The 239,717-nt window shown below is 62.0% G+C and overlaps 9 protein-coding genes across 30 annotated transcripts; 2 read left to right on the top strand and 7 right to left on the bottom strand.

Annotated features, from left to right (window-relative positions):
- The first annotated feature begins 32,073 nt into the window (after positions 1-32,073).
- Positions 32,074-62,315, top strand: GPSM1 (G protein signaling modulator 1). Of its 3 annotated transcripts, none has more exons than XM_082627081.1 (14): positions 32,074-32,350; positions 40,693-40,965; positions 41,626-41,761; positions 42,499-42,641; positions 42,934-43,057; positions 43,294-43,409; positions 43,764-43,919; positions 44,858-44,966; positions 45,726-45,849; positions 51,966-52,036; positions 52,871-53,038; positions 58,964-59,120; positions 59,498-59,706; positions 60,719-62,315. In XM_082627081.1, the coding sequence occupies exons 1-14, from the start codon at positions 32,286-32,288 to the stop codon at positions 60,923-60,925; spliced, it is 2,058 nt and encodes a 685-aa protein (XP_082483207.1). In that variant the 5' UTR covers positions 32,074-32,285; the 3' UTR covers positions 60,926-62,315. The 3 variants fall into 3 exon arrangements, with proteins under 3 accessions (XP_082483207.1, XP_082483206.1, XP_082483208.1); XM_082627080.1 differs by having other exon boundaries at positions 32,075-32,350; positions 52,871-53,050; XM_082627082.1 differs by having other exon boundaries at positions 32,076-32,350; positions 40,744-40,965; positions 52,871-53,050.
- Positions 62,316-64,760: 2,445 nt separating this feature from the next.
- Positions 64,761-66,567, bottom strand: DNLZ (DNL-type zinc finger). The gene is made up of 3 exons (XM_082627069.1): positions 66,231-66,567; positions 65,797-65,936; positions 64,761-65,015 (listed from the first exon to the last, which is right to left on the bottom strand). The coding sequence occupies exons 1-3, from the start codon at positions 66,429-66,431 to the stop codon at positions 64,847-64,849; spliced, it is 510 nt and encodes a 169-aa protein (XP_082483195.1). The 5' UTR covers positions 66,432-66,567; the 3' UTR covers positions 64,761-64,846.
- Positions 66,568-66,646: 79 nt separating this feature from the next.
- On the bottom strand, positions 66,647-75,613 carry CARD9 (caspase recruitment domain family member 9). Of its 5 annotated transcripts, XM_082627025.1 has the most exons (13): positions 75,388-75,613; positions 73,791-73,994; positions 73,505-73,642; positions 72,552-72,856; positions 72,298-72,477; positions 72,055-72,198; positions 71,723-71,848; positions 69,776-69,967; positions 69,275-69,316; positions 68,964-69,012; positions 67,589-67,665; positions 67,014-67,096; positions 66,647-66,922 (listed from the first exon to the last, which is right to left on the bottom strand). In XM_082627025.1, exons 2-13 carry the CDS (start codon positions 73,972-73,974, stop codon positions 66,823-66,825), a joined length of 1,620 nt encoding a protein of 539 aa, XP_082483151.1. In that variant the 5' UTR covers positions 73,975-73,994; positions 75,388-75,613; the 3' UTR covers positions 66,647-66,822. The 5 variants fall into 5 exon arrangements, 3 of the variants coding, with proteins under 3 accessions (XP_082483151.1, XP_082483149.1, XP_082483150.1); XM_082627023.1 differs by having other exon boundaries at positions 72,055-72,477; XM_082627024.1 differs by lacking the exon at positions 75,388-75,613 and adding an exon at positions 74,388-74,469 and having other exon boundaries at positions 72,055-72,477.
- Positions 75,614-75,837: 224 nt separating this feature from the next.
- Positions 75,838-103,949, bottom strand: SNAPC4 (small nuclear RNA activating complex polypeptide 4). Its single transcript, XM_082623857.1, has 23 exons — positions 103,829-103,949; positions 102,610-102,752; positions 101,657-101,703; positions 100,185-100,352; positions 99,932-100,057; positions 99,332-99,410; positions 98,805-98,886; positions 97,749-97,853; positions 97,590-97,662; positions 97,179-97,343; positions 93,988-94,135; positions 93,744-93,850; positions 93,534-93,628; positions 91,388-91,482; positions 86,466-86,545; positions 85,683-86,135; positions 84,200-84,443; positions 83,677-83,747; positions 83,040-83,144; positions 82,297-82,324; positions 79,743-81,376; positions 78,489-78,613; positions 75,838-77,671 (listed from the first exon to the last, which is right to left on the bottom strand). Exons 2-22 carry the CDS (start codon positions 102,737-102,739, stop codon positions 78,497-78,499), a joined length of 4,152 nt encoding a protein of 1,383 aa, XP_082479983.1. The 5' UTR covers positions 102,740-102,752; positions 103,829-103,949; the 3' UTR covers positions 75,838-77,671; positions 78,489-78,496.
- Positions 103,950-105,296: 1,347 nt separating this feature from the next.
- On the bottom strand, positions 105,297-112,116 carry ENTR1 (endosome associated trafficking regulator 1). 5 transcript variants are annotated; one of them, XM_082623896.1, is made up of 10 exons: positions 111,920-112,116; positions 111,670-111,819; positions 110,861-110,929; positions 109,975-110,087; positions 109,270-109,677; positions 108,670-108,743; positions 107,940-108,051; positions 107,576-107,638; positions 107,008-107,147; positions 105,297-106,276 (listed from the first exon to the last, which is right to left on the bottom strand). In XM_082623896.1, exons 1-10 carry the CDS (start codon positions 111,987-111,989, stop codon positions 106,177-106,179), a joined length of 1,299 nt encoding a protein of 432 aa, XP_082480022.1. In that variant the 5' UTR covers positions 111,990-112,116; the 3' UTR covers positions 105,297-106,176. The 5 variants fall into 5 exon arrangements, with proteins under 5 accessions (XP_082480022.1, XP_082480018.1, XP_082480020.1 ...); XM_082623892.1 differs by lacking the exon at positions 110,861-110,929; XM_082623894.1 differs by lacking the exon at positions 111,670-111,819.
- Positions 112,117-112,221: 105 nt separating this feature from the next.
- Positions 112,222-122,402, top strand: PMPCA (peptidase, mitochondrial processing subunit alpha). 2 transcript variants are annotated; one of them, XM_082623871.1, is made up of 13 exons: positions 112,222-112,324; positions 113,487-113,689; positions 114,123-114,202; positions 114,446-114,528; positions 116,186-116,280; positions 117,053-117,153; positions 117,539-117,802; positions 118,077-118,169; positions 118,265-118,383; positions 118,488-118,578; positions 118,668-118,730; positions 120,251-120,395; positions 121,440-122,402. In XM_082623871.1, exons 1-13 carry the CDS (start codon positions 112,254-112,256, stop codon positions 121,607-121,609), a joined length of 1,578 nt encoding a protein of 525 aa, XP_082479997.1. In that variant the 5' UTR covers positions 112,222-112,253; the 3' UTR covers positions 121,610-122,402. The 2 variants fall into 2 exon arrangements, with proteins under 2 accessions (XP_082479997.1, XP_082479998.1); XM_082623872.1 differs by lacking the exon at positions 121,440-122,402 and adding an exon at positions 121,318-121,426.
- Positions 122,403-123,735: 1,333 nt separating this feature from the next.
- INPP5E (inositol polyphosphate-5-phosphatase E) lies at positions 123,736-134,693 on the bottom strand. 7 transcript variants are annotated; one of them, XM_082609199.1, is made up of 11 exons: positions 134,614-134,693; positions 132,726-133,798; positions 128,848-128,971; positions 127,404-127,501; positions 126,653-126,777; positions 126,428-126,547; positions 126,145-126,252; positions 125,651-125,812; positions 125,430-125,545; positions 125,152-125,288; positions 123,736-124,716 (listed from the first exon to the last, which is right to left on the bottom strand). In XM_082609199.1, exons 2-11 carry the CDS (start codon positions 133,484-133,486, stop codon positions 124,584-124,586), a joined length of 1,884 nt encoding a protein of 627 aa, XP_082465325.1. In that variant the 5' UTR covers positions 133,487-133,798; positions 134,614-134,693; the 3' UTR covers positions 123,736-124,583. The 7 variants fall into 7 exon arrangements, with proteins under 7 accessions (XP_082465325.1, XP_082465326.1, XP_082465324.1 ...); XM_082609200.1 differs by having other exon boundaries at positions 125,194-125,288; XM_082609198.1 differs by adding an exon at positions 134,144-134,298 and having other exon boundaries at positions 125,152-125,545; positions 134,614-134,680.
- A 433-nt stretch (positions 134,694-135,126) lies between these two features.
- Positions 135,127-169,827, bottom strand: SEC16A (SEC16 homolog A, endoplasmic reticulum export factor). Of its 5 annotated transcripts, none has more exons than XM_082639539.1 (31): positions 168,178-169,827; positions 159,644-163,292; positions 157,819-157,955; positions 155,694-155,791; positions 153,980-154,106; positions 153,341-153,512; positions 153,059-153,233; positions 151,937-152,079; positions 151,237-151,298; positions 150,992-151,130; positions 150,337-150,573; positions 149,150-149,247; positions 148,526-148,607; positions 148,221-148,338; positions 147,949-148,060; positions 147,703-147,808; positions 146,910-147,050; positions 145,912-146,025; positions 145,541-145,733; positions 144,809-145,054; positions 144,233-144,315; positions 143,127-143,285; positions 141,500-141,580; positions 141,252-141,308; positions 141,010-141,121; positions 140,464-140,601; positions 140,111-140,205; positions 139,247-139,321; positions 138,664-138,723; positions 137,662-137,739; positions 135,127-136,711 (listed from the first exon to the last, which is right to left on the bottom strand). In XM_082639539.1, the coding sequence occupies exons 2-31, from the start codon at positions 163,220-163,222 to the stop codon at positions 136,646-136,648; spliced, it is 7,083 nt and encodes a 2,360-aa protein (XP_082495665.1). In that variant the 5' UTR covers positions 163,223-163,292; positions 168,178-169,827; the 3' UTR covers positions 135,127-136,645. The 5 variants fall into 5 exon arrangements, 4 of the variants coding, with proteins under 4 accessions (XP_082495665.1, XP_082495664.1, XP_082495666.1 ...); XM_082639538.1 differs by lacking the exon at positions 168,178-169,827 and adding an exon at positions 166,791-166,965; XM_082639540.1 differs by lacking the exons at positions 138,664-138,723; positions 168,178-169,827 and adding an exon at positions 166,791-166,965.
- A 9,332-nt stretch (positions 169,828-179,159) lies between these two features.
- NOTCH1 (notch receptor 1) lies at positions 179,160-226,220 on the bottom strand. Its single transcript, XM_082621215.1, has 34 exons — positions 225,931-226,220; positions 224,096-224,177; positions 205,996-206,258; positions 205,122-205,460; positions 202,917-203,039; positions 202,184-202,417; positions 201,656-201,811; positions 201,327-201,512; positions 200,866-200,979; positions 200,006-200,119; positions 199,471-199,704; positions 199,285-199,395; positions 198,517-198,709; positions 196,740-196,885; positions 196,385-196,498; positions 194,571-194,690; positions 194,107-194,259; positions 193,195-193,423; positions 192,283-192,484; positions 191,352-191,505; positions 191,039-191,223; positions 190,451-190,583; positions 190,028-190,285; positions 189,841-189,953; positions 188,558-189,129; positions 187,955-188,350; positions 187,220-187,368; positions 186,275-186,491; positions 186,030-186,117; positions 185,765-185,930; positions 184,871-185,166; positions 183,705-183,852; positions 183,527-183,624; positions 179,160-182,253 (listed from the first exon to the last, which is right to left on the bottom strand). The coding sequence occupies exons 1-34, from the start codon at positions 225,989-225,991 to the stop codon at positions 180,811-180,813; spliced, it is 7,590 nt and encodes a 2,529-aa protein (XP_082477341.1). The 5' UTR covers positions 225,992-226,220; the 3' UTR covers positions 179,160-180,810.
- Between the last annotated feature and the right edge of the window lie 13,497 nt (positions 226,221-239,717).

The following is a 239,717-nucleotide window of genomic DNA, read 5'->3' as shown; positions in this document are numbered from 1 at the left end:
GCATCCCACAGGCCAGCCCATGCCCCACTCCGCACACTCTGGGGCTTAGGCCCAGCCTGCTGCCACAAAGAAGGCCTGAACCCAGGAGGGCACCAGGCGGGAGCACCCCCCGCCCCCGGCCCTGGCTATGCGCCAGCCCTGGGGCCCTGGGCAAGGCTCCTCAGCTGTAACGGGGGAAAACCCTTCCGCTCAAAAGAGAAGGCAGAGGCTGGGCCCCGGGGGCAGAGCTGTTGGTGAGACAAGCCATTGACACTCGGGGGAGCAAACAGGCACAACAGAAGCACGGCAAGAGCACAGAGCAAGCGGCTGGGGCCTGAAAGCCTCCAAAAAACTTTAATGCTGATGTGTGGATGCTATCCACATAGAAAAGCATCTTTCTATACCCGCAGAACCTTGCCGAGCGTCAGGCAGTGGAGGGGGTCCCCAGCGGAACTCCCTGGTCACCCGACCAGCCAGCTCAGGGCCTGTCCAGAGGCTCGCCCTTACCACAGCTCCGGAGGGTCCAGGGCGCGGCCAAGCCCGCCCCTCTGGCTGACCGCATCTTTTCCAGCCACAGGGAGCCGCAGCGGGGGTCTGGTGCAGCTGGCGCCCCGAGTGAGCTGGGGACACACAAACACCTGTGTGAGCAGCGAACATGCTCGAGGCAGGAGACAGCTGAGGGCTGGTGGGGGGAGGGGTGGTAATCTGGGCTCCTGCAGACGCAATGTCCAGGGAGACCCAAGGGCCAAAGGGAGGATAGGCCTGGGACCAGAGGGCCAGGAGGGCAGTGGCGAGCAGGCGGGGCCTGTAGATGCCCACACCCTCAGGATCTTCCAGCTCGGCAGGGCCTGGTCTGTGAGCAGCGACTCAGGGCTCTGCACTCAGACCCAGGGGGACCAGCGCCCAGCAGGAGCGCTCGGCATCCACGGTCACCATCGGTGCTGGGCCAGCATCAGAGCGCCCTTTGCCCGAAAGCCCTCGACTGCCCTGGGTCTGCTCCTGCAAAGCGGCTGCTCTGGCAGTGACGGGAATGGGGCATGTCCTCTGTCTCTGTCCCCTCGGCCATCTGCTAAGGAGGACTGCCCACCAGGCCCAGAGTGGAGCAGGGCCCACATCTTAGCTCTAAGCCTCAGCACCATCTTCTTGTGCCGGCACTGCCGCCCTGTCCACAGAGGGGCCTGAGCCGGCCAGGTGACCAAGGAGGCCGGGGTCAAACTGGTCCAGTCAGACTCAGAGGCCTGCCCTCCATCGGGGCGAGCTCAGCCTCACCCAGGGCTGCCCAGCACGTCCGCCACAGGAGAAGGAGGAAGGCGTGGCCTTGGGCCCCCCGAGAGGGCAGCAGTGGGGTGGGAGAGCCGCCGGGCACAGGTGGGCTGCAGCTGCCCGGACTAGGGGCTTGGGGGCACAGATGACTGTGCAGCCCAGGTGTGTGTGCCAGGCTCGGACGAGCTGTGCCGACAGCCCGCCTCACTTCACGTCTCATGAGCACACATGGCTGTCCCTCCTGCACCCAGTGACCCAGGATGCCCTTGAGTGACTAAAGACACTGGCCACACCTGCAGACCATGGAGATGGGCCCTCCTCCAGCCCCACAGGTGTTCGCTGAGCACCTGCCGTGCTTCCCAGGTGACCCACCACCCTGCCCCTACCCTACAGCTCACAGTCCTGCCAGGGAGATGGCGTGAAAAGACTGTTCCAGGAAGAGGGAGCGGCCCTGGGGCCCAGAAGAAAGATGCTGAGGAGGTGAGGGATAGGCCCAGGGACTGATCCTGGAATGACCCCAGGGATGCTGGGGCAGGAGCACTGACCGCGGGCTCCGATGGTCAGGGGTGGGTTCCTAGAGGCAGTGGGAGCAGGGGCTGCCCCAGGAATGCGTAGTCATGGAGACAGGGGGACTCTCTAGCTCCCTCCTTCCCAACCCAGAACTTAGGATGCTATAGCCCCCACCTGGGATCAGCAAAGGGCAGGAAGGAGCTGCGTCCTCCAAGGCTACTTAAAGGGAATGTCATCAGTCCACGAGCCATTCTCCCTCAATTGTCTAGAGCGGGGATGGCAAGCATTTCCCACAGAGGGACAGACGGTCAGTGTTCAGGCTTTGCAGGCCACACAGTCTCTGTCTCCGTGGAAACCACTCAGCTCTGCCTTTGTAGCCGGAAAGCAGCCACACTCATTATGTAAATGATGAGCATGGCTGTGTGCCAATAAAACTTTACTTACAAAGACCGGCGGTGGGTCTAGGGGGCTGTGGCTTGCTGACCACCGGTCTAGATTCTCTAGGGCAGTGGTTCTCAAACTTCAGTGAGCATCAGAATTGCCTGATCACTGGGCCCACCCCCAGCATATCAGATTCAGGCGGGCTGGGATGGGCCGGGCACTCTGCATTTCTAACGAGTTCCCAGGGAACAGTTTTGAGAACCACTGGCCAGGGAACAGGTGTAGCAGAAAAACTGGGGGCTCTGGAGTCCATGCCCTGGGTCTGAAACTTGGCTTGTCCTCCCCCAGGCTACGTGATCCTGGGCAAGGTCAATTCTCCTCTGCCAGCCTCAGCTTCCCCATCTGTAAAATGGGGATGAGCACACATCCCTCAGGGTTGCTGCAAGCACTGCATGAGGTGCAGGGAGGCCTGCGGGGTGTCGCCAGGCACACAGCTGGGGCACACGCTCCTCTGTCCTTCCTTCCAGAGATGCTGGGGTGGACTGGGCGTCAGGGGCCCAAGCCCCATGGGGGGTGGGAAACCCTGGGGTCCTCACCACGTGATTCTGGTAACAAGCTTGGCCCCAATCCGGCCACTGAGCACTGTGGCCCCAGCAGGGAAAGGATTCGGTGGAGGAGACCCACCCCGACTCAGGAACTGGCCTGAGAGGCGGCAGGATGGGCCAGGCCCTGGAGAGGAGAGCCGTGACCTGCCTCCTTGGACTCACTCGGGCAGCGAGAGAGGTGACCAGAGGCACGGCCGCAAAGCAGCCCCGTGAAGCAGTGAGTGGAGACTGCTAGTTTAGAAGATTGGGCCGGGCCAGGTGCCTTCCGGAGGCCTGAGAGGCCCAGCCAGCCCCTGAGCCCTGACCCCTGGGCTCCAAGTGTGCTGGGCCATCCAGGGCACGGCTCTGCACGATTTCCACCTCCTCCTGTCTCTCCCCGCCTGGTCAGGCTGAGGTGGGGAGGAAGATGCAGTGCCCCTGGTGGGAAGGTCCCGGACACCCCTCGGCTTTGACACCTTCTGGGCCTGAGCCCCCGGGATCTTACTGGCCGTCCAGCAGCGGGACACACAACTGTAGGCTGTCCACCTTAGAGCCTAGGGCAACGAAATTAACCTCTAGAGAATTCTCCCACCCATCTCCCCTTCTCAAGCTCTAGACGGGGAGCAGGATGGTGGGGGTGGGTAGGTGCAGAGGACGTGAAGTCCAGCCCGATGCTGACCCCTACTGGTGTCAACAGTTCAGTTCCAGTAACTGCACTGAGGCTGGACAGGGGAGGGGCTGGGGGAGGGGAGGGAGGGTGAGGCAGGTCTGGGGGAATCAAGGTGGATTCAGGGCCACCCCCCATCTCCAAGGGGGGACTCTGAGGCTGGTGGGGGGGCCGTGAATGTGCTCAAGGTCACCAGCTTTAAGCACAGACCCGGGATCTGCACTGACCCCCGGAGGCCCTAGAGCAGCCCCACGTAGCAGGGCAGCAAGCCCAGGACACACCGGGTGAAGTAGGCGGTGAGGAGCCCCTGGCATCCCTCCCAGTGGGCTCTGGCCCATACTGACAACGAGCAAGGCCAGCCCCCTGGAGACCGCCTACTGGCCTGTCCCCCTCTGAACCCCCTCCCCCACCCCGGTTCCGAGCTGTCGAGCCTGGAGTCCCAGAGGACGAGGACGTGTGGCCGCACAAGGTGAGAGAGCAAGCAGGGAGGGCTTGCTTGGGGGCCAGGCAGGGATGGCCGCCCCACGGCGCTTCAGCCCCAGGCCGGAGAGGGGAGGGGGCCAGGGGTGTCTGACAACCTCCTGGTGCGGGTGCCAAGGAAGGAGGTGGGCGGGGCTGGGGGCCAGCAGGGCATCACCAGCAGGCGAGGAGGACTGGACGGGGACCCGCGCCTGCAGGAGCCCCTGGGCAGACGGGAGGGCGATGTGGCAGAAGGAACGGTTCTTGGGGTGGGAGAGGGGTGCGTCCTTGCAGAAGGAGACAAGCATGTCCCCGAATCCTGGGAAGACTGGGGGCCACAGCTGCTCAGGGAAGGCCAGGTGACAAGGAAGCAACTCCCATGCGCAGCCCAACCTTTGGAGCCCTCGTGGACAAGACCTGCCCCGGGCTGGAGAACGCCCCCCTCCTAGAGGGGCTGGGGGTACAGAGCAGGGTCACTGGCTACTGGGGGGAAATGAGCTGGAGGACAGAGAGGACAGGGAGCGACAGCAGCTGGACCTCAGGGGGAGGCCGGCCGAGACTCTGGGGGCCTGGGGTGAGGGCCGGAACAGCAGAAGGTCCCCAGGAGAGCAGCTGGCCCTGGGTGGTGGCTACTGAGGCCACATTGCGGGCCCAGGCTGGGCTGGCCCCCAGTGCCCCTGCCCCGGGCCGGTCATCTGTCTGTAACTGGGCCCGTGCAAAGGGACCTGTGTGAAGTGACCCCAGAGGAGGCCAGTGCTGGAGACGGAAGTCACGAGAGGGTGCAAGGGGCTGTGGACGGGTGGTCCTGAGAACTCGACATGGGCCACCGACCCGGATGGAGGGCTGCCTGTCTCCGTGTCCCCCAGACACAACCAGCCTGCCAGCCGCACGGGACACCTGGCCGACAGTGTTTCCACATGGCCCACTGTGCACAGCCCCGCCAGAGGCGTCCGAGGCCAGCACCTCTCCCCGGACTGGTCAGGAGCCATGTCACTGGACCTGTTACGGGCTCTGTCACGGGCCGGCGGCACCCACCCTGGGGGCACAAGGCTGCTCAGGAGTGGTGCCCGGGCTTGCCTCCCTGCAAAGGGGCTGAGGGACTGGAAGGAAGCCACGTTTCCCGCCTGCCTCTGGTCCAGCTCCGAGCGCCCATCCTCCACAAAACCTTTGGAGAGACGGGCACCAGTCCGCTCGTCAGTGGGGAGTGAGGACGGGGCCCCCACCCCCCTGGCAGGAGGGACCCTGGTCCTGCTTTCTTGCCCCTCTGCAGGAGGCAGGGCAGAGAGGCGGTGGGCACGTCAGGCTCAGGACCAGGCCCCACCCCTCCCCCAGCCAGAGGCAAGATGGTGACAACAGCTGCAGAGGGACAACTTCTGTGGTCTTGTCAAGGTACCCCCGCCCCTTTCAGGAGAAGAAACACAGAGGCAGGGAGAAAGTGGGGTCGCCCTGGCTACCGACAGGGCAAGTGGTCACCTGCGGCCCCGGGACCGGCCCTACCTTGGGACCTGCTGGCCTGGTGGCCCCTAGGGCTCACGCTCTGCAGCCGTTCCCAGCCAGGGCTCCAGGGCAGCGTCTCAGTGTCCGGGAAGCAGGTGGTAGAGAGAAGCAGCCTGGCCCGCATGCCCGCCCAGTCCCAGGGTGCCCCTCCGCCCACGTTGGGCACCAGGGCTCCCGGGCAGGCTGGTGTGCTGGAGCTCGAGGGCGGCGGGCCTGGGACGGGCCCCCGGGTGCGTCCGTCGCCTTGGACCTGCACAGCCTGTCGGTCAGGACGTCGATTCGCTGCTTCAGGATGTTGGCCGTTGTCTCCAGGGCCTGCAGTCGGGCCTGCTTGTACCGGAAGTACAGGCGGCCCGGCGTGCCCAGGCGTTCGGACTCCTCGGGGTCCAGGTAGATGCACAGCCCCGGGCTTGGGTAGTGGGTGGTCAGGTCCTGGAGTTGCAGAGGGCCCAGGGAAGACCTGGCCGACGTCAGCAGGGGGCTGCCCTCCCAGCCATCTCGGGGGCTTCCCACCTCCAGAGTCTTGGCCGGGTTCAAAGCTCTGTTTAAACACAGGCAGAAGCTGCAGGGAGAGAGGGGAAGAGGGTCAGCCCTAGGGCACCCTCTCCAGGCACGTGGGAAACACGCGTGTGCAGGGATGCACATAGCGGCAGCTTCCGTGCCAGGCCGAGAGTCTATTCACTGCGTCTGTTTATGACCAGGGGGTGGTTATGGTACATCCATAGGGCAGACCACATGTGGCTGTTAGAAAGAAGGAGGACGGTTGGCAATGATTTCTTGGATATGGTACCAAAAGCACTGGGAACAAAAGAAACACATAGATAAACCGGGTTACTTCAAAATTAAAACGTATATACATCAAAAGACCCAATCAACAGAATGAAAAGACAACCTACAGAATGAGAAAAAAAAATTAACAAACCCAGATCTGATCAGAGATTACTCCCCTGAGTGTATCTCCTACAACTCAACAGCAAAAACCCAAATAACCTGATGAAAAAACAGGCAAAGGACTTGAATAGACATTTCTCCAAAGAAGACGTACAAATGGCCAAGAAGCATGTGAAAAGATGCTCGACATCACTAATCATTAGGGAAATGCAAATGAAAGCCACAGTGAGGGACTTCCCTGGTGGTCCAGTGGTTAAGACTCCGCGCTCCCAATGCAGGGGGCCCGGGTCCGATTCCTGGTCGGGGAACTAGATCCCGCATGCCGCAACTAAAGATCCCGTGTGCCACAACTAAGACCCAGTGCAGCCAAATAAATAAATAAAAATAAATTAAAAATATATATATATATTTTTTAAAAGCCACAGTGAGATACCACCTTACACCCTTTAGGATGGGCACTATTAAAGAAAAAGAAAAGAACAAGTGTTGACAGGAATGTGGAGAAGTTGGAACCCTCGTGCACACTTGGTGGAATAGAAAATGGTGTAGCTGCTATGGAAAACACTATGGAGGTTCCTCAAAAAGTAAACATAGAATTCTCATATGACCCAGCAGTTCTAATTCTGGGTATATATTGCAAAGAATTGGAAGTAGGGGCTTGAAGAGATGTTTGCATACCTATGTTCACAGCAACACCATCCACAACCAAAAGGTAGAAGCAACCCAAGGTTCCATCAACAGATGAATGGGTAAACAAGGTGTGGTCCATCCATACGATGGAATATCATTCAGCCTTAAAAAGGAAAGAAATTCTGAAATAGGCTACGACATGGATGAACCTTGAGGATATCATGCTGAGTGAAATAGGCCAGTCACAAAAGGGTCCCAGAAGGAATCAGATTCATAGAGACAGAAAGTAGGGCGGTGGGGCCCGGGGCTGGGTGGGGGGGATGGGGAGCGAGTGTTTCATGGGGACAGAGTTTCAGTTTGGGAAGATGAGAAAGTCCTGGAGATGATGGTAGTGATGTCTGCACAGCAGTGTGAATGTACGTAATGCCCCTGAACTGTGCGCTTAAAACTGCTGAAGATTTTACGATCTTAACAAAATTTTACAATTTTGTCATGTGTATTTTACCACAATTTTTTTAAGTGGAAAAAAATTAAAAAGGACAGAGTGAAGCACGATGAAGGACCTGCAGCCTCTGCCACCACAGAGATAGCCCCCCGTCCAGCACTGTGCCCAGAAGAAGGAGCCCGACAGGCAGGAGCCCCTGCCAGCGTTTCCCACGGCGGGGGGCTGCCCTCAGGTGTGAGGGTCTCTCAGCACCAGTGCAGGTTACACATGTGCTCGGCGTGCGAGCATTCACTGAGCTACACACCTAGGACCGGTGCCCTTGTCTGGATGTGATCAGATGTCAGCTTTAAAAAGCGAAAATAAAACCGCACACCCCTGGGCTGCCCTGTGGACCTGGAATCTTGGGAAGGAGTGCGCACTTTAAAGACAAATGAAACAAAAGGGATCCAGAGAGGTGAATTTCCAGGAGCCAGGGGCCAGGGGAGGATGTCCATCCCACCGAGGTGGACAGGTGAGGGGTTGAGGGGCTGCAAAGAGGGGTGGGTGCTGAGCTCCAAAGGGTTTAGCCCAAAGCCCCCTCCCAGAACTCTGGCTGCCAAAGACCCATCCAGGAGCCAGGTTCAGAGCAAGCCCAGGGCAGGAAGCTCCCCGCGGGCGGCATCTTGTGGGGACCCCCATCCTTAGCCTCTGGGCCAGCTCCTCCCCCTAGCCATGGGTGGATGATACCCTAGGAGCCTGGCTGTGAGCTCCCCCTCCTTCACTGGGCAGGTGGCCTGAAGCCCACAGGGCACTCCCCGGAGCCCTTCCCCACGAGGGCAAGCGCTGGGAAGGCCAGCCTCTAGGGAGCCTGGACACTCAATTCCCCCAGCAAAGTTGGGGAAGGTCTCGCACTCTGCACTTCAAGATGCTGCTCGGGGAGTGGTCTCCTGGACAGTTGCCCCAGAGAAATGAAAACACATGGCAGTGAAAACAAAGCAAGGGAAAAGAAAACAAAACCAGAAAGTAAGTGTTGGCAAAGACAGGGAGAAACCGGATTTCTCATGCACTGCTCTGGTAATGCAAAACGGTGCGGCCACTGCCAAAAACAGCCTGCCAGTTCCTCCACCAGTTAAATATGGAGCTACCACATGACCCGGCATGCCACTCCTGGGTGCGTGCACCAGAGAGCCGAAAACAGGTGCTCAGACATTTCACTCACAGCAGCCAAAAGGGGGAAACAGCACACAAGTCCATCAGCTGCCCCATGGGTAAGCAAAATGTGGGAGATCGTACAGTGGAATATTACTCAGCCATAACAAGGAAGGAAGTCCTGACACAGGCTGCAACGTGGATGAACCTAGAAAACTCGCTCAGGGAAAGAAGCCTGGCACAATGGCCCCATGCTATAGGATTCCACTGACACGAGACATCAGAACAGGTGAATCCATACACACAGATGGACAGCAGACCGGGGAGTGACTGCTAATGGGGACGGGTTCCCTTTCAGGGTGGTGAAATGTTTTGGGGGACTAGATGGAAGTGGTGGTTACACAATATTGTGAACGTGCCAAATGCCACTGAATAGTTTTCTTTATAAAGGTTAACTTAACGTGATGGGAATCTCACCTCAGCGAAAACTAACGCAGCCCTGATCACAGGCTCCGTGCAGCTCTGGACGGAGGGAGCCGACCCCCCACCCGGGAGAGCCCCCCCAGGAAGTGCAGTCCTGGCCCCTGCACACCCACCTGCCTGGGGCCTCCTGGTCCCCCAGCACCATGCCGGAAGTCGCCCTGCTCCACTGCAGCGCAGGCGCTCCTGGGCCCCCGGCGGCTTCCAGGCCCTAAAGCAGAGGAGAAGGACGTCGTCAGAGCCCCAGGCTGGACCAGAAGACCCCAGGCCCTGTCTCAGCCTCAGAGCTGGCCCCGGCCTCCACAAGGGTCTCAGGCTGGGTCCCTCAGGGGTCCCCTCTTTGGGGACAGAGACAGAGGCAGTGGGGTCCCTGCAGAGCCCTGCCACAGCCAGGGGACCCCGGGGGGACCTCGGTGGCTGAGCTGGCGCATACCCTGGCCTGTGCAGAATGCGGGACGGAGGTCATGATGCCGGGCGGCGTCTGGGAGACCGCGGGGACGCCCTCCTCCTGCCTCCTGTAGACGCCCCGCAGCCTCTGGTTTCTGAGCTCCAGCACGTGCGTGGCGGAGGCCTTGCTTGGAGGGGCCTGCTGCCGCCAGGCCTCCGTCTCCTGGCGCATGAACTCCCGCAGGGACTCGGAGCCGAGGAGGGGGCCCAGGGGCCCCCGGGGCTTCAGGCAGGGCGGCGGGGGTCGCACCTCATTCTCCTTCCCAGGCATGTTCCCAAGGGCACCCTGGCTGGGCCTTGGCCAGGCGAGCTTCGCCCCCGAGGGTGTCAGCAGTGGACCCCTGCGCTGGAACAGGGGGCCGGCCCCCTGCGTGAAGGCGGCTCTCCAGGGCTGCCAGGTGGGAGAGCTCGGCCTTTCCAGAGGGCTCCATGGCCTTCGGGCAGGGCCCTCCCAGTCTTCACAAGCGGTCCAGGCCCTCTGCAGGCCCCAGGCCTGCACGGACGACGTGCTCCGGGGCCGCTGCAGGAAGGGGCCCCATCTTTCAGGGGGGCTCCCGGGCCTCTGGAAGGAGCGGTTCCATCCTTGGGCTGCCCAGGTCCTCTGCGGACAGGACTCCCACCTGGCCAAGGTGCTCCAGCTCGGCACCATGGGCAGGCTCCCAGCCCCCTCGGAGGCAGGCACCCCCTCCGTCATGGCCCGAGGGCTCTTCCAGGAGCCCCGCAAGTCTGGGGGCTTCCAGGGCCTCTGCCACCTCCTCCCGGCCAGGTCCTGCAGCTCCAGCCCTCGCCTTGGGTGGCAGTCCTGGGCCAGCTCCAGCCTGGCCTGGATTTGCTGGTGGAGGTCTCGAAGGACGGCCATAGCAGCCTGGATGTTCACGGGCTGATGGCAGGAAGCCAGGTGGGGAGCATTGACTGACACCTGCGGGTCGCTGCGGGCAGAGGTTGATCTAGGCAGCCGGGGGCGGACAGGGGAACTCTCACCAGCTCCAAACTTCTTGCCGTGTCCTGCAAAGACAGGCAGTCGCAGGGATGGGCAGAGCTGCAGGGCTTCAGGAGGAGCATAGCCGGCCCCTCCCCCCTCCCCGAGGCCCCCTGTTGGTTCTGCGCCCATCATCCACTCACAGAGCCCTCTGGGGGCAGGTGCCACGTCTGGGTGACTCGAGGCTGAGCCTGGGCACCTGGCACAGAGCCACCCCCTCTGAATGTGGTGAAAACTAAGGGGGGGGGGCGCGCGGGGGGGAGGTGACACGTCTCCCGGGAGCTGCTGTGGCTCCCGTCCTGCAATCCCTGAGTCAGGAAAGCCTGGTGGCCGCGCCCTGCCTTCTGGGAGCCGAAAGAGTGCCTCTCGAGGACTGAAATCCTTTTCCTGGGCTTTTAAACATAGCAACTCCCCGAAGTCCCCGTCTGGTGGGGGGTTTGGAGGGCGTCTGACGGGTCACTGGGAGAGAGGTGCCGGGCCCGCACCCCGATGCCACTGCTTCCTGGGCGTCTCTGCCTCCGGCCCACACTCCAGATGCCACACCGAGCAGAGCAGAGGCAAGGAGGAGGCACGAGGTACCTCATTCCGCGGTGGGGGCCCGGCCTCTTGAGGGTGCCTTGCTCTGAAGCCTCGGGAGGGAAGGAGGGGCCCAAGCAGTACCCTCGCCCGAGCTTGTCCTTTTCCCCAAGTGTAAACACCAACCAACTCAGAATCTTAAAGAGAAAACGCACACACAGCCAGGTGCCCAGGGCCCTCCGACGCCGGCCCGGATGGGGAGGCTGACGACTCCACGCAGACCCAGGAGACCAATTCACACGCTCCCAGAGGGGATGCGGTGGGGATTGGGCCACACCCCCAGCCATTAGTCAGCATCCCGGCAGGGCTGAGTCCCAGGATGACCTTGAAACGTGACCTGATTTCTCTGACCCTTGGGGGTAATAAAACGTGCTCCCTTCAGATTTGTCTGTAAAACATTCAACACAGGCCCAGGAACACCGCACACGCTCAGTAAAGGCTGGCCAGTAGTAACGATAGACACCAGCGCAAGCGGGGCTCACACAGGGCGAGGGGGAAGGCAGTGTTACAGCTGATCCTTTGCCCTGAGCCAGAGGAAATTAATTTGTTTTTAAACTGGTGAGACTCAGCAGGGATGGGGAGGGGACTCAAGGAAGACAGGTTGGCAGGACAAGGGGTCCCGGAGAGCGTGGAAACAAACAGCCACCCCATCCCAAACACAAACCAGCTTTCTTTAATAAATGCTGTCACATAATAGACATCATTCATCATGTTTCACTTCATGATCCCAAGTTACGCTCACCAAATGCCAATAGCAGCCCCACATCATAACAAACCCATCCACAAGGGCCCTGGCAGAGGCAGCGCCGGCCTTGAGCTCACAGACACACACGTGTAAGCTCACACCCTTACACAGCCTGCACCTCCGGGGGAGGGGGAGCTAGCCCAGGGAAGGGTGTGTCCGGCAGGGCGGTTCCAGGGGCGTGGCTTACAGGGGGCGTGGTCGTGGCCTCGGGGGTACTTCCTGGGGCGTGGCCTCTGGGGCGTGGCCTCGGGGCGTGGCTCTGTACCGCCCTTCCCCTTGCGGGAGCTCCATCTTCAGGCCTATGGCTGAAGTCCCTCCTGGTCTGGGCTGGGGAGGGTGCTGTGTCTAGGGGACAGGGTGTGATAGGTGGGTGGTCTCTGCTGTAAGGCACCCTGGTTTGCCCCTCCCTGAGACCACGCCCTCCGCCCCAGGCCCCTGGTGACACCGGAAGGTAAGATTGAGGTCTCAGGAGTCCCAGACCTGGGTTTAAATCCCAGCCCCTCTGGTCTACCCACTGGCCTTGGGCAAGTGACGACTTCCCCGTGCCTCAGTTTCGCCATCTGTAAGCATCTCCCCACAAGGCCACCAGGGTGCAAAAGCGAAGCAGTCACCCTCACTACAGAAGTTGCCCAGAAAGGTCCGGATTCTGCTGATCAGGACTGAGTCTGGACTGCCCACCTGCCACATGTGACCTATGAGTGGGACCTGGGGGGTTGGGCTCCCCAGAGAGGGTCCTGCGTCCTGGTCCCTAAAGCTGCTGCACTGCACAAAAATGGCCTCACTCCCTTGGTCGGGGCCCTGGGCAGGGACCACACCAGGTAGGGAGGGGGCCACCTGCTGGCCAGGCCCCTCTCAGCACCCCCATCCCCAGGCCCCTCCATCACTGGCTTCCCCATTAGCCCACCAGAGAGGTCCAGGTCAATAAATGGGTCCTGATGGGCACATTTTTTTCTTCCACAGAGCAGTTTAATGGCAATTAATTTTTTTACGAGAGGATTTTTAATCTGTGGAAATGGATGAAGTCCCCAAGTGCCCTGTCAAAGTTCCAGGGCCGACCTAATCTATGATAAAAAATGCAAAGTGAGGTGCTATAATCTGAAATTAAATATCGGGCTTCATTTTCCTGTGGCCCGGATGGATGAATATTTTATAACTATTGTGATTTAATTTTTTGTTAACTACAGCAAATTTCTAATTCATCCAATTCCCAAGTCCTGTGGCTCTGACCTCTGAACCCAAACTCATCTCTCCTTAGCCCAGCTGTGACTTCGTCACTGACAGAAACTAATGGTCATCTCCATCAGGGTGACACGGCGGTTACGGTGATGAATGCGGCCCATGGCACGCCCTTTTGACCCAGTGTCAGGCAGAAGGCAGGTCATCTTTCAAGGGAGCCGTTAAAATAAAACAAACCAAAATGCCAAGGAACGGCGGGGGAGGGGGGCGTTGGGGAACGCGATGCAGAAAATTGTTGTATTTTGTGCTTTTTCAGTGGCCTTCCGGAACCTTCTCCATGTCTCCCAGCATCCCTCACTCTGGTTCCAGTGGAGGTTTTCCTGACACGTCCCCACCTCACTCAGGGCCCATCTCCAGCCAGAGAGGGAGGACAGGTACTCCTCCTGCTGGAACCGTTGGCCTGCCTGAGGGCAGAGGAGGCGGATGGCGTGGGCAGACCACACATGGCCCACTCCCGTCAAGGACTGTGATCTCATACCCTGGGGAAACTGAGGCATAGAGATGCTCAGAAACAGCTCGACCCCCAGTGCTGCTGACTCCGAGACCAGGGGCCCCACAGAGCCGACCTCAGCCTCCCAGGGCTTTCTCCAACCAGGGGGCTCTGACTGGTGTCTCCGAAGCCCGTGGTACAGTGGTCCCAGAGCCCAGGCCCTGAGGGTGGGCCTGGAGCTGTCAGGGCCCAACCCCGGCTCGCCTGTGTGGTCCTGGGCAGGGCTGTTGAACCTCTCTGAGCCTCAGTTTCCTCATCTACAAAATGGGAGTGAGCCCACCTGCCTTCGAGGAGAGCTGTGAGGGTCACGTGAGCGCTTGAGTGCATGGCGCACTCGGACAGAGCCCGGCACTGAGCGAGGCCACTCCTCCCCGGCCCAGAACATGCTGAAGGAAGGCCCCAGAGGAAGGCCGCCCCCTCTGTTCCCCACACGCCCACATCCAGCGCATTCACCCCGCGAGCTCCACGAACCTACCAGGCTGGGCAGCTGGGTCTTTGCTGGACGCCAACACCCCACCCAGCCCTCAGGAAAAGACACCTGAATTAGGAATTCCTCTGTGAGCGTGGCCCAGCATCACCAAGACCGCTGAACAGACCTCTCCTGGGTCACAGACGGCCGACATGTCTCCAAGGCAAGCAGACATCGCCCAGCCTTTCCCACCACTGGGCACCCCAGGGGAAACAGGCAACCCGGCCTCACTGCCTGGAGTCTAAATCTCAAACCAGGCGACAGACAGACCACAGCCATGCTTCCCGCCACCGATGGCAGCAAAACGGCCACAGCTCAGCCAGTGACACCAAGTCATGAGAAAGCAAGCACGTCTGTGCACCACCAGCTCACACGCCCCCACTTCATGCCCGCCTTTCCGGGGCGGGGCCAGCGCTGCCCCAGATGTCCTGGCTCCAGAAACAAGCCATGTGCCCGCCTCCTGGGCCTGGATGGTAAACCTCCTGTCCCCACGCCCTGCCTGGCCCCGAATGGGCCAACCCTACCTGTGTCTTTGGCAGCTCTCCTAGGGGCGGGCAGCTTGGGGGTCTTCTCTCTTTTGCAAGAACTACTTTTCATCCTTTTGGTTTTTTCCCGTGGAACTTCAGAGAGAGGAGACAGACGGAAGGAAAGGAGAGAAGGTTGAGTCGCAAAGCAACACACGGGATCAGCCAGCTCACGGGGCCCCTGACTGTCCCCCTCACGGCCCTCTGCATGGGACCCCCCCGGGCAGTCCCCCGAGGGCTGGGCTCACCTCACCCACCCTCGCAGCCTCGACTGGACACACGTCCCGAGAGCCCCTGAGCACAGCCGTAGCCTCCCATCTCCGTCCCCTGCACCCAGCTTGGGGCCGGCCCACAGCACTCATGTTTGTTGAATGAATAAATGACTGAACAGGCCCACAGACGAAGCCATGGCGGGGCAGCCGGCCAGACGGGACATCGGCTCCTCAGGGAGAGGAGGAGTGAGCGCTAGACCCAGAGGGCCCTTCGCACAGTGGGATCCGCCCCGGCTGGACGGGCGGGGACAGGAGATCCAAGTCCCACAGAAGGCACAGAGGCCGATTGGAGTGGACCGGCTGACCGAGGGCCAGTGTGGGCGCCCGGCCCTGCTCTGTTTAGCCTTGTTTGTCTTTGTCCACCGCTGGGTGGACGCTGCGTCTCGGAAGCACCAAAAAGCCAGCCAGGGGCTTCCCTGGTGGCGCAGTGATTGAGAGTCTGCCTGCCGATGCAGGGGACACGGGTTCGTGCCCCGGTCTGGGAAGATCCCACATGCCGCGGAGCGGCTGGGCCCGTGAGCCATGGCCTCTGAGCCTGCGCGTCCGGAGCCTGTGCTCCGCAGCGGGAGAGGCCACAACAGTGAGAGGCCCGCGTACCGCAAAAAAAAAAAAAAAAAAAAAGGCCAACCAGTCAGTGACCGTGTGAGAGCTGGGCCCAGCCCATCGCGTCCCCAGGGGCCTGGGGAGCGCGGGGAAAGTCTCTCCCGAGGGGCTCTCCAGGCCTCCACGGTGCAGCTGGGTCCTGGCCTCAGCGCCCAACCCCACTGGCAGGAGGGGCCTCAAGACGAGGCCCACAGGAAAGGACAAACCCTATAGGATTTCGTTCATATCAAGTCCCTAGAGAGTCACACCCGCAGAAACAAAGAAACTTTGTACTTAAACACGGTTAAAATGGTAAACTTTATGTTATGTGTATTTTAGCACAATAATTAAAAAAAAGAGCCAGGCCCTGCCCCATACCCTGCTTCCAGAGGGTTCCAGGGGGGAGCTGGTGACTGATGACACTGGGCACTGACGCCCCTGAGTGACCAATGGCCAGGTCCTGAGTTTGGCTGATGGGCCCCTGCATGTGGGGACAGGGAGAATGACCGGCCGGACGAGCTGAGGTCATCGGGGCCCTCTGTCCCCGAGGAGAGCGACAGGGGCGTTCCGCGTGAGGCACAGCTCCGCTCCTGGGGGAGCTGCCGGTGCCCAGCTAGGCCAGAGCTGGGCTCAGGGAGAGGGTTCTGCCCCTTGGCTGCACTCGGGCCGGCCCCTCGCACCCCACCTGGGGCTGTGCTGGGCTTGCACGTCTGGCTGGGACAGACCGGAAACGAGTCTGTAGCTGCCACCCAGAGGGTCCCGACTCGAGTGTCGACCAGCCTTTGTTCCACCCTGGTCACCACGGCGCCGCTGGAATAGGCAACGGTCTCCCTCATTCTCCCCCAACAGCCCCATGGAAAACCCTGGCTGGAGACCCTGAAAGCCTCAGGCCTCCAGGACAGCCTGACCCCTGCTCCAGAGCCCTCTCCCCCGCTTCCTGGGGTCTCCAGAATCCTGCTGGACTGTAGAGACAGCTCCTCCACCCAGGGCCCACCCCGCACACACAGCGAGCCCGCCAACGCCCAAATCCTCCACGACCCCCCTCCCTAAAAACCCTCCAAGCGCCCCGCTGCCGGGGACGCCGAGGTTCCTTGACATTGCTGCCCCCGACCCCCGGGAGCAGCTCCGGGCCGCCTCTCCATCCTCACCCCTCCTGTCTGTCGAGTGAGTGAGTCAGCCAACGTCTAGTGGTTCCCTGGGCCCTGGGACCCTTCCGACCCCATCTGGAAGTCTGCCAACCCACTGCCGACCCTTCAGCATCTCCCGGGCAGGGCAAGGCCCCCTGTGGGACAGGCAGGCAGTGCCTCCTGCCTGCAAGATGGAACAGCGAGCCCAGGAGTTGGTGGGGCCTGAAGGACCTCAGGCCTGTCATGTGACCATGCAGGGAAGACCTCATCTATTCTGTGCAGGAGAGCTCAGCAAGGAGACGCCCCTGCCCAGCCCCCCTGCCCTTTGGGCCCCAGCCTGCCCTTCAGGGTCTGCTTGGATTCCTTCCCTGATGGTTAGAAATCGGGCTCCAGAGAATGGCGGGCTGGTTTCAAATCCCTGCTTGGCCCCTTCACGGCTGGGGTCCTCTTTGACCCTCAGTGTCCTCCTCTGTGAGTGGGAAGCTAATAGAGACAATCGTACAGAGAGAGAAGCTGCCTGGAGAGTGCTGGCTCCAGAGCCGTGCCACCCACACCTGGGCCTGAGTGTCCAGTGGGGGCAGTGGGGGGGGGATGCCAGGATGGCTGGCCGCAGAGCCACTCACCTGAGGCCTGTCGCGGGGAGACCCTGGAGGCCTCACGCCCCTGGCCAGGTGTTGCCCTGTCTTCGACTCCACTTTCAGCCCCACTCAGGATGCCTGAGCCTGGAGCAGAGTGACAAGAAGGAGCATTGTGAGGACAGAGAGTCCGTGAAGAAATGTCCAGGGGAAGGTCCCCGTTTGGCAGCCGCTCAAAAACCTTTAAACATGGCCTTGATGCCCAAGCCTGAGGGCACAGTGCCCCCGGAGACCCGTCCCTTCCACGCCTCCCGCGTGCCCTCCAGCCCCCCTGTACCCGCCCTTCCATCCACCATCCCTCTGGTTTCCACCCACCCATCTCCATCTCCTGGGTGAGTCGGTGCTTCCTTCTGCTTAAACCCAGCTCAGATGCACCCCATCCCCGAGAGGACTCTACCTCCTCTTGGCTTCCCAGGCTCCGAGACCCTCTCAGGGCCACGGGGCATGCTGCACCGGCCTCCCCAGTTGGCCACGTGCCCAGCACGGCCCGGCCTGCAGCAGCCCAACCTCAGCCCTCTCCCCCTGCCCCCTGCCTGTCCCTCGCCAGGGAAAGCTGCCACTGACCTGGGTAGGCCAGGGCTGGAGCGGGGTGTGTCGGCTTTCGGGCTTTCCTCCGGGGGGCTGGCGTGGGGGCTTTGTAGAGACATGAGGCGCTGGCGGGTGCCGAGGTGCCCAGGGAGGCGCAGCTCGCCTGCCTCTGTGCCTGGGCCCGGATCTTGTCCCTCAGCTGCTCCAGCCGGGAAGTGCTCTCCCTGGGCTGCTGCGGGGGCCCCAGCACCTGGGGGGTCCTCTCCTTCCAGGTCCCGTGGGGAGGTGTGCATGACTCATGGCCCCCCGAGGAGCCGGAGAGGCGGCCCGATGACACCGAGCTGTCCCCATCCTTGGCCTCCTCATCTGTCAACCACACCAGGAGGCTGCAGACCTTCCCCCGGGGGCCGGGCTCCTCAGGGTCGTCAGACCAGGCCACGTGGGGAGACCCCCGCTGGGCGCCTGCCTGCTGGGAGGGCTCAGGCCACCTCACAGCAGCCATGACTTCATCCTCAGCTGCAGGCACATGGAGCCTGTCTTCCCTTGGGAGAGAGAGGCAGACACAGCCTGTCAGGTGAGGAGACGTGGTGGTGCCGAGCAAAACATCTCACATGCACGCCCACTGTCTCCAGCGCCCTCCCACTCCCCATTTTCCTGTCTCAGACTGAGAAAGGTGGGAGGTGCCAATAAAAAGAAACCCCCATTGGTGGGTTCTCTCTCGGATCCCGACCACACCCCTCTGAGGTGGGCACTGCATCAGCCTCAGGTACAGGCTCTGGGGAAGGCACGCGGCAGAGGCAATCTGGCCAAGTCCTCTCTCCTCACACCAACTTGGCTGCGCTCCAGGAAGGCGTGGCCACCTCCCCAGCGGTGCCTCGGCCCTTGTGTGCTGACACATGCACCCAAGTCGGCACAAACACTACCTGGACTTGGCACTGGCCTTCCTAACGGCTGGTTTCCCTGGGGCCCCAAGGGAGGGAGGGCACCGCCTCTATCTATCTTTGGGGCGGGGCTGGATCATTTCCCCCGGACAGGTGGGCAGCATCCCCATGACCAAGGATGACATGGCAGCATGGCCGGGAGCAAGGGTGGAGCCAGTGAACCCCCATCACCACCTTCCCTGGGGTCAGAGGGTGCTTTCCCAGGGCAGCCCCGTGGTCTACAGCCCAGCATCCATCCTCACTCAAGGCAAGCTGGCTCCTGCCCAGCTCTGGATGCCGGTCTGTGCTGGTCCCCTGGCCCATGATGGAAACTCTAAGGACGGTTATGGAAACTGGGTGGGCACAGTGGGCTGCAGGGCCCTGGCTGGCCTCTCAGCACGGGGTGAGAATTCCGGACGGCCCTGTGACACCATAATAACCCCGTGTCACTGGGGGTGGGGGTCAGGCTCGGCCTGGGCTGGAGTAGGGACACGTGAGGGGCTGGGGGCGGGGATGGGCAGGGGCAGGGGTGGGCTCAGCCCCAGGCTGGTGGCCGGCTCAAGGTTCAGTTCTGGGTGGGGTCAGCCTGGGAGTCCAGGTGCAGGAGAGAGGAGCCAGCCCGGGCCACGTCCCCAGCAGATGGACGAGGGGCTGAGCGCTCTGGCCCTGACGCTTTGGCTTGTGGGGACTGGTCGGGGGAAGTGGGCGCTGGCTTCCCGCTCTCCCTGGCACATGCTCAGTGCACCCCTTCAACCACAGAAATAGAGGCTGGAGAGGCCTGAGCGCCAGGAGAGCATCCCAACCTGTCCAACTCCAGTGGGCTTCCTACCACCTGCTCGACCGCCCTGGCAGGGCAGTGCGGTGAGGGGGACGCGGCCTCTGCCATCTGCCAGCCCTGGGCTCAGCGTGGTCCCCCAAGGGGGAGAGCTGGAGGAGACCAGACACCTCACCCCACCCTGCCTCTGGGTATTGTGAGCCTCTGGTGAGTTCCCTCCCACAGGAGTGGCCCTCAGGGAGGGGCTAAAATGGTTAGGGACACTCCTTCATTTTAGGAATTGCCCTAAAGGCACTCCTTCCAGAGCGGGGGGCCCCCAGAGAAAGGTGGGTCTGCAGCAAAGGACCCCCTAATTCCAGGCAGGCATGGAGAATGGAGAGCCATCCTTGAGGCTCCTTCTAAAGGACCCGTCTTGGGGAACTGGGGACACCTAGAGACGCTGCCATCTGGGCAGCGCGCAGGGCGGGGCTCTGGTCACTGCAACACAGCCCCACGTTTAGCGGCAAGAGGGGGCCACAGCCAGGGCGAGGAGCAGCCCCCACGCAGGCTCCGCCCACCCGGCAACGTCGCAGCTGAGCCCAGAGCTGCAGGCCCACGAGGCTGAGGACCCTCCGGCGGGCATGGCACGCGCAGCTCGCCGTCCTGACCCCCTCCCTGGCTGGTGCCGGCCTGATGCCACTCTCTGAGAAAGTCCCCTCACCCCCCGTGAGTGGGGCCCCGTCCCCCTGCTCCCCATGGGGTGGGGACCACTGGGGGATGGGGGTGGCCTGGGTGCAGATGCCTTTGGCTTCGGGAGCCCCCAGCACGGTCGGGGCAGGGGGAGGCGTGGGGATCCCATCTCAGCTGTCCCACCCACGGCCCTGTGGGTGGAGTCCAGCTCCCCTCCTCGGGTTCAGCCCCAGGCTCGTGTCCTGGGCCCGGCAGTGTCAGAAGCCGGGGGTTGGGGGTCTTCAGGGCCGGGAGAGACAGCACCCGTGGGTCCCCGGGGCCACACCAAGCTTGGCCAGGTCTGAGAGGGGTCACAAGGGATGGGCTTCTCGGCTGGGAGGGGCTGTATGAAGAGCAAGCCGAGCGGCCTGTGCCCCCCTGCCTGGCACGTGGTGGACGCAGAGGTAGAGACCCGACTCCAGACACGCCAGGTGCCTGCCGGTGACCTCGAGCAGGTCATTCAGTTGGCTCATCAGGAAAGTGGGTGCAACAGTAGCCCCCACTTGTCAGGGCTCTCGAGAGGGTCAGGAGACACCTGGTACTCAGTGCCCCCTGGGTTGGGCACAGACTGAGAACTGAGAGCCGGGCACCTCTGTTCCCACCTGGCCCGGCCCAGGCCCCCATGACACACCTGCACCATGAGGCCGGAGGGTGGTGACCCACCAGGGCAGCCGTTTCTGTCCCTCGCTGCCACCAGGGGCTCCCCCTGGCCTGGGGCCTGGCATGCCATCCACCGCACCCGCAGCCGGCTGCACCGTGAGAAGTGGCCGGGCTGGCTGGTGGGTCGGGTGGGGCAGCGGGTGGGGAGGGACTCCCGCCTCTGGACACGACCCTCGCTCTGCCCTAATCAGCCACACTGTTTACTCTCCCCACCGTGTCCCTAGGCCAGCCAGTCCTGAGCAGGCTTGAGCAGGCTGGGGACAGTTGGACCACCCTGCCCACAGCCTCCGGGGCCCCAGGGTCAGAAACCACACAGGAGGCGGCAGCGACAACAGCTGGCACAGGCCTGGACGTTGGCATGGCACCTGACAGCCACCTGCCAGACGCAGCCCTGGGGAAGCAGCGGCCCCGCAGGGGACACACCCACGCCAGCCGGCCACGCCAAGAGTATCCAGCGGAGCAGACCTCGCCCAGAAGCCACAAGGCAGCTGGGGCCCAGGGGGAGCAGCCCTCCAGGTGTGGATACCAGGAGGGCGGTATGTGTGGGTCAGAGTGGGGGGACGTGTGTGCAGGCACAGAGACCCCAGAGGACTCACCCGCTGGAAGTCTCCAGGCCTCCCCGTCCGTGGGAGGGTGCGGGTGCGGGGCAGCAGCCATGGCTCAAAGGCCAGCGGCAAGCAGAGCGCAGGGACCCGGGCACCCAGGCCTCCAGGTTCCGGGGAGGTCAGGCGGGGAGAGGTCCGCCCCGACGTTGCCAAAGAAACCCCGGGCGTCCCTCTGACTGTGCGGGCTCCTCCTCCAGGCTGCTGGGAGCCTGCAGGACCCGTGCCAGGCGCCAGGGGCCTCACCTGCACCAACGCCCCACCCGGGCAGAGGTACACACACCGGGCACCCCCCTACCACACGAGGAACTGCCCAGAGCCCCGCTTCGCCCTCCTCCCAGAACCTGCACCCCACACCGGGGCTCTGGGGGCTGGAAGCAGGGGGCCTGGAGGTGGACGAGTGCCATCCCTTCTGACACAGGACGTGAGGCGTGGGTCACTGGGACAGCTCACACCTCCAGAGCAGCCCTCCAGGCGTGGATACCGGGTGGGCAGTGTGTGTGGGTGGGTGGGGGGGAACGTGTGTGCAGGCACAGAGCGCCGCGTGGTCCAGTTACACCAAACTCACAAACCGCAAAGCCCCTCGCATCCTCGGGGTCGGCATGGCAGCCTCGGCCGAGCGACGGGAGGTGGCACTTTCCCGTGGTCCTTACACTGGTTTTCCAACTAAGGGTGCTGGTGGGTGTGGGGAAGGGCGTGCTGTCCCCCCTGCCCCCGTCCCCGCCCATCCAGCTCCAACCACAGGCCTGCGGGGGAGGGGGGCAGGGTGGGTGCCCAGGGGTCCTGGGGGCTGCCCGATAAACATCCAGTCTTCCCAGCTGCCGACTTAGCTGGCTATGGGGCCACACCGGCAGGTGGCGCCGTGTCCCCATCACGGAGGGGGAGCCAGCCCCTACGGGGGTGCCGGGGGACGGTGCCACAGGCCTTTGCTGTTCCTGCCACCACCCCACCCCCATAGTTATGTCCCTCCCCCAAAACTCTAGAAAAACAGTCTTTTGCGAAGAAACTCCTCTTGGTGTTCAGGAAGTTTGGATTTAGGGACGGAGACTCAGCAGCCTGGCCTCTTGAATACTCAGGGGTATGTCTGCCCCCCGGGGGTGGTATGGGGGCGGCAGGCTCTCAGTCCCTGGGGAATTGCTGGATGCTGTCCCGGGAGAGCCAGGCACCTGGAAAGGTCACCTCGGACTGGAGCTGGACCCTCCAAGAAGGACCACACTGGAGGTGGCTGGAACCCTGGGCCAGAGGGTCCTCAGGGTGCCGACCCCTGCGGTCGGCAGGTGTGGTGCTGGAGCTCGGCACCCCTGCCTGGGCCTGCCTCGGCCGCCATGAGCCGGGAGGTGTCCGGCACCTGAAGATGGGTGGGCTCAGGTGTGTGCACAGGTCGGCTTTGTCCATCGATGTCGGAGAGATGGGGAGAATCCACCTGGCCTGAGGGCTGGACACGGGGGCTGGAGCCTACAAAGAGCCGAGTTCCTCCCTCAGTTTCTGGAACATCCTCCTCACCCCAGGTCGACCAACAAAGACCCCAACACTTCCTGGGGCGGTAGCAGTGCATCCGCTGTCCAGACTCAGCCCCCAGGAGCTTGGCACCCCCCTGGGGGGTCCCACTGTCTGGTCGCTGCCCTGAGCGGCCACACCAGCCTGTGCAGAACTCCTCCCGCTGGAATTCTGAGATGCAGACTTCAGATCCAGAAAGCACCACGACTGAAAACGCGTTAATTTTTTTTCTTTGTTAAAAGGAAATGTGTCACTGCAAACACTGAGACAACTTTCCTGGCCGCCGGGCCACCTCTTCAGTCCAGGGGTTCCAGGTCTGAAAACTGGCTCCGCCAAAACCCACACCAGGGACTGTGGCATTTCTATCGGGGCAGCCACCCTCCGCCTCTCAGTCAACCGTCCTTAATTTACTCTGACAAATGTAAGAGGCCTTCCCCAGAGGCACCTGGGGTAGCTGCACTGGGAAAGGGAATGGCAGACGTGGTACAGACATCGGGACACAGGGCCAGGGTTGACACTGATGCCCAGAGAACCCCGTCAGAGAGGCAGTTAACAGAGTTCTGTCCACGGTCCAGCTTAGAGCGGGCCCGCTGGGTCACAGACCCCTTGGTGGTCCCCTCAGCAGTCTGCGGATGTAGAATTCACAAACCCCACGTCGGATCTGTGGTCTGTGGGGTAAGAGCTATTGTTGTGATCATGGTGTGAAGGTTAAGGGTATGAAACGTCTCCCGTCCATGGCCCAGAGAGTAAAGCAAAAACAACATCACCTCCAGGGTAGGGGGACGGGGAGACAGGTGCCCTGCTGGAGGATCCGAAGGATGCAGGGGGGCTGGTCCCCAGCATACCTCCATTTCATTCTCCAGCCCAGTCCCTGCTGAAAGGGAGTAGGTCGTGGAGCCCGACCACAGCCTCCAGGGCAGGGTGACGTGGCCCCAGGGATACAAGGCCCTGAGGTGTGGTGCAGCCTCCATCCCCTTCAGAGACAGACCGCCTTCTCTACGTGGGATGCACACGGCACCTACTGCAGGTCTGTCTGGGCCTGTGTCTGACTCCCTGCCCTGAGCCACGGGCCTCACAGGACCCAGCTCATCAGGGGCGCGATGCTGCTGTGCTGGCCGGACAAGACGCGGGGTGACACGTGCTCTCCAGAGGGCGGCCTCCAGCAGCAGCAGATAGAGCAGCCAGGACTCAGAAAGATTGCAAGGCCTGCCGCACCGTGAACATCCTAGAGGTCCAGGGGAGGGGGGCGTCCCTGGGCGTGCCCTCCAAGCAAAGGCCAGGTGGTTACATCTTGCACCTCCCGCCTGGAACAGGGAAGCACCATGCCTGGCAAGCCTCTCAGGTTCTGGAGGCAGCACAGCCCATGCCTAGGGATGTGCTCTGGCCATTTCCACGGCGACGCAGAAGGCCGCCAGCGTGGAGGGTTACCCGGAGCGGGAAAGGGCCCCCAGCAGGCAGGCTGTCATTGCCCGCATCTGTGATGGGCAAGGCTTGTGGGGTTGGGGGCAAGCCCAGAGGGAGGGAGAGTCATGGCCCAGGCCCCGGGCTCTGCGTGGAGGCCACACCATCGGAGGAAGAGTTTCACCCTGTTGTGGCCTGAATGTTTGTGTCCTTCCCAGATCCATGTGTTGAGCCCTAAGGCCCCGTGTGGCTGTATTTGGAATAAGGAAGTAATTACCGTTAAATGAAGTCATGGGGAAGGGGGGCTGATCCAATAGGATTGGTATCCTCATAAGAGGAAACACGAGAGCTTACGCTCTATCTCCTGGCCCCCATGTGCACGCACAGAGGAAAGGCTACGTGAGGACACAGCGAGAAGGTGGCCATCTGCAAGCCCAAAATTCCTCACCGGGAACCAAATCTGCTGGTGCCTTGATCTTGGATGTCCAGCCTCCAGGCCTGTGAGAAATAAATGTCTGCTGTTTAAGCTGTCCAGTCGGTGGTGTTTTGTTAACCGGCTTGAGCTGACTCAGAGACATGCCTACTGGGCCCTGAGACAGACGCCCGGCCAGGCTCCAGACATGACATGGCAGGGACTGCCCACCACAAGCTGGGCCCAATCGGGCCACCGGGTCACGAAGGGGCTTTTTGATGGTTCACAGTGGCTCCTTGCTCTAATTCTGAGCTTTGACCAGCCTTGCAGGGACCCTGGGGCCTGGGGGCCTGTATCTGGGGAGGGAGGCCCCGGCGCCACCCCCTCCCCCTCCTTCCTTCCTCCTGCTTCCCCGCTCAGCTGCCCGGGGCCAGACACAGCTCTGTTGGGAAATGTCCATGCTCCCGCCCTGGGAGATTCGCAGTCTGAAGGAGGGAAGGCAGTGCCAGCCACAGGGAGGGGCAAGAGGGGCAGGTGCTCTTCCAACTGGGGGCTCCCTAGGGCCTCACGTGCTTTGCTCCATTAAGGCTGCCGTCCCTGTACACCTCAACCATTGCCCCTGGATTAATTAGGGCCACAGACACAGAGGCCCTACACCCAGGGCAACCTGAAAACCATGCATGGCCTCAGGGTTCAGTGTCCCCAGGGTCCTTCCCTCTCCCCAAGAGACTGACCAGATGACTCGGAAATTAGGGAAAGGACCCACTGTCCTTGTCCCAGGGCAACTGTGAAGGATCAATCCATGAAAATGGCCCCTACCACCCTGCCCTTTGTAACCCTGGGCTGAGGCCACACAGGCCTGGGAGAGGAGGCTGCTGGCAGAGCAGAAGGGCCAGGAGAGGGCGCTGAGGAGGATGCGGGGTTTCCATGGCAACCTTCAGCTGCCTAGGCTGGGAACCACTGGGCAGAGAGGCTCAGGGAAGAGACCACCGTGGGTGTGTGGGCCAGGTTGGCAGGAGTGTGGTCCCACTCTCCTGCTCTCCTTTCACTGCATCGCTGCTGGACGGACAGATGGACATTGCTCAGGGACCGCACTGAGGCAGGCAGCTACTCCGGCTGCTGTGCGCCTGCTTTGTGCCTCAGGCCTCCCGGAGGCAAGTCCAGACGTGGGCCGGCGGGGAAGGGCAAGGGGTGCATAGCACCTCTTGAGAACACCTGTGGTAGGGCTTCCAGGGCCCAGGGCACCCTGAACAGCTGGCCGCCTCCCCACTCTGCCCAGAGTCCCGTGCCCCCAGGCCTTCCCAACACTGCTTCCCGGTGCAGGGCACCCCAAGCTCGGCACCCTGCCTTCTGCCTTCCCTGCCCTCCCCTCCTTCCTGGGAAGTGGGCACACGTCCCCTGGGTGCCCTCCGTCCCCTCGACACGGCTCTGCACTCCTGCAGCTCCAGCCTAGACTTGGGGGCGGCACGTTCCCCCTCCAGGCCTGCCTGGGGGTGACGGTGTCTGAGGGCAGGGGAGGGTTGGGGGCTGGGGCCTCGCCTCCTCCACACCTGGCGGGGTGCAGGGTCTTCAGGCAGGGGTGTGGGGCTCCCGCAGGGGTGAGTGGGTGTCCCGGGGACCAGGTGTCCTCCAGGCTCTGTGACCACACCCCCGGTGTGGCAGGTGGCACACAGGTGATAAGCATCCAGTGCTCAGGGGCCAAGGCTAGGGGCAATGAGAATGAGGGGAGGGGTGCTGAAGGGAGGAGGCACCTGCTGCAGGGCCCAGGGCTCAGGGACCTTCCTCAAGTTCCAGCTGTTTTTCCAGGTTCCCAGCCAGCAGGCCTGCTCCTGTCCCTCAGCCTGGTGGCCCCAGAGGCACCTGGGCTCCCTCTGGCCTTGCTGTCAAATGGAGCACCTGTCCCAAAGGGGCAGGCAAACTCCCGGCCCATCGGTCCCACACACAAGTCTCACGTCTGCTGTGCTCCAGGGCTACGCCAAGGGCTTCGCAGGCAAGGCCTCGTTCACCGGGCTCCCATCTGAGAGAGAACAGAGAGGCCCAGAGAAGGGCTGGGGCCCCAGTTCGTGAGTAGCCCTGCTGTGTCCCAAGCCCCACCCCTGCCCTACGCTCTAGATGAGCGGGGTGGGGGGGAGTCTAAATGCAGAGAGGATTTGTCATCAGTCAGTGAGCATCTGTGTGTCAGCCCCACGCCAGGAGCTTCAGCGATGCCAGCGGGCCTTGCCCACCTGGAGCACACAGGTGCTCCGCCCAGCCTTTTGCCCACCAGTAAGGACCTGGTCCATAGCAGTGACATGTCTATAGGTGACTTTCACACAGCCTCCACCCCCAGTTGTGTCTGTGACGTCCAGGGAATGCTCACAATACAATGTTAATGGGCAGGGACTTGCCTGGCGGTCCAGTGGTTAAGACTCCGCGCTTCCAATGCAGGGGGCACGGCTTTGATCTCCGGTCGGGGGAACTAAGATCCTGCGTGCTGTGCAGCTGCGGCCAAAAAAATTGTTTTTAATGTTAATTGGGAGCAGAAGGCTACAAAACCACCTGTGCTACGCGATCCAAGTTATGTAGAAACCCTTGTCCGTGCATACTGAGACTGGGTGTAGTGGGGCGAACGGCGGTCCCGAAAGAGACATCCACCTACAATGGTAAATGCGACCCATTTGGGAAAAAGGGTGATTGCAAATGAAATTAAATTAAGGCTCTTGGGCTTCCCTGGTGGCGCAGTGGTTGAGAGTCCGCCTGCCGATGCAGGGGACGTGGGTTCGTGCCCTGGTCCGGGAAGATCCCACATGCCGCGGAGCGGCTGGGCCCGTGAGCCATGGCCGCTGAGCCTGTGCGTCCGGAGCCTATGCTCCGCAACAGGAGAGGCCACAACGGTGAGAAGCTGCGTACCACAAAAAAAAAAATTAAAAAAAAAAAAATAAGGCTCTTGAGATGAGATCATCCCCAGTTAGGGTGGGTCCTAAATCCAAGGCAAGTCCTTTCAGGAGGAGAGAAAACATAGACCGAGAGGAGAGACACAGGGAGAAGAGGGGAGAGCTCATGAAGATAGAGGCAGAGATGGGAGTGATTTGGCCACAAGCCACGGGACACCTGGAGCCCCAGAAGTTGGAAGAGGCAGGAGGGACTCCTGCTGGACCCTCCAGACAGAGCAGGACCCCACCAGCACCTAGATTCTTCTGGCTTCCAGAGCTGAGAGAGAACAAATTTCTGTCATTTTAAGCCACCCAGTTGTGGTCATTTGTTACAGCAGCCCCAGGAGACTAAGACAGAGGCCCACCCCCCATCAGGTAGTATTTAACCAGCACGTGCCTCCTGTCACGGTCCCAGTGGGTCCAGCCTCCCAGCAAGCCTGGGAGGTAAGTATCAGAGAGACAGAACTTGCCTGGGTTGAAATGTGAACCCAGGCATCTGGCTCTTAACCACAGCACGGCCTGGCTTCTCTCCCCAGAGTGTCTGGGTCCATGATCCATCATCACGCTCCTGGAATGGGGAGCTGCCAGTGGGCAGAGAACCCTCAAAAGGGAGAAACCCACTGCATTTTCTGTTTGCCTGGGGGGCTTCCTAGTGCTTATTTGGATCAGCAGATCTGCCTTCCTAATTCTGTTTGGTTTAGGCTGTTGTTAAAAGGTTCCCTCTCCCACCCCACGCCCAAGGCCTGGGGGGCTTGGAGCCATCCCAGGAACCTGGAGCCCAAATACACTCTCCTCTCTCTGTCTCTCTCCTTCTCTCTCTGTCTCTGTCTGTCTCTCCCTCTCTCTGTCTCTGTCTCTCCCTCTCTCTGTCTCTGTCTCTCTCCCTCTCTCCAGCACTCATGGGCCTGGGGGCACAGACGGGCAGGGGCAGGGGTTTCCATCACACAGGCCAAGGACGAGCCCCGCCATGGACAAGTGAGCACGGGTCTGCTTCATGGGCACCTGCTTCCTCTCCACAGGCCCTGGGGGCATAAACTGTGTGACAAAGCTAACAGCTGCCAGCCAGAGGACCAGGAATGCCGCATGGCCAGGTGTCATTCGATGACACGGTGGCGTACAGCCTCACACGCACCTCCAGCCATTTCTTGGATGTGTGTCATCTCCCAGCGAGGTGCTCAGGACCCTGTGGGTGGACAGACCGTTTCCTTCCGGGCTTCCTGCAACACCTGCTGTCCACCCTGCACTCTCCAGGGACTTTGAGGCCCCAAGGGGCTGTGGGTGATGTCTTAGGGGCCTTGGGGCAATGGGGGGCACATACCCTAAAACTGTGCAGAAGAATGAGCTCTTTCTCAGGGTAATGAGATTTTTAGAAATGGTGGTAAAAAAGAGTGTTCTTTTTACTTAAGCATGTATGTGTGCCTGTGTGTGTACGTGCACCTGTGTGTTTGGGTCTCTCCCCTCTCTGTCCACCTCTTTCCTCAGGTCCAGGTCAGGCCCCTCAGCCAGTGGCACCTGGTGGTGATCCCAGCCCCACTGGGCCCTGCAGGAGCAGCCTTGTGGGGGGAGGGGGCCCCGGGAGGTGTGGGTAGGAGGAGGCAGGGTCTGGGAGGTCATTGTCTGGGAGCTGTCACAGCCACCGGGACATCCCCATCTCCCCCCAGCCCTGGCAGAAGTCCTGTCGAAGATCGGGTGCTGGTTCTTTGTCCCCGGGATGGCTCCGGGTAGCCCAGTCACCTTCCCCCAGCCTGGTCCTCATCTGGGGTTCCTGTCAGCCTTGAGTGACCACCTCTCTGCAGGAGCCCAGGCCTCTCCACTCCCAAGGGCTCAGCCACAGCCCTGCAACTGTCCACTGTCATCTCTCACCGGCCTCTCTAGGGGACAGAACCAGGAAGGGGCAAGTTAGGAAATCAGGGCTTGACCTCAGCTCCCCCGAGGCCCAGCCCGGCCACGAGGCGCATCACGGCCCTGGCTGCTCGTCAACGGGAAGGGCGTGCTGATGAGGCAGGACACCAGGGAGGGTGAGTGATGGCGGGCGGGCACGCGGCAGGTGCCCCCAGCTGGAGGTGGCACTGCTGACGGCCGCCAGGGGCAGGGCCCTGGGTGTGCTGACACTAAACCCGTGGCACTCTGAGTGCGGTGGGCCGGCTCACGAGAGGTGGCGCCTCTGGGGACCAGGTCCGGCATCACTGCCTGCACCCGCCCGTCGCAGCCCCTCCCTGCTCCCTGTTGACCGGGCCTAGAAGGAGGATCCAGGTGCGAAATTGCTTTTCTTCCCTCCGATGCTCCTTCGGCACCGAGGACCGTTAGGCTGTGTTCACAGCCTCCTGGGGAGACGCTCTGCCTGGGCCGGTGCACCGAGCGTCCCGGGGGAAGTTACACGACAGGCTGCATAGAGCCCAGGTGTGTGCGGGCGGCAGCTCTCTGCACCTGTAGGCTGCGGGGAGGGACAAGCAGCCGGGAGGCTAAGCAGAGTGAATGGCGGGGCGAGATGGGTGCAGCGCCCGCAGGGGCAGGTGGTGATGGAGGGTCGGTGCCCCCAGGAGCTCCTGCCCCCCAAGACCTGTCACCTGGCAGCCCCCTGCCCTCCGTGGAGCCGAGCCACGCCTGGTCTCAAAACTGGGAGGCCACGTGGGCAATGCCTGTTGGGCCTGGTGCCTGCCCACATTCCACCCTCCTTTGTGGGTCCTCTCGATGGCAGACAATCGGGTCTCTGGATGGGAGAAGACACACCTCTGTGCCGTGTGGCGAGGATCGCCTGTGGGGGTCCAGTGGGTCCAGCATGGTCCCAGCAGCTGGCATCCCCTGAGCTCTTACTGTGTGCCAGGCACAGTGACCAGCACTGTCCAGACCCCACGATCCTTCCCAACCCCTGCAGGACGGGGCTGCTGAACCCTATTTACAGGTGGCAGAACCCAGGCTCAAACAGGGAAAGCCACTTGTACCCAGCACACAGCAGGGTGCGGGTGGGGATGGCCTAACTCAGAACCGGAGCCCTTGGCCAGCTCATTGCCCAGCACCCCCAGGAGGGTTCTAGCTCCCCCGGGAAAAGCTCTGATAGAAAGTTGAGACCTGAGCTCCCTGTATCCCCGCTCGCAGGAAGAAAGAAGATGCCTTCCCTGCAGGACCACTCTGGGGCCAGGAATCGCTCCCTCACTCCACCATTCACATCACATCACTATGAGGGTGGCCCTCCTGGCATGAGGCACCCGGCCGCAGACCCAGGGGACCCGCAGGGGGCTCGCAGCAGCGGCCTCCTGGGAACACTGAGCTTAGGCCTGGAACAGGCGGGGCCCACAGCAGCCCCTGCCCTGACACTGTTACCAGCTCAGGGGTTCCCCAAGGACGCAGGCCTTGGGCTGCCGTAAACGAGGGTGGTGCCCCTACCCGCTGCACCACCCACCCTGCAGGGGCCAGCCGGTGGCCACGGCCAAGGCCGACAGCAAGGCCTTGCCCAGCCCCTGTGGTCATCGGGGGAGGGTGAGTGGGCCAAGCCGCCGCCGCTGTGCTCTGGGCACAGATGGTTCCATCCCCGCTGCCTCTTCCGCAGGAAAAACAAACCAGCTCGGGGCCAACAGTCCTTTTTTACCTCATGTTTATTTTCACGGCCTTTGCCTTTGCCTGAAGCCAGCATCCTGGGGGCTGCGCTCTGCCAAGGGTCTGGCTGGCGTGGCCATGGCATTTTCCTGACCTTAGGGCAGCTCTCCGGATAGGCGCCGGGGTGCTCCCGGGGAAAGTAGCCCATTTCCTGCCCCCAGACTTGTCCCTGTCCCATTTGGTCACAGAAACTTTTCCAGGATTTGGAGTCTTCTGGCTGCATGGTTGCGGGGGAGGGGGGCTGAGGTTGAGAAGGGGAGCAGGACAGAACCAGTGAGACCCTGGGGCAGTCAGAGCCGAGGGGGTGGAGATGAGGCCACGTCACCGGTCAGGGCCACCAGGGCTCCCGGGAATTCGCAGGGGAGGAGGTGGCCTGGCACTGGGATACTGGACTCTGGTGGGTGGGCCCGGCCCGGCTGCTCTACCTGCATCCTTCCAAGTTTTCAGCCATCCCCATTTCACAGACAGCTGAGAAGGCCAAGGTGGGTAGGGGGGACCCTGCAACCCAAGGTCTCAGAAGTGAGAAACGGGGAGGGGGAGGGGGGCGTGCTCTCACTATCCGTGGCTTCTGGGGCCAGGCCACACACATGCCTAGGTAAATGCTTCTCCATCCTCCCACACGGGCGAATTCACATGGGGGACAGACTCGCTAAAGCAGCTAGAGGGGCATCCCCGGGGCCTGCACCCCACTGCCAGTTTGGAGAGGGGCTGGGGCACGCTGGGGCTGGACTGGAGGAGAGGCAGAGGACCACCAAGGGGGGAGGGGTCTCTTGCCAAGCAAAGGCGGGAGGCCAGGCCTCCCTCCAACGGGGGCAAGAAACGGGGATGGCGAGGCCAGCAGGCCTGCACCGCCACGCAAACGGCCTCGCAAGCCCCAGAAGCCCCCAGAAGCCGTGCCGCGCCAGGCCCCTCCCCTGCACTCACCCTGGGGGATTGGGGGCACACCCTCCTGAGCCCTTTGCCAGCCGAACGCTCAAAGGCTCCGCCCCTTCCCCCGCCGCGGGCCGCTCCCCCGACCCCGGCTTTCTCCCCTCCCCCCACCAAGCGGACGGGGGAGGGACCGGCGGCTCGGCCTGCGCCCCCCTCCCCCTCGGGCGGCGGTGACATCACGGCCACGGCGGGAGGGGCGGCGCCGCGCACATCACTTCCTCGGCGCCTCCCGCCCGCGCGGACTGACGGACGACTGGCGGGCGGTGGACCGCGGAGAGCGGACCGCGGACCGGCGCGGGGCGGCGCGAGCGTGGGGTGCGCGGCCCCCAGCCCTCGGCGCCCCCGGCCCCATGGCGGGTCCGGCCCCGCCCGCCGCTGACGAACTGCTCGGCCCTGCCAGGCGCCTCTACTCCAGGTGGGCAGGGCAGGGCAGGCGGTGGGGCCGCGCGGGGACCGGGCAGCTGCGGCCGCTGGAGGCGGGATTGGCCGGCCTGGAACAAAGGCGGCGGCGAGCGCGCAACGTGGCGGGGACGCCCCTCCCAGCGGGGCCGGCGGCGGTTGGGGGCGCGGGGTGGGGAGGAGGGGGCCGGGGGCGCTGGGCCTCCCACGGCCCACGCCCTCGAGAACCAGGGCACTAGCGGGTGGGCAGCGTGGGCTGCTGGGATGGGCTGCCGCCTGCCGTATCGCCCCCTCGCAAACGGTGTCCGGGGTTTGGGAGACTGGCAGCTTCTACAGCCCTGCTCTCCTGGCAGCTGGGCCCTGTGGCACAGCAGGCGTGTGGTGGGAGATGCAGGAGCTTCCCTCCCAAGCCTGGCACCACCTCCCCACTGCTGTGGCCCGAGTACTCTGGGGGCAGGGGGACACGGTATGGCTGAAGAGACCAGGATGTGTCACTGGTGGGGCCCTGCCCCCACCAGCCCACCAGGTGCCTGTGGTGCAGCGGATTGTGGCTGGCGTGGGGCTGCAGAGCCAGCCAGCTAGGTGGGTGGGTGGGCGCCTGCCTGAAGAGGCACCTGCCTCGGGCAGGTTCATGAGTGATGCCAGCGGTCTGAGCTCTGTGCCCCACGCCCATCAGGGATGACAGGGTGGCCCTGGCCAGGGCCGCGTGCCTGGTTGGTGACTCCAAGCTTGTCGAGGGTGTGCCACAAGGTGATGCCCTGGGCCTGGCCCAGGCGGGCATGGGCACTGGCGTGCAGGTGTCCGGCAGAGCGGGGCAGGCGTGAGTGCTGGGCCGGGGATGCTTACTGACTGCAGCTCCTGGAGGCGGGCCGGCTCCCCACAGTGGGGACAGGCCGCCGACTTGGAGGGACATCATCCTGGCTCCCCCCAGCCATCCTTAAGACCTGGGGGCTGCTGAGCATTCAAGGGGCCTAGCCTGGCCTGCGAGGATTCTCCAGCCTGGCCAGCAGCCCAGCAGCCGCAAGCCTCTGTGCTGGGTGCCCCCCCTCCCCCGATGTGCAGAATGAGGCTCTGGGGCCCCTCCCACCTTGGTCTGGTCTGTGCTGCTGGCCAGAGACACAGCCCCCATTGTGTGGTCTCGGGATGGAGCGCTGGGCCCCCGGCCTGGCTCCTGGGCCCCACGCAGGGGGAGGGGCGTGTGAGTGGGTTTGCTGGCAGCTGACGCTGGAGGCCTGTCCTAGAGGACCCTCTCCATGGCCCCCCCTTGGGATGGAGAGCTGTGCGGGGCTGCATTTGCCCCAGGGTCGTTTCTCCGATGGAGAGGGGGTATTTTGGAAGAATGACACGTGTTGATCTGGCAGCCACCAGCTCTGTGTGTGTGTGTGTGTGTGTGTGTGTGTAGGGGAGCTATGGTAGAGGAGGTCCAGGGGCGCTTTAGCCCTGGGAGACCCTGCGCAGCCAAGCCTGGGGTCCACATCGTGCTAGTCTCCCCATAGGCTTCACCTGGCAGCCTGGGGTGTGGGCTGGCACCAGGGCCCAGCGGGGACACACCAGAAAGGACCATGGCCTGGGGGAGCCATCCCCGGGCAGGGGCACTGCTCAGAGTGAACGCTGGGAGGGGCCCCGAGCCTGGCCTCGATTCCTTGCAAGCTGAGCCGTGAGTGGAGATTGAAGGGGCAAACCTGGCAGAGATTTGGGGGGCGCGGCCACAAGCCTGCTTCAGAGCCGTGAAGAGGCCCGTGAGGGTTTGGAGACGCGCGTGTAGCAGTGGCTGGGTGTGTGCGGGCCCCTTCCTGGTCGGAGCTGGCTTTCAGAGGCTGCTGAGACGCCCTCAAAAGGTCACCTGTCCCCTCAGAGCCTGTGTGTCCGGGGAAGACCACCTGTGGCGTGGGAGCGGAGGGGTGCAGGCAGCCCGGCATGTGGATGCCCCGCAGACAGGATCCCCTTGGTCTGAGCACCCCAGGGATGGTTGTTCTGGGAGAACCCTGTTGTGTGGGGGGCCAGGCCAGGTCCCCTCTGCCGTGGCCCCGCCTGGTGGCTCCCCTTCCACACACCCACACCGCTGCCTGGCGAGGTGAGTTCAGTTCTTACAAAGCGGGTTCTGGGCGGAACTGGGCTTAAGAAGCACATGGAGAAGGGCCTGAGCGTGAGTGTGCTCATGAGCCCGCCATGTCCCCAGATGGGGCCCTGGGGAGGGCACCGGGTCAGGGAGGCAGGAGTGGGCGGGGTCTCGTGGGGTGGGAGACGGTCCGCTGCGCCTGGGCCTGCTTCCCCAGAGCAGGGGTTTGGGAGGGGGTGCCGAGGGGCCCGGTGGGGAGGATGGGCAGGTGGCCGAGAAGCCCCCGAAAGTGGAGAAGCCACAGGCCGTCCTCTCCTGGGCTTCTGGCTCCCTTAAGGCCAGCAGCTGAGTGCTCCTGCTGGGGGCCGGGAGGGCAGAGCTGAGGCGGCGACCACCCCGCTGTGGGGCGGCTCTTTAGAGGCGTGCCCCATCAGCGGGCACCCGGACGGGGATCCCACGCCCCGTGGCCATGCCATCGGCCCTCCCCCAGGGCTCCCTAGAAGCGTGCCCCGCGGCGCTTTCTAAAGCTGGTGGTGGCCGTGCTCGTCTCCAGTGGTTCCTGCTTCTCCCAGGCTGCCTGTCCCGTGATGCTCCTAGATCCCCCGCCCAGACTGAAGGGGCGTCAGTGTGGCTTCACTCTGGGGACGGCAGGACGGGGGGTGAGCAGGGGCCCTGGAGCGTCTGCCCAGAGGCCCAGTGTGGGTGACAGCCCTGGACAAGGACGCTGACATTTAGCAGAGAGTGGGGCTGATGGGGACGCAGCCCCTGGCCAGTGAGCCTTGGTGGTGGGAGCCAGGGGCCAGGCTTGGAGACCAGCCTCAGTGGTCTGGTGGGCACCAGAGGACGGCGTGCCATCTGGGGAGACAGGCAGGTGGGGCAGGAGTGCTGATGGACAGCCCGTGGGGGCAGAGAGCAGGGCAGTAGGGGCCAGGCGGGGCCGGGCTGATGGCTGCTCCCGGAATGATGTCTCAGGTGCCGCAGACAGGTGGGAGGGGTATGGGGCTGACGTGGTGACCAGAGAAGTAAGGCTGGCCACCGGGCAGTCAATAATCACTTCATTAACTGGTAAGCCAGTGGGCAGGTGGTGGGAGCTTGGCAGACACCACCCTGCCTCCTGGCCACTGCGGTCTGGCTGCTGGGAAGGCTGACCCTGGTCAGTCACTTTCAAGGAGAGATGTGCTGGGCCGTCGTGGTGTTGGATGGCAGATCTCACGGGTGGACGAGGCCTGGCTGGGGCAGGCAGGCTGACGCCTGAGGCCCCTGAGGCGGTGGGCCAGATCTCTCCCCAGGAGGTGGAGGACTGTAGATTAACAATTAAGCATCGGACTTCCCTGATGGCGCAGTGGTTGAGAATCCGCCTGCCAATGCAGGAGACACGGGTTCGAGCTCTGGTCCGGGAAGATCCCACGTGCCGCGGAGCAACTAAGCCCGTGCGCCACAACTACTGAGCCTGTGCTCTAGAGCCCGCGAGCCACAACTACTGAAGCCCATGCGCCTAGAGCCGGTGCTCCACAACAGGAGAAGCCACTGCAATGAGAAGCACGCTCACCGCAAGAAGAGTAGCTCCCGCTCTCTGCAATTAGAGAAAGCCCATGTGCAGCAACGAAGACCCAATGCAGCCAAAAAAAAAAAATTAATCAAATTTAAAAAAAAATTAAGCATCTATTTAGCCCAGGTGGCAAATCCCAGGTGGAAGGCTGCCCCCTCTCCCAGAGTTTGAGTGGTGAGGCTGGTGAAGGGGGAGCTAAGACCACAGCCCCTGGGCCCTGAGAGCCCTGGCCAGTCTGGCTCAGAGCCCCAGGGAGCCCCATCTCGTGCCCTGACAATAGGGCTCTTGTCAGGCCCTTGGGTGGACAGGCCTGTTGGAGGCCCCTGCAGTCCTGCAGCATGGGGGCGTGGGCAGTGGGCAGGAAGGCCAGCTCGGGAGACCGATACTGAAGCGGGTGACCTAGGGTTGCTGCAGCCCCAGTGCAGCCCCAGTGGGCACGAGCACCCACAGATACCCACAGGCCTGCAGAGGCCGTGTGGAGAGACAGGCTCCAGAATCTTCTTCACTGAACAAGGAAGTGAGCCTGGCCAGCGTTGGCAGGTCTTACGGAGGAGAGGGGAGGATGGCCTGCAGTGCAGGTGTTGGGGGGGCCGCCCCGGGGGGTGGAGGGGCCTGGGGTTGATGTGACAGTGCAGAGTTTGAGGGTTCAGCTTGTTGACAGGAGCTGCGCAAGGGGGAGATGGTCCAGGCCCTGCCCTGCCCCCCTCAGCTGAGCTTCCCCGGAGGGTGGACAGAGGCCTCCGGGCAGGGAGGAGAACGCCCTGGCCTGGACACCCTGGGGACCGGGGCCTGGTGTGGGCAGGTGGGCAGCCTGGGACCTCATTCTCCCACCTCTGCATCCACCCATCCAGCCCCTTCCAGGTCTCGGCCCTCCCAGACCCCGCAGAGTGGCAACGCCTGCTGGGCCTCCTGAGCTGACGCTGACCCCCGGGTGCTGTATCCTGGGCGGCCTTTGCCCTGGACCTCCACACCCTCCTACTCATCCTCGGGTTCCCGCCTCTGCTCAGACCCCAGGATGGTCTTGGGGAGCTGGGCCCACCCTGGGTCTGTAGTTCCCTCTGACCCCAGAGCTGCATTTCCCTTCCTGTCCCAGGGTTCCCAGCTGCTCAGCCTAGCTGAGCCCCCTCCCACCCAAGGCCCATTGCTGAGACGGGCAAGTGGCCTGGCAGGAGGGGCCGCCTACGAGTGGGGCAGAGAGAGCCTCTGTGAGCCCCGTGGGAACCTAGGGGCTCCTGGGATGGAGCAGCACCTTAGGGTGGGCTGCTGGGGGGGAGGGGCCTTGGGCTTCTCACCACTGCTCTGCCCTGACCGAGCCCCGTGACGCCCTCTCCCTAGCTGGATGTTGGCACCAACCCCTGCTACTCCAGAGGCTTCTCCCTTTGCCCGGAGATGGTCACTCCCGCCTCATCAGCCGTGGTGGCTGGAGGAGCTGGGAGCCGGGCTGAGAAGGTGGCCAGGGGGCTGGTGGTTTCAGGAAAGGAACTGGGGGTTGTGTCTGTTCCTCCCGAGACGGCTGGCCCCAGGCCCCTCTAGGCCCGCACCTGGGTTAGACCTGGGGCCTGGAGCTCCTTGACGGTCAGGTGCTGGTGACCCCAGCAGTGCCCCAGAGGGTCGGGGGACTAACAGGGTATCTGGACTCTGTGCTCACCTGTTGACCCTGCTGCGTGCCGGGCGCTGGGCACCATGTGCCAGGCTGGGTGTTGGGGAACAGGCCTCCAGGAGGACGGGGCGGAGCCAAGTGCAGACCCTGCTGAACCCCAGCTCTCCAGGTGGGGGCCAGACTCGCCGTGTCCCTCCTTCTCTCACAGACGTTGTCCCGGCGCCAACTAGGTGCCTGGTGCTCCTTTGTGCCGCGTGATGGGGTTCTGGCCCCAAACCGGCCACAGGGCCAGAGTGGGCCGAGAGTCTGGGTGAGCTGTGCGCCTGCGCCCGAGGGGAGCGCGTGGACAGGTCCCCTCCAGGCGCCCGCCAGCCCGCCCTGCTGACCGTGCTGATCCCCGGCTCTGAGCTGCCCTTGATCCCCTGATCCACTGCGGGCCCTGGGAGGCCCTGGGCCACCTGCCAGAGGGCCGGGGGTCTCCTGGAGCCGAGGCCGCCAGAGCCTCAGCCCACCAATCTGGGGTGGGGGATGCAGGGGACCCTGAGGCCGGTGCACCCCCAGGACCAGCAGCCGAGGTGGGGCGAGGGCTGGCTGGCCAGGAGGGAGGCCCAGAGCTCCGCCATGCCAGCTCCTGCCACAGAGGGCCCGCCGGCCCTGAGCTTGGCTGAGAAGGCTGTGTGCAAAGTGGTGTACGGCGCCCCCCGCCCCCGCCCGCTGCTGCTGCCCGTGGGCCTGGAGCTGTGGCTGTACGTGCAGAAGATGCGCAACCTGCAGAGGAAGAGGTGCGGTGGCAGATGGGTGCTAAGCTGGAGGTCACCATGCAGTTGGAGGTTCTTGGGACAAGGAAGGGGGTGGGGCTCTTGACCTGGGACACCCCGCCTGGTGCCTCCCCAGGTGGCCTCCCCACGTGCAGGCCTGGTTAGCTTCCCCAGTCTGCAGTTCCAGGAGACTGCGTCGGACACCCCAACATTGCGCCCCTGCCCCCTTGACTTCTAGGCCCAGGGCCCTTCCCAAGCCAGAAACCTCTGCTCTGAGCCACTGATGCCACATCTCTGGGCAGGGAGGTGGGCGGGGGGAGGCCACGCCTGTGATCAGATCTGCCAGAGCCAGTGGGGCTCCGAAAACACCCGCGTTTCAGACCGAGTCCCCGGGAGGAGAGGGCAGCTAGCCGTGTAGTGAGCAGCTGGGCAGGGGCAAGCAGGCCTTAATTAAGGAGCTCCGTGCATGGCCCTGGCGGAGTGGGGCTGCCCGTGGGCTCCCGCGACGTGGCATCCGGAGGACCCTTCCCAGAGCTCTTGGCGAGGTGGCTGCTGAGGACTGGGCGTGTCGTGGGCGGGAGGTGAAAGGGTCTGGCGTCCTGGTCTCGAGGCCATGTCCCTGACCCCGGCTCTCTGAGAGGCCACAGGGCTCTGCTTGAATCTGGGGGTGGGGGAGATGGCGGGGTCCTCTGGTGCGGGCCCTGCATCCTCCAGGGGGGGAGGAGCCCACTTCCCCAGGAGGAGTGGCCCTGATGCTGGGGAGTCGTGACTGGACAAGGGGCATGGTGAAGGTGCCGACAGAAGGCGCTGAGCCTGTGGGGTACAGGGCGCTGGGCTCAGCTTCTCCAGGGACTCGCCAGCCGCACCCCAGCCTGTTCTTGAGGTGTAGCTCTCATTGTAAATAGAAGTGCCCTGTTGTCTTGATAACGCAGGAGCAGAGTGAATGGGGTGTTGTGGCTTCTATCAAAGGGGCAGTTTGGATAAAACGGTTGAAGGACTTCCCTGGTGGCGCAGTGGTTAGGAATCTGCCTGCCGATGCAGGGGACACAGGTTTGAGCCCTGGTCCGGGAAGATCCCACATGCTGCGGAGCAACTAAGCCCGTGCGCCACAACTACTGGACTTGTGCTCTAGAGCCCGCGAGCCACAACTACTGAAGCCCGTGAGCCACGACTACTGAAACCCGCGAGCCACAACTACTGAGCCTGCGCGCCTAGAGCCCATGCTCTGCAGCAAGAGAAGCCACCACAATGAGAAGCCTGCGTGCCGCAACTTGAGAAAGCCTGCACGCAGCAACGAAGACCCAATGCAGCCAAAAATAAATAAATACATAAATTTATTTTTTTAAAAAGAGAAGAAACGGTTGAGAAGCACTACCCTAAACAACTTTATTTTTTAAGGAAACGCGTTGGTTCCCCCCCTCCAATAAATCCTGATCATTGCACACTTCTGACAACGAAGCAGGGTCGAGTGTGTGGGGTGCAGCTGGCTGGCTGGTGCGCACGTTTTGTTGTAAATTACTCTCTGTAGATTTTCCACGAACTCTGATGACATCCAAAAGCAATGGGAGTGTGAGGAGGGTACGGGGCGGCCTGCGGCGGCCCGGAGCCGGCTCCCGCCTCCCCCGGGCTGCTGTGCTCCTGCTGTGCGGCCTCAGTGGGGTGCGGGGTGGCAGGGGCCGCTTGCCTCGGTGGGGGCCCTCTCCCTGGCTTTTTCTGCACCTGTAACCCCAGCCCCCCTCGGGCCCCAGCTCAGGACATCCACTCAGATGCAGCCACGCCCCACCAGAAAATGGGAGGTGAGGACAGGTGACGGCAGAGTCCCCAGCCCCCACTCCCCCCCACCCCGAGAGCTTGGAGGGTGGGGGACCTGCTCCAGGATGCAGGACCCGGGAGGGGCTGGGATCGGATCCTGCCTGTGTGGCCCTGACCACCTGGCTGACCCTGTGAGCCTCCTTCATCCTCAACGGGGATCAGGGCCTGCCCCAGGCCACCGTAGCCACTCTGGCAGGTAGCGCCTGGCCCAGGGGCAGCCCATCGCCCCAGCGGCTGGGACTGGGGGAGGGAGGTAGTGTTTGCAGGCCGCCTCTGGGCCAGGGTCTGGCCGCAGTTGCAGATTCATGCTTTCGCCGGCGCCGGGTGCCCTGGGGGTGGGGAAGGGGAGCCGTGAGGCTGTGGCACAGGTGAGCCGCGCCGTGTGCCAACCTGGGCGTTCATCCAAAGAGAGGTTGACGCCCACACCCCCGGGCACCGCACTGGCCACAGCTGTCCGAGGGGCCCTGCGGTCCGAGTGGTGACGTGCAGGGGCGTGAGGGGCAGGCTGAGACCCCTCCTCTCCGCCCAGGATGGAGCGTGGGGGGCAGGCCGAGACCCCTGACCCCTCCTCTCCGCCCAGGATGGAGCGTGGGGGGCAGGCTGAGACCCCTGACCCCTCCTCCTTGGCCAGGATGGAAGCCTCGTGCCTGGAGCTGGCCCTGGAGGGTGAGCGGCTGTGCAAGGCTGGCGACTTCAAGGCAGGCGTGGCCTTCTTTGAGGCCGCTGTGCAGGTGGGCACCGAGGACCTGAAGACGCTGAGTGCCATCTACAGCCAGCTGGGCAACGCCTACTTCTACCTGAAGGAGTACGCCCGGGCTCTGGAGTACCACAAGCATGACCTGTTGCTGGCTCGGTGAGCCGGGCTGCCCCACATGCCCTGTGCAGAGTCGTCCCGCCCCTGGCCCCCCAACCCAGCCCTGCTCTCACCATGAACCCACCAACGTCCTCCTGCTGGCCCCACCCACTCAGCCCCACCTGACCGGCCCCGCCCCCCCCCCATTTCCCAGTGTCTCCGTGCTCCTTGGGCCTCGAGAACTTCCCCTCCCTGGAACACCCTCCCCTTGCGTGTTCCCTGCCCCCTCTTTTGCTCCTTCAGGCCTGCAGGAGCCCCCCCACCCCATCAGCCCCCAGATATCCCAGGTGGGGGCGGAGCTTCCGACCACCCTGCCCACAGGCCCTTCCCCTCCAGCTGGTGAGCCCTGGTTTCAGCATCCAGCCAGTGTGTGGTGCCGGCAGGCATGCAGCAAATACACGCTGCATGGTTAATTCCCTCTGCCGGGCCCCCAACTCTCCTGCCTCCAAGCCGGTCTTCGCAAGTCCTTCCTGCAGACTGGCCTAGCAGAGAAGTGGTCCTGAGCTGGGCCCACCCGCCGCGGGACCCCGGCCCAGCGTCATCCCAGTGTCCGGGGGCTCCCGGTCCTCCCAGGCCCTTGCCACCGTCACCAGGGCTCCCTGCTGGGTTCAGGGTCCCGCCCGTCCTTGGTCCAGCCCCTCCCTTTTTCCTGCCCTCCAGGACCATCGGTGACCGCATGGGGGAGGCCAAGGCCAGTGGGAACTTGGGCAACACACTCAAGGTGCTGGGCCGCTTTGATGAGGCCATTGTCTGCTGCCAGCGGCACCTGGACATCGCCCAGGAGCAGGGGGACAAGGTGGGCGGCAGCCCCTGACCTGTGGCCCTGTCTGGGTCTGGGATCGGAGCCGCAGGTGACACCACTCACAGCCCCATGTGCTCCCCCCGTGGGACGACGGTCCCCTTCAGAAATGAGGGCACTTTGGCTCACACCGACGCTGTGGGGCTGAGGCCCGGGCTCCCATCTTCCATGTCAGCTCCCCTCTCCCCGACCTCCCCCCTGAAGCCACCAACACCCCCAGTCGCTCCTGGGGCCAGAGGGAGATGGGGGTGGGGGCAGGCTCTGGAAGGACCCTGGCTGGAGAAGCAGCATCGTTCGAGCAACGGTGGGTCCGGCTCTGCTGGACCCTTGACGGCCCTGCTCTGTGTCCTCCCCCCGTGGCCCTGTGGGATAAGCATCCCTGCCCCTGTATGGACGAGGAAACTGCGGCTGAGAGGTGACTGACTCGCCCCAGGCCACCTTCGGAGGTGGTTGAGCAGAGGCAGAGAGAGCCCTGACCCTTGGGTGTCAGAGAGGGGTGACCGGGAGGGGTGGGGACAGGTCTCTCCCTCCCCGTGACCCCTACCTTAGTGTCTAGACTTGGTGCCGCCACCCCCCAGGCCCTTGCCTTCGGGGCCTGAGGGACAGCGGGGACCGTGGACCAGGCGATGGGAACACCAGCTCTGTGCGCACAGGGCCTGAGCGGCCGGCTCCTCGGGGGCTGTGGCTTTGGAGACGCCCCCCGCTACCCCCACCAACCTCAGTGTCACCCACAGGTCGGGGAGGCGAGGGCACTTTACAACATTGGCAACGTGTACCACGCCAAGGGCAAGCAGCTGTCCTGGAACGCAGCACAGGACCCTGGGCACCTGCCGCCTGCCGTCCGCGAGACGCTGCGCCGGGCCTCTGAGTTCTACGAGTGAGCAGGCGGGATTGTCCCCGCGCTCCACACACGCGGGGACCTGGGTGGGCTCCCTCCTCACCCCCACCTGCCCCGTCCTTGGCCTGGCCGGCACAGGCTGCACCTGAAAACCAGAGTCAGGGGCGGGGCGGAGGCTGACCCGAGCCTTGGTGCTCAGACCGTGCAGAGCCGCCCTCATCTGGGGGCATGACCCTGGGAGGGGCTGTGTGGAGGCCACCCGCTCAGCATCTTCTAGCCTGGGTGGGTGGGTCGCTGGGAGGGATACAGCTCAGAGAGGCTCGGCCCCCAGGAGGAACCTGTCCCTGGTGAAGGAGCTGGGCGACCGGGCAGCCCAAGGCAGGGCCTGTGGCAACCTGGGCAACACCCACTACCTGCTGGGGAGCTTCACGGAGGCCACGACCTTCCACAAGGAGGTGAGCGGGTGGCAGCGACGGGGTGGCCCCGACGTAGGGTCGGAGCCAGGCGGCCGGGGCACCCCACCAGCCCCCTCGCTTCGTCTGGGCTTGGTCCCGGGGCTCCCAGGGCTGCCCCTCTGGGCACACGGACATCAGGCTGGCCGTGCTGGGCGGGGGGGGGGGCCAGCACCTGCCATCTGCATCGGATCCCGGGCTGCTCCGTGACCACCTGGGCCTTGTGTCCGTGTCCTCAGCGCCTGGCCATTGCTAAGGAATTTGGAGACAAGGCGGCAGAGAGGAGGGCCTACAGCAACCTGGGGAATGCCCACATCTTCCTGGGGCGCTTCGACGTGGCCGCCGAGTACTACAAGTAGGCAGCGCCCCTCCCACCCCCACCGCCCAGCCAGGGAGAGGGTGGGCCCTAGGAGGGTGAGGGAGCCTGGACCCCAGGCCAAGGAGGCGCCCACCTCAAGCTCTGCCCTCCCAGCCTCCCCAGGGGCCATGCGGGGGGTTCCATGCCACCCTGGAAGGGCGACCGATGGAGCCCAGAGAGACCTCCAGTGGGGTCCTGGGGCTGGAGACCTCAGGGCCAAAGGGCTGCTTCCCCACCGCCCCCCACGTAGCCCTTGGTAAGGGGCGTTGGGGGAGCATGAGCTGTGCCCTAACCCCTGTGGAGGGGAATACTGGAATCTTCCTTCCTGGGGGTGACCCCCCGCCCCCACAGGAAGACTCTGCAGCTGTCCCGGCAGCTCAAGGACCAGGCGGTGGAGGCGCAGGCCTGCTACAGCCTGGGCAACACGTACACGCTGCTGCAGGACTACGAGCGCGCCGCCGAGTACCACCTGCGGCACCTGCTCATCGCCCAGGAGCTGGCCGACAGGTGCGTGCGGCAGGGACGCATGCTGCCCAGGCCCACGCCGGGGGCCCCCGCTCGCCCCTTCAGGCCCCTGGGCTGAGTAACAAGCTGATGACAGCGGCCTAGACTCGCCGGCCTGGGTCTGAGGCCCTGCTCTGCCACTGACCACCAAGGGACCCTGCTCAAGGCGGCCCCGCCTGGGCCCAGCCTCCTCCATCAGCTGGCCACGCCGCCCACTGAGTGGGACTGGGTGAGACCAGTGGACGCTGGGCCGGCTGCTCGCAGTGACCCCTGGCGCATGCTGGTTGGGGGGCTGTGCCCCAGTGCCCGCCCCGTTGCCCCCTTGAACACCCCCATGCCCCCCTCTCTCCACGTCCGTGTAAACGGCAGTCTCTACAGAGAGACAGACTGCCTGACTGAAGACCCCTAAACACACAGCCATGCATGCAGGTCTGGGGGCGGCAGAGGCAGCAAGAGGGTTCAGAGCCGCAGGCCAGGGCCCCTCATGGGTGGTGGAGAGGAGGGGGTCTTCTAGAAAGCTGCTGTGCCGGGGAGGCTTAAAGTGGCCTGCAGTTTTTCTTTTGGGTGGTGATGTTTTGGAACGAGATAGAGGCGATGGCCATAGATGGTTAACGTACACAGAGCCACTGAATTGTGTGCTTCACAGTGGTTAACTTTATGGTACATTATTTATAACTTCACTTAAAAATTTATGATCAAGGGAATGAGGTCACTGCTGCTCAGGGAGCCACAGGGATGAGAGCCTCACCGGCCACTAGGGGGCAATCAAGGCCACGCCAGGGACCCTGGACCACCCACGGAGCACCCCACCCCACCCCACCCCCATCCCCAGTTCGTGATGGGCCTGACCACCCAGAGGCTGGGATCTTGGGACAGCTGGACTAGTGGGCAGGCTGGCAGGTCTGGGGTGCAGACATGGACTCAGTTTCCCTCCCTGGCAGAGTGGGTGAGGGCCGGGCATGCTGGAGCCTGGGGAACGCCTATGTATCCATGGGGAGTCCTGCACAGGCCCTGACCTTCGCCAAGAAGCACCTGGAGATCTCCCAGGAGGTGAGCCGGACCTGCCCTCCCCTCAGCCCCCAACCCTGGCCTTCGCTAGCATTGGAGCCCCCCATCCCTGGTGGGCCTGTCCACCCAGGATCCTCCTGCTGGGGTCAGGGCAGCCCACGACTGGGCACTACAGGGTCGGCGCGAGTGAGCCCTGGCTCCCCGGCTCCCGGCCGGTTCCCTCCTCAGCCCCGACCCACCTCTGGGAAGCAGCCCCAGCGGCAGAGCCAGGTCACCTCCCTCCCCAGTGCTCCCCAGACCCGCCACAGCCTCAAGTCCACAGGCGGGCAAGGCCCTTAGGTGTCCCGGCGGAGGTGGGGAGGAGAACTCGGGTCAGGGGAGGTCCTGACTTGGAAAGCCCCCCACCTGGGCCGCCAGTGGGACCGGCCCCTGCGCCCCTCTGAGCACAGGCAGGGGCCCTGGAACTCCACGTGGGGATCCCCCCACCCTCCTTTCCCATGGCTTTGCTCCTGGGTAAGCACGTGGCCTCCCTGCAGCGAGGGTCCCCGCCGGGATCCTGGCTGGCACGGAGCTGAGAAAGGTGCAGGCTGACTGCCCGGGGGAGGGCCCCACGTGGCACGGCCGGGCTGGGGTGTGAGGGGGGCTGTCAGGGGCACATGAGGCTACCCCCCCGGGACCCCCGCCAGACTCCACCTCTGGGGCGTAGCGGGCCTAGTGCCCTTGGAGACCCGGGGCCGTGACTGCCCCGTGGGAGTCCACAGGGGGCCTCGCAGCCCCTGACCTGGCCCTGCCCGGCTGCAGATCGGGGACCGCAGTGGGGAGCTCACGGCCCGCATGAACGTGGCACAGCTGCAGCTGGCGCTGGGCCGGCTGTCCAGCCCGGCAGCCGCGGAGAAGCCAGACCTGGCCGGCTACGAGGCCCAAGGTGAGCTCCTGGGCTGGGCGTGGGGTCCCGCTCTCCCGCGGGCTCAGACCTCAGCCTGAGATGCAGGGGCCTGAGAGGGCAGGGGGGTGGCAGGAGGGCTGCCAGGGTAGAGTGGGTACTGGCTCACGCTGGGGCCCAGTGGGCTCCACCCTCAAACAGGAGAATATTGAACAGAGCTGCCAGCCAAGGGAGGGGGTCCCTCATAGCGTGCTGAGCCCCTGTCCCTGGGGGGTGTCGGCATCTGAGCCCCATCGCCAGCTCACTCCAGAGCTCACGGTGGGGTGGGCAAGTGACAGGGTGCTGGGGGCAAGTTGGGATGCTGGGACTGGAAGGCGTAGGACCCGGCGTGGGCAAAGGGGCATCAGGCCAGTCCTTCGTGTCTCTGGGGCAGTGGGGCCCTGGCGTCGCCCTGAGCCCCCCAGGTTTCTCAGGCACGAGGTGGAGGGGGCCCCTCCCTAGCCACCCCACTCCTCTGGGGCTGACGACCCCCCTCCAGGCTGGGGGCTGGGCCTGGGGGAGGGCTTCTTCTAGGGATGCAGTGGGAGGGGGCTGCTGGCAGGAGGGAGAAGCCAAGTCAGCCAGAGGCCGAGGGAGCCGTGAGCCGGGTACTCTTCAGCGGAGGCCCGCAGATGAGCCACGGCTGCTGTAACGACCTCGTTCACGGGCTGCCGGTCGCCCTGTGCAGGTCAGTGATGCTACCCACGCAAGGACGGAACGTTCGCCGCCAAGCGAATAGATCAATAAACACGGGCGCTGGGGCAGGGGGCCGCCCTGAGCTGGCCTCCCGCGCTGCCGGTGGGTACGGGGCAGGCCCTGGGCAGGGAGTTGGCTGCCCCTCCCTCCCAGCCCACACAGTCCCCAACCCGTGGTTCCCGAGTTCTCAGAGAGTCCAGCCCCAGGCCCCTCATGGCTGTGTTCCCGGGTCACCCACCTTCCCCAGCCTCCAAAGCCTCCAGGCCCGCCCAGGACAAGGCTGGGAAGCCATCCGACTGTGGTGTCAGGTCTCCGGGGTTCTGTGCTGTAACGCTCTTGGGTTTGGGACAATGGCCTGTCCTGGAAGATGGGGGCACCCGTCACCCTCGCTCAGAGGCTGAGACGGAAGGGAGGAAATGGGCTGCCGGGACCCTCAGCCACCCTTGTTTTGGGGGTGCTGTAGCCGGTGGGGATGGGGTGGGGTGTGGCCGCCTTCGCTCCCCACGCCCCCCGGCACGTGCAGGCCAGTGTCTGCCCTTTGGGCCGGGGTTTTCTGAGGGTGGGCAGCTCCGCCCAGAGCCCCTGGCACGCCTGGCCCTACCAGGCCACCCTCTGGGAGCCCCAGCGGCAGGTGGGGGCAGGGCTGAGCCCGACGTCTGGAAAGGCTCCCGCGGAGGCGCGGCCCAGCCCTGGGCTCTCCTGGTGTTTTCCTTCTTCTCTGAGCTGAGGAAAGGGGGGCACAGGGTGGGCGCGGGAACAAGGCAGCTTCTGTCCTCCCCACGCCGCCTCTTCTGCTCTGCCCCGGGCCCAGACCCTTCCCAGCCGGGGCCCCAGGAAGCCTCCTCCCACCAGGCTGCCGGCCCCGGGCCGCCAGCAGCCGCTGGGAAGAGGCCATCCTCCTGGGAGGACGGTGGCCGGGACGGCCTCCCGAGGCCCGTGGAGGCAGGTCTGGGGGCCCCGGCCCTGGGATGCAGCTGCTGGAGGTGGGCCAGCGCCCTGAGTCTAGGCGGCCCTGGAGAAGAGCCCTGCTTGGAGGAGACCCCCGATCGGGTGAGCCCGGACGGGCAGGGCCTGTGGTGCGGGCCACGGCAGGGCTTTCTGCAGGGACGGCATCATTCCTTCATCCGTTCGTTCACTCGTTCTTTCGGGGCGTACTGAGCGCGGGTGGTGGGCCGGCCCGGTTTCTAGAAAGCCGGGTGCCTGTCTTCTGGAAACTCTCCCTGGGGTGCGGGGGTGGGGGCGTTGCATATCCAGAGCCTGGCAGTGGGGGGCGGGGGGGGCGAAGGGGGCCAAGTGAGCCCCCAGAGGGCCCTTAACCAGCCCTGGCAGAGGAGCATCTCCAGGGGAGGAGGGAGGCCCTGGGCTGGGTCAGGGGGGCAGGAGGGAGCCGGTGGGTGTGGCCATTGTGGTGGGCGTGGCCTTGAGTCACAGGTGTGGCCTGTGGTGGGCCGTGGGCCTGGGGGTGGCTGGCACTTTTTGCAGCTGGAGGACCCAGAGCCTGGCTGGGTTCAGTCCATGTGTTACCCTCATGGCCCTCGCTGCCCCCACCCCAGCTAAGAGGTCCTAGGGTGAGTCTGGGTGGGCGGGGCACCTCCCTGCCACTGCTGCCTGGGTCAGGGTCAGTCCTCCCAGGGTACTTGCTGTGCCCACCCTGCCTATCCCAGGAGGGCACCGGGCAGGGGCCCATGCTGGATGGAGGTCCCGCTGCGCCCCCTCGACACGGCAGCACGGTCCACGCATAAGATGGGGAGTTGGCGCTGAGCCCCACGGGGCTGCCTGCTTGTCCCCTCTGGTGGACGTCCCTCTGCCTGCCTACAGGGTGTGGACTGCCCTGCCCTCCCCCACTTGGCTGCTCCTCAGTCCCTTCACCCTCTGTGCCCTGCTCAGGGCGTCCTGGGCCCAGAGCAGCAGGAGTCCCGGGACACCACGTCCAGCCACCTTGGGAGGTTGGGATGTTCGTGGTGTGATGTCTGAGCGGCTGCTTAGGCTGTGGGCTCTGGCCCTGGCTCCGCATGTCCTGGTTGGCAGACCAAGCGGCGACCTAGCTGTGCCTCAGTGTCCCCATCTGGGAAGCAGGCCCACTGGTCATCTTGGGAAGAGCACCTGGCAGGGACAGGGGCACAGCTCATGTCCCCAGGAGGGCTGACGATGCAGACACATCATTGTCCATCTGTGCACTCAGCAAGTGGCCTGCAGCCCAGCCACGTGCCAGGCACCTGTGATGGGCAGATCAGGGCCATGGGGCCACAGGGGCCCTCATCTGTCCTTAGGTCTGACTCTTCTCCGGCCACTCTCAGCTGGACCCTCTTGGGCTCTCCAGGTGAGCCTGACTTGCTGTAACACCTGCCCTGTGCAGGCACGCCTACAGCCCCAACTCCCCCTGTCCTGACCTGGCTCTACCCCTCTGGGCTCTGTGGCCTTGGCCAGGTGGTCACCCTCTCTTGAGCCCCTGTGTCCAAAGTCCTGGGAGGGTGGCTAGGACCTCTTATGCTGGCAATGGCCCGGAGGGGACAGCGCATGAAACTGCCCATGGGGCCTTACACGGTAGGCACTCAGTAAACACTAGCTATTCATTCCTTAAAGCACCTACTGTATGCTAAGCCCTGTCCAAGCTCTAGGGCCACAGCAGTGATAAATGATAAATGTGCGGAAAGAGAATCACATGTTACAGGTGCTCTGGGGGCTGGTTAGGAAAGTTGGGTGGGGCAGGGTGTAGCCAAAAATACAGCAGCGGGTAGCAGCTCGAGCCCCATAACAAAACCCCACAGACTGGGTGGCTTAAACCATGGACGTTTATTTCTCACAGTTCTGGGGGCTGGATGTTCCAGAGCGGGGTGCCAGCATGGCGGGGTTCTGTGAGGGCCTCTTGGTTTACAGATGGGGTGGGTGGGGTGTGGGGGGAAGAGAGCGAAGGAGCTCTCTGGGCTCCTCATGTGGGCACTGATCCCATTGTGAGGGCCCCACCCTCATGACCTCAGCCAACCCTAATCATATCCCCAGGCCCCACCTGCTGTACCATCACATTGGGGTTTGGGGCTTCGACAAACGAAATCTGGGAGGGTGCAGAATATTCAATCTATAAGCGACGTTTGAGTGAAGACTTGAAGGAGTGATGAGAGGGAGCCCTGAGCCTGAGAAGGAGCTGCAGTCCTAGTGGAGGGAACAGCCTGAGGCAGGAGGGACCCCGCCGGGGAGGAGCCCTGGGCCCTTGTGTAAGCCCCACCCTCACAGCAGCGGGGCCCTTGCAGGTCCAGCAGCAGAGGAAGATCTAACCCAGATCCTTGGGACATCTCTCTGGCCCCTGCATGGAGAGGGGACCACAGGGCAAGGCTGGGCAGGGAGGCAATGGGGCTCGGGGGCTCGGATTCTGGGTCGGCCCTGAAGGTGGAGCCACCAGGAGTAGGGAGTGGACATGAGGTAGGAGGCCGGGGGCACCAGGCCGGGCAGCTGGAAACCAGTGGGTGGTGGGGACAGAGGACGACGAGGTGCCGCACAGGCCAGGCGTGGTGCGCAGTCCTCGGGAAGTTTCCAGGCCTGATTCTGGGCGGGCGGGGCAGGAAGCCAGCCAGTGGTGCCTGAATGCCCCCAGTCAGGGCGGGCTCAGCTCAGGGACCGCTGGAAGCTCTGGGTTCAGAACGCGCTCTCCAGACAGAGGACGCATTTAGCCCGGCCCGGAGGGCCTTCCGCCCGCTGTCCACATGGGCCGTTAGGGACCCGCCCTGGAGCCGGGCGAGGGCTGCATCTCAGAGGGACCTTTCATGGTGGAGGGCCAGGCGGGGCAGGAGCAGCTGTGCGGGGCCGGGGCCCAGCGGACAGGGTCGGGCAGCGAGTGGGGCCCCTCGCTGGGGCGGCAGGAGACGGAGCAGGGCTGTTGCAGGCCGGGGGTGGGGTGGGGTAAGGGCCGCCAGGCGTGGGGTCCCCAGTCCTTTGGTTCGGGGCCAGTTCCTTCGTTTCCTCCTCAGAGCTGCCTTCCTCGTGACGCTGGGGGTGGGCGGGGGGACCCAACCCGACCCCCCTCTTCTCCTCTCCTTCACCTGTGGGTGGGCCGTGTGCCCCGAGGCTGCGCCCCTCTGGCTCGGGGCCTGGCAGAAGCCTGCCAGCCGGGGGCTATTTTCTTCGGGGAAGGGGGAGGGGGGTGGGCAATGGCAGGCCTGCATGACCACCACGGCCAACCAGTGGGACAGGGGGCCGTCAGCTGGCCCGGTCCTGGGGGAACGCTTCCAGGAGCTGCCTGGCTGCCACCTGGTCGGGCCGCTGTGGCCACTCCTCCCCAGCTCCCGGGACAGCCGACGCCCGTCCAAGGATCATTGCGTCCCCACCTCAGACTGGCACGTTTCTCAGCCTTAGGAGGGCAGGGGGACGGCGTGTGGCTTCCTCAGGGCCTGGGGCCAGGACAGGGAGGAGGGCACGGCCGCCGTCGCCAGCTGCCCCAGGCCACCTGCCCAGCTAGTTCTGGTGAGGCTCTGGATGTTTGCTTTGGGCCGGTCTGAATGCCTGAGCGCCAGAGCCGGCTCCCTTCTGGGGACCGTGTCCCAGACAATGGGTGTGGGCCCAGAACCCAGGCCAGGCCAGGTGGAGGGCTCCCCACCCACCCCTCGAGGCCGCTCGCTGTGGCGTGTGCACCTGGCCGCAGTGAGGGGCTGGACAGGGCGGGCTCTGGGTCCAGCTCCCCACGCCGCACCGTGGGCGTCCACAGAGCAGCTTAGCTTCACGATCGGAGCCGCGGGCGGTGGGTGCTGGCGGTGGGGATGGAGAGCGAACCGTTGCATCCACGGCCGCAGCTCGCTGGGCGCCCGAGACGCGCCAGGGGCCATGAGATGCTTTCCAGACCCCCTGCGCTGTGGGCAGTGTGTCCGCCGGCACCATCTGACGGGGGCGGGAGGGGTGGGCGTGGAGGGGGCTGAGCTCCGCAGGGTGGGTGACCGGTCCAAGGCCAGTGGTGCTGAGACGCGGCCCCCAGGGTGTCCACTGGCGCCGGAGGCCTCGGTCATTTTGCCCACCGTGCTTCCTGGCCTCGCCAGGCCCAGCCCTCGGGAGAGTTCACTCAGCCCGCCCCCCCCACCCCCGAGGACCTGGGCTGCCCCGGTGTGGGCGGGGTGGGGGTGGGCAGGCACAGGGTGTGGGAGCAGCGGAGCCAAGGCTGAGGCCCGTGGCTGTGGAGACGCAGGAAGAGTGTCCGAGGAGAGGGACAGTGGAAGCGACGGCGAGCAGGGAACTGGAGCTAAGGGGGGCAGGGCACGGAAGCCAGACCCCACCTGGCCCCTGCGCAGTCAGCCCCACCTGGATGCCTGCGTGCTTGTCCAGCCGGGGGTGCGGCGGTCGTGCAGAGGCCGCGTTGGCCCCCACGTGGGCTGGGAGGTGGGAAGCTCGTGACCCTCGAGGCCCGGGGTCGGCGCCGGCTGACCGGGCCTGCTGCCTTGCAGGGGCCAGGCCCAAGAGGACACAGAGGCTGAGCGCGGAAACCTGGGACCTGCTGAGGCTCCCGCTGGAGCGGGTGAGTGGGGCTCAGGGCGGGCGGCCGGGGGCACGTGGGGGCAGGTGGCAGCCAAGCGACAGCCGCCTACAATTAGAAGCAGAGCGTGGGCAGCGGGACACTGAGGCCGGCGCGGTGTTTGCCGAGCCGCCAGCACCCGCCGGGGTTCCTGTCTGCGTCGCGTCCCTGCCAGATGTGCCCCTTGCGGCCCAGGACCCTGGACGGGCCACGTGCCCAGAGAGAGCCCCAGGAGACCCCGCAGCGCCGGTGGCTGCTCCCTTCCCTCTCAGCGTGGTCCCGCCCCCCGGGCCCCGGCTCCTGACATGCCGGCCCCCGTGTCCTGGCCGGTCCCCATCCCTGTCCGCCCCCTCCTCCCTCGGACTCTGCTCCAGGGGGAGGCAGGGCCATTACGGGTGGGGCAGCGGGGGCTTGACAAACCCCAAACAGGTTTGGGGGCCCTGGGGCCGCTCTGTACCTGCCGGGGTGGGTGCTGCGTGGCCCAGGAGCAGTGGCCTGACCTCTCGGAACCTCCAGTCCCTTCAGTGTACACTGGGCTCAGTTGTGGACAGCCACGGGGACCCACTGTGGGGACAAGGCTCAGGGCCGCCCACGGTCACCCATTGCTTAGTGTGGGCAGGTGGACGTTTGGGGTGGTCAGAGCCCCCCCAGTCCCCGCCCCGCCTCTCCCCGCCCCCAGGCTGCCGGCAGCTCCCTCTTCCTCGGGCCCCTGAGCACCTCCGTGTGGGTCAGTGAAACGGGGCTGCCTGCATGTGCTCAGCCCCTCCTGGGGTCCTGGGCTGGGGAGCGCTGGCGGCCCGGCCCCCTCCCACGCCCGGCCGTCCTCCCCCTCCCCAGGAGCAGAATGGAGACAGCCACCACGCGGGGGACTGGCGGGGGCCGGGCAGGGACTTGCTCCCCCTCCCCGTGAGGAGCAGGAAGTCCCAGGAAGGGCCGGACGCCGCTGAGAGGAGGCCGCGGGAGGGGGGCCACTCCCCCCTGGACAGCGCGGACGTCCGGCTGCAGGTGTCTCGCACGGTAGGCGACTTCTCCCCGGGGGCCACAGGGAGCCGCGAGGGGCTCCACTGCCCACCCTGCACAGCATCCTGCACAGCCCACCTGGAGGCCGGGCCGGGCCTCTACAGGGAGCTGAGGTCACGGCCCTGTGCTGTCCCTGGGACCTGGTGGGCACAGGGCCTGCTGAAAGCCCGGGGCACCCTGGGCAGGGACAGGGTTTACTCATCAGCCGGACGGGAGGCCTCATGTTGGAGGGGGGGTGGGCAACAGGCAGCCTAGGAAGGGTCTGCAGGACAGCTTGGGGGGTGCAGCTCAGGTCCTCAGGCCCAGCCAGCAGCCTCGTCCTGGGGACACAGTGTACAGGGGTAGACAGACAGACGGGGTCTGGTGGACAGATGGGTGGGGATGGACGGTTGAGGGGTGGGTGCACTAGTGATCGAGTAGCCGGACGGGTCTCTTGCTGCCTGGCAGGTGTCGCTCTGTGCCCAGGAGCCTGGCTGGCTTCTCCAGGCTCTCAGGGGCAGGTCAGGTACAGGGTGGGCACAGAGGGGCACATGTCCGGCCACGCCCAGGTTCAGAGGTCAGCCTGGAGCCCCCCATGCACAGAACACCTGCGTCCAAGCCTCCAAGAATTAGTTTAAAAATAGTTCCCTCCAAGGGTTTAATCAGCACCTTCCCCGCCTTTGAGGGGCGTGGGTGCCATGCTGGGTATTCTTAGCCCCAGATGGCTGCTTTGCACCTGTCTTCCCGTGAGCCTGGGGCAGCCTCCGCTGACCCCATTTGACCCCAGCCCCACTGGATGGGTCAGAGGATGGCCAGAGTCTGTGTCCGGGGAGTGGGGTGAGCGGGGGAGGGCACAGGGGCCTGGGGAGGGGGACGGGATCCCTGCTCGGGGCAGGAGGCCCCGACCCCGAGCCCAGGCAGTGCAAGGGCCCAGGCAGTGCAAGGGTGTTGCCACCAGCACAGCGTGGGCTGCGGGATCCGAGGAGGGTGGCTGGGTGTGATCTGAGGGCCCGAGAACTTGTCCTGGGGCCGGGCACGGGGAGCAGGGCTGGGCCGGCCCCAAAGGTCAGGGAGAGTCTTGGAGTCGGCCCAGCCAGAGAGGGCCTGGGCAGGGAAGGACCCCTGCCAGGGCACTGGGGAGCCACAGCGGGCTCTGGAGTAAGAAAGGCCTGCCCAGGGTCGAGCAGAGGCCTGGCCTGTGCTCATGGTCCCCACCGCCCAGCTTCACCCAAGACCATACTTACCAGGTGACGGCGGCGTCCATACCCACACCCCGTTGTTCATGCTGTGAAACGGGGGCCGAGCGAGGGGGGCAGCGCCTGCACCCCAGCTGCCTAGGCCCCCACACACCCCGCCCTGCAGCAGGGAGCGCAAAGAGAGACTTGTCTTTCTGATTCTCTCGCATCCCTAAGTCACACCAGCCACCCCGCACGAGGGCTGTTTTGGAAGGCTTCCCAAAGAGGCAACCGAGGCAAAGCCGTACACCCCACCCTCCCATCTGGGGGCCTCAGAGCCTTGGGCCCCAGAGGCGGGGCCCGGGGAGGTGAGCCAGGCCCCCCAGACGCACTGTGGCTGCCACGGGCGGAGACCAGCACTGCGAGACCCCTTGCCTGTCCCATCTGTGAGTTCTGGCCCAGCAGTGTCCCTGTAGCTGCAGTTCCGGGACCTCTTCTACCAAATAGATGGCAGTCAAGGTTCAGGCTTGCCACGTGTGCCTTGTTTACAGCAGCCCTAAGGGGAAAACCGAGGCTCAGGGTACGAAAGAAATGGCTCGAGGGCGTCCAGCTAGGAATGGTAGGGCTGGGGTTCCTAGGCCAGGGTCAGCTCCTGGCACCCATAGGTTGGCCCCCATAGAGAACACGTCAAGGTTTCGGGCCATGGTGGTGTCTTTGGAGAAAGTTCCTACAACAGGGTTCTGAGCCTGGCCCCAGCTGGAGGCCTGGACCCCGATGGTAGGTTGAGCCCCCGTGCCCACCAGGGCACCCAATAGGAGGCGTCCTCAGAGGGCCAGTCCCAGGCTGCTGGTGGTGGCCGTGTCCCCAGGGCTGTGATGGAAGGGGCCGGCAGCTCTGAGCCCACTGTAGAAGGAGCAGGACAGAGAGGGCCCTAAGAGGGGCCTCTGGTGTCCTTGCCGGGACTACCCAGATGCCTCGGGTGGTCAGCTCCTGCTGGCTCCAGGGCCGGGCTGACGCTGACTCCACGACCTCCCAGAGCAGGAAAGGGACACCCAGGCGGCAGCAGGAGGCCAGGGAGGGCACTGTGGCCGAGGCGCTTTGGTCTGGGGCCAGGCAGAAGCCAAGGGGGCTACTGTGTGGTGATGCGGCTCTGCAGGGGGTGAGGGTGTCAGGCCACGCGACCATTGAGGCCCAGAATGGTAAAGGACACCGATCCGTCTGGCTCCTCTCCGGGCTGGGCAGGAGGCCGGGGCTGCTCTCAGAGAGGAAGTGCTCCCCAGACAGGTTTCATCCCCTCGCCCTGCTGCTGTGACTGCCCACAGGCTCTGTGCTCAGGGAAATCCATCTCCGAGTGTTTACGGAGATTGTGTGTGTGTGCGCGTGTGTGTGTGCGTGCGTGCGTGTGCGCCCGGCGCGGGTGGGCGGGGATGGGGAGGGGCCCTCGCCCTGGGTCCTATTTAAGCATCAAGCTAAGAGGGCCTGTAGGTCTCTGCGGTGAGGCGGCACCGGGCACTGCAGGCAGGGCAGTGGCACAGGGGCCTTGGCGTCCTGCCTGGGCTCCACGTGGCCCAGCACCCAAATCCACTTGGCTGCTGGCAGACAGGGCTGCGGATCCGCGTGAGTGGGGGGTCCCTAACACGGCTGGAGGCTCACGGCCTGTCGGAGCTGGACTTGAGCGCTCCTCCTGGGGGGCCGGGGCGAGTGGATGGTCAGCCGGCGGGCAAGCAGTCAGCTTCCCAGCAGCCTCGCCCGGGCCAGTTCAGTGGGGGTGAGTCCTGTGTGTTGATCCGTACTCACCTGCCTTCGGACGTCCCCATCCTGGGCGGCTCGGGGGCCAGGGCAGCCGCAGCCCTGAGGAACTGGCCAGGCCGGCTGGAGGGGACAGCCGGGCCTGGAGGATGGGAGAGCTTGCGCGACCAGGGCTGGCTCCTTCTTCCCGGGGAGAAGATGGGCTGAAACCCCTGCGGTGGGAATGGAGTGGGCCTCAGGGAGTTCTGACCTCGGGCGGAGGGAGCCCTAGTCAGGCAGAGGAGGGGGGAGGGAGCGTGGGGTGGCCTCCAGGTCCCCTGAACGTGTCCTACTGGGATTCAGGCCAGTGTCCTGAGCAAGGGGCGTGGGCCTCCGCCTGTGCCTGTGGTCCCAGGCCAGCAGTGCCCTGCATGAGGGGGCGCCCACCCTTCACAGGTGGCCCTGGGCTCAGGGACGGTGAGAGCTGCCAGGCCCCGGGCCAGTCCCAGGTCTCAGGCTGGGATGGCTCTGGCGCAGCGCCTCGGGAGCTTGTCTGGACGACCGTGGCGGGGCCCTCAGGCCAGCCCTGGCCACGGTGGTGATGGCTCCGTGAGAGGCCTACAGCAAACCCCCCTCTCCTTCAGGTGCCTCTCTTGAGCCCAAGTTGCAGCCCAGGGGAGGCTGGAGGAGTGTGGGGACACATGCGTCCAGTGAAGTGGGACCTCCAGGTCACACCTTTCCTGGGAGGGGCCTGGCTCCATTCACCTGGCCTATGGTTCACCTGGGAGATCCCAGCTGGGGCCAGATGCTGGGCTGGGGGCGGGAGCAACAGCTGCCCCTGCAGTGGGGTGGTGCTGTGCTCACCCCACACCTGGCGGAGCCAGGGGCCCCCCAGCCTGCGAGCAGAGCCCACGAGCGCCTGGGGGAGGCACCTGTCCGTCGACCCCACCAGTTCATGGGTTGACGCTGGTCCCCAGCCACTCTCTGCCGGGCCTGCAGGTCCCCAGGAGGCCAGGACTAGGTGCAGCCCCCTGGCCAAGGCCCCTACGGGCCCCTCAGCACCGGCTCTCCCCTCCCTCCAGGTTTCCTGGGCACCACAGGAGAGCAGGGCTCTCAGGTGGATTTTGAACCCCCAGCTCCAGGCTTGGCTCTGGACCTGCCCTGGCCAGGCAGGGGGTGGGGAGGTGCGACCCAAGAGCCTGAGCCCAGTGGGGTCTTCTCCGAGCTGTCACCTGCCGGCACAGGTCGGTGGGACCACCCGCTCGGCTGCCCCTCCCTCCCTGCCCACGTCGGCCAGCGGGTCCTCCCGGCCTTCGGACGCCTCACTGCCCCACGGCCTGAGCCCAGCTCGAAGCAGCCCTCACTGTGCTCTGGGAGCCCAGGCTGGGCCAGCTTCCAGGGCCCCAGTCTCCTCTGTGAAACGGGCTGGTGACGGGTTGTCGGGAGCTCTGGGGGCCGCGCAGTTCAGGCTCTGAGCGACGAGGCGGCCGCCAGCCAAGAGATGCGCGGGCCAGGGCTGGGCAGGGCTGGGCAGGGCTGGGCAGGGGGCACCAGCTTCCGAGGAGGGAGGGAGCGGGGTGCCGGTTAGTACCCGAAGTGTCCTCTGGAAGCCACTCCATCCAGCCGTCAGCCCGCAGGGCCCTGGACCAGGCCTGGTGAGGCTGGCGCGGGGGGGGTGGGCCTGCTCTGGCCCTGCCCTTTGGGCAGCCCCTGAGAGACCACGCCCTCCATGGAGGTGTGAACTGAGGCCACCCTGCCAGTTGGGACTCAGCCTGACCCAGTGACCTGGTCTCACCCTACCCCACCCACTGCCTCAGAACTGCGGCCCTTCCCCCCATTCTGACCCAGCAGTGGGACTTGCCCGGGTCAGCTGGCTTAGCCCAAGGTCAGCCCTCCCCGTTGCCCAGGCTGCACACTTAATGTAACTTTTAAAAAGAATTTTATTTATTTTATTTTATTTTTTTGGTTGCGTTGGGTCTTCGTTGCTGCACGCGGGCTTTCTCTAGTTGCGGTGAGTGGGGGCTACTCTTCGTTGCGGTGTGGGGGCTTCTCACTGCGGTGGCTTCTCTTGTTGCGGAGCACGGGCTCTAGGCACGCGGGCTTCTGTAGTTGTGGCACACGGGCTGAGCAGCTGTGGCTCACGGGCTCTAGAGCGCAGGCTCAGTAGTTGTGGCACACGGGCTTTGTTGCTCCGCGGCATGTGGGATCTTCCCAGACCAGGGCTCGAACCCACGTCCCCCTGCCCTGGCAGGCAGATTCTCAACCACTGCGCCACCAGGGAAGCCCCCAGGCTGCACACCTATGCTCACTGAGGGCATCTTCCAGAGCCCCTGTGGTCCAACCACCAACCCAGGGCCCCCAGCCTGGCGTCCTGGCTCTCCCCAGCCATCCAGAGCAGACCCTGGCCCACCACACTCCCCCCTCGGCCAGCACGCAGAGGGAGGGGCTGGGGGATGAGAGCACTGTCTCTCTAGCCTGGCCCGCGCACAACTGCTATCCTCTGGGGACCTTATAAAACTGTCCAAACCCCACAAGGGGTGGGACTGGGAACACAGAAGCCCTCACCTCCCCCAGTTCGGACTCCTTGCCTTTGGTGGTATGACCTGACGTTGCTGGCACCTCTGGGTGCAGCATCACCGCTGCCAGGGCCCTGGCACCCGCCCCTTCCCGTGTGCGTAACGAGCTGCCAAGGGCCTAGTCACTCGCTCGTTTATTTGTTTAGCAGACACTGGTGAGTGCTGTGCTGGGTGCTGGGGCTCCAGAGGTGCACAGGCACGGGTGGCACTCACTGCAGGCGGCTGACACAAGTGCCCAGTAGGGGCCCCTGGGGGGCACCAGGGAGGAGAGAAGGGGAGGCGGTGGTGGTGCTGGGAGCGGGAGGGGCGGGGGCGGAGAGGAGGGTGCTGACCTCGGCCCAAGCCGAGCAGCCACTCACCTGTGTCTGGGGGTCTGTGAGGGGCTGGTGAGCACAGCAGGGCCACCTGTGGCTGGCCCAGAGCCAGCACTGACTGCCCGTCCCGCCCCCCAGAGCATCCCCCGGGCCCCATCCTCCGACGAGGAGTGCTTCTTTGACCTGCTGAGCAAGTTCCAGAGCAGCCGCATGGATGACCAGCGTTGTCCCCTGGAGGAGGGTCAGCCCGCGGCCGCTGAAGCCACGGCTGCCCCCACCCTGGAGGAGAGGATTGGTGAGCCCGCGGGGGCCGGGGCCGGTCCCCTCCCTCCGCTGCAGTGTTCTGAGGGCGGGGCGGACCAGCTGCGAAGTGCCCCCTGTCACCGTGAGCCCCATGTCCCCGCCTTGCCCAAAGCTGCATCCCGGGAAACGTGTAATCATCCCACCCTCCGGAACACACCGTGTCAGGGCGCAGCGGTCTCGGAGCGGGTGTGGGAAGCCAGGCTCTCTCCTCCGTCACCCCCTGGAGGCCCTCAAGGCGGGCGTCGGGCCCACGGCAGGAGTGGCTGAGAGCAGCTGGGGTCTGGGGTCGGCAGAGAGGCTGCTGGGGGCTCCGGGGGCACTGTGGGCTAGGTCCCTGCCTCCCCGGGCCTGACCCCCTGTGCCCCGCAGCCCAGCCCTCGCTGACGGCCTCCCCCCAGACCGAGGAGTTCTTCGACCTCATCGCCAGCTCCCAGAGCCGCCGCCTGGACGACCAGCGGGCCAGCGTGGGCAGCCTGCCCGGGCTGCGTATCACCCATAACAATCTGGGCCACCTGCGTGGTGATGGGGACCCCCAGGAACCGGGGGACGAGTTCTTCAACATGCTCATCAAGTGCCAGGTGGGCCTGCAGCCTGGGGCGGTCGGGGGCTCCGCCACCCTCGTCCCGCCTGTCCCCCAGGCCCCTCGGCCCCGGTTAGTTCAGGGCCCCTCCCCGGGAGGCTGCACGCAGGCCGGCCTGGGCCCTGGGCCCTGGGCCCTCCGTCTCAGGGCGCGTCATGTGGGACTGGACCCCGTGCTGGCTCAGCCAGTGTCTCTGAGTGCCCGTGGGTGCTCAGACCCACGGGCCTCCTCCTGGGCCCCCTGAGTAGGTCACCCCAGGACGTCCTCAGGCGGGCCCCTCCCTACAGCGCAGGAGCCTGGAGCCGGTGCGCCACCAGGTATTCCTCCAGCCTTCCACGTCCGGATGGAGAAACCCGAGGGCCAGGCGGCACCCCCAGAGTGCAGAGGGCAGGAGGGGTCTGGCCGACACCATGGGGTGCAGCCACCCACCAGTCTGGGCGGGGCAGAACCGCAGGTGGGGTTTCAGGGTCAGGAAACCCTCAGGGAAGTGGCTGGGGAGGGGGCAGCCTCATAGCCCCCCCGAGCAGGATGCTGGAAAGTTTCCAGATGTGACATTCCTTCCCACAGAGGAGAGGAAAGTGCAGCTCTGGGCGAGTCCCAGGAGCCTCAAAAGCAGCCCCTGCCGAGAACCCCCGCCCACACGCACGCACGCCCCACAGGCTGCGCCGGCTCCGGCCGCCTGACCCGATGGGGCCCTTGGCGGGCTTGGCACAACCAGCTCTGGGAGCTGCGGCCCCGCCCTGTCCCTGGGGCTCGTGAACACACCATGGTCTGGCGGCCTTAGGAGCAGGCCTGGGAGGCCACCCCAGCAGCTCGCCCGCCGGGTAGGCCGTTCTTGGGGTCAGGGCTCCCAGCTGTGCCCTGGAGCTGATTCCCAGGGAGGCCCTCCTGAGCTGGCACTGCCGCCGAGTTGTCCCCGGGGCCTCTGAGCACCGGGCCCAGGCGCTGGGCTGGGCCCTCCGAGGCCTGGGGAAGCGAGGCCGCCAACCCGCGTGTCCATGTCTGCCCAGTCCTCCAGGATCGACGAGCAGCGCTGCCCACCGCCGGCCGTGCTGCCCCGCGGCCCCACCATGCCCGACGAGGACTTCTTCAGCCTCATCCAGAGGGTCCAGGCCAAGCGGATGGACGAGCAGCGGGTGGACCTCGCTGGGAGCCCAGAGCAGGAGGTGGGCGGACCCCCTGAGCCCCGGCAGCAGTGCCAGCCCGGCGCCAGCTAAGGCCTCGCACCCACAGCCGGGCCCGCCCCACCCCCGCTCCTGGACCGGGGCGGCGGCCGGGGGGAGCTCACAAATGTCCAGGATGCCCACAGCACCGCCCCCCCCGAAGCCAAATCCTCCCGAGGCCACAGCTGAGGGCAGGCTCTGAGCCACACAGCCCTTCTCACTGAGCCAGACGCTGGGCATGCGGGCCCCGTGCCATCCCCTCCCCAGGGCAGCAGGCTCGGGCCAGGGCCCACTCCTGTCCTGCGCCGGCCCCTCGCGGTACACAGCTTCCTGCAGGCTTGCCCCGCCCAGCCCTGCCCTCGCCCCGCCCCTGCCCCAGGCCGGGCCTTCGCATGTCGGCCCCAAAGCCCGGTGCTGTCCAGACCCCTACGCTCTCCCCCTGCTCCCCGCCCGGCCAAATGTGAAAACCCCGCTGACCCCCAACCCCCAAAGGTGTCTCTGAAGCCTCTTCTCTGGGGCCACCAGCGGCACAGGCGGTTCTGTCCTCCTGAAGCTGGCCCCAGGGGTGGTGAGCACAGCTGTGCTCGCCCCAGTCTGGCCTCACCCCTGGGGAGGGCCCCCTCCCAGCCCCTCTCCCCTCCCTCCTACCCGGCCTGGAGGAGGAGGAGGCCAGTCCCAGGAAGCCTGGAGCCTGACCAGGCAGTGGAGGCAGTGCCCCCTACGCGGGGTCCTCAGCCCCACCAGGCACGTGGTCCTGAGCCGGCAGGGCGGGTGGGGAAGGGAGTGAGCTCCACATGCCTCAACTCCAAGCCCAGGAGCCCAGGAACTGAGCCGGCCCGGTTCTGGGAATACCAGCTGGTAGGGGTCTGCACCCTGACCATGCCAGGGTGGGTGGGTGGCAGGTGCGAGGGCTCCAGCTCTGTGGCCGTAGTGAGCACCCAGCCCTCAACCCCACTGCGGGGCGAGATGACATCACGCCTTCTCCCGTGGGGTGAGTCAGCCCTCGGGACTGGGCAGGAGACAGGCCTCCGGGGAGACCATGGCCGGCACCCTCGCCCAGACCCCGTCTCAGCCTGCCTCCTGCAGGGCCCACCTCCAGCTCTCCTGGAGTGTCCCTGGGTCGAGCCGCAGCCCCACGGCCCCGCGGTAGCCCTCCTCTTGCGTGGCGCCTCACCCAGCCGCAGGTCCCGCCCTCTGAGCGTGGGGAGGCCGCCAGGCCCCCGCCCCTCTGTACAGCCCGGGGCGCTCTGGGCGGAGGGGCCCCGGAGGGTGAGGTTAGGGTGGCAGGTGTGGGGTTAGAGGCCAGAGCACAGGCTCCTGCTTGGCCGCCCCGCACACCCGAATGTACGTGCGTATTTATTGCTCACACGTGTGTTTGCCATGTTGTCAAGGGGTCCCTTCCAACCCAAGAGGTACATTTGTTCTTGTTTTTCCCGAAACAAATAAAAGTGCCAGGCGACCGCTGTCGTGTCAGGATGAGGGCTGCCAGAGATGCTGGTGCTTTCGGAGGCCCGGTGACTCCCCCACCTGGGTGAGCAAGCCTTCACCGTGCCAAGGGCCTGGGGCCGGGGAGCAGCGCCCTCCTCCCCACCCCGAGGTTGCCCCTGCTCCCGCCCACCCCCGCACATGGGCTCAGTCCCTGCTGCATTTATGGGGGGGCAGGGCTAGGGCTGCAGTCCCGGGGACACACAGCCAGTGAGGGTGTCCTCCAAAGCCCACGCCTCAGCCCTGAGCCCCACGCTCGCCTCCCAGAGGAGCTCTGGGGCCGAGATGAGGCTGCTGAAAGGCGTGCAGTGCAGTGTGGGGCAGCCCCCGAGCGGGGCACGGGGAACCCCAGGCCTCCCTACCGAGCCTGCCATCCTGCAGCCTCTCGGGTGAGGTGAAGAAAAGGGAGGGTGGGTGAGAACAAGGCCCATACGGGGAAGGGGGGAGCCCCCAACCCCCCACCCCGGAGAGTTCTCAGTGCTCCGGGAAGCCTGGCGCTCTGCCAGCGAACATCTGCGGGGCACCGTGCCTCTCAGCAGCTCACAGCCAGGCCAGGACGCTAAAGGCTCTGAGAAGTCCTGCAGGAAGAAGTTGGTTTGATGTCCTCGAACCCAGCGGTGCCTATCAAGCTGTCCTCAGAAGACTGCACTTGGGGATGTGCCGTCACAGGATCACAGGAGGTTGGCCCTAATTTGACCATTTGGAGGGGATCCTGGCCAGAGATGAGGGAGGGAAGATATTGGGGGGGGGTGGAAAGAGCCAGGGGCACCTTGAGAAGGGACTGGAGATGGACGGCGGCTGGGCGGGGGCCACGCGGGGAGGCGCCAGGGTCGGTCCGGAGGCAGGGGAGGAAGAGTGGGCAGGAGCCTTTCTTGTGGCTTCTGTGGGAAGAAACAGTGGGGCAGGGCCAGCAGGCCCGCTCGGCCGGTGAGAAGGTCTTCAGGGGCTCTGGGGGGAGGGGCTGCCCGAGTTGTCCGGAACCCGCCCTGGGTGCACTCGCCCTACCATGTCCAGGAACTGACCAGCTCTCCAGGGTCAGAGGGCCCAGACGTCAAAACGTCACAAAGCAGACAATAAAAAGATGTGGCGAGTACACATGTCCAAACCGCCCACGGAAGGAGGGCTTGGCCCGGGTGGCCCTTCTGGGTCCGCTCTGTGTTCTCAGGGTCCAGCCAGCTCCCTGGGCCTTCCCACAGCTGGTCCCAACCCTGTGGCGGCAGCAAGGCCCCACTGCCCTGGCGTCTCAAGGCCAGCGGGTCCCTCGGGGCCTCCGTGGAGGAGCAGGCCCGGGGCTGGCTCGTTCTCCATGACTGACTCCACACATGTCACAGGAGGCTCTGGGCAGGATAATAGGGAGTTGTTCACCGCGGGAAGAACGGGGGGTGTTTGAGTCGGAGCACGAGCTGCCGGCGCCTGGAGAACAAGGCCGAGGCCCGTGCTGACGGGGGCGGCCGTCAGGAGCTTGGATCCTGCGGGGACCCTGCGAGACTGTGGCTGGTGATTAATGTTGAAGGTCACACAGCCCAGAACACTTCTGGAAATAAACATGCTTTCATAAACACAGGAACATCCTGAGAAGGCAGTCAAACGAGGTTGGGAGACAAACTGCACAGCCCCGGGGAGGGGGACACTCCGTGGGGCAGGCGGCCCACCACCAGGCCCACAGCAGCCCAGCTCCCACTCCGCTGGCCACCATGGCCGCCTTGGCCGCCTCGCCCGCCTGCAGCCACGGTGAGCAGCCCAGCCTGCTGACTTGGCTTGGCCAGTGGCCAAGGGTCAGGGCTGAGGTTGGCACCGGCTCACCAGTGCCATCCAGGGGGCATCGAGGGGACGGCAGGTGGCACAGAAGGATCTGTGGGGCCTCCTTGTGTCCGGCCAGAGGGACAGGACCCACGGTGGGGCTTGGGGGTGCTGATCCCACTCCCAGGAAGAACAGTGGCTAACTGGCCATCAAGATCGGGTCCCTGGGGCTTCCCTGACCGTTAAGACTCCCCGCTTCCAGTGTCACGGTTTTGATCCCTGGTTGGGGAACTAAGATCCCACATGCCATGTGGCATGGCAAAAAAAAAAAAAAAAGATCGGGGCCCTGACACTTGGGGTCGGGGTGGGGCTGAGCCACCCCGTGCCCATCCTGAGTCCCATCTTTCCACCCATAGTCCTGACGAGGTGGCACCGTGAGCATCTTCATCTGCAGACAGGAAGACAAAGGCTCAGAGGGGCAAAGTGACCTGCCCAAGGCCACACAGCCACAGCCAGGAGGGGCTCAGACTCCACATCCAGCCCCTTCCCACTCAGACATGGCCAGCAGCCACAGAAGGCCCTGGCCTGCAGCCTGGAGGGGGTTCTTGTGGGTCATTCTGACTCCAGAACCAGGGATGACAAGAAAGCCCCAGGTCCCAGCATGTGCAAGTGATGTTTGTTTATTGATAGAAACAGGCAAGTCCAGAGTGGCTCAGGGCCGGAGCATCCTTCTTGAAGGCAGAAGGCGGGTCAGCTGGCCTCTGTCTTGCCAGGGTGGGTGGGATCCTGGTCCTCAGCCCCTTCCATAGCAGTGGTGGATTTGGGGGGGCCCGCAGACTCTAAAACGAGCTCCAGGGCCCCCTCGCCAGCCACTCGGCGTACCTTCTCCCCTCTGGCCGCCAGGATTTCTTCAATATTCCTGAGAAAGAGGAAAGTGCCATGACACTCCAGGCCACGAAGCTGTCCTGCATCTGGGTCCCTCGAGGGCACCCCAGGCCAGGCCTCGAGCACATGAGTCCCTGTGCTGGTGTGACACCAGGGCCAGGCAGCCAGGAGGCTCCTGACCACTGCCCCCACCACTGCTCTCCACAAGGTGGTGAGGCTGACCCTGCAGCCCCAGGGCCCTGACCACTCCACCTCACACACACGCCCCCCCCCCCAAGTCTGGTGCAGTCAACCAACCAGTGTCAGCAGAAGACAAGAAAGCTGCGTGCTAGGATCCCGGCCCCACAGCAGGCACTCAGGAAGGGGTGCTATGCTAGTAGGGGGAAGGAACCACAGAGCGAAAGGCAAGCTGTTGCTTTTAAGAGTCAACCTAGTCTGACACCCTCATTTTAGGGTAGGCCCGTGGCCCTGACATGTAACCAGGTCCTACCTGCCCCCAAAGGCTGTCAGTGAGGGCAGAAATCAGGCAGTGAAGCAGGCTGAAGGAGCTGATCTAGGGTGGAAAATTGAGCAAATCAAAACATGTTCCAATCTTGGGCATACTTTTACTAAAAAGTTACTTGTGTTTTATCTGAATTTCAAACTTAACTATACCTCTTGTATTAATAAGGAAGCTGGGCTGGAGATGTGAGCTCTATAATCCTCATTAGAAGGACGGTGCCCCAGGGAGGTTGGGTGGGGCTCCAGACTCAGGATGGACCAGGCCAGCACTGGAATATAGACCTCTGTCCCCAACCCTTCCCAGGTAGCCTCACCTCTTCCCATACAGGTCCGAGAACCAGCCCAGGTTGTCGGCGATGATGTGGTGGTTCTGGCAGCCGGGGCAGGTCACAATGACCACACCCTGGTGATAGGCGAGCTTGGAGATGTGCTTGGAGGACCTGGTCCCACAGACCTGGTGGAGGCTAGGAGGTGAAGCCCTGCTCCCGGCCCCGCCCCCGTGATAACCCCACCACCCCCGTGATAACCCCACCACCCCTGGTAGGCCCCGCCCCCCGAATTAGCCACACCCCGCATGCCCCCGCCCTCTCCCAGAGGGATACGCCCCCCGAGTGATAGCCCCACCCCTCTCCAGGAAGGCCCCGCCCCCTGAGGACAACTCCACCCTTCCTCGCCGTCCCCGCAGCGCCGTCCTGCGCCAGGCGCAGGTGTGGGTCCGGGCCCGGCCCCGACCCCGCCACGTGCCCACCTTGCAGGTGTAGACGAGCTGGTAGTGCGCCAGCCCGGGTCCCGGCTCGGAGCTCAAGCGCCGCCAGCCCCAACCCCAGGCCCGCCTTCTCCCCACGGCCTCCAGGCGGGCCCCGCGCCCCCACAGCCACCTCAGGCCGGGCCCCCGGGGCCGCGCGCAGCTCAACAGTATCGGCAAGAGGCCCAGCGCCGCCCGCACCATGCCGCCCGCCGGCCGCCCCGCGCAGCCGAGACCGCCCCGCCCCGCGGAGGCCACACCGCCGCTGTCTCGGAATCGGGCACGCGATGGAAGCGGCCCTGCTCGGCTTCCGTCCCGGCGGCGGGCCGCGCTCTGCTGCCCCCTGGCGGCAGGCGTTGCGCGCTGACCGGAGCGGGGTCGGAGGGTGCGCGCGGCGGCAAGACCGTCGGAGGCGGTGGTGTCCGGACCGCGGTCGTTTATTGACGGGGCTGCATTTTTAACACTGCAGCACGCGTGTGCATCACACAGAGATAGAACAAGCCCGTGCTCTCCAACGAAGAGACGGCCTAGCGGGGCAGCTCCCAGGTGGCGCCGTGTCCTCCTCTCACGACGGGCGGCTGGACGGAGGGGCCGGCTAGGAGCCCTCGGTGTCCGTGTTGTCGCTGCCCGTGGTATTCTCCCAGTCCACCTCCCCCTGCCTCGCGCCGTGCTGCATCTTCCTGAGGGCCCGCTTCCTGCGGGAGACCCAGGCGGCGCAGGTGGGCGCAGGTGTGCGCGGGGCCACCGCTCCCCAGCCCCTCTCGCCCTCCGCCCACGCGGGCCCACCTGCGGTAGTTCTCGAAGCTCTCCTTGAGACGCCGCCGCCCCTTCTCCTTCTCGGGGGGCTCCCCGCCGCTCAGGCCTGCGTCCTGCAGGAGGGGCGAGGCTCAGGCTCCGGCCAGCGCCCGCGTGGGCCCCACCCCCGCCCCTGGGGCTGTGCACTGGGGGCCGCGGGCGGGGTGCGCTCTCCCTCCTTTCAGGTGACAGGACTGGCTTGGGACGCACGCACAGCCAGCGGGGATGGGCTCCAGGCCAGTGTTCCTTCTACTACAGTGTCCGGTGCGGCCCCTTTGCCGTCGGGCTCCGTGCAGTGGCCAGTGAGGCCGAGTTCCCACTCAGGTTAACGCTGCGCCCCATCCAGAAGATGGGCCCGCCCCCTGCCCCCTCTCCCGCTGCTTCGTCCAAGAAGGCAGGGCGCTCAACTTCACATTCCAAAACACCACACCCCAGGAGCCCATGGGCAGAGACCTTGTGATCACCCCCCAAGCGTCCAGGTAGCGGAACCACTCTCCCCGTTACCATTCACACTGAGACCCACACCAGGGGCCTCCCAGGGCTCCAGGCGCCCCAGGCAGCCTTACCTCGGGGGTCAGTGAAAGCCGCTCCTTCTGCAGAGCCACAAAGGGCTGCTCAGGGCTCTCCCCGACGGCCGGGCCGCCTGCAAGGGAGACTTGTACCTTCTGGTCCTGCCAGGACCACGCTCGCCTGTACCTCTACCCCCCAGCCCGGGCCAGTCCTGTGCCACCTTCTGGGTCCTTACTTGGACCCCGCAAGCATTCCCCTTGTACAGACATGGGGACCGGGGCTCAGAGACCTCACTTCTCACTCCTGGCTCCCGGAGCAGATGCCGCGCCCCGTCCCTGGGCAGGGGCCGGGGCCCTGAAGCGCTGGGGGCAGAACACTGCAGGCTGCTGGGCTCCCTCCACACCTGCCAGGGCCTGGGTGGGCCCAGGGCTCAGGACCCACAGAAAAAGCGCTCTGATGGGCTGGCTCCCCTAAACTGTCCATGGTGGGCGACTGTGGCTTCCAGGTCTTGGGGACATTGCGGTGGGAAAGGCCCAGGCCCAGGTCTTCCCCTCCTCCTTGGCCTCTGACCCTGAAGCCTGCCCCGCCTCCCGCAAGGGGCCACACCAGCCCTGGGTTGGGGCTCCCAGGACAGCTGGGCCAACAGCCTTCCCCTCCCGTTCGCTGCCTGAGGATCCTGCCCGCCTGTCCCCACGTGGGGGCTCACTGGCCTCAAGTTCATGTCTTTGGGCAGCAGCAGAGGGACCAACCACTTCTCCATTTGCTGCCTCTTCCTCTTTCAGCCCCTCTCAAGAAGCTGGGGTCAGGCCTGACGCTGAGGAAGTCCGTCTGGCTTCACACGCTACCTCTGCGGTGGCGCCCCCGCCACCACCCATCCTCCCAAACTCCCGTCTGACACCCACCTTCAGAGCCAGCCCCTCTTCCTCCCCGCTGGGCCATCTCCCTGCCACTCCCTGTCCTGTGCCCAGGCAGGCAGAAGGATCCCGCCCCTGCCACCCTAAGGCCCCAGTCACCCTGAGGTGTCCCTCCTTCCCCGCTCTGTTCCACTCCCTGGCAGTGGCCACCTCCCCAGCTCCCTGCTCTGGAGGACGGGGTGCCTCCACTCTGCAATCCCGGGGCCTGAGTGGGCTCCAATGGCCAGGCGTGTTCTCAGGGTGGGAGCTGGGATGTGGACCTGCAAGCCTGGGCCCTGGGTTCCAATGGGTCTCTTGTTTGCTGGCTGGGGAGCCTTGGGGGTTGCTTATCCCTCTGAGCCTCAGAGTGCCCATCTGTGAAGTGGGGTTGTGGAGGTCCATGGGCCAGGGCTGGGGCATGTGTCCCCAGGCACCGGCGTCATGCGGTGTGCGAGCTGAAGGTCAGGACGGGTGCCAACTCGCGGCCAGAAGGAGGCCTTAGCCTGATTCCTCCGGGACAGGCTGCTCGCCTCCTCACCTTTGTCTGAGAGCTGGGCATCCTCCTCTAGGTCCTGGGGGAGCGAGAGCTTCCCAAGAGGGACAGGGCAACTGGTTAGACCCCCAGCCGGCCAGGACTGGGCATGACGCTCAGCGCTGCCCACCCAGTGCTGCTCTCCCCACCACCGTCACCGCCTGTGCCGGCTTCTCAGGGAGGGACCTACGCTGCCCAGCCGGGCATTGGGAGGATGGCCGGTGGTGGGCTGAGCTCCCAGAGCTTCTGAGGAACCATATGGGCCTGCGGTCCGGCAAAGGCTGTGGCCCTGGGCCCACCCCCCGAGTCACACTCACCTCCTGGGAGTTCCTTGGTGAGCCGTCCTCTAGGTCGGAGCTCTGTGGTCACAGAAGAGGGGTCGGTTGGCAGGCTGTGGGGAAACCGAGCCACTCGAGGGCACGGGGTGGGGTCCCAGGCCAGCCCGCCCTCCAGGGAGGGCCCTCTCCAGGCCATGGCTGGGCCTGGCCCCTGGCCAGAACGCCCCTCCCTCCTCCTCCCCACACCCTGCCGGGCCTTGAGCTATGCCAGCCCTGCAGCCCACCTCCATGAGGGCTCGGTGAGCAGGCAACCTTACAGGGGAGGGAGGGGCTCAGGAACATCTGGGGACCTGCCCGAGCCAGGGGCAGAGCAGTGGCTGAGCCAGGCCAGGCCCAGGCCCCTTGGCGGCTCCTCCTCTGGGGTCTGCAGTCTCTGGGGCCACACCTACCCCATGTGGCCACGCCCCCAGAGCCCCGCCGTGGCAGAACCATGGCTCTCTCTGACTGAGGGACACCGTAAAGGCCCCGGGGGGGGCCCACCAGGACGGACGTCTCCAGTTGCTGCCACCGGAGGCGGCCCTCCACCGCCAGCAGCTGGCCCTCGCGCTGGAACAGCTGCAGCTGCAGCTCGTCCGCCTTCTCGCTCAGCTCGCGGACCTGCTTCCGCAGCGCGTCCTTGTCCTGCAGGCTGCGGGCGTGCTGTGCGTGCAGCTCCTCCCGCGTCAGGATCGCCTGTGGGGCAGCGCAGGGCAGGGCAGGCGCAGCGGGGGACTCTTGCTGGGCCTCCCTGCAGAGCGCGGCCCGTCTCCCTGCCCAGCCCCAACCCCCCGGTCTTTCATTTCCCCTCCCGGCTCTCTCACTTCTCAGCACAGCCCGCCTTATTTCTAGCAATGCTCCTGGGAGAATTTCCAGCAACATGGCCGGGGACAGGGCGGGCCAGCGCTGGCCTCTTCCCCTTTCTTATCCGAGGATGTCACTCGTGTTTTGGGGGTTGTAAATGCAATACAGGCTCAGGATGGAAAGTGTGGACAGTTGAGAAAATATAAAGAAGAGAACACCCCTGAGAATAGCCCCTGCTGACCCTGCAGGGTCTTCAAGTCCTGCTCTCTGGGCACATTCAGCCGTGTTCACATGCCCACACGCACGTTTCGTACTTCCTGGGTACAGCTTGATATCAAGAACATGATTGTTGACAGCCGTGTAACATTCTTTAAGACGAACACCCCACGCTTTATCAAGCCAGTCCCCCATGGCGGGGACACTGAGGTCAGCCCAGGAGGCCAGCCCACGACCTACAGTGACCGGCCCAGGAGGCTGCGGCTGTGAGGCACACATGTAGGAAGCCAGCCTCCACGTCCAGCAATGATCCAGGAGCTAACACACACCCCTGCCTCAATCGACCCCGACAGCCAAGGCTGGATTAGTAACAGGACATCCTGAATTTCTGTGCCAGCTTCCAACTCGGGAACCACCAGAGAAAACCCTGCCACTCACCTCGGCGGCCAGGCCCCAGCGTCCCTGGGCGGGTGGCCTGCCCTGGGTGCCACCGGAGCCTGCACGCCCCTGCCGGCCATGCACGAGGCAGAGGGGGCTCTGCTCGGGCAGCTCCGGGAAGGAGCTGTCCCGTCGGGTGCGCTGTGCCCATTTCACACCTGCTGCCCCAGACCGCACTGCTGCCCACGGCCTTGAGGGAAGCACGCATCTGCCGGGTTTTCTCTACGTTTCGTTATTCCCATGAGAGGGCCTTCTAGAAGTGGGTTTGCCGGGGAAAAGGAATCTGCCTCTTCAGGCTCCTGATACAGATTACCAGTCACCCTCCAGAAAGTGACTGAAGCGACAGCTGTGGCTGATCAGAAACGACCCCGAGCCGTGACAGGAAAGTGATGGGAAACGAAGAAGCAGGTGCAGCCCTGCGCTGGGGCGCCGCCTCCCCACCTTGAAGAGTGCAGCCGGCCAAGGCGCCCGTGGCTTTTTTTTTTTTTTTTTTTTTTTTTTTTGCTGTACGCGGGCCTCTCACTGCTGTGGCCTCTCCCGTTGCGGAGCACAGGCTCCGGACACACAGGCTCCGCGGCCATGGCTCGCGGGCCCAGCCGCTCCGTGGCATGTGGGATCTTCCGGGATCGGGGCACGAACCCGTGTCCCCTGCATCGGCAGGCGGACTCTCAACCACTGCGCCACCAGGGAAGCCCGCGCCCGTGGCTTTTTAAGCGAAAGAAGTCTTTGCAAAACAAGTCAGAAAGCTTCCACTTTTGTAGAACAAAAATTAAACTACATGTACGCTGAAAAAAGTCTGGCAGGTACAGCAGAAGGTGGAGCGTGGACTTCCTGGCAGCAGGTGGGGCAGAGGTGGAGGAACGGGACTAACTTCGTTAGCGTTCACGTTTTTAACGGAGCATGAACGGCTTTTGTCGGTGCTCCCTGAACACCCACCGTGACCACTGCATCCCTGAAAGGCCACTGCGTCCGGGAGGGCTGTGCGGCCCCTACCTGGTCCCGCTCGATGGCGACCTCCTCCATCTGCTGCAGGATGGCCTCGATGCGGTCCTTGTACATCTTGGAGTCCTTCCGCAGGGCCAGGCACTGCAGCTCGAACATCTCCTTCTCCTCCGTGCACTGCGGGAGATGGCAGTCAGCCGAACCGCCTGCGGCCCCGCCGGCCCAGAGCTCCGGACCGAAGCTGGGCCCCGACGTGCCTGGGGAGCGCGGGCACCAGGTGGGGCTGAAGGCCGGCCGGCCCTCGCCTCCGGGCAGGGGGCAGGAGGGAGGTGGAGCCCTGCTCAGTCGGCCCCGGGCGCACCCCCCACCTGCCCGCCGCGCACCCGGGCACGCAGGGCCTCGGCTTGGCGCAGGTCCTTGCGCAGGGAGAAGACGGCGGCGGTCCGCGCCTGGAGGTCCCTCTGCGCCTGCCGCCAGTCCTCCTCCGGCACCTGGATGTAGGGGCTGCTCTGGTCCGGCTTCCCCTCCTGTGGGTGCGAAGGGAGAGGGCGGCAGCACAGCGGGGCTGGGAGGCCCAGGCCGGCCCTCCGGCGCCCGCCCCGCCGGCTCGCCCCCCGGGGCCCCACCTGGACGGAGGCCTGCAGCTCCTGCACCCGCGCCTGCAGCAGCGCCTTCTCCTGCTGCAGCTCCCACAGCAGCTCGTGGCTGGGCCGCTGCTCCATGGCGCGCTTGAGCTTCAGCGTGTGCTTGCGCTCCACCGAGCAGTCGTCCTCCGCCTTCATGAGGCTGTGCTTGAGCCTGTCGATCTGCGGGACCAGCTGTCAGCCTCAGCCCAGGACCCCGGCGCCCGCCCCAGGAGCCCCGCCGCCGCGCAGGGCACCTCCAGCTGCAGGTCGCGGATGCGCATGAGCGCGGCGCCCCGCTCCTCGCTCTGGCGGGCCAGGCGCAGGGCCAGGTCGTAGTTCTCGTCCTTGCAGCGCTGGAGCTCGCGGCCGCCCACCTCGCAGGCCTCCTTGAGCCTCTGCACACGCTCCTGGTGCTTGCGCAGCAGGCTGTCCTTCACCCTCAGCTCCTTGATGAGGTCGTCCTTGGAGCCCAGCAGTGCCGTCAGGTCCTGCACCTTCTTCTGCAGCTTCATCACCTCGCTCATCAGCAGCTGCATCAGGCCCGACTCCCCGGATGCGTCTGCGGGCCGGGAGAGCGTCACATGATACATGGTACACCCGGCCCCTCCCGGGACTCCGCTTGAGGACCAGCGGCTCCGGGGGAGCCTGGCCAAGGGGTCAGTTCCCAGTCGCGGCTGCTCCCCGTCCAGGAGGTGAACTCACCTCCAAGCCTTGTCCCCCCGCCCCCCCCCAGGGCAGGGCAGCCCAGGGCCTGGGTGTCCATCCCTCTTTGTCTAATTTTGTTACCATCCTGATTGAGAGGCAGGGGACGTGACTCAGGGCCGCCTCACAGGCTGCTGGGGCGAGCAGGCCTGGCCTCTCGGGCATGGTTTAGCGGGGTCACATGGTCTTCCGGGTAGGAGGGGCTCTGAGCTGAGAATCAGCCTGTGCACCCCACCGCGCACCTGCTCCCCGCTCCGGAGTTGGGGTCCCCCTTCCCTCCAGCCTCTGCTCCCTCCACGAGTGTCAGGAGGACGGCGGGATGCGAGCAACACCCAGGCCGGGCCCAAAGCTGGCGCCCTTCCCACACACGGCTCGCCCCCTTTCTTTCATACGCGATGTATCCATGAGGGGACCCAGTGGGAAGGGGGCCGCCAGCTCTAACCCGCGCCATCCCCCTGCCCCTCCATCCGGGCCCTGTGCCTCCGGCCCGGGTCCCGTTCCTCACCGATGATCATGGAGAAGACGCGGGCGGGCTCTCTGCCCGTGACCTTCCGGTACAGCTGCGGGTAGTACAGCTCCAGGCTCTCTAGAAATGCCACGTAGCCCTTGTGGCCAGTCCGCTGCAGGATGTCCAGGAGCACACCTGCGACCCAGAGGACACGCGTGGGCGTGCGAGGCTGCAGAACCCCAAGAGGCTGCGGTGGCGGGGGTCTGGACGGCTCTCCCGGGGCCTCAGCTGCGCGTGAAGCACCACAGCCGCGGGCAGACGGGGGTGGGGGACGGGCACTGACCCACTTTCCGCTTGCGGATGACCAGGCTGGGGTCGCTGAGCACCTGCTCTTCGTCGTCGGGGTTCAGGACCTTGCACTGGCGCAGGTAGGGCGTGATGCGGGCGGGGTCGATGACGGAGATGAGCTTCACACGGAAGCCCTCCAGGGCGCTCCAGCACTCGTCCTCGTTCTCGTAGTCGGACATGGCGTAGTCGGGGCAGGCGGCTGGGAGAGATGCCGTGGCTGAGCAGCAGGCATTGCCGGGAGCCAGGCCTGCGCCTCGCCCGCCAGGGCTCTGGGCAGAGCCAGACCAGGAACCCAGCCCAGGGGCGTCCAGGAGAGGGAGAAGCCCCCCCTCCCTCCCATCGGCTCGCCCAGCGACGCCCTTCACGGCCCTGCTCCCGCCCCTCTGGCCGCCCTGGGCTTTTTCTCTCCCCGAGTCACCCCAATAAGCGTGGGGAACAGCGTGGAGATGCTCCAGGGTCAGGTGGCATCTAGGAGAACACGCTCCCCTGCACCACGGCCCTCCTTTGGCCCTGTCCCCCCAGAGCACCCCAAAGTGCTGCGGGGCTGGCGGGAGGCTGCCCCCTACCCACGGAGCTGTCTGCGCCACCCTACCAGCACAACCTCCCTGGCACGTGGGGGAGGGATCCCAGCCCCAGCCCCCGGCTGGCAAGTGCCTGGCCCCCGAGGTGCCAGGCTGTGCTGGCGGGACTTCCTCCTTCCCCACGGGACAGTGCCTGCTCACATCCACTCCCGTCCCCTCCTCTCCTTCCGGCAGCTGGTGATGCAACAGTCACCTAGCAGCTGCCGGGCCAGCCTGCTCCGGGTCAGGCTCGGTGACAGGGTGCCCTCCAGGAAGGGTGACTGTGGACGGCCCATGGTAGACGGAGAGCCAGGGCCCGGGCGCACTGGGAGGGGTGGCTGTGTTGCCCGGGGCTGGCCTGGAATGTGGCTCCATGCCTCCTCCAGCCTCTGGGACACCAGCCGTCCAGGCTCCTCCTGTCTGCCTCCCAGGCGAGGCCTGCTCTCGGCCGCACTCTTGGGGACTGTCAGGCCAGCTCTCGGACAGGGGACCACCCGCCGCTATTCCCTTCTACACTACCAGTGGGGGAACCCCTCTCTCCAGGGCCAGGCTGAGCCGGGAGCAGCCACGTGGTGGCCTCCTCCCAGCGGTGGGGACGGAGACCCTGACCCTGCCGCCGCAGGCCAAGCCTTTGACCTGTGTGGAAAACACCGGTTTCCAGCCCAAAGGGACTGGGCCGCCCTCCTAGAGATGCGGCTGGCAGCAGGCTCGTGCTGCCGTGAGCCCGCCCACCCAGCAACAGACAAAGCACTGAATGAAAACACCAGCAACTTGGGGTCTTTGGAGTGTTTGGCCCGGTCCCCACCTTCCTAGCCTGATGTCCACATGTCCCACACCTGACAATGCCCTGCTGCTAATTCCAGTGAAATGACCAGCAGGTACCGGGTGGCTGTGAAGGGGACAGGGCAGCCGAGCGAGGCAACCTGATGCCCTCCTGGGGTATTTGCTCCAGACCCCGCTCCCTGCCCCAAGCCCGAGCTGGGCCACAGCGGCTTCCCAACCATCGGAAGCAAGGGCACCAGGCCGGCCTACCTTAGGGTCCTCCTGGGGCACCTGCGCAGCCACACACCCGTCAGCCTGGGTCGCCTGATTCAGTGAGTGGTAGGACTGCCCGGCTGCCGGGACAGAGGGCGGGCGGGGCCGGAGGGAAGCTGTGCACTTCCTGACGGGTCTGCTTAACCCCACAGAGGCCTGGCTATCCTCCCGCAGGGGAGCATCCCCGCGCTGCCTTCTGATTCGCCCAAGCAGGGCGGCCCCGGGAGGCGGGGACAGGGAAGTGGAAGCTGCCCGCTCCCGAGGAAAGCAGCTCCTGCTTGGAGCCCCCCGCGCCCCCCCACCCCGCCTCCCCACCGGCCAGCCCAGTGCCAGGGCCCCGGGGCCTGCCCTGGAGGCCCAGCCCCGACACTGCAGAGTGGGCGCGCAAGCCGTGGCTCTCCCAGGGTTGGACGAGGCCAAGCCACCGTCCACTCTGGTCCCATAAGGACTGCAGCGTGGTGTCCAAAGAGGGCATGGGGCTGGGGGGGGGGCGGCGGCGCTGCAGCCCCTAAGCCTAACCCCACACGCTGCCAGCCCACGCTGCAGCCGGCTCAGCCCCTCCCTTCCTGGGAGCAGCCCCTCCCCACCAGGACACACGGGACAGCAGCAGGGCCCCAGGGGAATCCCCAGGCCACCGCCCCACCAGAGCGGCCTCACTGGTTGAGCTGAGAGCTGCCACCCGCCAGGTTGAGCAACAGCTCCAGGAAGGGGCTGCGGCTGGGTGGGCAGGGGCCTGACCAGCGCTCCTGGCTCCCTTCCCGTAGGGTCCTAAGCCCCTCAGCCCCAGGGTGTTTCTCTGCCTCCTGGGCCCACGGTGGTCAGTAGGCTAAACCCCGGGAATCCTGGCACCGCCAGGCGCTGCTGAGTGGCCAGGCCTCCCTGCAGGCCTCCAGGAGGCCTGAGGTCACCCTCCAGGCACGACCCTCCAGGCGTGGGCAGGCCCCCAGCCCCCTGGGGGAGCCGTGTTCTGGGGGATCCTGTCCCGGCCTGGAGGGTCTGGGGGGGGAGTCCTGGTACAGGAGTGGCGGAAGCGGCGGCTCTGCGTGTCCGGCGGGCACAGGGCCGGTGCCGGGCCCTCCGTGACCCAGTGTTTCCTGTCTCATGACATGAGGCTAAGAAAGGAGTCTTCCTCATGGTGTGTTTATGAAATAAATAATAACAACGCTGTGTTCTCTGACCACATCAGAATCAAACTAGAAATCGGTAACAGGAGAACATCTGGAAAATCACTAAGTGTCTGGGAATTAAATAACAATCATAAATAACCCACAGGTCAGAGGAAATCCCAAGGAAAACTGGAATTGGTGAGTCCAGTACCAGGCACAAAGTGAAACACACCCCCCCCCCAAGTGGCGGGTCCGCCTGTGGCTGTGTGACGTGACGTGTGGTGTCTGGGTGCGGGCAAAGGGGAGACAGGTGACCCCAAGTGACTGCTGTCTGGGTGGGGCAGGACACACACTGGGCACACCTGTCTCATTTCTGTGTTGGAAAATTTCCCTAATAAGGTGAAAGCAAAGGGGAGCAGCGTGCAAGAACAAAGCTCCAGGAAAAGCCAGTGTCTTGGAGGGCGTAACCAAACCCCCAAACCCGAGCTCCTTTAGAGAAGAGGGACAGAGAGGCTGCGGGGATTCGGCCTCCTGCCAAAGAAACGCCTGCACAGAATAAAATGAGCACTGGCCCGGGGCTGCCGTGGGGACTGTGGGTAGACAGGCAGCCACTGGTTCTGGGGACCCGCCGAGGTCGGCCTGTGTGATCCGGAGGGCAAAGGAAGTGGGCCCGCCCCATCCCTGTCATGGCACCAAGAGGGCCACCAGCACCTGGGTGGGCGCTGGGCTGCCTTCTGCGTGGAGCAGCCCCCCAGCCTGAAGGCCAGAGCCACAAGTGTCTCTCGTGAGATGGGTAACCCTCTTTCTCCCCCTCCACAGGCCCCCAGAGGCCAAGTGTGCAGGGGCTCCATGGACCCCAGGGCCCAGCTGGCGCACTCCCCACACATCATCCAGGGGTGGCCCAACCCCTCTGCACACCACCCAGTACCTCAGGACGAGACCACCAAAAGCACGTGGCTTGCTTTTAATTAAGAAACAGGACATTTCTTCATTCCTCCCGATATTGTGGTTTGCGCTCGGGGACCAGCCGAGCCCATCACGACGTGGCCACTGTTGGCAGAGCCCCTCTGCCGCGGGCTGGGTGCCAGCCTCCCAGGGTGGGCAGGCTCGCCTGGGTCCAGCACAAGCCCCACCTCCTGTCGGCAGCAGCAGTGGCTGTCCGGCCCTGGGAAGTCCTGGAACACAAGATCACCCTGATGGCAGGGGGCCCTGACCGCAGCCGGACCCCACGGATGGGAACGCAGAGGGACAGCACTCTGCCTCGTGGGGCAGGGCGGGGTGGAGTGAGGCCTTGCCGCCCACCTGCGGTCCACGGAGCGGGCCCACCCCCAGCATGCCCTCTGCGGTCCCCTGCCCACCCAGAGCTCTCTCTCTCGCCCTAGCCATCCAGCCAGGACCCAGAACCTCCCACAGTGCAGCCCGCACTGCGCGCGAGGACCCAGCTCCTGCCTCTGCAACACCCTCCCCGACCCGGGTCTCGGCGTGTGAAAACCGACCATGCTGGGCTTAGCTGGTGCCTGCTGTCTGGGCATCGGGGACCCTATGCTTGCCCTACGGGCTCACGTTCCAGGGGAGACAACAGACAAATACACGGATGGATGTCAGGTGTCAGGGACGGGCAAGTGGCACGAGGACAGACAGGCACTGGGACAGTGATGCCACCGCAGGACGGTGGGGAGGGCGTGTCTGAGGAGCTGACCACCGAGCGAGGCCCGGACAGAGAGGTGGACAAGCCTTGCAGACAGACGGGGAGAAGAGTGCCAAGCAAAGAGGACATCAGTGCCAAGGCCCCACGGCAGTCGTGGGCCTGCAGGAGGGCAGCAGCAGAGGCTGGGGTGTGGCGCCCAGTGGGGGAGGGGAGAGTCTCCCAGACCCTGCCCACAGTGGCCTGGATACACCACACCCCACCCTGCGTGATACCAACAAGCTGAGATGGGCTCCTGAGGCCCCGTGTGCCTTGTGCAAAGCTGAGGGAGGGCCCAGGTCCCTCACCCTGCTGCTCACTCCAGCCTCCTCCGCTTCCGGGCATGCCGGGCATGCCGTGTCTGGAGCACATCAAGGTCATCAGGACCGTCCGGGCAGGAGGGGACGGAGGCCTGTCCGGGGTGTGGCGTTCCCTGAAACAAAGTCCAGGCAGAAGAGAACAAGAGTGACCCTCCAGCCAGGATGGGCAGGGGACAGGGTGGCGGCGAGGGACAGGTAGCTCCTTGGACTTGTCCCCGCGGAGATGGGACAGGAGGTGCTGCCTTCCTGGGGTCACACACGGGTTCTGGCTTTCCACTGACCCCTCTCTCACTTGGGGGCTCCAATCCCCTCTGAGCAGCCCCCCAATAGCCAGCCACCTATGTCATGGTTCCCCCAAACTGGGCTAGCCGGGCGGGGATGAAGGACCATGGGAGGCTGCACACACTACGGGGGACAGTGAGCCTTTTGCCCTCAATACCTAGGGTCCAGCAGTGTTTTGCCTTTGCTTCAGTCCAGAAGCCCGCCCCGGACTCCTAAGGCCGTGCTCCCGGGAAGGAGGTGGGCTGGGCCGGGCCGTGGGCAGGTGGGACCGGCACAGCTCGAGCAACAACCCTGCCTCCCCGGCCCTGGCAATGCGTAAAGGCGGCCCCAGGCTCTACCAGGCCAGCAGCGAGGCCACCCTGCATGAAGGTGAGGGACTGCTTCTAGGGATTCTCTGGGGGGTCACCACCTGCTCACCGGACACCACCTGCCAGGGACCTTGAGGCCCCTCCCTGTCCTGAGGCGACCTGGCTCTCTTGCTCAGCCCAGGCAACAGGGACTAGGGGCTCCCTGGGTGCACGGGTCAGGGGACAACTTCACATGTGTGTGCATCGGGTTTCTTGTCAGGAAACAGTTACGGTGGTTTTGCTTCCACAGCTTAGAGAACTCTGGACGTGGACGTGCTGGAGTCGCCAACTGGACGGACCCCACAAAGTGCAGGCGCACAGACAGCCCCCCGGGGGTGTGTGTGTGTGCACGCGCGGGGGGGCACGGAGACTCCTGTGGACGAGGCCCGGGTGGCGGGACCCCCGTGCCGGCAGTGAGGTTCCGGCCGCTGGAGCCCACGCGCGTGGGGCGCACGGAACGGCCTCTTGCTCCGCAGAAACCAGCTGCACGACCTCTCACTGCTCCTACCCCCGGCGCTCCGGGCGGGGGCCGACACCCAGTGGGTGAGGCGCCCCGGGGGATGCGGACGGGCGTGGGGGGGGGGGCGAGGGCTCCACACCTGCAACCGCCTACCTGAGCAGGCGTGGCGGCCGCCTGCGGACCGCTGGCTGAGCCCCCCGGCTGCCTGTCCACAAGCTCTGGCTCCCCCAGGTTGCTGTCATCACTGTCGCTCTCGGGGCTGGACCTCATGGCCACTGACAGGGTGGTGGGGACGCCGCGGGGGGAGAGGGTGGCCAGGAGCGCTGGGAGGGCGAAGGCCGCCAGGAAGCGCACCCTCAGCAGCAGGTAGGCCGGGCTGTGCCGGAGCTGCACGCGCACCCGCCCCAGCGAGGCCTGCAGGGCCCCGGCTGCCCCACCGGGCCCCAGGGAGGCGGCTCTGCGCTCCAGGGCCTTCTTGTGGAGCAGGAGGCCAGACAGTGCCCGCAGGCTGCACAGCGTGGGGGGCTGGTAGGACAGCCTGCTGCCCAGGGGGGGCACACGCACCCCTCGCTGCCCCCTCAGCCACTCCCGCACGGCTGCCTCACCCTCCTGGGAGAGGAGGCCCAAGTCCAGGGCACTCTTCTCAGGCCTGGGCCAGGGCGGGGGTGGCCCCTCCAGGCCCAAAGGCCTCCTGGGCTCCCCTGGCCCTGAGGTGGTCCCTGGGGGCTCCGCTTCAGAGTCGTCAGCCAGGGGTGTAGCCTGGGAGGAGGTCCTGGGTACAGATGTCCCCCCAGCCACTTGGGCCTCTCCAGGGGTGAGTCCCCCAGGGCCATGGGCCACGTCCATCTCCGCAGAGCTCTGGGATGTGGGGTGCGTCGGAAGGGTCAAGAGCTCTGTCCTGGAGGCGGGGTCTGGTTCTGTGTCCGTGTTGGTTGGGGGCTGCCCGGTGTGGCCCTGCCCAGGGAGCCTGGGGCCCTGGTCTGCCTGAGTCGCAGTTGGGGAGGGCAGCAGAGTCACCGATAGCCCTTGGGGGTCAGGAGTCCCTGTTGGCCTCGGAAGGCCCACCATTGCCTGCACGGGCACAGAGAGCAGCCCCTGGGCTGTGAGCACCCAGGTAACAGGCAGAGGGGTGCTGGCTGCCGTGTGCGTGCCCAGAGCTGGTGTCAGGCTGAGGGGCTGGACAGGCAGCTGAACAGGGCTGGGGGCTGCAGTGAGAAAGGGTGGTGCCTCGGGCACGCCCTGCTTCCGGGACGTGGCAGGGGCCTGAGACTGTCTGAGACTGCTTGGCCGGCGGCTCACAGGGACCTGGCCGGGGACCAGACCTGGGGCCCTGGAGGCAGCAGGGGCAGCCGGGGCCTTCAAGGCTCCTGTGGAGGCCGGAGCGAGGGCAAAGGCTTGCAGCGTCAGGGGTCTCTCCTCCATGGCTGAGGCCCAAGAGCCTAACGCACTTGAACCGGCCGCTACAGGGCCCCCAGGCCCAGACAGCATGGTACTGGAGACTGGGGGGCCTTGGGGGGCCAGCGGCTGGAAGAACACAGGCGAGGAGATCAGCACCTGGGGCGGGAGGACCGCAGGGCCCTGGGCAGCCTTCCTGGCTCGGGCCTCCCGCAGCCGCTTCTCCCGAAGCAGCTCAGACACAGTTTTGGGCTTGGGCCGGGGTCCGCACGGAGCCGGCGGGGGTGCCCGTGGTGTGGACTCCGCGTGGCAGGCCTGCGGCCCTCCGCTCCCTGTGTGGCGGGTGCTCTCCTTCGCAGCTCCTTGGGCCGGCACGCTCTGGAGGAGGCAGCCTGCAGGGAGGACACAACACTGGCTGATGAGCTCCCGAGACAGGATGCGTCCCAGGGCAAGGGCCCTCACAGTGGGCAGCCGCTGGGCTTGGCATCTGGGCCGAGAGGGGCACGTCAGCCTGGCCGCGCGTCCCCAGACCTCCCCTCGCACGGCACCCCGAGCCCCCATGCTCCTGCCCCAACCAGGGCGGGCCCGGGAGGAAGGCCAGCCCACGACGGCCCTGCGCATCAGCCCGACATCTCCAACACCTTCCAGACAAGGACTGCTGGCTACACCGCCCTCCTCCTTGCACGTCACCTCTCACGACCCCAGACCCTCGCCCGATTCTGCCGGTGTGGGCAGACTGGTGGCCACAGGCAGGAGAGGCCCGTACCAGATGCTGCCCCACCAGCCACACCAGCCAGGCCTCCTCGAGATGGCATTCAAACGGACCCACCGCAGGACGTCCCTGGTGGCGCAGAGGTTAAGAATCTGCCTGCCAGTGCAGGGGACACAGGTTTGAGCCCTGGTACGGGAAGATCCCACATGCCGCAGAGCAGCCAAGCCCGTGCGGCACAACTACAGAGCCTGCGCTCTGGAGCCCGCGAACCACAACTACTGAGCCCACGTGCCACAACCCCTGAAGCCCGCGCGCCTAGAGCCCGTGCTCCGCAACAAGAGAAGCTACTGCAATGAGAAGCCTGCGCACTGCAAGGAAGAGTAGCCCCCGCTCGCCGCAAGTAGAGAAAGCCCGCGCGCAGCAACGAAGACCCACCGCAGCCAAAAATAAATAATGAATTAACTGAAAAAACAACAACAACAAAAAAACACAAAAACGGACCCACCGCGAGCCCCCGGGATCCAAAACCTGCAACAGGCCCGGCCCTTTCCCCACTAAACACAAACCACCCGGATAAAGGGAGAGGCAGATGGCAAGTACCTGGGGTGTTCTGGGCACTCGAGGGTACCTGGAAGAGAAACCAGAGTAGCGTCAGCGCTTCTGGGAAGTCCCCAAGGGCCCAGACCCACTCCTCCACCCCCCACCAAGACCACCACTAGCCTGTCGCCCCACCCCCAACATGATTCCACCCAAAGGCACCCTTGGGAGAGCTCATCTCGGCAGGGTCAGGGCTGTGTGGGCTTTGCAGGGAGAGGCAGGGGGCCTGGCTGTCTAGGCAGGAGGGCACGGGGCTCCGTGGCCTGGATGGGCCACCACAGGACCGTATTTGGTCCTCCGACCAGCAACACTGTTTTGTCATTTCCTCCCGAGGTGACCGGGCTCAGGGACACAGCCCCCAGCTGCAAGACTCAAGGATTTGGCCACCGGCAGCAGGCTGCCACCCCAGCGGGGCCAGTGCCCAGGGCAGCAGGCGCCCAATGGCCCCCACGCTCCACCCGGGGAGGTACAGCAAGGCGGGAGGAACACACGCTGTGGAGCCAGGCGGGCCCCACACCCGCTGGACTCGCCTCAAAGCCCCTCAGGGCCCCGGGCCCTCCCCGGGGGACGGGCAGACGCCTCCCAGGAGTGTCTCGGGCTGGCCCCGGCCTGCGGGGACCCGGAAATGCCTCTCTGCCCGGCTGGACAGGCGCCATCTGCCCCGTGCTGGCTGTGCCGCTGGGACAAGAGGGAAGGGTGGCGGGAACCAGGGAAGCCCGTGCCTGGCACTCACCCTCACTCCTCACCTGCAGGAGTGGCGAGCCCCGGGCACCAGCCTGGAGCAGGGTGGGCGGCTGGGCCTTCCTCTCCCGAACGACCTCCATGCAGCCAGCTGTGTCGATCTGGAACAGCTGAGGGATGTGGACACACGACACCACGTGACAGGAGGCCTTCCTTCCCATCCTGAGGCCCCCCGCCCCCTTGCAGGGCCAAGGCCATGAGGGTGTCCACAGAGGGGCTCAGGCCAGCGCTGATCACAGCTGCTCTCGTGGAGCGGACCCAACGCCCCAGAGGCCGGGGCTGGGCCCGCACAGCCCCTTGAGGCTGGGGCCACGTGGCTCAGGCCCTAGCCAGGACTCAGGTCCTCCAGGCCACCTCAGTGCCGCCGCCTTCCTGCCCTGACCCAGCCCCTCGGGACGGCCCAGCCCCTCTTCCCCTCAGCCCCTCCCACATAGCGTTCAGCTGACGGCGGCAGGGACACCGCCCCATGGCTGCCCCTTCCACGCTGAGTCGAACGCTGAGAAGCGTAGGCCACGGAAGAGCCACTTTTAAGGATCCACAACTTTAAAAAGCTGGACTTAAGTGAATCTACCACAAACTTCCAAACTCCACGAAAAATGCAACGCACAAGAGAAAACAAGGTGTGCACCGGTGGCTTCTTACCTGAATGAAGAGGGTGAACACCGGGGTGCTGGCCAGGTGGGCGCCCTGCAGCCGCCTCCTGATGCCGTCCGCTGAAGGGCACAAGGGCACGTGTGCAGAGGGGCCCAGAGACTGAGCACGGGGCAGGGGCCCCAGAGAACCCACACCCAGCTGCCGCCGTGTTCAACCAGAGAGAAGGGCGAGGACCTGGCTGGCAGGCTGGCACACATTGCTGAGCCCCGAGAGTCCCGCCCGCCCAGACAGTGGGACCCACACCTAGGCACGAGAAGATGCTCCCGCTTAGGCCTGAGTGTCTGGTCACTTCCTGAACCGGCCACTAGGTGCTAAGCAGAACAGGAGAGGCAAAACCAAACGCCCCCCAGGTCGACACTGGGCGGACGGTCCCCTCCCCCGTTCCCCCTCCCCGGCAGGGCAGCTGTGACCTCCATGTGCCTGCAGGTCCCCTCCAGTCCCCCTTCCCCGACCGACTCTAACTCTGGGCCCCACGGGGGGCCCCCACAGGGAAGGGGCCCCCAGGCAGTACCTCGACTGTGCGCCACGGCGGGCCTCCGGGGAGTGCACGGCAGGATGACCTCGCCCACCCACGGGCTCACGGCCGTCAGAAGCTGGTGCTGAAGGAGCCTCCTCTGCAGGGCGTGTCCCTGGCGCCGCTGCCTGGTCCTGTGCCACAGCGGCCGCATGCAGGGCCTGGCCCCACCACTGCCACCGCCACCACCAGGGGTGGGCCCCGGGGCGGTGCTGCGCAGGTGTGGCTGCCTCAGCTCCTTCTGTGGGGAGAGAAAGGCCCCTGGGGCTCCTGGCCAGGCTCAGCTGCAGGGCGGCCACGCGCCCACCCTCACCATCCTCCACTCCTGCTGGGTGCCGGAGCAGGGTGTGGATGGGAGATGAGACGAGTGGTGGGCATCTAGGTGGTCTTGGCGGCCTGGGGCGCCGCGTCTGGCACCAAGTGGCCACGTTGGTCTGAGCGCCTGCGGCGCTGTCTCCAGGGGCCCCAGTGGACGTCCCCACCCTGACAGACCACAGGAGGCTGCTGCTTTTGGGAGCACGCACAGCTCCCTGCCCAGACCCCAAAGTGGCCCGCACCTGTGCCCTGGGCCGCTGGGAAACACTCTTTGGAGTGTGGTGACCTCAGAGGAGGGCAGGGGGTCCCTAAGGCCTGGCTCCAAGAAGCTGCCCAGCTCGGCCACACCCAGGACTAACAGATTCTCCGTTCTTCTGGGCAGCTCCCTGAGCTGATGACACGATGTGCCTGAGACAAACCCTGGGGCTTAAGGCCCTGCAGTCACAGACTCAAGGAGAGACGATCCCACGTGGCACGGGGGCCGTGGCGTCCACTGTCCTTGGTGTCAGAGAGTGGACTTCCAACCGCGCCCAGCACAAAACAGCCACCCCAACGTGGACGCCACGCAAACGTGGCCAGAGCCGTGTCTGAGCCCAGGGCCTCGACACATCCATGGACATGCCCACGTGTGACCAGCTGAGTCAGACCAGAGCAGGCGGACAGTGGGACCCTCCATAGGAGCCTCCTTGGACGCAGGTGACCAAAGGAACAGGTCCTCCTCGCTGCGCCCACCTCCCGCCCCACAGCTCGGGGCAGCACCCACCCTGTCCCTGAAGCTCTCCCACAGAGCTTTGAAAGCAAGCAAGCTGGGGGATTCCCGGGCGGTCCAGTGGTTAGGACTCAGCGCTTTCACTGCCGGGGCCCGGGTTCAATCCTTGGTTGGGGAACTAAGATCCCACAGCTGTGCGGTGTGGCCAAAAAAAAAAAAAAAAAAAAAAAGCAAGCAACAAGGTGGGGGAAATGGAGAGGCCGGCCTCAGGAAGCAAGCTTCTGCCTGGGCAGTTCTCCGGAATGAGTGGACGGGTCCGGAGCGCACACTGCCACGTGCAGGGAGGAGGCGTCTGCCCACACCCAGGGCTCAGCTGCACGAGCCTCGGCCACCCCCATCCCTGAGCACAGCCTCGCTGACCCCAAGCAGGAGAGCTCCCACCCGCTCATGGCCTACCTGGCGCGCCGGCCCCATGGAGCTCGAGGGGCGAGCATCCGTCGAGCACGGGCATCTGACGCCTCTCAGGCTGGTGCTCTGGGTCCCGGAGGGGGCCCGCGCCTGGCCTGCCGGCTCTGCTGGGGCTGAGGCCGTGGTGCAAGCTTCCCAGCAGCCACCCCGGGCCTTGTCAGAGCCCTCGGGAGGGCGGGGGCGGGCATCACAGGGTCCTGGCCAGCTCCCGGCCCCCCCTCCCCATAGCTCCCTGGCACTCTGCCGGGCGGGAACCCACAGGTCCACGTCAGGCACCACATACTGTGCTGGCAGCAGCGCCCGGCCACCTGTCAGGGCCCCCAGGGCTGCCTCTGGCTCCGAGTCCTCGCTGTCCCCGCTGGTGGTGCCGCTGTCCCCGCTGCTGGAGCTCCACTGCACCCTGCGAGGCGGCCGCCGCCCCCGCCTGCGCCGCTGCTGCTTCTGTAGGGGGAGGGCTACTTGGAGGTCCCAGCCCCCCAGGGCTCAGTGGCGGGGGACAGCGGGCAGGCAGGCCAGGCCTATGGGGAGAGGCCTCGAGTAGGTGCGCCTCCAGGGGGCCAAAGGGGCTGGGCGTGCTGGGTGGAAGCGCCCTCCCGCCGCTCTGAGTGGGGAGGTCGAGCTCCCTCTGCCCTCGGCCGCCTGGAAGAGACGCCACGGCCGGAAACCAGACGCCCCAATTCTCGCCCGCCAGCCGCTCTCCCCTCGTCCTGCCTGCGGGGACGCTAGCCCCCGGGGGCTGGGACCTTCGGCTGACTTTTAGTAAAGCCTCACCCTGACCATGATTTTCCACTTGCTTAGGCACTGGGAACCTGTTCGATGGGGTAGTTCAGAGGCTATTTTTGCCCAGTGACCTACAAGAGCAAAACAACACGGAAGTTACTTCTTACAAACAGGTTTTGACAACACAAGTTTAGCAGCTTGGAGAAGAGGGTTCCTCTCCACCATACGCTGGTGGCCCCGCTAGCAGACTCGCACTGTGTTCCGCTGGAACCCTCACGCTGCTCCCACACCCGAGCTGCTCTGTGAGACGATGGGCATCTGACTCTCAACGGATAACCAGCCCGAGGGAAGTTCTAGCAAACGCACAACCATGAGAAAAAAGCCACCCACGTTTACGTGAAACGGCCCTTGAATACCTGCTATTCCAGGCTTCTAAACCAGACGTTTCAAATTATTTGGTGTTTTCTGCCAGACAGTGCTGGTGGGGCATTGCTTCTATGGGGCAGTCTGACTGTGTGGGACAGAACCCTCAAACCTGGCAATGCTACGTCTAAGGATTTCCTCTAAGGAAATGTTACAAATATAAGCAAAGATTGAGCCACTGAACCCTCAGCTCATTCCACCCCTGTAACAAAAAATGAGAAGCAACTTAAATGTCCATTAACAGAAAATTGATAGAATAACCTGTGTACTATTATCCAAGGAAATATATCACTGTATTGAAAATAACAGTAGGACGCAGAATGTGTAAAGACATAAAAAAATATTAGTAACGGATAACATAACGACACGTCATAAAGTAAAAAATAGCTGCTCAATTAAAAGTGGAATGACTCAGGCTTCCCTGGTGGCGCGGTGGTTGAGAGTCTGCCTGCTGATGCAAGGGACACGGGTTCGAGCCCTGGTCTGGGAAGATCCCACATGCTGCGGAGCACCTGGGCCCGTGAGGCACAGCTACTGAGCCTGCGCGTCTGGAGCCTGTGCTCGGCAACAAGAGAGGCCGCGACAGTGAGAGGCCCACGCACCGCGATGAAGAGTGGCCCCCACTTGCCACAACTGGAGAAAGCCCTTGCACAGAAATGAAGACCCAACACAGCAAAAACAAATTAATTAATTAAAATCAGTTGATGATAATCTAAAAAAAAAAAAAAAAAAAGTGGAATGACTCAACTTCAATAAGCTGGCTCTTCCTAGGAAAGCCACCTGCCTGCACAGGGAAGTGCCCGGCAAGGGCATGCCAGCAGACAGCAGCCACCTCTGGAGACAGGAAATGAGTTACGTTCCTTTCCTTCTTTTCATACATCTCTGCTTCTAAATTTCCTATAATGAACATGAATTGGTTTGTAAAATGAAAAAACCACCAGCACCTGCTGAGATGATGAAATATGGGGCAGAACGGTAATTCCCTGGTGGTCCAGCGGTTAGGACTCTGCGCTCTCACGCCAAGGTGCGGTCTTTGGTCGGGAAACTAATATCCCACAAGCCACATGGCGTGGCCAAAATATAAAAAAGAACAGGGCAGAAGAGCTGATGACCAGGGAGGCAGCCTAGGATGAGAGCAAACCACAGGCCTCCAGTGGTATCTGCAAAACTCCAGCATGAACTCAAAGCTGTGAGAAGCCCTTGGACAGCAAATGCATCAAGAACTCACCAGAGATGCCAAGACCACGGAGTAGGGAGACCCTGAGCTGACCTCCCATGGACACACCAGAAGTACAACTACTCACAGAGTTAGCACACATGAGAATGGCCTGAAGGCTAACAAGGTACTTTCCACAATTGAAAGCACAAAGAAAAAACCAAAATGAGACGGGCAGGGGGGGCAGAGACGCAGCGCAGTCAGGGTGCACGCCTCCGGGTCAGCAGCCCACAAATGGGAGGAACATCACCGTCACAGAAGTCTTTCTCCAGGAGCGAAGGGTCTGAGCCCCACACTGGGCTCCCAATCCTGGGGGGCCCTGCACCCGGAAGACGAGCCCCTAGAACATTTGGGTTTGAAAGCCAGCAGGGTATACACCTGGGAGAGCCAGAGGGCTGTGGGACACAGAGACTCCGCTCCTACAGGGCGCACCCGGAATCTTACGTGCAACAGCACTTTGCAAGGAGCCTGGGTCAGACACACTTTGCCGCCGGTGCAGAGCCTCGCAGAGAGGCAGGAGGTAATGGAGCTCCCCCTGGGGGTGGGGACGCCGGTGGCAGCCGTTTTGGGGAGCCAGGTCCACTGCAGCAACACCAGCGCTGGTGGGCGCCATTCTGGAATCCTCCCTCTAGCTTATTAGCTCTGGGGACACGGCCCCGCCTGCCAGAAGCCCTGCTCCAAGCACTGCTCCCCCACCCCGGACGTGCAGCCAACCACGCAGGAAGCCTACCCTGCCCTGCAGCAGGCCCACAGCCGTTGTACCAGGGCCGGCCCCGCCGACCAGCACCACGGTAGTTGACCCTGACACGACAGAAGGGCCCACAAAGCCCATATAGGGGCACCCCTAGAACACGGAGCTCTGGTGACCAGAGAAGACTACACTGCTGGGCCCATAGGATGTCTCCTACACAAGGCCAGTTCTCCAAGATCGGGAAACCTAACTGACCTAACTCACAGAAATAGATAGAGAGAATTAAGCAAAATGAAATTGACAGTAACATAATAGTAGTAGAGGACTTTTTTTTGCCGTACGCGGGCCTCCCACTGTTGTGGCCCCTCCCATTGTGGAGCACAGGCTCCGGACGCGCAGGCTCAGCGGCCATGGCTCACGGGCCCAGCCGCTCCGCGGCATGTGGGATCCTCCCGGACCAGGGCACGAACCCGTGTCCCCTGCATCGGCAGGCGGACTCTCAACCACCGCGCCACCAGGGAAGCCCTAGTAGGGGACTTTTAACATCCCACTCACATCAATGGACAGAAAAAAATATCAGTAAGGAAGCACTGGCCTTAAATGACACGTGAGACCAGATGGAATTAACAGATATATACAGAACATGTCACCCCCAAACAGGATACACATTCTTTTCAAGTGCACATGGAACACTCTCCAGGACAGACCACCTGCTAGGCCACAAACAAGTCTCAATAAATGTAAGAGTAAAATCATATCGAGCATGTTTGCTGACCACAACAGTATGAGACTAGAAATCAACTACAAGAGGGACTTCCCTGGTGGTCCAGTGGCTAAGACTCCATGCTCCCAATGCAGGGGGCTGGGGTTCCATCCCTGGTCAGGGAACTAGATCCCACATGCACGTCGCGACTAAGAGTTCGCATGCTGCAACTAAAGATTCCACATGCCGCAACTAAAAAAGATCCTGCGTGTCACAACTAAAAAGATCCTGAGTTCTGGAACTAAGACCCGGCACAGCCAAAGTAAATAGATAAATACTACAAAAAAAAAAAAAAAAAAAAAAAAAGAGGGCTTCCCTGGTGGCGCAGTGGTTCAGAGTCCGCCTGCCAATGCAGGGGACACAGGTTCGTGCCCCAGTCCGGGAAGATGCCACATGCCGCGGAGCGGCTGGGCCCGTGAGCCATGGCCGCTGAGCCTGCGCGTCCGGAGGCTGTGCTCCGTAACGGGAAAGGCCACAACAGTGAGAGGCCCACATACCGCAAAAAAAAAAAAAAAAAAGAAGGAAATCAACTACAAGAAAAAAACTTCAAAAACACAAACATGTGGAAGCTAAACAATCTGCCACTAAACAACCAATGGGTCACTGAAGGAATCAAAGAGGAAATAAACACCTGGAGACAAATGAAAATAGAAACACAAGGATCCATATCTATGGGATGCAGCAAAAGCAGTCCTACGAGGGAAGTTTATACCAATACAAGCCTATGTGCGGAAACAAGAAAAACCTCACGTAAAAAAATCTAATACACCTAGAGGAACCAGAAAATGAAGAAAAAAGCTCAAAGTTATAGAAGAAAGAAAATAATAAAGATCAGAGTGGAAATAAATGAACCAGATTAAAAAACAACAGAAAACAATCAATGAAAGTTAAGTGCTGGTTCTTTGAAAAGATAAACAAAACTGATAAACCTTTAGCCAGACTCATCAAGAAGAGGGGGCCCAAATCCATAAAGTCAGAAATGGAAATTAAAAAAAAAGAAATGGAGAGGAGAAGTTACAACCAACACCCCAGAAATACAAAGGATCATGTAAGATTATTACAAAAAATTATACGCCAAAAAACTAGACCATCTAGAAGAAATGGATAAACGCCTAGAAAAGCACATTCACCCAAGACTGAATCAGGAAAAAACAGACAATATGAAGACTGATGACCAGTAATAAAATTGAATCAGTTAAAAAAAAACAAAAACAAAAACAAAAAACAAAAGACAAAACAAAACTCTCAACAAACAAAAGCCCAGGACCAGATGGCTCCACAGGTGAATTCTCCAAAACATGTGAAGAAGAGCTAACGCCCACATGTTCACAGCAGCACTATTTACGACAGCCAATATACGGAAGCAACCTAAGTGTCTATCGATAGATGAACGGACAGGGAACAATAACGAAAACGTAGCGTCTATACATACAATGGAACACTGCTCAGCCACGAAAGGGAAAAACAGAAATCTTGCTATTGGCAACAACACGGACGGACCTAGAGGGTGTTAGGTCAAGTGGAATGAGTCAGAGGACGTGTGACTGCACTTGTGCATGGGGTCTAACACACAAAACAGACAGACAGACACCAGGCCCGCAGATGCAGAGAACAAATGGGTGGTTGCCGGGGGGAGGGGGGAGGGGGGAGGCCAAACAGGTGAAGGGGATCAGGAAGTACAAATCTCCAGCTACCAAATAAATAAGCCAGGGGGCGCTCTGCACGGAAGAAGAAACATAGTCAATAACGTTACAATAACTTTGTACGGGGACAGATGATTACTAGACTTACTATGATCACTCCCTAACACACACAAATGTTAAAATCACCATGTAGTATGTGTGAAACTAAAAAAACCAAAACAAAAAATAAGAACTTACCGACACCATATTTTTCTATTAATTCAATTAACTTTTCCTCTTCTTTGGAATTCCATCGTCCCTTTTTCAAGCTAAAATGTAACCTTCTGAGATACCTGAAAGCAACATAAAAACAAAGGGACGTTTTAGAAGCCAAGATGGCCTCCTGCTGCTACCCTGGCATCTGCAGTGGTTTTTAAGCTATGACACCCAGGGCACAGGCAACAGAAGAAAAATACAGGCAAACTGGACTTCAGCAAGATTAGAAACTTTTGTGCTTCAAAGGTCACCATCAAGAAAGTGAAAAGACAACCCACAGACTGGGACAGGATATTTGCAATCACGTATCTGCTAAGAGACGTGTATCTGGAATAAAGAACCTTTATAACTCAATTTTAAAAATGGGCAAAGGACAGAAATAGCTGTTTCTTCAGAGAAGACACACAACTGGCCAAACACAGGAAAGCTGCTCAGTATCATCAGTCTTCAGGAAATGCAAACCAAAATCACAGTGAGATACCACTTCACTCCCACTAGGATGGCTCTAATCACAGGTAGTAAGCGTTAGTGAGGATGTAGCAGACTGGGACCCTCCTACACTGCGGGTGGGAATGTAAACGGGTACAGCCACTTTGGAGAACAGTCATTCCTCGAAAGTTAAGCAGAATCACCATGGGACCTAACAATTCCACTCGTAGGTACAGCTGAGAGAAATGAGTATGTATATCCACACAAACGTTCACGTTTCCAAGGTTCACCCATGATGTAACACCTATCAGAATATCACTCATTTCTAAGGCTGAATAACATTCTAGTGTCCATACACTAGAATCACACTTTGTTTATCCACTCATCTGCTGATGGACACTTGGGTTGTTTCCACCTTTTGGCTGCCGTGAACAGTGCTGCTGTGAACACGGGCGCACAAATTTCTGTTTGAGTCCCTGATTTCAATTCTTTTGGGTACTGGGTGGAATTGCTAGATAATGTGGTAATTCTCGGTCTACCTTTCTGAGGAATCTCCATACTGTTTCCCAAGGCGGCTGCACCATTTTATACGTTTTATGATCCCACCAACAGTGCACAAGGGTTCTAATTTCTCCACATCCTCTCCAACACTTGTTATTTCCCATTATTTATAAACATTAACCATCCTAAGGTGTGTGAGGTGGTATCCTGCTGTGGTTTTGGCTTGTATTTCTATAACGACTCATTGTGTTGGCATTTTTTCACGTGCTTAATGGCCATTTGCAAGTCTTCTTTTGAGAAACGTCTATTCAAGTCCTTTGCCCACTTTTTAAAAAAAAAAATACATTTATTTATTTATTTATTTATTGGCTGCGTCGGGTCTTCGTTGCTGCACGCGGGCTTTCTCTAGTTGCGGCGAGCGGGGGCTACTCTTTGTTGTGGCGTGCGTGCTTCTCGTTGCTATGGCTTCTATTTGTTGCAGAGCACGGACTCTAGGCGCGTGGGCTTCAGCAGTTGTGGCTCGCGGGCTCTAGAGTGCAGGCTCAGTAGTTGTGGCGCACGTGCTTAGTCGCTCCATGGCATGTGGGATCTTCCCGGACCAGGGCTCGAACCTGTGTTCCCTGCATTGGCAGGCGGATTCTTAACCACTGCAACGCCAGGGAAGTCCCCTTTGCCCACTCTTGAACTGCTGTTTTTTGGTAGGGAACAGTGTTTCTTTGTGGGGTGATCAAAACGTTCTAGAATTGATTGTGATGATGGTTGCACAGCTCAATAAACACACTGAAACCCACGGAACTGTACACTTTAAATGAATGGATTATATGTGAATTACAGAATAAAGCTGTTAAAAAGAAAAAAAAAAAAAAAAAAAAGCAAGCCACGAAAAGGACGAAGCTGAAGCTGCCTGCCAGAAGCCCTGCCACCAGAGACCTGGGAGAGGAATTTAGATCACGGGGCTCAGGGAAACTGCCAACCAGGGGATCTCAGAGGATGTCCAGCTGAGCCTGTACACAAGTCTGGTCTCAAAAAGAAGCTGCCCTGCTTCCTGAGCAGGTGAGCCCTGGTACACCTAGCCCCCAAGGCCATAGCCTCCTCCTCCGCCAGCAGATGACCCCGGGCCAGTCTCCCAGCCCGGCCCGCAGCCCACACGGAGGCAACCCCAGCAAGGCCTTCCCTTGCCCAGCGCTGTCCGACTCACCGGTCTCGGCACTGGGCGTCGCTCCTACCTGGCACCTCTTCCCGGATTTTAAACCAACCCTGCTCCCCGTACTTGGCGACTGCCCGAAGCAACTTCTGCAGAGAGAGAGCAGCACACAAACAGTCCCTCTGCTGCCACGGTCGCGACCTCCCCGGCCCCAGTGCAGTTTTCAACTCCAGGCTCCAGCTCCCCTGGGTCCTGCAGGCGTACCGCGTCTTCCTCTGGGGCCCAGAGGCCCTTCTTCAGGCTGGGGTCTAGGCTCTTGGTCCAGCGGTAGATGAGCTGCATGGAGTCCCTGCCCTCCATGTAGTACACGACTGGGGACAGAGGGGCTTTGTGGGCGCCACGCTTCCCGGCCGCCCGGGACGACATAACCCCCACTCCGCCCCGCCAGCTCGCACAGCTGTGACTAGGGCACGGCCGGAGCCTCCGCCTTCCCGGGCACGGGACTCACTCTTCCGGTAGGGGATGTGGCTGCCGACGCGCATCTCCTGCACAAGCCGGGTGAGCACGCGGTCCTCCTCCTCCGTCCACTCCCTGCGCTTCAGGGCCGGGCTGTGCTGCTGGTACGTCTGCAGGCACTGGAAGGCGCTGCGGCAGGTCTGCTGGGGCCAAAGCACAGTGCGGGGCAGTGTGGGGGGGGGTTACGGGCACTCGCCACGCACGGCGGACGCCCGACTGCGAGCCAAGGCTGCACTCCTGCCAGGCCCCTGGGGGACAGTGGAGAGTGCCCCCGACAGAAGGCTCGGGCCCACTAAAGAGGGTCCCCAACACTGGCTTATGAAAGCAAGTACGTCCACAAGCCGTCAGAGCTCCCCATTTATGTGACACCAAAACCATACTGTGAACTCAAATTCCCAACGGAGGCCTCAGCTCAGCCGAGTCTACGCGCGAAGGTATCCTGCCAGGCATGTGCCGGCACCGTGGCGCGGACCCTGGAGCCCTGAGTCGGTTCTCCGAAGCCCCCATCAGGGGCGGCCGAGCGTCGCCCGTGCAGGGGGCTGGGGGTTGGGGTGCTGGGCAGTCCCTGGTGTGGCGTCTGCGTCCGGGACACCCTCGCAAGGAGAGCTCCAAGGCAACGGCCCCCCGGCTTCCACCCGAGTTCCAGCTGAGCACACAGCCCCCCAGTCCCCACCGTGAACATTTCTGCCCAAATCCGCCCCCTCACTCGTCTCCTATGGGGAAGGGGTTTTCCAAGGGCCGACGAAGGTGGTGTGAACTGTCTTCTTTCCCAGAGCAAGCTCTCTGGCTACAGAGCACAGGGTGGGCAGCCTCCTGCAGTCCGTTTAGTTGAGGTGTGCAGGTGGTGAGGCCTTTGGAGACGCGACACGAAAAGCACGACCCACTGAAGAAAGAACTCGTAAGCTGGATGTCATTAAAGTTAAAAACTGCTGCTCGATGAAAGACGATGTCAAGAGAATTAGAAGACAAGCCACAGACTGGGAGAAAATGTTTGCAGAAGACACATCTGACGAGGACTGTTATCCAAAACACACAAAGCACTCTTAAAACTCAACAGTCAGAAAATGAACTACCTGAATGAAAAACGGACCAACAGACGCGTCACCAAAGACGATACACGGATGGCAAGTAAGCGCGTGAGGAGAAGCGCCACGTCCTAAGTCGCCAGGGAAATGAAAATGAAGGTGAGGCCCCATGGCGTCCCTATCAGAATGGGCCAGCTGTGGACCCCCGACATCGCCAGATGCTGGCGAGGAGGAGGGGCCGCAGGAACCCTCATCCGCGGCTGGTGGGGACGCAGGTGGTGCAGCCGCCTGGGAAGACAGCGTGGCGGCTGCCTACAAAGCTAAACGTAACGGTCCAGCAATTGTGCTCCTTGGTATTTACCCAAAGGAGTTGAAAGCTTCTGTCCACCCAAACACCTGCACGTGGATGTTTACAGCAGTTTTCTTCATAACTGACAAGTCCTGGAAGCACCCAAGATGCCCTTCAGCAGGCGGATGAACAATAAACTCCGCTCCATCCAGACAATGGAGCATCACTCAGCGTGAACAAGAGATGAGCTATCGAGCCATGAAAAGACACAGAGGAACCTTAAATGCACGTCCATAAGTAGAAGAAGCCAATCTGAAAAGGCCACATGTCGCATGATTACAAACACAGGACATTCTGGAAAAGGCAAAACTATTGAAACAGTAAACTGAACGGTAGTTGCAAGGGGCTGGGGGAGGAAGGACTCACAGGTGGAGCACGGAGGACTCGTAGGGCAGTGAAACCACTCCGTACTAGACGATAATGGTGGGTACGTGTCATTGTACTTCCGTCGAAACCCACAGAATGTGCAAACCCCAAGGTAAACCATGGGGGATCGCGACACGACAACGTAGATCCGTCCTTTTTTTACACCTGGTGAGTGACGTTCATGACAGGGGAGGCTGTGCACGTGCGGAGGCAAAGGTGCGCGAGAGACCCCTGTACCGCCCTCTGCATTTTGCTGTGAACCTTAAACAGCTCTAAAAAACGGTCTGGGGATTCCCTGGCGGTCTAGCAGTTAGGGCTCCGTGCTTCCACTGCAGGGGGCATAGGTTCAATCCCCGGTCGGGGAACTAAGATCCTGTGAGCCGCACGGTGCGGCCAAAATACACACAAAAAAATCTTAAAAAAGAAAAACACTAAGGAACTAAAGACATAAAGGGAATTCTCTGGCAGTCCAGTGGTTAGGACTCAGCACATAGAATTTTTCTAAAGCCTCATTTACCAAGCAAATATAAGCTACTGTACCAAACTGCACATCAGCTAAATGTATACAGCAAAGCTGTGAGAGACACAAGAACAAAACGACTTTTTACCAGTTATGTCAGGCTTCATCCGAGTTCCATCAATACAATTCTTTCAGAGAGCAAAATTCAATAATATAATAAACTCCACTTAATAGGCTTATACGGACTCTCAGGGCAGAGAGCACGCTTTTGTTTCTGAATGGCTTTGGTAAGTTTAGTTTGGTCTGCTGCAACCACGTGCTTGACCACAAAAGCGAGAAATTTTAAAAAAATGGAGATTTTTACAGACTGCATTCTCAGGTCATAACATTCAAACTAAATAACAACAAAAGGGATTCCAACAAACCTCAATATTTAAAAATGAAAAAACACATTCCTACATAACCTAAGATCCAAAGAGGGAATGAAAACTGAAATCACAGACACTCCAAAACTGGTACAAAGGAGACACTTCATACCAAGCTGTTCTCGGAAAACCAGGCCTTAAATGCCTTCATCGCTAAAGACAGAGGTGAGAGTGAGAACTTAGTTCTCACCTCAGGAGATGAGAAAGACAACAAAACCCAAAAGAAACCAGGAAAAGGTTCTTCTCAAACCACCAAAATAAATTTCCCTCAAGCCTACTAGGGAGAGACAGGCGGGAACTCGGGAAGGGAAGGGATCTGGACGGAACTCAAAGGCTGGTCTGGGGTGTGGGTGGAAGGCACGTGAGCGCTGAGAGGGGCAGCGGGGTCTGAGCAGCCTCCGAACTCCGCCTGGGGAGGCGTGGAGGGGGCACCCTTCCCCAGGGCCACACCCTCAGAAGCGTCAGGAGGGAAACCTCCGGCAGCTCCAAGGGACAGCCCTGGCCGCGGCGCAACGTGCGGCCTGAAGACCCCCGACCCCGCCGGGCCTCCAGCCTCACCCCCAGCTCCGCGGCAACCTTCTGCCAGTCCAGGTAGCCGTGTGCGGCCGCGATGGTCTTCAGCTGGGCGACCTCCTGTGCGCTCCACTCCTGCTTGTTGATGCTCGGGTGCTCGCAGTTCTGCCAGAACCTGCGGATCTCCTGTGCGCCGCGGTTGCCCTCGAACTGTAGACAGAGAGACCTGTCTGCAGGGCTGCGGCCCTGACAGGGGCTGCTGGGCTGCGGGGCTTGGGGGTTCCGTCTAGGGTGCCGAGACGTGCCAGCAGGGAGAGCCCCGGAAACCACCCCGCGCTGTGGACACGCACTTGATCGGAGAGGGTCACGGCAGGTCTGGTGGCCACGCGGGTCTCAGCCTCGCTGCCCGGTGCTGACCCCCACCCCAGCTTCCGGGACGGAGCCGCCCCAACTCACATTGATGTTGGAGATCTTCTCCCAGTCGTGGTCGTCCAGCCTGTCCCCCAGCAGGGCCTCCTCGGGCAGCTGACTGGAGGACGGGGCCAGGGCATGGGGTCACGCCGGCTGCCCTTGGCTCGCCCCGCAGGACGCCCTCCCCGGCAGGACCCCACTCACTTGATGTCCTGCACCTCCTTCTCAGCCTCCCTGACCTGCTTCTCCAGGATCTGCCTCTCCGCCTCGCTTGCACTGCTGCTATGTTTCTGCTGCAAATACTCGAGCCTGAGAGGCAGGAAGAGGCACCAAGGTTACCGACGGTGCTGCTGTGCCCTGTGGGGGCACGTGGGGGTCTCCGGGGCTGCCTCGGCCTTTCCACAGATCCGGGACACACCCCGCAGAGCTGGTCACCCCGTACCACACCACGCAGCACGGCGATGGGCAGCACAGACTCGGCGCGGGGTCCAAAGGCAAACCCTGCGACCGCAAACAAGCTGCCCACTCTGTGTAAGCTGCCCTGACCCTCGCGCCCACAAGGAAAGCAGCGGCCCTCCCTCTGGGTGTCACGACAATCACACTGCCGGCCAGTGTGGCCATGCTGATGCGGGTGACAACGCTACCGGCACCCCACGTCCCAGAGCTTGTGTCCCAGCTCCCAGCCCTGCGCTCCGCACACAGCGAGGCCTTCCAGACATCCTGACCCTCACGCCCAGCACCGAAGCCAGAGCTGCAGTTACCACTACGGGAAATAACCGTTTCCAGAACAGGCCAAGCAGAAAACCCAGCTCTCCTACAGCCCGAGGAGCGACCTGTCACCACAACAGATCCTGACCCACACGTCAAGCCGTGAGGCAGTGGGCAGCCCCTGGGACCCCTGGCCTGACCCCAGGTGCTATGACGTGGTCACAAGACACCATGCTACCAGCACACATAGGATGCATGTCTTGCAAATGGTCCTCACTTCCAGGGGTGGAAACTGAGGCCCAGGCCAGAGAGAGCACCCAGGTCACATGACTTACATGGCCACCAGGCCTGCCCCGCCCTCACGCGCCACCCTAGACGTCCGGCTGCCTTACATGCGAGAAGGTTCAGGAGCAGTGCCACTCCCGCTGCAGCGGAGCGAACCCAGCAGAGCAAGGGGCACGGCTAACGGGGCCTCTGGCCATCATGAGCCGCCAGCCTGGACCGGCCCCGCCCGGGGGCAGGCGGCTTCCCGTCCCCCGCGTTCAGACTTACTTGAGTAACTTGGGCTGGAGCAGACGCTGCAGGCGGTCGCTCACCACTGACTTTCTGAGCTGGACCTTTTCCCAGGTCTTCCCTGAGAAGGAAGGAAGAGGATGTGGTTGCGCCGTCCCCAGGATGCGTGTGCCTCGGTCAGACCCCCTCAGTGACCCTTGTGCCCCGTGCAGGCCTGCGGCGAGTAAGCGAAGGTGCTGGCGGGCGCCCAGGACTCTCCCCAGCGTGCACCCCCCAACTCCACCCCTGGGCAGGGCCCCCCAGGGCTGCACGCTCAGGAACGGGGCGGGAGCGACCAGAGAGCGAGCCCAGGGTGGGGGGCTGGGCCTGCCCCTCATGACAGTGTCACCGCAAGGACCCCACCCGGCGCGGGAAGAGCAGGGCTTCGAGTGACCAGGCCCAGCAGTCAAGGCCCCGAGGAGCCTGGCGTCCAACGCCTGTGGGGAGGCCTGGGGACAGGCAGGGCGGGGTGAAGGCCCCTCGAGCCCGAGCCGGGCAGGTGCTGAGGTTTGGGCCTGGGCTCTCACACTTGGTCACCAGGAGCTCTTCGAAAGCCTTGATGCCCTGGGCAGCCCTCTCCCGCGTGTCTTCGTTGGCAGGAGGCCCCTGTCGGAGAGCGTCGTGTTATGACGTGGATGGAACCCAACTGTGCTCCCCGCCGGGACTCGGGACCCTGTCCCCCAGCTTCTCGAGCAGCCCGGCCGCGTGTGAGGCCGGGCCCCGGACGCCTGGTCCTAGAGCGCTGCCTTGAGAATGGCTCTGGACACCACCCGGCGGCACAACGGTGAGCTCAGTGAGTCCACGAGTGCTGACGAGGGGGGCGGGACTGCCATCAACCACGGGGACACCTCTGCTGCTAGGACTCCACACTCCTGCCCAGGCGCCACCTCTCCAGGAAACACCCCAGGGGCTTCTCTGTGTAGCGAGGTCAGCTGCCACCTTCCAGGGGAGGAGACCTTGACTTTCACCCCTGAACCCGGCAGAGTTTTAATTTAGGGAGGTTGGGGAACGCTCTCCTGAAGAATCCAAGGGAAGTCACAACACCCACAGAATGCTGCAGGGACGAGAGTCCCTTCCCACAGAGCCTGCCCACACTCTCTGAGGAGAACAGAGCCTGCACCACTCACCACTCCGGTGACCTTGTCCTTGAAGTAGGGCTTCATGAAGTGCCCCATGTACAGACCCGAGGGCAGGTTCCTGCTGTCCTTCACCTTGGGGCCCTTGCACCCCACCAGTCCACACATGACTTCCTCCTGGGGCAGACACAAGGGGTCACCTGTGGGCCAGGCAGCAGTGCCTCCCCTTGGAGAGGAGGGGACCCAGAGCTCTGGTCCCGGGAGGCCTGGCTGCAGGACTTCTTGGGGCCAGACCCTGTCCTACCTGCTGCTCCCGGTTCTGGGCCAGCAGCAGGCTGACCTCCGCCAGCTTCTCCCGGATGACCTCCTGGTAGACCATGTTCAGCTGCAGGCAGGTCTCTGGGTCTTCAGGGAATGCATTCTCCCTGGGGTCGTCCTCATCATTGCTGGCCTCCCCCCACCTTTCTCCTTCCTGGTGACAAGCGGAAAACTGCAGGTAAGGGAACACTCCCGCACCCTCCGGGCCCCAGTGGAGCTACATTCTGGCCACTGAGCTGGTGTGAGACCACCCTGACAGAGGACCACACCGCATACAGACACATTTCCCAGTTTTAAGACAGTTCAATTTAAGTGTAATTTCTGGGCTTCCCTGGCAGCGCAGTGGATAAGAACCTGCCTGCCAATGCAGGGGACAACGGTTCGATCCCTGCTCCGGGAAGATCCCACGTGCCACAGAGCAACGAAGCCCGTGCGCCACAACTACTGAGCCTGCGCTCTAGAGCCCGCAAGCCACAACTACTGAGCCCGTGTGCCACAACTACTGAAGCCCGCACGCCTAGAGCCTGTGCTCTGCAACAAGAGAAGCCACCGCAGTGAGAAGCCTGCGCACTGCAACAAAGAGTAGCCCCCGCTCGCCACAACTAGAGAAAGCCCGCGCGCAGCAACGAAGACCCAACGCAGCAATCAATCAATCAATCAATAAATATAAAAGTACTATCTAAGAATACAATTTCAGGTGGCGAAGTGTAACAAAATAAGCAGTTTTCACTGTCTACAATAAAAACTTCTGTAAAACTTGGACTTTGTAAGAGGCTTGCTGGCAGCCACGGTGAGCGGAAACAGGGGCCGCTGCAGCGTTGGAAGACTAAAAACAAAGCCAACCCCAATGTCTATCTCGAGGTGATGAATCTAAAAACCATAGAACTACAGTAAATCCATATCAGAAGGACCACCCAGCTACTAAAAATAAGAAGCAATTCTGTTTCTATTGACTTGATTAAAAAAACAAAAAGCCAACTGTAAAAATTTTCCAAACTAACATAAAATCACAACACAAGCAAGCAATAGTTGAAAAGCGGCACCACCTTTGTGCTCACTCGCCAGGCGCTGTTCTAGGCCTGGTACATGTGCACCGACTGGTGCTGTGAGCGCCCCCATGGCACAGACTGGGAAACTGAGGCAGAGAGGTGAGTACGGGGCAGGACCCAGGCAGCCCGCTCAGCCTCCCGTGTGTCATGTCACGTCCCCTGAGGTCAGTGGAGCCAACAGGAGCTCAGAGAAATCAAGAGGTGTGAACACCAAGCTGTTAAGAGCGGTATGTCTAGGGGCAACCTTACTTCTGATGATACTTCGGGGTGTTTCCTCTTTACTAACAAACACGCGTTACTTTAAAAATGCAGAAAAACCAAGATGAGTTCAGAACACCCCCCTCCCCGGACCCCCTGGCAGGGTGGTGCGCCTGCCTCAGCGGCATAGCCACCTCGGGCCAGAAGTTACCAAGAGCAGTGGACCAGCAGCGTCCGAGTCCTCGTCGGGCAGCGAATCTGCAAGAACGCAAGCACATGTGTCAGTAACTACGACGGAGACGGTGGCTGGCGATGGGATGCCACAGGCGCCGAGGAGACCGACGGCCAGTGCAGCACACGGAGCATCTCCCAGGCAGACGAGAGGGGCGGAGGCCAGGGAGGTCCAGAGGGTGGGACATGTGCTGCGTGGACCTCCCCCTCCCCGCCCGTGCCCAGTGGCCGAGCACTGCCCATCGACTGTGTGGGGCAGGCACTAAGCCGAGGCCAAGGTCAGCCAGAAAGAGAAGACGCCAACCCCACGCGGAGTGCGGCCGGGCGCGCAGGAACGGTGACCACGGGGACGACCAGGGCAGGCTTCACGGGAGACAGCTCTGTCCTGGGGGAAGTGAAGCCAGGGGACAGGACAGGCACAGAGGCCCCGATGCCAAGTGAGAAAAGGCCCTGGTGTACTTGGGAACTGTGAGAGGCTCGGTCTCAGAGCTGCAGCTGGGCCTGAGCAGGCCAGGGCCCTGGACGGCTCAGCCACTGCAGGCAGGCCTCCAGCCAGAGCTGCGGGGAGGGACACTCAGGGCCCAGGGAAGCACGTGGGTAGTGGACAGAACAAGAGCCCTGGCAGCAGGGTCCTCGGACAGAGGGCAGCTGCCTGAGCCCAGGGAAGAGATCCATGGGTCTCAGCAGTGGTGACTGTTCAAGCACGGGGGCGAGTTCAGCCCTGAAACCTTCTGACTGCTGAGGAGGGCAGCACGGCCCCTCCCCCCAGGACAGCCGGCTGCACCACGGGGCAGGGTGCTCGCACACAGCCAGCGGGGCCAGGGACTGACGAGGGAGGGGTGGTAACACACTGACCAGCACCACAGCACACTGCGGCTGACTGGAGCCCGAGGGCAGACACAGCTGCTCTGACCAAGGAGCGTGGACACTGACCTGCATCAGAATCCGAGTCGAGACTTGACTCTGAGATGTCCACGTTGATACTCGAAGAGCTGGGATCCAGAATCCTTTCCAACTCCCTGATCTCCTTCGATATTCTGACTCTTTCAGCATCTATATCCATGACGTCTGCCCGCCTGCAAAATACGTTATGTTATAAGCCAAGGGGGTGCAGGAATCCCACCAGCTCTCAGACGTGCAGCCCTGCAGGGGACTGACCAAAGCAGGCACCGGGCGAGAGGCCGGGCCCGGGGAGCCCTGGGACCGACCTGACACCCACCTGTGCCCCGTGAACTCCCGCTTTTCCTCTGTCAGCTGCCCTGAGGCTGCGACCAGCACAGGGGGGAAGAGTGATGGACACCAAAACAGTCCAACTGCCACCAAGCCATGAGTGAGCTGGCCACCCAGTGCGTTAAAAGGAGGGCGTGGTGGCATAGTCACTAGAGGACAAGAATGAGGCCCATGGACCCTAGGTGCAGCCGCCTGCCCGCGGCACAGACCTGGACACACAGGGTACTGGGCAAGTGAGCACTGAAATACACGCTGACCAGGTGGCAGGGCTCAAAGCCCTGGGAGGAAGCCCCCTGGGCCTGCTGTAGCCCCAGCATCTAGCACAGCACCTGGCCTTCGGGGCTGTCTGACACTGAGCAAACCCTTGCCGAAGAAACAGGGACCTCTTTTCTTAGGAACAAGGATGTGGAAGTCTAAAAAGGGGTCGAAGATGGGAGAATAAGTGGGCGGCAGAGGAAACGCCAGGGGAACAGAAGCACAGACCCAGGAGCCCAAACCACTCAGGAGAAGCCTCCTCCCGCCCGTGCAAGGCCTCTCCCCGCTGCAGGCGACGGGGGCCTCCACTGCGACAAACAGGGCCGCCGCCAACCAGAGCGTCCCCAGTTCGCGCAGCAGCACAAAGCTGAAATGCGAAGTGTTTATAACCCAACTCGGCTTGAAGCCAGGTCTGCAGAACCGACAGCCGCTCCGGGTGGGCGCGGGGCCACTACCTCCTCGGGCAGCGGGAAGGAGGCCTCCAGGACGGTGGCGCGGTCCCGGCCCAGGGACCCCCGCGCGTCGGGGCGCCCCGCACGCTCTGCCCCCGACGGCGCCCGCGGGGCCCCGGTGATGATAAGGCCCGCGGCGGACCCCGCCGCCCCCGCCGCTCCTCACCAGCCACCCCCCGGCCCTCGCCCCCCGGCCCTCGCCCGTCGCTCCTCACCTGCGCGCAGAGCCGGCGCCCGGCCTCCGTACCCCACGCTTCTAGCAGCGGCGCTCCGACTGAGCCGCAGACCGGAAGTCCCGCCTCCAAGGCCTTGGCGGAGGCGCGGGGCACGCCGGGAAAGGGGCTCTCGCGCGGGCCCGTGCTGCCTCCGCGCGGCCGCCCGCGGAACTCCCGGCGCCCGCCGGCGCCTCGCTGCGGCCCCAAGGGGCCTGGTCACCGAGTCTGGAGCATCTTCTCCCCCGCGGTGGGACCTCCCGCAGCCACCGAGCCTGTCTGTGCTGTTTCTCAGTTAGCTGTGTCCAGGGTTTTGGTTGAGGAACCGAGGAGAAAACCTGCCGAGCGCTCGCGACTGTCCCGGCCGGGCCGTGCGGGGCCAGTGCGCCGAGCCCGTCGGAGACGACCGGCCTCACCCCGGCGACGCACCCCGGCGACGCGCCCCCGCGGGAAGGGGCCCTGACCTCCGGAGTGAGGGCGTCTTCCCGGGGGCGGTGGCCGAGTCCTGGAAGGCGAGTGACGATGCCGGGAGAGGTAGGATTAGGCGCCCCTCCCGTGAGCCAGGTGGGGTGGCGGCGGTGGGGAGGGCGGGGCGGGTTGGTGCTCAAAGCGGGACCTGCAGCGAGGGGCCCATAGAGTTGCCGGTCCTTCCCGTGCTCACTCAGCGCCCCCGTAATAGCCCGGGACCGGAGCCCACGGGGTCCAGATGCACAGGCAGAGATGCGTGTTCAACAAAGTCATCGTGAATTGTTCTCTGAAGTTTTTTTTTTTTTTTTTACTGTGGAACACTTCAAAGGCACAGAGAAGAGTGTACCAGAAGCCTGCGTGTCCACCCCACTCCTTGCTGCACTCAGACCCCCTGTGCCCACCCCGGCCCTCCAGCCGGGTGATCTGGTCCCTGTAAACTAAATGCTGTGCCCTCTACCCAGGGCTGTGGCCCAGGCACGCTCCCTGGCAGCCCCAGCCCTGTTGCGAGCGCACCCAGAAGAGAGGCTCACTCTAACACTCTCCTACTAGTCCACCCTGTCTGAAGTCTGCTCTGAAAACTGATCCCAGAACCCACTTTTCACCAACAGGCAGGAGCACAAGGTAGCGGGTGGGGGTAAGATGAAGGGCGGGGTCAGCGGGGACTCCTGGGAGGCTCTTACCTGTAGCTGAGATCACAGGGCCTAGCAGTTTGAACGTCTTGTAAGTCCAACCATGGGACCTCAAATGCTCCCATGCTAGACTCCAACCTGTCCCACTCAAGACACGCGAAGCTGTGCCACACGTGTCCGCAGCGCGCTGTCCCTGCAGCCGAGCCTAGCAGCAGGTGTGGGTCCACCCTAACCCCCTGGGCTTTTCCATTTATCAGCACAAAGCAGCCATTAGGCCACAGTCAGCAGCATGATTCTCAAGCATAAAGAACGGGCTGAATTAGGAAAAAAAGGACACTGTATATGAATTTTAGAATTTATTAAGTAAGAAAACTGTCAATTTGAACAGGATGCAAAAGGACGTTTGTTTTAAAAAATAACATCCATAGGAAAACAGCCAAAAAGGCATCTAGTGCATGTTACACCACCCCTCCAACAGGAAGGGATTGGAAAGGCACACGGGGAGACATCGCCCTGACCTGGGAAGGCTCTGCCTAGGCTCCAAGTCCCTGAATCCTACATGTCATTGTACAAGATGCCGCTTGGAATGCGTAGTAAAACCCTCCAGCCAAAACTAGTTTTCCAGTGCACTTAGATGGTGCCCCACCGTGGAATGCCTGTGCTGACCTTGGTCCCTGTGGGAAGATAGTGGCAACCACCTCGTGGGGCATCCATGCTCAGGTCACCAACCACAGGAGGCCCCCCCCAGAAGCTGAAGGAGTGGTCTGTGAGCCAGAGGGGGCGCTGAGCACCGGCAGTAAGGCACAGGTCCCTGTCTGAGGCGAGCGCTTACGTTATGGCTCATTTAGTGTTTTTCTCTACTTAGGAAAGCAAAGACAATCAACTGAACTTATCTTACAGTTCATATTCTAGAATGACAATGGAAAACACTCATCACAGAACTGCTGTTTTCGTTTAGTAACTCTAAAAAAAGTCACCGGCTTTTATAGAAATGTCTTCCAGTGGATGATCAGCGTCTATAGCTCACCAAGAAGGGCTACATGAAGCACAGGTGCGGCTCTCATGTACAGGAGCTGCTCCTCCCTGTGCGCAGCTAATGATACTGGTCCAGGCTGTGAAGTTAGTATCTCGTGATAGATGTTTTTACTGTGTGTGAAGACTGCACATTCAGAGATGTGGTGGCATGTTGGAATCCATCGGGTAAGGGTTTCAGGATGTAAACAGAGCTGTGAGCTGGAAGCACCTCCGTGGTTCTCAAGACTCCTCCCCCTGACCTTTAATTTCAGAAATTCTGTCTATAGATTTAAGGATTTCAGCAACAAGATTCAACGTTTCAGCTCCAGAAACCAGCTGCCTGAAATAAAAGCACAGATGTTACAGATGGTTTCTACAACTGCTCCAGGGCAACAACAGAAGCTTTGGGACCTCCCTGGCAGTCCAGTGGTTTGGGCTCCCCGCCTCCACTGCAGGGGGCACAGGTTGGTTCCCTGGTTGGGGAACTAAGATCCCACAAGCCACACAACGCAGCCCCCCCGCCCCCACCCCCCGAAAAAAACCCAGAAGCGTTAAAGCACAGAAGTTCCAGAGTGAAAAGTGCAGAGTTTTTAAATCTTAGATTTAGTCTCAAGAGACTCTTTGTACTGGACTTAAACGAGACGGGCTTCTCTACCCACGGCTGTGTCTGGATACCCGATGGGCTTCCCTACCAGCAGCTGTGACTGGACACCGCTGCTGCTGAGCTCAGCCCCGCGGGAGAGAGATCACAACGACAGCAACCGACCCCTCCCAGGAGCCTCACTGTGCCGTGCATGTCTTGGGCCTTCTTCAAGTTTATGTGTTTTTATAAGAGGAAAAGTATTATTCTTTTTCACTCAAAACCTTGGTGTCTTGTAGGTGATTCAGATCTGGCTGACGTTAACCCTCACGCCTCCCAGGTGAAAACAGTCATCCCCCCGCGGACCGTGGAGGGCCTGCTCACCAAGGATGTGTTGTATGACCCCGGGGTGAACAGGATCACTGAGCCCCACCCCCCAAGGCTGCAGCTTGAAACATCAGCTAAGCACCCCCTCCAGCCCCTGCACTCACTTGATGGAGGCACGCGCGTTGTCCATGACAGCGCGGAGGTTCTGCAGGGCCACGTCGGTGTTCTGCTTGACCACCGTCAGGCTGGCGCCCTGGCCTGACCGCAGGGCTTCGTTCTCGCGCTTGAAGTTAGAGACCTGCGCCTGGCCCGGGGTGGGGGGTAGGGGGTAGGGGGACGGGCGTGGCAGTGTTAGGACTTTTTCCTGGCTAAACAGGAGAGCAGCTAAAAGGCCATCTGACAAGGCACCCTAGGGTAGAGGCAACAAGGGGATGACGCCCTTTCCTAACCGCGGGGTAGCAGGCCTAAAGGACACGGGCCTAATGCTGTCCCTGGGACCCCGCCTGTCCTCTGGTGTGCACGTGCCACCCCCCGCTGTACAGTGACGCCCTCGACACTCTTGTTGGGCACGACCAGGAGGCCCGGGAGGAAAGCTCACGCTGTCCTGATTTGGGTGCCTCGTGTGCCAGGGGGAGCAGGAGGGGGAGGGGAGGAAACCCCAGCAGACATTCTTTAGTGCCTTTTTTGGAATTCACGAATACGTGAACCGTTTAAGCCCCTCTCTCTAGTTACCTGGAGCAAGCTGATTTCCTGTTTCAGTTTTAGGATGTGATTTTCTGCCTTTACTGCCCGTTTCTGTTATTCCCCCCACAAAAAAAGAAAAAAAAAAGCATCACTGATGTGGTAACATGGACACAGGATGCATCCCCTCCCTCCCCGTCCCTCTCCCTCACCTGGCGGCCCCGGCCAGGCGGGCCCACCCCATGGCTGGGCAGCCCATTGTGAGGGGCCCTGCTCACTGCCGGCCCACCCAGACCCACGTGCCCCCAGGGCAGGACTCGGTGCCCTATAGGGAGTGACACAGCGGACACCTGACAGTGTCCAGCCAGGCTGGCCTGCCCAGCCCCCACCGCGAGCCAGGCGCCCGTCTGCTCACGGTCATGCGCTCCAGGTTCTCCTCCACCTGCTGCACTGCCGACTCCAGGTCCTGATAGTCCCTCTCCTCCTTGATCATTTTTGCTTCTAACTTCCGCTCAAGTGTCCTCACCCTTGTTGAGGAAAAAGCCCAGGTGATTAGTAACTCCCTTGACTAATTCTAAGAATGTCAGACTGTAAGCAGTTTGAATTGGATTGATCAAATAAAAACCACAAGAGCCCAAGGTTTCAGAATGCATCTTGGGAGGAACAGCTGTGAGGCAACAACCTCGGAGCTGGATGCCAGTTAGCTGGCGGTCAGGGGCACCCTGGGGCCGTCTGACGGCTCTGCTGCTCCATCGTCAAGTGGGGTTGATTTTGCTCTGTTTCAAATACACTTTTACACAGAACATAAGAAACATATCTGAATGCAATAAAACCACACACAACTACTGAAGCCCGTGCGCCTAGAGCCCGTGCTTGGCAACAAGAGAAGCCACCGCGATGAGAAGCCCGTGCACCGCAACGAAGAGTAGCCCCCGCTCGCCGCAACTAGAGAAAGCCCGCGTGCAGCAACGAAGACCCAACGCAGCCAAAAATAAATAAATTAAATAAACTGATTTTAAAAAACAAAACAAACAATAAAAACCCAGGCACAGTCCAACTCCGATACTTCATTATCGTTTTCGCATTGGTTTCTTTGAGGGTCAGAAGATGATTTGAATTGCAAGCCTAACTCAAAACGTACGTACATTTCTGTTTGAGTTTCAGAGAAGCTCTGAACCTCAGTCAGCTTTCTTCTTAGCTTAGAATTTTCATCTTTCAGCTGTAGAAAAAGAAAATCCTTATTAGAAACTCAGTGTCTCACTACAAAGGGATGTGTACTTCTGCTATTTGGCTCTGGAACTTCTTGATAAAAATATTGCAAGAGTCACCCTACAGTCCACGTACAGAGAAAAACCAAGAACAAAGTTTTCTGCTTTTTAAAGGCCTACTACAGTCACAGACTCCAGTCTTACTCATATATCTTGTAACTCTTTCTTAGGTGACTATAATTTTTCAAATGCCCTCAGGACACCGGGCAAACTGTCCCCGAGCCACCAGCTGGGGTGGACCCTTTTCTGAGGGGCAGCGCGTTGAGGGTCTCCCTCTGCTCCAGCTCACGCCCCCTCACAGCCCTCCGCAGGACTTGGCGGTTACGCTCACGCTGGTCAGACAGACCACAGGCTGTCTTGTCCTTGGAGCCCACCCCCAAGGCTATCAGGGACACCGGGGGCTCCAGGCTTCCTCCAAGAATGCTGCTTAGACACGAGCCGTGACCAGGGTGCCGACACACAGCCCCTCTCACTTACTGCTTCATAACTTATCTGCAGTGTCCGAAGGTGCCTGTCCCCCAGAGACTCTCCGTGGACTGTGAAGTCGGTGCTGGGGCTCCCGGCTGGGGAGACGCGGGAGTCGGAGTCGCTCAGCGTGCACGGAGGCAGAGACTCGGGCCCCACCAGCTCCAACGGGTTGGAGAAAAAGGAGACATAGGTGCTGCAGGGCGACGTGCTGGCGGCGACCCTGGAGGAGTGGGTCTGCTCCACGGCAGACGGCAGGTAGGCCCCATCCCACCCTTCGTCCTCGTCCTCGTCCTCGTCCAGGAGGTCACCAGCCCCTGTCGGGTCTTCGAAAAACGGCTGCTGATACTCCAGGCCATACCCCACGGTCTGGGAGGTGGGGGAGTTGCGGTCGAGTCCCAGCGAGTGCCTTGTGGCTTCCTGAAGAAGACAGGGAGGCGACGCTCAGACTCCGGAGTCGTCGCAGGCCCTTCTTCCTAGATGGCTGGCGTTGGAACGAGAAGAAAGGCCCATCTCGGCTACCGGGAAGGTGAGGGGCAGGAAGGACCCAAACGGCTCTGAGCGCCACACGGCTTCTCCACCGGGAGCAGCAGCTGCTCCGCTTTGACCCACAGCCCTCGGCCAGTCTCCTGGGAAGGAACACTGCACGTCAGAAGAGAGACGGCCTCCGGAAGGGTTTTCTGTCTAAGGTCGCTGCAAACAACACCTTAGGTTTACCTTTGAATAAATTCTGCTGTCAGTGTTCTCCTTCGACAGGCCGAGGTTCTTGCTTTTCAGAAACTCTTTAAAGGAGAATGGATTTGCCTCTTCAAGATCTCCAAGTTTCTCACCTGAGATGATAACAGACGTCACAAACATGACAAGTCTCCTGAAGGTCCTTAAAGGGAGCGTCCCTACTCGCTGCTCTTTCCTGAACACGACCCCGCCTGAGATGGGGGACGCTGCTCTCGTCCTTCCACCAGACCGCAGCGACACTGGGAAATGAGAAAGCTGGCGGATAAAACAGACCAACTCGGGCATTCTAAATTCTCCTTCTCGTCCCAGCCCCTTGGTCTCCGCACCTTGCTGCCCACGGGGTCCACCTGGGGACATCTAAGGCTGCCACGCGCCCCCACTCCCACGCAGAGGGCTTGGGCTGCAGCCTACGCCGGAGGCTGGCAGAGCGGACGTGCAGCCACATCAGGAACCACTGCTCCGCCTCCAGCCTTTTCCCCACTCGCTCTCCAGCTTCCCCTTCTCTTTCCCACTCTCTCGGTACCCGACCAGCCACCCTGCGCCCTTTAGGCCCACCAGTGATCCAAGCCCAGGTGCCAACCCTGGATGAAGCTGGCTCCTATAACCCTGACCCCACTGTCTCCTCAGACCCCTCAGGTGTGACTTCCCACCCCCTGCCATCCCTCACGCCCAGGTTCTCCTGCCCCTGTGCCCACTTTCCCTCCACCCGTGGGTCAAGATCGACTGTGGGGCTCCACCCCCACCTGCTCTTTCGGGCTCCAGGTGTACCAGTTATATGCTGTCAGACTGACAGCCCTGCTGCTGGGCACATGCCTGGCACGTGGAGACATGGACGGAGAGAAAAAGAAAGGATACTGAACTAATGCACCTCCAAAGCGTGTGTGCTGGGCTCCTGATGGGCCTTGCGTAGCGCCTTTCCCCTTTCCATAGCCAAAATCTGCAAAGAGACATCATCACCCCACCGTGATCGTGGGAGGCCTTTATGACCACAACTATTTTTGACATGAGGTCTCTACTGCAGTGGTTCTTACGGCCTGGGCAACTTTCAAAGCACAAGTCCCCGGGCTCCTGCCCCTGGAGATGGCCTGACGTCCATAGGCCCTGGCATCTGTGATTCTGAAAAAGCTCCTGATAGGTCTGATGCCCCGTGGGGCAGGCGCACGTCCTCCGTCTTATGGTGCCTCCTGAATGCCCTCGTGGGTTGTCATTGGCTCTCAGACCCTGACAGAACCACCTAAACACTCCCTCAACACCCTGGACCCCAGGCAGGCAGTGTAGCCGCTTGGGGAGAATTAGGATGAACTAAAGATGGCCTCTGCCCAGCTGCAGCGACCAGAGGATGGCTACGCCTGGTTTCCCAGCCTGGCCTACTGGATGAAGGTTCCCTCATCCTCCCACCTGAAAGAGCAAGGTGGTTTCCTGTGTTGCCACTGGGCCTACCTCTATGGCGGCATTTGCCACGGTGTACTGGAACTGTCTGGCTGCGGGGGCAGGGGGTTCTGCAAGAGGAGACTGTGAGCTCCAGGGGGCGGGACTCCTATCCACTTACGTTTCCTACTCCCAGCGCCCGGCGCACGGTGGGGCTAGTGGTCACCGTTGGGCCGGAGCTGAGTTGCGCTATCGCGCGGGACCTACAGGTAGTGCCGGCACCGGGAGTCCCTGAGGCTCGTCTCTCACCTGTGTCTCCCACGGAAGCTAGCACCGGACTGGGCACATAGCACATAAACGTCGGCCGAATGCCGAAGAAGTGGGACTCCAGGTCCCTGGCTTGGGGGCGCTCACAGTCTAGCTGGGGGAGACAAGACGGGCGCTCATAGAACGCGGGAGCTGTAATAACAACAAGAACGACTTCACCGCGCGCCCGCCTCACCTGGGCCTCAGCGCGGACGCCGGGCCGCGGACCCCCGCCCGCCCCCCGCCCGCTCACCGTCCGGAATAACGAGGCTCCGGGCCCGGGACAGCGGGGGGACGCCGGGGCGGCGCGCGTAGCCCGCCATCGCCGCGGATCCCGCGGCGCCAGCCCTCCCTAGCCCGGCAGCGGCGGCTCCATGGCTCCGACTCCGCCCCGGCCGCGGCCCAAGTCGGCCACCCCCGTCGCCCGCCGCTCGGCAGCTGCTCCGAGCTTCTGGCCGCTGCTCCGAGCTTCTGGCCGCTGCTCCTGCTCCGCGCACCGGAAGCGCAAGCCCGAACGCCTCGAGGGGGCGGGGGGGCGCCGGAGGCGGGACAGGAAGTGACGACAGAGCGGTGGGCGGTGACTCAAGATGGCGGCTATGGTGGTGGCGGCGACGCGGCTGCTGCGAGGCTCGGGCTCCTGGGGCAGCTCTCGGCTGAGGTGAGCCGAGGGCCGGCCGGGGATCGGCCGGGGGCTGGGGCGGCCCGCGCCCTTCTGGACGCTCCGCCACTGGCTCCCCCACGCCGAGGGGCGGCGCCCGGCAAGCGGGCTGGGAGTGCGGGACCCCTGCCCGGTCCCCGAGGCGACGGGGGCACTTCCCCCCATGGCGCCCCGGGCTCCGGCCCCGAGCCCCATCCACCTCCCTCCCGCCCTCTCCTCCCGGGCGGTCGGGGGTGCTCGTCCGAGGTCACGTGTCATCTCCGCCCCGGCCCCTTCCGGCCGCGTGCCCCCTTGTGAGGCCGAGCCGGCAAGCCTGGGTTCTGTGGTCGCCAGAGCCATGTCCTTGACTGCTGTGCTCTGTCCTCTCTCCTCTGGATGTCTGGCCTTTTCCCGCACTGGCGCTTTCATTCAGGCGACAGATGGGTGTTGATCCCTCGCTGTGAGGTCCTGGGTGCGATGGGGACAGAAACCAGGCACTGGGTCCAGGCAATCTCATGCGCGAAGTGTCGGCTTTAAAGGGAGTAAGCCGCCTTCGGCGGTAAGAAACAGGAGAGACTAAGTTCAGGTGGAATGCGGAGGAGCAGCTTACGAGGAGGTGACATCTGAGCCGAGGGGTGGGGAGTGAGAGACGGGTCGGCCCTGTGAACAGTGCAGGGGAAGGCAGGTCAGGCTGGGAACCGTGAGAATGGCAGCGTGGGGGTGGTGAGCCCAGTGTGTCCGGGGAACGGACCAGCTGGCCAGTGGGACCTGGACCTGGGGCGGGGGGCGGCTACCAGATGAGTTTGGAGGGGGAGTTAGAGGCCTTCGGGACCAGGTGAAGAGATGTGGCTTCTGCTTAGGCTCCAGGGAGCTGTTGAAGGGCAGGGCTTGGCCACGTGCTCGGTGTGTAGAAACAGACGTAACCCACTGAATCCTCCTTTCATGGAGGTGGCATTTGAGGCCTAGAGACCTGAACCACCTTGCCGCATGTCCCTGGGAACACCTCAGCGGTGTCCTTGGTCACGCCTCTGTGTTGTCTCTGGGGACGTGTAGAAATCAGTCCTCTAGATAAGAAGATGCGGATTTTTTAAATGCACACAAAACGCAAGTAACTGCACCTGGGTGGTCACCACGGGCCCCGTCATCGCAGTTGTGTTGTCCTGGGCTGGTTTCTGTGTTTCAGGTTCGGAGCCCCTGCATACAGGCAGTTCAGTAGTGGCGGTGCCTATCCCAGCGTCCCCCTCTCTTCCCCCTTGCCCGGGGTACCCAAGCCTGTTTTCGCTACAGTTGATGGACAAGAAAAGTTTGAAACCAAAGTCACCACACTGGAGAATGGGCTTCGTGTGGCGTCCCAAAATAAGTTTGGACAGTTTTGTACAGTAGGAAGTAAGTACTGTCGGTAGCATTGTGGGTGGCCCCGTTTGTTGTAATCCGCACACACTTCAGTTGACGGTTACTTGTACTTAGGGCATCGTTCGTGAATTGTATCCTGAGTGAAAAAGCGTGGCGTCGAATCTGAAAATTTAGTAACGAGAGTATGAACGGTGGCTCTCCTGGTGGTGGGTTTGTTTTTTCCGTCTTTCTACCTTTCTGTTAGCCTGAAAGTTTTCTACCACAGATATAAAGTACGTAATTCTATGAATACCGATATACGTATATAACTGTGAAAACCTTCGGAATCGAGGTAACGTACGTATTTGTCATTCTCGTGTTTAAATCTGGCTGTTTGGTCATATTCACAATTTTAAAAGGTTTGTCTTGATTAAATCTTCCCTTTTGAATATCTGACTTAACCTGTCAATTTTCTTTTTATTGCCAGTTCTTATTAACTCTGGATCAAGATACGAAGCAAAATATCTCAGTGGAATTGCTCACTTTCTGGAAAAATTGGCATTTTCGGTCAGTGTCCAACTTGTGATTTTTGAGACTATACTTGGGAAGAATCTGTCAAGGTTTGCTTTTCTAAAATGGATATTTTAATAAATGCTTAAGTTGCCAAGTCGATACTAATTAAGGTTTTTAAGTTAAAAGATGATTTGACTTAATGTGTTCTGAAAGCAAAAGTAAATTTTTTTCTTAAAAACTGTATTTTGGAGGTTGTTCTGCGTGGCTTACGTAGGTTCTCTTATTCATTTTTCCTAGTCTACTGATCGATTTGACAGCAAAGATGAAATTCTGCTTACCTTGGAGAAGCACGGGGGTATTTGTGACTGCCAGACGTCAAGGTACGCCAGCTTTCACGTACAGACTCATCTTTTACCATGTGGACTGTCCTCATCCTTGGGCAGAGTCCCCCTGAGCCCCTCCCATTGGCGAGGCCATGGAGGTGAATGGTGAGAAGTGAGCCCTGGTCCAGGCAGAGAGTCGGGTGGAGGGTTGGGTGGGTGGCAACACTTTCACAGAGGCATGCGCTCCGAGGGCCAAACCTCCCCTGTCATTCGAGCCAGGCTGCTGGCTGGGCACTGGGGACGCAGAGCAGGCCCGTCCCCAGGATGCTCACAGATGGGGCAAAGGGCTGCACCACAGGTGGTAGACGCAGGAGCCAGGGGCCAAGGGTGGTGGGAGCGTGGGGAAGGTCAGGAAGGGGACGGTGGGCAACTCAACGTCGGGGCTGCTGCTTGGAGGCACCTGCCAGGTGGAATAATGGGCGGCCGTGGCTCAGACCCAGGGGACAGCAGGTGCAGAGGCTCAGCCTGGAAGAGGCAGTGGTCGGTTTGGGGTGGGGAAGGTTCAGTAGGTAGGTGGGGCACAGATGGGGTAGGGGTGCTGTGGACAAAGGCGGGTGGTGGTTGTCTGCCCAGTGTGGGGCATGTTTTGGAAAGCTCTGTTCAGGGCAATATGAGATGAGCAGGCAGAGATCACACCTTTGTGTGTGTGTGTGTGGTCCACGCCAGGTGGCATGCGGGATCTTAGTTCCCCGACCAGGGATCGAACCCGGGCCCCTGCAGTGGAAGCACAGAGTCCTAATCACTGGACCTCCAGGGAAGTCCCAGATCACACTTTTTTTAAGTGGTTGGTTATTTCGATTTGAATGCTAAAGAAATGAGAGAGAAAACATAGGTTAAATGCCAAGAATTAGAGTTGGCATGGGGGCAGTACGTTCACACGTTCAAAAAAAGGTCTGTTCAGAAACGTGTGGCCCCCGGCTGCCCGTGAATGAAAGCCAGACTGGTTGGCTGTGTTCTTGCGAAAACGCTCATCCTCCGTCTCCCCAGGGAGCCCCTTCCTGTGGTCAGGCAGGCCTGTGTTCTGCCCCAGTGCAGCCAGCTAATTCCCAGCTCAGGCTCTTGTTCCTGCCGCTCTCCCACGTGGTCCTACAGCACTTCCCCACTGAGAATGGCCCCTTCCCTGCAGAGGCCCTGGTGGCCATGTCTCCCCCCCAGGGCTCGCTCCTGTCCACGTGGCAGCCGGGCCCGCTCTGCGTGGTCTCCGGCCTGACCGTGCCGCCCTCGTGGCTCTGTGGTGGTCACGTTTGCGCCTCCCCTGCCTCAGTGCGCCTGTCTGAACACAGTGCCTCGTGCTGTGAGCCACTGTCACGATCAGTCTCTGTCCCCCAGCCGTCTAAGGCCAGGCATGCACCCGTGTGGACAGTTGGCCTAGCGGACACTCAGCGCAGGATGACACGAGTAGCCTCAGAGGGGGCTTGTGCTGGTGAAAACCGCTCAGAGCTGCCTCTCCAGTTGGGCTGGACAGTGTCTTCCAGTCCAGCGATTAGCCTGTGCACAGCTGTGGTTCCTGCCTGCTGTAGGGTGGGAAAGGGGAAAAAGCCCCAGGTGTGTGCTGACCCTCGACGCAGGAAGATGTAGCCGCTTCCCCTGCCGCCCTAGCCTATACCTGTCGTGACCTTAGTGCCCCCGACGTTGGTCTTGTTGGTTTTTCCAGAGACACCACCATGTATGCTGTGTCTGCTGATTCTAAAGGCCTGGACACAGTGGTTGGCTTGCTGGCAGACGTGGTCCTGCACCCCAGGCTAACAGGTGTGCGTTCGGGCTGCTTGAGGGGTCCTGGGGTGGGGGGCAATGCTGGGAGGTGTGTTGACTCACTGCCCCGGGGAGGGGCGCTGTGTTATGGAGCCTTGGGCCCACCCCCCAGTGACAGTCAGCAGGGGGTCCCTGGAAACAACGCTCACGATTAGGAACGTCCTTGATACTGACTTCAACACTTCTATCTGTGCCCTTTGACGTTTGTAGCCAAATGGTTCTTTCGTTTCAGGAAAGCATCTCAGATGGTGTTTAAACACCCTGATGGACGTGCTACCAGAAATTTCTGTGTCTCTGTCCCCATTCCCTTCCTCAGCCTTGCAAATGGCAGGACTTCAAGCTCCCTCCTAGGAGTGGACACAGGCCAGTCTAGCTGTGCTGTGTTTCACAGCAGCCTGGCCTTGGGGTTCCCAGGCTGCGGTTCCTCATTACGATCTTTCTGGTGCTGGTTCCAGTTAACCTGATGAAACACACCCCCGCCATTGGTCTGTGCCTCTGTGTCTGGACCTGAGCGCCTCGTACGGGGAGGAAGCCGCGGCTCGGAGCGGGGCCAGGTGGCTGCTTCCGGGCAGAGGGGAGGAGGCCCAGTTCGTCCAGGTCCCAGCCTGCAGGGCACTCTCCCCGTCACTCGTACGAGTGTCCCCAGGTCTGCCGCAGAGGAAGGCAGAGGAGGCGCTGCCCGTGTCTGCCGATGAACGACACTGGGCCCAGCTCGGCGACCTGGGCTCAGGGCGGCCTCCGTCTGAGCCTTGTCTCTGGTTCTCTGCAGATGAAGAAATCGAGCTGACGCGTATGGCTGTCCGGTTTGAGCTGGAGGACCTCAGCATGCGGCCCGACCCGGAGCCCCTCCTCACCGAGATGATTCACGAGGTGCGATGGACACGCGGGCCACCTCCACGGCCTCGACCCCTGACCCCGGGCTCTGTGGGGGTCGTTCCCCTGCCTGATGCCGCCTTGCAGAACAGTTTTAATTTCTGAATTTGTTAGCTATGCACGTTTTAAACTTTCTAATCCTTACGGTGACGAGGTCTGTAGAGTGAGCCTTTTATTTTACGTTTCTTACGCATTTTCGTTCTGGGAGGCAGATTTCACTACTTCTGTAAACGCACAGAGCTGCTCCTGCCAAACGGGAGCTGAAACGGGCAGCTGGGGGGCTCTTCCCATCTGGCTGGGGATCACGGCAGTCCCGGCTTGCCTGGGGAGGCCTGGCTGTGTTCCCTTTGTCACTTGTGTTTCTCTTGCTTCCTTTATCAAGGCCGCTTACAGGGAAAATACAGTTGGCCTCCACCGTTTCTGCCCCACGGAGAACATCGCAAAGATTGACCGATCGGTGCTTCATTCCTACCTGAGAAACTACTACACCCCCGACCGCATGGTGCTGGCCGGGGTGGGGGTGGAGCACGAGCAGCTGGTGGAATGCGCCAGGAAGTACCTCTTGGGCACCCGCCCTGCCTGGGGCAGCGGGGCGGCCGTGCACGTGGACGGATCGGTGGCACAGTACACCGGGGGCATCGTCAAGGTAAAGCCGTCATCTCGGGGTGCGTGCGCTTTCTTTGACTTCTTGCAGCGTGACCGATCTTGTGTTTATCCTGAAGGTGTTAGGTTCACCTTAACCCGCGTTCCTCTTAGAGCTGAGTTCCACCTGGGCTGGAGGCTCGGCTGGTCGCGCCTCTCGAGGGGTTTCCTGACACTGGTGTACAGTTTCTGTAGACCCATTTATAGACCACCCGACTGAGAAGCGTGCCAGGCCTGGTGGTCTTTCACTGAGTGCACGTGTCCGTTCTTGGTTCCAGCTGGAAAGGGACATGTCCGGTGTCAGCCTGGGCCCCACCCCGTTCCCCGAGCTCACGCACATCATGATTGGCCTGGAGAGCTGTTCCTTCTTGGTGAGTCCCGGGCGGCCCGGGCAGGGCGTCCTGGAGCGGGCGCCACGCGTGCACTGGCTCGGCCCAGGCTGAGCTCTGCCGTCCATCTGCCGCAGGAGGGGGACTTCCTCGCTTTCGCGGTGCTGAACATGATGATGGGCGGCGGCGGCTCCTTCTCGGCCGGTGGGCCTGGCAAGGGCATGTTCACCCGGCTCTACCTCAACGTGCTCAACAGGTGGGTTGGGTGCCCTCGCCTGCTGTGTGGGGCCGCTGGCCCAGGCGAGCACGCTCTGGGGCCATGACACCTCCCTGGTGTCCCTCTCCCCATGTCCCTCACAGGCACCACTGGATGTACAACGCGACCTCCTACCACCACAGCTACGAGGACACGGGCCTCCTGTGCATTCACGCCAGTGCCGACCCCAGACAGGTGAGGGCCGGGCCTCCTTCACTGCGGGAACCGGGGCACCAAGGCTGCCGGGCTGACATCACGCTCTCCCACTCCACGCTCTCTTACAGGTTCGAGAAATGGTGGAAATCATCACGAGAGAGTTTGTTTTAATGGCTGGAACTGTGGATGTGGTAAGTAGGGTGTGGATGTGGTAAGTAGGGCTCGGAGCCATTTCCAACATCCTCGCGGTGTTCGATGGGTAGAGAACACGGTGTAGGGGTGGCTGGCAGAGGGCTCGTGCTCTGTGCCCACACCACCGGCATCCCAGCCAGGACAGTGCAGCCCTGGGGTGACCCAGACCTGCCCCCGTGGGAGCCCGTCCTCCCTGGTCTTGATGCTGAGAACCCCCCCCAGCGCCAGGTCTGCTTGCTCTGACCGAGCCCGTGCCTCCAGTGCCTGCCCTGTGTCCTTCTGTAAAAGGGTAAATTGGAGCAGTGTTGAACAGAATGAGCGGGCCACGCGGGGCATTTTTCTAGTTCTTTCCTGGCTCTGGTTTATGTTTTGACCTGAGATTTTGTTCCCTCATTTTTTTCATTTACTTTTTATCATACCATACGGTTTAGAAGTGTTGTTTTTTCTTCTGGATCAGAACTGGCACCAATAAGCAGATTCTATATACACACTACACATGGAAGTGTGCTCAAACAGCTGTGTACACACGCACGCACACAGGCACATACACACACGCACACAGCAGCAGAGAAGCCCAGCGTGTGAGCCTGTTAGGGGTCAGTGGGTGTGCTTCACCTTCAGAGCTTCTCTTCTGCACGTTCCATGTTTTCTGCAGTAACCACATACTCCCTTTTTAATCAGAAAAAGAAGCATTATTTTAAAAATAAAAACGTGTTTAAAAATTTACACTTGGTGGTTCCATTAGCGTCCTGCTAGAAAAGGTGTTTTTCTCTAACGTGAAAGCAACTTGAGATAAAAATTATTTGCCTGAACTTGCAAAAGTGATCAAGACCTGTGTTAAATCAGGAGTTATTTTACTTAAACGATGCAGACTCTAGACGGCCGAGATGTTCTCCAGGCCTGCGAGCTCCCCGGTGGGCGGCCTGCACCTCTCACCAGCCCCCCGTCTCTGCCCTTGCGCTCCAGGCTGGGCTTCAGGAACGGAACTCCCTGGAGCTTAGTCTTAAACTTGGCCCCAGATACAGAGCTGTTAGCTTGAGCTGGCTCCTGCGGATTTCCCAGGGAGCGCGGTGAACGTAGCTGACAGGACCCTGCCGGGATTTGCGGGGAGCCCCAGAGCCTGCGTTGAGTTTGTTTTCCTTGTGATTTCAGCATGTGGCCAGCTTTGGGGTCTTGGAGTTTGGGTGTTTGGTGTTCTTCCTTGCTCATGCTGCATGGCAAAGTTTAAACCCAAGAACTCCAGGGAAGCACATACTTCTCCCTTATTTCGAATGTGGTAAAGGCCCCATTAGTGTAGTTCCAGCCGTGACCCAGAAAGCACAGAGGCGGAAACGTGGCGGGATCTGCTGGTGACTTGGGCCGCGAGCCCAGGCACGGCGGGCCGTGTTCCCTTATTCAGCCCTGGGTAAGCGGAAGACCCTTCGCCAGGACACTCGGTCAGCCCCTCTGTTGGCTGGGCCGTTTGCGATTGGCTGGGAGATGGGCGTGAGCCCAGGGACTGAGCCACGTGACCCCGCAGGTGGAGCTGGAACGGGCCAAGACGCAGCTCACGTCCATGCTCATGATGAACCTGGAGGCCAGGCCCGTCATCTTCGAGGACGTGGGGAGGCAGGTGCTGGCCACCCGCTCCAGGAAGCTGCCCCATGAGCTGTGCGCACTCATCCGTGAGTCCCGGGCCCAGGGCGGGGGTGGCCCCCGCAGGACTTGTCCTCTCCCAGGTCTGCTTCCCGGCCCTGCCAGCGCCGGCTGAGCGCCTTGACCCGTGTGACTCCAGCTTTTTGCCCCCTTATGAAAGGGCCTGTCATGACCCCTCCAGGTTTCAGCGCAGGTTCAATGGGAAGGTGGGTGGAAAGCGTGCGGCCCGGTGCCGTGCTGTGCGTGGAGAGACGCCAGCTCCGGCAGCACTGCCCCGGGCGCTCGTGGCAGGTGTCCGTGGCCTCCTGTGAGTGGCCTTCAGGAGGCCCTGAGCCTCCAGTTCAGGATGCCAAGCTGTATTTGCTTGTGACTCTTTGGGGGACAGGTTAGTCTTAGCTTTGTCAGATTCCCAAAGGGTCCGCAACCCCAGAAGGGCTCTGCCTACTGCTCTGCAGGGCCGAGTCGCCCAGGGTGAAGCTGCCGTGGTCCCTGGGTGTCTGCTGGGTTTAGAGTCCTGCTGAGGACAGCACTTGCTCCGCTCACGCGCAGGCCTTTGTCCTCCCTGGGAGCAGCCCCTCAGACCCTCGGGTACCACAGTACCCGATCTCCCTGAGGCCTCGTCTTCTGTAGAAAATAAGTTCCCAGGGGTGTGGTTCCCCCCTCCAAGGCTGGGCCACGTGTGCAGCCCCTCGGCCCCCCTCGTTCTGACCTCATCCTTCGTCCACGCAGTGCTAAGGCTTTGGTTTTCCCCTCCCTGCAGACTCGCCATGTAGGTAACTCATAGCTGAGAGGTTTTTTCCTCTTTTAATTAATTACATTAACTCCTGTTGGGATGGGCATGTCCTAATGCAGTTGAAATTAACACCCGCCCATTTACTAAGAAACTCACTGTGCAGTCCACACATGGCTGCGCTTGGACCCTCGGGGGTCCTCAGCATCTCTCCTCCGCAGGTGGCGAGGCGGTGGCAGGTTGGGGACCCCTCTTGTCTGTCCAGGACCGCAGCCACGGCATGGGAGGAGTGGGATCCATGCGGGGTCGGGTGTTCCCTTGACGCCTCTCTTCCCCGTGCCAGGCGATGTGAAGCCAGAGGACATCAAGAGAGTTGCTTCTGCGATGCTCCGCAGGAAGCCCGCAGTAGCCGCCCTGGGGGACCTGAGCAATCTGCCGGCGTACGAGCACGTCCAGGCGGCGCTGGCGAATAAGGACGGGCGCCTGCCTAGGACTTACCGGCTCTTCCGGTAGAGGCGGTAGAGGCGCCGTGGCAGCACCGTCCACATGCGTTTCTTTGGGGTGACTTTAGGGGAGACATTCACAGACGGTGCAGACTGTGGGACTTTTCCTAAACGTGAATTCCTTCAGAACTGGACGTGCCAATCAGTGGAATAAAGATTGCTCTCCACCACTGCGGCTGGAAACCAGGGGAGACGCAGGGAGGTTGGAGCAGCCGGCTGGGGTCAAGCCGGGCTAGTCTTCCTCCTCCCCCAGGAGTTTTGGCAGGTGGGGGGACCACGTGGTTCCCCGAGGCCGGTGGTCATTGAGCGGGCGAGGCCTGACCTCTCCTCTGAGGCCCCCGGGCCCATCAGCCGGCCTGCATCCGGGAGGCCGGGGCCACCCATGCCAGCACCTTGAGGGTCCCGGGGCGATGCACCATCCAGCTTGACCGGTGAGGGGTAGCCTCTTGCCCTCAGTAGTAAGGCCCTGATTTCAGAGGTGGGGAGCTCGGGGCAGGGGAGGCGGGCTTGAAAGGCGGGAGGACTGAGGCTGCGTGCGGGGCCCTGCGGGGTCAAGGGGCTTCGGTGACAGGGCCCTGCAGGGCCTGGGCACCTGCACTGGCTGCCGTGGGTCCTTCTGACGCTGCCGTGGTTCACAGGGCGGCTTCCTGGCCACCAGCGGGTTGCACAGAACCGGGCCACAAAGCTTTGTGGAGAAGAGTCGTTTCCAGGCTGTATTTTTTGAAACGCTAAGTGCAGCCCCTGCTGTCCAGCTGGGAGAGGGAGGGGTGATCTGAGGCCGTCAAATAAACATTTCGGTGTCACCTCTGTCACGTCGTTCATCTTGTTGGGGCCTGTCGTCCCTTTATTTCCATCCCTTTACTGCACGCCTACCCTGGCCCAGGTGGGAGGGGTCTGGGCTCCTGCTGTCCTTCGCTCCAGTCCGCTGGGTGGGAGCCCCAGGCTCGCGGCACAACAGCGTGGATTCCAGTTGTTAGGAACGCCCTGTGGTTACTGGGCTGGTTGGGAGGGAGCGCGAGGCATGCTGGGAGCTGCTCCCAGCCGGGCCCAGGTGCCTCTTGCGGGAGCTGGCGCTCACCCGGGCTTTCTATCCCCTGGACACCCACCCCTCCCTCTCTCCTCCCCCTTTACCCCCCACTGCCCCATTCACTTGGAGGCCTTCCCTCCACCCTTTCGGCCCCCGCCCACTCTACGCGCCGTCCATGCTGTTCCCGGAGCCCCCTGTGTGCCTTTGTTGGCGCCCACGCCGAGTCTGGCCCTTGGGGACTGGCTGGCCTGTGGCCTGTGGCAGGACTCAGTGTGTTGGGAGAGAACGAGAGACAGATTTTAAAAACCACCCTCACACTTGGTCGTATTTCGCAATTCTTTATGAAGCTTATTTTCCAGACCTTGGTCGATTTCATTTGTGTTAATTTGAATTTCAACCTAACCGTCCAAGTGAAAGCCCATTCATCTAAAGTCTATAATGGCTCATACTAAGTAAACTGCTTCACTTTGGACCCATGAGATGTACGCAATGACCCCCCCTCAAGGACACGAAGCCCAATGTCAAGGCAAACTAATACACGTGAGCGTTGCGTTAACTCTCTTCTCCATGATTTGGGTCAGAGAAAATGCCTAGAAAGAATCCATAAAACCCTACTCATTTCGAGCCCCATTACCACAAAAACCTTTGTAACAAAAGAGATTTTCTGTTAATTGACTCAAAGCTCAATGGCACATTCTTTGAGCAAAATTTTATACATACAACCTGAAGAGTTTCTTGAAATCAGATAGGATTAGCTGTGCCTTCTCATTAATGGACTTTCTCCCATTGGTATCAAAAGATTGCGTGTATATTGCTTTAGAGTTCAGACTCCATATTCTGGAAGTGGAGGTGAATAAACGTTTGATAACGGTCTTCGTGGGAGTTGGCTTTACACCACTGATCACGATTCACTCAAGTCTGAAGTGTTCACTATTCCCTAAAAGCCCTTTCCCAGCGGACACTTACCTGGGGGCAGTGGGCGAGGGCGGAGGAACACACAGCACGGGCCGGGAGAGGCCGAGCTGCTCGCTGTGGAGTGTGACAGCCTCTTACAAGAGCACCGCGACAGACTGGTTCTTTCCAGGACCCATCTTTGGCCAGGAAGAGTGTAAGATTCAAGAGATGCATTTATTTAAAAATATAAATATGGAAAAATAAATAAAAGACGAGATTGAATGCCCCGAGATTTCCCCACATTCAAAGCCTCAATTTTTTTTTTTTTACGAGACGGATTAAGACACAAAGCAATAACGGACTCTAAACCCTTTAAGAAAACAAGACATCCAGGCTGGTGGGGGCCGGCCTAGGCTGGCAAGGTGTGACATTCCAAGCCTCCAGCAGCCTCTCAGACCAGGAAACGTACCACTTAACGTGTAGCTAAGGTTACCTAAGCAAATGGACCCAAGTGGACCGGGAGAGGAGAGGGAGGCGGTCTCGTGGGCCTGAGCCGCCGGCCGGCCGACCTCATCCCAGCCTCAGCTCGGTCCTAGCGTGTGCCGTGGGAACAGAGGCCCAGGGTCACCGGGCCCCCGGCGGCATGCCTGGCGCTCAGACAAGGAAGGGCAGCTCTGGGTCTGGGTTTGAGGGGCTGCTGGGAGGCCGCAGACCCGGACGTGCAGACATAACAAAGGAGGTCAGGGTGCCTGGCCCGCGCGCGGGCTCTGCCGCTGGCTTCAGGGCACGCGAGCTGCTCACGGCCAGCCCGGCGTCTCCCACCGACAGCGGCCGCGGTGGGGGGAGGCCGCCCTGAGAGAGGGAAGCGCCGTGGGGGCGTGCGGTTCTGTCCCAGCGGCGGGCGCCGGACCTGGGGCCTCCTGTCGGGCTCTCGCGGAGGAGGGGGCAGCCCCCAGCAGCAGTTCCTCAGCGTCCCGGACGGCATTCTCCTCCGTCTTCCCAGGTTCCTGGGTCAGACACCCTCCCGGGTTGCAGGTGACCAGTCCTCCTTCGGCAAATTTCCTCAAGAGACGGTACAGATGGCGCTGGAGTGCTGGCTCTTCAGCGCCTGCTGTCTCTGGATCTCTCTGGAAATCCGTCTCTTAATTCCTATCAGGTACAGTTCTCGGTCAAACTTCCCGGCAGCTAGTGGGATGCTGGGGAGGAAAGAGCCATCAGGGGGCACCGTCCTCCTGGCCTCTGTACTCGGGCGTTTGCTGTGGGCGGCACGTGGAGGGTGGGGATGGCCGAGGCCTGGGTCCCCGCGGCTGCCCCGACTGGCAGCACGGCCGCAGCACAGCGCCATGAGCCAGCGGGACGCTGCCTCCCGCCTGGGCCAGGCCTGCCTCGCGGCAGCTCTAGGACAACCCCAGCTGCCACTGGCTGTTCCAGGGGTCCGGGCGAGGTCCCCACCCTCTGGCGTGTCACTCCCCTGACACCTGCTTCAGACAACCTACGGCAGCCACCTCCACACGGGGCAGCTGGAACCCTGCTCCCCCCGGGTCATCAGGACACAGGAGACCAGGCCGTGCTCCCAGGCGGCCCCCCCCACGCCCCCCCCACCAGGGCCCGGGAGTGAGGGGGGCACTGACTTGTCTCTCCCCGGCCTCACTCTGACCCGGAATAGGCCGTACACGGGGCGGTGGTCGGACGTCCTGATCCCAGGGCAGGAGGAGTACTTGACGGGACAGATGTCGTCCCTGTGGCGGCTCCTGTACATGACGCGGTCCTGCGGGAAGGGTCCCAGGGGCCGTCTGGCTGCCGGGCTGGACCGGCTTGCCTCGCGTTGGCTGCCCTTGAACGAGTGCCCGTGTCGAGGCCCCCCAGGAGGCCCGGCCCCCGCGCTCCCCCAGCCCTGCGGGCGGCTCACCGTGTACGAAGGGGTCCTCTGCTTGGAGGTGGTATCGTACGAGTCCTTCCCGATGTCAAACTTGTACGACGGCAGGAAGTGGATGTCCGGCTCCTGGAAGCCCTTGAAGATGGACCCTAGGACGGGCAGAGCCCCCACCTCAGAGCCGCGGCTCGGAGCCCAGGGTCACCCCCGCCCCCCCGGGGTCCCTCCTGGCCGGGCGGCTGCTCTCCCCGCCTCACCTCTCTTCATCTCCCGCGTGAGCTGGTCGTGCTGCAGCAGGACCTGCACGCTGGCGCCCGGGTCCTGCTTCAGGATGGCTTCCACGGCCGCCCGCCCGCCACTCAGGCGGAAGTTGAAGTCTCCGAACCAGAAGACCCCGTCGAAGCGGGTGGTGACGTCCGCTGGGGCGTGAGCGGGTGGAAAAGCACATGAGCCCAGCGCCTCCCACGCTCCTCAGCCCCACCGCAGGGCCGGGGCTCCCTGGGAAGCGGGTGGCTGCCCACGACGCTGCTGGGGCTCAGGGCTGGGGGGGGCGCGTCCACAGCTTTCTGGGCTCACGCGGTCACGGGTCACGACTCAGGGAGCAGGCGCCAGGCCTCGCTTCGGTCAGCAAGCGACTTTCCAGACTTTTCTGACCTCGATTCTCAAAAGCTCCGAACAGGCCGTCTCCACTAACCCTCCAGAGAACGAGGCAGAAGCCGCCTCGTCTTCGGGGGAAGGTAAAGCTGCTCACCAGCGTCGGAGCGGTAGGGGCTGGTGTCCGGCACGTTCTTGGGCAGCGCCAGGCCCTGGACGGTCTTGCTGTAGTCCAGCAGCCGCTCGCCCACCTTCCCGTCTCCAGCTGCAAGGACAGCGCGGGGGGCCCTCTCCAGAGGCAGGTTTCTGAGTCCAGGGCTGGGCGCCCGGGGGTCCATTGAAGGCCGACACCCCCAACCCCAGCAAGCTCTAATCACATGGCGTCTGCACCGTGACCCTCGCCACCAGGGGGTCTGGGGGTCCAGGGGCGAGGGACTTACAGGTGAAGTGGGACGTGATGAAGAGGAGGGAGGTGCCGAAAAAGGTGAAGCTGACGCCCAGGGCCCCCTTGGTCTTGATCTGCGACACGATGCGCGTGGTCACCGTGGAGCTCTCCACCTCTGCACGGAGGGAGCAGGGCTGACCGGGCCGGATGCAGCCCCGAAGGCCCCACGCGCCGCACCGCCTGCCCCCCACGCGCACGTCCGGCCCCCCGGGCCGCCTACCTGAGCAGAACCAGATGAGGTCCCTGCGGATGAGCACAGACATGTAGAGCGCCCCGTGGGCTGCCGAGTACAGCATGACGTAGTGGGGGCCCAGCGTCTCCTGCAGCCTCGTCTCCCACTCCCGCCTGCGGGGAGGGGACGGTGGGCGCGTAGCACGAGGGGGAGCCCGGGGCCTCCCTGGGAGGCCCGCTTCCTCCTGCACCCCCGGTGACAGGCTGGGTCCCCGACCCCTGACAAGAGCCGGGGGGCAGGAGGGAGGCCACCTTCCCCACAGGGCCTGGTGCAGTCGGGGCCCCTCCGCTCCGGCCAGGCCTCGCGCTGCTGCCCGTGTGCTGCCGGGGCCCAGCCCCCAACCCCCAGCAGGTAAACTGGTGACACAGCCCGGGCCGCAGGCAGACCCAGGAGAGGCGAGCGACGCCTTGCACGGGCTGGGCTGGAGCCCGCGGGACCGCACTGCGCTGTGCCCTGGCCTCCACCTGCCCCCACCGTCTCCTGGAGCAGCCCTTCATTTACAAGATGAACCGCATTCCTTCTAAATTCTGCGAGCCCCCGTTGGAGAAGCAAACGATCCCGGTTCAGCCCAGGCTCGGCCACGGCCCACGTCTCGCCCCACACGGGGGTCTCGGGCCACAGCAGCTTCAGCCCCAGAGGCCCGCCTGGTGCTGCTCTTCACAGGAACCCGGGTGCGCCGGCACGGCAGAGACGTGGGGCGGGGCGGCGGCAGTGGCGGGAGAGGGGCGTGCAGCCCTACCTGTCCGAGCAGCCCTCCTGGACCCCGACGACGTACAGGTCCTGAGCGAAGTCAGCCTCGGCCGGCAGCAGGAGCTCGTCCAGGTTCGGGGGCAGCTCCTTTGGAAAAGCGGCGCCTGGCAGGGGCTGAAGGGGCCCAGCACGAGGGGCTCCTGCTGCCTGGGGACACAAGGCCGCTCCCGAGGCCACACATGGGGAGCCCCTGGCCCAGGCAGGCCGCCCACTCCTCCCCCAAGCCTGGCCTCGCCAAGCCTGCACCACCCCCTTGGCTGCGCTCTTCCCTCGCTGGGCACCCACAGGCCTGGCCAGCCCCCAAGTGCACCCCTGATGTGCATGGGGCAGGGGAGGGAGACGCCCCCTCCCCTGCACCTCTGCCCTCACTGCAGCCCGAGGGAAGGAAGCGGGCGCCCGGTCGGTGGTCTTCACCCCCGACCTGCTGCCGGCCTTGGCCCTCTGGGCCCTGGTGTCGGCCACGCCGTGGATACCCTGGTGGCTCCCCGAGGGTGGCAGCGGCACCAGCCCGGGCGTCTGCCTTCACTTCCGCTCAGGTCGCTGTTTCGTGGGGGCCCGTCCGACCCAGCCCTGCCCTGTTCTCTCCCCACACCCATCACCCCAATGTCAGCCCAGGACATGGCCACTTCGATTCTCTGGTCAGTAAGCACACTGGCACACGCGGACGACAGGAGGCGCTCAGGAAATGGCCCAAGACCCCAGTGGTGGCAACAGTGTTAGGTCACCCGCAGTCTAGAAGCCCATGGCTGGCCCCAGAATTGGAGCACCCCACGCGCAGGGATGGAGCCCCCTAACTGTGGGAAGGGACCCCCAGGAGACACGGGGTGGCTGGAGAGAAAGCCGGCGGGATGGCGTCCAGCAGGCTTCCCCAGAAATCAGCGTGCGGACCCCCAGCCTGCCCGGCTTCAGTCGCCCTGGCGGTCAGATTCTCGTTCCATTGGCACAGAAGTCCTGAGCTCCAAGCGCCCCGCCTTGCAGGCGGGATGGAGGAGCCCCTGACCGCATGGGACACACAGCGGGAAACAGACTTGGGTTCTGGTGTGAACGCCAGTCCAAGGTGCACAGTGGCGGACTCACGTCCCCACATGTTTGCTGGGACCCACAGGGTGCACCCAGGAGTGGCCCGGGGCAACCCTAACAGCCTGGCCCTGTGCTGGGCATCTCCACGGGAAGGCCGCGCGTGGGGGAGAGGGGGCTCTCAGGGAATCTCCGCCCCTTCCTCCCAAACGTGCTGGGAGCCTAGAACCACTCTTAAAAAATACTTACGGTGTGTCTGCAAAAAGAAGCATTCATGCCCCGCTAGGCGGTGGAGAGGTGGGCGAGAGGGTATGACGGACAGGAGGCCCCTCCGCGGGACGGGGAGGCTGGGGGGCCCAGGAAGAACCTGGTGGGAACCCAGCGCCGTCCTGCGTGGGGGTGGGCAGCCCGCTTACCTTCTGTCCCTGCATGTTCCACGTGGCCACGAAGAGGGCCACGTGCCGGTCTGGGAAGTAGCGGGCCAGCTCGTCTGCCCCCATCAGGGCCCCGCTCGCCAGGAGACTCCCCTCCAGGTAGCTCCTGCGGACACGGGACAGACTGAACCGGGGCCGGGGGGTGGGGGGTCGCAGCCCATGGGCCCAGGGAGGGGCCGGGCGCTCCTCTCCCAGAGCTGGGACTCCCTCAGGACCCCGTGGTCGGCACAGAGCACAGTGCCGAGGTGCCCTGCTCTCTAGGGAAACCCCCTGTGTTCGCAGCGCTACAAACACCTCCCTCCGTCGCCTCCCGAGAGGAAGGGACGTAAAGGTGACATTTGGGGCTTTTTCGTGGAACCGCTAAGGGCAAAGCCCCGGAAGGGCCACAGAGGTCGAGGTGGGCTTCTGCACGGCAAGCAGACTTGGGGGGACGTGCGCCCTTGTCCGGGGCTCCGGCCTTTGCCTCGCCGCCCAGCACTGGGAGCTCGTAAAGGCTGCCCGTGACACACCTGTCCTCACAGGACCCCAAAGTTCAATCCACTGTGAGATTCTCATAGAATAGCGCAGGCAAATGGTGCAAAGTCTCGAACAGCGTCGCAGAGGCCCTAAGACAGCACAGCTAAGCCCCAGCTCTGGTCCTGCCCTCGCGCAGGGGGCCGCGTCTGACACCCGCTCCTTCCGTGAGCGCCGTGCAGGACTTAGGCTTCGAGGCCATCGGTCTGTCACCGCTTAACCCCTGAAAGCAGCCTCGGCCGGTGCCCATGTGCCAATGAGACTGCACTTAAGGACACCAAAACCTGAGTTTCATGTAATTTCCACATGTCATGGAAGAATGTTAGTACGGCCTTGGGTTTTTTTTTTTCAACCACGTGAAAACCGTTCCCGGAGAACCAGTGATAGGACCGTGTCTGGTCTGGTTCGCAAGGAGGGAGGGGAACCCGTGGGCTCAATCCAAGTTCAAATGTCTCACTTGCTGTTTTCATTCCAACTTGCTAAGGAATCCCTACACCTTAGCTTGCAAACCGGCACCAATCCCTTTGAAGGAGATGAAATCAGGACCCAGTACTTACACACTCGCATGAGAAACTCTTAAACCCTGACCAAGCTTCGTAGGACATGAATTCAAGTACGTCAGGAGGGAGGAACCTCCCTGAGGTCACCCCACCGTGCTGAGGATCCTAACCGGCTGACTGCTGCCCGCGGGGCTGCCTTCTCCAAAGCAGCCCCGTCCGCAGCGTAACCAGAAAGCAGCCCTTCCAAGGGCACAGTCTGCATCCCTTTCCTCAGTCCTCAGCCCTGACCCGGGCCAGATCCAGACGGCCTGCGTGCAGCCCGCAAGCTAAGAATCGCTCCTACGCTTTTATTTTATTTGTAAATATTTATTTATTTATTTAGGCTGCACCGGGTCTTAGTTGCAGCACACGGGGTCTTCGCTGCGGCACATAGGATCTTTTAGGTGTGGCATTCGGACTTCTTAGTGGCGGCACGCGGGACTTAGCTCCCCGACCAGGGATCAAACCCGGGCCCCCTGCATTGGGAGCGTGGCGTCTTACTCACTGGACCACCAGGGAGGTCCCCTATGCTTTTAAATGGTTGGGAAAAACCAGTAGTCCGTGGCATGGGAAAGTGCCCTGAGATCCACCCTTCAGCCTCCCTGAAGGAGGCGTTCCTGCCCCACAGCCGCGCCGCTGGTGCCAGGCCTGGGCTGCTCTCCCACCCACCACGGCAGAGGTGAGCGCTGCCACAGAGACCACACGGCTCCCACAGCTGAAACAGTCCCTACCCAGCCCGCCGACCCGTGTCCTAGGACACACAGAGGGTCTGGAGGTGGGGAGCCTAACAACCCACTGTTGGCTGCTTGTGTGACAGCGAAGCTGGGGATCTGATTTTGAGATGAGCTTCTCATTTTTGTGTAACTGGCGAGTCTACATAAATTGCATAAGATTTAAACAGAGAAATCATACTTTTTTTTTGGCTGCTCGGCCTGCGGGATCTCAGTTCTCGGGGCCGTGGAAGTGAGAGCGCCGAGTCCTAACCACTGGACACCCCGGGAACTCCCTGTGAAATACTTTAAACGCACGAAGAGAAACATGCTGAATTACTTTAACAAAGGAACCCGATTTGCCCTAAAACAGTGCCTGGCGCTGATGGAGGGTGCAGGAGGGAGGCTGGCAGCCAGAGGAACCACCTGCCTGGCTTTCACTGCTGGGCTCACCAAGGGTGGGGGTGGGTGAGGATTACCTTCCATCTGCCCCCTGACCCCAGAATCTGCGAATGTGACCTTATTTAGAAAAAAGATCTTTGCAGACAGATGTAATTAGTTAAGGATCTTGAGATGAGGTCCTCCTGGACGAGGGTGGCCCTAAATCCAGTGACCGCTGTCCTTACAGAAGAGGAGAGACAGACACAGAGGAGAAGCCACGTGAGGACGGAGCAGAGACCGGGGTGACGCGGCCACAAGCCGGGGACGCCTGGGCCCCCAGCAGCTGGAAGAGGCAGGAAGGACCCTCCCTGGAGGCTCGGGAGGGAGCGCGGCCCTGCCGCACCTGGATTTCTGAATTCTGGCCTCAGAACTGGGACGGAGTAACTCCTGCTTTAAGGCTCTCAGTCTGCGGCGCTTCGTCGCGGCTGCCCCAGGGCACCAGCACAGGGACTGCCTCACTCTTCTCCTCCCCGGGCCCACGTCCAGAGGGGCTGGCGCAGGCCTGGTCTGGATGGGAGGGTGCGGCGGGGGGCGGTGGTGACAGAGCTCCCCCCGCCCCCCGGGGCCTCGGGCGCCCCGGCAGGAAGTGGGTGGCGTGGGGCCCCCAAGTCAGGGCCGAGGCCCGATGTGCGCTTCAAAAACCTGCCCAGCCCCGGCCGGTGCAGCAGGGGCCGTGAGAGCCAGCGGTCAGCGGCCAGGCCCAGCACGGACAGGGCCGGGGGTCGGGGAGAGTGCGGGATGGCCTTCCGAGTCAGTGTGGGCCCCACAGTGTGGCCCGACACCAGGCTCCCAGAGACGGTGGGTCAGGAGCGAGCTGGTGGGCGTGGCTGGGTCGGGCTCAGAAGTGCCTGGGACCCCGGTCCTGGTGAGCCCTCATGGCGCTGGCTCGGAAGAGGTGGGCAGAGGTGCGAGATGGGAGCCGAGCGGAAGGGTGGCGCCCGCCTCCCCTTCAAACTATAAACAAGTCAAGACGGACTAGTTACTCAAGCCCCCTGAGGCCCGGAGGCCCGGCGTCCTCTGAGATGCGAGACCCCTCTCTTTGCCCATGGGGTCGGGGCCGGGGTGGAGATTGCTGGGCGGCCCTCGGCAGACCGAACCCGAATGTTGAGAAATCCCGGGGCGCTCCTGAGAGCAGAGCGCACGAGTCGGGCTCTGCCTGCGCCCCTCCCCGCCAGAGGTGGGCCCCGGGGACTCTCCCCTCAGGGCAGCCCAGCCGCAGTCCCTGGGGCCCCCACCCGTGTCCAGCTCTCCATCCTGGAAAAGTGCCGGCACGTGCACAGGGCACAGCTGACTAAACCCTGGTCCTGATCAAAGCAGCTACGTGCACGCGGGTTCTCCGACCCACCCCGGAGTCCTGGGCCGACCTGCACACGTGGACGAGGGCTGTCCCCGACGGAGCAAGAAATGGGAAGGAAAACAGGGCCGCCCAGTGTGCAGAGGGATCTGCGTACCCCACCATCTGCTTCATAGAGCCTGTGGGGCTGAGACGTAAAGGAAAAGCTAGGGAGGGCCTGGGAGATGGGGGTCAGTGGAGGGAGACCCGCTGCAGCACCTCACACGCTTTCAGGGGAGGCTTCCCGTGGTTCTCACGGGGCTTCTGAAGGCTAACGAAGGCCACGGACGCAGGCCACGATGCCGCCCGCCCCCGAGGCCCTACCTGCTGCGGACGTCCTTGGTGCGGATGGGCGCCAGGAGGCTGAAGGTGGACCTGGCCGAGTGCAGGGAGCAGTCGTCACGGGCCAGGGGGCTCGGGGGCCGGCCGGGGCCTAGGCCGCTGTGGGCCCGGAATGGTCTGGCCTGCCACCGCAGCTGGTAGTCCGCGTGATCCCAGTCCACCTTGTTTGCTGTCCGCAGGGCATCGGAGGTGACGTTCCAGTCCATGGCGGGCAGTGGGCGCGGGGGAAGCAGGCTGGCCAGCCGGGGGCTGCTCCCGGCCGAGGCCCCATCCCGGTGCAGGAGATCCAGGGAAGTGCTGAGCATTCCGGAAAGACAGTTACCCCGCGAGGAGGGGCCTCCACTGCCCGGTGCCCTGCGGGTTGTGGGGATCTCCTGCAGGGAGCTGCTCAGGCAGGGCGGGGAGCCACTGCGGGCGGCGGGCCCGGTGGCCTCGTCCTGCAGGGAGCCTCCGGAGGGGCTGGCCCCATTCCTCGCGGCCAGGTCCTCACGGCTGGTTCGAAAACGCCTCTTCCTCCAGCCCTTCTCATCCAGGGACAATGCTCGCTCCAGCCTGGGCCTCGGCGGCGGCGGCTTCGGACTGAAGGGTCCCCCCCTGGCCTGTGGGTCCTCGCTGCCGACTTGCGCCGGTGTGTCCAGGGGGAGCACTGGGCTCTTCTCGGGTCCCCGACGGTCGTCAGCGGCCGGGGACCCCGGGCGGGCGGCGAGGTCTTCGTCAGTGTTTGCAAGCCGCCCCTTGAGCATTCTGACTTCAGGCTGCAGATGCCCCTGGGCGGTGGGCTGCTGGGCGGCCTCCGAGTGCCCCAGGCTCGCCAGCTTGGACGGCACAGTCCAGGGGCCAGCCCTCACACCGGCGGCAGCCCGGCCGAGCCGGGAGACAGCTCCTCCTGGGGCTGCTGGCGACGTCCAGCGTCAGGGATGCGTGGTCAGCCGTCGCTGGGCGCGCTGCGGAGAGAAAGGGCAGCAGCTCCCCCTGGGGCTGGGGTGGTCCAGCTGGAGCACAGCCAGCTGCTGCATGGCTGGGAGCCCTGACGGTCTGGAATCCTCGGCAAGTACCTAAGGGAAAACCACGCGATTGGCCTTCCACGACTGGAGCCCCGATGCCATTTAATGATCCTGGAGGACAGCTGTGGTGCAGGGTGACAGAGCGGACAGGCCAGCAGCAGTCCAGCAAGAACAAGCACGTCGGCATCCGGGCCGCCGCCTCCTCCTAGGAGGCGGGTGAAGGCCCAGCATCTTAGGAAGGAGAGAAGCCACCCTCCTGACAGGGTTGCTCCTCACGTGGGGAGCCAGGGGCGCGACCCACTGAGAATTCCCGCCCCCAAGGTGTAGGCACGGCCTTGGCAGGGGTCCCGGCCCGCGCCCCTTCCCCCGGGAGCCCGGCGGCCCGGCCTCGCTCACCTGAGAGCCCACCACCATCGCTCGGCCCGCAGACGCCGCCTCGAGAGCGGGCGACCCTGAGCGGCCCGGGCAGCAAAGGCCCCTGACTCAGGACTGCGAGTCGGGCCGGCCGGCTGCGCGCTCCCCAGGGCAACGACCGCCGCGGAGCCGCGGGGCTGGGGGTGGGGAAGGGGGACGAGACTCGCGCCCGGGATCCCCGCGCCCCGCCCCACGCCAAGAATCCCGCAACCCGATGCCGCGCCAGGGATCCCCGCGCCCCGACTCCAACCCAGGGTCGCCCCGCCCAGTCCTCGAGCCCCGCCCAAGGCCTCCGCACCCCCGCCCAGCGGTCACTCCGTGCCGAGGACCCCTGGGCCCCGAGCCCCCGCCCCGCACCTCCTCCAGGACTGCCGCCCCGCACCCCGCACTCCTCCCGGAGGTCTCTTCCCTCCCACACCCCCGCCCGGGGTCACCGAGCCACGCGCCCCCACCTCGGGGCGCCGCCTGCTCCCCAGCCCCGCGAGCTTCGGCGGCCGCTCCCCGGCAACCGGCGGGCAGGGCGGCCCCGGCCCCGGCGCCCGCAGCGGCCACTGGCGGCCGGAGGACCCAGCGGCGCCAAGCGAGGCGGGAGGGCGCCCTCTGGTGGGCGCCAGGAGCACCGCGGCTCCCTTCCCCGCGTCCGCCCCGCTCCCCGGTCCCCTGCCCGTCTTCCCCGCGCCCGGAAGCCCCTGCTCTCCTCTCCGTCTAGTGGGGACCTTCCCTGCAGAGGGGATACTAGGAGGCACAGCGTTGCCCTGGGCTCTCATTGTCACTGCCATCAGGATGGGTTTTCCCATCAGACCCGCCCGCCGCCCCTTCTTCCTGGGAGCCCCTAACGGGCGAGTCTGGCAGAAGACGGGAACCAGTGGCCCGGGGCGCCTCTGTAAGCCAATCAACAAAGGGCGGTGAGGCCAGGGGCTCCCCACGGGCTTCCAATCAACAAAAGGAGACATGGTGAAAGGGCCTGAGAGCGCAAAATATTTTATTGAACAATGTGCATTTAGGAAAAATAGCAGCTCCCGCCTCGGAGGAAGCTTCTGGAATCAAAAGTCGCTGGCAGTCAAACACAGAGGACGACGGGCAGGGCTGAGGAGGAAGCCGAGGGCGCCAGGTGGGTTTCGGCCCAGGAACTGCACCGAGCGCTGGCCCTGGGGCGCGAGAGACTGCCCGTCGGCAAGGTCGGCCTCTCCCAAAGGGACGAATCAGTGAAACATTCTGGAAACCGTTCTGTGAGTCCTTCCCAGACGGCAGGTGGCCCAGAGCGGCCCGCGCGGACCCCACCCTCACACAAGCCCTACCCTTAGACTAAAGCCCCAACAAACCATGTTCCCCCAGCGTTCTACAGAAATTATTTCCTAATGATTTTTTTAAATATTTAAATCTTTTCCTTAGACTGAAGAAGAAAGTGAACAGTTTTAAGAACAGTCGATGAAGCCTTAAAGCTGAGTCCACCAGGAGGAGGTCTTCCTGTGCAGGTTCACAGGCTGAGTCAGCGTATTAGCCACGGAAGGTCTCCGTGCAGAAAGATCAGATTCCAGAGCTTCTGACAAGAAACTATTTTAAGCCACTTTCTTCAAGATGTTACCAACTCCTTAAACGACGCAATGGTGAGAGGAAGCCAGACCACTGGACTGCAGCGTGAAGGCGGGCCAGAACACATGGCCTCAGCTGGTCCGCAGGGAAAAATCCAAACCAAACTCACCAGTCACAGTTGTGACACTGGTTTATTAACTCGCATCAGTCACATCAGAGAACGAGGCCCCTGTGGCTCTGTCCCAGCGACGGAGCCGCCCCTCGTTGACAGCAGAGCCAGTCCCTCCGGCTGCGTGGAAGCGTCACGGTCCTAGTGAGGCCACAGGAAATTACGCAGGGCTGGACACATCTTCGCTACAGGAGATAAACACACGTCAGCAGCGAGGGCCGCTCTCGAAACCTAACGGAACTGTTGCTAAATGAAGCCCGTGTTTCCTTTGAGACGAAGCATCCTTCCAGGTTCAACAGCGCGAGGTGGGGGCTGACCACGGTGGGGGCTGACCACCTCAGGACGTGCACCCCTGGCCGCGTTCCTCTCTGAGTCAAAGGTGCACTGTTTCCTTCCAGCGTCTTGAAGGACCCCTGGGATTTATCTGGCAATAACTCACCGTTAGGTTTTGAGAGATGCCTTAGTTACTGAAAAGCAAAGTCCTCCCATAGCCAAGATGTTTCCAGCTTCACTCAGTGTAACATCCTCAAATGACTGTGAATGTTGGATCCTTAAATCATTCCTTCAGGTGTAAGATTCTAGTAAGTCACAGATTCCCTCTTTTCATCCAGCTTCCTGAAGGTGTGGAATTAATGCTGGCGACACTTCATAAATCATTTCTGAATCACTGCATCTGTCTCCATTTGGGAACAGACGGGAGTCGCAGGCAATCAGTCTGAGCTCTTGGTGGAATAATCACTTCAGGGTTCCAAATGCCAGTTCAGGACAGGGACCATTCTAGCTCAGTATGCTGGGTACTTCCTCTGGCCAATCCTTCCCATCCTTGAACTTCCCGAGGCAGCAGAGGCCTGAAACGACAAGGGACAGCACTGAGCTCCGCACGCCCGTCCCCGACGGCGGGGGGGCCCCCTTGGGGAAGGATCAGCAGGTCTGTGGAACAAGCCAGAACAGATCGTTCTCTCAGCAAACAGGCATGTTCTGTTCGTTTTATTCTGTTTGCAAGCCCACGGTCACGGACCAAGTCAGTAGCACATCTTGGCATTCCCTTTAGAGGTGCCTGCAGCTTGGTTAGGGTGGTGGAGTGAGGCTGACTCCAACAGCTGGGTGTCTAAAGAGCCCAGGGAGAGTGTGGTCTGGCCTGCCACCGAGGGGTGCAAGGGGCGCCCAGGGGAGGCCGTGGACAGAACACAGGCGCCTCCTCTTGCTCCCGCAGAAATGCCAACTGAAATGACAGTCAAGGGGTTTTTGTAAAGGCGTAAACTACAAGATGCAGGTTACAGGAGAGAAGAACCCAACTACCGAATCGTGGAATGGAGAAGCAGATGGCAACCAGGGATGAGGGGAAGGTGCAGGGGGCGGGAAGGCCCGCCCCCGAGGAAGCCCGAGGCCAGGGACGAGGCGGTGAGGGCAGGTCTGCCTTGGGACAGGCCGGGGTCAGGTGAGGCTTTGCATCCCGAAAGCCAAGACCTCCCCGCAGACCTCTGCCCACCCTGCGCTCCCCAGACTGGCGGCCAGTCCATCCTCCACAAGCCAGAGCCTGGGAGGGAGAGAAATAAAAGGAAGCATTCACGACCTTCCCGGCCTGGAGGTCACGAGCTACCAGGTGAAGGGAGGCCAAGGCCAGCATGGGGGAGGGAGTCAGGCCCGCCCCACAGCAGTGTCAGCAGGAACCGGCAGGGGCACCCCCACCCAGGGCCGCGGCAGGGGTGGGAGGGGGCGAGTGGGCGGGTCAGGGTCTCGCCGGGGGAGCCCCCACCCCGGTTCCCACCCACCCCGGGGAGACAGCAGGGGCACTTACCTGTGCGAACTGCGCAGGGTTGTAGAAGGGCACCGCTGCGGCGGGAGGGCCCCCTGCAGGGGGGTGAGCCCCGGGAGCCTGAGAAGCACAGAGAGCTCACCTCAACAACTAACAGTGCACAGCGGCTTGCTTCATTTGCAAATACAGGTACTATTTCTGAGAAAGGGTTTATGATATCAATACTTTCAAGTGTGCCACGGAAGCTGGTCAAAGATACTTCTTGCAACGCTGTATTTAATTATTTAATGGTTCATAGAAAAATGGTAAAAACCAAAGCAACATGCAGAGTACGATGCTTCAGAACCAGAGCACACACGTGAGGTGGCACGGAGCTCCGAGCGGGCACTCAGTGCCAGGGTGAGCCCTTAGCAGGTGCTTCTGACTGCTTTAGACCTCTCAGGTGTCCAGCTACAAAATCCAGCGTTTTAATTCACAAATAAAACAAGTCACATGAAGCCTTTCTGCCAAGCCGAGGGAAAAGCTTAGTGCCCCAATACGCAGAGAAGATGAAGTATTCCTTTATTTCCCACAGCGTGACCCCGGACAGCTGTCACTGCCCCACTCTGCCTGCCTACAATAAACCTGCTCGTGCTTGATCAGAAAACAGAATTCTCTCTTTCAAACGAGAGCATCCTGACCCAGGTGGGCTTCTGACACACACACACACTCACACACACACACTCACACACACACACTCTGAGGCTATGCCTATGGCCAGTCATTTGAAAAAACCAATTCAGAAAGAGCACAACCACAGAGCTTGTTCGTTCACTACAAGCTTCTTGGGGTCGGTCCAACTGTTGATGTGTGTGGCTATTCAACGCCACCCTTTAAAAACTTCTGAAGAAAGGAACACTGCATCCTCAGGCATGTGATGGCTGGGAGGTGACAAGTAATGTCAGTGGCCAGGGGCATGATGACCGACCAGCACAGCGATCTCAAAGGAAAGACAGACAACCCCGTTCAAATCCATGTCCAGTGCACACGGCCAGCCACAGGTACCTGGTTAAAATGCTGGCTCACTTCACGTGATAACGAGCTCAGTGAACTACAGCGCGAAAGCTACAAAACAGCAAGAACACACAGATACAGACAAATACAAAAATCAACATGCGTGTCACTGCTCCAAGCTGGCAGTTTAATTCCAAAGAGCTTTACGATGCTGTTAGAATCAGTACAGCTCGATGGGAAAAAAGCCAGAGTTAGCCTGAAACTCCTATTTTCATGTACAGTTTTTACTGGAAACGACCCCCGGTTGCGGGGAGGGAGGTCTGCCCAGACCTGGGCCCAAGGCGGCCAGACCTCGTGCCCTCTGAGGGACCGAGGACAAGAGAGCCCGGCAGAGGGGCGAGCCCGGCTGCCGAACACACACGCAGCCCCTCACCCTAGCCAGAGTTCCCAAACAACTCTGCGGAAACAAGCGTGACTTTTTTAAGGAATACAACACTTTCTGAGTTCTAGAAAGTTTCTAAGCTGCCCTCTTCCTACCCATTAAGTTCGTTTTAAAGGGAGAAGCCATCTGGACAATAAAACGAGGCTCCTCAGCCCAGACCTTCAGCAGACGCGCTCATCGGGCGCTGTTTACCTCTCCTCCCTGGGAACCGTCCGCTTCGGAGGGTGGCCGTTCAGGTCTAGGGAGCGACGCCACAGAACTGAGCACCTGCCGGGACAGCAGGGAGGCCGGCTACTGCAAAGCCCGTGCGTCGGAGGCACCCACCGAGGCAGGACCACCCAGGACGGCCCGCTCTACCCCACAGGGCGCGCCTGCTGAGGGGTCAGGAAAGGGTGTCGCGTGGCCCTGCTATTCCAACGCCTGCAGCGCATCCTTACCGAGCGCCTCTGCCGCGAGCCCCACCACAGCCCCGTGATCCGCGCTCTCGTCGGCCCGTCCACAGGGCAGGGCGCTGAGGCTCAGAGGCGCTGAGCGACCCCCCACCTTTACAAAGCTAATTGCTGGGGCTTCCCTGGTGGCGCAGTGGCTGAGAGTCCGCCTGCCGACGCAGGGGACACGGGTTCGTGCCCCGGTCCGGGAGGATCCCACATGCCGTGGAGCGGCTGGGCCCGTGAGCCATGGCCGCTGAGCCTGCGCGTCTGGAGCCTGTGCTCCGCAATGGGAGAGGCCACAACAGTGAGAGGGCCGCGTACCGCAAAAAAAAAAAAAAAAAAAAAAAGCTAATTACTGGAGCAGGGCTGAAATCCAGGTCCATCCAACCTCAGAGACCAAACTCTGAACGACTGCGTTGCACATACACGTTATAATCATTCAAAAAAAACCCTCTTCACTGTAAAAAGTTCAGCAAGACAAAATTACTAGGTAACGCGCGTGTGACCCACACCGTAAGCCCTGTGTACACAAGACTCTGCAGAAGGTCAGGGCTGCGTCTCGGGTCAGGGCAGGAGGCAAATTCCCACTGCCTGACCCCCGGCCTGGGCCCATGGCACCACTCACCTTGGGCTCCGAGGCGGGCTCTGGATTGGCTGGCCCCCCCGCCGGTGCCTGCCCTTCCCTGCCAGCCCCCTCGGCGGGCGGTGCTTCCTCTGCATCTGTGAAGGGGACAGCGGGGGAGGTGGTCACTCGTCCCCCGCGTCACCGGGGCCCAGAGGGAACAGCCCCAGGGGAGAGCTCCACCCAGGTCCTCAGGCAGGCCAAGGGAAACAAGTCCGCAGACAAGTACAGGGGAACCTCGGGCGCTCTGCATGTGGGTGAGTAGTTAGCTCTTCTTAAAAGAGGATTAAGGCCAGAGGCTCTCAGAAAGAGGCCAAAGGTCAGAAGCTGCACACAGCTGCTCCCGTGCTGCCTACCTGGGTCTGGTCCAAACAGCTGTGTGGGAATTGGGAGCGGGGCCAGTGGCGCAAAGAAGTCCGCGGGAGCAAGGGCTGGCTCGCTCCGCTGGGGGCCCCCCGGGTTCAGAACGTCCACGTAGCGCGCTCGGGCTCGGGCTGCCACGGGGAGAGGGAGCGAGGTCACCCCGCCGTCCTCCTGGTGTCCAGAGAGCACCGGGCCAGGCTTCCGCTCCCGGGGTCGGCTGGGCCCGGAAGGGGGCCCCTCCGGGGGCACACCTGCTTGGCTTCTGCCCGGGCGAGGGGTCCCACTACACACCACGGCGCGGCCGACCGCATCCGCTCCGCCCTTAGCTCCCCAGTGATACCACGGTCCGCCCAGGAACGCTGAACTCTCTAGAGAGCTGGCCCCCCACCCCCGGGGACTCATCCTCAGAACACCAGTCCTCGTCCTGGTGGGAAACTAACTACCACCTCACGGGCACGGTATCATCGCTGAACTCTGGCCCGTCTGTAGGACAAATAAATTACCCAAGTGAACTCTGATTTCTGGTTGGCCGTCATTACCTGCTTTTCTAGAATACATGTTCACAGCGGTTCTGGGGGGCCCTCCAGGGCCAGGGTGGGCAGCTTGCAGAGCCTTGGGAAGGGATGTGGGAGGTGGGGGCGGAGCCTTCTTCTGCGGAGGGAAAGACCGCTGCGGGGTCTGCGCACCGACCCAGAGCCCACGGGGACCCCTGCAGACGGAGGCCCCTGCCCAGGGCGGGGCTCCCCGCCCAGCCACAGCGAGCGCCCGGATCCCGGCTCACCTCCTCCTCCGGCTCGTTCGTGTCCACCCAGCGGTTCTTCTTTTCATCCCAGACAATCTGCCACGATTGTGAAAGGTAAAAAGAAAACTCAGTAGCAAAGGCTGGACAGAATCAGAAATCAGAACGTGACTGCTTCCGAGGCGCTGGCTCAGGTCTGCTCCGGAGCCGGGTCGCTCCACGCAGACAGGCGGGCGGACGCGCTGCTGCAGGACCCACCGGCACCCCCCAGCCCACCCGGCAGGACGCACCGATTTGTTCTTGTCGTCTGGCAAGTGAGCTTCTGTCCTCTTCTTCACAGGCAGCCAACGAGAGAACCAGGACTCGCTGCTCTGAACATAGAAACCACCAGAACAACCCTGAGGACGTGGCGCTGAGGGCAAAGAGCCCAACACACAGGGGCCACGACCGAGCCTGTGGGGCCCACGCGCGAGGGCGGCAAAGCCACAGAGACAGGAAGCAGCTGTCGGGCGGGCTGGGCGGCAGCGAGCCTGGGGGGCAGGGCTTCAGTCTGGGAAGACGAGAAAGTCCCGGGATAGGTGCAGGACAGCGTGCTTGACACCCCAGAGCCAGGCACTTAAAACAGTTGAAGTGGTAAGTTTTCTGTATACTTTACCACACTTAAAAAAAAAATTAGAACAATAGCTTGCCTCTTGGAGCTTTTCACGTCTGAATGCCAACAAATGAGCAGCCTGAGACATCCCCCCGCAGGAGTGGCGACAGCGGGGGGAGTCCGCGTGGGCTCTAAGAAGAGGCCCTCCGAGGCTGGCAGAGATTAGGCCTCAGGGACACTGACTTTGCTTTTCATACGCTGCGCGTGACGTCTGCCACGAAAGGCAGAAGCAACTCACACCCCCCACCCGCTTCTCTGAACCTGCGGCAGAGCAGGCGGCCCCAAGCCGGGGTGGGGGGCAGTCCCTGGCACATCACACCCCGTCTGAAGGTCCTGCTGTACCTCACGGCCCGCGCATGGTTTGAATCACACTTGTGTTTACGTAAGACAGTAGCCGTTAAAAGCCACCCACAGGCTGGAGAAGGTGTGCACATCCGGCAGGACCTGCGTCCACAACACGCAACAACGCCTGCCGACCTCTGAGGACCCCACGAGGGACGGGAGGAGACCTGAGCCGGCCCCACACAGATGCGGATGGGGAGGGGAAAGAAGCACACGAACCCACAACACAGTGTCTCTAAGCCCAGCAGAATGGCCGACAACGCAGCCCCCGGGGCGAGGACGGGGCCACTGCCACTGAGGAGGACGGGCTGGCAGGACGTTCTACAGCCAGACACACAGCTGTCCTGTGACCTCGGGATACACCCAAGAGAAACAAGGGCATCTGCCACCAAAAGACACAGACGAGAACGCTCACGTGGCTTTATTCCTAATAATCCCAAACTAAAAAAACCCACGGATGTCCTGCATTGGGAGAAAAGATACACAAACGCACGGCGTACACACACAATCGACATCACTATACAACGATGACAAGGCACCTCCTTCACGTGAAGCTCGGGAATAGCCGAACCCAAGCAGTGGTGACAGAGGTCAGCGCAGAGACCACCCTCTGGGGAGGGCGTGGACGGGCCCTGGACCCACGGGCGTCCGGGAGGCAGGCACGGCTCCAGCTCTGAGCGGCGGGCTTACACGTGGACACGGACACAGAAAAGGCAGGCACGGCTCCAGCTCTGAGCGGCGGGCTTACACGTGGACACGGACACAGAAACACTCGCGCTTCACCACACGCTTACTGCCCCTCAAGAACACGCTTGGCTTGATTTAAACAGAAACACATTCCTTCTCCTCGCCTCAGCGTGAGGACGGGGGAGCCGAGCCCCTGCCCAGCCCCCGGCCCCACCCAGCTCGGGGCTGTGAGTCACCTTCTTAGGCTCCTTGTTCTCTTTCTTGGCTGCCTGGACAGGTCTCTTCACCTCGGGCGTGGGCGTCAGAGGCAGAGGCGGAGGCGGCTGCAGGGCCCCTGAGCCAGAGCTCCCCCAGCCCGGAGACGACTCGGAGCCCTGGGACGTCCTTGAGGAGCCCTGTCCCAAGGTAACACGGAGCAGGCTCACCGGGGGCACCTCCCCAGGAGCTCTTAAGGCTTCACCGAGAGGCTACGTCACTACGGTGAGCAGAGCCAGGCAAGGAGGGGCTGGTGAGAGCGGCCCCGCTTCCCCGGGGCCGACTGGGCTTAAGGGCAACGTTTTCTAGGAGCGTCACGGCACCCACGATGTGGATTCGGGAATTCTATGGGGTTGCTGGGCTGGAGGAGATGGGATACGTATGTGCACCGAGGAGAAGACTGGTTAGAGGGGGTGGCAGTGGGCATTTTAAAAGACAGAAGCATTTTAAAAAATATTTATCCCAGGGTTGAGACTCTGTTTTCAATACAGTTAAACTCTCATTTTTACTTTCACAGGGACAGAATATTTTAACGGTGGAACACGTAAGGAGAGTTTACACTACAGCAATCGCCTGCTGATGGGATGCCCCAAAAGAGCAGGGTATCTGTAAAGAAGCTTCCAGAATGCAGTTTATATAAAAGCGTTTATCCTCCCACCCCCCATCACTGGGATCACAGCACACCGAGGTGGTATTTATATCAAGCATGTCTGATAAAATGAATCTTGATTTTAAGAACACCACTGAAAATTTTACGAATCCTACTGTAGAAAGAGATGCAGAAATCAGGGAAGTTTTCCATTTTAGAAAAATTAAAATTGACAAGGTAGTTTCATTGTAGATGAGCATTTCTTCTCCTTAAAATACCTACTTTTACACTATTAAATTATCTTTTCCCCTATTAACGATTTCATCAGCTCTTCACATTTTAAGGATTCGTTTTCTCTTTAAGAAACGATTCAAAAGATAATCTGATAATTTTAAGTATCATCTTTCTACTTACAACTTAAGAACAAAGAGTTTGAGTACTTATTCAGTGGGGTTAATGAAAATTAGCTTAAAAAACAAAAAAGAAGTGAGAAAGTACCACATTGGCAAATTTTCCGCCGAAATCCTCCTCTCCCAGCTCCGACAGCGCGTCTCTGCCGGGCGCCTCTCGTGGCATCATTCCTGTCAAGGGAAACGAGAGCCCCTGTGACCGCGGCGTCACTAAGCCCACAGCAGAGGGAGCAGGCGCGGCCGAGAGACGCTGCTGGAGACAGCGCAGCCCCTCCTGCCACGCCTCCCGATGGGGGCTTCACAAACCAAGAATGGAATGTTCCTCAATACGTGAAAATAGTTTCTCTTTTCAAGCCAGGCCGTCCAAGTAGACAGGTGGTCAGGGACAAGACCGCCCTCCAGAAGGAGGGTCACGGCCTCCCCAGTGAGTTCACAAAGGCTGCAGGTGGGCGCCCCCTGGCCACGCCCTGGACACCCACTCCCACCTCACATCCCAACAAAAGGTCAAGTCACCCATCTTCTATCAGCTTCTAGAACTTTCGGCACACACTAAGGAACGTGCTTTGCTCCAAGTGTGAACAACTTAAGCCTCTCCTACCAGTTAGCCCCTTCAACGCCAAAGCCAAGTTCACTCTGCTCTCCAGACGGCACCTCGCAGACCCACCTGCGTCCTGGCTCCTGGCCTCCGGGAGCAGATGTTCAGTCTCTTGGAGAGATGGTGTGCCAGATGGCAGGCCAGGCCCTGGGTACGGAGCCACAGGATCAGGCACAGAGGGCTCTGGAAAGCCAAGTGAAGCCCCTGGGGGTCCAGAGCCAGGCCCCAGCTCGACAGAGCCCACGGGTGGTGGCACTGGGAACATCAGCACCCTGGCGGGGAAGGCCGGCTGACCATCAGGGAGCGTCAGTGGAGCTGCGGGGAGACGGCAGAGAAGAGAAAGCCTGAGGTTACGTGCTCACTCCAGTGACTTCCGCAGGGCGCGTTTCCTTCATCGAGGGCCAAGGAACCAACCGTCCAAGCACAAAGGCTGAAGCTGCCGGGCTGTCACTGGTTTAGGGAAGCGGGACACACATTTTTCAGGGCCGAGGGGAGGACCTCACTCAGCACAGCATGGGGCGTGGGCTCTAAGCCGCAGCACGACCCCGACACAGCCCAGCAAGCAGCTGCCTGGCCCAGGGCCGGCTCTGCCTTCACTGAGTCCCCCCCGCCCCACCTCCTGCACCACCCGCCCACTCAGCCAGACCTTTAAGGCTGTGAGACCCAGTGGGCTCACCAAGGGAGGGGGGACAAAGAGAAAGCAGAGGGCCGAGGTGGCGGGACAGACGGCCCGACTCTCTGGGCAGCAAGACAGGGACGCTCCACGTTCAGAAGCAGGTGCCCAGGGCGGCGCGGGCTCACCTGAGGGCAGCAGCCGCACGTCCTGGCCCAAGTGGTCAGCGCCGGGCACAGGCGGTGCCAGCAGCACGTTGTCGGTGCCTAGGCCCGCCGGCTGGGCGGGTGCTGGGCCATCACAGGCCCCCACCTCGGAGCGTGGCGAGCTGGGACAGCGCGGGCGGAAGGCTCTGTCCAGACTCCACGCCACGGTGCCCTCCTGAAGGAGAAGGACCTCAGGCGTCTCCACGCCGGCCGCCGACCCCACGGACCCGCTGGGCTCCAAGAGCACCTTCCCCTCCCGGACACCGGGTGCCGCTAGAGCTGCGCTGCTCACACCGCCCCCTTCAGCGTGAACACAGCTCCCCGTCGGGCCCCTCGACTAGACCCCAGCGCACCTTGACCTGTTTCTCCATGAGCTGCAACTGGACCAGCCAGGCAGGCTCCGTGGTGGCCTCCTCCTCCGGCTTCTCCTTCAGCTGAGGGTCAAAGAGGCGCAGCTGGGAGGCGACCTGGAAACACACGCACGTGAAGACCCTGTTCCCACAGGTGACAGCGGCCAAACCGTGCCTTCAAACCCACTGGGATGTGGAGCAAGCGCGCCTGCAACGTCAGAGACGCAGCCCTCGTCCGCTGCAGGAACCTTCCTGAGGCGGGCTCACGCGGCCCGTCCCGGACCGCCTGGAGCGTGAGCGCCCACTGCGCCGGCCCGCCGAGCCCGCAGCATCCGGACCCGCGGGAGCTGAGCCCGCCTCTGCTCAGCTCCACTCACCGAGATGCCCACCGCCCTGGCAACGCTCACGCTCTGGGGGGTAGCAGGCGGGCACGGGCCAAACACGCCTGACCTCGCGTCAACTGCTGAAGCTGCCAGATGGAAACAGGGTTCTTGAATCACCCTGTTTCTGCAGGTGTCCCGAAGTTCCCGTGATAAAACCATTTTGGTATCACATGAACACATTCCACAAACGAAGCTCCAGGAGAGGAGCGCCCTGACACGGCCCCCCAAGTGCCGGGCGCCAGGGGGTGGGGGGTCACGCGGTCTCCGTCTTCTGGAGCAAGAGCCTGGGGCCGCGGGGCCACAGCCGGGACCCACCTCACGCTGCGGCCCCTGGAACCTCACAGCGCTAAGCGCGAGGCGAGGACGCCTCGAGACACGAGCCTCCTGCAGGCAGGGTCCTCCTCACGCCCAGGCTCACCGCCACGCCTCTGCACGAGACGCCCCAAGGGCTCCTGTGCTGCACTGCAAAACACCAACTACCTGCCCGAGAACACGCAGGAGCTTAACTCGGCCGAGCAGGCAGTCCCGAGCGCCCTCCGGTCACGAGCACTGCGTGACCACGTGGCCCCATGTGGCGCCCCGGGCCGCGCAGGGCAGCGACATCGAGGAAGACGTTACCTGAACCAGCTGGCTGAGCAGCACCGGGGAGTGTCGGTGGGGCTGCGCCAGGACGCTCTTTGCAATCACCTCGCAGTAGTGGAAGGCCTGCGTGGCTAGCCCCGTCTCAGCCAGACGGCAGCAGTAGATGAACTTGAACACCTGGGACGGACGGGCGGTGAGCTGAGCGGCGCTCCGTGCCCTCCCGCAGGCCGGCGCCCCCCGGACGTCTGCATCCCCCGCCGTGCGTCCCCAGCACCTGCCCACAGCAGAGCTGGGCCCGCTCCCTGAGCTATTGCACATCAGAGTAAACGACTAAGCTTCTGAGAAACTCACGTTCTCTCCTCAACACCCTTAACAGAGCCGTCGGGGCTCTCGACCACCGAGTGACCACGGAGCGACCACGAGGCGCCACCACGCGCACGCGCCCCGCGATGACCGCCTCTCGGGAGCCGCCAGCGCGGTCACCCTGCTCTGCTGGCACCGACGCTCCGTCCCGTTTCAGACACACACTCACGGTCCCGGTCAGATACCACCCTCCCAAAACGTGGTCCACAGCTGATAGAAAAGTACTTGAAACCAAACACTAGAAGTTTTTAGTACTTAAAACATTCAGAACCAAAATGCTAACAAAATTCTCAATTCAGCAAGCTTTAATTCTCGAACGTTACAGATCAAACATCTCCACGAGATTTCCGAAAACACTTCATTGTTCTTTACGTTTTTTGAATAAAACCCCTAAACGACTGCGGTCTTGTCAGCACCCACTCCGTCCAGCCCCCCGTCAGAGCTGGAGCCGTGGGGCCCCACCCACCTGGAAGCTGGGTAAGGAGCAGGTCTGCGGCCCCAGGGACTGAGCGTACTCATAGGCTTCTGTCCTCTGAATAGCTTCGTTGGTCGCGAACTTTAAAAATGGCAAACTGTGGAGGACACGGGCGGCTGTCACATTTGAGCGGGTCACCGAAGCACCAGCGCTCCACGCGCCCGTCTGGGTTAGCCATGGGAGGGGCTTTTCCTTTCTAAGGGAAACGGATGCCACTATACCTATGCAATTCCTCACCTGTGGTTTGATCCAATTAAGACAAGTTTTGTGGTTTTCTTGGTATAAACCCCAAATCCAACCTGGGCCACGAGGTAGCAGAAGTGCGCAGCGTCAAGGAGTCCCCTCGAGGCTGAAGGTACGTAAAGCAGGCAGGCCTCGGTCACAGGGTCTCCCAGAGATCAGAGCGCTCACAGAGACCCCAGAGAGACCCCAGACGGAGGGACAGTCTCTGGTTCCTGAGCATCTGACGGCAGCCCCAGGCCTGCCTTCTATGTCGGCGTCTGACCTACCCAGAGTGTCCCCCATCGTGGCCATCGCCCGGGCTTCCACGTCCACGTTGTTGTTCAGGTTGGACAAAACCATGGCCAGGTGCGGCCGCCAGTCTCCCCACTTCTCATCTCCACAACACTGAAACCACAGACAAGCAGAAAACCCTCATCCTTGGAACACACTGCTATCTTAACTCTGCAGTGCTCAAGCTCCAGGAGCAGGATGGAAACGCTGGCCTTGTGGCCTGGGAGGCGAGCCCTCCTGGGAGCGGGCTCTGAACAGACGGCTGAGCTGCGGAGGCTGCCGTGAGGACCCCCGTACTGACCGTGGACGCGGCTGGCATCCGCCCGGACATCAGCTGGTAGACCGTCTGCAGAGGGTCGTTGATCGGAAGGCTGTTGGCGAACCTGGGCAGACGCGAACAGAGAAGCCCTGACTCAGCCTGGTTCAGTAAACAGGACACGAAAAACTAGTCTGGTCTCATCTCAGACGCTTTGGTGACTGGCTTGACGCTTGACCTGGGCCAAGTGTACACACTGCAATGTCTTTAAAAGGCTGTAAAGGATGCAGACGACGGAATTCACTGAGATTTTTTTTTTTTTTTGGGGGGTCACACTGTGCGGCATGCGGGGTCTTAGTTCCCGGACCAGGGATTGAACCGGGGCCCCTGGCAGTGGAAGCGCACAGTCCTGACCACTGGACTGCCGGGGAATTCCCTGCTGAGATTTTATAGAATTAAAAAGCCTGAAATTAACAAAAAAACCTTAAATCCTTTAGCAGCACAACCCGAGGAAGAGGGGCCAGCAAGCCCACAGCCACGGGCGGCAGACGGGACTCCCCAGCTTCCTCTGACAAGAGTATGGGGACCGGGGGCTTCCCAAAGCTGATGAGGCCCGGACCCCCGCCTGCAGGCACGCCCGGAGACGGTCCCCACGGCCGGACTCCTCACCTGGTCATGACTCTGGCGTGCGTCCGGCTGTCCATCTTGCTGGCAAGTAACAGGGCGTGACCCCACAAGCCGTTCTTCATCGCGGACTCCAGAGCATCCTGCAAAGCATCGAGAGGTTCTCTGAACCCCGAGAACAGCGGGAGCGACGGAATGTGTGTCGTCACGCGCGCGGCCACCAAGGAGGAGGGGGCTCGACTGCAGGTGAAACCGCAAACGGATCAAAGGCTCCGACACACACGTCCCAGTTCAAACACCAAGAGCGGGCGAGCTTCACCGTGTTCGCTGGCGGCGGAGTCCCTGCGGGAGGAGGTCTCCGTGTAGGTACCCCGCTTTCATCACCAGCACAGAGGACAAGCACACCGTCAGAACCAGGGACAACGGAGAAGTAGCACCGCCTTCTCCCACCTGTCGTCTCCGCCACGAGAAAGGCCAGGGGGACGTGAACTCCCCAGGCCCCGAATGAGCCCTGGGCCCCGAGGGCCTGTGCTCAGCACCAACAGGGCCTTAGTTACTTCAGCCTCCCTGTATCCAAAATGATCTGGGCCACAACTTAGAAAACTTCTGACCAGTAAGCAGAAATGTTGCAACAGAGAAATGGTAATTAAATGTAACAGATCAGAAGATTTCAACTAGCTGTAAAATGACCACATTAAGATCATTTACCCACCAAATACGAATTTTCTGAGTCTATCATGACATAAAAGTGCCAAGAAATCTGGGCCCGCCAGACCCCCGCTGCCAGAGCCCAGCAGGCGCTCCAACTGTGCACCCCCCGCGCCCGGCTGCATCACCAGGTGCCCCACGGAGCAAACCCCGGGCGTGTCCCCAAGGAGCTCCCTGCCCGGGCCCGGGCTGTGCCCGGCACCCACTCACGGGGGCACGGTGAGCTCACCCTAGCTGCGTGAGAACGCGCTGCCTCTGTGTCGCGCACGTGTTTGCCCCGAGACACACCGCACACGGCAGGGGTGCAGCCTGAGCTCACTCCACGTGTCTGTCAGATGACGAGAGACGGAACCTGCACGTCTCTGACTCCAGCAGCGCTGGAGCAGCCACTGTTCTCACCTTCAGAGACACGACACATGAGGTGCCACAGTCTTTGCAGAACGAGACCCCGGCAGTGCGTTCCGCTCCAGACGCTGGCGCCCCGCGAGCAGGCCCTGCCCCCGCCCCGCGCCCGAGCCACGCACCTTCTTCCGGCCGTAGAGCAGCAGCTCTCGGAACCGCTCCGTGTCCTTCTCGAGGGTGGTGGTGGCCTGACTGTCGGTGAGAAATGAGAGCTGGGCTTCCCCCGACTCCTCCTCCACTTGCTCCGCAGGCTCATGAGTGAAATCGATCAGGTTGGCCTCACTGGGTGACTTCCCAGGAAGCCACACGGTTCGGTGGTCTTGTAACAAGAGTTCCGCGATGTCTGTGCCCACCACAGTCTGCAAGGGGCAGCAGGGGCAGGAAGGGAGTCAGGCTTAACCACAAACAGCACCCTCCTGCAGGAGTGACAGAACAGCCCCGGTCCTGGTCGGGGGAGGCCCAGAAAGGGCCTCCGCAGGCGAGCGACTTTGACCGCATCGGCACAGAGCCGCCCCCGACTCGGCCGGGAGCGAGGCAGGCAGACCGCACGCACCGGACGGGCCGACGACGGGGAGCCCAAACCACCCTTCACCCCAAACCATGCACCCTGCTTGGCTCCCGCATCCCCAAATCACCACCGAGACACTGGTCCTGGGGGAGCCCCTGGACAGTACAGCCTGGCACAGAAATCCTGCCTAATCCTCCTCGGGGGTGCTGAGGACTCCCGGGACTAGAGGCCTACGAGAAGAGCAGTTCTACAAGGAAGGAGACACATACCCCATTCTGTCTGCATAACAGAACAATAAAGCTCCAAAGAAGACTTGCGGACTCTTTGTCAATTAAATTTTCATTCTGTAAACATTTTGTAGCTTTGCTCTGTGCAAAATTAATAACATCCACTTTATGGGTGTCATCTCTGCAAAAAGAACACACACTCGGTGAACAGCGGCCACTGCATCTGCGAGGCCGTGCTCGGCACCGCCGGCCGAAGGGCACCGCGGACGCTCTCGTGGGGCACGTACTTGCCAAGAGGCCCCGGGAATGCCCGCATCTCCTCCTGCTCTGGCGTGTGTTGCAGCAAGGTCTGAGGTGGGGACAGGAGAGGGGAGAGAGAGAGAGCTGTTGACGGGGGCAGGCAGGTCAACGCCCGGCCTGGCTACATCGGCAGACAGAGGAACGGACACCATCCTCAGGACGGCCTGTCCCTCCAAGTCGGGAGGCAAAGCCTCCATCACAGAGTATGGGCATCTTGTTCCGCAACGGTGACTTTCAAACTTTGTTTAAGCAGAGAGACCCGCCCCCCCAGACTCTGAGGCGGGGCCTGGATACACACGATGGAAAAGGCCTGCCAGGGCACGGAGCAGGGCACCCTGCACCAGCCCCCCGAGATCAGGAGGCACCTCTGCCCACTCTCCAGAATCACCAGTAAAATGAGCACAGACAGGGTCCTCACTCCAAAATCAAAAATTCAAATAAAGATAGAAAATGAACATACAATAAAACCAAGTCTAACACAACACCCAGAGCAGATTCTTAAAATGCTGACTTCCGGGAGGAAAAAGATGATCAAGCAGAATTGTAACAATCTACAAATTGAAGATTCACGTAAATAAACATTTCCTAAGCTTGTTTTTTCAGACAACAGCACACAAGTTGAAGATGACAAACTGCAAAGCACATGCAACCTGAAGGGCGACGCGCGACTTCTCCCTGTGGAATTACCTCCATGCTGTGAATTTCAACCAACGCAGGCTGCCCTTCTGAAGGCAGATTTGGAATCACTTTGATGAGCTGACCCCCAGGACCAAACCTGGCACAGACATGAGGCACTGAGAATTTCTCAGGAGAAGTTGGTCTCGATGGAGCTACGTTTAAATAAAATGAGAAAGAAACAACCAGTGTGTCACTTTTTAATGCTTCTGAACTAAATCAACAGCTGAGATTTTTAAGATGCCCATGCAGCTGGAATCACAGATTATCAAGATGAACTGACTTTCAACTGTAGTTAGTAATTGTTAAATTGTTAAATATCCTATTAAAAAACAGAACTTAAACATACGTCAGAAAAACATTCTAATCGTTCAAAGTGAGAATACTCTCCTCTAAAAGGAAAACGCTCCTTTAAAAGCCACCAGGATGCACTGTTCACAGAAAGCAGCGCTCGTGTTTCCTGCTGCTCAGGTGGCCCCTCAGCCCCTGCACCCTGAGTGCCCCTCAGACCACAAGCATCAGAGGGAGTGGCAGGGAAAACGACCAAGAGTGAAAGGCCTCAAGCCAGACAGGAGGTGACATGTTTAATCAAATAACGCTGTAAGAAAGTCCATCATTTTATATTTTATACTGTCATGTTCTAAAACTTGACATACTTGTGTAGTTTTCCAAGAAACAGCATTTGATCAAATATCTCAAAGGCGAATTGAGAATGTGGCCTGTGTGATAAGTGTATGAACTGGAGTTTTTCAAGTTTCCCTCCAAGATCCATGAACCCGTGTGGTCGGCACTGGGGTTACACTGAGGCCCTGCCCAAGAACGTGGCAGGGGAGCCTGAAGTCAGAGCCACACTGAAGTGGACACGATGGACAGGCCGGGCAGCTCCCAGGCCTGTGAGCCAAACTGCAGCCCAAGGGGCACCAGCAGCCCAGCGTGGCGAGCGCTGCCCCTCAGGACAGGCACGTGGTGGCATAGTGCCCTTGCTCGGCAGGGATGCCCAGGCCAGGCCATCGCCAATTCCCATCCCGGTGACGACTCAGTCCCTCTTGCCCATCCCAGGCTCGGGACACCGCCCCAAGGTGTGCCTCGGCCTCCCTCTGCCCCTGTGGGCACGCAGGGCCTCGCCACACACACCTTGCTCCGCGGAGGGCCAGCTGGCCTCAGCAGGGTAGCTGTACTCCGGGAAGCCCAGGGTGCCGTGGAAATCGCCGCCGTAGGGGCCGTAGGCATAATCGCCATGGAAGGAGCCCGGTGGAGGGGGCGCCTCGTAGGGCCCAGCAGTCACGCTATGACCTCTGTACACCTGGCTCTTAGAAAGCAGAGAGCAAACAGGTGAAGTCTCTTTGCCACGCCTGCGGCGGGACCCCAGGCGGCCACCAGAACCCTGGGGCCCGGCCCGCCCCCCCGCCCGCCCACCTGGTGGGAGTGGGAGCTGAAGCTGCTGTGTAGGCTCCGCGCTGAGCGCTCGCTGTGCTCGCTCCGCCGGTCCACCTCCTCCCCGTAAGGGTCCCTGTGGGGCTCAGGCTCGTCGTCAAAACTCCCGGTGAAGCGGGGGTCATACCTCCAGCGGTCGTCGTATTTCTCAGGCCTGGGGAAGCAGTGGGGCAGAGGCCGGGGCTCGGGGAGAGCACCTCCAGGGCCTATGCTCCCGTGCCACACGGCAACGAGCCCCTCCAGGTCCCCTCGCCCCGAGTCCTGATCCTAAGGACAGCGCTCACCAGAGCCCACCCTCGAGTGCAGTCGCTGCATCCCAAGGCCAAGTTCAGACCCTGTCTTAGAGTTAGAGAGGCAGGCTGGGGGTCCGTCTGAGGTGGTCACCCCTCTCACGGACCCGAGAAGAGGAGGATGAACTGACTCGCGGTGCCGGTTCCGAGGCCGGTTCTCCTCCAAGAGCCCAAAGAAAGAGCCACTGGGAGGGTCAGTCCATCCTGTTCCTCCCAACAGTGACCGCTCCCCGGGAAGCCAGACACAACTGTAGCTCGAGTGAATTACAAAGACCCAAGGGCACAGATGCAGAAGCGCAGCTGCCTCCTTATCAAAATCTATTCTACCAACCTGTCCTCATAAGCATAGCTTTCCTTCCTATACGGATCGTACTCAGCATCATACCAACACCTCCGGTCGTAGGTGCGGGGGTCCCTGGACCGAGAACCATAGTGGTACCGATCCCAGTGACCTGGATCTGCAGGCGAGAGATTAATGGGTCAGTACAATGTGCCAAAGACACCCCTCTGGCCGTCACAAAACCAGGCCACCCCAGGACTGAAGAATGCTTTCAGCCTCAGAGAGCAACCAAACTTTCCTCCCGAAAATCAGCACAACCCCAGGGAACGTTAACTGTGAGACACCAGAGGACCCGGCCGTGTCTCGCCTGTACTGTGATACCTAACGGCCACTGACAGTTTTTCTCTCAACACACGTGATTAAAAAGAATAAAAGAAAATTTTTTTATTCATATCTCTTTTCTCTAATGTGATCCAAAGAGCTTTAGGAAATACTCTCAACGGATAAACAACAAGGTTCTACTGTAGAGCACAGGGAACCATATCCAATCTCCTGGGATAAACCATAATGGAAAAGAATACGAAAACAGAATGTATATGTGTGTGCATAACTGAGTCACTTTGCTGTACAGCAGAGATTAGCACAACCTTGTAAAACAGCTGTACTTGAATAAAAAATAAACAAAATTTAAAAAATACTCTGAAAACTAGATTACTTTAAAAAAGCACATTAAGGGACTTCCCTGGTGGCGCAGTGGTTAAGAATCCGCCTGCCAATGCAGGGGACACGGGTTTGAGCCCTGGTTCGGGAAGATCCCACATGCCGCGGAGCAACTAAGCCCGTGCGCCACAACTACTGAGGCTGCGCTCTAGAGCCCGCGAGCCACAACTACTGAAGGCCGCGCACCACAACTACTGAGCCCACGTGCCGCAACTAATGAAACCCACGCGCCACAACTACTGAAGCCCACACGCCTAGAGCCCATGCTCCGCAACAAGAGAAGCCACCGCGATGAGAAGCCCGCGCACCGCAACTAGAGAAAGCCCGCGGGCAACAACAAAGACCCAATGCAGCCCCAAATAAATAATAAATAAAGCAAATGCAGAAAAAAAAAAGCATATTAACATTATAAGCAAACCAGATACACCACTTTGAGCAAGCATGTGCAGAATTATGCACGAAGCAGTGCAAATACAAAAGTGGAGGAAGAGCCCCGGGAGACGCAGAAGCGGGTAGCCATGTTGGGACAGTGAGGGCCACAGCCTGGCAGGGGGACCAGCAGGGCGGCTCAGGGGACACATGCCAAGACGCACACACTGCCAGACAGCGGTGGCACCCGGAACGTCCTGCGTCTGCCCTGTGTGATGCGGGGGCTCTGGCCACATGTGGAGCACGTCACACGTGGCCATTGCAGTGAGCAGCCGGTCCCTCATTTTACTGATTTTAATCAATTTAAACAGCCACAAATGGATGTCACATACTCTTGAACTACTGATAATTATGCTTTGCTGGGAAATCAAAGAAAACTACTAATACGTTATACAACGTTACAATTAAGATATAATTTCTTAATGAAAAATAGCAATGTAATTATTTCTAGATGCAGACTACTTTCAATTACTTTGGCTCTTAGCTAAGATCGTTAAGACTACTAAAAGGGAAGGTTTCCTAAGAAATCCCACAGCGCGCCACTCTGCACCCGGCTGGACGAACGGTCTGAACACGCGTCTGCTGGCCGTCGACCGATGAAAACGCCTGAACATACCTCCATAATCGTACTGGCTGGAATAATAATTTGCATAGTAGTCACTCTGACTGCTCCATCCACTCTTGGAATTATAGTAACCTTCAGGATACCGTTGCCTGAAAAAAACACATAGTGCTGTTGAAAAAAAAATTACCTGTTTCTTAAAGTGGGACACAAATTACACCCAGAGCAACAGGCATTCATCAGAGCACCTTGGTTGTGAAAAAATTCTAATCAGGAGATCCGAACCAGTAACAACGATAAGATTACAGGATTCCCTACCATACAGCAAAGTAACATTTATCTGTTGAAGTAACTATTGAAGTGCTGTTCAGCATAAAATAACTAACCCTTCCCGCGTGCTCAGTGCTGCATGCTATAAAGCCAATGCTTAAAAGCAGGGTCTCACGTTTCTGATATCACGCTTAGCAGAAGCGAAAAGCACTGAGCTTTCAAAACCAAGCTAGCGCCGACTGTAACACCCTCTACACAGACCGCAACCCGTGTGTCCTGAGTGGGGAAAAGGGCCCTTGCGCCCTTCCAGCTGACTGCCCGGGACTCACAACACGGGCCAGACCAAGGCTGGCTTCACAGGCCCAGCTGTGCTGACGACCCTAAGCAGGACAGGCAGGTATCAGGCCTTCCAGGGCAGCAAGATTCTTGGAAGGACTTGATGGCACTTTCAATTTCTGAACTGTGACTCCGTGTACCCCTGGGGAATGGCTCACTCCTGGGGCTGCAGCTGCCCCTGAGGAGTGTCCGGCCCCCCCACCTGCCACAGGGACAGCACCCGCTGGGCGGGGGCCCTGGGGGGAGCACTCCAGTGCACCCACCACCGGGGGGGGCTCCAGAAAAGTGCCCTGACCAAGGGCAGAGCCAGAGCACGCCCACCCCGCTGCCCTCTCCAGCCCCAGTCACCCGCCAGGAAAGACTCCACCGCAGAGACCCGAGGCTCGTTCTCCCCTCCTGTGCGATGTGACCACACCAGGCACAAGCACAACACGCTGATGCTCAGCACCAACACGCAGGCCTGCACACGCGTGTGCGCACACGCACAGGGCAGGAGAGGGGAGAGGCTGCCCTCCCTCCACGAGTGAGCGGTGAGGACACGGCGACAAGCCCTGCCAGGTAACCCGACCGGCCTGCAGGCGACAAGCGGCAGAGCAAGGCGCGCCCCGGCCCCTGCCTCCCCCTCCCCCGCCTCTCAGGGCTTCTAGAAAACACCTGCCCGCCGCTCTCCCCAAATCAGGACGCCCACTGGGACTCCAGTCTCACCTCCCAGAGCGCCGGGCCCAGCGGCTCAGCGCGTCCCTCCCAGCGAGGGAGGGGGGCCGGCTCACAGAGGCAGGGCCTCGTCTCCAGGTGAGCTGCTGAAGACGCGGGAAGCACCGCAAGCAGCCCCGACTTTGCAAGGCGGCGCGTGGATGCAGTCTTCACCCGCGCCCAGACTCTATCACGAGCCGAAGGAGTCTCGCACCCTCACGGCGAACCCGGCCGGTGAGACGGGGGCCCGGGGCGCGGGCTCTGCAGCCCTGCGCTTCCTGCCGAGCCCCCGACGCCCCTGGGGGAGGACTGTGGCCAGCCTAAGCTTTTAGGCTCTCTTGAAATGCCTCACCTGTGATCACAGAACTGAGAGGAGCTCTGTCAGGGGAGAGGGAAGTGGGAGGGAGCGGCTGGGGGCCTCGCGGCCCGGGGGGCAGTGCCGGGCGGGGGAGCCCGGGCTTGCGGCGGCCGCTGCCAACGGGCCACTCCGTGTTCCGGCCCACACCTGCCTGGCCCGGGAGTCAGGGCACCCCGTCACCAGAGGCGGCGAAGGACCTGCACGGGGGAAAAGCTGCCTCGGCACCCGCGTGTGCATCCCTCGGCAACGGCACCACGGCCCGGGCCGGGAGGAGCCCCACACGAGGGCAGGGGCGGCTTCCTGGTGGCCCTGCACAGGGTCGGGTCTGACCAGAGACCATCTGACGACACACCCGTGACCGCGCAGCAGCGCGCTTAGTTCGATTTAAAGATGCCTCCTACAATCCGTCCACACCCACGGAACGTAAACACACGTTAAACAGGTCCGTGGAATTCTTTACAAACACGGTCTTTTTCACATCACTAAGTTACTACCACAGCCGGCAACACACACGTCAATCACCTGGCAGCTGGCCGGTCCGAGCAGTGACTCGCCCGGGAGCTGGGCCGCTCGAGCTCAGGGTAGCGGTAGCTCTCTGCGAAGGCAGCGGCTGCACCATCGTAGGGCCTGTATCTGGGCTCATAGAGGCCGTACATGTCCTGTTGAAAGAAGGATGCCTCCGTTAGATGCCAAGAGCCAACTCATCAAGCAACCGGCATGAATTCTCACGGTACAGGCGGTGCTCTCCAGATGAGCCCCAGACACGGGGCTTCCTTCATGCGAAACAATAAAAAGAAAATGAAATCCACGGCCACACTCCTAAGACAGACTGCCCCGGCCCGGCTCAGGAGATGGCCCACCATCAGCGGGCCACGCCCGGGTCCTGCAGTGACTCGTGAGGACTCTGTCATCTGCTTCCCGAGGTCTCACTTGCATAGGTGCCACGACCCCACAATCTCGGGTCCCGTTTCAGACACCATCTCAGGGAAGCAAAAGAACGAGGGTCCACTGGAACGGGTCCTGAAGCTACAGGCAGCCTCAAAAGGAGTATCACATTCTATCCTTACGAGGCTTTCAGCCCCATTACAGACCGATGAACCCCCATGGCTCTAAGGCCACGTCGGGACTTGAAGTAGAGACGAGGTGACCCAGGCACGAGCCAGAATCAGTCCTTCCTGACTCAGCCCGACGTTCCACCATCACCCAGCAGAGGACGAGAAATCACATAAAATGGACTTGTTCTTAACCTCTACTGGAATCTGTAGCGACACAGAGACAAGGCAGGAGGAAGTGGGCTCCCACAGAAGTGCTGCTGGGCGCCGGCTGGACAAGGGCCCGGAGCAGGTATGCGGCCCCTCCATGCACTGCCAGGCCTTCCTGGGCTCTGGGCACAGCGTAATTTCCTTCTATGGGGTTCCTTCTGGATCTAGGATTCCCAGGTCTCAGGGGTTAGGCGTGTACCTGTTCCCACACGTGCAAAGATGCCCAAGCCCGCGAGGCAGCCCCACCACCGGGGCAGCCCTGCTCCCTCAGCCTCTTCTGACTGCAGGGCCTCCAGCGCGGCGCCTGCCCCCATGTCAGACAGTGGACTTCAAACCTCTGGTCCACAATCCTTCTGCCTCCGCTGCCCGCGGGTGATGCTGGCCAGGACGAGAGATGGTGAGAAGCGGACAGTAATCAAACGTGTGTCCACCTGGATGACTTTTTCTCACTACGGCAGGATTAAACAGAACTTAAACGACATTCGTGGGCCTGCATCAGTGTGAAGAGAACCTTCTGGGCACAGTGGGGCCCCTGCTCTGCTGCTATCACTATGTACCTGCAAGAAGCTTATGGAATTACACGGCTCTTGGCTGTTTCATTTGAATTACATTCCAAACCTAACTTTTTTCCGTAAATAATTTCATTCTGAAGGAGGCATTTGAAAGACTAGAGTTTTCCTGTTGCTTCTTAGGTAGGTTTTAAGGTCAAAACCACAAAGAAGCTTCAAGAGGCTATTCCAGTTTCCCAAACCGTGCAACCAAGAACCCTGGGTCTGCGGAAAGCCAAGAGGCAGGACAGGAAACAAAGGTCCTTTCTGTCGCGTGAGTCGGGATGTGCTGGGTTAAACAGAACTTAAGCAGGTATTCTACCCAACTCAGTGTGCTAATGCACGGTGTGGACTTCCAAGGGAAAGGCCGCGCTCAGCAGAACAAGCTGTCACCAGTCAGCACTCCTCTCACGAAGCAGCGCGTGACAGCTGACCACGGGTCACCTCAGAACTGACCAACAGAACCCCACCAAGGCACATGACGTGAGGAAGAAACCACTGGTCAGGGGGCTCAACAGTCCACAAGCTCGACCCTACCTGATAATAGTGGGGGGCGGTGCCAGGATCCGGTGGGTACGGTGAGGGGTACGGGGGCTGGTAGCCATCATACAGGGACCTGTAATAGTAGTAGGACGCCAAGTCTGGAGGCGGCGGCTGCAGCCACTGCTGGTCAGACCGCGCGGCCGCCTGGCTTGAGCTGGTAGATGCGACGGACACGCTGGAGGACCGAGGTGGTCGAGGAAGCAGCTGCTGGCCCATGTCAGCTGGAGCCGGACTTGCAGACGGATGGGTTGGGCTTGGGGGCTGTCCTTGCACTGGTGGACCTCCTGGGTTTGAAGGCTCTGGAAGTGCTGCTTTGGGCCCCTGGGGAGGGGGAGGGGCCGGCTCCTGCTGGGCTCTCTCTGGGCCATGCTGGTCCTGAGCATCTTTTGTCACCTGTTGGTAGAAACGGTCTGGGGTATGTGCCCCAGGCCCATGCAGTGGTCTGTGACTGGAGATGGTTTGCTGGCAAGAAGCTGGGCTATCAGCTTGGGCCGGGATATACATTCCTACAGGATTTTCCAAAGTCCGACCGAATGTAAAGTCTAGGGCTCCCGAAGCTTCATCCCGACTGCTGGAGTGATGTGCCTTATTACCATCAGGTACTGAGGTATTGTTCGCAGGAGGAACTAACATCACGCCTGTGCTTCCAGCAGGACTGGTAACTAACTCGGGAAGAATGCTCTCTGCGTTATGCATCTTTTGACTTTCCGGAAGCAAGTTCTTCGGAAATGGATGAGATGGCTGTTGAACCAGCAAATTAGCAGGTTGACTGGAAACCATTTCCGAGGTACCACAAACTTGTGGGAAATTACTCTGGGCAAGATGGTTAGGCAGAGGCGAGCAGATGAGGGCGCCAGCCGGAGCCCCAGACAAAGGAGCGTTTTCCCCAGAATCACCCCCAGCGGCCTGGCTGCTGACCGTGGGCTTCTCTCCCGCCAGCCCAGAGTCTCTCCAGGACGACTGAGCCGAACTGTAGCTCTGATCAGGCTGCGCGATCAAGACCGGCCGATTCTGCAAAGACTCGGTGGGTGGGGAGGACAGCAGACTGGCATAACCGGGACCTGCCTGGGACGGGAGGGCCTCCTCTTCGCCCATCTGGGGAGGATTCTCGAGATTCTCAGAAGCACCAATGCCGTCCCTGCTCTGCACGGTGGGGCCGGGGCCTGGCTGCCGGGACTGCTGGCCGCACACCCCCTCGTCTGGAGGCTGGATCACTTCAGATGGCTGAGGTTTCGCGGGCACATGAAGTGCGGGGGCAGCTGGGGCTAGGAGGACATTGCCTCCAAAATCTGGCAGCTCGTTCTGCGCCCACAAAGTCGTGGCTGGGCTCTCACACTTCACAGCCCCCTGCGCCCTGGTCAAGGGCCTCTTCTCAGGCGCGGGGAGCACAGCTTCCAAGGGCGGCCCCGCGGCGTGCAGAAGCCCGGGACTGGCCTCCGTGGGTGTGGTGAGAGGTGGAGCGCAGACCCGGGGCAGGAAGAGGGTCTCCATGTTGTCGGGGGGCTGCTCCAGGTTGCCAGGGGAGGCGTCGGGCGCGGCAGCGGCTGCTCTGTGCTGCTTCTGGTGGGCGCTGGGCCCCCTCACCTCGCCCACCACGTTGGCGCGGTCTGCCTCGACTGTCTTTACTCCAGTGAAGTGCGATTTCACTGGCTCAAAAGAACTATTTGCACTCGTCTGAAATATCCCCGTGGGTTTTGGGGGGCTAGGGGCCACGGGCTGGGGCGCGACGCTGCCGCGGTCATTCCGGCTCTCGGCGCTCTTGTCTGTCTCGCCTCCCACAGGAGAAGAATCGATCTGCTTAAAAAACCTCCCCGGAGCCTCATCTTCAGGTTTTCCAACTTCCTGCTGAATGAACGTGCCCCCCGAGTCGTGGGGCCTGGCTGCACTGGGAAGACCCCGGTGGCTCTGGCTGCTGTAACTGGAAGACATGCTCTCAGACCGCGCAGGGTGCGCCGTCGCATCTGGGGCCTCGAGATTAGGGCCCCCGCCTCCAGTGGGGCCCACGGCACTGAGCCTGGGGACAGCCGGCCCGGGAAGGGGCCCGTATCTGAGCTGAGCGCTTGGGGAGGAAGGGTCTGCGCTTAGGGGCTCACTTGGCAGCACTTCCTGGTTCTGAATGAACTCTAAGTTCTCGACGTTCTCGTACTGCGGGCCGCCAGCACCGTGAGCCCCCGCACGTGCTGTGTCACCCCACATGTCAACAGTGGCAGCGTTAGTGGTTGCTTTGTCGTGTCGGATGCCTGCAGACTGAGAAAAATAAGGCTGTGGGTCTCCTGCCTGCTGCGTGGGCTCGCTGCTGGAACCTTTGAGGAAGGCCTGATAAACGCCTCCTGGCCCCATGTGTGCAGGAGGCTGGCCGAGGCCCGGGCCGGGGGAGAAACCATCAAAGTCAGACTGACCAGCAGAGACTGCTTTTTCAGATGTGAGGTTCTCTTCGTTCTCTGTCTCTCCTCCTTTGAAAAACATGGAGAGCGCTCCCGAACCCGCCTCCGGCAGGGTCCAGCTGCTCCCGGCACCCAGCGGGGTGTGCGAGTGGCCTTCTGGGCCGTTTCCCTGAGCGAGGGGGTTAACGAGAGCCAGGTCTGACAACTGCCCTCGATTCACTCCTGGCCTCAACCTGAACTCCTGGCCCGCCCGAGCGTTCCCAACTCTGGAATTCTGCCTGAATGCATTTTCTGGATCAAAGCTATTTGCTAAGTGGTTTCCACTTTGCAGGTAGACCGCCTCACTTCTCCCGTCACTGGCCGAGGGTCCCGGTAAAGACACCAGGGGGCCGTGTTGCTCGTGGCCAGGACCCTGACGCAGGTTGGACGGAGCGGGAAAGTGGGCAGCACTGGAGGCGTGGCACACCGTGTTCTGCACAGGTCCCTCTGGGCAGGGCCGGTAATGCTGCCCCGAAGGCTGCGGGCCTCCCTGCACCGGCCCCCACTGCCCGGGCGTTTGCTGACGAGGCTGAGGGAGGAAAGGGGGCGTTGCTGGTGTCGCGGTGCCGTCGTGTGGGCTCGGCCTGCTCAGGGGTCTGTCGGGCCGTGGCGTGTTCGCCTGTGGGTGGCCCACACGACAGCTGTCAGGACCCACTCCTGGAATGTACTGAGGAGGATACGGTGGGGTCTGAACTTCAGGCTCTGGGCCAGGAGCGACCTCGACTCTCCTGTTCGCCTCGGGCCCAGGCGGTGCCGAGGGGCTCAGCACGCCGGGAAATGGGCTGGCATCTGACCTGAGCTGCAACGGAGGGCCTGGCAGAGGCTCGCAGGGTCCTTGGGAGCTCTCCCCGGCATTTGCGTGTGGCCCAGGCAGACCGGCACGCTGCTGAAGAGACAATGGTGGGGCGGGGCCTTGCACAACAGGTGGGCTGCTTTTAGACGAACTGCCCAATGATGCATTTTGGAGTGCCTGTCTACTAAAAGCAAACGGGTCCGTCACCGGCTGCAGTGGGCAGGTTATCGGGGCCACCGGTGCATTACTATTGGCCTGTCTCCTGTACGGGCTGTTGGACCAGAACATGCTCTGAGGACTCCCGGACGGAGGTGGCCGGACCACGCCAGACGGGACAGCCTGGGGGGGAGGTTGCATGATCGAGCTCCTGCACCATGAGATGCTGCTTTACAGAGAGAAGCAGGAGAGAGGTGCTCCTCACTCTGAACTGAAAAAGAAAAAGAAAAAGAATTAATACATAAAATCCATGTATTCAAAGTCCCAGCTGCAATCAGGAAAACTAAGAAAGAAGAAAAAGGCTGACAACGATTTTGCATCCTGCAGTCCTGAGGGCTACACCTCTCCTGCCTCCACTCCCGTGAGAACTGCTGTCCCGGGCAGCTCGGGAGGGAGGACCCGGGGGACAGCACGGCCGAGTGCCTTGAGATGACTCGCTGCGCTTTGCTGAGATTCAGTAACGTACCCCAGCTACACACCCACAGGCAACGCCTACCGCCTCCACGATGCCCTCGGCAAGCGGGCAGGGACCAGGCAGAAGCTAACGCCAGTCACACCAGGTACGCAGTCCCTCCACGTGTTCCTGTAACTTATCGCAGACCAAGAACAAGCCAACTCCTCTATTAAGACTGCATGTCATACTTTTCATACAGGTTAATTCTGAATCTTGAAAGGAAAACAAAAGTTAAAAATTTGCTCCTCCGTTTTCTTTAATTAAAGAGCATTACGGAGTAATATAAGCTGCAAAATACACATCTAAAATGTATTCACCTAAAACGCCTTTTATCCCACCCTGTAAAATGCTTCATTTTCTGCACCGTGACTGGTGGCACATCACTAGCAAGACAAGCTGCCTCCGATAACCGGAGCTGTAACAACTATGCCTGGAATGAAAACCCCAAGTAATCTTAAAGCTGCTTTAAAACTGACCAACTGACTTGATTCAACACTTGTCAATAACAGGCAGAGGGCCGATAAACCCTTTATAGAAAACAAGGGAGTAGAAATCCTCTTTACAGCGTTTTTTGTTGTTGTTCGTTTTTTACTCAAACACACTAAGTATAATCTTGAATAGTTAACCTGCACTTTACAGAGTCCTCCTCTGTACGTCAGTCCTTCTCCCCAGAACAGCCTTCACGAACAGATTACGTGGAGCCCATCACAGAAAAATGTCAACAACAAAGGAAGAAATGATAGAAGGACTCCTGAGTTTAACCCACACATTTCCGCAGGTGTACAATGTTTCTGTCCTTGGGAATCTTTCTGATACTCAGACAAAAGAAAAAGTGCATAAATGTATATTGAGTAAAGTTATTTACAAATGAAAGTTCCTATTCCCATCTGAAAACGAGCCCTATGAATCTATGAATCCGTTACTATTACTGCCCGCACACACTCTTGTCCCAGGCCAACAGGGAACCCTTTCTGACAGACAAGCACTTTGAAACTCACTCAAATTTAATGGAATTAAATATATGAGGAACAGCATCAGAGACTTCATTTGGTTCTAAGCTGTCATTTTAAAACAAAGAACGTTCACAGCTCAGCTTTATATGGAGCAAGGGGAGGACAAGCAGAGCGTCTTCCTCTTATCTGTGAAACAGAGGCATCTTATAGGACATGACATCCTCCTTGTAAGGCTTCAGCAGGAGACCCTCAACCACACTAAGCAGCATATATTTTTTAAAAAAGTACACACACACACACATACACAGAGAACAGGTCCAGAGGATTTATTCCCCAGGTGTCACTGTGAGAGCCAGACTGGGCGCCAGCTGAGTGGCTCAGCCACAACCACTGCTCATTCTGTGACCCAATTTCTTCACCTATAAAGTGAGAACTGAAATGATGGTTTCCAAGTCCCTTTTGCGTTTAATCTTACGAAATTCTATTCACAGTGGATTTTGGGAGGCCCAAATCCCTATGGCTGTTTAATAGGGAAATCTTATCAGAATCTAAATTTCACATAACATTTATACTTAAGATGTTTTCCTTGCAGAAACTTCCTTAAAATTGTTTTCTCAACTCCTGGACTAAGAACCGTTTTATAAGCAAACACTAACACTTCCCTACAAAGTAGCTTCCACTTCTCTCCCTGACAACTGAGAGCTTTTTAGCAATATACCAATTTCATCTGGAACAATCTTCTGACTTGAACATTATTCTTTTGATCTTTTTTTATATTCACCAGCAAAAAACAATGCAAGGGCATATCATTTATCTTTTGACTATACAGAATTTTATTCTGTCCAGTAAGTCATTCTGTAGCCTCAAGTCACCTAACTTTAAAAAAGGCAGACTGCTTCAAAGAAACCAGCTCATCTTCCTAAAGATGCATTATTCATAACCCTAGCTCGTCAATTAAGCTGCCTTGGATCTATGTGAAATAAATCCAACCTGTTTCAAAATAAATTCCTGGCTACTGAACTGAGATACTGAAAGCACACTTATCTCCTGCCAGGGCCGTCGCCTCAAGCGTAAGTGTGTAAACCAACCGGAGTGCCAGGAAGCACCTGGGAGTCTATGCTCTGCCCACAATCTCCCTCACGGCAACTGCTAAGCAACGTACCTATTAGACTAGGGGACACGGGACACAAAGACAGCACAAACTCCAACTTTTCTAAGTACAGAATCATACACATTTAGATGTTAAAGAAGGGAGTGTCTAAACACTGCAAAAAATGACAAGGAGCAAAAAGGACACGCGGAAAAGATGTTTACAGAAGCAGGAAGGAACCACATTAAAATGTGCACACCTATCCTGGAGAAAACTTTCCGTACAATTTTGAGACTTACTGCCGTAACTGCTGTTAAGGGTGTACGAGTCACAAAGAACAAGAAAGAATTGATTTTCTTTGGCTCTCGCTGTATCTTTCTAAGATAACACCTGGAACCCTAAAAAGGGTCACGGGGGAAAAAAACTGCAGGGAGGCAGGCTGTGCTGAAACTTGCAAAAGTATCAACCTAGGAACAACTGTCTGTGACTCAGTTTGCTTCTTGCCATATCCGGGGATGGGAAAAACCTCTCTGGTTAACATCTGCATCATATGTATTTAAAACAAAATCTTAATAAGCAACTCACAACCTCCAAAGCATTTAAAACTTTTCAGGTAAAGCAGCAACAACTGATTTTAAATGGCTGTGTCATGTCCAGACGCTCTACTGTAATACTTTCTTCACAAAAAGGGCAGGCTGGTTTACACATTCCTCTGCCCCTTGATATAAAACACAGCGCTCGCCCTCGGTTGCAACATCTTGGTCACCTCGCCCCATTACCAACAGACGCAACAAGGCTGTTCCTTGGTTCAAATGTCAATCTACCTCATCGCCCGCACAGCTCAATAGAAACCTTTCAACCAATGAACACAAAACTTCAGAACCTTCGAAGCAAAGGGCAAACTAAACTGTTAAAAAATTTTCCTAAATGCTTCTACTCCTTAAAAAGTTGCAGGTCTGGCTTTTCTTCCAGCCAGCCTTTCCAACACAACCCCACACTGAGGTCACCACGGCTTGTGTCCACTCAGCTGACCCGACAGCCCGTGCAGGTGGAGGCCACGTCGGCCTGAGCGGGCAGGTAACCAAGGGGTCTGCCCGACCCTCCCAGCCCGCAGGCCCCCGCCCGACCCCCGGCGGCTCCCAGGAGACGCGCCGTCCGCTCGGGGCTGGGCCCGGCCCGGCCGCCTCCCTCCGCCCAGACCCCGGCCCTCACCGGCGCGCCGCAGGGTGGCTCAGGCCCACTCCGGCTACCGCCCGGCCCCTCCGCGACCCCCGGCTCCCGCCCCTCAAGAGCCGCGAGCGGAGCACGGCGCGGCGGTTACGACAAGCGCAGACACAGCAGCCATCTTGGCACATCCGGCTCCGGTCCCCGCCGCCACCGCGCCGCCGACGTGTCCGGCAGCGACGTCAGCGCGCGCCACGCCCCTCGCAGGGGCCCTCGTGACACTTCGCCCCGCCCCTGGCCCCGCCCCCGCCCGCATCCCGTCTTTCACCGCCCATCCATTGGCCCCGCCCCTCGCCCACCTGCCCGCCCACCTGCCCGGTTGGGCGCGCGAGGACCGCCCTGGGACGTCGTCCGGGTTATGCCGGCTCTTTCTCCCCGTCTCTTCTGGCTTAGGATGTGAGAAGAGTCGGGATTCTTCAAGAAGACCCAAGGGAAGAATCAGTCTTGAACGACCGATGCCAACAGGTGCACCGACCGAGAACGACTACCCGGCTGAGCGGAGAACCCGAGCAGCACCCTGGCGCAGGCGCGTTCCTCTCATTCTGCCGTTGGACTCTCGAAGCCTGGGAAACGGGCGGAAGACGACCGCGCATGCGCCGGTCGCCCCTGCGGACTGCGCGTGCGCGCCTCTCGGCGGCCCGCGAGTTGCCTAGTTACGGCCACTGACGGCTCCGGGTTCCAGTTCTGCCCGGGAAGTTCGTCTCCGTCCACGTCTAGCACTCGGAAAGCAGTGCCCATGTGCTCCGCACAGAACCCTGGAAGGGACAGACGCCGCCGGCCCCCAGTTCACAGGCCCCCGTCGAAGCCCCACTTGCCGCCCAGGCTCCCGCTTCGGGGGTCGTCCTGTCCGCCTGCAGCGCCCAGCCGCACCGTCCCGCCTCGCCTCGCCCAGGCCCGGCCTCCTCCCCGGCTCGGCCGTCGCCTTCCCCGGGCACACACTTCGTCCGGCCCTTTCCCTCCCCACCCCCCTTCGCCACCGGCGCTGGCCGCGCGGTCCCCCGCCCCTCTTTTGTCTGCCCTAAGCCCCCTCGAGGCCCCTGACTCTTCTTCCCGTGCGCAGCGGTTCCCTCTGTGCCCAGTGATGCCCCGTGGACGGAAGCCCGTATCTCTATGTGGTTTTCCCTAACCGTTGTTGAGTGGATATTTGTGTTGAATGAGGGCGACCCCCGAGGTGCCGAGTGACAGCCTAGGCTGCTGGGCCTCAGCCTCCTGTTCCTCCCTGAGGCTGCTCCCCCGTCCTGGCGCCCACCGGGAGCCAGCATCTGAGCCCACCACCCACAGAGGATCTTAGGGAAGAAGGGTGCTGCCCTTTGTACCCTCATTCTCCCAGTGAGAAAAAGGTGAAAAAGCAGCCAGCCTGGCCCGGCCCACTCACCTGCCACCCGCCTGGCAAGGGTAGGGAAGAGCAGCGGCCTGCCCCGCTTGCCCCGGCGCCTTCCGGAGGGCGGGAAGGGTGGCGCGTGTGTCTGCGCAATTACACATCGCCCAGCCGCTGAGCTCCCAGCAGCGGCTGTTGCTATGCTTTGGCCTGGCGGGGGTAGGAAGGTGGTCACTGATGGGACCCAGAAGCTTGGGAAGAAGGAAGGAGTGTGGTTCTTCTATTTGTTTGCCGTGATGCTGGCAAGGGAGCAGCCACGCTGTCAGAGCCCCGGGCGGGTGCAGGGAGAGTTTCAGCCCATCTGACGTGGCCACTCTGCTAAGCTAACATTTGCCTTGCAGAAATCGAGTTCCCAGCCTGTGTCAACACAGAGTTAGGGAACATGCAGTAGAATGCACCCTGGGCCCCACCACTCGGTCCCCTTCTTCCTGGTGGTCACTGTGTTCTGCAGTCACTTGGTCCCAGCAGATCATCGTGCAGAGAGATGTGTCGCTGGTACCCACCCCCACCCCCCAGCCCGGGAGGGAGAGCACTGACACTCCCAGGCTCAGGGCTGTCAAGTTAGCTTCAAAGAGCTCAAGAGCTCGAGAGCAGACTTTCCTCTCTGGTGGCCTGAGGAGCCCTGTGGTCAGCCCCAGTGGGCTCTAACCTGAAGACACCGGAAGCAGCAGAAAGCAACTTGCCCAGGGCAAATTGGAGACCTCTGGGCCCTGGCGGGGGGGCTGTTAAAGAGGCAGCACGGTGTTGACTCCTACAGGGTGACTTTAAGGAAAGCCATGATTAGCAAAGGTGACCTGCAAGGGCCTTGGGGCTTTTTTTCCCCTCCCCTCCTCCCTCCCGCTCAGCTGTGTGTGGAGACCCTCTCAGGTTCTGTCTGTAAGGCTGGTGTGCAGGAGAGGGCTCCTGGGCCCACAGCTGAGCCATCAAGCCTCTGGGCCATGGAGACAGGGCTCTGAGTCAAAGACCATCTGCTCTAAGACCCAGCCTGCCACCTAGATGCTGTGTGCCCTTTGTCCCCTTCCTTAACCTCGCCAACCTGGGGTTTACGCAGGGTGAGCACCTGGACAGTTTGGGGACTGAAAGAGGGTGCTGCTGACACATGGGCTGGCTCAACAGGCGTGAACTGGGGCTGTCGGCAAACTGGGACGCGGGGGCTGTGCCGAGGAGGTGCACCGCCACGACAGCCGTCACTAGTCTTGATTAGGCGCCCTTCCTTTTGCCTGCAATGTCCACTCCTCTCTCCTTCCTCCCAGCCTCTCCCCTGGCTCATACTTGGAGGCTGGATACAAATGTCACCACCTCCCTGGAGCCCCCACTGGGTGGGCTAGAATCGGCTGCTCTTGCCTGGGGGAAATGTCGTAGCTCCTCATGCCAAGCTCTGTAGTCATGTGAGCTGTAGTTACGTTACCCAGAACACACGGGACACAGAACTGCTGTGGGCAGAGGGACAATGGGCAGAGGTGGTGCCAGAGAACCAGGCTGTCCCATCATCATTACGGCACTTTGTCACATTGTGTTCAGTATTGTGACAGTCGGCCTCTCCCACTAGCCTGTACCTTCCAGGGTGCTGGTCCAAACCAAGATGCACTCTGAGCGCAGAGTCCACGCCACAGTGCCGAGGCTGTGAAGTAGCTCGGTGAGAGCCTTACCTGTTGAAATGATATTTTGGATCTATTGGGTTAAATAAAATACACTATAAAAATTTATTTCATCTGTTTCCTTTTTTTAATGCAGCTGCCAGGAAGTGTAAAATTCCATACATGGCTGGCATTACGTTCCCATTGGACGGCGCTGGTCTGATGTGAGCGCCTTGTTGGGGAGAGGTCAGGCATCCCCACTTAGCATCCCTGATGACCGACCTGCCAGGCAGTCCTCCCAGGGGCCCTTGGGGCGGGCAGCAGTCTCAGTGTAGGTGAAGGCCCGGTGGCCCGTGGCCGTGAGCCTGTGCCCCTCACTCCCCCACAGGGCGTAAAGTGGGGTCTGTGGGTGTCTGTAGGGCAGGCCTGTTCCAGGCCAGGTGCTGTGCTCAGCCCCTGACGCACACCCTCAGTCCCGGGTGCTGAGGCTGGGGGCATGGGAATGGGCCTGCCCAGCTCGTCCTGGAGAGAAGGGGCAGCCTCCGTGAGACGGGGCTGGCTGAGTGATCCAGGCAAAAAGCATGTCAGGGCCTCAGAGGTGGGAAGAGCCGGCAGGGAGGGCTTCTGGAGGACGGAATGGCTGGAGAGGAAGGGGTGGGGGTCAGTTCCTTCAGGAGAAAGCAGGTCCCGAGGCGCACATAGCTGCACCTTAGAGTTTCTTCTGTGGCACCTGGGCATCGGGCCCCTGTGTGTGGGGGCACCTGTCGGGGTGCATCGAGGTGGGTTGCTGGTGTGTGGCCAGGCTGAAGGTGAGGAGAGGGAGGCACCTCAATGAGGGTACAGACAAGGGGCATAAGGCCAACACCATTAGAGCCATCCTGGACCCCCAGAGGGCCTTGCAGGAGGACGTCCATATCCAGGCCAAGCCCTGCACCAGCCAGGCTTGGTAAATGTCATCACCTTCAGTGTCACTGTAGCCTGAGCATGGCACTGTCATCTCCAGCATCTGGAAACATGCCTGGCACCTAGGAGGTCTCAGAGAACTTTCTGTTTTAAATCATTGAGCCAAGTACTGAGCATATAAGGCGAGTAGCAATAGGGGTGAAGTAGAAAACACAGGAAGATGCCGATTCCATACGAGCCACGGGAAAAGGTGCGCTGTGTCCTCCTTAGCTGCAGCGAGGCCCCGGAAAACCTGGGAGCCGTCCTTCCTAGAGCAGCACACAGCTGTTTGCTGGGCCCCCATCATGCACCAGGCTCCGGGACGAGCCGAGGCTGCGGCCATGGAACAGACAGGCGCGGCTTCTACCCCGGGGGGAACTGGACACTGGGCAGCAGCGAATGTGCCCAGTGTGGGCGGGGACACCTGGCCAGGCCTGGGTCCCACCTGCTGGGGGGTGGGGAGAGGCAGGGATGGGAAAGGAGGAGCATTTGTGGCTGAAGCGAAGACAAACTTCTGGAGTGACAAGGTGTAGACACCAGAAAGCAGGCAGTGGCCTGGGAGCCGGTGGGTGTGCATCCATCGTGTGGGGCTCCGTGGGCCCCGAGAGGGGACTTACACTTGACTTCTGGAAGCAAGGGAAGCTCTCAGGGGCTTTTCAGCAGCCAGGAGTGACATCATCGGTTTAGCCTCCCCCGGGCTGTCCATCAGGGCACTAGCCAGAGTCAGGAGCCCAGGAGGTGGCCCTGGGTCCCCCAGGGGAGTGGCAAGGCTGCTGGGGCCAGACTGGTGGGGAGAGCCAAACCCCGGATGACCCCTGAGGGCAGGACGTGGCTCTCTGGCTGCCAGCTGCATCCACAGCCCCTGGCATGGCACACACTCCACACACATCAGCCAAGGGAACAAATAAGGCAAGAGTCCTGAGCATCGGTGGTGACTTAAGTTACAGGTGTGGACTTGGAGGCCTGGTGGGACCGTGGATCGGGAATTGGAAAGGGCCTAGGGTGGAGCTTGGTAGAACTCCTATACCTGCAGATTGCCAAGTGGCAGGCTGGCTGCAGCATTAACTCCTGGCAAGGTGACTTTGGCACGTCCCTCCCTGAGCGTGGGTTTCCCTGTCTGAATGGTGAGGGGCTGAGCAAGGTAGGGTCTCCAGGCCCTCCGAGTCCTCCCAGGGGAGGTGACCCCTGAGGTGGCTGTGAGGACACTGACTGGGGAGTCGCACGGCTCTGGCTCAAGTGGGTGAACTCAGGGAAGTCATCTGCCTCTTTGAGCCTCAGCTTCCTCATCTGTAAAAAGGACAACAGCACCGTCACAGGCGATGGCCCCGAGCGTTAGGTGAGGTGCAGACGTAAACTACAAACAGCGGAGCCTCACCTGGCTCACCTGGCCCGCTGGGAGCCCCCGCCGACCACCTGCTTGCCAAAGGGGACACTGGTGGGGCGCTGCCAGCAGGGGGAGGCAGAGAGCCGCCTCCGTGTAGGCAGGCTGGTCCCAGCAAGCCTCTGCCCTGCTGGCGGCTCCTGCCAGGACCGCTGGATCTCTGGGCATCCGGGCAGCCAGAGGAAAACGTTTGGCTCCCTGCAGCACGCCCAGACTGCAGCCCTCTCTGGGGGAGTTGTTCATTTCTGGACCCCAGAGGGTGGTGGGTCCTGCGGACCACAAGAGGTGCTCCGTAAATCCTCCCGGAGTCGAGCTTCATGGAACAGCAGCAGATGTGGATTTCTCGAGCGCTGTGCTCAGTGATGTAATCCTCACAGCTATGGGGGCTGGATCTAGCCTCGGCATCATCCCTCACCCACTAGGTCGCTGGTCGCTGGGGAGGCCCTGAGCCAGGGGTGGCCAGGGTGTAGGGGTGGGGGGATGTCGCTTCAGGGCAGTGTCCTTCTCTTTCTTTCATTTTACAGGTAAGGAAATGGCTGGTGAGGAATAAGTAACCTACTTACGGTCACACATTTTTCTTCTTCTTTTTTGTAAAATTTATTTATTTATTTTTGGCTGCGTTGGGTCTTCGTTGCTGCATGTGGACTTTCTCTAGTTGTAGCGGGGGCTACTCTTCGTTGCGGTGCGTAGGCTTCTCATTGCAGTGGCTTCTCTTGTAGCGGAGCACGGGCTCTAGGTGCATGGGCTTCAGTAGCTGTGGCACATGGGCTCAGTAGTTGTGGCTCGCGGGCTCTAGAGCACAGGCTCAGTAGTTGTGGCACATGGGCTTAGTTGCTCCGTGGCATGTGGGATCTCCCCGGACCAGGGCTTGAACCCGTGTCCCCTGCATTGGCAGGCGGATTCTCAACCACTGCACCACCAGGGAAGTCCCAACGTTACACACTTTTCTAAGGCTCGTTTTGATTTTGTTTGTCTTGTTTTGGGCATGGCTTGCGGGATCTTAGTTCCCCAACCAGGCGTGGGATCTTAGTTCACCGACCAAGGACTGAACCCACGCCCTTGGCAGTGAAAGCGTGGAGTCCTAACCACTGGACCACCAGGGAAGTCCCAAGACTTGTTTTTTAAATGGAAGAGATGCCAAAACAGGGTGACAAAAGCTCTGGTACAGGCACACCTCATTTTATTGTGCTTCACAGATACTGCGTGTTTTTTACAAATTGAAGGTTTGTGGCAACCCTGTGTCAAGCACGTCTATGGACACCATTTTTCCAATGGCGTTTGCTCGCTTGCTGTCTCTGTGTCACATTTTGGTAATTCTCGCAATATTTCAAACTTTTTCTTTATTATTATATTTGTTACAGTGTCTGTGGTCAGTAATCTTTGAGGTTATTACTTTGACTCACTGGAAGCTCCGAGGATGCTCAGCAGTTTTTAGCAATAAAGTATGTTTTAATTAAGGTTTGTACATTGTTTTTTAGACCTAATGCTATTGCACACCTAATAGACTACAGTCTAGTGTAAACATAAATTTTACATGCACTGGGAAACCAAAACATTCATGTGACTTCCTTTAGTGTGATATTCAGTTTATTGCAGGAGTCTGGAACTGAACCCACAATATCTCTGAGGTGTGCCTGCACAGAGATTTGCAGTGAACATCGTGAATCTATACACAACTATAGATTCATAATAAGTATTGATAACGCATCACCGTGTGATTCAGGAAGGACCACACACTCGAGGGTGTGTGAAAAAGTGAACAATGTAACTCTGAGGCCCTTCGCACGCAGCATCTGTTGTGTTACACAGAAATAACGTTTCTGGAGCTCAGACTGTCACCTCGTCGAGCCTGGGTTTTTCCGTCCTGAATGGGGGCGGTCACATGTCCCGAAAGAGACTGCTGCCTGGCTTGAGCGAGCACACGCTTCCCCGGGGCAGCGCAGGGAACGCAGCTGTAGAACTCCGTGCCATTTCTGAGTCCTTACCTCATGCCAGGAGCTTTACGTTGGCAACCTGACAGGTCCTGGCCCCACCACAAGTCCAGGAGGTTGGCTCAGAGCAGTTCCCACGTTACCCCTGAGACACAGTCTCGGAGACAAGTCACCTGCCTGCGCTGCAACAGCTGTGACCGGGAAGGTGGAGACACAAGGGACGCAGATCGGGAAGCACGGCAGCAACCAGTGTGGCTTCTTGAATCATCCGGAAGATGGAGTCACTAGGAGTAGCATGTCCTGACCCATGTCCAGCCGAGGTCGCCCCTTCATCTGTGATAGGTGAGTCCGTTTGGGAACCAGTGCGCATGCGCTCCCTCCTGGAGATGCACGGTCCACACCATCATTTCAAAGCCTGAGAGGTCCTGCAGGAAAGGATGCTCTGACCCAAAACCCGTCAAACACCCTTCGGGACACAGTGCTTCTGGGTCTCCCTTTGCCCTGGGGTCAATCTGGACCACATTGTTCAGGTTTCTGAATGAAATACTTTAACAGAATAATCCTTTGCTGTTGTGCCCGGGGCCCCATCACAAAAAGTGAGTGTAGGAAGCTCTCCATCTCTGTCCACTGACAGCTCTGCCCCGCTCCAGCAGGGCTCCTGGGTGTGGTTTCTGGATCGGGCTGACCCGCAAAGGATTTGTCATCAGCCCGTGACGGGATCGGAAGCCGCGGCAGGGTGGACGTCAGCTTCGCAGCTAAGCGCGGTCTTACCGCGGACATTCTCTGGAAGCGAGTCTTTCTCAGCGAAGAGAGCCAGTGCGGCCCATGGCCCGCAAGCAGCGCGGAGGCCGGAGACACTCTGCTCACTTCTTGGTGTGGAGTAGCCCTGCCAGTCTGTTTATCTGTGGGCCCTAATGCTGTCCCTCCTCGCCCACGCGTCCTGTCTCTGCTCTGGCCAGAGGGGTGCAGAGCCTTCTTTGGGGCTCACACAGGGACAAGGTGGAGCAGACCCCACGCCAGTGATGGGCCTCAGGCTTTCCTGCAGGGCTGAGAGGTGCCGAGGGGCCACCGTGACGGTCTGAATCCGTGCCGTCCGACGTGGGGTCTGTGCGCACGTGTGCTGGTCAAGCACCTGGGGCTGTGACCAGTCCAAACTGAGGTGTGCTGTAAGCCTGGGACGCACATGGGCTTTCAAAGACACAGTCTCCCCCCTCCTACCCCCCAAAAAAGCATGTAAAATATCCCATTAACTGTTTATGTCGATTACAGGCTGAGGTGATAATATTTTGGATCTATTGGATTAACTAAATTATATTATTAAAATAAACTTCACTGGTTTCTTTTTATGTTTAATGTGGCTGCTAAAGTCTTTGAAATGCACATGTGGCTTTCATTACCTTTCTGTTGGACGGTGCTGCTCTGAGCCACCCTGGATGCTTTGAGGAAGGTCCCGCCCCCCCAACGGCCCCTGACCACAAGCAGCCAGGAGGGAAGGAAGCATCAGGAGGGTGGCTTGGGGTTGGCAGCTCTGTGTCAACCTCATGTGTTTTGCATGTTGAAAAGTGCAAGCCTCCAGATCCCTGAGGAGTGACATGCTGAGGAGGGGGAGGGAACCAAGGCCTCACCAGGGCCCGCTGGCTGGGGCTGCTGGGGATGTGCACATGCATGTGGCACTTGAGAGGTATGCTCTGTTAGTCAGCTAGGGCTGCCAGAGCAAGTACCACAGGGAATTCCCTGGCGGTCCAGGGCTTAGGACTCAGCCCTTTCACTGCCGGGACCAAGGTTAGATCCCTGGTCGGGGAACTACTATCCCACAAGCGTACAACGTGGTCCAAAAAAAAAAAGGTATCACAGGCCAGTGGCTTAAAAGAAATTCATTTCTCACAGTTCTGGGGGCTGCAGGCCTAGATCAAGGTGTTGGCGAGGTTGACTTCCTGAGGCCTCTTTCCTGGGCTGGGAGGTGGTCGCCCTCTCCCTGGGTCTTCACTCCTCCCTCTGTGAATGTCTGTGTCTCGACCGCCTCTTCGTACGAGGACACCAGTCACATTGGCTAAGGGCCACCCTAACGACCTCACTTTGCCTTAATCACCTCTTTAAAGACCCATCTCCAAACACGGCTACGTTCTGAGGTCCAGGGAGCTAGGCCTTCAACACATGACTTTTGGGAGGACACAGTTCATCCCAGGACAGACCCCCAAAAAGCTAGGGGGGTCTTGGGTGAGCTTAGCCTCGAGGGAGGGGCTGTGTCCTCCCTGGGAGGTGCATGGTGGCCAGGCGGGGGTCCTTCAAAGGCGGGGCCGGCAGAGCAGGCCGAGTCGGGCTGTACGTCCAGGATGAGAAGGGCGAGCTGGAGGGAGGCCAGTCGGCAGGGGAGCCGGGGCAGCGGGAGCAGGTTCAGGTCCCAGTGGGACAAACGGGTGGGTTGCACACTCCCTCTCAGCGTCCGGTGGGCACCCTGGGGTCTGCAGAACCTCTGCCAGTGCTTCCGAGCCTGGGGGCGGCTGAGGGCTGAATACCTGAGGGTCAGGGGAGGTTCGGGCAGGGGAGGGCAGAGCCCTTGCTCTGTGGCCGCAGCTGCCCCTCCCCCCAGGACCTTGCCAGCAAAGCGATGGGCAGGGCCAGGTTCCAGGCATGCCCCGTTCAAACATGAGATGGCAGCCTTCTCCTTGCTGCTGAGGGCCCCAAAGATTTGGGTAGCAGAGAGGCGCTCCTCATGACCCATGGGTCCCCTGAGGCCCGTCCTGCTGCATCTGTGGGAATCCCACAGCCCCATTGAACTTCTTGGGAGTTCAAACACTGCTAGGAGTTCTTTCTTTTAAAAAAATAATTGATTGGTATTCCACGGGCTTCCCTGGTGGCGCAGTGGTTGAGAGTCCGCCTGCCGATGCAGGGGACACGGGTTCGTGCCCCGGTCCGGGAAGATCCCACCTGCCATGGAGCGGCTGGGCCCGTGAGCCATGGCCGCTGAGCCTGCGCGTCCGGAGCCTGTGCTCCGCAACGGGAGAGGCCACAGCAGTGAGAGGCCTGCGTATCGCAAAAAAAAAAAAAAAAAAAAGGATTGAGGTAAAACTCATAGAACATAAGATTAATCATTTTACAGCAAATTCAGTGGCATTTAATACATTAAAAATGTGCAACCACCACCTTTATCAAGTTCCAAAGCATTTCATCACCCAGTGTAACAGCCCAGCCCCACTGGGCAGTCGCTTCCCATCCCCCACTGCCCTCGGCCCTGCGAACCACTCATCTGCGTGCTGCCTCTATGGGTTTACCTGGTCTGCATGTGCCATACCAATGCAGCCATACGGTGTGCGGCCTCTAGCCTCTGGCTTCTCTTGCTCAGCGTGATGTTTCTGAGTTTCAGCTGGGCTGTAGCAGGTGTCGGTAGCTTCATTCTGTTTCGTGGCTGAATAATATTCCATCCTATGTGTATTTAGTCTGGGTTCTCCAGAGAAACAGAGCCAACAGGATGTATCAATACATAAAGAAACTGATTACAAAGAATTGACTCACACGATCTGGGGGCTCCAAAGTCCCCAGATCTGGGGTCAGCAGCTCGAGACCATGGGTGCTGATGCTTCAGTGCAAATCCGAAGGCAGGACAGGACTGATGTCCCAGCTCTAGTGGTCGGCAGGAGGGCGGCCCTCTTACTCAACCTTTTCATTCTATTCAAGTCTTCACCTGATTGGGTGAGACCCCCCCGCATGGAGGGGGGGTGCGGTGTCTGCTTTACTCAGCCCACAGATTCCAGTGCTAACCTCATCCAGAAACACCCTCACGTTTGGCCAAATGGCCCCCCAGCCAAGCTGACACATAAAATTAACCGTCACAGTGTGGGCCTACTACATCTGGTTCATCCATTTGGCAGCTGATGGGCATTTGGGTTGTTCCTACCTCTTGGCTGCTGTGAGCACGTGTGTAGATGCACTTGTGTGAGTCTGTTTTCACGTTTCTCAAGTGTACGCCTAGGAGTGTAATTTTGCGGTGTGGGTGTTCTTTGGGCAGAATTCAGGCTGAGTACCGCCCCCCGAACATGAAAATTCAGCCACTTGCCATATTCCACTTCCCAGAACCTCCTGTCCCAGGAACGAAGCATCTGAACTCAGTGAGGAAACCTTGGGTTCACCTTTGTGCCTGGATAGGCCAGGCCCAGGGGCAGGCGGCACTTTGTAGTGGAAGGGGGTCACCGGACTCTCTGTTATTCTGGTTTGGGGACTTCCCTGGTGGCAGAGTGGTTAAGAATCCTCCCGCCAATACAGGGGACACTGGTTCGATCCCTGGTCCCGGAAGATCCCACATGCCGCGGAGCAACTGAGCCCGTGCACCACAACTACTGAAGCCCACGCGCCGAGAGCCCGTGCTCCGCAACAAGAGAAGCCACCGCAATGAAAAGCCCGCACACCACAATGAAGAGCAGCCCCCGCTCGCCGCAACTAGAGAAAGCCTGCGCGCAGCAACCAAGACCCAACACAGACAAAAAATAAATAAAGTTTAAAAAAATTTTTTTTCATTAAAACAAAATCTGGTTTGAAGCCACTGGCCTGGGGGCGGGGCCAGGTAGAGAAGGGGTGGGCTCAGGTAGAGAAGAGGTGGGGCCAGGTGAGAGGAGGGCCCAGGCCAGGTGGGAGGAGGCGCACAGGCAGGAGGGACGAGGAGAGGCCCACGTGGGCATCTGATGGCCCAACTCAGGATTCCTAAGCCAATGGTTCTGCCCAGCCTGCACCCCTTGGGGTCACCCCCATGGTGCCCCTGCTCGTATGTTCCTGTGGCTCCCTCTGACCTCACGCTAGGGTCTGGACTCCTTCCCGTGGCCTCCCGGCCCCTCCCTGTGCCCCTCTTTCCTGCAGCGGCCCCGGGCCGTGGTCCCCAGGCTGGTCAGTGGTGCCTCGCCCTCCGTGGCCCAGACAGATGGGAGAGCCCGGAGCCTGGTGTCGGGCTGTATGTGCCCAGCTCCCTGTGGGGTGTCTGCCTCCCCGTGGTAGACAGGGACACTGGACACCTTCCAAGCGGACAGAGTGACACGGGCCAGGGCTGGGCGGTCTCACCACCGCTCTCCCATCAGGAGGTACTTCAGAGCAGAGTGCCCTGCTCTTCCTCGCTCTCAGAAAGCAAGCCAGCACCACAGCCAAGTTTAGCAAAATCTGGACGACCATCAGAATCATTTTTATTGCAAATTAGCTAACAAAAAAGATGAAAAAAAATACATCATTTTCATCACCTGCAGTTTTGCATGTAGATAACTTTTTTAAAAAGTTTCCTTTTCATGTAAACTACACTCTATTTTATAAAACACAGTAAGAAGCAACATCTTAGGAAGTGTCTGGTCATGCCCACTAGGGGTGGCCCAACATTGTGCCTGGCGAGGCCCGAGCAGCTGCCCGAGCACGGTGGGCAGCAGGACCCTCCCTGGCTTTGCTCTCAGGAGCTACGGCTCGGCAGCTGCAGGTCAGGTCGTGGGGCCTGGGTTCTGACATCCCTTACCAACATGACCCCTGACAGATTTGTTCAATCAGATTTCTTAAACAAAATCCCCCTTTAGAAATGTATTTACAGACATTTACTCTGCCACAGGCTTATACTTGATAATGTAAGAATCTGCTCCCTCCCCCGGGCACATGCCCCCCCCGAACCGGGAGGGGTGGCCCGCAAGCAGGCTCCCGGTGCCCCAAGCGCCCCACTGAGCCTCGCCGGGCCCTGGTACGAGGGTCTCTGAGCAGCGAGGCTGCACACAACCATGTTCTTCCAAGTCTCCTATAAAAACAGGGCCCATCAGCGCTCGGGCCCCAGGAGCACCAGTCCATCTTTCGCTGAACCTGGGAGACGCAGTTCAAGTTGAGACGCCTCCAACGGGGTGGCCCAGGCAGTGTCTTTCCCCAGATAGGGGTAGGCCTCCCCAACGTGGGGTCCAAGGTGGGTACCACACCTCTGACTTCTCACTCCGCACGATGCTTAAATATCAGTGGCGGGGGGGCCTGGGAGCCTCCAGAAAGAACAAGAACTCACAAGACCAACGAACAACTACGTAACACTGAACCCGAAACAAAGATTCATGATTGGTACCATGAAATGTACCCTTGGTATACCCCAAGAACACATTTTTAAAAGCATGTTTTAAAAAAGTCATTTAAAAGAATACCAAAACGCATAAAACACATCATTTCACGTTACTTTCCTATTTTAGATGCAAATTAACCCATGTGCCAAAGGAGTAAAGGGTCTGCTTTTCTATCTCTAGATGCGTCTTCTCGCAAAACGCAGGTGGTCCTGGGAGCGGGGGTCGGGGAGTGGTCTGGCTTTGGAGGAGGGGTGAGGGGGCTCTGTGGGGAAACGGCAGCAGGCCCAGGCACCCCGGGAGCTCTTTGAACAATGCTGGCTCAAAAACCTCCCTTCTCTGACATTTCTTTTCGGATTAAAAAAAAAAAAAAAGGAAATCAATAAATAAATGGCATTTGGAAATCATGAATCTTTGTTTATGTTTTACAAACACCTAGGAATCTTTATCCTAAGCAGGGAAATCACGATTGAGAACTAGTTTATTTTCTTGGAGCAGATAAAAGTTGCTACCTGGTGATATACAAAACAGTACATATAAATAAAAAGACAGTGTTTCCAGGTAAAATAAAAGTACATAAATAAATACTGAAAAAAAAATTAAAAATCCTTGTCCTCTTATTTTGTATAAAGACACATTTTCTGAAAAAAAGCTCCTTTGGTCGGCCCCGACATCCACGGAGCGCACGCGAACGTCCAGCAGGGCTTGGGAAAGGAAGCACAGGGTCCCTGGGGGCAGCCGGCTGTTTATTTAAAGGCCTCAGGAACGTGGGCGATCTGGGACGGCATGCTGGTGGGCGGGCTGGAGATGCCCTCGGACCAGTCGGAGATGTTGGAGTGTGGCGATGAGCTGGACCACTGGTCGGGGGACTCTGGGGACGGGGTGAGGAAGGGGTGCTCGGGCACCTGCAGCTGGTGGCTGGGGGTGTTGTCCACGGGGGAGGAGTAGCTGTGCTGGGAGGGGGGCGTCAGGAACTGGGCGGTGGTCATGGGCGGGGCCAGCGCGGCCGGCAGCGACGTGGGCAGGACCTGGCTGTCCTGCGGCAGGACGGTGTGTGCCGCCAGGCTGCCGGGGCCCAGGGGCTGCACGTCCGCCTGGCTCAGCTCCCCCGCCAGGAAGCTCCGGCCCATGTGGCCACTGGTGGCCGAGCCCACGCTGAGGTGTGGCTGCGGTGCCTGCGGCTGCATGTTCGGTGGCTGCATCTGTAAGTTCTGCTGTTGCTGCTGAGGCTGCACCAGGTGAGGCTGGGCGGCCAGCCGCGTGTTGGGCAGGGCCTGGTAGCTCATCATCTGGGACAGGGCGGTGGCAGACAGGCCTCCGTGCAGCGGGCCCATCATGCCGTGCTGGAGGGCAGGGGCCTGCGTGCTCAGGGTGCCCGGCGCCACGCTCCCTCGCAGCGGGTTGTACTGGCTCGGCACCAGGCCATTCTGCAGCCGGGACAGCCACTCGCACTGGCCGTTCAAGCCTGCGGCCCCACCCACGGTGAAATTCACGGCCCCACCGCAGCTCCCGCTGCCACCAGCCCCCAGGACCGCGCTGGTGCCGGAAGCCACAGGAAGGTGGGAGAGGCGTGGCGGCCCTGCCTCGAAGGCCAGCCGGCCACCCCCACTCAGCGCTGCCATCTCGGGCTTGGCCGCCACACTCAGGTGGCTGACGCCCAGGTGGGCATCGGGCATCCCGGGCAGGTGGTTGAGGGGCATAGAGGGAGATGGCTGGAAAGGGGAGGGCAGGAGGGGCGGGGAGGCCACATCCGACAGGTAGCCGTGGGGGGACTCCAGGGAGTCCACGGGCGACAGCACGCTCGAGCTGTCCAGCAGGCAGCCCTTGCCGTCCTGGGACTTCTTCCTCCGTGCCTTGAGGTCCTTGGGCTCCTTGCCGCCACAGGCCAAGCCCTTGGTGCTGGGCTTGCGGGCCTTCTTGCCCTGCACGGCGGGCTTGAGGTTGCCCAGGTAGCCGCTGGGAGAACAGAGCGGGGGCGACAGGGTGGGCGTGCCGTGCAGTGGGGGGCTGCGCACCAGGCTGTACTCGTCCAGCAGCCGCACGATGTCGTGGTGCATGCGCTCCTGCGCGATGTCGCGGGGCAGACGGTCCATGTGGTCCGTGATGTCCCGGTTGGCGAAATGGTCCAGCAGCACCTTGGCCGTCTCGTAGCTGCCCTCCCGGGCGGCCAGGAACAAGGGCGTCTCCTCCTGGGGGAATGGACGGGGGCAGGTGAGGAGGTCACCTGTCACCAGAGGGACCGGCGGTCTGGCCCCCTCCTCCCGGCCACGGTGGGGGGGGGCGCAGCTCATCTCGACCTTCCCCAGCATGCTACCTTTACCTGGCCTGTTATGTCTTAACAAAAAGGGTCTTAAATACATCTTCTGAGACCCACCCAGAGGTGGTCTGTGGGATCCTAAATTCTAAATCAGTAAAGCTTCACCTTTCCAGGGGTCATAGGCCCCAAAGGAAATCTAACAGACTGTGGCCCCTCTCCCCTCCCTCCAAACCTGCACAGACGCAAACCCTGCCGCAATTTCAGGGGCTTGGGGATGCCTAAAGTGCATCCGTGGGCACCACATGGTCCCCCAGGGACCCTGACATCTTAGCTCTGTCCCTGGGTCTTGGTTTTCTCATCTGTACAGCGGACATGCCGCATATGCCCCCGAGGCTGCTGTGTGTATGTGGGGTGAAGCCTGATGGTGCCTGCCTGGTACACACAGGCCTCGGCCACGGACGCTGCCACGCCACGGCAGTCCCTTCGGCCAGCCCCTCCGTCTCCGAGGCTGAGTCTCCCCAACGGGAGGTGGGATCATGTCTCTGCCCCACCGCGGACTCAGGAGTTCCTGGGCCCAACACTGCCCCCTGCGCCCCTCCCCCAGGACAGTCTGAAATGCAACCGGGGGTCAGTGAAGTATGGGGTGGGGCTGGACACACAGAGGAGCCCAGTGACAAGTTCAGGAGACGTGGGGTCAGACTGGGTTGGGGAGGAAGGAAAGCGCCTCCTTAGCCTCAGGGCACAGACCGTGGCAACGCTGAGGGAGACCAGGGGGCGGTCCAGGCAGAGAAGGTAGCCACTCGCGTTTACCCCCGGGGGCCTCCCAGCATGGAGCCCCCCACGCCCACCAGCCTCTTGACTCAACGTGGACCATCTGGGTCACCCCACTCCGCCCAGGGACAGCCAAGGACAGGGGTGAGGTCCAGGTCACAGTGACAGAGAGCGGAGAGCTGCAGCTGCTTACTTGCTACGTGGGGATGCGCGCCCTGTGCTTGAGAGGAGACCCGTAAATACGGTAGGAAGGAGGGAGGGAGAGCCGACGACACACAGGCACTCGCTGAGGGGTCCCCGTCTGTGTGCCAGGCGGTCCTCCTGGGACTTTACAGGTTAGGGAGCTGAGGCCCAGGGGCTGAAGTCACCGGCTTGGGGGTCCCCCCGTCGGAAGAGAGGGGTGTCAGGGGACGTGACTTGCCAGCCCGGCCCACCTTGTTGTTCTGCATGTCCTTGTTGGCCCCGTTCTTCAGCAGCACGACGGCGGCCTCCACGTTGTTAACCGCGGCGGCCCAGTGCAGGGCGGACTTGCCTGCCAGGGGAAGCAGAGGGCGGGTTAGGGAGGAGCAGGTGCCCGTGGGCACCCCTCGGGCTGGGCGCAGCCTGGCTCACCCAGGTCGTCCACGGCGTTGACGTCGGCGTGGGAGTTGATGAGGTCCTCCAGCATGCCCTCGACGGCCAGGCGGGCGGCCAGGATCAGTGGAGTTGTGCCGTCGTGCATGCGGGCATCCAGGTCCGTGGCTCGGTTCCGGATGAGGATCTAGGCGACAGGGAAGGTCTCAGGCTTGGCCAGTGTGAGCGCGAGGCCCCCACCTGGGACAAATGCTTGGGATCCGATCCCTGATGTGGAAGCAGCCCTTCCTGGGGTCTAAGTGGCCCCAGCGAGACTGGACGGCCATGGAGTTGGGGCGGGGGGGGGGGGAACCACCAGCCACCGCTAGAGGGGCCGGGGCCAGAGCACCCATGAGAAGGACGGTCACTGTTTGCTGGTGGGTGAAGGGAGCTGGGGACCAAGCCATGTGCGGGACGGGCCTAACTCCTGTGAAACAAGCACCCGTGGGAATTTATGTCTCTAAGCGCCAGAGAGGCTGCCAGAGCAAACTCGCCAGGGCCTGCCTCCAGGGGCTCATTTAAATCGTCCTTGATCTCTTACTTCCATAGAAAGACAACACGTCAAAAATTACTAAATTAAAACCCCCGTCTGTGCCCCATTTACCTGCCCGTCTGTGCAGAGCAGCACTGCCCAGAGCCTGGTTGGTCTGTGGCAGGGGGACAAGCTGGCGGCTTTCAAAGCACCCTCTGCCAGAGACACTCCCCAGAGGCCCAGGCATCCAAGTCCCTAATCCACCCTGGTCCTGAGACCCCCAGCAAGGCCAGAGCCCCCAGTTTGCAGGCAGCAAACAGCAGCCTCCAGCCCTTCTCCCCACCGCCAGAGGCGACGCCTCCGGCCGAAGCAGGGAGGGAGGGCCAGGGCGGGAGGGGCAGACGCAGGGGACGGAGCCTGTCTTGGGTGAAGGCGAGGAGGCCCTGCTTCCTGCAGGTCCCCACGGCCTCCTGCTGGACCGCGGCTAGCCGGGCTCCCCCGCGAGGACGACACAGGGCTTTGATGCTCTCCCCGGCCTCGGGCCCCCTTCAGGGTGCAAAGGCTCGAGATGGGGAAGCGGGGAAGACGCCAGCTGCCCCTGCTCTGGCCACGCTTGGAATGAGGGCTCTGGGGCCACCCGCGAGGAGGGAAGGCGGGCGCAAGCTAGCAGAAGGGCGTGGGCACGGCTGCCCACCTGAAAGACACCCTGCGCGTCCGCAGCCACGGCCGCGTGCAGCGGGGTGCGTCCCATGTTGTCCTGGATGTTGGCGTCAGCGCCGGCCTCCAGCAGGCGCTTGGCCGCGTCAGAGCGCGAGTAGCGGGCAGCCAGGTGCAGGGCGGTCTCGCCGGTGCGGTCCGTCTGGTTGTGCAGGCTGGCGCCCTGGTAGATGAAGTCCGAGATGACCGCAGGCGCGTCCTCCTCCTCCTCGCTCTTGCCCGTCTCCAGGCCCCCTCCACTGCAGGAGGCTATCATGAGGGGCGTGAAGCCGTCTGCAGGGGCGGGACAGGGGCGGGGCCTGGTCAGGAAGGCTGGCCCCCAGCAGCTGCTCGGGGACTGTGACAACTGTGCGCAGTGGGCGGGCAGCCCTGTGGACACGTGGCCCACGGAGGCCACCCTGCCTGGGGCCAACGCAGCCCATCCAGGCTCCCCGAGGGCAGAGCCAAGTCCAGCTCCAGCGGGCTGGTGGGCGACAGAGACGCCGTCCGCTCCGCTCCCTGACCTGCCCGAGACCTTCACCAACAGCCCACCCAGGAGAGAGACCGCGTAAGAAATGGGTGGTTAGGAAACCAACACCTTGGGTGTCTCAAAAGAAGCGCTTTGGATCAAGAAATTAACTCGGAGGGCGGAGTGAGTTTTGAGACCGTCACCCCAAGGCGGGAGCCAGCGAGGAGGCTGAGTGACTCCCCGGGGTCCCCACCCGCTCCAAGGTCTCATCCCCCCAAAGCTGAGCTTCCAGGTACTGACCCCGAGGGCTCAGGGGAGGGGGGCAGGCGGGTCACGAGGTCAGGGAAGAGCAGGCTGCCCGAAGCGGCCAGGTGCCCCAGGGTGGAGCCCCGGAGGGTGGTGCGGGGGGCCGGCGGCACCTACCCGGCCCGCGGACATTGACGTCCATGCAGTCGGTGTCGGCCTCGCCCTGGGGTGGCGTGGGAGCCATGGCGGACACGCGGAGGTCAGCGGCGTCCAGGTGCTGCTGGGTCCACTGCCGGTGGTCTGTCTGGTCATCCAGGTCGGGAAGGACCACGGGCTCCTCGAACTAAGGAAGAGGGTCGCACAGAGGGCCACGTCCTAAGAGGCCGGGAGGGGTGAGGGGCGGGGGCGGGGGCGGGGGCGGGGCCCTGGAGCCCCGACTCACCCGGAACTTCTTGGCTTCCAGGCCCTCCTCGCCCCACTCGTTCTGGCTGTCGTCCATGAGGGCGCCGTCTGAGGCGTTCTTCAGGGGCCTGGGGGTGAGGGGGTGGGGAGGCGGGACTGAGCGGGGCTCCCGGGAGACCCCCGGCGCCCTGCCCGCGCCTGGCGTCCGAGGTGGGGCCCGTGGGTCCACAGGGGGCAGCCCCGTCTCCCGCAAGTCCCCCGGATGCCGCGGCCACGTCCACTAACTTGAGGCCCACGGAGTCCTCGCCGAGGGGCTCCCGCCGCTTCTTCTTGCTGGCCTCCGACACCTTGAAGCCCTCGGGGAACCAGAGCTGGCCATGCTGCCGCCGGCGCTTCCGCGACAGGAGCACCCCGCAGCCCACGAAGAAGAGCAGCACGAAGGCCGCCACGGCCACGTACATGAAGTGCAGCGGCGGGGGTGGGGGCGGCTCCACCGTCTCACCTGCGGGCACGGGGGCCGCGGGCGGGCGCCCGGACATCAGGCCGAGCTACCAGGCAGGCTGGCGGCCGGGGGCAGCGCACTGGCTCCACGGCCGGGCGCCTCCTCGCCCACTCTCCTCCATCCCGCCCCCCAAAATAAGGTCATTTTCTACGCGATTAATCAGAATTGCAAACTATCGCCAAATTCTCTCCTGCACCAGCCGGCTATCTGGAGACGGCTTTTACTTTTTTCTCCTTTAAGGGAGAAGGATTAGCCAACTTCAAATCACTGCACTTGCATTGAGCTGTTAAGACAAAGGATTTAGGGGGATTTTCGAGATACAAACTTCAACACTTCACATGACACCGATCAATTCTTTTCTCTCTCTCTCTCTTTTTTTTTTAAAAAAAGCTGTAATGATTTTGAAATAATACCCAACAAAGAAAAATCAGGAGGAAGGGGTGGGGCGAGAAAAAGGCTCCCACTTTCTGGTGGATGTGCTGGTTCCCCTGGGCCAGCCTCGCTGACAGCTGTCACTGCAGGGAGGCAGAGAGTGCGGGGCGGAAAATGCCAGCAGAGCGCTCCCGAAACCCTGGATGGCGTGACACCCCCGTGGGTGGCGAATGGCACGAAGAACGTGCGCACCGTGGAGGGGAGCCGGGAGACGGCCCCCTCCCAGGCGGACCCCGCCCAGGACACGCAAACACTCCCGAGGGAGTGTGGCTGGGCGAGCAGGGCGGGCCACTCACTCTGCACGGCCTCGATCTTGTAGGGGATGTTGAGGCTGCCCAGCGAGGCGAGTGCGCCCAGGAAGGCGGCCACGTCCGTGGCGCTCTGGAAGCACTGCGAGGACGACTGGACACACTGCCGGTTGTCGATCTCCAGGTAGACGATGGACCTGGGGGCGCGCCAGGGTCAGGGGGCTCGGACCCCAGCCTCCTCCCTGCGCCCACCCAACCCCCTGCCTCCAGGGACCAGCTCTGGCCCCTGTGGCATCACCCTGATGGGCGGGGGCAGAGGCACTCCCAGAACCCGAGGGGGCAGCCTGGGGCGGCGGGGCGCTGGGTCTGGACAGGAGCAACCCTGGAGGTGGCCGGCGCCCCTGCCCGCCCACCACGTCAGCCCCAGCAGGGCACACGTGGCTGCTCCTCAGACACTCCCCAGAGAGCTCTCGCCCCAACCCCGGCCCCGGGGCTCCCCTGGGTGCCGCGAGCTTCCCTGTTCCTCATCTCGGAAGGAAAGAGATGTCAGGAGCCTGATCCTCCCCCGAGAGCTGACCCCAGGCTCCAGGGCGTGGGCCAGGGGGTGAAGAGCCCCGGGGGGAATGCTGTCTCTGCCCCTCATGCCTCACAGGCCCCGTAAGTCCTGGGCCTCTTTCACCATGTAGTGGGAAGAGCGCTGACGCTCCAGGGTGGGGGGGGCCCAGACGGTCGGGGAGGGCCCGGCCTGCGGGGGTGGGAGGGGCCCCGCGGGAGCGCACTCACCCGCGGAGGTCCATGGGGTCCAGCTCCCTGCGCCGGCGCCCGACCCCGCTGCCCGGGAGCAGCGCGGCCCCGCCATCCACAGAGCGCCTGATGGGGTGCCTGTGCAGCTCCTCCTCACGGCCGTAGTAGGGGAAGATCATCTGCTGGCCGCTGGCATCGCGCCTGAAGACCACGTTCGTGTGCAGCAGGCGGCTGAGCTCACGCAGGAAGTGCAGGGAGTGGTTGCGCAGCTGCTCGGGCGGCATGAGCACCACCACTACCAGCGTGCCGGCCGCCAGCCGCTCGGGCACGTGCTCCGCGCAGTCCAGCCCGTCCCACTCGCACTCGGCGCTGTTGCAGCCCTGGTCGCAGTGCCCGTCCCTGAAGTGGTCCCTGCAGTACTGGTCGTACAGGGGGCTGTGGGCACACGGCACGCTCAGGGCTCCGCCCGCGCCGGGCCCCGGGGACCCCCGGCCGGCACCGGCCCTCCCGCTGCCCTGCCCGCGAGCCCGGCGTCCCTCCCGCGCCCGCGCCCCTTGCCCTGCCCCTGCCTGCGAGCGGACGGCTCCCTCGTGCTGCCCCGGGGCCCCCGCGGGGCGGAGCGGCCGTCCCCGTGGGCCTTACTTGCACGGGCCTTCTGCGCGCTGGCAATCGAAGCCGTCGAAGAGGCAGCCGGCCGAGTTGCACTGGCTGTCGCAGCGGCCGTCGCTGAAGTACTTCCAGCACTGCAGGGACTGAGCGCAGGTCTGCCAGGGGTCGTCGGAGCTGAGGGAGCAGTCGCCGCCGTCCCAGCCGCAGGCGTGGTTGTTGCACCGAAGGCTGCAGACCCGGTTGCCGGCCTCCTCGCGGCAGCCGGGGAGCTCGCAGGCCTCCTCGATCTGCGGCGGGGGGATGTCGAGGCCCACGCCACCGCCGAAGCTGTAGTCCAGGATGTGGCACAGGAGCCCGTTGAACTTGGCGGGGCACAGGCAGCGGTAGAAGGGGCTCTCGGACGTGGGCTCGCAGCTGCCCTGGTTGTAGCAGGGGTTGCCACCCGTGCAGGGGCTGCTGACGGGGAACTGGCACTCGGGGCCGGTGAAGGGGCCCAGGCACAGGCAGGTGGGGCTGCGCGGGCCCGAGATGCAGGTGCCGCCGTTGAGGCATCGCAGGCTGCCGCAGCTGCGTGCGTCGTTCTCACACGTGGCGCCCTCGAAGCCCTGCCGGGAGGGAGCCACACGGGGGGTGTCGGGGTGGGCCGGCTCCCCAGACGCCCAGGGACCCGCCCAGGCCTGGCCGTGCCTCTGCATCCCCCATCCCCCTTTCCCCGGGCAGCCGGACCCTTCAAAGAAAGTCGACATAAAACGCTCGGGGGTTCGCAGGGGTTGGGAGTGAGGGAAGAGGGGGCACAGGGGGGAGCGTGGGGCAGTTTTAGGGCACCAACAAACCCACGTGATCCTGCAACAGTGGACGTGTGACACTACACGTGTGTCAGACCCAAACACCGCAGGAGAGCAGACTTGACCTAACGGTGTATCAGTGCTGATCATTTAACAATGTATTGATGCTGGTGGTAAACGGTAACAGTGTTCCACGTGACGGCACGTTGCTGACAACCGGGAAACTAGGTGTGTGTGTGGGGGCGGGTACGTGGGAGCCCTCCTTCTGCACGACTTTTCTATAAAAGTGCTCTAAACATAAAGTTTATTGACACAAAGCACACGGTCTCGAGGGGAACAAGGAGGCTGGAGTCCAGACACTCAAGCCACCCTTGGTCCTCCGGCACGTGTGTGGGATGAGGGGAGGCGGGGTTCTCTGGCCACCTCAGTACCCCAGGTGCGCCAAGCGGGCGCGTACCCCTGTCACCTTCAGACCAGGGAGCCCTCCTGGCCGCACAGGGCCCCTCCCATCGCCTGCCCGGCTCTACCTACCGCTGGGCATTTGCAGATGAACCCGCGGGCGGTGTTGGAGGCCACGGCACAGCTGCCCCCGTTCTTGCAGGGCCTGTCCTTGCAGCCGTTGATGACCGACTCACAGCGGCGCCCTGGGGACGAGAGCAGGTGTGAGGGGCTGACCCCGACCCGGCACCGCTCCCTGCCCCCGGCCGGCGGCACCCACCGGTGTGGCCGGCACGGCACTCGCAGTGGAAAGCGTTGATGCGCTGCACGCAGTTCTGGGTGCCGCGGGCGTCGCAGGGGTTGGACAGGCACTCGTTGACATCACCCTCACAGCGCTCGCCCACGAAGCCGGGCGGGCAGGTGCAGCTGTAGCCGCCCACCTGGTCCACGCAGGTGCCGTTGTTAAAGCACTTGGGGCCCCGGGACACGGGATCGATGGGGGGGTTGCAGTCGTCCACGTTGATCTCGCAGTGCACGCCTGCAGGCCCAGGCACCGTCAGACCCCGTGCGGCTGCTCGCTGGCCCCGCTCCTCTCACAGGTGCGCCCCTCGGCCAGTGGTCAGGACCAGGGAGCCCAGACGCCCAGGATATGGACGCCGGCCACGGGCCCACACGCTCCCTCCCCGGGTGTGGCGTTGCCTACCCTGTGTGCCCCGGGGGCAGGAGCACTTGTAGGTGTTGGTGAGGTCGATGCAGGTGCCCCCGTTCCGGCACGGCTGGGACAGACACTCGTTGACCTCCTCGGAGCAGTTCACCCCGTGGTAGCCAGCCACGCACTGCAGGGGGACAGCGAGGGGGCGGGCCTGTGGCTCAGTGAGCCCCCCAACTCCCTGTGCAGGCTGATGGGGCCCATGAGTTGCCCTCTTGCCCAGCGAAGCTGGGGGTTCCTCCCACTTGGCGGACCCAGATGGAGACCCCGGGAAGGGCCCCGGTAAGCTGCAGTTTACTGGCCAAGGTGGGTATTACACCCGGTTCCCTAGCATAGAGGTGGGGGCCTTGGGGCAAATCTGGGGGAGGGGAAACCCCGCCCCATTTCCTCTTCCAGGTGCCCCCCCCAGGACAACTCCTCCAGGCAGTCTTTCCTGATTACCAAGCCCTCCCTTAATAAGACTGAAAGTTGTACACATCTATGGGCTTGGTCTTCCCTGCTGCACCGGCTCCCAGCCCAGGGCCCAGCCCTCGACGACACTCATACCAGACACGCGCACCCTCACCAGGGACGGGTCCCCACCTCGCAGGAGTAGCCACCAGGGTAGTCGGTGCAAGTGGCCCCGTTCTGGCAGGGGCTGGGTGAGCACTCGTCCACCTGGTCCTCGCAGTAGCTGCCCGTGTAGCCCGCTTGGCAGTGGCAGTGGTGCGTGTTGCCCACGTTCACGCACAGCCCTCCGTTCCGGCACAGGTGGGTAACGTTGATGCCTGCGGGGGGCGAGGTGGACGCAGCGTGAGGCCGGGCTCCCCTCCGGACAGCAAACCTCCTGACCTCAGAGGACAGACGCCCGGTGGCTGTGGGGAAGCCCGGGCCAGGTCGGGACACGGCCGGTTACCTTGCTGCCATGCGGCCACCTCACAGGAGACGCTGGGCACGTCGCAGTAGAGGCCAGTCCAGCCGCTGTGGCACTCACAGCGGTACAAGGCGTTGGTCTGCCAGCACCTGCCGCCATTCTTGCAGGGTGAGGAGTCACACCAGCGCACGAGGTTCTGGGGACGGCAGGGGGCAGCCTCGCTCGCAACGCCCCCACCCGCCAACTCCCAAGGGGCCCATCCCACCTGGCAGGGGGACACACACGCGCCAGAGAACCTCTCACCCAAGGTGGCTCGTGGCCCCATCCTATAGAAATGGACCCCGAGGCCCACGGGCGCCCCTGCTCAGGAACCGCCAGGGGCTGGGGAACCGCCAGGGGCTGGGGGGCAGGTCTCTCTCTTGTTCTGGGCCCTCGGTGAGTCCGGACCACCAGCTGCCTTTCCTTTTCTTTGGTGGGGGGAGGGGGCACGCCACGCGCCTTACGGGATCTTAGTTCCCCGACCGGGGATTGAACTCACGCCCTCCACAGTGAAAGTGCGGAGTCCTAACCACTGGACAGCCAGGGAATTCCCAGCTGCCTTTCCCTGAAGGAAGCTTTTTCTTAAGAAGTAAACAGCTCTTTTGCAACTGGTGTTTTATGTGAAAATCCTCAATGAATATAAACCTTCGATACCTTTACATATTTCCTATGAAAACACTGGCTTTTAGCTATCTTCCCCCAGATCAGGTGGGCCTCATTCTCGCTCCGTAAACCTCTGCTACCTGAGTTCAAGTTCTCCTCTGACTCCTTATCTGGCAGCTCAGCCCAGATCTCCAGGAGCCACCCCTGCCCCCTGAGCCTGGCCCTCTCACCCGTACCCCAGGGTGGTGAAGCCAGCTGGAGCTGAGGCGAGGGGGACCCAGTGGTGCGGCCGTGACGCTGAGTGGTGGGCACCCCTGCAGCCCTGACTCACCTGGCAGTTGAGGCCAGTGTAGCCCTGTGGGCAGGTGCACTTGTAGGTGCCATAGCTGTCGTGGCAGGTGCCACCGTGCAGGCAGGGCCGAGAGTCGCACTCGTTGACGTCGTGCTGGCAATAGCTGCCCGTGAAGCCTGGCGGGCACAGGCAGGTAAAGGAGTTGATGCCGTCCATGCAGGTACCGCCATTGAAGCAGGAGCTGGAGGTGGGTGGGCAGCGGGGGGGGGGGGGGCGCGTGGTGAGTGGGGGTGGGGGCAGCAGAACCCTGCCGAAGCAGGTGCCTCCACGCTGGCGTCTCCCCCTCGAATGTGTGGCCAACGGGGTCTAGTGCCAGGCCAGGCCAGGAACAGCCTCCCTGTGGCCAGCCAACAGGAGTCCCAGGAGGTCACCAACACAGGACCAGGGACCTCAGATTCCCACACCATGTCACACTTCCTTCCTTTGCCTTCTTATAACTCACGCTGAGAGGAGCTTCACTACACACGTGGTATATAGCGGTTAAGATAAAAAAAGGCAGAAACCAGAATTGCACAGACAACACGGGACACAGTTATGTCAGAAACCAGGGATGAGCTTCAACACTGAGCTTGCTGGCAACCAAGGCAAATAAGGAAACAAGATGGGTTACAAGGTCCTTGGTCTGAAAGAAGGAGGGACACCAGTTCTTCAGGATAAACCACCAGGGTCCCTGCTTCTAAGTAACACGGGTCAATGGACAATAGCTCTTTTAGGAGGAACAGCATCTGAGTCAACCCGACTGGCACCGTGTGCCCGCCAGGCAGACACCCGCTCGGTGCGCAGGTTGCCAGATGCTGCGTGGCCCTGCAGCCCGTCTGCCTCCCCACGTCGGCCTAAGGCGCGGGACCGCCCTGCACAGTGCCCATGCCGGTGGCCGAGGCCCCCACGCACCTCTCCGTGCAGTCAGGCGTGTCGTTCTCACAGTGGATCCCACTGAAGCCCGCGGGGCAGGTGCACGTGTAACTGTCCACGCAGTCGGTGCAGTTGGCGCCATTGCGGCAGGGGTCGCTGGCGCACTCGTTGATGTCCTCCTCGCAGAAGGCGCCCTGGAAGCCGGGCAGGCAGTCGCAGAAGGCCGTGTTGATGCCGTCTGTGCAGGAGCCCCCGTTGTGGCACGGGTCTGGGAGGGGAAGGGAGGGCAGGCCTGATGGGCGGGCACCACCCCCGCTGCCAGGGCAACGGAAGCTGCGGGGACCCCGGCACTGCCCCCACGGTGTCCGGCCAGGAGCCCCTGACCCGGCAGGCTGCATCACGGGCTTGGGGTCTACGCCCCTCCACGTGTTCCCGGTCCCCAGGCCACAAGGGCGGGGAGAATGCCCGGGCTTAACAGTGACACCAAGCAAGGCTGCAGTCAGTCTTCCCTGCTCGCCAGTGACGCCAGATGAGATACTCGGCTTCTCCGGGCGCCAAGGTCACGTGAACCAGGGGTCTGAGAGCCCCGCTCCTCAGGGGGTCACGACAAGAATAAGAGCCACGATGGACCGGGGCAGGCAAGGCCCTGGGGGAGGAGCCCTGGAGTCTGGTGGGGAGATGCCAGGATGGGCTTGAAGACTGGCAACCTGGCTCCAGAGCCTCCAGAACCACGTGGGAACACCTCGCTGGCCAACAGCAGCCACCCCCCCAGCACTTCCTCCAGCCCCTGACCGGGCGCCCTCCTGGAGGGTCCAGCTGGCCAGCGCCAACCCTGCACCCGGGCGCTGCCCCGTCCACTCTCCCAGCCGACCCCGACGAGCTCCCTGCCCTGAGCCCCCTGGGGAGGCAGGTCTGAGCATCTCAGGTGGACGCAGCTGGGCGGCCACTCACTGGGCCGGCAGTCGTCGACGTCCGTCTCGCAGTTACGCCCTGTGTAGCCGGCCTGGCAGTGGCAGCGGTAGCCACCATTGGTGTTCTGGCAGGAGGCTCCTGCGCGGCACGGGCTCTTCACGCACTCGTTGATGTCAATCTCGCAGGTCTGCCCTGGGGGAGGGGGAGAGGGAGCTGTCAGGTCAGCCCCCTCCCCACAGGACTCTCCCCTGCCCCCCAGAGGCGGGGCCTCCGCAGCCACGGGATGGTCCTCTGGGGGCGTCCCAGGAAGGAGGGGCTCTCTGACTTGCTGTCCCCCAAGGTGGGGCCGAGCAGGATGCAGACGTCCAAGGCTGGGAGGGCTCTGCAGCCCACCGGCTCATCTCCAAGGACGGGGAGCTCACTACCTCTTGCTCTACAGACGCCCAAGCTCCCCCGAACTCCCACCCGTCCCGTCCCAGCGCCTCCGGGGCTCGCTGGCTCACCCTGCCAGCCCACTGGGCAGGCGCAGGAGAAGCTCTCGTAGTCCTTGGACTCCTTGCACTCGCCGCCATTTCTGCAGGGGCCTGGGGCACATGGGGCCAGCACCACCTCGCACGTGGCTCCTGAGGGGAAGAGGCACAGGCGGGGAGCCCCGGCCCGGAGGGTTAACGCCCCGTGGCACCACCTGACAGAGACCACTGCGGCCACCGCCTGCGGGTGGTTCTACCACCAAAGCACATTTGGTTGCCCCGCAGGGGGGCATACGGTGTGGCACTGGAACCCCCGCGGGCGCCTGGCTGAGTCAGGACCCGAACACAAACCAGATGATCCCCTGCCCCGCGACGGGCTGTGGGGCACGGCCTGGGCCTCACCCCACTGAAAGTGCCAGCAGCAAGGGCTGGGCTGGGACCGATGCCCCCCACAACGTCACAGGGGCCTCAGACCTGCTCCCAGCCTCATGCCCCCTCCTCACCTCCTGGTAGCAGAGGGCCCTGCACTGAGCCGGCGGCCTGGGAGCTAACTCAGGGGCTCCGTGTCAAGGGCAGCAAGTGCCCAACGCAGGAGGCCACTGAACAAAGGCTGTGAGAGCAGAGGACGAGCCCTCGCTGCCGGGGACATGCCAGCCTCAGCCCCGAGCACGGGCTACTTCTCAGGGGAGCAGCGGGTGAGGTGTCAGGACCCCTGGGACGGGGATGGCAGTCTGGCTAGACCCCCGTGCACACTGGGTGACTTTTCCTCCCTGAAAGCCCTACACAGGGCTTCCTGTTTACAGCCCACGGGACTGAGTCCTGAGGCCGCGAGGAAGCGTTATCTTCCCCGTGGCCCATTATCTCCCTGGCCCTCGGGTGTGATTGTCCAGAGCCTTTCTTTCTATCGGTTTCCACGGCGACCCGGGCAGGCAGGAAATTCGCTAGAGTTTCCGACAATTGTGCAGAGGGAAGCAGGAAGCGGGCAGACGGGAAGCAGGTCAGCACAGGCCGGCTCCTCCCCGCCGGCCCTCCGGCCCCCGATGTCAACGTGTCCGCAAGGGACTCGGGTGCGCCCTGGGCGCGGAAGGCCCTGGGCGGCCACCAGGGGAGAGTTTCCTCACTGGGGCAAGAGAGAAAGTCCAGCTCCCCAGCTTTGGTCAAAGAAAACACTGCTCTGGCCATGGGCTGCCCGATGTCATGAGAACCACAGCCATGGGCCCCGCCCCGCCCGCCGGGGCCCTCTCAGGACCGCTGGGGGCCACGGCCGTCCCCGGTAGCAGCACCCTCTGCCCCCTTCCCGCGGGGCTGGTGGCCCTAGTCGTTGAGGACTTGTATTTTTTAACACTTGGCAAATCTCTTCTAAGGAGGGGACCATATCTCGCGATCCCCTTGGCCAGGCCAGTGGCAGAGGCTGAGACGCCCGGGGACGCGTCTCCCGCCGCTCTCAGCGGGAACAGAGGGCTCCTTGTTTCCCCACACAAAGAGGGCCCGCCATCAAAGGAACCCCTCAGGCCCGGCCAGCGGCTGGGGAGGGCGGCCTGGCCCCCGGGGGCCCAAGCAGCATGGACGTTGGGCCGTGGAGGCCAACAGCCCAGGCCCAGCTCCCAGCTCTGCCACCAAGGGGGCCACCGCACCAGATAGAATACTCGAGACCTACTTATACTACAACCGCCCCCCAGGCACCCGGTATTTTGTGGGCTCATCTGGCAATGGCACCTGCAGGGCGAGGCCCTGACGTGGCCAGGCCCAAGTACAGAGCAGAGCCTTCGGGATGCCCGCTGAGCCCCGGAAGCCACCGCGTAGCCCTCAGGCACCGCTCCCGTGGGTGGCCCAGGCCCCGCCCTCACCTGCGTAGGGCAGGAGGCAGTTGCACTTGAACCCGGCCACGTCGTCGATACACGTGCCCTGGTTCAGACACGGGTTGGACGCGCACTCGTTGACGTTGGTCTGGCAGTTGGGGCCTGGAGAGGGAGGGACAGCAGTCAGCGTGGCCGCCACCCTGGGGGCTGTGGCCAGGTCCCACCTGGTGCGGAGGAAGGGCCCTGCGCTGAGCCTGGGGCCTGGCGTCGACCCCAGCAGGTCTGTACCCGCCCCCCCACCCCAGGGAGGGAGCTGCCACGGGTCGCGGTGGCTGGACCTGTGTCCTGGCTCCGCGCTGCCGCCCTGGGGGCCCGCTCTGCACCAGGAGCCGCGCCCACTCACCACTGAAGCCTTCCCGGCAGGCGCACACGTAGCCGCTGGTCATGTCCTTGCAGGAGCCGCCGTTGACGCAGGGGTTTGACTCACACTCGTTGTTGTTGATGTCACAGTTTGCCCCACTCCACCCGGGGTCACAGTCACACTTGTACCTGCAGAGGTGACCACACGGCAGCTCAGGTGTGGCCCAGGAGGGGAGGGGCCTAGGCTGGGGGCACTCCCCACTCTGCCACCTTCCTGTGATCTGAATGGACGGAGGCGCCGGTCCGCTCTGACCCTCGGAGTCCTTTTTTTTTTTTTTTTTTTCCCGGTACGCGGGCCTCTCACTGTTGTGGCCTCTCCCGTCGCAGAGCACAGGCTCCAGACACGCAGGCTCAGCAGCCATGGCTCACAGGGCCAGCCGCGCCGTGGCACGTGGGATCTTCCTGGACCGGGGCACGAACCCGTGTCCCCTGCATCGGCAGGCAGACTCTCAACCACTGCGCCACCAGGGAAGCCCCCTCGGAGTCCTTTAAACACCTTTAAATAGCCCACCTTGCCCAAGAAGGTGGTGAGGGTTTGTTAAACTAGATTGGGGACGGTGCCCAGTTCAGGGCACTGGTCAGAAGGCCCTCCTCCATTCACTCCTGTGTGGCCCTGAACGGTGTGCTGCCCTCTCTGTGCCAAACAGGGGCATGGGGTCCCTGCCCATGTCAATGGCCCCATCTACACAGAGCAGTGCCGGGCACATAATGGGTGTCAGAAACTAAAAGTAAGCTTCTCTACACTCTAATATTGATGCCACATATGTAGGGGGTTTCCCACACCACGCAATCCTCCAGCTCTGGGGACACCAGCTGAGTATCCCACAGTTCATTTCTGGCACTAACTACCTGGGGTCAGCGCAGACCCCATCGATAGGGCTCGGTCCCACAAGACCGGCCCCGAGTCAGACACTCACCTGAAGTCCCAGGTTATCACCTGTACTTCTGAGCGAACAGCTATGAATCAGACCCTTTCTTGCTGCTAGAATGGCTCACAAACTCAGGAAAACAGTTTACTTACAAGATTAGTGGTCTATTATAAGAGGTGAAACTCAGGAACAGCCCAATGGAAGAGATGCACAGGGCCAGGTACAGGGCAGGGCTCCGAGCTGCTCCCGCCACCCCTGCGCCTGTTCACCGACACGGAAGCTCTCTGAACTCCTGCACTTTGCATTTTTATGGAGGGGTCCTCACACAGGCGTGACCAACTTCGATCACTGGCTGTTGGCGATTAACTCACCCTGCAGCCCCTCTCCCCTCCTTGGAGGTCAGGGTGGGGCTCAAAGATCCAACCCCCCTGACACGGTTCCCCGGCACCCAGCCTCCTCCTCAGGTGTGCTTGAAAGGGGCTTTGACAAATAACCAAAGCTACTCCTTCCACTTGTCTAGATCTGAGTGATTTCAGGAACCAGGACAAAGACCAGAACATCATCTCATCATGCCGTGATGCCACAGAAACCCTGCCTGCGGCCACGGCACAAATGTGTTTCCCGAGCGCACACTGTGGCCCGTGAGACGACAGAGCCCAGGGCAGCGCTGGGCACAGGCCAGGAGCTGAGCGAGTGCCCAACGGCACATTTCAGGCCACCAACGGCAGATCCGTTCTTGAGGGGCACCCACCCACTCAGCCCAGGGCCCACCGCTGGCCAGTCCAGGGCTTCACGACTGCCCCTCCCTGGCCCGCCAGCCGCCGGCCCCCGAGCAGGCCGCCTCCCTGCGGCAGAGCTCCCGAGGATGCAGAGTGCGGGGCGGCCCCGTACCCGTTGAGGCTGTCCCGGCAGGCCCCGTGGATGCAGGGGTTGCTGCTGCACTCGTTGACCTCGGACAGGCAGGTGGGGTCGTGGTAGCCCTCGGGGCAGCGGCAGGTGAAGCCGTTGACGCCGTCCTCGCAGGTGCCGCCGTTGTGACAGGGGTTGTCCGCGCACTCATCGATGTTGATGTGGCACATGCTCCCTGCGGGCGGTGGGACGGGGTGGCGGCTCAGACACTCACGCCCACCGCCCCAGGAGGGAGAGTGGGAGGGGACTCGGTGAGTGGGTCCCAGCCCTCGGGGCCTCTGTCTCCCCCTCCGTGAAAGCCCCTCCCCAGGTCCTTCCGAGACGCAGGCTCCCACCCACACAAACTCCCCTCCCCGGGCCCAGGGGCCGAGCTGGCTGGTGAGGGCTGAGGCTCAGGAGGCCCCGGACACCCTCAGGGCAGAGGGCCGTGGAGAGAAGCACGTGTGCCGGGAGCTTGGCTCTGCTCTGGGCCTGCTGGGCCGGCTGTGACCAGGAACGAGAGCCTCAGGGATGCCCGTCCAGTGCCGGCCGGAGCCCCGACCCTTCTGTGGTCTCTGCCACCGTTGCCAAAGCTGGTGGTCTGACAGCTGGGCCCTGGGCGGTGGGCGGCCTACACCATCCTGCCCCCACGGTCCCCAGACCTGGTCCATCCCGGAGACCCTGTGAGCACAGCCTGGGCCGCCGAGGCGAGGCCGTGACGAGGGCCGGGGGGACAGAGCCCTGCGGGTCCCCGAGCCCCGGGCGGCTCACCGGTGTAGCCCGGCTCACACACACACTCGTAGCCGTCAATCTTGTCCAGACACGTGCCCGAGTCACAGGGGTTGCTGGCACAGTCGTCCAGGTTGATCTCACAGTTGGGTCCTGGCGGTGGGAGACAAGAGGTGGTCAGTGCCCGCCCCCGTCCCCAGCCCCCCAGTCACAGCCCCGGCCAGGCACCTGTGGTCCCCTTGAGGCAGAAGCAGAGGTAGGCATTGTCGCGGTCCTGGCAGGTGCCCCCATGGCGGCAGGGCTGGCTGTGGCATTCGTTGATGTTGGTCTCGCAGTGGTGGCCCGTGTAGCCCGGCCGGCACAGGCAGGTGAAGGTGGCAACGCCGTCCTTGCAGGACCCGTAGTGGCAGGGGTCGGGGTCGCACTCGTTAATGTCCACCTCACAGTGGGGCCCTGTGTAGCCTGCAGGGCGGGGGCTGAGAGGCTAAGTGGGGCTGCTCCCCGGGCACGCGGCCGTCCCATCCCAGGACGCCACCAACCAACCCAGGGTTACTTGCACTCCTGCCGGGGGAGACTGGGGATGTCTGGGGACGTCCCCCACTGCCCGGGTCAAAGCCTCACCTTGCTCTTGGCCCCTGGACCAGAGGCCCCAGAATGAGGGGTCACTTTCCCAGCCTCAGCTCTCGGCTGCTCCCCCTCCCTGGACCCTACACGCCGGCTTTCCCTCCCCCCGGCTCAGCCTGGCCGTTGGGCGGCCCCGCACCTTCTGTGCACACGCAGGTGTAGGTGTTGGGCCCGTCCAGGCACTTGGCGCCATTCCTGCAGGGCGTGCTTGCACACTCGTCCACGTCGTACTGGCACAGGTGCCCGGTGAAGCCTGCAGCCGGGGAGAGGGACGGCGGTCAGACACGATGGGTGCAGCGGCCCCACGGCCAGCCAAGGGCAGGGAATGCCTGGGAGGGCCCCTTGAGAGTGCTTTGGCCGGGGCTGGGCCAGCCCCCCATTCTCTTCTCGGCCCCTTTCAGCTCCCGCCCTTCGGGTCACACGCCTCCCGCTCCCTCATACGGGGGCCTCTGCCCCAGACTGACTCCGGTTGCTATGGCTACAGCCTCGTCGGGCTGAGAATCGGGTTCCCGGCTCGGTGTCTCGAACAGCTGATTTGCATCTCGGGAGGTCCAAGGCTCTGACCCACAACACTTCCCCGGACCCGGCGTCCCCCAGCCCCCAGCCCCCAGCCCTCCCCTGGGACAGACTAGGGCCCCCAAAGGCTCCTTAGGCCCTCCTGGGCATCATGTCCACTTCAGGTTGGCAGAGACGGGCAGCCAGGGCAGGCTAGACCTCCTCCCGTCGAGGTCCCTCAGGGGTCGGCGAGCACACTGCTGCTCCCAGGGACCCGGCAGCAGGAAGGAGGGTCTCTGGGTCCCGGGCTCCCCAGCGAGGTCGGGGGCCAGGCCCCCCTGCCCAACCCAGCCTTGCCCATTGGGGGAAGCCTGAAAATACCCCCACCCACTCCCGAGGTGAAAGTCGGCAGTCTCCCACCCAGCCCCTGGGGGACCCAACCCGGCAGCCCTCAGGGACGGCGGGGCGCTCCTGCGCGGGGGGCACGGCTGTGGCCGGCCTCACCTGTAGGACACTCGCACGTGAACTCGTTGATCTTGTCCAGGCAGCGGCCATTCTGGAGGCAGGGGCTGCTGGCACACTCGTCCGTGTTCACTTCGCAGTGCACGCCCTCGTAGCCTGGGGGGAGGGGGTGGTCAAGGGGTGCAGGGGACCGTGACCCACCTCGGCGGCCCTCACCACAGCTGAGGGCTCGGGATGCACAAAGGAACACCCTGCCCCCTCCACACCTGCTCCCCGGGGCTGACCCAGCTGCCCAGCTCTGGCCTGCTCTCTGTTGTGCCCCATGGGCCTGGCTTGGTCTCCCCAGATACCCGCCGGGGCCGTGGCCTGGGTGGGCACGGAGGCCGGGGGCAGAGCAGATGCGGCCGGGGTGCTCCCTGGGGTCCATCGGCCTTGACGCGGCTTCCCCACCCCCGCGTGTCAGGCGGTGCCCCTGACGGTCGGGCGGGAGGCCGGCCGCATACCGGGCATGCAGATGCACTGGAACTCCCCAATCTGGTCCAGGCAGGTGGCGTCGTTCTGACATGGGTTCGACACACACTCGTTGACGTCGATCTCGCAGCGCGGGCCGGTGTAGCCCTGCAGACACTGGCACTCGAAGGAGCCCAGCGTGTTGATGCACTTGCCCGCGTGCTCACAGGGGTTGGCGCCTGGAGGGGGGCGGGCACGGCGTGGTGAGGGGCTGCTCCGGGAGCTCTGGCCTCCACAACACTCTGGGGTGTGCCCGCCTCCCCCATCAGACTATTCCCACCAGGCTCCCCAGCGCCCTGGCCGCCCCCTCAGCTGCCCGTACCCAGCGAGCACTCGTCCACATCCTGGCTGCAGGCCGGCCCCGTGTAGCCCGAGGGGCAGGTGCAGATGGCCTTGCCGTTGACGGGGTTGGTGTCACAGTTGGAGCCCTCATTGCAGGGGTTGCTGATGCAGGCGTCATTGAGGTGGCACAGCAGACCTGGATACGGGGCGGCAGGGGTCAGCCGAGGCGCTGCCCCCTGGCCTGGGGACGGGGCTGCCCACAGCCGGGGTCCACCCCCACCTGGCTACCCAGGGAGCCCCCCCCCCACTGTGCCACAGCTAATGACCCTGTGGAGCGTCCCATGATGCCCGAGTCACTCCGGGAGGTTTGCCGCCAGCAGCCCTGACGGCAGGCAACGCCCCAGCCCCGCCAGCCCCTTCACCCCAGAAAGGCCCCTTTTGGGGTCACCCTCACAGGCCCCGCAAAGCTGCAGCCCGTGTGTCTGCACAAGGCCACGCATGCGAGCCCTGACCCGAGGGGGCCCACGGCCGGGCGGGGGCAACGAGAACCCGCCGCATCGGCACTCACCCGTGCGCCCGTGGGGACACTCGCAGTAGAAGGAGGCCACGCGGTCATGGCAGGTGGCGCCGTGGAAGCAGGAGGCACTGGCGCAGTCATCAATGTTCTCACTGCAGTCCTCGCCCGTCCAGCCGTTGACACACACGCAGTTGTAGCCGCCGTGGGCGTTGTGGCAGGTCCCGCCGTTCTGGCAGGCGTTAGGCATGAGCTGGCACTCGTCCACGTCCTCGGTGCAGTGCTGACCTGCGGGGGCCGGGACCGTCGGGCCGGGCGGCGCCTCCAGACCCTCAGCCACAGCCGAGACCCTCCCCTCGGGGCGCAGGCCCCCTCCACCAGGAAGCCTTCCCTCATGACTCCTCCCCCTGCACCCCTGGCGCCAGAGGGGGCCTCATCTGACTGCTATGCAGGCACAGGTGCACTGGGGTCCACACTCGTCTGTGGGCGGGGCCAGCGTGCTACCGGCCAGTGTCCCCGTGTCCTGCCCGGCAGCTGGGCTCCAACTGGGGACCTGATTCTGGCTCAGGGCTGCCCGGGGCCAGGCTGCAAATGGCCCGCACAGACCAGCTGATGCCACATCTGTGCTGGCTGCTGGGGCGGAGGCCGGAGAGCCCCGCGGCAGGGCAGCCCCAGGTCACTCCGGAATCCTTCCCGGCCTGGACCAGGTAATCGGGGCCCCTCTGGCCCGCCACGTGCGTGTGCTCCAGCAGTGGTGGTGCCCACCCGGGCCTCCCCGTGCATGCACCTGTCCACTCCGGGGGGCAGCGGCAGTTGTAAGTGTTCACGCCGTCCACACAGGCGCCTCCGTTCTTGCAGTTGTTTCCTGGACAGTCGTCAATGTTTGCCTCGCAGTTCTGGCCGGTGAAGCCTGTGTGGCAGGGGGGAGCCAGGGGCCCGGTCAAGCCTCCCCACAGGGCTGGGCAGCGCACGTCCCGGCCCTCACCTTCCCTGCCACGCTCAACCTGGCCTCTGGCTTCTTCCTGGCTGCACCCACGACTGCACCCTACTCTGGACAGAGAGCTGTCCCTCCATGGCCTACCCTGTGATGCCCGCTGCCTCACAAGCCTCGGGGTCCACGCCCCACCCTTCCCACTCCTGTGACCAGGACAGGCGACACATTCCTCTCTAAGGAATCATTTTGTAAAGAGCCAGCTGAACAGACAGGGACTCAGGATTACAGGGTTCTAGAGGCTCTGCTGTAAAAGACGTTCCGTGTAGTGGCTCCAGTAACTGGGCACTGCCTGCTGGCTCGCCCCATGCTGGGGGTTCTCTGCAACACCCCTGTGTGCGGCCACAGATACCCCACCTTGCAGGGGCTGCACTGGGCCTGGGGGCCCCCCCCCAAGCAGGGAACCGGAGCGGGGAGACAGTGGGACCCACGTGGGCAGTCCTGGGGGGATGGCAGGTGTGGCCCTTGGCTTCCCAGGAACAGAGGCGCGGGCAGGGCCCACATCCTCCCCCAGCCTGGGCTCACCTCTGCAGCACCAACTCCGCGGCCAGCCAGTTAGCTATTAATCCATTCAACTCCCGCTGGTTCAATAATCAACCCAGAAAGGGGCGTCTGGCAATAGCCCAACCTGCAGCCAGTTACTGATTAATGCTGCTCCCGGGGTGCCTTGGGACTCCCCCTGCCCCTCCCTCTGAGGCCCCCGTACGGGAGCCCGGAGCCCTCGCTCCAGACCCCCTTGTATGCGGTGGGCTGGATGCACTGCTTCTCCCTGGCCTTGGAGGGTGAGTTCTAAAGCAGGATGGGTCTCACCTCACCCCCCGAGGTGGGCCCACACCTGCTCCAGGTGTGCAGCGTCCTCTGGCTGGCCCCCCACTCTGCCCACCTCCACGGCCCCGCTTGACCCACGTGGCCAGACACAAGGTCCCAGGCCTGGGGTCCCACAACCACCAAAAAGGCATTTGAACCCAGAACCGAGGGGCACGCGCCTGGCCCAGCCCCCTGTGGACAGCTGAGCAGCCCCGCCGGGCGGCCCGCAGCGCCGCGGCAGGCAGGCGGTGAGGGAAGCGCCACTGGCATGCAGGAAGTGCACGCGCCAGGCGTCTGCACGCAGAGGCGGCCGCTGCAGTGACAAGGCCCGGGGCTCATGGACGGTGGGAGAGCAAGCACTTCCTCTTTGCAGGGGCCGAGCTGGGCCGCGGCAGCGTGGGGGCTGGGGCGACCCTCGGCTCACCCCTGGGTCAGCCAGACCCTGGGCTCCCCTCCAGCACCCAAACCCCAGCCCCACCTCCTCACCCCGCCCCCCTCCTGGAACACCCTTCCCTTCCTCGTTCCTGCCTAACCGCCTAACCGCCAGCGCGCAGCTGACGGACGAGAGGTCTTCGAGCCGCTTTGTCGTTACTAGTATTTTTAGGTCACCAGCAGCAAAACTGACTCAAATGAAAACTACAGTAGCAAGTCTGGGACACACAACAGGGAGACTGGAGCTGCTGGGGGTGGGGGGCTGTGCCCGTCACCGTCGCCCCACCGGTGGGAGACCAGCGGGGCCAGGAGGAAGGGCCACCACTGGGGCAAGTGACGCGTAAGCCCCAGCCTCACTGTCCCCACCTCGGGGAAACAGGGGAAGCCCGGGGGCCGCACGAGCAAGGGTGCTCCCTGCTGCCCTGGAGAGTTCTGTAACGTGCACGTGGTCCCAGGGCGCTCAAGATTCGGGGCTTCCTGAGTGGCCTGGAGAAGGCTGGCGGCAGGTGGGGAGCATCAGGGGTCACAGGCCCAGCTGTCTGGTCACAGCGGACCCATCCCCAGGCAGAAGTGGGTGGGCGGGTGCCTAACGGGCGGCTGCCATTCCAGCCCCGCCCCTACACCACACCCAAGTCTGCCTTCCAATCGCCCACGCTCCGTGGACGTCCACCCCCAGGCCCAGCCGGCCCTGCTCCAGCCCTGTGCTCCCTCCGCCCTGGGCACCCCTGGCCCTCCCACCAGGCAGGGGCCAGCAAGCGGTACCTGGAAGGCAGGCGCACTCATGGGCGGTGTCCCCTGTGGGGCGGCAGGTGCCCCCGTTCTGGCAGGGGGAGGGGCTGCAGGGTACGTAGGGCAGCTCGCAGTGGGGGCCGGTGTGGGTGGCACGGCAGGCACAGCGGTAGGAGCCGACCTCATTGTGGCAGGTGCCACCGTGGTGGCAGAGCCCGGGGTTCTGGCCGCACTCGTTGACGTCCTGCCTGCAGGTGGGGCCGTGGAAGCCGGGTGGGCAGCCGCAGATGTACGAGGCCTCGAAGGGCAGGCACTGGCCACCGTTGGCACAGGGATTGGAGGCGCAGGGGTCGGCCTGCTGGCATGTCTTCCCTGGCGGGGGAGGGGCGAAGGGGGTCAGCCGGCCTCCCTGCTCCCCGCGCCGGGCCGCCCCAAGAGCCGGGGGCGGCCTCCAGGCACCACGGAGGAGGTGCCAGCCGGGGATGGACCCCACGGCGTCGGCTCCCGACACCTCGGGACCCCGACAGCTTAGGGGCTGAGTGACCGTCGCAGGATGCACGGTGGCAGGCGCCCCTCCAGAGCCCATGTTCTTAAACTCTGGTGCCTGCAGTGACGCCACGGCTCCTGCAGGGGGGCCTGCACTCCTGGCAGGAGGGAGGTGGGAGTCTCCCCTTTGCTCACAGAGGCAGGCAGGGGTGGGGCCCTCCAGAGCTGGAGAGGGGCGTGGGGACCCTCCGGGGGGGTGGGGCTCTGCGCCACTTCTGGATCACGGACCCCAGCAGCCGAGCAAAGCCGTCCCCAGCCACACAGACGGGGCCGGCATCTGCTGTGCGGGCAGCTGGGGGAGGGCCGGGGCCTGCCCACCCCTCTCGAGGGCCACAGCCCCGTCTCCCGCCGGCGTCCTCACCTGACCAGCCCGGGGGGCAGAGGCACTTGTACTCGGTGAGAGTGAGCAGGTCACAGGTGCCGCCGTTGAGGCAGGGGCTGGCGAGGCAGGCATGGTCGCGGGGCGTCAGGCACAGCGGCCCTGAGAAGCCCAGGCGGCAGCGGCAGGCGTAGTCCACCAGCCCGTCGCGCTCCACCGTGTGGCACGTCCCGCCGTTCTTGCAGGGGGCGCTGAGGCAGGGGTTGGGCGCCTGGCATCGCTGGCCCGCAAAGGCTCCGCTGCAGCTGCGGTAGACACACCGGGGCAGTGAGTGCCCGCTCCCCAGCCAGCTGCCCGCCACCAGCCCCGGCGTTGGTGGGGCCCCGCCCTGGGCAGCGGGCATAACCGGCTGCGGCCCCTCGAGGAGAGAGGGGAAGTTCTGGGACCAGAGGGGGTGGTGGTTGCCCATATCACCAGTGTGCCAAACGCCACTGAACTGTGCACTTTTAAGTGGTTAATTTTATATTAAGTGAATTTCATCTCCACAGAGAAAAGTGATGTTAATTGGAGAAACTAGAGACCAGAGTGTTCGATGGGTGCCGCGTAGGTTTCAGAACTCACGGGGGCATCCGTCTGCACCCTGGCAAGCCACCGAGAGGGGACCACATGGCAGACACAGCCGTCCTCTGCCGAGGGGAACGGTGGTCTGTAAAATCTTTAGTTTCGGGGGCATGCCTGCTTTTTCTCCTCTTTAGCTTTTTGGTAATGAATGTACATTATTTGGTTAATAAAAGAGTTCACAGCTTGTTTTCTTTCAACATCGACAGGAGAGCAAACGTGGAAACGACTGCCAACACGACGTGGCCTGGCTTCCCATTTCCTTTGCGACGTGGAGTTCTTTGTCAGGGGTCTGATGTGCTGGGGACCGTGCTGGTCGGCACCCATCCCCACCCACATGTACCACCCAGACACGGCTTTTCCACTGTGCAGTCAAGGCTTCACGACAGAGGTCCACACGACGCCAGCCAGGAGCAGAGGCAGCCGCTGCCCAGCTGGAGAAGCCGGGGTCCAGGAGGACCACTGCTCTGGCAAGCCGGCACGCTCCCCGGGTACTCACTGCCCAGGCTGTGACTGGAAGCAGGTGAGCCAGGGGGACGGCGGCCTGTCTCCCCTGCCCCCAGGCCTGGTGCCATGCATTCCCTGCAGGGAAGGGCTCAGCGCTTGCCATCCCCACCCCGGGGCCCCCCTCGGCCACCTGTCGCCTCGGCTTCTGGGGGCTGGGCCATCAACTGCCCCCGCGAGGTCACCTCGCGGCCTTGCACTCGAGGAAAAATCTCAGGAAAGGCTCTGGGAGCAGCCAGGCATCACTCTTCCCAGCGGCAAAGCCTCTGAGGTGGAACGCTCCTGGCCTGGCCCCCAGCCTGCAGCAGCCTGAGAAGGCGGCCCCAACGCTGGGCCCACAGCTCTGGGCACCTGTGGGCGGGGCCTCCTCCCACCTGGCGGGGCAGCAGGGGGTGCTGCCAGGAGCCTGGGGTCCCCTGGATGAAGAGAGGGCCCTCCTGAGCCCGGACCATCCCACCTTCCAGAGCCCACCAGAACCCCTGCCCCCAACAAATGCCAGCCCCCGACTCCCTCCCCACCTGCCTGTCCTGGGGGCTAAAATCAAAGCTGCACAGGCAAGAAGGGGAGGGGCGGCCCCTGGAGAGGCCCTTCCCCAGGGCTGGTGGTGGCAGTGTGGGGCGGCCGGGGTCTGTGCATTTCTCAGCAGCTGGGCTGCTCCCCTGTCCCCGTGGCCTGGGAGGCATCTGTCTCCCTGAAGCCTTTTATCTGTGGCTGTGGCTTGGGTAGGGCAGGCGGGGAGGACGCAAAATGGCCACTCCGGCCCACCATCTGTTGCCAGAAGCCAAAAGTCCCCAACCAACTGGCTTAAAGAAAACCAGCTGCCCTCTGGGAGGGGTCCAGGGGAGGTAACTCAGGCCTGAGCCAGCCCGCTCAGGAAGTGGGGGGTGGCTAGCTCCTCGCGAGGGACACAGACCCCAGCACGCGGTCCCCGTGCCGCTGGCGCCCTGGCACCTTGGCTCCTGCAAGGCCACACCCCAGAGCCTGGGGAAGGTGGGGTGACCCGCACTGTGCGTGGATCCAGTTACAGGCCGCCTGGTCCCAGCGCCCTGGGGTGGGAGGGGAAGACCCAGGGGGCAGCACCCCCCCCACCTCTCAACGCCCCCCGTCGTCAGGCAGGAGCTGGCTGCAGCTCCTGCTCGGAGAAAAGGTTCTTTTTCCTTCCCCAGCTACTGACGGAGCAGGCAGGCGGTGCTAGGCAGGTGCTAGGTCATCAAAGCGGGATGGGAGCCAGTCCTGTCCACGCCTCCCTCTCGCCTCTGGGCCCTGCCCCCATCCCGCCAACTCCAAGGGGAGGGAAGCCCACCCGCGTGGGCAAGATGAGGCGGGCCTGCCCCACGGCTTTCAGGGGAATCCACACGAGGCTGCCCAGCACCGTCCTTCTTGTAGGCGAGGGCTGCATCAATGGTCCCGGGGCGGGGGGGCACCCTGGGGCCTGCCGCCACTAGAGCAGTCCCCTGCTCAGCCGTGTTCCCAAGTGGACCAGGAGGGCCCACTCGGATGCACAACCCTAGACCCTCCAGCCATGGGGCAGTGCGCCCCTGAACCAACCGCCCTCCGTCCCATCCTGAATGGGGAGCCTAACATGGAGGACTGTGGGAGAATCCGCCTGGACCGGGAGCATCCTGGCCAGTGAGGTTGTATTATGCTGGGCCGGCAAGAGGGAAAACGCACCCAGTAAATCAGGCGTCGGCAGCGCGGACAAAGGGCGGCTGGGGAGCAGGTGCGCCTGTGGCTGGGTACGCGGGCAGCAGCTGCTGCAGGCCCGGGCGCGGTGGCCGCCAACCCCAGTGGGCGGGGCAGGAGCCAGGGAGGCCCCTCTGTGGGGAAGGCGGCAGCTGAGGGGGCCCATTGTCCTCCCCACTCCCGCCCAGGCCTGGTGGACGCTGCCGTGAAGGCATGCTGCCCATCCAGGCTGGCTCCGGGGCTGGGCCTGGGCCTGGCCGCCGTCCACCAGCACCCCAGCCAGGGGACGGGCAGGGCAGGAGGGAGGGGCAGCCTCTGGGGGTGGGACTGCCGAGGCAGGTGCTTCGTGGGGTGTGAGGTACGCCCAGGGTCTGGCCGGGAGCCTCAGCTGGGAGGGAGGAAGCCCTGAGCCAGGCGGGCAGGGTCTGGGCCTGGGGCGGGGTGGGGGGTGGCGGAGCAGCTTTCAGCCAGTCCCGGAGGCCACTCCCCAGCGCCCCCCACCCCCACCCCCGAGTTCTGTCCCTGCTCTGGCCAGCCTCCAGCCACGCCCCCTCTGTCCCCTGGACCTGTCTGCACCTCTCTCTTACCCTGGCTGTAGTGCTGGGCTTCCTGGGGAGGCACCCACGGCACTGACCCGTCCCTAAGAAGGCGGAGGGTCCGTGAGGCTGCTCAGACACGGCCAGGGCCACCAGCACCAGCGAGCAAAGCCCCTCACGGCCATTCTGTCCTTGACACCTGTCCTGGCAGGTCAGTGTAAGTGCCTGGCAGGGACAGGTGCCCGGGCTTGGAGAGGGAAGTCACACCCAACACCTGCCGTGCGATTCCAGGCCAGGGGCCGTCCGGGGCCATGTGTAGAACCCGAGACGGGCGGGGGGCGGGGGGGGGCACGAGACTCCTGCACACCGGATAGGAACCCCCCCGGCACCCGGGGCCCACGACGGCTCCTCATTCCTTGCTCCCCTCCAGAAGGCGGTCACCCCGGCACCTGCTCCTCCGCTGGCCTTGTCTCCCACCCACACACGGCCTGGCCGCCTGGGCGGGGTGACCTGTCCTGGCCCCGCCTGGCCAGCGGCAGGTGAGTGACAGGTGGGGCTGAAGGCCCCAGGAGAAGGGCTGCAGAGGGGCTGGCTCCCCCGACAGCGGCTCCGCCCCCCCCCCCCCAGGAGGAGCACCAAATGGCTGCGGTCCCGCTGGCCTGGAGCTTTGTTCCCGCCTCAAAATTTCCACTGTGTCCGCTCGGCCCTCCCTGCCACACCCGCCAGCGCTGCTCCATAGAAATGCAACCCCAGAAAGAAGCATCCGGAGGCAGATGTTGCCTCGACCTTTCACCCTTTCACCCTTTCACCCTTTCACCCGGGACTAATTCTAAATTGTGCTGTTTTCCTTTCTAAGTTAAGCAGGCCATCTGCTGCCCCCAGGGGACAGATGACAGCTCCCTCCTCCCCTCAGTTCCAAGGGGGAGGGACTCAGTCCTGAGGAGGGATTTACTCAGTTCTGCCCTCAGGGAGTTTCCGGTCCAGTGGGGCGGAGCCCGGGGTGAGCCCGGGCCCTGCGCCCTGGCCGGGAGGGGGGCGGGCAGGGGTCAGCGATGTGCTGCTGCCCTGCTTCCTTCTGCGGGGGGGACAGAGGTGCCCCAGGGAGGGGCTCCCCCAGTGGGTGGGTGAGACACAGTTCGGTCAAAGGGACTTTGGGGGCCCAGAGGGGCCTCCTCCCGCTCTGCCAGCCCCGGCTCTGCGGTGTGCCCCGTCTGCCCGGGCCTCGGTTTCCTGTGAGTGCGGGGAGGGGTCGAGGGGACCGCGTGGGCTCACAGAAGGCCCCACGCAGAGGCAACCTGGCCACGTGGACAGAGGAGACACTCGCTCTAGCCAGCGCTGCTGGATTTGATCTGCACACAATTCACCGATGCGTCCCTGGGAACATGTTCGCTGCACCAGGGGAGGTGCACCTGTTTAAGGAAAGCCGTGAGGGACACAGGGGCTCCCCAGGCACAGAGGGCCCCGGCCCACCCCACACTGCCTGGGGGCCAGGACGTGCAGGATGAGCTTGTAACCCCAGCCGGAGGCCACATCTGCAGGGCCCGGAGCCTGCACCCCAAAGGTGGGCAGGGGCCGCACCACCCAACACAGAAAGGGACAGCTCTGCACAGGTCCCTGGGCCCTGGCTCCCCGACCAGGCAGCCTGCATCCCGAGCCCCAGGGGGAAGGAGCCCCTGGCTGATTGCAGCCGTCCTGTTCTCACGTGGCTCCACCTGTCCCCGGAGTAGCAGGGAAGGCAGACTCCCCCTGCCCGCCCCTGGGACAGCCCCTCCACCAGCATCCGTTCCAGCCCATCTTCCCGCCACCTCCTTAGTCCAAAGTTTCCTCTGGCCGCAGAGGGCAGCGTGGTTACTCACAAGCAACAAAGTGGGGTGGTTACCCTTCCCAAACACCCGCCCCTAAGCTGGGGGCCACCAAGCCGCCTGCTCCCAGGGAGGCCGAGTCAGGACCTGGGGTCCCGTCCCCAAGTTGTGGGTCCCACAGCCGGAGGCCCCTCCCACCCCATAGCCTGGCCCAGCTCTGCCTGCAGTGGGTTCCTCTCCCCACACCAGCACAGCCTCCTCCCACAGGCTTTCTGCCCAGCACCCTCCAACCCACAGTGTCACCAGGGCCCTGATGACGGGGGCCAGGGAGCATGGATGTCTCATCTCGGTACCCGCACTTCTCCCCAGCGGTGGTCCGTGGTGCTGAACAAAGAACACTAAGGCCCACTGCCAGGCAGGCAGGCCCGCCCACCCCTGGGCAGCTTGGCCAGGAGGTTCTGAGACCCCTGTCCCAGCCCAGGCGACTGGGGCCACCTGCAGACTGAGCAGGGAGACTGAGGCCCAGAGAGAGCAGGACAGGGGGGCGCCAGACTCTGGGTCCCCAGCTCCTCCCCAAGAGGAGCCCAACTGTTTTCCTGGCCAAGGCCTGGGGGGCGGTCCTGGGCTCCTTTGGGCAGAGGCCAGCCCAAGGCCCACCATATCCCAGTTGAGGGGTCACACCTTCCAGGAGGCACCAGCTGCTAATGGATGATGTGCTCACGGCAGGTGTGGGGGCGTGTTCGGTGACGTCTGCTGGCCGCCCCCCACTGCGCCCACCCGGGGTTCTGGGGTCCTTCCTCACTGGGAACAGCCAGGACAGCTCAGCTCTGGGGAACAGAGCCCCCCGGGGAGACATGAGAGCCAGGGTGAGAGGGCGCCTGGTGACTCCGACGGCCCCTTGCCCTCACCTCCCCAAAGCCCCCAGGACGAAGAGCCACAGCAGGCAAAGTCCCCAGGTTTCTTTCAAGCCTGCAGGATCCCCTGTGCAGATACCTGTCTGAGGGACAGGCTGGGTCCCAGCTGTGACTCTGCTGTGCCCGAGGGGCAACTGGAAGATGGCCCTCTGTGCTCCCCTCATCTCTGCCCCTTTCTGCATCAGGGCATGGGTCAGGTGGGGTGTGCCTGGGTCGGCCCGGAGCGTGGTCGGCCCTCCGTGGGTCTGGAGGCTACCGTGTGGGGCTGCCGCCCCACTGCCCCAGGAAGTGACTGCAGGGGGCCAGCCAGCACCTGGCTGAGCTGTGGACTCCCTCCAGCCTGTGCAGCCGCTGGGCTGGGGCAGCTCAGAGCTGCCTGGCGGGGCGGGGTGTCCCTGCCCTGGCTCCCATAGCCTCGGGAAGGAGGAGAAGCGCAGTCAGGGCTGCAGAGGGACGGGGGACCCTGGAAAGGGACCAGCCAGGTCTGATGCCGACAGACCCCAACCCCGAACAACAGTAATCCTCAGCCCGGAATGGCAGCAGTGGGCAGAGGAGGAAACCTGGTCCCAGGCGGGGTGGGGTGTGGAGCGCACTTGGCCCCAGCAGCTGCTCCCAGCACTCTCCGCTCTTTGTCTTGAATCTTTCTCCCAAGTTGCATCTTTGGATGGTTTAAAATATGCTGGAAATAGGAAGTGCCGGAGCACGGGGAAACCCTTTGTGTGGGACGGAAGCCTTCCTCCCGGGAAGCCACCTTTCCCACTGCAGGGAAAACAATGCCCGCCCGCCCGTGGCTCACGGCCCCCCGCAGCGCTCAGAGCTGCCCCACCCTTGACGTGGGAAGTGGCTTGCCCATCTGAAGGGACAGGAAGGGCCGGTGCAGAGGTCAAGCGGCTTCCCGGAGATGGCCCAGCTGCAGCGGGCAGAGGCAACCCAGACCCACCCATGGGGCAGGGACGGCCGCTGCTTGGCCAGCCCCCCCGGCCCCGGACACTGCAAAAGGCACAGCCAACGGGGCCAGGGTGTCCCGGGAACGAGCTGTCCCGAGAGAGCCCCGGGGGCTGTTGGGCGTGTGAGAAAAGCCTGCTGCCCTCCATGCCCCCACTCTGCTGGGGGAATTTACCAACCACCCCCAAAAGATGGAGCCTGAAGCTGGAGAAAGGCTGGAATGGGCGTCCTTCCCTGGGCTCACCCCAACGGCCCCCTGAGACCCACGTGGACGAGCCTGCTGCCCCTACTGCCAGGGGTCCCCACAGCTGCCGGGGGCCCCTGCTCCCAAGCAGGACGGAGCCAGACCTGCGTCCCCAGACGCTCGGATGCAATGAAGGGATGGATGCGCGCGCAGCCTGGCGCCACGGGGAGGGCTTAATCCAAAACTCGATTAATTAAGTCAGCAACTGCAGACCGAGCTCCGCACCAAAGCCAGAAACCATTCTGCAACTTCCCGCCTCTGCTCTCAGGAGCAGATGCCGTCCCGGGGGTTCGGGAAGAGGGAAGGGTGGCCCGGCGGCGCTCCTGTCCTCTCCCACTGACCAGGGCAGACGCTGGGGGCAGCCCCGCTTGTGTCCAGCGTCTGGTCGAGAATGCAGGGGGAGGACACCAAGGTCCCCCTGACATGGGTCCCAGAAGGAAGAAACTGTGAAACCCTCTCCCACTCCCGGACCTACTTGGACTCTGCCAGCTGTATCTCGTCTTACTCTTGAAACGGCCCTGCAAGGACACACTGGGCCCATTTTACAGATGAGAAAAGCAGGGCTCAGCCAGGTTATGCCCATGGCACCACCTGGATTTGAATGCAGCTCTTAACCTCTCCTGACCCCAAGGGTGGCCCGACGCCGGCCACCAGGGCACAGTCAGAGCACAGCCGCCCCCCTAGAGGCAGCTAAAGGGCCAGAAGGAGCTCCCTGGGCAGAGAAGGAATGTGTGGGTCCCCTGCACCCCAGCTGTCCCCCGCCCCCTGCCCCCAGCAGCCTGGATTTCTTGCCTGACCGCCTGCTCTCCCCAGACCGGGAGGGCCGGAGCAGACAATGCATTCTTACAACCCCACAAGATCAGCTGAAACTCAAAACCCCAGATTGGGGGGGTGGTGTCTGGGTGAGAAGCCTGGGAATTGGGGAGCTCCCAGCCGGTGGGTGGGACTACTCTGGGCCCCGGCCCCCCCCCACCCCTTCCGGGCAGCAGGAGGGTCCCAGCAGTGCCGGACACCTGTCACCACCCTCACCCACAGTGCCTGCGTGGCCTTCCTTCCTGTCTTGTCTGGCTCTGGGGACGGAGGGGACGGAGGCCACAGCCAGCCACCCCCAGGCCAGGCCAAAGGAGAGCCGGCCCCTGACTAAGCCGCAGCACAGGGCGCAGGCTTCCATGGGACCCCAGGGCCCCCCACTAGCGCCCCTCTCTCTGGACCCTTCTCCCAGCTCAGGCAGGCCACCTGCCCACCGCCACCCACCCCACCCAAGGCAGACGACCAGGCTCCCGTGCCCCCCCAGGATCCCGTGCCCCCCCAGGCTTGCACACGGGCCCATGGTATCCCTGGCCATCCACTTACAGCCCTTGTTCTCACCCCAGGCCCAGCACAGTCCCCAAGGCACCGGGGGGCACAGCAAACACCAGAAGACAGAATCCTGCCAGCTGCACCCAGGCCTGCATGGGACAGGCCTGCACTGTCACACGCTGGGGCCACCCAGGCATCCTGGGCCAGTTGGTGTGGGTCTAGGGCCATCTGGGGGGCTCTTCCCTGTGGGGAAAGCAGTAGGTTCTTGGGTGGGGCATGACCTTCTGCCCTTGCGTGACCTCGCCCAAATCCTGAGCTTGGCTGGTCTCTGGGAGAGCTTTCTGGACGAGGCCTCAGAGTATTACGAACAAGCTCCAGTGTGGAGTAAAGCTAAGCCGACACGTCCCATCGGGATCAATCCACGGGACCACCACGTGGGACCGATCTGTGATACTTCTCATAGGGGAGCTCAGAGAGGTGAGTGAGCAGCCCGAGGTCACACAGCCCAGCACAGGCCGTGCCATGCATGGCCGCACCACCCCAGCCCTGCCGGGCGGGAGCAGCGTGCTGGAATGGGGGAAGCCCAGTGCTGGGCAACTGGCTCAGACCGAGCCTCCCTGTGTCCTGCAAGCTGGGCCTTCCCAAAACCTGGATCTGCCCACCTGCCTCCACTCCCTGTTCCGTGCCCACGGCTCCAGCCCTCAACCAGGCGCGCACGCCACATACCTGCCGAGTGCCTATGCTGTGCCGGCCCTGGACCCTGGACCACCCGGGAGGACGCCACCACGGTCTGGGCCCCTGCCATGGTGGATGCTGGGACACACAGCCCTGCCTGGCCTCCCCTGTCTGGCTCTCAACCAGACAGGCCTGGGGCCACCCTCATCCTGACCCCGGAGGAGGAAGTGAGGGGAGCCCCGCCCTGTGGGGCTGCCCCCTAGAAGCCGGTACCGGCCTGGGGAGCGGGGTAATGAGACCCTCGGCTGACCCAGAAGGCCCAGAGGTAGTCACCTCCCCCAGCCAGCCCTCTGGACGGACAGGAGACGGAGGCCCCAAGGGGCGGAAGTGTGGCCAGGCCCCCGCCCGTCCCCGCCTGAGCCCAGCCTTTAGCTCAGCATCGCTCTTACTGAAAAGCTCTCAAGGAAAAACACACATACTCAAAACTCTGGCTTCTCCCCCAAACCTCTCATTTCCAGTAACCGTGCAGTTTCGGCTTATCAACAACCGAAACAGAGAGGAAATGGTGGGAGGCAGGTCCCCGCGCCCCAGGCCCTGCTGCTGGGGTGCTGACAGATCTTCCCAGAGGCTGCCGCCCACCTCCTCGCACACGCGTCCCCCCGTGGGCCCTCGACGACCTGCCGGGGCGGCCAGGGTCCAGGGCAGCGCCATGACCTCCCGGCAGCTTCTGGGGCCCAGCAGGCTGGCCGATGCTGAAACGGGGCAGGGGGCCTCCCCGGGGCCTGGCAGAGGGGCCGCCGCTCGGCTGTGATGCGTGCTGGCCCATGATCGTGGGGTGAAGGAGGCGGGAGGCCGGGAGGGATCCCCGGAGAAGGGGATGGCCCCGGGCCCGAGCGGCACCTTGGCACCAGGCCCAGAGCCGGGGCTCTTCCCAGCCTCCAGCTGCCTGTCCCCCATCCAGCGTGTCTCAGACCCTCAGCCCCTCTCCCAGGCCCACCGCCCTCACACTAAGGTCCATGTGACGACGAGGCCTCGGCTGGGCTGGGTGAGGCTGGCCTTTCGTGCCACCTGTGCGGCGGGAGTTTGTTCAGCAAATCACAGTGTCAACAGAGGGACAAGGGACCGTTTACCCAGCTGAGAAGAGCAACCAATTCAAGCCCTTCAGAGACACACGACTGACACCCAGCCCGGTGACAGACGGAGCAGGCGGGACGGGCGGGGACGAGGCTCCCACCTCACGGAGCCAGGCCAGGCTGCGCGCGGCAGGGTCACAATGCGGCCGTTTCTTTGGCGAAAATCCCTACAACAGAGCTGGGCCTGGGCCTGGCCTACTGCCGGTGAGAGTGGCTCCCACCCGGCACCCACCTGTCCCCGGGCAGCCGTGGGGTGGGGGTGAGCTCTGTGGGTGCAGGTTCTGGAGCAGCATTTGGGCCTGGCACCTGCCCCACGAGGACTCCCAGATCAAGGCTGGCGGGGGCTGGCAGCCTGCCCGAGCGACTCTCAGGGTTGGGAACCGCGGTGTAGGCGTTGGAGGTGAGGCCTCCCCAGGGCATCCCCCACCCCCGTCAAGGCCCGCTGGGAGCCAGGACCCCGGGCACTCCTTCCAGGAAACCGTAAGGGCTGCCACCATCGCTCAGGCGGAGAGAGGCTCCAGGTCAGACCTCCAGGATGGCCCCCAGCCCCAGTCCAGGAGAGCCCAAGACCCCCCAGTGCAGCACGTGGCAGGGGGCCCCAGGAGGCCTGAGCCGCAGAGTGGGGCGCGCTGCCTGGCAGAAGAGGCTGGGCCCTCTGGAGGTGTCCACACTCCACCTGATGGGTGCCCACTCAAGGCAGCAGCTTGGTGTCAGGAAGGCAATGCTTAACCTAATACACCCCAAAGCGTGGATGACAGGATGATGACCCCTGCCCCCGAGCCTGGGGGAGTGGACGGCGAGGTCAAGGGCCCCCTTTCCCAGAATGCTTCCATCGCAGGGGCAGAGGGTGCGGGGGGGGGAGACCCTCAGCAAGAAGGGACCCCTCAGTGGTGAAACCCTGGGAAGGGGTTCTGTTCCCGTAGTTCCATGCACCCCAGAGATGCGTAGAGAACTACCCCACCTGTGACGCGGGGACCAGCTCGACCCTCCCCACTGGGGCCGAGCAGGTTTCCAAATGCTAACACCATAGGAGGGCCACTTTCTCAAGGGCCCGCGGGCCCCTCTGGTGCCCTGTAGGAGACACGGAGCCTCCCTGAGCCCCGAGGGCCACTTGGAGGGGACCCATCTGTGGCTAAGAGCGAAGGGCCAGACCCCTGGCCCTCTCTCCTGTCACACAAGGCTGAGTGCCTCCCGCTAGGGGTGCACCCAGTAACTCTGAGCTGACCCTGAGGGTCCAGGAAAGGATGTGCTCCCACCCCAGGAAAAGGCCGGGAAGCAGGCAGATGACGTGGGCAGGGGCCGAGGGTCTCACATCCAGAGCCTTACCGCCCGCCGCTGCCCCTAGCTGCGCCTCCTGCCTGCGGCTGCACTGCCTGCTGACCTGTCCCAGCCCATCTGCCCGCCGTTTCCACGGTGGACTCACTCCAAGGCCGCGGCAGGCCTGGGGCACCCGGGCGGGGTGTACCCACAGCACTGGCCTCACACCGCAGTCGGTTAAGGCGTCTGCCCTGAAGCCTGGCTCTGAAACAACGGGCCTCCTTCTCCTGCACAGGCCGGGCCTGCGTCTGCCTTGCCCGCCCAGCCCCAGCCCCAGCACCTAGTAAGTGCTCAATAAAAGTCCGCTTTCCCCTCGCATTCCTGACGCCGGGCAGGTGGGGCACTGGCCCTGGAACCCTGTGTGCCCCTCCTCTGGGCCCGCTGGCGCTCAGCCAGCGCCAGCCAAGGCCCGGGGCAGGAGCCGAGGCCGCAAGCTGACGTGGAGCCCTGAGCAGGCTGGGACCGCGGGCACACTGGGCCGTCCTAACGAATACACCCAATATGTGCCGGGCCCCACCCAAGGGGGCTCCGTGGCTGCCAGGCGGGCGGCCACACAGGCACGGAAATGAGCACCAACTCCTCCAGGAAGCCTTCCGTACATCCACCACCCCCAGCACCCACCTCCTCTGGACTTCTGTCCAAGACCACATAAGGACTAGGACGCTGGTGCCACCGCCAGCCAGTCCCTGACAGTCTCAGGCAGGTCAAGTCCAGCGCCCAGAAGAGCGAGGCACGGACACGCACACTGAGTGAAAGAAGACGGGTAAGAGAGAGGAGAGGCATGATTCCACGTGTGTGAAACGTCCAGAACAGGTAACGCCAGGGACAGATAGTAGATGAGTGCTCACCAGGGGCTGGCAGGGAGAAGGGCGAGTGCCTGTTTAATGAGTACGGGATTTTGTTCCCGGTGATGAAAAAGCTCTGGAACTAGATACAGGTGATGGTTCCACAACCTTGTGAATGTACTAAATGCCACTGAAATGTACACTTTAAACAGCTAAAATCATAAAACTTAGGATATGTGCAACTGACCACCAAAAAGCAAATATCGATCCCCCCCCAATCTAGTCGTCAGCTCCCTTGTTCTCAGAAAGCAGAGTCGGGGAGGGTGGCAAGGCCTCGAGAAAGGAGATGCCGGGGGAGAAGCCAACAGAAGCCACTCTGGCAAAGGGCCTTCGTCTGTCCGCCAGCCCCTCCTCTGCAGTACCTGTCAATCACTGCTCCCTCTCCAGTGGGTGTGTCCCCAGCCCAGCGGGCCACCAGAGCCCAGAGCTGGCCCCAGACCAGCAGAAGCTGCCCTGCTGCACAGCCAGGTCTGACTCCTGGGCACCTCTGCACTCCACCTCTCCACCTCTGTCCCACCATGCTGCCGCCCACTGCCACCATCCGGGCATCTACAGGCCCATCCCAGGGTCCTGCGGGGATGCAGTTGGAAGGGAGCTCCAGGGGCCACCTAACCCCATACCTTCACGTACAGAGGAGGAACCTGGGGCCCAGAAAGGAGACGCGAGTCCAAGGGGGCACAGCAAACCAGAGCCAGCTGGCTCTGTATCTGCTAGATTGTCTGCGGCGGGGCATGAGGTGGGGCCCACCAGAGACAGCCCCACCGGGAGCTTCAGGACCGTCAAACACATCCTGACCCACAGTCGTGATGCCCCGAAGCCAGCCACTCATTAAAGCCTCTGGAAAGAGTCTGAAAAGTTCTGGATATGCCCGTACATGAAGGCAAAAGCTGATGCAAGCTGGCCTCAGATCCCCACCCCCTTTCCCAGCCTCTTCATCTCTCAGCCTCAGTTTTCCCAACCTGGGGAAACTGGGGGTTTAGAAAAAAGCAGAGCTGGCCACCACCCCAAGGGGGTATGAGCCTGGTGAAGAAAAGTCTGCTGGGGGTTTTACGAGGCCGGATAAAAGCAGCTGTCTGTGTGTGGAGGCATTATCGTTACGTTATTGAGGAAAGCAATCAGGATGCTCAATCAACTCTGCAAAGCCACATCCTTTCACTATTTATAGACAAGACACGAAGCAGGAAAGGTGCCCTCCCCACCCCAGGAGGGCGCACCCCCTCAGCCCAGCCCGGCACTGCCCAGTGGGCCCCACCTGCCAGCGACAGCCATGGCCACCCATCAGAGTCACGGTCAGTGAAGAAGAGAGCCAGTCCCAGCTCTCATGGGACCTTTGGGCTGCCACCCAGCACTCGGGGACTGGAGCTGTGATGCCCTCTGGACCCGCCCCCCGCCCCTCCACTCCAGCTTCCCGGGGTCCCAGCACCCAGCCCACGCCCCCCGCCACCCAGACCCCACTCAGTTGTCCTGATGAAGAGCTTCTCCTCCATCCGCTATCTGCCCTGCCCCACCCTCTTCCAGCTAAGGGCACAGTTTTCTTTCTTTCTCTTTGTTAAAACACGTCACTATTATTTTCTCAATGGAAAAAACGTTGGCTGCTGTACAGAGGCAGGGCCAGGCCCCAGAAGGCACCTTCCTGCAGAGATCGTGTGTTCCTTGATGTCCCTCTGCAGTCAGAGGCAGGAGGTGAAGCTTTCTAGCTGACGCTGTGCGTTTACCGTGTGTTTTTCTAACCCTGCGTCCTTGGAGCCCGGGCTCTGCATAAACAGAGGAAGTCCTGTACAGACCTTGTTCGCTCTCAGCCTAGGAGTGAGGATGAGAATTAACCTGTTCCCTCCACCCCCACCCCACGCCTCGCCCAAGGCTCGCAGGTGACTCACTGGAAACAGACGGACCAGGTGACAGAGACGCAAAACGTTCCATCCCTCTGCAGCCGGGCAGCCCAGTCACTTCCACCCAGCCCTCTGAACCTCCTCTTTTAAGGGAAGTTGTCATCCCCACCCTGTTTCCTCACAGAATGGCCAGCAAGGGCCCGGGGCAGTGCAGGCAGGATGCGGCAGTGGTTAGGAACACACGCTCTGGAGAAAGAGCTAGGGCCGGGCTCCACTCTGCGCTGTGTGATGCTGGGGCCAAGTGCCACCTTCTCTGTGCTCCGTTACATGCCTGATCCCCATGGTTACGGGGTTGCTCCGAGCCCCACCCACCGTGCTCACCTCCACCTGACACGTCACGTGTTCATGCTGCCTCTCCTGCCCCACACCGGAAAGTGGACTCTACGAGGGCAGGGGCTGTGTCTGCCCTGAGCCCACGGTGCCCAAGTCCAGAGCAGAGCCCAGCACACGACAGGCGCGCAGAACCGCAGATGCAAACAAGGAAGGCACCGATGGGAGCCATCGTGGGCGATAGTCCTCCGAGTTGGCCAGCCCCTCCCAGGCAGCGCGCCGGCTCGGGCCCAGCAGGCTGCACCTTTCGGGTTCTCTGAGTTAACTCATTAGCCAACTAAACACTCTCAAATGAGGATCCTGAAACCAGCAGCATCAACTCAAAAGGAGAAGACAGGGAGGAAACGGACCCTTGCCCTGTGCCTGCTGCGTGCCCCGCTTACGCAACCTTATGCATCACCAAGAGATCAATCGTGGGTCAGCCCCGAATGACAGACTGGTTGCGGGGGGCGGGGGGGGGCGGTCTGGATTCAGGTGACCCGATGACCTGAGGTCACGAAGCCACTGGGCGGCAGAGCCAGGCCTCAAATACAGGATCGTCCAAAGCTGAGGGCCACCACACGCTGGCTGGCCGGACTTCCCTCCCAGGTACCCTGGGTACGACGACGGTGCAGCCCACTTCTGCAATCACCTGGAAGACGCCCCGGTAAAATTCTGAGCTTCTCGCAGGCAGGGGGAGCATCTGAGCCATCCTGGAGCCTCAGCTCCCAGCCCAGCACCCAGCAGCAGCCCCCCCCCACCAACAAGCCTTTCAGACGCACGCTCACCCCACAGACGGCAGCCCCCAGAGGCCTTCCCACACTGCCACCCCAATCAAAAGGAAAGAGAGGGAGCCCACTTCGGTATCTCCTCAGCACTGGTGGGGCGGCACGGGGGCTGGAGACGCGCAGAGGGTCGCAAAGACCTGCCTTAGCCTGCCCCCCGGGCCACCAGCCTCCCCCGGCAGCCCCCGGGCCGCCACACACAGCCACTGTCCAGAGACAGCACTCCGCCCATGGGGACACGCAGCCTTCCCACCGCGGCCACTGGCCAGCCAGGCAGCGGCTCTCTGTGACTTCCCGGAGGGCCTTCACACCAACACGAACCTCTTTTTCCCACCCTGAGCCCTGCAGACACCTGACTGGCAGCTTCTGGGGAAGGTTCCTTCTCTTTGGGGTGGAAACAGATGAGTCACCTGCTATTAACGCGCCTGGCACAATGACACCACCGTTTCCCACGCCCTGGCCATGCGGGAGCCAGCAAATCAACAAGAAAGTCAAGGAACTTTCTGAGGGTCCTGGCTGGATGCTGCCGAGCTAGAACTCACAGCCAGGTCAGCAGGGCTCCAGAAGCCTGCACCCTGACACCTTTGAGGAAAGAAAGTGGCTCCCTCTCAGCTGGGAGAGCAGGGCCTCCCCCATGACAGACCTCCCGGGGCCTCCGTGCAATGGTGGGTGATGGGCGAGAGCGGGAAGGCACAGGCCCCGGGGTGGCCGCAGCGCCCCCCAAACTGCCCGGGGAGCCTGGACCCATGCCTTTGCAGAGCCGGGACCGGCCGGCTGGTCGTGGCTCTGATACCCTTGCCTCCCACCCGGGGTGCCCAGTGGTGCGGCCTCTGAGGACGGCGCTTCCGTTCATCTTCCAAGTGGATCTGTGGGGTGTGCACAATGGGGTCTCTGTGTGCCGAGCCCGGCCGGGTGCCAGGCCAGACAGGCAGGCTTCCCGCCAAGGGGGGGGCGGGGCGCCGGGCCCCAGGGAGGAGAAAGGCCGGCACCACAGCCCTGATCCCTAGCCGTCTTGGGGGACAGGACTCCCAAAGTGCCCAGGCTTGGAGAGCGGGAGAGCACGCCCCTGTCCCCTTGAAGTGCCTCACCCTGAGGCCAGCGAGTAAGCCGCAGCAGCCTGTACCCCAAGGCACCCCCTTCCCCGCCCAGGCAACACTCGGCTGGAACATTGGCCCCGGGAGGCCCCGGGCTGTCCCGGCTCCCCGGTCAGACAAGAAGAGACTGCTCCCACTTTCCTCAGCACAGCACTCCCCCCAACCCTCCCAAAGCCCTCTGCAGAAATGTGGAGGCTGCCCACCGCCCCTACACACAGACACACACACCCCCCAGTGAGCTGAGCGGCCAAGCTGTAGCAGGAGCTCGAGGGGCGGCAGGGAAGGAGTCTGCATTCTGGGAAGCCACGCATAATTAATCACCCAGCATTAATCCACCTCCTCAACAATAGCCACTGCACTTCTACTGAATCCCAGCTGTCGGTCTCTGAATGAAAGGAAACAAGATTTAGGGCATCAAGCGTCGGTGAGGCTCTTCTGCAGGAGAAAAAGGCCCCCAAAAAGCAAAAAAAAAAAAAAAAAAGTAGTGCGCATTCATTAGCGTCTGACAAAGACACAATGCGCTTTGTCCATTAAACTGCTCACAGACCTGCTTAATTGGCTTCAGTCGGGGGTGGGAGGCAGTGGAAGGAGGGGCTGCTTGCCCACTGGCTGGGCAGCCGTGAACCGGGCTGGGGGTTGTCAAGGGAATGGGTCCTCAGCAGTTGGAATGAGGGCGCGCCACTTGGGCAGCCTAGGGAGGGGGGCGTTTCTCCAGCCGCCAAGCACCTCCTCGTTATTCCCATCAGGGACGAACTCAAGTTGAAGGGCATCAGCCACAGCAGAAGAACTTCCCTGAGGCTGACTGGTACCCAGAGGCAGGCGGCCAGGCAGTAGATTCTAAGCAGATTACCCGACCACAGACCTCAGTTCACAGCTGAGGACCCAAGGCTGGGAAGGTGAAGGGCCAGCCGGTTAGGAGGCCAGAGCTGCAGATGCCAGGACAGAAACCAAGTTTCTGGCAGGCACTCCCACCCCCGCACCCAACGGAGGTGGGCACAGCCAACAAGCCAACAAGTTCCAACTTCCCTTCCCCAACCTCACCTGAGGCCAGAGAGAAGTAGGCAGGGGAGGCAGAGGGCTGGGAAGGGTGGGTTTGGCTTTGAAATGGTCAGTTTCTGGCTGAGAGGCATCACCTGCCCAGGAGGCGCTCACCTGCCCAGAAGAGGTACACTCCCCGGTTGGCAGGGCGGTGAGGGCTGGGCCTCTCTACAGATGCTCCAGAGCCTCCCCGGAAGGTCAAATTATTTCACAGGGACTTCGGAAAGAAATGGGGTACCAGCGATTCCCACCTAGCTCCCCGGGAGCCTGGGGTGGCCCACAAAGGAGCGCTCCAACCTCTATGGGCCAGGCCAGCTCCACACGCAACATAATTGCTGGTGATTAAGTAATTGCCAGACTTTGTCCAATAAAACTAGCACGTGACTGCGCCCAGCCTTCTGGGCCATCTCCAGAAGACAATGGCCTAGTGTTCTGTCCCTGCTGGCCCGCCGCAGAAGGCAGGGGCTCTGCTCCGGACAAAGCAACAGGTCCCTGCAGGGGCGCATACTCACACACAGGCCTCGGTGCTGTTGGGAAACACTTCACACTTCCCGCCATTCAAGCAGGTCTCGCCGGGCTGGGAACATCGCAGGCCTGGGGAGAGGCAAAGGGAGACGTCAGCCTGGCCAGCACCCCAAGGGGCACTGCCCACCCCTCACCTCCTGTCATGGGGTTGCTGGGGACCGGGGGCCCCAGGAAGCCTGGCATGAACCCCAAGGGGATTCAACATTCCGCCCAGAGTTCTGGGATCAGCAGTGGAGGGAGGGGGAGCCCGCTGATGGGGGGCGGGTGGCTAGGTCACGCTCCAAGTGGAGGCGGGGTGGCCTGAGATGCCTTGGGGACAGCAGTGGAGGAAAGCTGGGATGACCCCGGGCCACACTCCCCAAGTTCTCACTCCCCACCCCGTCTTCGCTGCGGACCCTGGCTGGGCTGGGGCCCCTATCCAACCACCAGGATTGTCTTGCTGTTCAAACAAGTTCTTCGAGGGGGCGGCGCTGAGTGGGGGGTGGGCAGCCCTGGCCACACTCAGCTCCTCCGCCCGTGGGAAAATGCGACAGCTGCAAGGCCCGCTGCCCCTCCCGCCAACAAAGCGCCGGCCCGGAGGAATCAGAGCGGCCCATTGTCGCGCCAGGGCCGCCTCCTGGGGCACCGGGACTGCGCCCCGGGGACCGGGCCGCGCCTCCACCGACACCCAATACCAGCTCCCCAGGGCAGACATCTTCAGTGGCAGCCCCCCCACACACACACACCCAGGGGAGGGGGATGAAGATGCTCCATTTGGAAGGAATTCGACCCCATTCCCTGGAAGGGGTCAACTAATCAAGCCCGTGCCTCTCCCTCTTACCAGGGCTATGTAAATTAAGCCCCCCATGGGGGCCGGGGCGGGGTGTGACACCAAACCCTAACTTCAGGAACCAGGGAGCTAATACTCCCTCCAACTTTTAGGGGAAGAGAAGAATTAATCACCATCCGATTCCTCGGAGATCCTCTTGATGTGAAGTGGAGAGAGGAATGACCGCCCCCCCACCACGCCGCCCCCCCCGCAAGGTTTCCAAACTTGAACTCCACGAAGTGCAAGTCCCACCAGCAGCAGCAGTCTTCCGCACACACGCCCCCCCCCCCAGAAATTGTGAGCCGGGATGGGGGCAGCGACCCGGTGTGGGGAGGGGACACCGCGGGCGGGGCGGCCAGGAGCCCGGGGACGCCTGGGTCCGCGCCCCTCGCCCCGGCCCTGCGCAAACTCTCTTACTCGGGAAGGAGGCCGGGCCCGCCGGGCCCGCCCAACTCCCCTCTGCCCACCACGCCCGGCGGCCGGGTCCGGCAGTGCGGCTCCGTAAAGACCAGCGCGGCACCCCGGACCCCACGCTCCACGCTCCACGCCCCAACATCCGCCCCCGGCGCGGGCAAGAGGCGAAGAGAAAAGATAAATGGCCCCAAAGCAACAGGAAACCAAAACCGACTCGATTCAAATCGAAAAGTAGTAGGCAGCTCGTCCGCCCGCCCCGGCGGCGAGCCCCACGCGCGGCTGGCGAAGGACGAGCCCAGGACTGGGTCTCCCGGGCCCCCAGAGGCCCACGCCCGGCTTCAAACCCGACTTCAAACCCGGCCCCAAACTCGGTTCCAGGAGCAAGCCGCGTGAGTCCGCCCCGATGGGGCAAGCGGAGCGGGGGAGGGTCAGTCCTTCTCCCCGAGCCCGGGATTCCGGCCCCTACCCTGCCCCAGGTCGCCCGGTCCCCCTCCCCACCCTGGCCGCCCGCTCCCAGCCACCCGGGGCGCGCGCCTAGGGCGCCGCCAAAAGTTTCCGAAGGCGCGGAAAGTTGCGGGCTCGCGGCGGGCGGTCGCCTACCTCGTGCGGCGAGCGCGGGCAGCAGCGCCAGGCAGAGCAGGGGCGCCAGGAGAGGCGGCATGCCTGCCCGCCGGCTGCCCGCTGCGCCCGGTGGCGGCCTCCTGCGCCCGGCCGGCGGGGCTCGGGCGCACACGCGCGCTCCGGACTGTCCCACGGGCGGTGGCGGCCCGCTACTGCCCTCTCCTTCCTGGCTGGAGGGCGACGCTGCGCTCTCGCGACCTCGCCGGCCCGTCTCCGCGCCCGCGATCGTTCCTCCGCTGCGCCCGCGCCCCGCGCCCCGCACCCTGCACCCCTGCGCTCCCTCCCAAGGCCGAGGCACTAGTGAGGCTCTGGGCCGCCGTGCGCTCCGCCCCCGCCCCGCCGACCCCGCCCCCGGGGCCCGCCCCCGCCGATCCCTCCGCAGCCGTCGCCCCCTCTCTGGCCGCGCCCCTTCGCGCGCCTGGACCAGCCCTGCGCCTTCTTGGGGTGGGGCGCGCGTCCCGAACCCGGGTCCTCCGGGGTTGGGGGCCGCGGCGGTGAGGAGCGGGGTCGGAGACCGGCCCTAGGGACTACTTCTCGTTCGAAAGTTTTCGGAGGCCAAAAGTTTGGTCCGTGGCTGCGGAAGGATCCGGCTCTGTCCTCAGCAGCGCTTGGCGACAATTGACAACGATTTGCATCTCAAAAGCGGAGGAGGCGCGGGGCGAGTGGGGAAAGGGAAGCCTGCGGGAGGCCGTGCCCCGCGAGGAGCTGGGCCCCGGCAGGTGGGGAGGAGCTGCGGAAGCCCCGTTTGGGGGACCCTGGGAGGCGAGCTCTGGAAGAAGTCGCGCCCTCGGCAGTCCTGGGTGCACCCCTGGCCCGGGGCTCCAATCTCAGGAGCCCGTGGTCACAACTTTAAGCCTCTGAGAGATCGAGCCCAGACACCCGTGGCTGTGAAGGTCGGGGCACTTGACCCTGAGGGATGGTGGCACCAGGGCCGCAGCCTCTGCAAAGGGTGCTCTGGGTGCCCCAAGGAAGCATCCTGGGGCCAATGCCTGATGCCTGGCCAGACGGATTGCGCACCAGCTCCCCCAGGAGGGACCCACCTCTAGACGCCCCTTGGTCACTGTCCTACCCCTTCTCGGGCGCCTCCAGCCTAAGGAGCCCGGCAAAGCACCCGTGGGCCGAGCAGACCTGGTGCTAGTGCTCACGCAGCCCTGGGCCCCTCCCACGTGCTCCTTCCAGATGGTTTATTTCTCCACCACGATGCCAGATTTGGACATCCTGTGCCAGCCCGGGTTAAGTGCTGGGCGTCCAAAATGCCTGCCATAGACCCTACTAAACCAAATTTTACAGCCTTGCACTGGGTACGGCACCACCCTGCGTTGGGGGTCGGGGTGGGGGCTTCCTGGAGTAGGTGATACCAGAGGGGAGCCTTAAAGGCTGAGAGGGACCTAGCAAGGTAAAGGGTCTGGGGCAGGAGAACCCTCAGGGATGCAGAAATCCCAGAGGCTGGCTGACAAGCAGCCCTTGCCAGGGAGGCCCAGAGAGGTGGGCAGAGTGGGGTTGCCTGATCGTGGGCAGACCACACACCTGACCCCAACCCGCCCTTCTTGGCACACCTGTTGCTGGGCACTGGTGGCAGCTGGGCTGCTGCTGGGAGCACAGGAGGGACAGCCGTTCCAGGCCCCTGGGCAGCTGCCACTGGAGCCACCCTGGCCTGCCGCCCCCCAGAAGCTGGCGGCGCTTCTCAGAGCCTGGGGTAACTTCTCTCGGGGTCAGTGCCCAGGAGAGGAGGCGTCTGGAGACAGCAGAGATGTTTATAGACTGGCAGCCAGGCAGCCTGGAGGAGCAGATTTTCCGTAGAAGGAAGAGGGGGGTTGCGAAGTCTCTCCATACCTCCCTCCAGCTCACAGTCTCAGGGCTCCGCACACCACAGCCGCTTCGTCTCCCAGGGATGGACTGAGGACCTCAGGCCAGGCACTCCTCCGGGGCCATTGCCTGTGTGTCCTCCATCGGAGCTAGCGTCTCTGCCGATAGGCCCCAGGCCGAAAGTGAAGGCCCACCCAGCCCTGGCTTGGGAGCAAGTTCTCACCCTTCCGTCAAGGGGCAGCCCTGGCGGAGGGCGCTTGGGAGGAGGAGAGTCTTACCTGGGTCTGCCCGGCTGTGCCCAGTACCCTGGGCCTCTGCCCAGGAGCTGGGCGTTCTCATTAGCCCGTGGTAGACAGCGCAGCTAGGCCTCCCAAGCTTCTAAGCCCTGTGCCACCTGCTTCCTGGGATATCCCATGGGCAACCGGCGGCCCCCCCCCCCCCGAGGAGACCCTGGGAAAGCCAGAAGTGCCTGGGGCTAGGGAGGGGCTTGTGTGAGGCCAAGGACAGGGCCTGGGCTGCGCCTCCCTCCCCTCCAGGCCCTGGCAAGTGGGCATGGAGCTTTTTCATTCACAAATTCACAAATTAGGCCGGGGATCTCTGGCCTCCCCTTCTCCTCTCTTGATCAAGCTTCCCAGGCCACGGGGTTTGAGGGAGGTGAGGACTGGGGGTCCCCATGGCCTGGATCCTGGAGACCTTCTCTTACAGGATGGGCAGCCTAGGGCCAGCACTGGTTGGGGCATGTTGGGGAAGACAAGGAGAAACAGGGAGGGGAGGGGAATTTGGGGTGCTGGCCGCTTCCAGAGCCCAGTGGGAGGGTGGGGCCTGGGATGGCCAGAAGTTGAATCAGGGTACGGCAATGGGACACCACTTGGGGCTTCCTGCCTGGCTTACGTTGGGCGCTGGGGCCAGGTTCGCAGGGAAGTCCCCTGCACGGGCCGCTGAAGGAAGAGCCCCCGAGCTGTCTGAAGGGCCTGGGACCAGTGGGGGTGAGGCTGCAGGTCCGGCCCCCAGAGGTGAGTGTCCAGCGGCCACTTTCTTCTCCAGGGTCCAGCTCGCCGGGCCCCGAGGGGGAGAAGGCCCTCACGCTTGACACCCCAGGCTGAGCTGGGTCAGTTCCCCTGTCTCTTGCCTCCAGAGATACAGGGATGCCATCGTCAGGATGGGCTGAGCTGATGTTGGCCCATTCCTGCCCCGCAAAGAAAACCCACCCGAGCCCCCTCCTACAGGGGGTCCAAAATGACTTGGCCTGCTTGGTGGGTGGGGGCAGCATGTTTAAAGCTCCCCCCGATTCTAAGGCGCAGCCAGGCTGAGACTCCTGGTCCTGGGACCCCAGCTCCTCTCTTTCCTACAGTGGTTGTTCTTGGCACTTCAGATGCGCCCCTGTGACCCCCGCAGCCCGGGGGTCGGGGTAGCATGATGCGCGTGACTTTTCCGAGACGCTGTGACAAGACTGGTTCTGGGTCACCCAGGTCCCCGCCTGGCTCTTCAGCAGGCAGATGGGCTCCGGAAGCCTGTGGCAGGCTGTCTGTGACCACGACAGGGCTGCTCCCGCCCTGCCCTTGTGTGCTGCTCCCAGCTTGGTGTGGGTGACGGCGGCCCTGAGGCAGAGGAGACAGGGTGTCAGGAGGAGGGGTGAGGGCTCTGGGGAGGGCCTGAGAGTGGGGGGCCTGTGATGGGCACACCGGCCTGACCGGGTGGGGGGCAGACCAGCCAGGGCAGCTGTGGGGCGATTCCAGAACACCAGGGGTAGGGCTCGTCCACCTTTGGAAGTTAATTGTCAAACGTATCTGAACTGTTTGCAAAGAGAGAGCCCAGGGGCCTGAGACGTGTCCAGCCTCCTACCCCACCACAGCCAGGCCCAGGCCCGGCACCGGACTCTGTGACCAGCAGGCCCACTGAGGGACCATCACTGCTCCCTGGGCTCAGTCTCCTCCACTATCAAGAGATTTCCAAAGTCCTGTCTACCTTTTTCTACTTGAAACCAAGCCAGAACACTTCCAGAGGTTTGAGCGTTTTTCCCGGACGTGGTTTCAGTGGCTGTGTGGCGTGGCTTCAGGTGGACGGGCCAGGGCTGGCTCCCCAGCCCCCTGTGCTGGACCCCGGGCTGGGCATCCCTGTGCGCTTGCGCGTGGAAGCTCCGCTAGTTCCTCGATGTTCTTGCCCAAGGTGGGATTCAGGCCGACGTTGGAGGGCTTCCCCTCATCCTAAGAAGGGAAGGGGCAGGCTGGGGTCTAGAGTTTGCTTTCCTGCCCGCCCTCTCCCCCAAGCAGCGATCCACTGTCGCCCAGGCCCGGATGTGCACCCACCTGTCTGTGCTGGGAGTGGGCCGGTTGGGGCCACCTGCAGGTGCCGGCATTTCCCCTGGGCCAGCTTTGCCAGGCCTGATGGGGGAGGCCCCCTGGTGCCCTGCATCCCAGGCCACCTGCAGTGGGTCAGTTCCCCGCTCTGCTGTCTGCGTATCATGTCCTCTGCTGAAATGACCCCACCTTCATCGGCCTTCTCCTCCTCCGGGAAGCTGTCACAGAGCCCCGGGGCCTCCCAACTCCTGCACCATCATACGGTATTCCTTGGGGGGTGCGGTCCCGGATGTAGGGACCTGTCACTGTGTGTCCTGGCCCCTCCACCAGATGCAGACTGACCCATGGCTAACAGACAGCTCCATAATGCGGGACCCTGCCCCAGGCCCTGCCCTGCTGAGGGTCCTGACCATCTGTCACCCACAGTGGTCACTCCTTGGAAGCCCCAAGGCCTCTTGGCAGCTCAGGGCCAGGAAGCAGGTTGGCTGTGAGCCCCGCTGCTGCCCACGAAGCCCAGGAAGGAACGTCAGCATCCCAGAGGCAGGCACAGAGCCTGGGGAGCGTGTTGCCCAGGCAAGTCCCCTGACAGGTAGCTGCCGCCCTGAGCAGGTGAGCCGATGCAGCCCAGCTGGTGTGGGCTCCGAGGGCCACAGGACTGGCCCTGGTCCTTGTTATTTGAGGAATGGGCTGTGGGGCAGCCAGAGGAGCACAGGCCCTGGCAGAGACCACCTGCTTCTCCCCAGGAACCCCTGGACTAACTGCTCAGGGCACTGACCCCAACGGCAGGGGGCCCTGGGCCTGGTCTCCCAAGCTCTGAGAAGGAGAGGCCTGCCTGGACCTCTCCAGGCCCCCCTGACCCCCTCAGCTGCCCACAGAGCCTGGGCGGAACTCGGCCTGGGGTTGGATCACTCAGGGTTCAGTGGCCCACCTCTGGGTGCCCCTGAGGGACAGCCGGCCTCAGAGGAGGAAGAGCCTGCCCAGACTCCAGGGCACTCCAGGCTGGGCCTGCTGAAATCAAGGAGGGACCCCGGTGGGGCGGGGCAGGGCAGGGCAGGGCTCGAGCTGACCTCTCCTGGCAGGGGCTGGCAGAGGGGCTGCAGCAGGGACGCTGTCACCGTGCCCGCTTTATGCACACTCATGCTCTGAGGGGGCTGTGGAGCCCAGCCCGGGTCTGGGTCTCCCCCTCCCACCCCGGGAGGATCCTGGGACCCCTGCAGAGCCGGCTGAGAGTGAGGCTGGCTCTGGGGAGCTTCCACCAGGCCTGGCCCTGCTGGCTGCAGCTCAGAACTTTCTCCAAAGAGAAAGGGCCCCGAGGGGGCTGGGGTGGGGGGGAACTGCTTGGCCCCATCCCTCAAGCTTCAGTAGGAGCCTCTGCAGACCTGAGTCACTCACCCAGGGAAGAGCCAGCCAGGCTCCCTCCTCCCCCCCCCTTCCTTCTTTCCTTCCTTCCTCCCTCCCTCCCTCCTCCCTCCTTCCCTCCTTCCCTTTCTTCCTTTCCGGGGTTAAAAATAGCTGGAAATTACCTTCTAAAAAAAGTCCATTTTTATTTTTACAGGGAAGGTATAGGCTTCTCACAGCAAACTCTTTCTGCCCCAGCGGGAATTGCTGGAAGGAAGCCAGTAGTCCCCGCAGACCGTTTGTCCCCCGCACTCTCTGCACCACGCCCCCATCCCCACCGGCTGCCCTGTCCCCGAGGCGGGCCTTCCGCGGGGAGCCTCAGCCCCTCAGCAAGTTTCTCAGGGCCGCCTGGGTTTCTTCCCATTTGCTCCAGACACATTTAAACATGTCTAGGGCTTCCCCCTCCCCCATCCTCCCCCCAGCGGCCCCCTGTTACAAAGAAAACGGGCCTGGAAATCAGGGTTTGGGTTACAGGGAGCACAGGGAATCGCGTTCCCGAGGTAAACGGAGCACAGGCATTAGCAGGTACGGCACATCTGTGAGTTATTTTCACGTCTCCAGGGGGAAGGGAAAAAACCCCAACAATCCTTAAGTAAGACCAGAATTCTTCTATATTTCTGCCTTGACAGCTAAGGAAAAAATTTGCCAAAAACCAGAGGCGCTGCTGAGTGTTGGCGTGGGAATGTTAGTTTAGTCAGAGATTTGCTCTGGGCCATTTAAATAAAAACAGGCACTTCGGTGGCAAATGCCAGTGGGCCGAGCCTGCGACTGGAGCTTCTGCGATCCAGAGGGGCTTTTGCAACCCCCTCTCGCGTCCCTTTTCCTTGGGCCTTTCCAGCCCCCTTATCTTCATAATCAGCATCTCGTGGGTAAACATTCATTGCAATAATTCTCAAAACTCAGCAAGGAAAGCCGCCTTTCACGTGGCCGCAGCTGGAGAGAGGACCGCTCAGCCGTCGGAGCCGCCCCAGGGGCCTGCAGCCGCTGGAGGGTCTTTGCACAGCATAAATCAGAGCGACGATCACTCAGGCACGGGGAGGATAAACATGCTTCAGCGCTGTGGGAACAGCAGGCCGCGATGGGATTAGCTTGCAGGCTCCCAGGGGCGCACGTCCTTTGTTGGGGGGGCACCGCCCCTCCTCACCTCCGCGGGACCTGCCAGGGTGTCTACTGTGCGCTGAGCATCTGCGTGGGCACCCGTGAGGCTGGGGTGAAGGGCCTCATGGGTTTTTTCCCTCTTTGGTTCCCACGCATCTCGTGGGAGGAAAGCTGGTTCCCACGCCTGTGGGCAGGGCTGAGAAGGGGCGACAGGGGCCCAGGGCTCAGCTAGTGCCCTGCCGGGGGAGTGTGGGGGCAGTTCTCCCTCGGCCACCACCCCCGCTGTGCAGGGCCCTGGGGGAGGGGGCGCCTCAGCCCCTCCCTGGGGACCCTGACTCGCGGGCGGGTCCCTCCTTCCTTCCCCAGAGCTGGGGGTCCTGAGTACGCTTGGACTAACGTCCGTTCCTCACTTAGAAGAGCAAGGCTTGGGGTTAAGTCAAGGGGAGAAACGTGACGCAAAGCAGACGCCATCTGCGTGGAGACCCCCGTACTCTGCCCCCGCAGCCTGGGAGCCTGGCAACGCCGGGGGCGGGGAGAGGCCTTATCACTCCGACGCCTGACCCCTGCGGCTGCAGGGGGCCGGCGGGTCCCAGAGGACCTGAGGCGGTGTGCCGTCCATCCATCCGCCCATCTGTCTGTCCCGTGCCTGGGCCCCTCACCGGGCTGGGGCTGCGACCCCCAGGCAGCAGTTACACACCCGGTGTCAGCCGCCAGGAGGCCACCTGAGCCCCTCCCTCTTCCACCGGCTGAGCCTGGCCCGCGGCCCAGCTGACCCCCAGCTGAGAAATGGACCAGCGCCCGGAGCACAGGGATGCCATGGCAGGGGGTTAAGCCGGGGTTTGAGAAGACGGGTGCCCTGGCCGGGGAGGCGAGAGGGCCTTTCGTGGGCTCAGAGGACATTGCTCCTTCCCGGTTGTGTGACGGTTGTGTGACAGGGCTGGCGGGAGGCGAGCGCTGGGTGCCGCTGGGCGAGGTCGGCTCAGGAGGCTTCTCTGAGGAGGCGAGGTGGGGGGGCGCAGAGACCCCAGGAAGTGAGGGACGTCTGGGCAGAGCGGCCCCAGCACACCCCACTCTGCTCCCACGGGGACCGGCCACGGGTGCCGAGGGCTCGCTTGTGCCTTTAGCCTGGCGGCCCACGGCGGGCCTTTGGAATAAAATCGGACAAGTCCGACATCGCCCACCGGCCCAGTCTCCCTCACTGTGCCCGGCTCTGCCCGCCGGGAGCAGCTCCTCATTTGTCACTCGCCACTCGTGGGTGCTATGAGCTGAATTGTGTCCCCCAAAGATGCATCGGGTAGTTTCCTCCTGGAGCCCATGGATGTGACCTTACTTGGAAATAGGGTTTTTGCAGATGTGATCAAGTTAAAATGCCGTCAGACTGGAGTATGGTGGGCTCCCATCCAGTGACTGGTGTCCTGAGAAGAGGGAATTTGGGACCTGGGAGCAGCCCCCGTGAAGACAGACGCAGAGATCAGGGTGATGCAGCCACAAGCCCAGGAACACCGAGGACTGCCAGCCACCGGCAGGAGCTGGGAGAGGCAGGAAGGACCCTCTTCTAGAGCCTCCGACACCTCGATCTCGGACTTCTGGCCAGGAGACTAACACAAGGGGTTTGAACTCAGAGAAAAATGGTTTCTGAACTTCACAAGCTTTGCGCAAGGCTGTGTGAAGTTGACCAAAGGGGGGCTGGCGGCGAGGTGAGTGGGGGCGTCTCGGGGTCCCGCCTCCTCGAGAAGGAGCAAGTGAGGTTTGCCACCTCCACGCCCACTGGCGGGCACGTGGCTACAGCAGGTCCCTCTTTTGATGAAACAACGTGATGCGAGGCCTTGCTGTCTGTTAGATCGTGGGGTGGGACTCGGCTTGTCACAGCTGGCGGGGAGAGCACCGCTCTGGTCCGCCCCACCCCCCGGCTCTCTGGTGGCTAAAGGGCTCTGTTCTGTGCCCACTGGTCCATGGTGCCGGGCCTATCCCTCCTCAGGCCGGGAGATGACCCGCCGCCTCCACAGGGTGCGAACACTCTGCTAAAATGCGACAACGACGCTGAAGCTTGAACTTGCTCGGTCCCCAGACTCCGACTCCAACTGGCAAAGCGTACTGTGTTTGCACCACTGCGTACATCCAAGCCCGTGGGCTCAGCGTTTCCGAAGAAAGGACAAAACAACCCAGAGGGACTCGTGTGGGTTACAGACATCCCACGTTGGCTTTAAAGTGGAAACTAAATCAGGGTGGGTTCACGTTCCCTGTGACTCAGGTGAAAAGTGAGGACGGAGCATGTCTCCAGGCCCCTCTGAGTCCTTTCTTCTGGGCGTTTCTTCCCAAGGGAGACGGCTGAGGGGTCCTCAAAGGAGCCGTGCTTCCTGTTTCTGCAGAATGAGGAAAACGGTTGCTTCTCAAATCTTCTGGGCCTTGCTCGGGGCCCCCAGGCGGCTGACCTCGGTCCTTGCGTGTGACTCCTCCATTTAACTGAAGGTGCGGTAAGGGAGCTGGGTGCGCGGGGTGCACAGCCTGCTCTTCTGAGACCCAGGGTCCCAACCCAGTGAGCGGGGACTGAGACCACATCTTGGCCTTTTCTCAGTCAGTTCATCTTCTCGTGCAAAGGTGGGCGATTTTGGTTCCAAAGGAGACTCTGGACCACAGGGAGGCGGCCCCCGTGGAGTGGCCCAGGCCCTGCTCGCAGACCCCGCAGGGGGGCAGGGGGGGCCTGTCTGGGAGGTTCTGGAAGAAGGGGCCCTCCTCCCCTGCCGCGCACGGCCCAGAAAGGCACCAGCCCCAAGGACATGCGCGGGACCCCGGGAGACAGAGGGACAGGCCTGAGATTTGGACCAGCGTCCCACTGGGAGGTGGTGGGGACCAGCGCCCGTCTCCCCGAGGCCCTTGTCAACGCCCCGCACCACTGATTTCCGCCCTCCACCCCTCACGTGCTGCTCAGTCCTGAACTGGGCCCTGGGGTGATGGACACCCCTGGCCTGTGTCCCGAGAGGCCCCCCAAGAAGGGAGGTGCTGTGAGATTCGGGGAGACCAGTCTCTGCTGGAGCTGCACCCGGGAGGGGGGCAGCCTTCCCACCCCACGCCCAGCGGGAGGCCCCATTTCCTTGGAGCCCAGAGCCAGGAAACAGCTTCACTCCATGGACCCCTTCCAACGGGACCGACCCAGCCCCCTGGGGACCCTCGTCCAGACACAGCAGGGGCAGGAGGGCAGTGATCCTGAGAGCCACACAGGCCGGGGCCAGGGACCCAGGGACCTGGAGGGGCACAGCCGGGGAGAGGCCCAGGGAGGGCCGGGTCTTCTGACCCGGCATCCTCCTCTTGGTCACAGCTGAGCCGGCGGCCTCTGAGCTTCCCAAGAGGGGAAACCAAGGCAGAGAAGCCGGGGGCTGGGGCCACTCTGGTAGGCGGGTCGTGGGTGGCCTGGGCCTCTCTGCCTCTGTGGCAAAGCAACATTTTTTTTTCACTTCGAGGCCAGTGGAGGAAAAACAAAATGTTTGTGTTTACTGGTTACATCTTTTCACACAAGTGAAAATGCCTCATCCCCCACCCCGTCACAAAAATTCAGACAAAATCAACAAGCGTAGCGAAGGAAGTTACATTGCAGGCAACCCCAGCAGAGGCCGCGGGGTTTTTTGTTTTTGTTTTTTGTTTCTTTAATTTTTACTGAAGTATAGTTGATTTACGATGTTGGAAGCCGTGTTTTAAATGCATCTAGGGGCTTCTTTCCGCCTTTGTTAGAGTCCACAGCGTGGACTGTTTTGGGGTGGAGGCCCCTCCACTCTCGGGGTTCCCCTCCTGGGAGCCTCTGCAACCCCGCACTCCGACCTCTGGGCCCGCCTTTATGGTTAGACGTCGTGGTTATTTTCATGAGTCTTCACCCACTGGATCGGGATTTGCTCCTGAGGACAGGGCTTGGGTGGGACCGTTTGCCTGGGGTCCACAGAGCCTGACGCAGTGTAGACGCTCAATCCCGGAGCGCCAGTCCTATGAGCAAGTATAAACTGGGGACTTTCTGAGCCAGCGCACGGCGGCCCCCACCTCCCACCCCGTGGTCCGCTCTCCGGCCCCTTACCTGAGGTCACACCCCTGTAGCCCAGGTCCTCTGCATCTCAAGGTCAGGAAAGCTCTGGGTTCTGGGCGGGCTGGATGGAACAGGGAACTAAAAACCACGACAAGCTGTGTCCCAAAGTCCTTGAGTCTCTTGGGGACATCCTGTGACCCAGCTGTGGGGGAGGGCCCTGTGGCCTGGCTGTGGCCATGGTCAGAGTCCCCATGGCCAGGGTGAGTGAGGGCACACGTTGGGGGGCGGTGCTATTTTCCTTGGACGGTGGAGCTCATCTGAGACGCCATGCTCTCAGGGGCTGGCCCAAGATACACTGCTTCCTCAGTGGAGGCTGTCGTGGGCTGGAGGGGACCCCGAGGCCCATGTTCCCCATGCCCTTCCCTGGACCTTGGGTGTTCTATTCCAGCATCTCCCTGGCGACCTGGCATCCCAGGAGCTGAGGGAAGGCTCCTGAGAGCCTCACCCGAGGTGCCGTGGGTGCCGGGAGCAGAGGCAGTGGGGCATTCTCCAGGCCAAAGCCCACTGTAGCTGTCCTGTTGCACGAGTGTGTGTGTTCATATATAAAAACTGAGTTTAGGGACCTCCCTGGTGGCGCCGTGGTTAAGAATCCGCCTGCCAATGCAGGGGACATGGGTTTGAGACCTGGTCTGGGAAGATCCCACATGCCGCGGAGCAACTAAGCCCGTGCGCCTCAACTACTGAGCCTGCGCTCTAGAGCCTGTGAGCCACAACTACTGAAGCCAGTGTGCCTAGAGCCCGTGCTCCACAAGAGAAGCTGCTGCAACGAGAAGCCCGCGCACCGCAATGAAGTGTAGCCCCCACTCGCCTCAACTAGAGAAAGCCCGCGCACAGCAACAAAGACCCAATGCAGCCAAAATTAATAAATAAATTTTAAAAATAATAATAATAATTGAGTTTACATTTGTTTTAGAATTCAGGCACACCTCGTTTTATTGCACTTCTCAGATATTGCATTTTTTACAAGTTGAATGTTTGTGGCTACCCTGCATTGAGTGGGTCTATCTGAGCCATTTTTCCAACAGCATTTGCTCACTTCCTGTCTCTGTGTCACATTTTGGTAATTCTCGAAATATTTCAAACTTTTTCTTTTTTTTAATTTTTAAAAAATTTTTCTTTTATTTGTTTATTTTGGCTGCGTTTGGTCTTCGTTGCTGTGCGCGAGCTTTCTCTAGTTGCAGCAAGCGGGGCTTTCTCTAGTTGCAGTAACTCTTGGTTGTGGTGCGCAGGCTTCTCATTGTGGTGGCTTCTCTTGTTGCGGAGCACGGGCTCTAGGCGCGCGGGCTCTGTAGTTGTGGCGCACAGGCTTAGTTGCTCCGCGGCATGTGGGATCTTCCCAGACCAGGTCTCAAACCCATGTCCCCTGCATTGGCAGGCGGATTCTTAACCACTGCACCACCAGGGAAGCCCTCAAACTTTTTCATCATTATTACATTTGTTATAGTGACTGTGATCAGTGATCTTTGATGTTACTACTACAACCCCTGCATTTTTTAGCAATAAAGTATTTTTTAATTAAGTTCTGTACATTGTTTATTTTTAGGCATAATGCTATTATGCACTTAATAGACTACATTATAGTGTAAACATGACTTTTAGTTGCACACCGGGACCAAAAATTTCGTGTGACTGGCTTTACTGCGGCACTGCTTTTATTGTGATACTTGCTTTTTTGCAGGGCCTGGAACTGAACCCACAGCAGCCCCAATACCTTCCAGTTGCCCCTAAGTAAGACCCTGCTCAGAATAAAAAGGCTGCGTTTTGTCCCATGGGTTTTGGCTCTTCTTGTGCCCGACAAGTGCCCCAGTTCAAGAAGCTTCACCTCAAACATCAACCCCAAATAGGAGGAACATGGAGTGGGCAGGCCCTGGCACTCGGCTGATGACTGACTTCTGTACTCCCAAGGGTTCCAGGATCACTCCTAAAGGCCACGGGAGAGCTTGGGGGTTGCATCTTAGACTTTGGGGTCAGGACCCCTGATCTACATCTCTTGGCCACAGCCTAGCAAGCTGGGTAGGCTTACGCAGGTGGCTTTCCTGCTCTGAGCCTCAGGCTCCTCATCTGTAGGATGGACTCACCTCTGGCCTTGTGAGGGCATGAAATGGGCTAAGTGGACGCTCAGTGCTTCTGGGTCTGGCTCATGGTCAGCCCTTTCAGTGGACAGCTGTGGTTTGGAAACCTACTGTTCCCCTAAACATGTGCCTGTGGGTTTGGACTTCTGGGTCCACGGGTGGACCATGCAGAGTCCCTCTTCCACAGGAGTTGCTGAGCAGGGGGCACCTGAGCCATCTCTGCCACTCTGTGGGGAGTGGAACCCCAGGAGCCCAGAGACAGACAGAGACAAAGTCTAGATGGCATTGCTGGAGCCCCTGGATCCAGCCATACCTGAAGCTGTTCTTAAAAACCCCATTTATCCTTCCAGGGCTTTACTGTCTACAAAGCAACTCAATATTCATCTTTGCCTTTGACCTTCAGCGACCCTGCTGGAGGCTGGGCAAGGCTATCATGCCCGCAAGACCGTTGGGACACTGAGGTCTGAGAGAAAAGGACAGCATCCAGGATGGCACAAGGCTTTGGAAGCAGAACCAGGATGAGAGTCCAGGCCTGTCTCCCTCCTCAGACCCCTCCAGAAGCCCCCTGGCTGGGAGCACTCTGACTGCCTGTTGGGCTGGTGTAAGAATGACCACTCAGGGCTTCCTGAGCTGACCTGGTACCTGGCCAGAGCTGGGAGGCCTGACTGTCAAACTGCAGCCAGAAACCCTCCCAAGGCCCACCCAGCGCCGCCCACCACCCTCAGCCCCCGCCCTCTCTGGTCTCTGTACCACTGCCAAGTCAGCCTGAGAGGCCCCTGTGGTCAGCGACCTCAGGGCTTGGAGCAGACCCCTTGGCTCAGAGCCTGTCACAGCAGATACTGAATCCACCCACTTCCTTCCCAGGTCACCCGGCCCGGCCGGGGGCTGCACCGCTAGCCACCTGGGTGCCAGAGCCCCCTTCCCACCCGGGCCCAGCCATGGGCACCCTCCCTTCAGCCTCGGGCCCTTCATCCGCCCCTGTGCCCACTTCCTTCTTTAACCCTGGCCAGGCAGCTTGTCGAGGGG

The sequence above is a fragment of the Mesoplodon mirus genome, assembly GCF_964341445.2.
Source record: "Mesoplodon mirus genome assembly, chromosome: 1".
In the NCBI taxonomy this organism is placed as follows: Eukaryota; Metazoa; Chordata; class Mammalia; order Artiodactyla; family Ziphiidae; genus Mesoplodon; species Mesoplodon mirus.
The sequence above is the reverse complement of the archived record's forward strand: the minus strand, read 5'-3'. Positions and strand labels throughout refer to the sequence as shown.

Coding starts and splice junctions, on each gene's coding strand:
- GPSM1 (XM_082627080.1), top strand. CDS start 32,286: ATGGCGGGTCCGGCCCCGCCCGCCGCTGACGAACTGCTCGGCCCTGCC. Junction 41,762..42,498: donor CCCAGGAGCAGGGGGACAAG/GTGGGCGGCAGC, acceptor TGTCACCCACAG/GTCGGGGAGGCGAGGGCACT. Junction 45,850..51,965: donor GGCCGGCTACGAGGCCCAAG/GTGAGCTCCTGG, acceptor GCTGCCTTGCAG/GGGCCAGGCCCAAGAGGACA.
- DNLZ (XM_082627069.1), bottom strand. CDS start 66,431: ATGGTGCGGGCGGCGCTGGGCCTCTTGCCGATACTGTTGAGCTGCGCG. Junction 65,937..66,230: donor AGCTCGTCTACACCTGCAAG/GTGGGCACGTGG, acceptor AGCCTCCACCAG/GTCTGTGGGACCAGGTCCTC. Junction 65,016..65,796: donor TCGGACCTGTATGGGAAGAG/GTGAGGCTACCT, acceptor CCTCTTTCTCAG/GAATATTGAAGAAATCCTGG.
- CARD9 (XM_082627023.1), bottom strand. CDS start 73,974: ATGTCCGACTACGAGAACGAGGACGAGTGCTGGAGCGCCCTGGAGGGC. Junction 72,857..73,504: donor CGTCTTCTCCATGATCATCG/GTGAGGAACGGG, acceptor CCCGGCCCGCAG/ACGCATCCGGGGAGTCGGGC. Junction 71,849..72,054: donor CCGAGGCCCTGCGTGCCCGG/GTGCGCGGCGGG, acceptor CATCTCCCGCAG/TGCACGGAGGAGAAGGAGAT.
- SNAPC4 (XM_082623857.1), bottom strand. CDS start 102,739: ATGGATATAGATGCTGAAAGAGTCAGAATATCGAAGGAGATCAGGGAG. Junction 100,353..101,656: donor CTGCTGGTCCACTGCTCTTG/GTAACTTCTGGC, acceptor GCTTGTCACCAG/GAAGGAGAAAGGTGGGGGGA. Junction 98,887..99,331: donor AGAGCTCCTGGTGACCAAGT/GTGAGAGCCCAG, acceptor CTTCCTTCTCAG/GGAAGACCTGGGAAAAGGTC.
- ENTR1 (XM_082623896.1), bottom strand. CDS start 111,989: ATGGCGGGCTACGCGCGCCGCCCCGGCGTCCCCCCGCTGTCCCGGGCC. Junction 110,930..111,669: donor AGCTTCCGTGGGAGACACAG/GTGAGAGACGAG, acceptor GTCTCTTTGCAG/ATTTTGGCTATGGAAAGGGG. Junction 107,148..107,575: donor AGGAAATCAGCTTGCTCCAG/GTAACTAGAGAG, acceptor ACCCCGGGCCAG/GCGCAGGTCTCTAACTTCAA.
- PMPCA (XM_082623871.1), top strand. CDS start 112,254: ATGGCGGCTATGGTGGTGGCGGCGACGCGGCTGCTGCGAGGCTCGGGC. Junction 116,281..117,052: donor CCTGCACCCCAGGCTAACAG/GTGTGCGTTCGG, acceptor GGTTCTCTGCAG/ATGAAGAAATCGAGCTGACG. Junction 118,579..118,667: donor CCAGTGCCGACCCCAGACAG/GTGAGGGCCGGG, acceptor GCTCTCTTACAG/GTTCGAGAAATGGTGGAAAT.
- INPP5E (XM_082609197.1), bottom strand. CDS start 133,486: ATGCTCAAGGGGCGGCTTGCAAACACTGACGAAGACCTCGCCGCCCGC. Junction 127,502..128,847: donor GGAACATGCAGGGACAGAAG/GTAAGCGGGCTG, acceptor GCTTTTCCAAAG/GAGCTGCCCCCGAACCTGGA. Junction 125,813..126,144: donor CCCCTACCGCTCCGACGCTG/GTGAGCAGCTTT, acceptor CTCACGCCCCAG/CGGACGTCACCACCCGCTTC.
- SEC16A (XM_082639539.1), bottom strand. CDS start 163,222: ATGCAACCTCCCCCCCAGGCTGTCCCGTCTGGCGTGGTCCGGCCACCT. Junction 148,339..148,525: donor GGATGCCAGCCGCGTCCACG/GTCAGTACGGGG, acceptor CTGTGGTTTCAG/TGTTGTGGAGATGAGAAGTG. Junction 138,724..139,246: donor ACGGTTCCCAGGGAGGAGAG/GTAAACAGCGCC, acceptor GCTGTTTTGTAG/CTTTCGCGCTGTAGTTCACT.
- NOTCH1 (XM_082621215.1), bottom strand. CDS start 225,991: ATGCCGCCTCTCCTGGCGCCCCTGCTCTGCCTGGCGCTGCTGCCCGCG. Junction 202,418..202,916: donor CTGCCCCCCGGAGTGGACAG/GTGCATGCACGG, acceptor CGGCCCCCGCAG/GTCAGCACTGCACCGAGGAC. Junction 185,931..186,029: donor TGGAAGCCAAGAAGTTCCGG/GTGAGTCGGGGC, acceptor CCTCTTCCTTAG/TTCGAGGAGCCCGTGGTCCT.